The 218,114-nt window shown below is 42.6% G+C and overlaps 5 protein-coding genes and 2 long non-coding RNA genes across 18 annotated transcripts; 3 read left to right on the forward strand and 4 right to left on the reverse strand.

Annotated features, from left to right (window-relative positions):
• Nucleotides 1–7,354: 7,354 nt before the first annotated feature.
• On the reverse strand, nucleotides 7,355–11,498 carry LOC140908309 (left-right determination factor 2-like). Its single transcript, XM_073335278.1, has 4 exons — nucleotides 11,234–11,498; nucleotides 9,953–10,199; nucleotides 8,641–8,880; nucleotides 7,355–7,694 (listed from the first exon to the last, which is right to left on the reverse strand). Exons 1-4 carry the CDS (start codon nucleotides 11,496–11,498, stop codon nucleotides 7,355–7,357), a joined length of 1,092 nt encoding a protein of 363 aa, XP_073191379.1.
• Nucleotides 11,499–30,014: 18,516 nt separating this feature from the next.
• TMEM63A (transmembrane protein 63A) lies at nucleotides 30,015–68,936 on the forward strand. Of its 8 annotated transcripts, XM_073338710.1 has the most exons (25): nucleotides 30,123–30,204; nucleotides 33,402–33,494; nucleotides 34,122–34,400; nucleotides 35,222–35,406; nucleotides 40,820–40,899; nucleotides 42,263–42,323; nucleotides 43,858–43,895; nucleotides 45,312–45,454; nucleotides 47,192–47,243; nucleotides 48,613–48,721; nucleotides 49,154–49,224; nucleotides 49,714–49,794; nucleotides 50,945–51,068; nucleotides 51,433–51,566; nucleotides 53,816–53,953; nucleotides 57,801–57,954; nucleotides 58,982–59,088; nucleotides 60,540–60,626; nucleotides 61,329–61,391; nucleotides 62,331–62,493; nucleotides 63,552–63,657; nucleotides 64,776–64,943; nucleotides 66,590–66,705; nucleotides 67,108–67,167; nucleotides 67,846–68,936. In XM_073338710.1, the coding sequence occupies exons 2-25, from the start codon at nucleotides 33,470–33,472 to the stop codon at nucleotides 67,996–67,998; spliced, it is 2,697 nt and encodes an 898-aa protein (XP_073194811.1). In that variant the 5' UTR covers nucleotides 30,123–30,204; nucleotides 33,402–33,469; the 3' UTR covers nucleotides 67,999–68,936. The 8 variants fall into 8 exon arrangements, with proteins under 8 accessions (XP_073194808.1, XP_073194809.1, XP_073194812.1 ...); XM_073338707.1 differs by lacking the exon at nucleotides 33,402–33,494 and having other exon boundaries at nucleotides 30,015–30,208; XM_073338714.1 differs by lacking the exon at nucleotides 33,402–33,494 and having other exon boundaries at nucleotides 30,124–30,204.
• Nucleotides 68,937–79,021: 10,085 nt separating this feature from the next.
• EPHX1 (epoxide hydrolase 1) lies at nucleotides 79,022–128,150 on the reverse strand. Of its 5 annotated transcripts, XM_073338717.1 has the most exons (12): nucleotides 127,901–127,990; nucleotides 126,444–126,523; nucleotides 124,104–124,152; nucleotides 123,574–123,746; nucleotides 97,300–97,493; nucleotides 93,371–93,551; nucleotides 91,107–91,334; nucleotides 89,755–89,884; nucleotides 88,722–88,936; nucleotides 84,724–84,832; nucleotides 83,255–83,380; nucleotides 79,022–79,772 (listed from the first exon to the last, which is right to left on the reverse strand). In XM_073338717.1, the coding sequence occupies exons 5-12, from the start codon at nucleotides 97,480–97,482 to the stop codon at nucleotides 79,547–79,549; spliced, it is 1,398 nt and encodes a 465-aa protein (XP_073194818.1). In that variant the 5' UTR covers nucleotides 97,483–97,493; nucleotides 123,574–123,746; nucleotides 124,104–124,152; nucleotides 126,444–126,523; nucleotides 127,901–127,990; the 3' UTR covers nucleotides 79,022–79,546. The 5 variants fall into 5 exon arrangements, with proteins under 5 accessions (XP_073194818.1, XP_073194821.1, XP_073194819.1 ...); XM_073338720.1 differs by lacking the exons at nucleotides 123,574–123,746; nucleotides 124,104–124,152 and adding an exon at nucleotides 99,626–99,762; XM_073338718.1 differs by lacking the exon at nucleotides 123,574–123,746.
• LOC140908310 (uncharacterized) lies at nucleotides 102,056–104,760 on the reverse strand. Its single transcript, XM_073335279.1, has 2 exons — nucleotides 103,604–104,760; nucleotides 102,056–103,027 (listed from the first exon to the last, which is right to left on the reverse strand). The coding sequence occupies exons 1-2, from the start codon at nucleotides 104,184–104,186 to the stop codon at nucleotides 102,507–102,509; spliced, it is 1,104 nt and encodes a 367-aa protein (XP_073191380.1). The 5' UTR covers nucleotides 104,187–104,760; the 3' UTR covers nucleotides 102,056–102,506.
• On the forward strand, nucleotides 127,666–136,448 carry LOC140909443 (uncharacterized). Its single transcript, XR_012158210.1, has 3 exons — nucleotides 127,666–127,896; nucleotides 133,030–133,502; nucleotides 135,647–136,448. It is a non-coding gene; the product is annotated as an uncharacterized lncRNA (long non-coding RNA).
• A 705-nt stretch (nucleotides 136,449–137,153) lies between these two features.
• On the reverse strand, nucleotides 137,154–158,211 carry SRP9 (signal recognition particle 9). The gene is made up of 3 exons (XM_073338721.1): nucleotides 158,041–158,211; nucleotides 151,303–151,371; nucleotides 137,154–147,301 (listed from the first exon to the last, which is right to left on the reverse strand). Exons 1-3 carry the CDS (start codon nucleotides 158,110–158,112, stop codon nucleotides 147,182–147,184), a joined length of 261 nt encoding a protein of 86 aa, XP_073194822.1. The 5' UTR covers nucleotides 158,113–158,211; the 3' UTR covers nucleotides 137,154–147,181.
• A 261-nt stretch (nucleotides 158,212–158,472) lies between these two features.
• LOC140908311 (uncharacterized) lies at nucleotides 158,473–198,336 on the forward strand. Its single transcript, XR_012157831.1, has 4 exons — nucleotides 158,473–158,580; nucleotides 196,466–196,627; nucleotides 197,512–197,578; nucleotides 198,059–198,336. It is a non-coding gene; the product is annotated as an uncharacterized lncRNA (long non-coding RNA).
• Nucleotides 198,337–218,114: the final 19,778 nt, after the last annotated feature.

The raw sequence follows: 218,114 nt of genomic DNA on the forward strand, positions 1-218,114 counted from the left end.
CTTATTATGACATTGAAGATTAGGTTTAACTCAAGTACAAGAGTAATGAGTTCTGATGGAAAACCTCATGAAAGCCAGCAAGGTCCTGATCCCGCAAACATTTACACATGTGCTTTACATTAAGTAGACTAATTGATTTCAGTGGGACTACTTATGTGCTTAATGTTCAGCATTTGCAGGATTGGGGTTTAGAACAGCACATATCAGTGAAATACAGAAGAATTTTATAACATCTTCCTGTACTTGGGGCTTGATTCTCCTCTGTTACATCAGTTTTACCCCACTGTAACTCCTTAGGGCCAGATGGAGCTGCATTTGTTTTATATCAGCTGCGGCTCTGGCCCCATGATTTTTTAAGTGGAGAGCATCTTTCTAATGTTTGAAAAATTAGGACACAGCTCAAAGTTTAACTGACATTTTATGCTAAATTTGAGGAAAACATTCAGTGAAAACCAACATAAAATGAGTCTGGAACAAGTGATCTAGTAAGTTGGTGAGAAACTTTGTATTGGTATAGCTAGATTGTAATGTATCTATTAGTGGGACTCTGTTAAGATGAAAAACTATATTTTTCATATGCCATTGTCTTTTATGCTGGTAACTAACATTGGAAGATGTTTAAAAAACTGGGCCCAGATCCTGCAATCTGATCTGTATTAATAGCTACTTATGCCCTCACAGAGCACTGCTGAAATCAATGAAGGTGCACAGATCTGCTTCTATGGATTCAATTGCAGGACCAGGCTCTACTTTCCTTATTGGTATTAATTAGATTTGTTCAATTTCTGCATTTTACTCAATATAGTCAGTTTCCCTTTCCACTTCTAAGGTTCACTATTTTTTTTCTTATGTACTAACCCAGTGTTCTTGTGCTTTCAACACTGCAAGAGGATGTTACCTTTTAAAAACCCTGTTTTCACTTTTTAAAAAAAATCTTACTTTTTATGGAACCATTTCTGTTCATACTTGGTTTTGTAAGCCCCTCCCTCTGCTCCTTCCTTATAAGAGAACCTGAATGTTGAGCCTAAACTAAGATGACAGGGTGTAGCTAAAATGTTTTCATGGCTTTCCTCAGAAGGCCTGTTATCACTCAAACAGAAGGAAAAATATGACAGCTCAACAGGCTTTTTATGTGTTACAATTTGTACAGATGTTAAAACAGCAGGCCAGTGCACAAAAAGATACCATGCAAAAGGCATTCTGGATGCAAGATGATGCGCTGGGAGATGCTGCTGTGATAATGGCTGGGGGTGAAACAGCCCCCCAGGCAAGGATAAGTTTCTCACCTTATAGTTCACAAACTCCTTCAACCTAGTAGTCTGAAACTCCTCTCCAAAACTCTCTGTTTGCCTCATCCCCTCACCTCAAACAGTCCCTGGTGTCTGTCTCTCTTTCTCACTGTGAAGCATATTGAAGTTACAAATGCAGAATGGAGTTAAAGGAGATTTGAGAAAACATCATGGATGTCAAGAGACTTGGGCTTGTATCATTTTGGTGCTTTCTAGTTTATTATCATGCTTGTGTCCAGTGGTTATAGAAAGGAAATCACGCCCCATGGGTTGTATTCCCAACTCTTCCCCGACTTACAATTTATAATAATACTCTGTGTGTATGTGCGCGTGCATGCAAAACCTTTTATCTGAGGATCTCAAACCACTTTCAAATACTAATGAATGAAGCCCCTACAACAGCTTTGTGAATTCGGGGAGCATTATTACCCTCACAGGGAAACTAAAGCTGCAAGAGGTTAGGTGACTCAAAGGCAGGTTTGTGGCAGGGCCAAGAACAGTACCCACAAGATGGGACTCCTAGTTCTGTGCTTTAGCCACAATCTTTCCCCTCTCTTTAGATGAACACAATATAAATACCGGTTTCAGAGTAGCAGCCGTGTTAGTCTGTATTCGCAAAAAGAACAGGAGTACTTGTGGCACCTTAGAGACTAACCAATTTATTTGAGCATGAGCTTTCGTGAGCTACAGCTCACTTCATCGGATGCATACTGTGGAAAGTGTAGAAGATCTTTTTATACATACAAAGCATGAAAAAATACCTCCCCCCACCCCACTCTCCTGCTGGTAATAGCTTATCTAAAGTGATCACGCTCCTTACAATGTGTATGATAATCAAGTTGGGCCATTTCCAGCACAAATCCAGGTTTTCTCTCCCCCTCCCCCTCCCCACACACACACAAACCCACTCTCCTGTTGGTAATAGCTTATCTAAAGTGACCACTCTCCTTACAATGTGTATGATAATCAAGGTGGGCCATTTCCAGCACAAATCCAGGGTTTAACAAGAACGTCTGAGGGGCGGGGGGGGGGGGGTAGGAAAAAACAAGGGGAAATAGGTTACCTTGCATAATGACTTAGCCACTCCCAGTCTCTATTCAAGCCTAAGTTAATTGTATCCAATTTGCAAATGAATTCCAATTCAGCAGTCTCTCGCTGGAGTCAGGATTTGAAGTTTTTTTGTTGTAATATTGCAACTTTCATGCCTGTAATCCCGTGACCAAAGAGATTGAAGTGTTCTCCGACTGGTTTATGAATGTTATAATTCTTGACATCTGATTTGTGTCCATTTATTCTTTTACGTAGAGACTGTCCAGTTTGACCAATGTACATGGCAGAGGGGCATTGCTGGCACATGATGGCATATATCACATTGGTAGATGTGCAGGTGAACGAGCCTCTGATAGTGTGGCTGATGTTATTAGGCCCTGTGATGGTGTCCCCTGAATAGATATGTGGGCACAGTTGGCAACAGGCTTTGTTGCAAGGGTATACAACCGCATTTGCTCCAACCCCTCAGACAGAGACAAACACCAACAAGATCTCTATCAAGCATTCTTACAACTACACTACCCACCTGTGGAAGTGAAGAAACAGATTGATAGAGCCAGAAGAGTTCTCAGAAGTCACCTACTACAGGACAGGCCTAACAAAGAAAATAACAGAACGCCACTAGCCGTCACTTTCAGCCCCCAACTAAAACCCCTCCAATGCATTATTAAGGATCTACAACCTATCCTGAAGGATGACCCAACACTCTCACAAATCTTGGGAGACAGGCCAGTCCTTGCCTACAGACAGCCCCCCAACCTGAAGCAAATACTCACCAGCAACCACATACCACACAACAGAATCACTAACCCAGGAACCTATCCTTGCAACAAAGCCCGTTGCCAACTGTGGGGTGGGGGGAGGTATTTTTTCATGCTTTGTGTGTATAAAAAGATCTTCTACACTTTCCACAGTATGCATCCGATGAAGTGAGCTGTAGCTCACGAAAGCTTATGCTCAAATAAATTGGTTAGTCTCTAAGGTGCCACAAGTCCTCCTTTTCTTTTTGCGAATATAAATACCCACACTAGGATTTAGTTAGGGCAATCAGTCTTCATTCTCATGCAAGGAACCAATCCCTTCCTTCCTCAGATAGTACTGGATGTGGCTAGTTTGTTGAGAAATTGGCTACTTTACACTTTGTTATGCTGTCTTGCCTTCAGGCTACTCCCTGAAATGGAATATGAAGCTGGGCCTGAATTTTAATGACAACAAAGGCAGACTTCTACATAATCATGGGAAGGAGGTGTCCAGAGACAATGGGGCTTATCTATTTGTCTTCATATAACTCACAGAAAGGTACTGAATGCCACAGATCCCCTCATTGAGGTCTAATGAGTCTGTTTATTTCTTTTCTTTTTCTCTCCCTAAAGTTCCTTTATTTTAATAAAGGGAATTTATGACAGAGAAAGGTGCCAGAACACCAAACTGAGAGCCATCATTTAACTATCGAAAAGATTGAGCATGGACAGTACCAATGCAAGCTTTCCCGTGTCTTAGACTTGACCAGCTCAAAGGTATGAGAAGTGTTTCAGGCCTTAGGCTCTTCACTAAATGAGTTAGACCAGGGGTTCTCAAACTGGGGGTCGGGACCCCTCAGGGGGTTGCAAGGTTATTATATGGGGGGTTGCGAGTTGTCAGCCTCCACCCCAAACCCCACTTTGCCTCCAGCATTTATAATGGTGTTAAATATATAAAAAGATGTTTTTAATTTATAAGGTGGGGTTGCAGTCAGAGGCTTGCTATATGAAAGGGGTCACCAGCACAAAAGTTTGAGAACCACAGAGTTAGAGAGACCAAAGACAAAAGCTCAGGGGTGGGGCCAGGGCCAGTGCCCTGTTGTGGGGCCGGCCAGGCTCGGGGGCAGGGCCAGAGCTGGTACCTGGCTGGGGGGCTGGGTAGTCTCGGAGGAGGTACCAGGGTGGGCACCTAATTGGGAGGGCTGCCAGGCTTGGGGGCAGGACCAGGGCTAGCACCGTGCTGGGGGGCTGGCCAGTCTCGGGCATGGGGCCAGCGCCATAGTGGGGAGTGGCCAGGCTCGGGGTGGGTCAAGGGCTGGCATCTTGCTTGGGGGCCAGCCTAGCTCCTAGGCAGGGCCAGCACCGGCACCTTGTTGGGGATTGGCCTGGCTTAGAGGTGGAGCCAGGGCTGGTGCCTTGTTGGGGGACTGGCCACACTTGGGGGTGGGGCTATGGTTGGCACTATGGTCGGGGGGTGGCCAGGGGCGGTGGCGGCTCCACGACAGGCACCTTGCTTGTGGGCCAGCCAGAATCGGGACAGGTGCCTTGCTGGGGGGCTGGCCAGGCTCGGAGGCAGGGCCAGGGCCAGTGCCTTGTTGGGGGGCCGGCCAGGCTCGAGGGCAGGACCATGGCCAGCGCCACGTTGGGGGGGTGGCCAGGCTAGGGGGCAGGGCCAGGGCTGGCACCTTGCTATGGGTCCAGCCAGGCTCAGGGGCGGGTCCAGGACCAGTACCAGTGCCGTACTGGGGGCCAGGGCCGGTGTCTTGCTGGGGGGCTGGCAAGGCTCGGGAGTGGAAGCAGGGCCGACGCCATGGTGCAGGGGTTGGCCAGGCTCGGGGGTGGAACCAATGTTAGTGCCATGCTGCAGGGCCAGCCAGGCTCGCAGGTGGGGCTGGGTCAGGGCCGGCTCATGTGCCCTCTACTGCCCCTAGTGTCCGTTGGGCCGCATGGCCGCCCCTGCCCACTCCCTTCCCTCTGCTGCCCCTAGTAGCCATTAGGCAGCATAGCCGCCCCTCCAAGCCCTTTGTTGCCCCTAGTGACTGTTAGGCAGTATGGCCGCCCCTCTCTCTGCTGCCCCTGGTGCCCTCTCGGCAACATAGCTTCCCCTGCCTGCTCCCTGCCCTCTGTTGCCCCTAGTGGCCGTTAGGCAGTTTAGCTGTCCTTGCCCACTCCTTGCCCTCTGCTGCCCCTATGATGGGATCCCTGGGGTGTAGCCTGGGACCTTGGGACCACTGTGCCCCCTAAACTCTCTCCAGCCTGGGCTGTCTCTCACATTGCCTTGCTAGTGACCAGCAGCAAACCCCTCCAAGTGCTATGATCACTCAACACAACCACATGTGGAGCCCCACACCCAGCTGTATTGCATGAATGCTCCGAGAGCCACGCATGAATCACACAGGGAGGCACCAACCAGAACCCACCAGATCCCAGCACTGTACTCAGAAATATACCATCTTGCACTGCTCAAGACAAGCAATGCAGATTTATTAATTGGTGGATATACACCAGCCTTTGCAATGAAAAGTGGATATACACCAGCCTTTGCAAACCTGAGCAGTTTTGCCACACACTTCATACAAACTCACTGGTAAAGATAAACAGTTAAACAACTGGTTTCAGAGTAACAGCCGTGTTAGTCTGTATTCGCAAAAAGAAAATTCGCTGTAGCTCACGAAAGCTCATGCTCAAATAAATTGGTTAGTCTCTAAGGTGCCACAAGTACTCCTTTTCTTTTTGCGAATACAGACTAACACGGCTGTTCCTCTGAAACTTTTCTTTTTAGTTAAACAACTGTATCTCAATTAATCTTCAGATTCAACAGCCTTAACCATGAATGGGGCAGTTCACACCTTTCAGAGTTGTTATTTCAGGCTTATTGGCTGCAGGGGCAGCGTTAACAATGGGTTTCAGAGGAATGCATCTGATCATGTTCAGAAGATTTTGCCTTTCACAAGGATTTAAAGCTGCTCTTTTAAAAGAAAAAAAAAGCTTAAAATTCTGCAGAAACTGATGGAGTCAGGAGAGAAGCACTTGTACTGTGTGTTGCCACTTAATGGCTCAACCCAACCAGTCTTCACAGAAAGATAGTCATATAAAAGATAGACATATAAAAAGTCATCATATATAAACATAGGTCCAGATTCTGATCTCATTCAGATTGAGGTCAATCTGGAATAATTCCATTAAATTCAATGGAGTTACTCCAGATTTGTAACTGAAAGCAGAATCTGGCTCATACAGAAATATATAGGATATATGAATATTCATTTACCAGATGTACATTTTGTCTGGTCATTACAGGTATATCTTACATGAATGTGGATGTATCAGTTCAGATTTGTCAGTAATCTTTCCCACAATAAAGCACCCTCCTAGCTAGTAATAGTTACCAACAAAAGACATCAACATTTTAATTTTATACTTTTATTGTTTTCCTAGTGTTTCAAAATATACAAGACCGAAGGGAAAAAAAATCTACTCTGGAATGATTGTGGCATACAACTTGAAAAAATAAGGGCCTGATCCTGCAAACCCTTACTCATCATGTGAGCAGTCTTTACCCCCCAGCATTCCCATTGACTTCAGGATTGAAGGATCAGACCCTAAAGTTATGGCACAAAGATGAGAAATAGACAGCTTTGAGTTGTAAAGTATTTACATTTAAGTGCTTTTGGTCTGTGATTCATGGTAAGTATGTTTTTATGGTCAGGACTGACACACAGACAACATTACCGGGCATGAGATTTCAACACATGGTTAAGAATGATTGGTTCAACAGTTCTTCAGCTGGAAATCATCACTGCTATTTCTGCTTTCCCCTGCAGGCATTCGCTATGAGTCTGGTTCTGAAGTCAATGGTGTTACACCAGTGTAAGGAGAGAGCCAGGCTTCATATTTATCAAGTACATAGGGCAGCAAAATACGTGTGTATATATACGGACTGTCTTTATTGGCCATTTCTGCATGAGCGGTGGGCATCACACTGGGTGCAATGGCCAGAGTCACGCTGCTAGCAGAGGACACAGGCAGCACAATTCCTCAGCGGGGCAAATGCAGTTCCAAGTGACTGTCAAACCCTTTTACAGGGTGCAATATGCAAAGTCCTTTGCACCAGCCCCCACAACCAGCTGGCATGAAGGGGTGGGGAGGGGAGCTGAGCCATGTCTACGACCCCTTTTGCAGCATCTAGGGTTGATGGCAAAGGGAGGAATGGGCTCCTGAAGGTCCCCTCCCCTGGCTGAAGAGCAGCCAAGCCCTGCGCCATATGCCTTTATTCTACACCACTGCTATGTTGTCCATAACGCAGCCACATTTTTCTACGATCATGTTAGGAAATTCAGCCACTTCAATTTCCGTGTAGTTTCCCTTCTTGACGAGGTACATCATGGGAAGTGGGGAGCTCTCCACCACAGCACAGGTTCTTTCTCCATAGCCAAAGTGGCGCAAGAGGCTCTTGGCCTGCACACAGCCCCCCATGCAGATGTAGGCCTGGTACCCCGCAGGCTCAATAATCCAGTACTGAGTCCAGGTCAGCTCTCGGAAGTTGATGTAGTGTTCCTGCCGGCAGCAGATGGGTTTCTTCGTCACGCTTTCCTCCTTGCAGTCTCCGGGCCCCCTATCGAAAAGCAAAGCCAAGAAATAATGTCTCTGTGACTGAAAATCAGGACTCATGTTGAAAGATTCGGGGGGGGGGGAGGGGCAGTCCTTATCATTAACATCAGAGAAGGGCCTGAGGTGCAAAGCTTGGCTCTGGATTAGCACCCTGCCTGCCCCCAGAATTCAGGGATGTTTAGATCCAAGGTGATGGTTCAGGCCCATTCTTAGTTCAAGTATTTAAGTACGGAAATGAGCTCAGTAAATCTGAGGAGAGGAGAGGCTTTAAAGTAAAGAAACTTCCTAGCTATTCCATTTGCAGTTATTTCTTTCTAACTGGGAAAGCTGCGTCCTTTGGGCCTGAGTCTCCATTGCTATGCACCTTGTGCAGTCCTTTACACTGTGCAAAGTGTAAAATGCTATCGTATCAGAACAGGAGAGTTTTACCAACTCTTGAACTTACTTTGCCTCTGTGTAAATGACTCAAGGTAGTGGAGAATCAGTCCTTCTGTTCTCTGGCTCTAAAAATTCAATACTATCCCAGCCCAGATATGTTTGTCTCCTCTACTATGTCTATGTTTCCATGATCTGAATGATTATTTGTAAAATATATTACAACTAGAGACCCTAATCAAAACCCTTTGGGATAGTTTGGATCTAGATCTGAACTTCACAGCTGGTTCCTAGCTCTAGAATGGGCCTAACTAAAACCCCATGTCCAAATAGTCCAAATTTTAGGGAAGTTTGGAACCAGATCTTTATCCAAACTTTGCGGCTCATTTCATTTCTAATTTTGACACATTATTTACCTCAGTATGCAACTTTAAGACCTCCTTGCATTTTCACCTACCCACTCTAGGAATTTTGCAACTAAATCATGCCTTTCCAAGCCTGGCCTGAAATGTTATCTTCAGTATGAATTAGCAACCAAATACCAAAGACAGCATAGCCTTGGATTTGACACATACCCATATTCTTCTAGGTTGAGGGTATAAAGCACCAACTCGGGTTTGCCCAGGGCTTTATCCAAAGGATCCTGAGAGGTAAATCGCACGACTTTGGCCATTTCTGAGGCATAGCTACCTAGCCTTTCTCCTTCAATCCAAATCTCCAGGAGCATTGGTCCCTGCTTCTTGGCTTTTAGCCAGTAATGTACAGCCTGGGTCACATCAAAATTCCTCCAACCAGATTCCATTATTGGAACCAACCTGTATGACAAGGTGGAGACAAAAAAAAGAGTCCATTTCAGGGAATTGAAGGCATAGGACTGGCAACTCGTAGCTGTCTTCAGCCAGATAATGCCTGGTAAAACTCTGTTTACAACAACAGTATTACACCAGAGATTAATTTAGTCCCTCTAGTTTGCCATGTGCCCTGACTGTACAATAATTCTTAATGGATAGCTATGATTAAACTTTAATAAAAAATAATAATACTTATTTTTAAGAGAGATACAGATATACTCACATAGCAAATGTTGAGGTACTAACTAAAGAACTACTATATCCATTCACATCAAAGAATTTCTTAGGATTTGACAAGAGTTTTGACAATACAGGACCATATTCAGCCTTGGCATAAACAAGTGAAAGCCCTTTAAAAACAATGTCATTTACATCTGTTTTTGCCAGAGATGAATTGGGTCTATAAAGTTCTATGCAAAAATGAGGTTTATAGCTTTTGTGTCTGATCTTGCCCTCACTGAAGTCAACTGCAAAGCTTTCATAGACTTCAGTGGTGCAGAATCACAGCCCCTGTATGGAATTTGCATAGTCAATGACCAATGAAATAAATCTTCAGAAGAAGAAAAGCCAGCAATCCATCAGTGTTTTCAAAATAGGAAACAGAGAGAGAGAGAGAGAGATGTGAATGAGACAGAAGGCTATGCCAGAGCAAGAGACTAGAACTAATTATTAAGATTGCAATTTTTTAACTGTATTATAATGTATGGCTTTCAGACAAAGTACAGAAATACAGTCACTTCAAGATGAATATTGAAATCTTTGTAAGAAATAAAGATGCCCTTGCTCTTACAAACTCATTATGGAAATAAAAGAGGATACAAAACCAGAGCCTGCAGTTTTACTTAGGTAGGAATTGTACCAGAGCAAGGGCTGTGGGCCTGATTCTGATCTCACATCAGTTGTTTACAGGTGTAGCTCCACTGGGTTCATTGGAGTTTCTCCTGATTTAGACAAGTGTAGCTGACATCAGAATCAGGCCCAGTAAAACGAAGTCCCTAAAATGCAGCTATAACCACATTAAAGGATAATTTCTTACCTGGAATCAATCAGGGAAGTCCTGTTGGTGCCATCAGCTTGGATCTGCACCCAGTACACACTGACTCTGGCATTAGTGACTGGCCGGTGAGATTGCTTGGTTGTAGGCATGTTCGTTCTGTTCAGGGGCTTTTTGAAAAGTTTTAGTTCAGCCATCGTCACTTCACTGTTTTCAGGTATTCTCCCTTCCATGTCGAAGACCAGATTCTGGCGTGTGGTATCAGAATAGAGAACTTCTCCTGCAATATCTGTGTACATTGGGAACAACAAGGAGAGCCTGGCTCAGCATCATTTCCATCCCACACAAGCAAAGCCCTAACACTTCCCTTTCATTCCTAATTACCACAACACACTCATCTCATACTCCAAAGAGCAGGCCACTTAGTCCCTACACAGGTACTAAACACATCTTTTCTAATGCACATTTGAATCAATGCCTTGTAAATGCCCTCATCATCTCCCTCTGCATGGCTCTCTGTAACCTGGTGGATAATGGGAAGGAATAAGTATTTTATTTCCCGCAGAACCCAAAACCACCAATGGCTGGGCATTTATTTATTTTACAGATCTCTGTATGAAAACAGGCTGTTGGACTGTTTTAAACAGACAACTGGCCTTTGCTAACTGCCCTGGAAAACAATGTAAATCTTTGTAATGCTGAGCATGCTGAGATTTTGGGTACAAATAACACTAATATCTCATGTAAGGCTAATCAGAACTTTCCTATTGGAATTTTTTCTGACTGAAAATTGATTTTGGCAAAACAAAATTTTGCATGGAAAGTACCTGCTTTCCTCACAACGTTTTGATTTTTTTGTCAAAAAACTGAAAACTGACATTTTTGCAGTTTTTAGCTAGAAACCGGTGGGGGAGGGGAGGAGAGGAGGTTTGATTTAAAAAGATTTTTTAAATTTTTGTCAAAATTTTCTATAGCAGTAAACCCACTTTTCAACCAGCTCCAATATCAGTTGTAATGACCATGCAAACCTCCATGTTATGCTTTAGTCTTTAAACCACCATTACTTTATGCACATCTTTTTTATCCACATAATAATAAATAGAGAAGGGTCCTAGTAACGTTCAGCTCCAGAAACAGATCCAAATTGAAATGCCCCCAAGTTTGCAAGTTGGCACTAAGGTTTTTGTTCAGCCCATTATATATTTAGAATCCAGAAAGTCAGGAATCCAGAAAGCATATCTGGATCTGAATTTCCCCCAAATTCAGTGGGTGTTTGGATCTGGGGTTTTGCTAAACTAATTGTAATAATACTAGCATTGTTACCTGCATTGCCCGGGATTCCTCTCAGGATGCCAGCCAAACTTGGCAAGGCTCTTCTCTTCACTCTGTGGCGCCTCAACATAGAGATGTATTTGTTCCTTATGTGATCTGGGATAACTAGATTCACTAGATCTCTCTTCTGAAGTTTTGGAACCTCAGAGAGCCCCAGTTTCTCCAGCAAAGCCTCCTTGAGCTTTTTCTGGGTTAATCCACTGGCAGTGGTGGCTAGGCAGACTACACAGACCATCCAGCCAAGCCTCACACTCATCCTCTGTCAGTCACCAAACAGCTTATCAGAATGGATGAACTGATCACTCTCCCTGGAGGCTGGTCTTGGCAGAGATGCCTCTTCAAGCTCCCAAGCTGCCTGAATGGGAAAGAGACCTAATGTGCTGGATTTTTATAGCAAGTCCGGTCCCACTGGAACAACAAATTCCACAAGTGGAGGTGAAGCGGAGGACTTGAAAGGGATACTCTCACATTGGAAGTAACAAGACATATTAACACCTTCATGTGCTGTGAAGTAAATATAAGAAATATTTAGGATAGTCTCCAGTTATTTTAGATTGGAAGAGGGTTTCCATTCTTTTTAGCTCTCTTTTCACTTTTGCCCTCCAAAGCTCTTAATGGCCTGAAATGTCTCATGCTCAGTCTGGGTCAAAAGGAACATTTCTGCAGAGTATGAAATTATCATTTATGTACACCACCACAGTACAACTCCCCAGAAGACACAGTTCCTACCATAAGGAGCTCACAACTACAATTGGGCCCAGAATATCTTTAAGAAGCATAATTCATCAGTGAGACAGGTGAAAGTTCAGTCTCAAAACTATACAGATATTAAGAATATTTAATTCTAAATCATAAGGTCTTTGGGGAACAGACTGCTTTTGTCTTTGTGAACTGTGCCTAAGCCCATTCTCGGTGGTAAAGAATCACAAATCCTACCATTTTGATGGCTTTTTGCGATTTATATTTCCATGTACACAACTATTTTGTGTCATAACCAGATCCATGTTTGAACAGCTCCTGCTTGAGAAAATGTTAATATGACAGTTTCTTCATGCCTTGTAAACCAAGCAAGATATTTCTGAATTAGAGAACTCTGAAAATGTACTGTTTCTACATTTTAGAAAAGTGTCCTCAATTTTATCTCTTGTCAATTTAAACATAGCTTGTGTTTTAAAAAAAGGCTGTATTATACAAACATAGGTTATCTTTTGGCAACTGTCAGAAACCAAACTCTGCTTTTGGGGGATACTGTCTGCCCAACAGTCCCCCTCATCCATCGCATTGCTTCAGCAATATCAATTCTCACAGCAGATGGCTGTCAGTGAGAAATAAAGCTAACCTGGTAAACCAGGTTGTTGTTTTTTAAGTTACCTTTTCAACTTTGAAACGTCTACATCATTTGCTTCCCTGGAGTTTGCACGCAAAACAACTGGAAGTCTAATTCCTCACAACAAGCCCCACGAGGAGGGAATTGAAAAACAGCATCTTGATCAATGAAATGTTAGAGCAACTTGACATTTTTTGTGAGTTCTAAAGTTTCATCCTTTCCAGACAGGGAGGTCACATGACATTGACATTTCTTCTAATTGTAGATGGGTCTGAAGTTGAACCCACCTTCAGATGTCACCAGCCTCCACTGTTTTTGCTTGTTTCTAAAGCGATAAGGCCAACTTGAAAAAATGTAACCCAACCCCTTGATTGGGGGGGAGGGGAGGCTCTCTGAATAGGGCCTGGTTTGAGGACCCAACTGCTGAGGTTCTGTCAAACCAAAATAAAACCACTCTCTTTTGGCCCATCTATAGTTTACATAAACCTGAGCATCATACAGTCTACTGCTGTAAGAGGGTGAAGGAAGCGAATAGAATCTTTTGAAAAAAGTTATTTTACTAACTAAAGGTTAAGGTTAGTAAAGGTTACTTTACTTTAGTAACTGTCCAAATTGTCTCCAAAGGCTTTTCATAAGCAGCTCTCTTTATAGATTTACATTCTCCATTATCTTGTAATGGATAGGATAACCCATAACATTCAGATCTATGGCCAGATTCCCAAATCAAAATTTGGGGATGTTTAGATTCTATTTATGAAGTATGATATTATACTCTAATTAATTAGTTTATTTAAGCACCATCAGTGTGCTCAGTGGTTTACAAAATATAGATTAAGACAATACTGATCCTTCTGACTTCAGTGGGATTACTTACATGAATTATGTTGCAAGTGTAAATGTAAGGTGTGTTTGTAGGAATTGGGCTCCTTCCTGCATTCCTTCTGGCATTCCACACTACATCACAATTTAAATGCAACGCTGTTTTGTACACTGGTACATCGGGATGCAACCTTTTGAATTACATCAGTGGTTCTCAAGCAGGGGTATGTGTACCCTTGGGGGTATGCAGAGGTCTTCCAGGGGGGTACATCAACTCATCTAGCTATTTGTCTAGTTTAACAGGCTACATAAAAAGCACTAGCGAAGTCAGTACAAACTACAATTTCATACAGACAATGACTTGTTTATACTACTGTATATATTATACACTGAAACGTAAGGGAAATATTTATATTTCAATTGATTTATTTTATAATAATACGGTCAAAATGAGAAAGGAAGCAATGTTTCAGTAATAGTGTGCTGTGACACTTTTGTATTTTTATGTCTGACTTTGTAAGCAAGTTGTTTTTAAGTGAGGTGAAACTTGGCAGTACGCAAGACAAATCAGACTCTTGAAAGGGGTACAGTAGTCTGGAAAAGCTGAGAGCCACCGAGTTACATAATGGTAGCATGGGCAGATATAGCATTGGCAATGAGTTGCATTGGAATGAAAGACAGTGGCAAGACTGTAGCTGACAAAATCTTCCCTAAGACACAGATTTCCCAACAAATTGTTTCCAGTGACGAACTCATAACCTTGAATTTGGAGAAGTTTGGAGAGTGAGAAGAGTCACCAGTTGTAAAATAGTTATAGTTCATGCATTCTGATTTTTCTTTGAACCAGACAGAGGGCCTGATCCTGGAACCTTATCAACCCACACAGTCCTTATTCATGTCAGTAGTCACTAGTAAGAGCTATTCAAAAAAGTACTATTATGGAAAGTGAAAGCTACTGGGTAGATCCTTCAGCAGCAAAAATCTTCTCATCAGAAAGTGATTTCTCTCATGGCTGATGTCCAGCCTATTAGGTTGAAGACTCTTCATTGTCAAATGTGTATTGGAAGCAGATTTATAGGCTCAACATGTAAAATAAAATTATTGAGCAAACACAGTTGAAGCTCAGCTTTAAAAAAAAGGATGTGGATTGCAGGCTTTTCACGGGATAGTGATTATCTGCTCCAATTGCAGGATTTGCCATTCTCTCTTTGTCATGCAAACAAGAAAAGTCAGGAATTTTATAATAGCTCTTTCTGTGCAATGTGTATTGGAACCTACATGGTGCAGTTAAAATGTCAGACAGGGGATTTAAGGTGGCTGCAAGGAATGAAATATGAGGGACTGACAGTTTCAATACAAGTCAACAGTTGGTGGGAGGGAGGTCAATAAATGCAAGATTTTAGTTTCATTCCAAAGCAGCTCTCAGACATGGCTGCTTTGTTGGCTGGGCATATCTGCACAATGTTTACAAGCCTTTTGGTAAATAAATCTAATGGGCTAAAAGAGAAAGTGTGAAAGACTTAGACTTAATTGTACAGATTTAACCTAAGCAACATGGACATTTCAAACAGATTTGTTGTGCCCAGCAGGAAAGTGTATTTGCTGAGTGTGGGTGAAGATTTGTGTCCTTATTTTTTTGAGATTTATATTTCCATGTACACAACTATTTTGTGTCATAACCAGACCCATGTTTGAACAGCTCCTGCTTGAGAAAATGTTACTATGACAGTTTCTGCATGTTAGGAAAAACGCCAAGTGTGGTTTGTGCATCATGTGTGTTGTACAGAGGTGGGCCCAGGCTGCAGTTGTGCAGCATGATATCTGGATATGGTGTTTGGGTCTATGGATCTCGAGCTGTGATATTCAGGCCCATATACAAACTTCCCCACATTTCAGAAGTGCTCAGTTTGGGGCTTCAGGTTTGATCCCCATCTCTAATATTTTCTTATTCTTCTCTGTTTAATTTAAAGCAAATTGAGTGTTACACATTTTTCAAGTAAACCCACAGAATGTAATGTTCAGGGTAAGTGCTGAGCCTACATCTTTGAAAACTGACAGCCTCTTTTTATCCACAGAACAGGTACAGTACATGTAGCAGCTGTGTAAACTGCCCCCTTCCCCTCATCTCATCAATGGATCTCATCCCTGACCTGTGGGGGGAAGATAGGGCAATTCACTATTTTATCCCTAATTTTTAGTCAAGATAGCCCCTCACATTCTGACTCAGAGTTGCATTTGCATTCAGTCTTTGGCCTGTCTCTTGTGACTGCCAGTTAGTATTAGTTCTGGGAATGCTGTCTATGACGCTTTTCCACTAAGAAAAAGTACCATGCAAGTCAATGGGAATTTGGACATTTAATTCAATGGGCCCAGGATCGGCTCCTAAGAACTGAAGGGAAATGATCAAGCTTATTTCACAAAGACCACCTAACAGAAACTTTTGGTCATTATGGATCTGGGCTAAATTCAAAATGGTGACCAAGAAAAGAAAATCTCCATATCCTTTGCTATGGTTTTTCAAACCCTCTCCTTGGGACAGGAACCTGGGTCCCACTGTCAAATCCAGTTCTTCAACATGGCAGTGTAAAGCTCTAGGTTACTGGTTCCTAAGTAGTTTTTTCCATTGAGGTTCTTCCTTTGAGAAATTCCCTCACTGCTAAGGATGAGTAAGCAGGAGGACACAGGGTCACTATCACACTTGTTTGCCACTTTAGCCCCGAGTACCCTCCTGTAACAGCACCCTCCAGTCTAGACTATGTTCCAAAAACTACCACACACCTTTCATTGAAACGACACTTAGCCCATTTCAAGATATTGCAAAGAAATCTTTACTTGGTGGTGGCCTTCCCTCCATAGCTTATCTGTAAGCAACTGCTCTTTCATTCAGATATGAATAACTTGCCGGTGAAAAGTGACAAACTAGCAGCCCTCAAGACTTCTATATGTCCATGGGACAGGTAAAGCTTGTTAGTAGCAGTGTGAGCCTCCCCAGTGTGCTTCAACCCTGCCCTGGAAGGATTCATTCTAGACTTGAGAGAAGCGTTCATCAGTCTCCATGGTCCACCCAGACCTTTGCCTGTCTGCTGTGACGGCCAGAAAGGGAGCCAATTTTGGTGTCAGGTTTTGTGACATGGACACTTGTCTGCTAGCAACTGGATCAAAATCACCCAAATCATTTATTCTAGGCCACCAAAGAGCCATTAGAGAATAATAGCCTTTACTTACTATCAGCCTGGGCTGGATTGGACCCAGCAATCTACATCAGAGAAAGTCTTGTAGCCCAGGCCAGTCTCATAACCCATCAAGTCCTCCTTATAGACAAAACACCACATTCAGTCAGTGAAGCCCCTGAAATCAATGGAAGTTGTGCTCACTTATGCCAGAGACCAGGGTTGCATCTGTCCCACAAAGTAAAAAAAAAAAGTATATTTAACTAATGTAACAAGAGCCACATTTCAGTGAAACAAAGGCTCTACAACTCATCTGACCTTGAACTCCAGGATATCATAAGCACTACCATGATGAAGGCAGTCCCCTTTAACTGTGCAGTCCAGATTACTCTGACATTCAGACTCTCTGAATTCACTGCTTCTATACTCAAAAGAGTTCTGCTTTTCCTTATGGACTTTCTCCAGTCAAATAACTCAGACAAGAGGTTAACTGTTATGGTTGGAATGGACAGAAATGTTTGGCCTCTTAATGTGCCACACAGATCAGGTGATGGCAGCCAGGTCAGATGGCTTTCTCACATTATTTGTGTTATCAGCATTTTGCAAAGTGCCACAGTCCTGGCACAGAAGTCTCTCTATGTTATTTTTTCAGCAATAACAAACACAACTTTTTAAATACACAGTTTTTTCTCTTACTTCAGTGTCCTTGTCTCCAGCCATTCCCCGCCAGTCAGTAGCTGGAGAGGTTGTGTTTGGTACTGTGCTAGGCCAAAATACTGGTGAATGCTGTCAAATCAAATACATGTAATTTATCAGTCATATGACCTTAAATAGTCTGCAGCATACCACAATATTACACATTGTTTTATGTCACTAACTGCTCTATGACTTGGGAACTCTTTCTGAGGATTCAGTTTTGCAGTTCTTATGACAATGGGAGTTTTGCTGAGCAGAAAGGCTGCATAAGAACTGCAATACTGGCCCTAATTGTTACCTGTGTAGAGGGACTGGTTTGCAGGAGCCACTTACTTGTCTACTAAGCACACGCTTAATTGCCATATCTTAACAATGGGGATCCACTTTGTTTTTTTCGAAAGAACGTAAGGCTGGTCTACACTTTAAAAGTTTCAGGGCACGTCTTCACTAGCCAATGTTAAGCAGCGGGCTGTGGCAGCACTCTAATGTGGCTGTGTAGTCGCGGCATTAAAACCACCTTCACAAGTGGAGTAGCTCCCAGCGCTGGTGCACTGTCTACACTGCCACTTTACAGCGCTGAAACTTGCAGCACGCAGAGGGGTGGTTTTTTACACCCCTAAGCGAGACAGTTACAGCGCTGTAAATTGGCAGTGTAGACAAGGCCTTATAGTATAACTGTCAATTAGGAATGTAATTTTTTTTGCTGGCATAGTTATGCCAGTAAAAACTCTAGCATAGATGCAGTTGAACTAATGCAAAGGTGCTTTCTACTGGTATAACTTATTTTAGTTCCCAAATTGGGGCCTGGTCTACACTAGAAAATTTTACCAGCAAAGCTATGTTGGTTAGGAGTGTGAAAAAAACACACCCCTAACAGACACAGGTAAGCCAGCAAAAGCCCTCATATAGACAGTTATACCAGTAAAAACGTCCTTTTGCCAGAATAGTTTATTCCATTTGGGGAACTAGTTTAAGCTATACCATCTAAAAAACTCTTTTGCCAATATAAGCTGCATCTCCTAGAGGAGTTTGCTGGTATAGTTCTTCCAGTATATCTATACTGACAAACCCTTTTAAGTGTAGAAAAGGCCTGGAATAAGCTATACCAGTATAAGCACTTCTACATGGTATAACACACAACTGTCTGCTAGGAGTCATTTAGTTCCATTAATACAGAGCCTGCAATGGCAGAACTTTTACAAAGCACATGCTAATGAACAGTGAATAATTTACATTACCAAATTTACTAGGAGGTGTCTTCTCAGTAAGCAAAAAATACATATTAAAGGCCAAACTGAAGGAAATTTTAAGTGAGCGTCTTCTGCTAAACATCCGTGAGGATTCATGTGCAAATAACTTGCATTCTTTGGTAGAGTGTAAATAAGGAAAGAAGCAGTTCTTTGTGGTGATAACTGCAAAAGTCAGATCAAGAATATTGCAGAGGATGATGTAAGACTATTATATATATATATATATATATATATATATATATATATATATAAAAGAAGAACTGAGACATACCTGTGGCTATACATTACTAATGGTAACATCTGTTAGACTGTGGATTAGTTGCCCAAGGGAAATAATGGAAGAAGTCCCACTACTTGAGATATTTAAGACTTTCTGGGCAAAGCACTAGAAAGTACACTGGAGAAAAGAAACCTACATTGGCAGGAAGGTGAGCTAAATTATGCTGATACATCTTTTCTCTGACATATGTGGCTATAGTAACTTATGTGACTATGTGTCAATAGGTTTTACATTGTGGGACCCAGACTGATTCAATACCAAAATAATTACTTGTGCGTGGCTTCTTTTCCTGTTCTTAACAGCACATTAGCTCCGTAATCAAAAGAATGATGAAGTGGAGTTCTGAATGGATCCAGCAACAGTGCCAAACCTACACGTCTGAGCCCTGGACAGACAGAGTAATACAGAGGAGGAATGCTTGAAAGGCTTTCAGAATGGATAGGGTTAAAGAGAGGTGAAATAGTCCTCTAATAAGATGATCTGAGTCATACTATATTAACTTGTGCATTGGTCAGTGGTTTATTTTTCTTATTTTAGAGACAACTTTTCTTTGCCATGAACTTGAAAGGATTCTGTCTGGTTAAAAAGTCAGTATTTTTTAAAAATACCTTAAGTCTGTTAATAACATTTCAAATTATTAAAACTAAACCAATGTGTAAAAATCTAATGTACTTTTTACTACGTATGCTGATTGTTTCCATTATACTTTTTACACATCTTGGACAATGACAACTGTTTGGCCTGTTTCCCTTTTGTCCATATCTAGTTTCTTTTCCCTTTGTTCTGTAAGGCACCTACTTTTGGGCCTTGTACAAAAATAAGTAATAAAATGAAATCCTAATATGAAGTTTTATTCTCTGGTTCTCATGTCCTAGAACAATACTGCAATGTTTAGGCTGCAGAAGTTTCAGGAGAGTGTTTATATCCAACAAATAACAACAATTGAAACATTTTTCATTGAAATAAAAATAAAATAAATTAATAAAAAACTCATGACAATATTTCTAGTAACTTTATAAATCTTTTTGATGAATCCTGCATTTTGGTGTCCCTATAGCCTTTTTCTGTTCTACTACTTAAAAGGAAAATCAGAAAGAAAGAATTAAAATTCTTTATGCGTTTGATTCTAAACCAGAACACAAAAGAATATTTTATTTCAGGACATAAGTTAAATTGTGCAGTTTCCTGCCATGTCCCTACATCGGTGAAAACAAAGGGACTAAACCCCTGGATTTAACATGGGCCTTGCAAGGCCAAAAAATAAAGCTGTGCAACCCACACAAGACTTAATCCATTTAACATCCATACTATAGAGCCCAGGGACATGCATCTTACTCAATTGATTTTTAAAGGAAGAGCTAACCAGGCTTTGTCAGGTCCTTTGATGTGTGAAACACAAACATGCAAGCACGTCTGCTAATATTTTCTTACCTGACCATCTGCTTATACAAATGTATTAAATCAGCAGTGGCCAAAGTGCAGCCTGAAAGCAGAGAGTTCTACAGTGAAGCTGACTGCTGTCCTGACGCTTAGTCTTGATGTTCAGCCCATGGAAACTATAGGTCCCTGCAGGAAATATCATCCATCCAATGCTGGAACCTGTGGGCTTCCCATGCAGCACCTCTATAATAAAGATACTGTGGCAATAATCTACTCCACTTTATGCAAACTTGTTGTGACCCTCAGGTTTCTGGTCAACTGCCAATCCAGTCTTGAGTAAAGGTGCTCCTGTAGCAAGTCATATGTATGGGGGAGATTTTCAAAGGCACAAAGGGGAGTTAGGTGCGCAAGTCCCACTGACTGTCAATGAGAGTTGGGTACCTAACTCCCGTTTTGCTTTTTAAAGCTCCCCCTAAAATGGCAAAACAAGTAGTAATAGCTCACTGCTCCCAAAGACCGGAACAGCTTTGTTAGAGCTGGAAATTCATTATCCATTTTTTGCTGTGACCTATAGTTACACCTGTGAAACAGGCTACCAGGAGATAGTGACTTTAATAAGATCCAGATCCAGCAAAGCCAATACGTATAAAATTTCAGTTGACTTCAGCAGGAATTCCACATGCATCGGGTTTGCGAGATTAGGCCCCAAAAGTCTTCTTCAATCTTTTCACAGCTTGATTCACTCTCAGCCCTTCAAGACAGTGCCAGCTCAGTTGTGATCTCATTATGGGCCTGGGTCAGGAAGGTACTTTAGCACATGTTGGTATATTGCACATAGGGACAATTACTTGTATCAGGGCTCATAGTCATCATACTAGATTATTAAATTCTCTACTTCCTGGGCTTCCCTTGAAATTGATCCAGAAACAGCAGTAGTTGCAGAATGCAGTTGCCTGCTTACTCCTTAATATAAGTGCCTGGGTGTGGCAACTGCCCTTTATGAAATGCACTGGCTGCCACAAGCTTATTATTGATATATAAAACCCTAATCTAGGAGAAAGATTTTGTGAACCCATCTATCACCCTAAGGTACCCCCAAAGCAATTCAGATCGACTGGTTTATCCTTTCTTGCCATTCCCAAGTATAAGGGACAACTAGTTAACCAGTTAGAGACAAGGCCTTCCCACTGTTAGGGCCTAGCTCACTCATGAAACTCTCTCCCCCAGGATGGCTATCAGAATCACACTGTGGGTGTTTTCACAATTTGCTTGAAGTCTTCCTGATTAGGTAAATTTAATTATAACCAGTTAGCATCCTCTAGTACCATCTGCTCTTCTGAAGCAGAGTTGTGTAGCGTTGGGAATGGGGAGTCTAGAAGACGTGGCCACTGTTCCCAGCTCTGTCAGGAAAAGACCTTTTGAGCAAATCATACAGGCCAAAATTAAGTCCTTATTTAGATAACTACACGAGCAACCTGATTTTCAAAGTTGCTGAACAAATTCAGCTTTTGTTGACAAAGCTCTCTTAAGCAATGAACTCTAAAAAGGTACAGCACACAAAGCATCCTGGTAAGCTAAGCAATATGCACTTTGCAAGCTGCTATTGCTTATTTATGAAAAAGATATTATTCTCCTCCATGAATTCACAGATGACCAGTGAGATGCTTGAGCTCAGCTTGCAATTACTGCATTCCATTTTCTTTCCCTTTATACAGAGCAGACCATACTACTGCTCCCAAGCCAGACATGGCTTGCAATCTGGTGAATTATGCTGCCTATGCCTGGAGGAGATGCATCAAACACGTATGCACCCTTCCTTTATGTTCAGATGTGGGAGGAGGGAACAGAAAAGAGAGATATCCAGAGAAATAAGGATCACAGTAAAGGGAAAGAATAGGCATGAGAAAGGAAGAATGAAACAGAAGGAGAGAATACTATAAAATTGAGAGCAGGAATGAGGGAACAGAAGGGAAGTAACAAAAAAGACGAAAAAGGAGAAAACATTGGAAAGAGAGAAGGAGAGATATATACAAAAAGAAAAGGGGGGAGAGAGAAAGTGGAGGTATTGACAGAAAGCAGAACACTACAGAGAAAAAAAATCTATTGAAAAACAATTCAATTTATGCTAGGTAATGACATGTATTTTTTAAAGCTGTATGTGGGTATGAGAATCATTGGACAGTCTTTGTTGTCTTTCCTTCTTTCTTCATTCTGTGTTTCTCTTCCTCCTTTCCAAGGAAGTGAAGGTGTTAGTGAGTGCCCACCAGGGGCCTGAGCATCCTGTCAGTTGACTCAATGGGAGTGGTCTATGCAACTGGTAGCTTGATGCCTGGGCCCCAAACATTTTGCTCATGCTTTAATAAAACCAGATCTCCTGTTCTGGGGGTGGGGAACATTCTGCTCCTGATGAAGGCACAATGCTCTCACTCAGAGCTGTCTGCTTTTACAACTACACTATGTTTTCATATGTAAGGCATTCTTCATCCTGTCACCAGGAAGCCTGCTGCCAATCTGCCTGTGACACTCCTGGCATGTGTTCCTGGCACTCAGCTCCCTGGGTATGCTCAGTAGGATCATCCTGCTGTCATTAGTGGAGACCTCATACCACCTTCCTGAAGTAATGCATATGCGCAAAGCAGCAAAGAGTTCCTGTTGCTGTGGGAACCATAACACTGAATTTCCTGGCTTTTGTACAATCAAAATCAGAATTTTACAGTTCAAGCCCATTTCTAATGGCCACATGGTAGGACTTTAAGTTAAATAATGAAATCTCACAGATACTATCTTTTACAAATCCATAAGCAATGCACAGAACTTAACGAAATGTAGCAGTTTCATTTTGAGTATTTCCTTTTCTCCTTTGGTTTGTATTAAGTTGAAATTCAAATCAAAGTTCTGTGAAATCCACACAGTCTGTACCCAACAAGTTTCCTCCCGCTTCATAAGCAAGGAAGAGTAGCAAAATCACTCTTAATTTTTGTATAGGTAAGTTTTTGTTTTGTTTTGTTTTTTGTTACATATAACTGTTTGGGTCTTTAAACGGAAGAATACATAGCTAAGCTGGCATAGGAAGTGTAGTGTAGACATAGCCATAATGGCTACATCAAATCCTTTAGCGTATTGAGAGGCTTGTAAAACAGATTCCTAGATGAAAGCAAGGATTAAGAGGTAGCAATGGGCCGTCAGGCTAGAAACCTGAATTAGATCCATTAAGATAGACTTGAATAGGCAGATGTGTAAGTAACAGCAGTCCAGGCATATGGATCTCTTCAGTCAGAGAGCAGCAGTAATGAAAACTCCAAAACCACAGGGAGAGGTGCCATGCATGGTAAAACCTCAGACCACCTGCTGCCCAAGGTCCTGAGCATATCTGTGTTCGTGTTGGGAGTTCACCCATTGAGGAAAATCCTGCTGTGAAGGATAAAGCCACAAGTGAGAGCTGAAGTTGAGTCAGAAGGCAGTTGTATAGAGAGTGGCCTTGATCAAGGATAGAAGCCACATAAGAAGAGAGTCACACATGTAACTGTAAATACTCGCACACTTGTTGAACTGGGTGCTAAAGAGCTGTCAAAGTGGATGGAGAACATCCAAAATAAAGTTAATGTGGAAGGATTTCAAATTTTGTTGACCTGCTCCCCAGGTCCTACACTGGGATTCCATATGTCCCCAGCAGTGAAATTTAATGTTTGTTAACTAGTGGAAGGATGTGGCTTTTGTCACCAGAAGAACAGACAGTGTCAAACAAAAAACTGTTTACAAGAATGCTGCTTCTTGTGAAATGTGGTGAAATGTGGTGCTGCTGTTGAAATCAGAGATAAACAAAATCACACTACTTAGCTAAAAAGCCTGTCTAGACAGGGAAAGAAAGAAGCAAATGCAAAGGCTGTAAGTTACCAACCATTGTGAAAGAGAAAAAAAGCTATGTTACACATAAGCAAAAGGCATTAACAGCAAGATCCAGTTCAATGTCAAGATAACTGAACATCACCTGTATTACACCACAAAATCAGATGTTCTAGCCAAAGTGAGGTTATGGGGGTCAAATTTTCTTAATCCTAAAAAAGACAAGAAAGAAGAGCACAAATAGTTTATGAAACCAGTAAAACAACCAACCAAATCAGTCTTGGTTTTTAGACTATGTAAAATACATACACTAAGGCCTTACCTACTTGGGTATAATTTCCTAGAATAGCTATAGAGGAATATCTATTCTGCTATAGCTAGTCCAATATAATTTTGCTATTTCAGAATAACTCCTTCATATGGATATTCTATTCTGGAATAATATTATTTCAGAATAATTACTCCTTTTCCAAAGCCGAGTGATTATTCCAGAATAAATTCACTTTTATTTTGAAATAGAGTGTCCATACAGGGGAATTATTCCAGAACTGTAGCTCTGCCAGTCAATGTCCCCGTGTAGCCAAGACCTTAGATACCATAGCTATGGTTAAGGTGTGGGAACCTAATTAAAAGACAATACATACATTCAGGTAAATTCACCATTGGCATTAGTGGTTTAGAATAGAATTGTACCTGTTCACTTGAGCAGTGAATTTGACCCACTTGTCTTGGGGCTGAGTTTTAAATTTGTATAAATGTTTATGGCCAATTTCTAAATCCCCTAGAACAACCATTTACAATGGAGACCCTGGCTGACTTAATGCTGAAGCTCTATTTCAAAATTTCCCTGCCATGTGTCTTGTTACTGCAGATGATTTCGTGCTTTTTGTGGAGGAAGGGAGAAGGAGATCCGGGGGGCGGGGGAACCATAGAACATTAGGTGAATTCATAGAACATATGCACTATGCTTCTGGCCTATTGTTTGGCAAGAATTTGTTTTCAAAAGAGGGAGGAGGTTCTTCTGGATGACAGATGACTGAGAGTCGAGAGTTCTGGGTTCCATCCCCAATTCTGTCACAGACAGCCTAAGTAATTTTTTGCAAGTCAGTTAAACTCTCTATGCCTTGTTTTCCCCATTTGCAAAATTGGAATGATACTTCTCTACCTTAGAGCTGTGTGGTGAGACTAAATTCATTAACATGTGCAAAGTGCTTTGAGAGCCTTGGATATAACAATGCTATAAGATGTAACTTATTAATATAAGTTTATTTAATGTAATTAATTACTATCAATATCTAACTTATTCTTGATTGATCTATTTTAGAGTTTTGCACTGTTAACCATCACCATAGTATCTGAGCAGTTTCCACTTAATTAGATTGGAAATTGTAAAGTCTTAAGTGGCCTTCATGGACTCTCTGGCCTCTTCTTCCTTTTCAGTAGTAGAAAGCTCTTCTGGGTTTTTTTTTTTTATTATTATTATTTTTTGAGGGGTGGGAGGAGAAAGGTTGGCTGTTATTGTGAATTATGGAAGCACAAAACAGTGAAATAACTAGTAAATGTTGAGTTATACTGTTATCATGCTATAATTTATAAATGGCCAAGTGGTTAGAAAAACTTCCATTCCTTTTCATTCCTTATCTGAGATCTTATAACCAAGATTCAGCACAGTGTAAAGTTTTTACAGCTAAGCTATAAATGGCTAAAATAAAGAGACCTAAGCTCTTATTGGTGTAATGCTATTGACTTCACTGATGCTATACAAGGGGTAAAATTGGTTCAAGGTGTTTTAAAGCAAATGCTGGTAGACTCCCAACTCCCACTCAAAGCATTTTGCTACCCAAGACAAATTGGAAAAATACAACTCCTCACCCAACCCATGGTTACTCAAAGAATAAAGCCACTTAGCATTCTGCTGCTATAAGATGACAGTCTCCTGGCGGACATGATAGCAGTGCTAATGTGCACCATTATGAAAAGGGAAGATGTAGTGAAGGATAAATAATAGCAACATATCCCAAAGGTACTATTATATAGGACTTTCCTCTCAATTAATCATGATCACCCCAATGTAACTGATGGAAAAACAAGAACATATAAGTTGTGGGGAGTGATGTCCCCATTAAAGAGATAATGGACAGTTTGGATCCACGCTGCCCCAAAATTAAGGGGTGTCTGGATCCAAGCTTTGGCTTGGGACCATCTCTAATTAAGGGATTTATGCAGATTACATATGCAGATTATGCAGTCAGTAAAGAACCAAGATAGAACCCAAGTCTCCTGACTCCATTTTCTGCTTTAATTGCTAGACCTCTTTCAACACACATTAAATGTAGTGCCTAAAATCCATGTGTGTGTCCCTTTAAATATATCTTAAATCTACAGATATCAGTGTACAGTGTAATGATTACATAACTGCACCTTTATTTATTTAACTTTATTTTAGCTCACGTACAGTGATTAAACTTATGTGGAAGGCATGTGGCAAACACATATGTGTATCCAGCAATTACCATAAGAGTTAGATGTGGGGGAACAGCCTTCCTTCCTCTGTTAAAAGTGGAGTGTAGCCCTCCCTCTTCTCCCTGACTTGAGAAGAGGTCCTCCACAGCTCCTCCTCCTTGGCTGGAGCAAAGAGAGCTCCCCATCTTGTTTCAATCTATTTTAACCACTAAGTAGCTGGGAGCAGAATTAATCCCTACATACACTGCAGTGGTGGTTCAGGAGATCCAGCCTCTGTTTCACATTCACTCCCCTGTGCTTCCCAGTTTTGTCTCCATATCTCTTTTCCTTTCCATTTTGGTTTATCCTCCTCCTGGTTAGCTCTTAGTTTGTCTCCTCCCAAGCTAGACTGACAGTGTCCCATTGTGCTCTAACAACTGAGGGCTGCTCCTGCTGCACCTTTGATCAGCATTCTCTATTCTTGAAGTATGTGGGTAAAGTGGGGCCCAGAGCTCTGACCAGGAGAGCTATCCCCACTATCAGGCTCCTAACGACACCCATGTGCTCTAGTCTGGTCAGAGCCAGGGTGCTGGATTCAGAAAACAGTGCTTTCACACCATGGGACAACGTGTTTAATTGTGGACTGCCCCCAGACAATTAGGAACATGTTCCCCTTCCACACAAAAATACACAGAAAAGAATTAAATTCATCAACCCCCTCCCAATATAGATTACTATGTATGTACCATTCTGAGCTGTTATTTTAACTAGTATGGACATCTTCCAGATGATAAATCCATGTGGGAAAAGCTGCAACTGTGTTCACTAGGGAGCTTCAAAGCAGGAGCAGGACTTCAGAGAGGCCACTCATGCTTCATCAAATGACCCAGCAGCCACAGCAAAAGACTGAGGGGCATTTGTTAAAGTGCCCTTCTTCAATGAGAAGTACAGCTAAGCAGGGGCACAATGATAAACATCAGAGGCAAATTTTGAGCTGACACCCGTAAGCAAAATGTAACTTCCTGAATTAGAAAGTGGCCAGCCCATGTGTCATGGAATCCTAATAACAAGCACCATGCGGGGTCTGTAAGAACTGCCAGTTATCCGAACTTTGATTTTCTGCCTCAGTCTGGAAAACGCAGCCCTTCTCGCAGCACCGCATCCCTTGACACCAGCAGGACATTCACTGAACACAGCCTCAGCCTCAGAGGGAAGAGTGCCCCCTACTGACTTGCAAGCACTCCTGCTTCCAGCTTGGCTGGTTTTCTGTGGTCCCATGACTGTTTGGAGATGCCAAAATGGGGTAATTGGAGTAAGCCCCAGGTTGTGCTTTACTGTGAGAGCTGCAGCTCTCGGCCACAGCAGGTTTGCCTGTGGCATCAGAATCCTGAGCACTCTCAGTGACAGAGAGAGGTGGCTTTGAAGTAAGCTCTCAGGAAGCAAATGCCTTATGAATCTGGTTCCTAAGGGCTGTGTCTGCAGATGTGATAATCCTGGTGGGGAAATCTTAAGAAATTTGGAGGGAGACTGCAACTGTCTCATAGACTAATACATTCCAAGGCCAGAAAGGATCATTGTGATCATTTAGTCTGACCTCCTGTGTAACACAGGCCATAAAACTTCTCCAAAATAATTCCTGTTTGAACTTCACCATACCTTTTAGAAAAACATCCACTATTGATTTAAAAATTGCCAGTGATGGATGAACCACAACACTTGGTAAATTGTTCAAATGGTTAATTACTCTAACTGTTAAAAATTTACACTTTATTTCCAGTGTGAATTTACCTTGCTTCAACTTCCGGATATTAGATTGTATTACTATATATATTTGTCTGTTAGATGGAAGAGCCCATTATCAAATGTTTGTTTCTCATGTAGGTACTTACAAAATATGATCAAGTCATCCCTTAACCTTCTGTTTATTAAGCTAAATAGATTGTGCTCCTTGCGTCTTTCATCTAAGGCATGTTTTCTAATCCCATAATCATTTTTGTGGCTCTTCTCTGAACCTGCTCAATTGTATCAACATCCTTCTTGAACTGGGGACACCAGCACTGGACACAATATTCCAGTTGCAGTCGCACCAGTGCCAAATACAGAGGGAGAGTCCCCTGTTTATGTACCCAAGGATAGTATTAGTCCTTTTGGCCAGCGTGTGGCATTGGGAGCTCATGTTCAGCTGATTATCCACTATGACCCCCAAATCTTTTTCAGATTCACTGCTTCCAGCTTAGAATCCCTCATCTACTAAGTGAGGCCTACATTCTTTGCTCCTACGTCGTGTATGATTTCACATTTGGTGCTATTAAAATGCATGTTATTTGCTTGTGTCCATTTTACGAAGCAAACCAGATTATTCTTTATCACTGACCTTCCAGTTTACTTACACACAACCCCAATCTTTGTGTCATCTGCAAACTTTATCAGTGATGATTTTATATTTTTTTCAGCGTACAGCCAAGAACCAATCCCTGTTGGACCCTACTAGAAACAGACACCGTTGATGATGATTTCCCGTTTACAATTACATTTTGAGACCTGTCCCTTAGCCAGTTTTTAATGTTTGCCAATTATTCTGTATCATTCAAGTTTCTTCATCAAAACATCATACTGTACCAACCAAGTCAAATGCCTTACAGACGTCTAAGAGTATTATATAAACATTATTACTTTTATGATTTTTATCAACCAAAATTCTAATCTTGTAAAATAATGATACCTAGCTTGGGAAGATGTATTTTCTACAAACCCATGTTGACTGGCTTTAATTCTTTATTAATCTAGTCCCATATTAGCCACTCCATTATTTTGTCTAGGACTAATGTCAGGCTGACAGGCCTATAAATTACCCAGGTCATCCCATTTACCTTTTTAAAATACTGGCATAACATTAGTTTTCTTTTAGTGTTCTCAAACTTCCCCAGTGTTCCAAGAGTTATTGAAAATGAACAGTATTGGTCCAGCCAGCATTTCAGTCAGCTCTTCTAAAACTCATGGTGCAAATTACCAGGATCTCCTGATTTAAGTATGTCCAACTTTAATAGCCGCTGCTGTCGAAAATCATCTTGAGTTACTGTTGGAGTGGAAAGTGCTTAATCACCATGGTAAAACTGGACATCCTGTTTTTCTCCCGAATATGAAACAGAAATATTTATTGAATACTTTTGCCTCTTCTGCAATATTCTCGACAATGCTACCATTTCAGCTTTGTGAAAACCACAAGTAACAAGAAATGCATGAGGGGGAGACAGAGAGGGTCCCTCATCACAAGGGAAGACACAGAAGGAGTGGCGGGGGCCACAGAGGGACACAGACAGGGCAGTGAGCGGGCAGCACAGCAGCAAGGCAGGCGCCAGGGGGCCCAGGGCAGACTGTGGGGCACGGGGGGGAGCGAGCACCAAGTGGCCCGTGGGGACGGGAAGGGCAGAGGGGCTCCGAGCGGACAGCGAGGTCTAGGGAGGGCACTAAGAAGCGGTCCGCGGGGAGCGCTCAGATGAGCACAGCGCGGAGAGGGGGTCGGGGCAGGAGGGGCTCCAAGCGGGGCAGGCAGGCACCCGGCACGGCCACAGGGGCGGGCAATGGCCGGGCTCGGCGCCGCTGCTGCTGCTGTGGGCGGGGGCGCATGCGCGGCTCCCGGTACTTGTTGCTTTGACTTTGTTACTTTTGGGCCCCGGACGCCGCCCCTGCCCGGGGCAGGAGAAACTCGCCAGAGCGGCCGGAGACAGCGGGCGGGCGGGCAGCCAGGCGCCGCTGTAGGTAATGGGGAGGCGGCTGGGAAGCTCCCGGGGCTGCCACGTCCCGTGCTGGGGGCTGCCACGTCCCGTGCTGGGAGCTGCCAGCAGGAGCCCAGCTCCAGCTGGGGACGGTCCAGTCCCGGGCGGGCCGGCCGGCCGGCCGGCTTCCGGCCTTACGAGGCGCCCTAGCTTACGGGAGGGAGACCCACTGAGCGCCTACCTACAACCCCGCGCCCTCCAGGCCCCGAACCACTTGCGGGCCTGACCGCGGTGCGGTGCGGTGTCCGTGCAGGCTGGTGCGTGGTGGCGGTGGCTGATCGAAGCCAGAAGAAGAGTTTTCCTGCAGGAAGTTCCTGCTTGAGACCCAGGGCCAGCCGCTCTCCAGGCCCCGTTCCTGGTTGTTACCAGCCACCCATTGCGTGTGCTGAGAGCCCAGCCCACCTCCATGCCTTGCTTGGACCCTCTCTCCGGCCCACGGGGAGCTGGTGGAGGACGGTGGCCCTCTCTCCACTGTATTGTGCGGATCAGGAGCAAAGGGGCCTGTGGACAGAATATGGGGTTAGGGGCTAGGAATCCCTGAGCACTAATCTGGCTCTGCCATTGACCTGCTTTGTGATCTTGAGCAAGACCTTTCTCCTCTCTGCAGCCTCTGTTTTCCCATCTGTAAAATGGGGACAGTAATATGTCCCTACCTTCCAGGAGTGTTGTGTAGATTAACTGGTCAACATACAGCACTTTGGAGAAGCTCTTTAGTATTATCAGTGTATACTCTGTGTGTGTGTGTGTTCACACCATTTTAACAAGCTTTTTTTGTGAAATTCTGTGGATCTCAAGTAGTGTATGTACAATGAGCCATTTTTGTAGAAGTCAGTCTCTGGGTATAGTCCTATTCCCTATATAGGAAATAAAGCCCCTGGAAACTACAAATACTTCTAGCTGGGCAGATACCAGATTTGCTGTTTTTTTTCTGCTGCTTCTGGGCATGCATTGGGGAGTTTTGTGTTTTTCCATTGCTGCTGAACTCCACCAACAACCAGCTCCAGGTCATCTGGCAAGGCAGGTAAAGGTAGCTGTATTAGTCTCAGGATGTTAGAGACACCAGGTGAGCGAGGTAATATCTTTTATTGGGCCAACTTCTCTTGGTGAGAGAGACAAACTTTCAAACCACACAAAGCTCTTCTTCAGGTCAACTCTGTGTGGCTTGAAAGCTTATCTATCTCACCAACAGAAGTTGGTCCAATAAAAGATATTACCTCACCCACTTTGTCTCTCTAGGGCAGGTAAAAGCATAAGGAAATATTAGCAATGTGTTTGGTTTTTAGACACACAGAAAAATGTATGCAAATATACATACTTTTAGTTGCTTATGCAGCCACTCATCGTGGCAGAAAACTTGGGCTCTCCTGGTAAAAACACTACATCATTGGACTTGACTGACTGGCTACAGATCTGGCTCCCTACTGCCCTCTGCAGGAGATAGTCTCAGTGGGCTTGTCTTGGTTACAAAATTGATAGGAGTTGCAGGGGCCCCAGCTTGAGGCCCAGCCACACAAAAACCCTTACCTTGAATACAGTGGTGCTTTTGACTAAAGTTGACTGGCCTAGCAGAGGGCATAGGCTAATGTTCAAGTTAGTGCAATTGGTCAGCTGCTAACATGACCACTCTGTAGTGTGGACCCAGGCTAGCTCCCCGCTAGTTCCCCAGTGCCCAGAAAGGACAGACAAGTTTACCACAATTCACTGGGGCTGAGGTGCTTAGGCCTGCTTGCAGCTTGGGGCAGAGCCAGCCCTATCAGTCACCAGCTGCAGGGGAATGCCCCGCCCCCTGCAGTTCCCTCCAGTTTTCTATCTCCACAGAGCTTGGCAGGAGGCCTCTCCAGCCTGCCCTGCCCCGCCCCAGGTTTTCAGAGGAAGACTCCAGCCTTCTATTTCTAATTGCTGGTGAGCCATTCATATCCGGAACTGTCCATCAAATCCCCAGCCACAACCGGGGCTGTGTTTGCCTTTTGGGGAGATTGTCCCCTCGACTTTGCTTTCCCTGCTGAGGCATTGGAGTGGCTGGTGCCCCGACAGGCTCCGGGCAGAGAGCTAGGCCGAGAAAGCCAGAGGTAAAAGGAGAGGTCTGTGTCTCCTGCTCTCCACCCCTTTGGAGCTCGCCCAGCTCCATGGGCAGAGAGCAGTTTTCCCCTCACAGTGCAGGTTGTGTGGGGTTGTCTCAGCCCCCACTTCCTGGGGTAGGAAAGGAGAGACTGATTTTGCTGGGCAAGGTGCAGGCACCATCTCAGTAGCCCATTCCCCATGGGATTGCCTTGCCCGGGCAGCAAAGGAGGCAGGCAAGACTGGAGAAGTTAGCAAAAGGTGCAGAAACTGCAGCTCTCCAGAGAAGTACTTCAGAGCTGCTGCCAGCCCCCTCTCTCTAGAACCCAGTGGACTCAGGGTCTGACAGATCAGCAAACCCAGCAGAGATTCCCAGTGAAAATAAAAGAGATGGTGCCTAAACCTCCACCAGCAATCACATTCCCCATACAAGGTCACAAACCTCATTCTGATCTTTGCAGCAGTACCCCCAGTGGAATCCCTGTGGGAGGTGCCATTATATTTGTCATCTCCATTGGTCTTCCTTCTAGCTATTGTTTCCAAACAGGCAAGTTTTCCAGTGTGGTTGCGATCTGTGATGAGACCAACTATCTTATTTTAATTTAGACAGGTACTCTTCACAGTTGCCGTAGCACTCATTCCCAAAATAAATTTAAAAAATGCTCTAACTTCCTTCTGTCAAGCATCAAATCTCAATTTGTAGGAGCATGGACAATCTCATGGCAGAAAACTCATGTTTCCTGTGATGAGAGCAGCTAGATGGCTACCTTACAATTTTTTAATGTAATTTAAAATGTAAAATAATGTAAAAAGTAAAAATCTGAATAAATGTGTTAAGCTATAAGCTTAAAGAAATGTATATAGATATAGTGTATCTTCCTGGTTAGTAAAAAAAAGTTATATGTAATGTGGTGTAAAGGCTATATTTAGTTGCAAATCAACTAGATTTAATGGTTGCCAACCAATTAAAATCAGCCTTACTTTAGAAAAATAACTAAAAAGTACAAATGCAAAACAGTGTTAAAACTGATTATTTAAATCAAGGTTTCTGGCTTGCTGATTTATTTCATGATTAAAATTAGTGATGTAAATCACTTTGATCTCTTAAATCAATCCAGCCTGTCTCCTGTGCCATGACAGTGTTACACTCTGACTTGAATTCTTAAAGCTACTCAAGACCACATTTATGTATTTGACGATCCGGAACAGAGGTAATCACGTCTCTCCCTGTTGAAGACACCACTGCACTGTGATGGACTGAGGGCCTACAAACTCCAATAGAGAATTACTAGAACTAGGGCCTAAAAGTCACTTGTTCTGAAATGCTGTACATTTTACTGTCTGCATGACAGTATCTTGCAGACCATCTGTTGCTCATGGGTCAGGCGATAGTACTAATGTTTAAAGTTATAATAAGGTGGTACTGGGAGGCTCTGAGTATTGATATTGTGCTATAGAGACTTTAACCTTTTGGCCACCAGTATAAATTCATACCAGTTTGTAATGACCTAAAAATCATTACAAGATGAATGTTGTTAAAGGGACTGTATGCAATGAATTTGGAGGTCCCCATCAAGGACCTAGTGGACACAGATGCACATTTAAAAAGAAAAATCAGAATAACGGGTAACATCCCAAAGAATGTTCCCTTCAGGCCAGGGTGGAGTATATAGCTAAGAGAGAAGAGGAAGCTTGCATTGCCTCTGCTCATGCTGTATTTGCTCTATAGAGAAGACTGAAGTCTTCTCCAGGGTTGTTAAGCCAGGACCTTTCACCAGCACTAAACAAAGAAAACGAAGTAGGGGGGGAAAGGAATAATTTCTGTTTGTTTCTTTCAGCATCCAGAGCAGTGTTTTCTTTGTCAAATCTGGGAAATACTTTTGTGAGAAGTATATGCTTGCAGTTGGATGTACTGGATGTTACCGTCCTCAGTACGGGTTCAGAGACTTGCAATCTTTGCTCCCAAGAAATTGAGCTCTCTAGGGTGTATTCTCCCTATGAATTTGTCATTTACAGACACCTTCCATATGATGATCTTTTATTCCAAGTAATTGAGAGCTACTGGGAATCAGGTTTAGAAGATTTGAAAATAAACTTTAAAAACAGCAAACCCAGAAGTAAGTGAGCAATTTCTTCCGCTTGTAAAGACACCTTTGTATGACTGAAATAATTTTGCCATTTTCCATATGTTGCTAAGTTAACTGAGCAGTTTAATTCATAATTGAACAAAAGTAGAGAACTAGGAAACATGCACAGTTCTTTCTTATTAGATATTGAATATCTAATACTTTACCCTGTCAGCCAGCAATCTCTAACTTCTTTAAAAAGACTGATGCCTGTTGTAGGTTTGTTTTGTATATTGTTGTGGAATTTATAGTCGGTTTTATTAAGTTCCAAGGCATTTACATTTGATAAGTCTAAAATTCACAATCTCATATGTCCATGAGTCCTCAATAGAAGACAAAGTCCTTCAAACCATCACTGATCATTGGAATAGCTAACTTCCTATGTCATTCCAGGAATCAGAGCTCAAATACTTAGTAGTTTTAATATTCTAGATGGGAGAATAGCAAAATTTACACATTGGACTCCTGCAACCTTCCTTAGATTGCACTTGTATTTTAAGCATTTGAGCTTTGATGCCTGGTCTCTGAGAGGCCTATGTTTTGTTAGATGTTTAGAATACATGGATAGAAAACCTGCACCAAAGAATATTTTGGTAACAGATGCTGCTCAGTGGAGTTATTGCGAAATCTTTTCTCAGTGGTGTTGGGGATGATGGTAAAATATTCATTCTGTATGAGGACACTTTCTTTTGAATCTTTTTGCACTGGGATGTTCCTGATTTGGATGCTTGTTCTGTTTATACATTTCACTAATATGGGTCTCCTGACCCATTAGGCAGGCTGTTAATGTGACTGCTCACTTCCTTTTTCAGAGATGTTTCCTTTCCTGTTTCTGGATGCTGGACATTCCCATCTAGTCTACTTCTGGAGTAGAAATAGTTCTGTCTCGCCGGATAAAACTTACTGCTACAGCACTGCACAGGGCAGTACTGTGCTCCAAGGAATAACTTTTGGTGGAATCCCTACTGTCCTGCTGCTTGATGTTACTTGCTTTTTGGTAAGCTTTCTTTTTAACTCCTGCAGCTGTAATACTTCTGGCCTGTCCAGAGGCTCAGTGTTGTCTAGAATACTCTCGCTGTCTGATGGGAATTTAGTAAAGAGGAATTTGTTTCCCAGAATCTTTAGAACAGAAATATTTTATGAGGCCAGCTTGCAGTCCTGTCTCTCTAGCAACCTCCTAAGTTTCATTTGTCCTGCTTTTTGCTCTTCTGAACCACCTTTCATCAGGGAACTCCAAAGCACTTCACAAATATTAATGAATTAAGCTTCACAATAGCCATGTGATGGGATTCTGATCAGTAGGCACAGAGGGGCTAAGGGACTTGCCATGGTTATGCACTGAGTCAATGGTAGTACCAGGAATAACACTGTAGGCTACTGGTTCTGTGCCTTAGCCACAAGAGCATCCTTCCTCCCTATTGGTCATTCTTATGTGATATGAGGGTCAGCTGGCATTTGAAGATTTCTCAAGAAAAAAAAGCTAATGCTGAATACGGTTACTGAATTAAGGAAAAACTTCCTATTAGGTGGTGAAATAATCTCCTAAAGGAACCAGAAGGTGGAAATTCTATCACTTTAGACCCTTCAAATTAGAGTGTACAAAGCAGCGGAGAAAATAAAGTACAGAACAATCTGGACTAGAAGAAGGAGGAACAAGATGACAAGGCGTGGGGCTAGAATTTCAAAGAGAGGCCTAAAATACAATTGGGAAGAAATTTCCTTGAACATCTACATATGATTTACTGCACAGAACTATTCAGTTTGCACTCAAGTGTAGGTGTGCAGATGTTCACAGCTTTGTACATGCAAATAGACCTCTACCTACTAAAAAGTTGGCCCAATAGCTCCTTTAATCTCATATGACTATGACATTAGACTGACTGAATGGCCTCTGCCATAGCCAGAACTCAGGAAGCACCTCTTCCTATTTTACAGGGACTAAGTTGTTAATTTGTTTTCTGTACATGTCTTTAGTTTTGTTCAATGATCTTGAGCCTGAACAACTCAGATTCATTCAGAGGAATTAATAATAACTATATTCTGTGCATTATGGATTAGGAACTTAGAAAAAAATTAATGGGTGTTCTCATTGTGAGGTTTGTCACTGCTGTGCCCCTGATGAATGAAGGCCACTGTCTCCAATGCTGGGACCAGAGATGATTTAAAGATCATGTCTGGGGTTTTTCTTTTAAAAAAAAATCAGTTTTTTTAATTTAAATCATAATTTATTTACTGATAGCTAGTTTTTTACTTTCTTCCTATTTTATAGCTTTTAAATTCATAGATTCATAGATATTTAGGTCAGAAGGGACCATTATGATCATCTAGTCTGACCTCCTGCACAACGCAGGCCACAGAATTTCACCCACCACTCCTGCAAAAAACTTCTCACCTATGTCTGAGCTACTGAAGTCCTCAAATCGTGGTTTAAAGACTTCAAGGAGCAGAGAATCCTCCAGCAAGTGATCCATGCCCCATGCTACAGAGGAAGGTGAAAAACCTCCAGGGCCTCTTCCAGTCTGCCCTGGAGGAAAATTCATTCCCGACCCCAAATATGGCGATCAGCTAAACCCTGAGCATATGGGCAAGATTCACTAGCCAGATTGCTAAAGTGGATATTTTGTCCCTGTTTAACTAGTTTCCTAATTGTTAGTAGAATTTCAGATTTTACCTAATTTTCTTTTTCTGTTAAGAAATATACTTAAAATGCTCATCTATGCTGAAAAAGTGACATCCAGGGCTCATTGGCATCCTTACTATGAGAACAGCACATAATTGAAACACAGTTGATTGCAATACCTTGTAGGCCAGTGGTCATCAACTGGTTGATCACAATTGACTGGTCGATCCTAGAGGATCTCCCAGCTGATCATGATCTCTGGGGGTGTAGCATGGCTGCTGCAAAGGCAGGCTTCCTGCCTGCCCTGGCCCCAAGCCACTCCCAGAAGCGGCCAGTGCGGCCCTGGGGCCGGGGGGAGGGGGAGGGGCAGGGGTCTCCCTCTGCGTGCTGCTCCTGCTTGCAAGCACTGCCCCCGCAGCTCCCATTGGCTGGAAATGGGGAGCTGTGGCTGTGTGAAGCCACGTCCGTCTGTCCCCCTTCTCCCCCGGGCTGCAGGGCCATGTTGCTCCCTTCTGGGAGCGGCGTGGGGCTGGGGCAGGCAGGGAGCCTGCTTTAGCCTTGCTGCATTGCCGACCGGGAACCACCCAAGGTAAGTGCTGCCCGGTGGGAGGCCGTACCCCAGGCCCCTCCCAGAGCCAGCACCCCAACCCCTTGCCCCAGCCCTGAGCCCCCTCTTTGAGCAGCACCCCACAAACCCTCCTGCACCCACATTCTGCCCCAGCCCTGACCCCCCTCTCAGCCAGCACCATGTACCCCCTTCTATACCCTAACACTCTGCCGCAGCCAGGTACCCTCTCCTGCACCCAAACTCCCTCCTAGAGCTTGCCCTCCAACCCCCTGCCTGAGCCCGCACCCCCTCCCCAACCCCCTACTCCAGCCTGGTGAAAGTGAATGAGGGTGGGGGAGAGCGAGCAACAGGGGGCAGGATGATGGAGTGAGTGGGGTGGGGCCTCAGGGAAGGGGTGGTGTAGATCCTGGGTTACCCTTAAATTAAAATAGTGATCTTGGGCATAAAAAGGTTGGAGACCACTGCTGTAGGCTATTTGCTAACCAGCACCATCTTCCAATCTATTGAGCTTCCTCTAGTCAAGAAAGCTTAAATGCTTTGACCAGGCTGCACTTCTCCATTAGGGTTTGCAGTGTGAAGTCGTTGGGACTTGTGCTCCTAAGTCACTTGGTTGCTTTTGAAAATGCCACCCATAGGTGCCAAAATATTTTTGAAAATTTTGATGTATTTTTCACAATAACATTTTGAATGGATTAGAAGTCTAAATAACTTTTTAGTGTTAACGCTGAAGGAATTTTGAAGTGCTTGATGTTATGCCACAAAAAGTTTTTAATAAAAATAAAATGTTAGCTCCTTATGCCACAAACACTTATGTACATGCTTAACCTTAAGCACACGAATAATTCCACTGGAAATCAGTGAGACTAATTCGTATGAGTAAAATTATGTTCCCGCTTAAATATTTGCAGAGTCTGGGCCTTAACTTTCAGTATTTTGTTTTTTGTTTATAGAAGTTTTGTAGAACTCAAATATGATACCCTACCAGCAGTAGCAGTTTTAAAACAAACCAACCAGTGTTACAATTCAATTTATTCTGTATTTTAATCTAAAATTGCAATGGCAAAAATTTCCAAATTTAGTCTTAAAAAACCTCACCCTGATTTAAATAAGTGGATTAAAAATAATAAAGTGATTTATATCACTCCACACCGGCTGTAACTCCTTTCATTTGTCACTTGTAATGGCATGTCTAATATTTATAAATGTTTCCCAGATGTTGACTATTGGAAGTAGAGGAGGATGGGCTGAGGTAGAAACTTGTGGGTGCAAGTTCCACACTCTAGCATCCCTGTCCACTGACCAAAAGCTGCTACCTCCTTTATCCTCACCATGTTCCTGTTGGGATAATCTGGTCAAGGATAATGAGGGGCAGAGGCTACAGTTCTTAATGCTTGACTTGCATACTCCAACGCCCCCACCCCCAAGCTAAGATCATTGCTGCTTGAAAAGACACAACACTAGCCTGTCTCCAACCAAGAAGGAGAGCTCCAGATCTGCTTTGGAAAGTGGCAAAGTAGATTAGAACATCAATGAAGAGCAACCTAGGATTGACCGAAAACACTGTTGTCCTTTCATCTCCTCCAAAGTAGGAGCATAACTTTTGTTGACTGCATGCTGAGTTTCATTTAAGAGCCTCTGATAAGAAATAAGCAGAATTGTAAGGGATTTTAACTCTATTATTTCTGGAGGTTTGTTTGGGAACAAGTTTTCCAGTGAAAGTTAACAGCCAGTGTGTTGAACACAGAGGATCAAATGCATCTCTGATGAATCTCCAGCGAAGGCTAAGGATGTACACCAGGGATGAATTTGGCTAAAATATCTTAAATAAACAGTTTTAAGCCACTAAGAAAAGAAATTTAAAACCGGCAAACAGACTTGGTTATTGAGGTTCCTAGTGGTAAAGTGAGAGTCAAGGAATCATCCAATTACTGAGTTTAGGAAACTGTACTGAAGAGTAGTCCAAAATTTGCTCATCTGAAGGCCATGCTGGCAATTGTTTAGGAACCCAGAGGACACCCCTAACTTGTTTAAAATAAAATAAAACACAATGGAACAACTAGTGGCCATCTTCATTTTCAATATGGAGACACAGTCCAATGTGCAATGCTGTGCCTGGGTGCCAGTTTGAATGTGAAGTACTTAATCCTGGACTTGTCCTTATTAAAAGGAAAGGTGACTTTGAGCCACACTGTAGAATTCTGTGCTGGCCATTTTTTGGGTACAGTTGTACTTCATACTAACACTTGACTTTTAAAATGTTGAGTGTTTGCTTTTGGGCTGCTTTCCATAGAAGACAGGGAGGTATCTTCTCCCTCCATGAACAGCATTGACCTGTGAGCCAGGCACATTATGGAGCATTTTTGCTTTTATCCAGCTATCACTTATTTGCCTCTGGATGCCAGACTTGAAGGTCCAATGGCCTGAATTCATCTGACAACTCCTGTGTTCCTCTGTTTGTGACAAAGAGATGTTTGCAGACTTCTTTTAATAAGGACTCCATCTCCTATCTGATTGCCTCTCAATTTTTCGTTCAAAAGTTCTCTGTAAATCTATGAAATATGGCTTGTTTTCTAACTTGCATGGTCCTAATTGTTTGTCTTGCTACAAAGGAGTTAATTTAAGGGCAGGATTTAAAAAGGGCCTTGGTGATGGCTTTTATGAGCCATAATAATGATTGTAATTATCTACACTGAGGGGGATGTAAGCAGATTTCAGGCTTTACCTGCAGATGGACTTCCTCCCACCACAACTATCTGCATCACTATAAAACTTGCCAGTATGAAGTGTTCATCATACATTTGGGCACTGTTAAATAATAGTAGTGGTCCATTATGAAAGTTTTAGCTTCTTCTGAAACATTTAGTTGCAACATACTGATTAATGTGCATGTATGATACTGCCTGCCACTGGATTGTATCAGAACTGTTCCTAGTCTGACATAAACATTAATACAAGTCTAGTTAAGAGATTTTTCTTTAGCTAAAACTTCAGGCCTGTGTTAAGAGAGCAAGAGGACTGGAGTTCTAGGCCTGCTGACTCTGTAGTCCCAAACAAATTGGTTTGTGGCACTGTGGCCACTGGATCTCTTACCCAGTACATCACAGACATGGGATACCAGCTTTGATGGACCACTGGCTTAATCTGATACAGTAAAGTCTGTTTCTAAGAAAGGTATTTTCAGTTTCGAAATTGAAATCAAGGATTTTTATTTCTATTTTCTAGATTTTAATATTAGCGTTTTCCATTATAAGGAAGAGATTCTGGGACTATGGTCGCCTTGCCTTGATATCGGAAACTGAAAGGTAAAATGATGCACAGCCAAGTCCTCTTTGTTGAAACCTGTTGGATAGAGAATTAAGTAAGATAAATGGGATTTTAGGTAACTGAACTTTGCGTAAATAAGGTGTTACTGTAATCATGTATTTTTCTTTACTTACTTTCCTGTTTAAAATTCTCTCCTTACTTCACTGTGTGAAACACACCTCTCCTTCCAACAGTCTCTCACTGTAGGACACTGTCAGTAAATAAAGCTGTGTGTTTACAGTTGTCATTAAGAATCTTTCTCACTTCTCATGGGTGAAGGAAGTGGCAGGAAGAAGAAAAAGCAATAGGCTGCTCAAGTCTGTTAACATGTCATCTGCACACTTACACTGTATTTCTGTAGCAGAAGCACTAATAAGAATGTGAGCTATTACTTTTAGCTGGGTTCAAACCCAAGATCTTCCCATGCTGACATAAAGGATGCAGCTCTTGACAGAACTTGTCCTGGCTCAAAGGACCTGATTCTGCATTCTTTGAAGTCAGTGAGAGCTTTGGCATTGATTTTAATGGAAGCTGGATTGATCTTATGATTTTAAATTTCTTGATGTCATTTTAGGACACTTAGAAACTAGTGATCTAACTATTCTTGGAAAGTGGGGTTAAACTTGAGCACTGTTGCGTTTGTCCTTGAAAGCAGTGGTAGCATAATATAACATACCCCCAAATGAATCTGTAGGAAGGGCATGTGCATTTTGTGTGTTTTAGTTATGAAATAATTTTGTTTTTCAAGAACAAACTGAAAACAGTAACTTCCTATTTTATTGAAGACACCAGACTCTCTAATGGCTAAGTGAGCTGGGTGGTAGAGCCCTGGGAGAGAGGTAAACCAGAGGAATTATTGTAATGCTATAGGGGGAATCTGAGCTAAGAGGCTGAAACTGTTGTGGGGTAAAGGAGAGGAAATGGGGAGAGAAGATCAGCTTTTGTAATGTTGCAGTACAGGTCTGAGCTGAGGAGAAGAATGCAGGAGGAACTCCGGTAAAGCTGAAGCCTGAGTTTGTGCAGGGATGAAGCCTGCAGAATTGGTCCTACCAGGTTCCAGATTACCTGTTTTTTTAAACTGTATTAACGTTAGTGTCCCATGAAGTATTCCATCCTTTTTTTTTTTTGTTCAGTTACATGCTCTTTTATTTACAAAGCTCATGCTTCCTCCTTTTTGAACACTGAATAAAAGGACAAGCTTTTGTAATTAAGTATAATTCTATATACTACAATATTGGAAAAAAGATAACTTTCTGTTCAAGTTGCCTCACATAATGACTTGAGAATTGTAAAAGCTGGTTTAAGAGCTAGTGAGTAACTGCAGCATTTCCATAGTCACTTAAATGTTTCTTTGTGTTTTAGTGAATCAAGATACCGCCCATTGTCTCTTTCCTCGTCGGTACATGATCCTGAATATGACAGTGTCAGTATTTGAATTAGACACATGAAGCATTTTGGTGTATGTATGTATGTAAAAATGTGCAGGTACAATGGAATCTGCCATAATTCAGTCTTGCACCTAGCATAGATAACTAGACTCTGCTAAGGGGCAATCTCTACAACTCCAGTTTAGGACGCAGTAACACATTATGAAAGGTGTGCTTATACTGGAACCTTTATGCTTTATGGCATCTTGTTTCCAGCCCTCTATAAACACTGTTATAAACCAACATCCTGTTGTCACTTAAAAATATTTTTTTTATTTTTGAGAGAGGAATAATAGTCTTAATATTTTGAAGAAATAAAATACTAATTTACACTTACACCGTATTTTTTATGTTCAAAGCACTTGGCAAATGTTGCCTACTAATCCTCTCAACATACCTGGTGGTGTTATCCACGTTTTACAGAATGGGAAATTGGGGCACATATGGGAAAATCATGTAATAAGGCCATATATAGTTGGTGGCCAAGCTGGACAGAGAAAGAAAACAACTCTTAGGCCAAATTTTAGTTTGGCCTCATTTATGGCCGTTGATTTTGAGGGACTCTTTAAACAGCTATGATTCAAAGTGCCTCAGTCCTCCTATGTTTGGGTGCTGTCCAAGCAATGTTACTGTTTTAATGTTGTTTTAAAGATGCATCTGCTTAATTAAAAAAAAAAAAATCCCTGAAACTAAATCACTGTCTGAGCATCTTGCTATTAACTGAAGATTGCTCTTTAATATGTTTTATTTTAAATCTTTCTTCCGCTCTGGAGGAACTTTCTTTTAAATTGTTAAATAAAGACATATTTCTCTAGCTTGGGAGTATTCTATTATGGAAAAGGCCTAGGGAACTTATTAGAAAAGAAGTTCTTTTCTGTAGCTTTTTGAACCCTAATATGAAATTTAATAGAGAATTCTATCTCTTCTATAAAATTCTAAAGGATGGTTCAAAATCTTATATGAATAAGATGTAATTTTCTTTTACCTTCTTCATAGATGGTTAAGATTGAGGTCTTCAAAAGACTGGCTTCATCCCTATTAAATTATGTAGGACTCTTCCATGTGGATTTTATTTAAAATTGTAAGGGACCTTTGAAAGGTCTTTACATTTTTTTTTGTTTTGTTCTGAAACTACTAGTTAAATCCAGTTCTACTTATGGGACTTGATCCTGAATTGAATTTAATGGGAACAGGATTGGGACTAACACCTATATATTTGTCTTAAAATCATATCTAAGATTTTGCACTTGTTTACTTATTTGAATATTCATCCCTTGGACTTTCTAATGTTTTGCTAATTGTAAACTGATTTTTGGGATGAGTTTACAGCATATGTTCTCTGTGTTTATAGACTATAAATGGCATATGATGCCCTGAAATTATCAAGACCAATTTAGCAGCTTTTTTTTTTAATCTAGTAAGAGATTAGTTTATATTAAACACTCCTATTAATTGTAAAGATTACAGACACTATTGTCTCTTGGAAGCAATCAACGTTTAGAAGCTAACATACTTTCTCTTTTTTTCTAGGGGTTTTGTTCCTGGATGACATCTGCCTTTCGAATGCAGTAAGTACATGAAGCAGAAACAGTAAGCCATGGTTTACTTTTTCTGATGTGTACATAATTTTAAAATAGGGAGACAGTTTCAAAGATGGAAAGTGATAGACTGTATCAAGGCATAATGCGTAGGGATAGAACTGACAGTATATGATCCCAAACTGGCTCCCATTGAAGTCTGGGAGCATGAGGTAGGTCTAGGATTGTAAGCTCCCATTCTTTAAAGAGAACCATGTAAGCAGACCCCCAGTAAAGCCAGTGGGGCTCTAAGCAGGCACAGAGGTCTGCCCACGAGGTTCTCCTTACAGAATTGGTGCTTCAGTAAAGAGGGAATGGGTCTATCCCCGGAACAGTTTCTCAGTACTTGAATATTAAAGATTTGATATTGGTTCTTCATACCTATGCCTAGGAAATCATAATTTTTTTGGGGGGGGTCCTATTTGAGTAAACAGATCTTCTTAAGGAAATTGTTGAGGGTGGGTAATAGGGAATTCTCTGGGGCTCCTTTTCCATGTTGTCCTCCATTTTTCTCATTTATTCTCCCCCTCCCAAGAACCCATGTTGGACTGATTTTTGTCCTCCTGACAGTAAATGTGGTTCCTTGCAAAGCTCTTCCGTGCCTTTCCTTAATTGGTTGGGAGTGGGTCTAAGACTAACCTGTAGTCACCTTCCTCCTCAGTCTTCCCTGGGGCATAGTATACTTCTGCTGTAGGAGCCCCGTCCCAGATATTAAGGTCTAAGTTGAATTCAGTCTTGCAAAACTGGCATGGAAAAGCAACGTAGGTGCAAAATATGTTTATCCATCTTTTTCCAGGCTGATAATGAGAATTTTACTTGCAAAAATATTGCCAGCCCAAAGGAACAGAATTTTGCTGACCTAGTTTCATTCTTTGTGTATTCCATACCCCAGATGGGTCAGTAGAAGGCAATCAAAATAAAATCCCTTCTTCCCCTTTGGTGGCACAAAGCATTTTTCTAGTTCTCTGTGTCTTTTGCTGTGTATTCAGTTGAAGATATACATGTGAATGTTGCTGTAAATGCCTATTTGGATTTCAGAATAACCTGTCATTAATGATTATTAATATCAGCATAAAGATCCTTTTAATACTAAAATGTTACATTTCTTTTATTTCTTTGCAGTATTGTTGTAGCTGTGTTGGTCCCATGATATGAGACAGACAAGGTAGGTGAGGTAATATCTTGTATTGGACCAACTTTTATTGGTGGAAGGTATGTGCTATAAGATATTACCTCACCTACCTTGTTTCTCACATTTACAATAAACCACCCCATATTGGTCTTTCGGTTCTCAGAGTTTAGTAGAAGGTAGAGGTTATAGGGCATATTTAGAAGTCAGTATTTATAAGCACAATCCAACTGGTAAAGCATCCGGACTGACCTGCTGCCTTTTTGTCCATGGTGTAGCGACGAAGAGATTCGTGAGAAGTGTGGTGATGATGCCATGCACTACCTCGCCTTTCAGCGCCACATCATTTGCCTGCTGGTTGCTGTCAGCATTTTGTCTGTTTGTATCATATTGCCTGTCAATCTTTCAGGTGACTTACTTGGTAAGAAAATCTTTTTATCTCCTGAAGACGGATGTATTCTGTGTTACTGTCAGAGCTTTCAGGATACCTCCTATTGTGATAAACTGGATAAACGTAGTCCCCCAGTCTGCAGTGTAATACTATGCAGCTAGATGCATCTGGCAAAGGCCACTGTCAGAAATAGGATGACAGACAACATGGTTTATTTCCCTGTTCTTGTGTAGCAATTCTATGTTTGTATGACTCAACAAACATATTGTAATATGGGTGTGTTTGTGTGTGTGCATGCACACTACTGCCCTCCATTGGGTGGAGTTGGAACTGCTCAACTGTGTCAGGCCCTCTACTGCTGACAGAGATTCTCTTTTAGCTCAAGTGGCAGGGGGGCCTGTCCTTTTTGGAATAGGAGGATCAAGTTCTGGTCATGCTGCTGCATTAAGTTCTGAGTAGCCACAATGTGTAGCATACTAGGTGGACAAAAATTTGTCACTTTTGTATGTTCATGGTGCTTTTTGCTCTGGTGGTTTAGAGAGTAGCTAACCTTGTGATGTGATTAAGTATTTTATCCAACCTGTGGTGGAAGGTCATGGGTAAGGCTACGTTTTAGTCACAGGTATTTTTAGTAAAAGTCATGGACAGGTCACAGGCAGTGAACAAAAATTCACGGGCTGTGAATTTTTGTCTATGACTTTTACTATATACCCCTGACTAAAACTTGGAGTGGGGGAGACCTGGGGGCGCCGTGGGTGCTTGTGGGGGTGGGTACGAAGTTACGGCCTGGGTGGGTGCAGGTTGATGGGGCTGAGGCAGGCTCCATACCCAGCTCCTACCTCCACATGTCTCCACTCCGCCCCAAATCCCGGTTCTTCAGCTCCCATTGATTGGGAACCGCGGCCAATGGGAGCTGCAGGGGTGGTGCCTGTGGGTGGAGGCAGCACATGGAGCTAGGGGAAGGGGAGTTCCTGTTTGTCCTTCTAGGGAGCTCTCCCCTGCCCTGTACCCCAGTCCCCAGCCCTGAGCCTTCCCCCACACCCAAACTCCTGCTGCTGGAGGGTTGAGGGGCCCAAGACTGTCCCAGCAGCAGCCATTGCAACTGGCCCAGGGGCTGTCTGAGCTGCTCAGGCAGCTCCTGGGCCAGCCACACCAGGCTGCTGCAGAAGTCCATGGAGGTCACGGAATGTCACAGAATCCATGATTTCTGTGACAAACATGGAGCCTTAGTCATGGGGTTGTATTTTTTGTATTCCAGAAATGCTATTACTCTTTTTTTTTTTCTTTTTCCCTGACAAACCAGAGTTTCTTTGAATTGTCTACTTCCTTGTTATCACGATTAGTGATGCTGTCAGTACAGTTGTAGAAATAATAAGTTTCTGTAATTTGAACAAATATTTGAGGTAAAACATCAGTAAAGGTGGGAAATTGGACTAGTCCCCAACAGATTTTTTTTTTTTGCAAACCTGTAGATATCCAACGTCCAAATGTTAAAAAATTAGCTGCTGTTTCCCTTTGCAGGCTGAATGCAATATCTCTTCTTCTTCTTTTACTCCATTTTAAAATAAAACCATGGTTAGGCCAGCATTAAGTATCTGTCTTTTTATTTATTTATGTCTATTTATGTCTATTTATTAACATTAAATGTGATGAACATTAACAATAAACATAAATACATTTCTTTTTGAAGTTTTATATTTTATTTCCTTACACTTTTCATATGAATGCTGCACCAGATAAATATACCATGTGTTGTCCTTTTTTTAGATAAAGATCCTTATAGTTTTGGGAGAACAACTATAGCAAATTTACAAACTGGGTAAGTAAACGTTGGAAAGTATTAGATTATATTTTATATTTGCTAGAAATATTATGCCTTTCTGAGGCTTTCCTTGGTCCTAAAAATATTAATTACGTTTTACAACATGCATGGTGATATTATTATTTATTGCTATTTTAAGGGTGTGTAAACTGAAACAGAAGTTATGCGACTCACTTGAGGCTACATAGCAAGACAGTTAAGGTGCGGGAAAGAGAAACCTGGAGTCCTGGTTTCTAAAATCTGCTTTTACTAGACCATATACTTCCCTTGAATAATAGATGTTGATGTAGCAGTGTTGCTGGCAGAAATTTCCACGCTAGAAGAGACCATACTTGTCAGTATTGTTTTGATCTCACAGTTTTAATAGAATGTATGGTTTAATTAATTAAAATTCTTTCTTACCCCAAACTTATGTGCCTGTCTCTCTTGAGAAGACTATTAAAATCAGTCATGCATTTGCAGAAATGCCATAAAAATAGTTGGATGACTAAACACATACATAATTCTATTATGTATTGATCTCATCTTAAAAAAAAATCCCATTCCTAAAATGTCCAGCTAGGGTAGTTGACAACTTGTTATATTTTTTAAGCAACATAATACTTATAAATGGGTATTTAAAAAAGTTTATAGAAATCTGTCTGTCTTATCCGTCTTCAAATAGAGGCTTTGAAACCATATTTTAATTACTGATCCTATTACAGATAAGCAGATTGTTGACAATACACATTTTGTTATGTAAGTTTTGAAAGAGAGGCTGACAAACACAGACGGTAAGGGAGTTCAGCAGAGTTAAGGTTGCATATGCTGTTACGTTAGATATGTATATTATTATGTGTATTATTTTTTTTATTTCATTCCATTTCACTCATCTTTCCTCAAATGGTCAGTTATTAACCTAATACAGACCATAAGTCATTCTGTTTCTCTCAATTCTTCTGGTCAACCAAAATCATGTTTTAGATTTGGGTAAGAATTGGGGTCATGGAGAATTCAGCTAGTTACTTAATGCAGTGAATTGTAATATCTACAGAAAAGTTGTCTATAAATCAGATGTATGTTAAAGTGTGCCTATACACAGCTGGACAAGAAGGCATATGCTCAAAGGCTACCCAAAAAATGTGGAGCTCCTAGAATAGTTGCATTCTTTGGAGAGCTGCTGTTTCTAAATAATGGGCTGGTAAGTCACATGGTTAGATCAGATACCTGCATAGGCAAAACCAGCTATCAGCCAATCAGAGACCAGTTTTCCTACCCTAATGCCTGATGAACTGTTGTATTCTTAATAGCATTTTAATAGTTACCCATGCAAATGTGGCTCTAAATTCCATTCACTTCTAATATTCTTAAATGTTATGTTCCACAGCAACAATCTTCTTTGGTTGCACACTGTTTTTGCTGTTATTTACCTGATTTTGACTCTTGTCTTCATGAGACATCACACCATGTACATCAAGTATAAAGAGGAAAACACAGTAAGTTCATTTACTCAGAGAAATATGCAGCACGTTTGAAGGGGAAAATGCTGAAAAATCAAATACAAAAATACTTTCCCACTCTGCCAAAATGTCAATAGATGTGAATGAATCCATAAAAGGTAAATGCTCTAATATAATAGGTTCTAATCACAGCCAGAAAGACCAGGTAGAGTAAATCACAAGAGGAATAAAAACACACCTGAGATTTTGTTTTGGCCTGTTGCCAATATAGGGCCAAGTTCAGTGCTGTTGTAAGTGGATGTAGCACCAACTGAAGTCAGAAGTTGGTCTTCTGTTTTCCATTCTGTTTGTTTATTTAGTAAAGATATTTTGATGTGCTGTGTCATAGGTTCCGCCCCCAACCCATGTTCCTTTGGGCTCTCTTCCTTCTGGTTGTTGTGAGAAACTGAGATTTTTTTTCTTCTACAGGTCAGGCGCACACTGTTTATAACTGGCCTTCCCAAAAATGCAGAGAAGGAGGCTATAGAAAACCACTTCATGTAAGGCAAGAATTAGTGTGTGTAGGGAAAGGGATTTAAAGCAATGTCATGGCAGTTTTAACTATCCAAACTAGACCTCTCCTTGTTTTTAAGCTATTTAAAACCTGAATTTCCATCTCTGGAAAAATTTTATTAATCTGCTTTTTTCAGATTCAGAGGATAGAACGCAAATTATCAGCTTTTCAAACGGAAAAGAAAAGTTAGTTGTTTTTAATTTTAATGCCAAGGAAATGGCTGCATATTCACACTAATTTTTTTCATGCTCTCACCTGGCCTTTGCTTGAAAGCAGAGCAGTTTGTGTCCTGTTAATCATAATCACTGTAAATTAAATTACAGCAACTGTTTCCAGTTCTCCCATATCTGTTTGTCAGGAGTTTGTGTTGGGAGCTAAATGATTGATTCTGACGTTAATTAGAAATCAGTGATAACCTTATGAGACATTCTCCATAGAGTCCACTCTCTTCTAACATGTCTCTCTTCCTTTTCAGTGCTGCGTATCCGACCTGTAAAGTGCTAGAGGTCCAGCTGTGTTATGATGTAGCTAGGCTTACCAGTTTGCACAGTGAAAGGTTACCTGTGTTTATATTCTAGCTATGTTTATTATAGTTCTATAGAAACAATGCTAAGCTTTATTGAAAATATAGCAGAAAGCTTGTAGATGCCAGAGATGAACCTGACCAGGTGAATTCAGATCTAAATTTAAAGACTGCTCAGGGGCATTCAGAACTGGGGGTTTTGCTTCTGGTTTTGCATCTCCAGTAGGTGCTTGCTACATGCCTCACATGAATGAGTTGCGCTGACTTGGTGATTTGACATGGCAGTATAGTGATTGTCAAGATACAAAACCTTAGTTTTGAATTATTAACTTTGGGACTCTGGTTCCCAGCACAGTGAGGCTAGGCACACGCAGAAGGAGTTATACTCAGTAACAAAAGCCAGATTGTCCTCCAGACACCGTGGTTTTGTGGAAAGGTTAGCTGAGGTAGCCCTGGTCTGGAAGAATGTAACTTTCTTTAAACTTGTGTATACTGAAAACTCAATGGATCCAGCACTTTCAATGGATAAGCAGTGCTGAATCCATTGAAACTTGTAGCTGGGTGAGAAAACTAGAACAGAAGTCATACTGTTTTGTTTTTTTTAAATAAAGCAAAAGGGGGAAAAACAAAAAAAACAACATCCTTGAAGTATCTTTCCAAAATCTGGCACATAGTTCAAGGCGAGACTTTGACTCTTGCCCTGCACCACAAAATTCTATTCCTTGGTACTTAGTATTTTAAGAAGGAATTTGTTAAATACAGTGAACCCAGGGTAATCTATAGTGAATGTCCTGAGTGCAGTGCAGGCAGTTCTAGGTTAGATCTGGTCTGGCATTCTAAATTAACTGTAATTCTGAAATAATTCTGGAAATAAGCACTAGTATTACTGAAGACGCTCTTATTTTAGTGAAAATAAAGAACTGAAGAGAACCCTGTTATTTGTACGAACGACTTAAAAGCAGCAGCCAGAATGTTTTATGTGGAGATTTTATTTATTTTTGGGGGGTGGGAGAAGGAAGAAGGGAGTGTAGGTTTATTCCTTGTCTCGTCTATTCATATGACGTTTCTTTATCAATCCTTGGGCTAACTTTGTTTCTCCCAGGATTATACTCTCCTTAGGTTTGTTATTGTGAATCTACTGTTCCATTGCAAAATCTTATATATGTATTTTTTTTTTATCCAGAAAAAAGGCAGAAAAAAGTCTGATGTATTTTACGCACCTGCATGAGAAGAATGGCAGGCAGGTCCGAATCAACCCAAAGCCATTTGGTCAGTTCTGCTGTTGTGAAATCAGAGGATGTGAAAGGGTAAGGGATAGTTTCTATCACTGAGTTATTAGCCAGAACAATGTAAAACTGCAACAAAAACATGGCAAAGCTTACAGGAAACTTCCTGATTTGTGCAAAGAATTTATCATCCTCTTTGTTGCTAGTTTCAATTTCTGCAACATCCGTCCTGGCAAGTGGCAACTAGAATTGCCAAGAACATTTGAAGTGTGGTCTTGCTGGTACCTCACTATAGTGCAAGAAAAACTTCCTGTTTTTATTCCACACCACAATGTGATTTGTAATCCATGGAATGGGAGGAGGGACTGCAGTTTGCGCAGCTTGTGTTTGATGAATGTATGAGCCATTTGGTATAGATATGCAACAGGAATCAATTTTCCAACAGGTAGATGCTATAGATTACTATACCCAAGTGACAAATAAGCTGCTGGAGGAGTACTTGAAAGAGGAACAAACTGTTCATGATAGCCCACTGGGAATGGCTTTCGTAACGTTCCAGGAGAAATCCATGGCAACATAGTAAGTTTTGTGTAGTATATCTTTTTGTTTTGTGAACACCATAGTTATGATTGAGCAAGCCCTTACTTGTGTAACTTGTACACCTAAGTCAGTTTCTCTTTCTTCATCCACTTTCTCAATTTGGTTTATTTTGCTAACTTGTATGCTTTCCCAGAGATGCACATAGTCCCCAGACTTTGAATTAGAAATCAGCCTAGCAAGGAACTGGATGGGTCTGGGACTTCATGGGATAAAGAGCCTTTCATCTAGTCTGAATTCCAATCTAAGTGAATCTTGGACCCAAATAGGTGGTTTATGACAAATAAGTTACTGATCTCCGTTCATTTTCTAGTAAGCAGATGACCCAATCACCAAACCACCATCACAGTAGTGCAAACTAGCACCCTTGTTAGTAGCTTCAACAAAGGAGAAGTCAGCAATTGAATTGGCCATAGACACCAAACTATCCTGTCTTTTGTAGGTACACCCTGCACACTAGGGGTGTGGAACATTGACAGGGTAGCATGGAGATTTTTGTGCTGGCTGTCTTGCATCTGTTCTGTAGATAAATAGGACTTCAGTGAACTTTGCACCAATGCAGGGTGCTAAAGTATATATTTGTATAAATTTACATACATAGGAACTTTGCTTTCTTTTTAGTTATTAATATCCAGATTACTGGGATGATGAATAAACTCAATTCAGAGAGCCCTAAAGATACAGAAACGTACAAGGGCCGGTGTTAGGCAAAAGTCTGAATATGATACTGTTAAGTAACGATGTTACTGCTAACTGTGATGAAAGGAGAGAGGGTTACTTGACACAACTTCATGTTCTTTCAAAATCCCTTCTGTTTGCAGCACACTGCTCAACCCTCATAGTTCAGCTCTGCAACTTACATTTTCTAACTCAATATATGCTTGACGTTTACTATAGTTATAGATATTTATTGACCTGATCCTGGAAGTTGCTAAGCACCCTCAACTCCCATTGAGTTCAGTGGGAGTGATCATGCTCAGCATTGCTGAATTGGGTCATTGGTAGGGAAAATTAATTTAGTCCCATTGTTCTTAGTGGGCTATTAGCTGTCTACCTGTCTCTTATTAACAGGCTCTCGAAGAGGATTAAGGAAGGAGATCAAGGTCTTTATTTTATAAAAATGTGGTTCCTATAGGACCACAAAGCATTCTCTGTGGGCCCCTCAGCTTTGACATTCATGCCCCCTTTTTGTCAAAATATCCATAATCTCTTGACTTTCAGGTCATGCTGTAAAGCCGGTCTTGAATGTGGGTTTGAAGAGGTGTAGGATGTGGGGTTTCTTGTGGGAGTTTGAGGTGTCAGGGAGCTTGTACTTGAATTTCTGATTAGCGCTACCAAGAGGAACTGAAAAAGATGTTGCAGTCTGTTTGGTGGTTTCATTTAGTTTTGGGTCGATGCAATGGACTTTTTCTTCTGGAACCTGGGTTATATTATATGTGAATAAGAGTTCCACATCAAATGACCAGGCAGTTGAGTACCAATGGCAGTCACTGCTCCAGAGAAAACAGTAGTGGAATAGCAAAGGTGTTGCAAGCCAGGATTAAGGTGCTTTGATTCATGTGGAAGCTTCATCATCATGATGCTTGGGCATCACATACTGAGGATACTAAATTTTACTTCATATGGTGCTTGCATTGTTAAAACGAGAACAAGAGCAGTCACTAATTAAATATCTTTTGCTGCAGGGTGTGGAAGTTTTATGGCAATACTATTATTGCCGTAAGGAAAAAATCCCTCTTTCCCTGGTTGATATTTGTATATGTTTCAGAGTAGCAGCTATGTTAGTCTGTATCCGCAAAAAGAACAGGAGTACTTGTGGCACCTTAGAGACTAACAAATTTATTAAAGCATAAGCTTTCATGGGCTACAGCTCACTTCATCGGATGCATAGAATGGAACATATAGTAAGAAAATATCTACACACACACACACACACGTTGGAAGTTGCCAAACTAGATGTTCCATTCTATGCATCCGATGAAGTGGGCTGTAGCCCACGAAAGCTTATGCTCTAATAAATTTGTTAGTCTCTAAGGTGCCACAAGTACTCCTTTTCTTTTTGTTTAAATTATGACTATTATATGTATGTGTGACGTGATGGTGAAGTCCAAAATACTGTCTCAAGAGGGTGTGATAAAAGCCTTTCGCTTTAGTGGCAATCTCCCTGCTTAAACATGTGACATTTCTAACATTTCTAGCTGTAAAACTACACTGTTTTTTCTTTATTGCAGTATTCTGAAAGACTTCAATGCCTGCAAATGCCAGAGTTTTAAATGTAAAGGGGAACCTCAACCATCAGCCTACAGCAAAGAACTCTGCACTTTAAACTGGAATGTTACATATGCCACCTATCCAGAGAATATTTGTTGGTAAAATTCTTGATCACTTTACATCAATTTATAATCCAGAATATAAATATGGAATTGGAGGGGTTGGGTTATTTTTCTCCCCAGAAGAAAATTATTTTTTGCCCAGATATTGAGAATTTGAACCATTGTCACACTGAACACTTGTGGTTTCGTTGATTGAACACAACACTGGGAGTCGGGATATCTGGGTCCTGTTGCCAGCTCTAACACTGAAATGCTTAGTTGACCTTGGCAAGTCACTTATGACCTGATATTTTTCAGAGGTTGTGCGTACTTATATCTTCTATTGACTTCAGGGACAATTGGAAATCAATGGGAGCTATGGTCACTCAGCACCTCTGAAAATCGTCCCCTTAACACCTGTGCCTCAGCTTTTTCATATGGAAAATGGGGATAATACATACCTGTTTTTGTGAGATGTGTGGATGAAAAAGCCCTGTATTAGTGCTAAGTATTATAAAAGTATCTGACTTCTAGTATTAGCTGCCAGATTTTAGCAATAGCTGAACCCACTGTATACTGAAACATTCTTTTAGAATCTTATTGCTATCAGTAAATTTCCCAGGCATTATGTGCCACTTGTGGGGAGGAGGGAGTCGAAAATAAGCAAACAGTGTTGAATTGCTTTTTCTTCCCTTCCTGTCATATTCAAAAGCTAGAGCGGTACACCAAAGATCAGTGAAATCTTGCCAGTTACCGTGCAAGTGGCTTGCATGTGATGTAGCCTTACTCATAATGCAGGTTACAGATTTTTTCACGGAGGTCATGGAATCCGTGACTTCCAATGACCTCTGTGAATTCAGCCCCAGCTCATGGGCAGCAGGGGGTACCCCCCAGCTCCTGGCCGCAGCTCAGGAGTGGCAGCGCGGGTTCCCCTGAAGCTCTCGGCCGCTGCAGGCAGCAGGAGAACCCCTACCCACCCTCTGCAGGTGATGTGGGGACCCCACAGTTGAGCTCCCCATTTTGTCAAGGATATGTTTAGTAAAAGCCACGGACAGGTCAAGGGCGTCCCTGAATTTTTCTTTATTGTCCGTGGCTTTAACTAAAAATATCCGTGACAAAATCTTAACTTTAATTATGAGACACTGATTTTTTGTGACTTCCTCACTGTCCACCACAAAATCACAGGGAGTTTTCGATAACATATTTATTCATAATACTGTAGAAGTGTTGAACCATGATTTATTGCAAAATATCCTTATTAAATACATATATATTAAAGTCTGCTCCCTTTTAACTTGTGATTCTTTTTAATGTTAGAATCCTCTTTAATATTGGAGCATCCATTTAAAAATGCAGTGTTGTTCCATCTGACTTTTGGTACTCCAGAGGTTTATTTTCTCCATAACTGCAATTCTACCATCAGGATAAAATACAGATTCTAGCTTCTTATAATTTAACAGTGTGGTTTGTACCTTTCATTTTTGAAACCATGGTACCTTGACCTGTGAATTACACAATTCTGGTAAGCTACAGTGAGCAGGGTCAGGTTTAGTCAGTACTTGGATTGGAGACCCCCAAGGAATGCCTCAGTACTGCAGATAGTTACACTGCTAGTTAAGTAGGTGACATTCTTCCCTCTGAGTCAGCAGTGGTGATGTTGGTGGGGAAGTACTCACATAGCTAGGGCCCTACCAAATTCACGGCCATGAAAAATGCATGATGAACCATGAAATCTGGTCTCTCCCCTGTGAAATCTGTATAATACAGGGTAAAAGCACACAAAAGACCAGATTTCACGGGGGGAGACCAGCATTTCTCAAATTGGGGGTCCTGACCCAAAAGGGAGTTGCATGGGGGTTGCAAGGTTATTTTAGGGGGGTCACAGTATTGCCATTCTTAATTCTGTGCTGACTTCAGAGCCGGGTAGCTGGAGAGCAGCAGTTTTTGGCCTGGTGCCCAGCTCTGAAGGCAGCACCCCACAAGCAGCAGCACAGAAGTAAGGATGGCAATACCCTTACTCCTGCGCTGCTGCGATCAGAGCTGGGTGGCCGGAGAGTGGTAGCTGTTGACTGAGGGCCCAGCTCTACAGGGAGCAGCGCAGAACGAAGGGTGCAGTACCATACCAGGCCATCCTTATTTCTGTGCTGCTGGCAGTGGCTCTGCCTTCAGAGCTGGGCTCCCGGCCAGCAGCCACCGCTCTCCAGCTGCCCAGCATCACTGCCACCAGCAGCAGCAGCTCAGAAGTAAGGGTAGCAGTACCATGACCCCTCCCCCCCCCCAACTCCTTTTGGGTCAGGATTCCTACAGTTACAACACTGTGAAATTTCAGATTTAAACAACTGACATCATGAAACTTACAATTTTAAAAATCCTTTAACTGTGATATTGACCAAAATGGACCATGAATTTGGTAGGGCCCTACACCTAGCATTTCAGAAAGAATACTCCTAACACCATTGTGAGGTAGGGAGGTATTTTCCTAGAAGGACAGGATGAGGCACAGAGGTTAAGTACTTACTCATGTCTGTACAGTGAGTCATTGTTGGAGCTGAGACTAGAACTCAGGTGTTCCAGTCTCCCAGACCTCTGTTCTAGAATCATAGAATATCAGGGTTGGAAGGGACCTCAGGAGGTCCTCTAGTCCAACCCCTGCTCAAAGCAGGACCAATCCCCAATTATATCAACCCAGCCAGGGCTTTGTGAAGCCCGACCTTAAAACTGTCTAAGGAAGGAGATTCCACCACCTCTAACCACTAGACAATGCTACTGTGACTGACTTCAGACATGGTGTTGCATGTGCCGTGTTAGGTAATACATAAAACTAAGCTCTCAACTTTTATAGTCATTACAGATTATTTATATAATTATTCTGCCTACTCAAATTCCTCCTGGCGTTTGTCACTTCCTGTGTTAAACTCCCTGTGTATTGTAGCTGTGTTCTGGCAAACAGCAATACCATTTCATCCCAGAGGTGGCTGCATTTTAGTGGTGGGCTAAGTGATTCTCAAGTGCTGAAAGGCTTTCTAATTCTGTTTTATTTTGGTGAAAGTGCACTTTACTTCATCATTCAAGGAAAAGGGCTACCATTTTTCCTTCCCACCTCCATTCCTCCACCACATTACCAATTATGTTTCTTTAACACTTTAGGCTTTTCTTAGCTGATGCCATGTTTACTTTTCTGTTGTTTAAAATACGAACATAAGTCAAACTACAAAAGCTATATCTTATGGCAAGGAAAGAAATGACATTTGGAGACACCATAGGGCAAGAATGGATTTTACTTTTAGTTGGTGTTCATGCTATAAAATAAAAAAACTTAGGATATTTAAGACATTACCAGTTATGTACTTAGTTGCTTATATGGCCCCCATCACCATAGCAGCTGAGCATCTTAAAGACACTTAGACATCGCTATTGGTACTTGACCAGTGATCCCACTGGCCCTGCTGTTTAGAATTCCTAAAAACTCCGCAATACTTCAAACATGAATACCTCTATTGTCTTTAGCTAGATGTTCTGTTGCAAATTGTTGTAAGGAACTGATCCTTCAGTGATATCAATTTGGTTTTATAAAACCTGGAGAAAATTCCATCTTTTAAAACACCCCAAAGAAAGCCCAAACTGGAAAAGGTTTTTAATTTGGCTTCATTTTATTGATTACACAGGGATAAAAAGTGACTCTCCAGCAGTCCAGCCCATGCAATTATGCTAATTTTTCATTTACTAATTAATAACTGGTGGCAATTTGGGCTTGGTTAGTGAATTTCTGTGTTTTTGTATTATAATTTCTAGTTCTATGAAAAGCCCAATTTTTTAAAAAAATCACCTGTCACTTGACAGTTTGAATATCTGCACCAGCAAAAGACTTACTGATTGTTTTCTTTTCTGTCCTTTTGCTTGACAGGAACAATTTTTCAGTGCATGGGCTAAGGTGGTGGTTTAGATGGTTTTGCATTAATTTGCTCCTTTTTATTGTGCTGTTTTTTCTGACTACTCCTTCCATAATCATCTCCACCATGGACAAGTTCAATGTCACCAAACCTATTCATTACCTTAATGTGAGTATCACTTGTTTTTTGAGTTTAGTATTACACCAATATCAAAGGTTTTAGAGTCGCAGCCGTGTTAGTCTGTATTCGCAAAAAGAAAAGGAGTACATGTGGCACCTTAGAGACTAACAAATTTATTTGAGCATAAGCTACAGCCGCTCATGAAAGTTTACGCTCAAATAAATTTGTTAGTCTCTAAGGTGCCACATGTACTCCTTTTCTTTTTACCAATATCAAGGAACAATATCAAGTGAACAAGGAAGTGAGCTGGCAAGGATGATGTGTCTTTACACTAAGACCGTATGGACAACATTATCAGCTGGTGTAAGCTGAAGCCAGTGGAGTTGCACCAATTTACACCAGTTGAGAAGCATCCATGTCTATGTGTTAGTCAATCTCATCCAGTTCAAATCCCCAGCAAGGGCTGAAACTGATGCAGATTTTAAAAAACTATGTCCTCATAATTTGTTTTTGTTGTTGTTGATGTTTCTTGATAAGGATTAGCCTGAAATCTGTTCACTTGAAACTTTCTGTGATCATAAATTTTAATTAAGATACATTTTTATTTTACATGAACTATATAACTTAAAATATAGTAACTTGGACCAAAAAACAGAACCTCCAATCCAAACTCCTTTTAAAGTTTAGAATTATATGTGTGGGGGGATGACAACTCCAATCTGAAACTCTAAAATAAAACTTCAGTCTTACGTTTTGGTTCAAGTTGGATCCAAAACCAGGAAGGTATCTACATCTGGTTCCAGTTCAGTTCCAGCTGAAATTTCACATGAACTGTGAGATTTCAGTATCTTGGAATCTAACCTCAAACACTAGCTCTGGTTTTGCTTTGTACCCAAACTCTGAATGCTAACTGAACCCTAATCTGTATCAGAACATAGTTTCCTAAGTCCAGCTCTAATATAAATGGGTTGCTTACCTATAAAAACTAATTTCTGCAGCATCTGTTCTTCAGCCACAATAGTATTAGAATATTTGCACCTGTCTTTACTTTTTTTTAATTTTTTTTTTTATAAAGAATCCTATTGTTAGTCAGTTCTTCCCAACGCTCCTCCTGTGGTCCTTTTCATCTCTGCTACCGACAATTGTGTACTACTCAACGTTATTGGAATCCCACTGGACAAAGTAAGCAATCGATTTTCCTTTCTTTTTAACCTTGTCCCATAAAGTGAGTTGCTGGGAAAACTGGAGAAAATGGGTAAACTTCATAAAAATTATGGCTGGAAAAGACCTATTAAGCCCCGTCTAGTCCATTCCTTGCCCAGTACAGGGAAGTCTATCCTCTGTCGAGAGCTTTAGCCATTGGCAGATTATTCCACAGTCTAATAGGTCTTCTTGATAAACAGTCAAGGAATTTTCCCTGTTTTGTAGTAGATCCAATGAATAGCACCCAGCCTTGTCTTGTTTGTTTGTTTTTGTTTTGGTTTTTTTTGTCCCCTGTGGGGGGCCTCCCCCTTTTCTTTTCTTTTTTTTGGCAAGGCCTCTATTTAACAGAGAAACTCAGTGCTTGACTGGCAGAATCTCTGTCATTCAGAAGCAAACTCTCTATACAGCTTGTTTGGACCTCTGAGTACAGACACTGGTGACCTGTCACAGACTAGTCTGAATTACAAATGTACTACCTTCCCCTAGATCTGTATGTGAAAAATCATCCTTACTGAGTGTCACGTACATTTGTCTTAAATGAGCGTTCTTGGGGACATTGACGTAGAACACTAAGATTACGCATACTGGGCTGCAGTGGTACTAAGGGAAATGCAGGGTTCTTGCTTTTGGTAGATGGAGCTCTAATGGACCTGGGCCCACCAGATTTCTTGATGTACTTGCATCTGAGGCTTGTCATGGATAGGAGCAAAGTTAACAATCTCCTGTTCTGCCTTTGCCCATAACATTTGTAACTGATGTTTGTTAGATAAAAACCATGTTGTCTCAGAAGAGATGACACTAACTGTTTTGGTCAAGCAGCCCATCTAAATCTGTGGTGTTTTGGCACAGTGCCCTAGTGAAACTGGCACAATGCTGTCTGAAACACGAGATTGAATATGAGCAACCAAGAGGCTGTGAGCATCACATGTGTTTGGAGACTAGCCTTGAATATCCAGATGACAGGTGTCTCAAGTCTACATACCTGTGGTGGAGGTCTGTGGTATCACTAATCCAGCTATGATCTGGATTAATGATCAGAAACAACTTCCATGTCTCCATCAAGAGAGACATGGGCCTGCTTGGGTCAGGTTTATAGATACATTGGTGGCCCTTGGACACTCTCCTCTCAGTGAAGGGCACTCAGACTTCTCACAGCAGGTGACATTTTACAACCAAGGTCCTTAAGGAATAGTGTTATAGTCCATGTAAAGATATATTTATTGGAGGTGAGAAGGGGAAAATACTTGGAGACTTCACTTAGCTGAACTAAGAGTTGGAGGGAAATTCAAAAATAACTGAACTAGTTTTTGTTCAGAAAACATTATAGATTCCTCCGCTTATGACAGAAGAACTAGTGGAGTTGGAAGAGGATGAAAGCTTGTGTTTAGCAATAACAGTCTCTTATTCAGTAATCTTTTCCTCTTTGGTAGGTCTGGAGAAAACAGAATAATGATGCATAAAGTGTACATTTTTTTGATCTTCATGGTGTTGATTTTGCCTTCCCTTGGTCTGACCAGGTATTGACCTTGTTCTTGTATCTTAAAGTTTGAATATTTTATAATTGGAGTTGGTCTGCTCTGTTTTTTTAAACAGCCCCCCCCTAGAGATGTATAATTGTTTTTTGTTGTTGTTTTTTTAATCTGTGTTTTGTAGCCATAATACCCTAAATTGCCTTTCATATGAGGATCTCAAAGCACTGACAAGCACATAAGGAATTAGGCCTCACAAATCCCCTGTGAGGTTGGAAAGTATTTTCAGCTGCTTTCCGTAGATAAGAAATATAAGGCATTGAGAGATTAAATGGTTAAGGCACTGAGGGTCACATAGAAAGTCAGTGGCAGAGCTAAGAACCCAGACCTCCTGACTCCCACTCTTGTGCTTTAGCCACAAAATTATCCTTTTCGTTCCCCACCTTTTTTGCTCCTGTAACACCCATCTGGCTGTCTCCCTGGGCACTGTGGATGTCTGCCTCCGACACAGTGTCTGCTGAAGATAAAACTTAGAAACATGAACATTAAATGAAACACTTCCATTTTATTGGATTCCAAGTCTCCGTTCTCACCTTTGACCGAATAATGTTCAGTCATTACGATAGGTTAGAGTAAACTGCAGTTTATATAGTTAAAACTCTCTCCATTTCAGAAGAGCTTGGTTGGTTGGTTTTGTTACCACTGTGCTGAACTATGGAGAGTGAATGATATTAACTATCTTTCTTCCAGTCTTGATTTTTTCTTCCGTTGGCTGTTTGACAGAGAGTCGGCTGATTCTACAGTCAGGTTGGAGTAAGTATTAGCTACCCTCTGATATTTCAGTGTAGTCTTTTTGACAACTAACCTTTTTTAGTGCATAATGAATGGGCGTCATTATGGATGCTCTATAGTATAATGTGGGGATTCAGAATGAATGGTGGGATGCGAGCTCCTTCTAGATAATTAGGAAGAGGAGTCATGGATCAGAGCCCCTTTGTACTGGGCACTGTGGAGAAACACACAACAAAGAGAGAGTCCCCACCCCGAGAAGCTTACAATCGAAGTATAAGACAGAAGATGGATGCAACGAACAGATGGGGACAGGGAGAGAGCACAGTGAGACAATAAGTTGAAGGTTGTGCCATATCATTGGAACAGGCATCTTCCCTAGAACCGCACTAAGATCTTGTTGTTACAGAAATTGATTTAGAAGAGAAGAAATCTTCATGTTGTTGTTTGGCATAGTGGTATCGAAGATCAACATTTGCAGATGTTGGGCAGCGGCTGTTTTTTTGGTTCCGTTTTTGTATAGCGCCTAGCACAATGGGATCCTGGTCAATGACTAGGGCTCGTAGGCACGTTTGCAAAACAAATATTTAAGGCTTCTCTGCTAAAAGAAACCACTAGTCTAACCTCTTGCTGCCAACAATAACTTGAGGTATCAAATGACTCCCTCATCCAATATAAGCCACCTACGAGATTCTACTGTATTGTCTTTTCAACTTAGTGTAATTTCAGATGCTGTTTATATTCTTATGGATTCATGTTTGATGGCATCCTACAAAATATGCCCTTACTACAGCATGTAGAGAATTCAGCAGTAGGCACTTGTAATTAAACCACTGCATCACAGATTTTGCAACCATCTTTTGTAAAGCTTTGCAGTGTTTGTTCTGAAGAGCTATTTCCAAATGTAACCTGTCCCCATTGCAAACCCTCTGCCTTCTAGTCACTGACTCTGTTTCCTTGTAGATGTGTCTTCTTGCCTGACCAGGGAGCCTTCTTTGTGAACTATGTGATTGCCTCAGCTTTCATTGGCAATGGGATGGAGCTACTGCGCTTGCCTGGCCTCATCCTCTACACCATACGCATGATAATGGCCAAGTCCCCTGCTGAAAGGAAAAACATTAAACAGGTATAAGAGCTCCTCTCAATAGCATAGGGGCAATAAAATCCTAAGAAGCCTATAAGAAACAACAAGTCCTTACCCAGGAACAGTATGTGCCCTCTTCCTTCACAGCTGCTAATTATCATCTATGGTCATTCCTTGTGGCCTTTCTTTTGCTCAAACTAACAGGTACATGTCCCCTCTCTGAGCAGCACAGTGTGGATATTTAGGAGACTGTACAGCTTGAGCCCATCCCAGATTAAAACAAGCCATTCAGGGCCCATTCGTCCTTACTTGGGGCCTGAAAATCAGGTCCTCAGTCTCCACACCACCTCAAAATGAGAACTTTAATTAGGGAGTTGGCAAACAGGCTTAGTTTAAACTCACCCTTAACCACCACTTTCTTCCCTATTTCCTCAAAACTTCATATGAAATTGATCTCTTTGGAGGTTTGAAAAAGGTTAGCTCGTTAGCTTTCACTTCTGTTAATCTCTGCTGTGCTCTGAGGGTGTGAGAGAGGCTCTCTGTACTAGGGTTCCAGCCTGAGAGGTTCAGCTAACCACTCAAACACTGGGGATATTTACCAAGCCAAACTGCAACCTCTGAACCTCTCGAGCTCTGCCTGCTCTGAAAGCCAACACACAGCACCACAGAGGTTAAACGGTCATCGCTATAGAGATCAAAGTTCTGGCAGCACAGGCTCAATGATTTTTTGCCCCGTGGTTGGACATAGCTTTTCCCTGTAGCTGAATTTAAGGAGGAGACTAAAGGCAGGCTCCTTGAGGAATTCTCTTGACAGAAATATCAGTTTGCTGCAAGCGTGTCCTATGTAAGCTTTCAACTTCTTTCTCTTGTATCCGGGGTCCAACATGACTACAACACTGCATACAACAATGCTGAAAGCATGTAATTCATTTTATATACCACTTGTGAATCTCTTACTAGTTTGTCTGGGTGTCTCAGAAAAAAACAAACTCGTCCCTCTGTTGTGAGGAGAGAATAAGGAAGAGGCAAACTTAATTGTTCCCTTTGTGACTCTAGTTTAATCCTTGGAAAGCTAACATTTATGTTTGTTTTTTCCTTAGCATCAAGCATTTGAGTATGAGTTTGGAGCAATGTATGCCTGGATGTTGTGTGTATTCACCGTCATCATGGCCTATAGCATTACATGCCCCATTATTGTCCCATTTGGTAAGTTTGCCAATGAGTTGTGTGCCCAGGGAAGGGAGAGGTTTGGGCTGAGCAAGTGACCAGGAGACAGAAATTCCTGAGTTCTTATCTCAGCTCTGATAGTGACTTTCTGTGTCTTTGGACCAAAACACACATCTCTGCCATGTGAAAAATAGGGCAATACGCAACCTCACAATGTGGTGTTAGGGTGAATTAATGTCTGTACAGTGTTTGGAAGCTGAAAAGCACTATGATATATGATGGTAATTATATTTCTTCAGCTTGAGTTAATACATTACCTCTGACTTCTGTACAGCTTTAACAATTAAGGATGGAATTTTCAATTGAAAAGGTTGAGCACCATGCTTTGCAACCGTATTAGCTTAGCTTTCATTCCTGCTTGCCACTGTGCTCCCAGGCTCTCGGAGAGGACGTCTGTGTGACTTTCAGCCAAAGCGGTTCAGGAAAGTAGTCAAACTTTCAATGGGATTTGTGCTGCTAAATCCCTTAGGCACTTACGAAAATCTCACCCCAGAGTTCCATCAAAACAGATAAAATACAACATAAAAATAAACACAGTTCCAACCAGATCACAAAGTTGCACCTTCTGGCCCTTGCATCTATGAATGTTTTTATGTCCTAGATGAATAATAAAAGAGAAAAAAGGCTAGATGGAATTCTGAAGCCCACACCAGCAGAATGCTGATAGGAACAGAACAAATATACAGCTGCACAAACATGTCATTACTCTAGGTCACAAATTAACATAAAAGTAAAGCTATTTTCTCAGGGGAAAATTTGTGAAATAAACTTCAGATCTATTAAATGGCAGTGGGAAACGTAAGATCTGGCCGAAAACCACAAAAATAGATTTAAGACAGTTTTGTCTCTCAATTCTCTGTGCTCCATATTGCAGAGATTCGAGGGGACTACTGCATACAGTGTTGCAATTCTTAGTTGCCACTGGAACTTGGAACGTCTTGACTTGTATAGGGACACAGTTGACTTGAAATAGTCATTTAAAAAAATTAAAAGTAGTTTTGGGTATCACATATGTCTGGGTCTTCCTGCCAATTTGTGATTTTTTTTTTTTATCACAGTTTTCAGTAACCTGTCTCTGGCTCTATCCTCTTCTTCAGGTTTAATATATATACTGCTGAAGCATATGGTTGATCGCCACAATCTTTACTATGCATTTCTCCCTGCTAAACTGGAGAAGAAGATCCACTTTGCAGCTGTGAATCAGGCCCTTGCAGCTCCGATCCTCTGTCTGTTTTGGCTCTATTTTTTTTCATTTTTGCGACTAGGTAAGGGTTATCTATCAGTGACAAGCTTGAAATATGGCTCTATGATCTTGTAGTTAAAGCAGAGGGACCAGGATTCTGCTCCCAGCTCTGTCACTAACTTGTCTAAAGTCATGTGGGAAGTTTCTTAACCTCTCTGAGCCTCTAGCTGTGCATTTTTAAGACAGGGATAATAATCCTTACCTGCTTCATGGGGATATTGCAAGGCTTACCATCTTCACAGTAGTTTGAGATCCTCTAACAGGAGGTAATAGGGGAGGGCAAAGTAGACAAACACCTGTTAAGAATGGTCTAGATAATACTTAGTCCTGAGTGCAGGGGACAGGACTAATGACCTCTCAAGGTCCCTTCCAGTCCTACGATTCTATTACATTTAACTTTTAAGCTGTTAGTTGACACATTCTCTCACTGATCCCCACTCACATTGGCCTCAAATTATAAATGTTCATTGTGCCACAAACTTGTTTTATTAACAGAGTTGCTGGGGGAAGTTGGTGGCTTGAGTTTTGGGCACCTAGAACATTATTGGAGGTTGTTTGGGGGTTTTGTTACTCATGATGCACTTGAAGCTTTTGGTGCTGTGGAGAAGATTCAGCATCTTTTTTCTTCCCCCAACTTCTCCCTTTGGGTTGGGGATAGAAAATATTGTGAGATTCCATTCCCTTGACATAACCACTTATGACACTGTAATTACTGTTAAAGTAGTGTATCTGTTAAAGGGCCAGTATCCTGCTCCTAGCAAAGGCCTATTCCTGATGTTTCAGAGGAAGGCAAATGCCCACAATATGCACTGGCTAATAGTTAAAAATATATGATTGTCTTGTTTTGCAACTAGGAAGCTAAATGCTGATTGATCAAATTATCTGTTGGTGTGATGATCTGCCCTGCCGTGCAGGGTACCTGAGTTTGATCCTGTTTGTTGACTTAGGATTGCACCCACTGTGAGCTAAGCACTTTCTTAGAAGGATGGTCCCTGCTCCAGGTTGCTCACATTCTTAGTCTTGGAGTTTTGGTCTCTAGTGCAGCAGTAGCTGAGAGTGCAGTGACAGCAGCTCATGTGGCTCAGGAGAGTGGTTTGTATCACTCCACAACGGTTGCTGTGAATGCTCAGATGGTATTGACTGGCACTGAAAGCAGCTGTCTAGTACCCTAAGGATGATGCCTGAAATATGGGGCTTCTGAGGATGGGAGAGAGAAAAGCGGGGAAGGTCTTACAGGTTAAGACATGGATTTAGAGAGCTCCTCTATATAAGGGTCAGGAAAAGATCCTTCTATTGTGCTGTATGTAATGAGTAGGTCATGAAATCAGTGTGTCCCACATGGTGCTTTGTTAGCTATTTTTTTTTCCTCTGTAGAGTTTTTCTTCTTTAAATCATAGAATCATAGAATATCAGGGTTGGAAGGGACCTCAGAAGGTCATCTAGTCCAACCCCCTGCTCAAAGCAGGACCAATCCCCAATTTTTGCCCCAGATCCCTAAATGGCCTCCTCAAGGATTGAACTCACAACCCTTCTATTTTGTTCCATTCTCCAGAGAGTGAGCGTTCTTCTCAGATAAGCTATTTTGTGATCAGTGTGATTTGTTTTTGTTGCTTTTACCTACTTGAACCACTTATGACATTCCATTTTGTATTCTGTTTGTTTTTTAAGGTTTTAAAGCTCCCACAACCCTCTTTACATTCCTAGTTGTCAGCATCACAATTGTCGTTTGTTTCGCTTATAGCTGTTTTGTCTGCTTCAAGTACCTGAGCCCACTGAATTACAAGGTAAACTCCTATTGAATGTATTGGGGAAATAACCACTAGCATTTGCACTGTGCTTGGCACTTCACAAACTAGTCCCAGGGAAGCACTTCAGTAGGAGCAGGATCTGGCCACAAGGGGTTCAGTCCTATAAGATGATGAAAACATGCTGCTAAGTAAAGAGGCAGGTTGTTTTGCACACAAGGGGAGGGAGGAAGGGGAGCGTTGGAAGCATGAAGAGCAGTATGGGAGGCAGGTACGAAGTGGGAAGCTTTGGAGGAGCACAGGCAGCAGCTGAGGTTTCAGTGTAATATATAATGGGACATTGTGCTAAATCTGTTCACTAATAACCTGATGTTTATGATCAGTTCCATGTAACTGATTGATTTACCAGGTTAATACTTTCTCCTTACTGTCTTTATATAGATAGAATTGCCAAGTGGAAGAGGAAGTGACGCTGATGCAGAAGCAGCTCCAAGATCTGCTGTAAGCCCTTAGCAAAAAGTATTTTTTACCCTTTCAAGGAAAACAAACTCCTGACCCTGCCCAGAAGAGGGCTTGTGTAGGAGATTACTAGTCTGAATGGTGTCAGGGTAGGTATTAGCTGACTTGAGGGTCAGATGATCAGAACACTGCGCTTACCTATTTGAAAGGGTTGCTCTAAAAATACCTTCTGACTGAAGCCTGATAAGAGTAAGAGAGAGCGATTTTAAATACCCTTTACTTCCAATAGCTACTGTGTTGTGTTCTGATTAGCTGGGTCTCACACCAAACACTAGAAGATTAGTTGCATTTGAATGCTGACTGTGCAATCACACTGCTTGGAGACTGAGAGGTGTGATGTGCACAGTAGGGTTTCAGTGCCACGTCACCAAAACATGACGACAAGACTTTATTTGCACTGGGTTTTGAAATACTGTTTGGGTGAATACAGATACCTCAGTGGGCGAGAGCCCATGTGATATGCAGGCACACTTGAGTTTTGCACTAGGGAATTTATTTTGAGGGACAAAGGGCAATTTTAAGATGAAGGGGACAGAGTCGGGGGAACATAAGTAAAAAGGAGGAATTTTTGGGGGAAAGATTTTAAATAATAAATTATCCCAATATTTTAAAAGTATACTAGAGACTAAATAATAAAACTCCAAATGTTTGCAATTTCAGGTGTATCTCCCACGGGTCTTGCTTAGTCATCCTACGGAAAGGACAGCACTGGCTCAGAAGGAGCAGCAGTCATATGGCACCATGGGTACTGACGCACTGGCAGAAGACAGCATAGCCTACTTTGGGGCACCTGCAGTAATTGAAGAGGCATAGAAGTATTTCTGCAGATCTCCAGGACTAACACAAGGTGGTGCACTTGGTCCAGCGTTAACAGAACTGATCCCTCAAGCATTCTGATTTATTTACCCTGTCTGCAGAAGAGGAACAGAAATAATTCAGCGCATGATCTGCAGCTCTACTTGGGAGATTAAAAGGCAGCCACCTTGGGACCGATTGTTTTACAGGCCATCTACACACATTGTGAAACAAGTCTGCTGAATGATATGAAGGAGGCAATCCTCAGGGACTACTACTTTGGGTTTACTGTTGAATCACTTGCCTTATGGAGAGATTTCACTCTTCACAGAGATAAAAGGTCACTGAAGCAAAGCAGCCCCACAACCGTAGGTGTCAATTTATTTGAAATGACTCCCCTTGAATTTTAATCAGCGCCAAGGATTTATTAATCACTGGGATTGATAAATCCAGAAACTGTCAGTTTTGATGAAAATTTGAAAGCAAATACTACCCCTACAGGTGAGAGCCAGGAAAAAGGCTTGTGGTGTCTCCTCTCCCCCACCCCAAAATACCCAGTCCACACAACGTTACTTTGATGAAAGAGACGAGGGCTTTATTGTGCACTTTGATTGTGAATGTTCCAAATCCAGAGGACTTTTGTGAATAAGGGATTGATCTGCTATAACTTTTATATATTTTTGCAGGGGATGCATTAGTTACTTTCTGTTCCTTGCACAAGAAATATTCACCTGCCAACAATAAAGGATGTAAACATTTTATCTTTTTCTTTTTTTAATCTCTCTGGTTACCGTGACAAATTTCTGCCAATTTCTGGTAAGTGCCAATCGTATGAACTGTAAGATGTTACACCGTTTTTAAGTATGTAGTAGGAGCCAATTTATCCTAAAGCTACATTGTGTCAAAGCATAACTAAGCAATAATCACATAACAATAAAACACTGAGTTCAGCGAAATTCTAGAGCTGTCTTTGTTGACTATCGTTCTTTGCATATTAAACACTCATGTGCCACCTCAGAGACCTACCAATATTAAGATACTAATAAGTGAGTGGGCCTCTGGGACCCAATCCTGCAACATGCTAAGTGGCTGCCGAGAAAGTGAGTACCCTTGACATTCCTGCAGTGAATCTTGTTGATTTGTATAGAAAATCCTTTTGTTCTTGTTCTGAGTTTTCTACTTGTCTCTCCTTAAACTGTGAACTCCTCAGGGCAGGACTACTGCTTCTTGACTGTCTGAAAAATGACTGACTAACATGTCTTGAGTGGTACCACAAATAAAGGTGTTCAGTGTCTTTTAGGATTAGCCCTATGTTCCCAAAGATCTGTTTTCCTGCTCTCTTGCTGGACTAGTGCTGAGAATGTCAGAGGAGATGATGGAAGGAACAAATTGGCAGAGTTTTGGAGAGGAGTCCTATCCTGTGAGTCAGAGGATACATAAAAACACCTGATTCTACAGAAGTAAGTGAAGGGATCCCTCCTATTAAAAAGGGCTGCATTTGTGCCAGACTCTTCTGCCTTAAGTCACTTATATGTTGTCCCTTTCCTTTTTAAAACTCTGATAGAATTGCCAGAAGTGAATTATGCATTGGATGCAAACCACTACTGGAAGGTTTGGACTGAAACCAAGTAAAAAAGGATATTCTGAGCTACAGCTTCTACTCCACATTCTGACTTGTACAGGTATTACATGTGGTTATGAGTAGAGCCTTACCAAATTCACAGTCCATTTTGGTCAAGTTCACGGTCATAGGATTTAAAAAATTGTAAATTTCATGATTTCAGCTATTTAAATCTGAAATTTCACGGTGTTGTAATTGTAGGGGTCCTGACCCAAAAAGAAGGTGGGGGTGTGTGTCGCAAGGTTATTGTTAGGGGGGTTACGGTACTCCTACCCTTATGTCTGCACTGCTGCTGGTGGCAGAGCTGCCTTCAGAGCTAAAACGCTGGAGAGCAGCAGCTCAAAAATAAGGGTTGCATGGTATGGTATTGCATCTTTCCTTCTGCGCTGCCTTCAGAGCTGGGCGCCCAGCTAACAGCCGCCACTCTCCAGCTGCCCCAAACTGAAGGCAGTGCAGAAGGAAGGGTGGCAATACCATGACCCCCTTAAAAAAAATCTTGACACTCTCACCCCACAAATCCCTTTTGGGTCAGGACCCCCAGTTTGAGAAACGCTGGTCTCCCCTGTGAAATCTGTATAGTATAAGGTAAAAGCACACAGAAGACCAGATTTTGTGTCCCATGACGTGTTTTTCATGGCCATGAATTTGGTAGGGCCCTAGTTTTGAGAATCCTGCTATTCATGGCCATATTAGAGGCAATACCAGAAGGAAGCCTGGTAATTCTGCCGTCCCACTTTTCAATTGTCCAGTTCAAGTTAAACTTTAACATCCTCTTCACTTGCATCTATGTAAGCAGTTCTCACCCCTTTTGTTAGGCACCTTCACTGGTAATCATGATGCTGAAGGGTTTGACTCCCACACTTGTCCTGTTAGCTGTGGCTGGACACCAGTCAGGAATCGTTGTCTTCCACAGTAGAACTCAGTTCTATCATATTTGTTGCCACTGATCTACTGACTGAGGTCCTGGGTCTGATATCTAGGACAAGAGTGAGCTTAGTATTTAATTTCCTTTGGTGTCTGTCCTCTCTGCGCTCATGAAAGGCAGAAGGCTGACAGTCCTTGACAATGAAGCTTCTCATCCTCAGGACAGATTCATCATGGACAGTGGCAATAATAGTGCCAGCTTCCACACGCAGCCCTGCTCTAGATTCTAGATCAAAAACGAGCTGAAGCGGGGAGGAATTTCCAACTCACTGAGTAGTCATTATATGGCCTCTGCTGAGTGCTAGCAAGGGGTCTGATGCAGAAGCTTATTTTACCTAGGCCAACAAACCACCATGTAGCAACCACTCTTGGTCACCATCAACCTATGATAATGTTGAACTCACAAACTGTACCTGTGAGAGGCTCTGTATCCATTACCAGTTCCCTGAGGCATCCAGTCCCTTTCCATTTTTGTATCCACAGTATTATAACAGAACTGTAGCATGATCTAGTGCACTCACTTTCTCAGTTTGGCTGGGGGATGGAAGCATCCACTAGTAAATTACAAGACCTCTGCCTAGCAGCACAGAATAAAGGCTGCTCTGACCTAAGTTTGCTATGTTGTCCTTTGGGTCTATTTCAGAGCTGGAAGAAATTCAGAAACTGCACTGATTGTTAGTTCATTCTTTTGTGCTGGTGAAAGTTTCCAAGAGAATAAAATTAGATCAGTAATAGGAACTCCCCACATTCCTTGCTGAGCCTTAGAGAAAAAGCATTTCACAGTAAGGGATGGAAACTTCAGCAAATGTGGATATTGGACTGTACCATATGTGAAATTCATATTCAGAGGCATTGTGCATTCTTTACTGAACCTCTTATAAATCCTTTGGCAAGCAACATAAGCAAATGACCCAGCTGGAGTTGCTGATCCTAACTATCAGAAGCCGTATTTCCTAAGATTCGAGGCCTGCAAACCTGCCTGGTATACCTCAGAAAGAACAACTGCCTCACCTTCTTGCTAAGTCATTACTTGCTTTCGGAGCAGCAGCTGTGTCCTGGAACTTGGTGTTTCTATGGAACTTGAATTTTAGGGAGGCCTGACATTCAAGTGTGACTAAAAGTGAGAGATACTATATACTGTACACATAGCAAAAAACCACATTATCCAGAGTGGAAGTATGGAGCCTGTTTCGGTGTCTCTGTACCTGGGTGCATTTCTGTTCATCTTCATGCAGTTTGCAAGGACTGAATTCAGTTTAGAAAAGAAAAAAGTGAAGTACAAGCACTGACAGCCTAATGTATTATGAAAAGATGGAGTCAGCCTTGGAGAAGTGGAGAGGGAAGTTTTCTCAGCCACTAGTTGAAGTGTGGTGGGTAGGATAGTAGGATCTTTGTGAAAGATTTTTCTCCTGCCTACCTGTCATCACTAACCTGATCACACCAAAGGCTATGACGTACGGTCTATGCAGTGCCTACTCTTGGATGGAACAATACTTGGAAACAGGTTTTTATCTCTACTGGATGGATTCCCTCTGCTAGGGAGAATATTTTTCTTTTAACGATCTATAACCCTCTCTATTAACAAACACAATGTCCATTTTCCTGTTGTGCCCTGATGGCCACACAAATATTTCTGCTAGATCCCAAAGTGACTTAACAGGCAGCTGTGCTCGTACTCTGCACCTAACAGCTGCAAGTGTCTGCTTCAGATAGTTTAAAGCTAACAAAACTTGGGTATTTTGTACCCTGAGGGCAGCTGTTCCCCAGGTCATAACAATGAACAAACCAATAAAGGCAGATGCACTGAAAATTGACCCATGGGGTCAAGTCTCTGGCTTGCTGATATATCTCCTGGCTCTTGCTAACATCTGACATCAAACTGGTCAGGTCTGTGTGCAGAGCTCTCAGATCTCAGTTGCAGCAAGTATGACACCCCAGTTTTGTTCTCTCAAGTACAGAATTTCTGGATGACCTCAAATTGGTCTTTGTTAGTACAGTCTATAAGTAGTTGCCCTTTGGGAAGGGCATGAATCAAGGCCAGCTGTGTTTTTTGTCTACACAAGGCCTTAACTTCTAATCCTTCTGACAGAACATAGAGAATGGGGCTCTGTGAATTAGCTGGCCCAGTATGTGAAACTACCCTTCCACATCCAGTGTGTCTCCATTACTAATCTCTTCCAATTTGGAGCTTGCAATCCCCCGTTCAATGAATCTGGATTCCTGGCTGACACCATAAGCTGTCCCCTCTCCTGGGGGTGGGTAGGATTAGTTTTCTTCTGTGGTTGCTTATTCCCTTCTTTCCTGAAGAAGCTCTGGTACAGCATAAAATTGATCTTCACAGACCTGAATGCACTGAAATTCCCTCCTGGAGACCAGGTTTTATGACTAGAGGATAGTATGTTGCTCTTTTGTAGTATTAAATATGGATTTCACTGACTTAAGGAAGCTAAAAATATATTTGCAATGTCCATTTTGGATCGAGTGCTAGAAGTCCTGTTTGGAAATGGCAAAAGCAGCAATGCAATTTTGCCTCAACTCTGGCAATTAGGTTTAGAATTTCCTTCTTTTTTACACGTTGTGTGTCTACGTTTGAAAGCTGTACTGAGAACAGCAACTTAATCGTGGCCACTCTCACTTTAGCTGCAGTCACTTTTCCCTGAGGCTTGTGAGTGGGGTTACTGAGTCAACATGGTTTCTAAATGACTACCTAGAGCACTATATTCTCCCCCATACACATGTACAGCAGCTTACCCCAACCTAAAAAGAGTTGCTGGGGGAGAAAATATGGGACTCTCTCGGGGATTGGTCAGACCATACTGGAATGCCATGTTAACACTTAAAAAGGATCTTGAAAAATGGTTCAGAGAAGAGCCCTGAGAATGAACTGAGGAAGCAACAATTGACTGTTCTGGATGGCTAAAGTTAGGCTTCAGTGGGAGCTGTTCGTGCTTATGCCTCTGAAAATCCAGCTATTGATTTTTTTCAAAGGTGTTGAATATCTGTAGGTCCCATTTAACTTCAGTTGGATTTTTCAGGTGCTCAGGCCTGCCTGTCAGAGGTGCGCACTTTAGTTAAACATTTTGTGAAATTTGATCTGAACCTGAGTCAGTGGCAAAGCTGTGACAAGAACCTAGATCTCCTGCCTCACTGTCCCCTTGTTCTAACCAACAGACAAGCTCCCCTGCCACAGCTGCAGGAAAAGGAATCCCTTTCTGATCTATTCTACAAGGGGGGAAAAATGCTAAGTCAGAGAAAGATCACCAAATGTGTTTGCTTCATCAACATACACAAGAGTATAGCGGCGCGGCTGGGGTGGAGAGCAAACTCACCCCACAGCAGCAGTTCCTTCCCCCAAGGCTGAGGCGGACTCCCCACTCTGAGCGTTGCAAGCTGGTGCACACCTGTCTGCCCTTCCATCTCCATGAGGAGCTGTTGGGCTAACCCTGAGTAGCACTGCAATCTCCTGCACAGGCTGCGATGCCACTCAGTTTGGGGGCTGCATCAAACGTGTTTTTACAGTCCTTTCCAAGATTTCATGGACTTTATTCAAGTTCACGATTACCAAGACCTCTGTGACAAAATCACAGCCCTGTGCATGAGGGTGTGCTAGGGTATCAAGGTTTGATCACTGAGAGTTTAGGATGGCTGCCTCATTCATGGTGAAGCCATAACTGAGTTGTACTACCCTAAATAAGCGCCAATACAACCTTCCTACCACACCATCCTCTACTCTGTGTATCTTACAGATTTAACTGCATAATACTTGCGAGATTCTCAAATGTATAGGTACTATTTCAGCCTTCTGACTGTAAAACCAGGTTTCTGTACGTGTCTTAGAGCAAAATCTTTTCTATGAAGGCATAAGGCATTGGGGTTAAGATTTGGTGTGTCTCAACCTGCCTGTGGCAGCTCCAAGGGAGTTTTCTGTTGGAGGTAGTTTAAGCTTTAGTCAGGTTTCTCTGATTCTTTTGCTTCGGTGTAGTGTCCCAGGTGCTTCAGGTGGCTCAACCCCCAAACAGCATACAATCAAAATCTGCTTCTTTAGAGAAACATTCAAGAATTCTGAGAAGTAAAATGAGCTGTGTGTCGGGGACAAATAGGAGTCATTAAGCAAATACCTTCCACTTCCCAATTAAAAAAAAAAAAAAAGTGGAGACGACAGTGCTGTCTAGGGGTTAGAGCAGGGGCCAGCATTATATCTGAGTTCCAGGAAGTTAGTGAGAAGTGTTGGGCAAGTTGCTTAATTTTTCTTTATCTAAGTTTCCCCATCTGAAAAATGGGGTAAGAACCTTTCCATACCTTTGTTCAACCTTCTGCCAGCGTACGCTAACTAGGTTAATATCAAAGCATTACTGTTACAGTGTGAGAGAGTGCAGGGACAGATTTCCTTTCAGCCCCTACGTCCAGGCAAGAGCAAAGCTAGAGCACAATAGGCACAAATATATTTTTAGAGGAAAAAAACCCCAGCCATGTCAGTCTGTTTCTAAAACAGGTTCCCATCTGCTCAGCCGAGAGACGCTCATAGAAGTGTTACTCAGACCCCTGGTAGATGAAAGGTTAATACATGCTGTCGGAGCACAGTCTATAGCTGCTGTTGCAGAGTCTGTCCTAGACTAGGACGGAAATGTGACTGGGCTCAGCTGGAGGGGAATTAGTACAATCCGAAGCAGGGTGAACCCTCGCCCGCACTAAGTTGGACTGAACCAGAGCTACCATGCGAGGAAAGGCAAATCTTAGCAGCAGCACACCTTCAGATTTCACTGGAGAAATGCTGACAGCAAAGCCGCTTCCTGTTTCTATCATTTATCTAAGTGCCATCTCCTGTCTTGCTTGTTCTTCATTCAGCCTCCGCTTACCTGACCTCTGAGAGTGCACACGAACAAGTAGTGCTCTTCCCAGAGTGGAGTTTGTACAATGTCCTTGTTGTTGGAGGCAATGACAGAAGGAGGTGGGCTCAGGGGTGAGCCCAATGGCCCTATAAACAGTTCCCTGTTAATATTCCATCCCTGACAACTAAGCATGAAAATACAGACTAGCTGGCATATTTTTCAGCTTAACAGATGTGGTAGTAAGTGATGAGCTTAAAAAAATGTTTTAAAGAAACTGAACTAAAGGACGGCGCATAGTGCAGGGGCTCATGTCTGGGATAGGGAAGCAGGTGCCCAAGGCCAAGATTTTCCAAAGTGACCAGTGCTTTGGGGTGCCTCACTTTTTGACATACAATGTGACACTTTAAAGGGGCCTGATTGTAACCAGGTGGGTGCTCAGTACCGTCTGCAAGTCACACCTCGCTAAGGTGTTACAAGTTGGGCCATGATCAGTTATCACTTTGGATAAGCATGGCAGTGTTCTTTTTCTATACCTTCCATTCACCTGCTGGGAGAGTCACTGCCTCCATTTACGCCTCAGTTTGCCACTCTGTAAAATGGAAATAATGAGGCCCTTCTGTGACCATCACCTATGGCAGTTTGAAACAGCAACTGTAGAAGTGGATTCTTTTATTTTGAGGTGGAACTGTTGACGTATTGAACTAGCCAGGAATAATACATTGTGATTTGCTATCTTCAAAGCTCTAATTAGAACTTATGAGAGAGAGAGAGAGAGAGAATTTTCTTTATGGGACTATGCTTCATGCAGTCAGCTTTGGGAAGAAAGGCAGGGTTACCTGAAATGTAGTTTTCATTTGCTCCCTTAAGATGGGGTGCTTTGCATGAATATGGTCCCTGTTCGTGGAAGGGCCTAAGCACAGTTGGAGCCTGGTAAGCTCTACAGTGCACTCTGCTGCTGGAACTGGTGTCCCCTTCCTGATGGGAATTTAAGAAAGAGGAGCTCATGCTGGGCACAACTCGCCTATGGGTAAAAATGGATCATTCAGCACTTGTCTGTGTATAAATATAACTAGCTGGAAAACAACCAACAAAGCCTGAATGGGTCTAATTCTCCTATAAGCATCAGCATAAACCCTATCAATGCTCCTGGCATTACATATTCACTGTGAGTGGAAAATTTACTGTAAGGGAGGAGTTTTAGACTTCAGTTATAAGAATCATGTCATAGCAAGTGAAATGAAGGACATCATTTTCCGTGTTTACATCAACTGGCCTGAAATCAATATGGATTTATGCCTTGTCTCCTTTGACTGTACCCACCAGAGCCTTTCCTATCCAAATTCTTCCAAGCAAAGATTTATCTTCACTGAATGCATTTTGTATATTGAACCTTCTATAAGTAAAAACTACTTTTCCAAAGTCCAAGGTTGTCTTTACATCAGAACTGGCTGACCAGCCTAGTACCTTCACCAAACACCACTGTAAGACTTTGTTTTACAGAAAATGAGGTGGAGGAAAGAAATTATGTTAATGAAACTTTTCAGCGGCTAAAGAGCTCTGCTCCTGGATCAGAGAAGCAGTTTGTGTTTGTGAAAGCCATGGCTACTGCTTTGAGGATCCTTTTTGGAACAGCTTAGGATAGAAATTATTCAGCCAGATGCTGAGACAAGCTCTTTTGCTGGGTGAAAAGTTTCACAAAGAACAGAATCTACAACAAATCAGCTGCTACTCTGATGAATGCCAAGATGCCCAGCTGGCTTAGGAACAAATCCCATTCTTTGTGAAAGGAGCTATTCGTCATTCTTATTAGCATTATTCATCATCGCTGCATCACAATCATCAACTAATGGAGAACATGAAAATTCAAAAAAATGTTGACTGGCTCTTCTTTTGAACCCTTTAGAAGAATATGACCAATTACCATACGCTTCCGCTAATGAGTCCTCCATCCAACGCTCGGGTATAATTTGCTCAAAGCTGTGATAGCCAGATATCAAAACCAGCTGTTAAGGTCACACCAGAGTTTTGTCCATAAAAGAGGCGATGCAAACAGATCTTCTCCATCACCACATTTGGATAATGTCATAACTTGCAATTCAGACACTGGGGTTGCTTCAAGTTTTCTATATTAGGTGTTGTTATAAATAAAGCAAGAAGTGGACAGCAGGGTGCGTTGTTTCTGTTTTTTAAATAAACTGAGTATGCACGTGATCATGATAGTGACAGGACACAGGTTAAAGTTTTGGACATACTACTTTAACTGTGTTATTAGCAGGTGTGATTGACTAAAAATGTAACTTTAAAAAAATGTTGTTTTCACCCTATATGGTGGTAAGCTTTGCATTTCACTCTTCCTAGATGAAGAAAAGAGTATTCGCTCCTGCTGCAATTGGATTTCTGTATTTTAGAAACTTGAATACGAGACAACGGGAACATTTGAGTCAAACTTAATTAAAAATAAAAAATTAATGACAGATATTTCTACTGATCTTTGAAAAACCTAAATTTTATGTCCAGATCTGGTCAGTCAATTCCATTTTCTTGTAGCCTTTACAGTGTCTCTCTGTAAAAGAAAAAATTTTAACATGGAAAATTGACAAAACTGATATAAAATTCTGTTTCCTTTGTTGTACAGAATGTGGTGCTCACTCATTTTCTCTCAGGGGCTGGTGGGCTTTATCATCGGTGTCTCAAATTACTCAGTGCAACAAACGCTGAACCATCAGCAGGAACATTTAAAAGAAAAAAACAACTGTCTTGTTAAAGACGGGGCCTGGGAGGGCTGCTGTAACCTAAGAAGTTGGAACAGACTCATTTACTTTCCTCTACCTCCTTTTGTTCAGACCTGGCCCCTAAAAGTAGAGCTACACCAGAAAGAAAATGAAACTGCTTCTGAGCTTTCGACTTACTCACATTAGAAAACTGATCTGGCAGGCATCATATAGCAAACTTCACTTCCACTTATTTTGTCTGTGCTGTGACTGATCAGTCCCTGGGGAAATATTCATTTATATTAGTATACAGCAATGTTTCCTGATATTGTAGCAGATGTCTGCATAAGCAGTAAAGATGTGACAGGGTGACCTATTGCCCTGAAATGTAAGACCACACGTGGGGGTATGAGGAAAGGAAGACAAATATGAGTGTCCAGAAGCCAAGGACTTAACCAAAAAAGGAACGTATCAGGGCCTGCAAACACCCTCTCATCCCCATGGGAAAGCACTTTCACCACAGTGTACCTGGAATAACTCAAAAAAGGCCCCTCCCTGTAGCAAATTCTTTCTAGGAACAAGAGGATGATTCTTCATTTACAGCCTGTGCCTGCAAGCAATAGAGAATAGAGTGAGAACACAACAGAATATTTTACTAATGAAAACAGAGGTAAAGCACGTGCAGATTGTGTTGCTCATGTCCCTACTGAGCTGGGGGACAGTCAGCATTTGGAGAAGTTTGAGCTGAACTTTTTTTTAAAATTTCCCTTCCATCCCAGACTCCCAAATCCTCCTGTTACTGGTTAAGTCATCCCATCATGCCTAGCAGAAATCTCATTACAATCAGATGCCACAGCATGAAAGGTACTGGGATATTAGCAAGGGAGGAAGTAAGCAAAAACCTTCCAGGTCAGGTTTTTCCTTTTGCTCAGAACAGAGCTTAAAAATTCACCACAGAAGTTTAATAGGCTTTTCTTTATTGAATGATTAACTGCTGCAGTAGTTCAGTTAGTTATGCATTAAAATGCTATATTTCCCACCTTTCAGTACAGAAATCTAATGCATATTATTAGCAGAGAAGTGACGCCATAACCCCTGAATATAGATTATCATCAGCTGAAAATCTCAAGATGCCACATGGTTGTAGTAACTAAGGAAATTTACTCCTCCAAAGACGCATCTAAATCAAACAAGATCTACTCCCCGCTGCATCTCCAAAGCAAAGAGAATTAACAGGTGTCAATGCTGACATTCAGAGTTCTGCATGTGAAAAGACACATTTTCATCTTACATTCTTATACTGTTTCAGTTCAGCCTGCTGGTGAAGAGTAACTATTACACCCTAAGAATACTACATCTGAATAAACAGCTGCTCTATTTTATTTTCTATTATATCTTGTTCAAGGCAAGCTTCCATATCATAACACAGGCCATACTGAGGTCACAAGTGCCTGAAGTTAAAGGCACCTCACACAGGGGAGTTATTTTCCCTTCTCCCGCCAGAGTTCCTCCTTTTCCACTCTCCCCACAAATTGCTGAATATCTGCGGCAAGAAGTTCCGGTTCTTCAAAGGCTGCGAAGTGGCCACCTCGTGGCATGAAATTGAAGGAGATGATATTGATGTACTTCTGCTGCGCCCAGGACCGAGGTGTGTGCAGGACTTCATTGGGGAAGGAAGCAATACCTGTAGGCACTTGCACAGGGAGCCTGAAAGGGGATAGAGAGAAGAGAAAACAACTTTGTCCTTCTAGAACACTTTTCAATAGCGAATCAAAGTGCTTTATAAACAGGTTAGCAAGACTCAGAACCCAGCTGAAATAGGAATTATATTCCCCTTCTACAGATGGAGAAACTAAGACAAAAGTTAAGTGACGACAGGGTAGTGATAGAGCTAAGAATATAATCCAACTGACTCCCAATCCCTGGCTCTAACTACTAGACACCATCACCTCCAATTCCTGAAAAGACTTTAAAAGGACGTGGCTTCAAATTTTATGTAAATATAGGACCTGACTTCGTACAGTTTGTGAAGTACCCTCAGAAGGGGCACAGATACTCAACACAATTAACGTTAAGAACAAGGGGGAAGGAATGCAAACCAAAACAGGGAAAGAGCAGGTTAAAGAATATTTAGAGAAGATGGACGTATTCAAGTCAGCAGGACCTGATGAAATAGCTCGCAGGATACTTCAGAAACTAGCTAAAGCAATCACTGAACTGTTAGCAATTATCTACAAGAACTCCTGGATGATAGGTGAGGTCCCAGAGAACTGGAGAAGGGCACACACAGAACCTGTCTTTAAAATGGGGAACAAAGAGCACACAAGGAATTACAGACCAACCAGCCCTACTTCAATACCTGGAATGATATTGGTACAATTATTAAACAATCAAGTGGTAAGCATCAGAGGATAATAGTGTTATAAGGAATAGCCAGGATTTGTCAAGAACAAATCATGACAAACCAACCTCACCTCCTGCTTTGACAGTGTTACTGGCCAAGTGGAAGAGTGGGGGAGCTATCAACATGATGTATCTTATTTTAGTAAGGCTTTCAACGCAGTCCCACGTGACATTCTCATAAGCAAACTAGGGAAACATAATCTAGCTGATATTACTGTAAGGTGGGCGCACAACTGGGTGAAAGACCACATGCAAAGAGTAGTTATCAATGGTTTACTGTCAAACTGGGGAGAGCATATCTAGTGGGGTACTGCAGGGGTTTGCCCTGCGTCTAGTACTACACAATGTTTTCATTAATAACTTGGGTAATCGAGTGTAGAGTACGCTTATAAAATCTATGGATGACACCAAGCTAGGACAAGTACAAAGTACTACACTTGGGAAGGAAAAATCAAACGTACAACTACAAAATGGGGAATAAATAGCTAAGTGGCAGTACTAGTGGAGAGGATCTGGGATTATAGTGGATCACAAACTGAATATGAATCAACATGATGCAGCTGCAAAAAGGGCTAATGTTCTGGGGTGTATTACCAAGACTGTCGTATGTAAGATGCGGAAGGTAATTGTACTGTGTCCTATTCTGGGCGCCACACTTTAGGACAGATGTGGATAAATGGGAGAGAGTCCTGAGGAAAGCAAATAAAAGGTTTAGAAAAACCTGGCCTATAAGGAAACTTTCAAACAACTGGGCATGTTTAGTCTTAAGAAGAGAAGACTGAGGGAGGAGCAAATACCAGTCTTCAAATATGTTAAGGGCTGTTATGAAGAGGAAGGTAATCAATTGTTCTCCATTTCCATTTGAAGGTAGGACAAGAAGTAATGGGCAATTTAGGTTAAATATTAGGAAACACTTTCTAACTATAAGGTTAGTTAAGCTCCGGAATGGGTTTTCAAGGAAGGTTGTGGAATCCCTATCATAAGGTTTTTAAGAACAGGTTGGACAAATACCTGTCACGGATGGTATAAGTTTACTTGGTCCCACCTCATTACAAGAGGTTGGATTATATGATTAGATGAGGTTCCTCGGAGGTTCCTTCCAGAGGAAGGGGAAGGGGGGAAGTAACCACTGAATGGAAGTCTGATCAAACTATACCAAGGATCATGTGTTTGACAGGAATTCAAAGGACTGCAACAAAAACTATGAGGGAACTGGATGGGTTATTTATGCGGGAAGGAAGATTAGAACTAAATATGGGGAACTTGCCAAGACAACTGAAGGGTAGGAAATGTATTAAGAGTCTATGTATCTGAAGGGTGTAAACAGCAGTGATAGAAAGGAATCATTTAGAATGCTCCAAGGGGCTTTCAGTAGGAATGATGGGATGAAATTGAACAAAGGTAAATTTAGGCTGGATATCAGGAAATATTTCATAGCACTGAGGTCGCTCAGCCTGTGGAATAGTCTCCCGTGGGTGAAACTCTCCCATCTATGCCATTTAAAACTGGACTGCACAAAGTACACAAGACTATACTGTAAGGAACAATTCTGCAGAGGCAGGTGGAGTGGAAGCAAATGGTTATAACCTCACGGGTCCAGTTTCTAGGATTTTATTGCATTTGTTGTAAACCAAGGGTACAATTCTCACAAGGATGTAAGGGCCAGATTTTCAAGGTATTTAAGGTGCTAAAGATGCAAACGGGCACCTACTGGGATTTTCAGAGTTCCTAAGCCCTATAGACATCTAATTCCCACTGATTTCGAGAGGGCTCAGGTATTTTTGTAAATCACACTATTGACCTATTTGCATCTTTAAGTGCCCAAATATCTTTGCAAATCTGGCCCTAAGTGACTTAGGAACCTAAGTCCCATTTTCAACAGTGACTTAAAGAGGCTTTTTTTCTAAGGCCAGGTCTACAGTAAAAAGTTAGGTCGATCCAGCAATGTTGCTCAGGGGTGTGAAAACTCCACATCCCTCAGCAATATAGTTAAACCAACCTAACACCTGGTGTAGACAGCGCTAGGCCAACACAATAATTCTCCCCTTGACCTAGCTACTGCCTATCAGGGAGGTGGATTAACTACTGCAATGAGAATCCCCCTCCTATCACTGTAGTGAGCATTTACATTGAAACATCACCACGGCACAGCTGCACCATTTCTACTGAATATGTAGCCAAAGGTACAAAGGTCAGTTAGGCATCTAACCTCCATTGAAAATCAATGGGAATGAGATGCCTAACTCCCATTCGGGTCTTTGAAACTCTTCCCCTTTAGCGCCTAAGTACCATTGACTTTCAATGAGTCAAAGGCTTCTATATGCTTAAATCAATTTTGAAAGTGGGATTTAAGCCCTTTTGAAAACTTCACCCCAAATCAAGATAAGCAGGATAACAAAACCAGATGACCAAGGGTGTAAGCTATGTAAGTGAACGCTGACTACAAGATTTAGTCAAGATGGCAAATACAGTTTAATTCATTAGCTGAACTAGGGTCTCAAATTGTTTGCACACTCTCTCTCTCACTTCACTAAGGTGTAAACATGGTAATTCTCACCAGAAGTTTAACAGTAGAGTTGCTGTAGGGAAGTCTCTTATTGCTGAGCAACATACTGCAACACATTTGGAAAATACAGCAAAAGTCAAGAAGTAGACTTGTCCAATCAATGCACAAAATACATACTGTGATGCAGCTTCTCCCCCACAATATTCACTAACCCACACCGTGTCACTAGCACACATGTATGTGCAAATTCAAGGAGGAGCACGTAAAGAAAGCCTCTTACTTCTCATGTTTCTGCGTACCAATCCCCTTCCCGAAATTCTCCTTGTAGAAACGCATTGCAGAAACCATGCAGCCTGGCACCCAATAGAGCATGACGTTAGTGAGAAGGTCATCCAGAGAGTACTTCCTGAAAAGGTCAGCATAGAAATGGCCTCAGGAGAGTTGAATGTAGTTTAGTTTATGGTAGAATAATCATTTCAAATCTTTATGGCTGTTTACTTTGGTTAAATTATAAAAATTAAAGCAAAAATGGCTAACGAAAAATAGTACTAGCACCCTAATTCAGAAAGGACTTGACACAATTCCTCACCCCAACCCTCCATTCCTACTAGCTCAAGTATTTCAGAGCTACCCCAACTATTTTAGCATTGCCCATTCCTGCAAGCCCAAACATTTTAGCACTCCCCCTTCCTGCTAGCCTGAGTATTTAGCACTCATATAGACATGTAAAGCCTAACACTTCAACATCCTTACAAGAGAGACAGACTCCAAAAAATATCCCAGCTCCAATAACACTGTCAAAAGAGGCCACGAACTAGCACCATCTATATCGTCCCCTCAGTGAAGGGGGAGACCAGAAGAGCATGTTGGGCAGCTTGTGTCATTTATTTTCATAAACCCTAAACACTAACATACGTTTTCAATAAAAGACTAAGTTAAAAAAACTACAGAAACTTGGCCAATCTTTGCTATGAATATAGGTTTCATACCCCACAGTAAACCTGTCATGGGGAGACATTATATTCAAATAATTTTCACTGGCCTTTTTCTAATGTGCAGTCTGGCTCAGCTTCAGCCAGGTAGCTCAGCAAGTTTTAGGGCTTCTTTAGAATCTCACACACAGATTTCTACCCCAAGCCAAGACTGACCCATTAGTAGCGAACTGTAACTATACATTTTTATGACAATGGTTATCTTAAAGTAAATAAATCTGTGAAGAGATAAAGATTTGCATTAGATTGAATCAGAAATGGTATTTTGTGAGCAAAAAATCTTTGGTGTTTGGTATAAACCAGATTCCTCCTCCCTCCACCTTCCCTGACATTTTCTCCGCTGTTTTTTAAATATGATATTAGTTCTAGTGAGAGGTGCCAGAATGACAACCGTAGAAACGAAAAGTCCTCTGCTTATCCATAAAACAGACACCACATGGGCAGTGGCAGGGCAAGTTTCTTCCATACACTGCCAGTGTACCTCTACCATGGCCTGGAGGGATCACAGATAGGTGTGAGGGTGTAGATCAGTCTTCAAGGCCCATTCACTTTTGGCCTCTTTCCTATGATTGCCAACACAAGTGTAATTTTGTTCTATTGTGGCCACACAGTTTCCTTGCAGGATGGCAGGTAAACCAAATTACTCCAACAGAGCTTTGAGAGACTAATGTGATCTAAACATAAGTCTGGGCTGAGTGACCTCCTCTAGAATAGGGCAAGAGCCCGATGGTGAGTCAGAGGAAGAGGTTGTTCCCACCTTTCTAGACCGCCATCATCTAGTTTCCGGAATTCAGGATCAGTCCACGTAGAAAACTTCTCCAAGATGTATGCAGCCAGCCCAACCGGAGAGTCATTCAGGCCACAGCCTGAAAAGGAGGAGAAAAATTAAAAATAAGTCTGGCGTACCCTGCTATTAATCTCCAATTGCCTTAGAAGCTCCCCATTATAGTACAGACCAGTTACAGCTGTTGGAACAGCTTTGTGAGGGCCAGGGGGAGGGCGTTTTAAGCTATCGTAAAGAGAACAAGTCAGAACCTATTATTGTCTAATCATTAAACATGGTAATAGACTCAGCATTACTCGGATACTGTATGTATTTAAAATTAAATGTAAGAGTCATATTTCTAATGGCTTTTTCTGCAAACCAATAAGATTAAGCTTTATGTGCCACGTAAGATTTGCCTCTGTTATTAAGTGGAAGCTACTGTCAAATACTAAGAGTATTACTGGGACAAATTCTGCTTGCCTTAAGGGCTACTTGTATGAAGAGAAGACAAGCAGGATTTAGCACATTGTATCAAACAGAACAAACTCTTTTTAGGGAATTCCATCTTGTCCTATATTACAAATACCCATTGCTTTACAGAGTTTGCTTTTCACCATTTCTGCTCTTTATTTTCTGCACTCAGCTTCGACAGTGAACTTACACCTACTTCTAGGTTTTTGCTCCCAAGTCAGAATATGTTAACATTGGGTGCCATAAGGGTTTCTCCTAGTTTTCAGTGATTTTGGGATCCTGACATTTTGCAGCTTCACATATGTCCAATTCTGGCTTCTAAAGGATGATACTGAAATGAGGAACGAGCATCTTTAAAACCCCATCCATGCTTACGGGGTGCATTTAAGGTTCCTGGATAAAATTATGTTAGCAACAGCTTTTACTTAAACAGGGATAATGCTAGCAAAGTTTTAACCATCTAGTGGCTGAGGCTTAAAAAGCAAGCTACCAAATGTTGTCATAATAGTTTTTAGCCTGAATAGCAGACTTTCCAATTTCACTGCGTAGGCATGCAGTGACCCTTGTGAAGTGGGCGGAGTAGATCAGTGTCTCCGTTTTCCAAATGGGAAAAACTGAGGCATTGTCTCCACTAGAGACATCTGCAGGAGTAAAGGACCATTGTTCTCTGATGCTCACTTGAAATGCAACTTTCATGCACATCCCAAAATGCTTCAGTCAACTGCAGTGAACCAACAATCAGTGCACATTTCCCCAAGAATTTGTAGGCATAAACTCAATTAAGTGCCAATGTGGATAAAATACAATGGCACAAATGGTGCACTGTCAACGGACAGTCAGATGACAGCTTACTCAGCTAGCAAAGCTCCATAGTTCACTGGCTGAGAATCCCTGCCCTGTCCGTCATGCCCTCCCAGTAGCATACCCTTTTCATCGGACATCCCACTGAGCACTGGTTTCCCCCACTTGACCAAGCCCCATCCAGCACACACATTATCCTTCCCCCTGGGAATGTTCCCTACCACAACTCCACAGGTGCTCAGCGGGTAATCTAGCCTCTGCCATGCCCTCCTCTCCCCTCAATATTCCCCTACCACCACAATTCCAGTAATGCCCCTGGCTCCAGCTCTGCAACTCCTGAGTCACCAAATTACCAACGATTCACAGCCTGAAAGTTCCATTCTGACAAATCATAGATGATTTGTAGGATCAAGACTCTCAGCCAGCAAACTCCGCAGCAGGAGAAGCAGAGCTGCCAACTGCAGTCACCTGTCAGTCCATCAGCTATCCTTAACCATAATTTAATTAGTGACTTAAGTATAACTAAGGTATAGCTGCAAATGATTAATGTGTTATGAGAAGTCTATGTATTATGAGAAGTTTATGCATAGATCGTTGTTTGTTTTTTCTGTAATTTTTAAAAAAAAAATAATTAAATTTAAATTAAAAAGTTAATTGGACAAAATAATTTAATTAGTGATTAGTAACTTTCTAAAAAAAAAAAAAAATCTCTGAAAGTAAGCCAGAACTTTTTCCAGGCACTGTGGACTTTTAGTCTGAGGTAACCATTTTGATTATATACTGCAGCATTCTTAAAAAACAGCTATTATTCTTCAATATAATTTCTGTGGCTACATTTTATAAAAAAGCATTACAGCACAATTCTTTTAGCGCAGCAATATTTCACTCAATCTCATGTAATTTAACTGAATACAGCTAAGGAAACTAAGTGTCTTATTCCACCTTCTAGAGTCAGTTGTCCCATTCAGTTACAAAAGGTGCTTTTAAATGGAAGCACTTGGAGTGGGATTCACAAGGGAGACTTAAGCATCTAACTGCCACTTCAGGAACCTAAGTCCAATATTTAGTCCACTGACATCCACAAAATTCCTGTTCTGCTCCTGCCCAACCCTGTAGGCTCCTAATATTCCACCACTAAGGTCACCGAAGAGCCTAAATTTCAGCATGTGCTCAGCTGCCTAAGTCTTGAAAGTGCCCAGCAGCTCAGCACCTAACTCATGCCTAAACCCAAGCAGGGTTCACAAACTAAGCATTCCCCACTTACCTTGCCTTTGGGGCCTGATCCTGTAGATGTGATTTGAGCACATTTTTAATCCACACAAAAGATACAAGAGGAGGAGGAGACGCTGCACCCTGCCCCTCATATCACATTTATCCCAGTAGTTAGAGCATTCATTCAGGATGTGGGAGACCTGGATTCATCTGCCTGATGTGGAACAAGGACTTGGGTTCCTCATCTCCAAGGAGAATGCTCTAACTACTTGGCTGGCAGGGGAGGGGGTATTCTGGGTAGGTGTCTCAATCTCTCCAGTTCAGACGTGTACCACTGTGGGTGAGCACTGCAGCTCTTAAGTCTCCCACTTTTAAGTCTCACCTGGACAGTTACCAGAGTGGCCTAGCGATCTGAATGAATTAGATAGTCTATGAGGAACAACCCATTGGTATAATAATAAATGTGGCCATTTTCAGTATCAAATGTAGCATCAGTTTAATATCTGATGCATTCTCTGTTGAGCGACTACACTCCTTATCGGGAATGTGGTGGTAGGAATGGACTTTGCAACCCCATAACATCATAATAGAAGTGGACAAGTCTTAATGGATATGTATAAATACATTAGTTATATAAACTAAAAAACATGCCAACGCCATTTACAGAGGGTCAGGCACACAACTGCATGCCCAGTTTTTACTTGCAACTTACTTATTTGTGCATTCAAAGGGCCAGTTAGCTGCACAGCTGGCCACATGTGCACCTAAATACTTGATATGCATGCACAACCCTGCTATCTGCATGCACAGAATAGGTGCATACCTTTTGAAAACACAAACCTCCAGTATTTTTTTCCCCCTGCAAACACTGATTTTCTGCACATTTTCTGAAATGTATTCTGTATTTAAGAAAAAAATGGAATAGCTCCAAGTGTAGTTTTCCCTGTGATCACAGGATGAGTGCACAGTGCTGTGGAACAGAGCCCGGCGTGGGATTATTCTTTTAATCCCAGTCCTGTCCTGTCCCGCCCTGCACCACCCACTCCCACCCGCTCCCGTATTGTTTCTTGTACTTTTATCCTGCTCCCACCCGCAAAAACCTTAGATCCCGCAAATCCCATGAGACAGATCCCCCACGCCACTTAAAAAACAAAACAAAACACGGTTGGTTAAGCTACTATATATATAAATAGAATTCATATACAATTTTTACCACTAAAAGAATAAAACAAACCTCGCTTAAACCATGTAAAAAATACTTTAACTCCTGTTATAATAGACATCAAATCTCTTTCTACCCCTCGCTTAAATTTAAGTATTAAAAGTTTTAAAGTGTTTTCCCGCAAATTACTGCAATCTGTTTTTTTTGTCCACCCAATCCCACCTGCAATGAAGTATATTTTACCCACTCCCACTATTATGGCAGCGAGTCCTACAGGACCCATGGGATCCCAGTCCTGCTGCAGGGCTCTTCTGTGGAGTTTTACAGTAATAAGTCTTTTTACCAACAGTGTCAGGCTTTGTAGCCTGTATGTGAGCATAGCCAGCCTCCACCAAGATCCTATAGAGTCCCTTTTTCAGGAAAGGAAACATCCGTCTGACATCTTCATCCTGGAAACCAAAGAGTCCTGGGAAATAACGTCCCAACAGAATGGACAGCAGCTGTGTAAATCTCATGCTCGTAACTGAAACCATATTTAAGTGAAGGCCTTTCACGTGGCTAAACACAATAAAAAATAAAAATTAACAAAAATAGTATTTGGAAACTAAATTACAAGTATTTTTAATCCATAAATTTAATGCACTAGACCAGGGGTTGGCAACCTTTCAGCAGGGGTGTGCCGAGTCTTCATTTATTCACTCTAATTTAAGGGTTCGCGTGCCAGTAATACATTGTAACGTTTTTAGAAGGTCTCTTTCTACAAGTCTATAATATGTAACTAAACCACTGTTGTATGTAAAGCAAATAAGGTTTTTAAAATGTTTAAGAAGCTTCATTTAAAATTAAATTAAAATGCAGAGCCCTCCCGGACCAGTGGCCAGGACCCGGGCAGTGTGAGAGCCACTGAAAATCAGCTTGCATGCTGCTTTTGGCACGTGTGCCATAGGTTGCGAACCCCTGCACTAGATGCATTTTATCTAGTTCCAACCAAAGGGTTCTGTTGTAGCTCAAACCACTGGCCCCCCCCATCCCAGCCTTTCAGGTTCAAGCTGCAAGATGAGTACACAGCTTGATCAGTTTCACAGTTTAGTAGGACAATGTTTATTGCACAGTCCACTAGACTCAGTTCCAGAGAAAAGGGTTCAAATGCTCATACTGGGTCCCTTGCTAGACCTGACTTGTGGCCATGCCAAAAGCACCACACAACGGGCCATCTCTATTTGAGAGAAGCCCAGGACCTGAGCGGAAATGGTGATCCAGGTCAGGACTGTGTGCAGAGCAATCCAGAGGGGAAAATTACACGCTTCCCAGGTAAAGGCAAGTCAGGAGACCCTCACAGGCATGAGCATTAAATTTACGATTTAAAGAATACTCACTTGGGAGCTATCTGGGCCAGGTTGGTACAGATCAGCCAGCCCCAGTCACCACCTTGAGCATAGAATTCATGGAATCCAAGCCTGCACATCAATTTATAAAATATGCAGGCGGCACTCACAGAATTAAAGCCTGTGAAGAGCAAAAGGCACCAAGTTTTATTGACTAACAGTTACCAACTACCACACTGTACAGACAGTATTTTTTAGTGGTGCTGTCAAAGCCCTAGGAGGCGAACAGCCGAGCTCCCACCCCGCCACCAGCGCTCCACACTCATGCACATGCTCTACCACAGGGTTAGTGGTCTCCCTGGAGACTATAACGCTGCTCTAAACTAGCCCCTAGTGGGTATTCTTGAGCACTGCCACTGCAGCGTATTCCCACAAGGAGAAAACTTCAGGTTAGCCAGAGCTGGAAACTTCAAGCCTCAACAGTGATACAATGGTCCACTGCCATGCCTTGGGTCATTTCCAGAATACACACACTCTGTGTCAGTCCATAAACTTGGTGCGAACATAAACCACACAAACATTACTGGAGAAGCGGCCCAGCTTTGGAAGACCAAACAAACTTCTCTTTCCTCTTGCCTCCTCCCCAAGACCACTAGATGAATTAATACTGTGCACTCTATTTGATAAATAACAGCACCCCATGTTACAGAACACAGCAGACAAGCTGCTTCAACAGATAGAACTGATAAGGACTGGCCTTTCTGTCCTTATTCCCCTCCTCAGAGGCTTCATGGCCCTGACCTAACATGCAGTCATTTAACTCTGCTTTCCTCATCCAAGTGTTATTCTGATCTTTAGGATATGAAAGCACATTAAAAATAGTATCTTGTTTCCACATTTGTTTGAAGTGACGTTAACAAAATATCATATTTAAAAATAATTTCTTAGTTGCATTATTCTTTAACTGCCTTAGGTTTATTTTTCACCATTTATGCTGTTTGCTTACTTTTTGTTCTGAACTCAGCTTGACTAAAGATACTAGATGGAACAGTTACAACTAAAAAAACCCACCATTTGTGGGGGGAGGTATTGTTTGTGTTTTTCATTTACTTTATGAGGTTTCTCTTCATATTAACTTTTATAAACCCCTTTCTGTTTTAAATAAATATCTATACATTGGCCCTAAAATTAAGTCATTTTAAAATCACACTGATTTCGCCACATCACATAAAAGTGCCTTATATCTGTACAATAAATTATTTAACTTGATTATTAACATATTATCTCCTACTCTGCATAGAGCATCAAATTATTAAAGAAAATGCATGAGCCACTAAGGATTACTTTACCACAAGGATGCTAACTGCTGTATTGATACAGTTTCTACTCCACTCACAATATACCTTTTTTGTGTGATGCTTCCGAGAAGCCATAGCCAGGGATTGATGGGCAAATGACCTCAAAAATATGTTCATCACTCAGGCCATGGCTAGCAGGGTCCGTCAAGAGAGGGATAATTTTGTAAAACTCATAGACTGAGCCAGGCCAACCATGAACCATTAATAATGGCTTTGCAGAGCGACCCTCAGGCAAGCTGGGAGGCTTTACATGAACAAAATGGACATCAAGGCCTGTAAAAATAAATGAATAAATAAATAAAATATGCAAACACACACACACATACACACAAAGGCTTCTGAAGCCAATCATAGAGAACTGAGGGTTATGAATAAATCTGTTCATAAAGTATTTCTGGTGACTGCAAAAACCAGAATTATTATAAACAACACTCTGCACAGCTATGGATCCTTTTATCTAAGGATCTCAAAGTGCTTTACAAATGCCAGTTAAGTCTCAACAGTCAACTGAGGAAGGCAAATATTATTTCCAACAGATTAGCAAAATGAAGCACAGAAGTTAAGTAATTCATCAAAAGTCAGACAATGAGTCAGTGGCAGGAATGGAACCCAGGAGTCTGAATTTATGCACATTTGAACTTGTTTTTTATCATGCTCTCCTGCCCATCTTAATAACAATTATTAATATGAAAATTATTCCTTCCAGTGCATTGCCCAGGATATCCTGTCCTGGTCTTCTTCAAGTCTACCTTTTACACTGTAAGTCTATTTTAAGGCAGCATCTCTTTGCTGGATGCTACACAAGATAAAAGTACACCGTCAGTACTTAAATAAAGGCGCCAAGTTCTAACCACTAAACAGCACTGTCTCAGTGTGACAAACCCAGAATGCCTCTTAGGGTCAGTTGCTCCATTTCTAACAACATGTATTTATAGGTTCAAATAAAAAAAGGCATCATCTTAAGCTTGAATTTTGCTTTCATAGATTTCTTAATATGGGACAATTGTCTGCTTTGACCTGAATCTACACCTTGTACCCAAAAAGCACACAAACATATAAAGCATTACTCTGCTCCCAAGCATTTCAAAGCTTCCATTAGGCAATGACTGGTAAATCTCAAAATCTCCCCAGTCACTTTCAAGAGGTCCCTTTGATGTATTTAAATAAATAAACAGAATAAGCTAGCTCAGTCACCAAGTGCCAGAAGCACATTAAATTGCTACAAAGGGTAACATGGTTCTGTGTTCCTGGGCTGACAGAGAGTGCAGTGGAGGGAGCCCGAGCAGTTGTTATGGGGCAGTGATCACCTGAATTTGCACTGCAGAAAATCTGATGGGATCCACCATAGGGAGCTACATCTAGACCTTAGTCCTAGGGAGGGTTACCGAGATATAGAACCTATGGGTACTGATGGTGGCTGGACAGGTACATAAGATAAAATAGGACAGGGAACGAAGGTAAGGAATCTGTGGATGATACAAAGGATGATTTTGATATTTTGCAGGCTTGAGAACAAATTGGTATTTTAAAGTCTTAAGGTCAAATTCTGCCTTAAGACACTTGTACTTGGCTCCCAGTGACCTCAATAGAAAATCTGTGCATGCATCAGAGGACTCCATTTGGCACTCTTTGGCCTTGTTTAAACTGAGACATTCAGGGAAATTTCTCACATTGCTGTAGCAGTGGTGCAGTTTCACTGATACTAGCTATGGAGGGCGAGTTTGTATAGCCTGGCCACTAGCATTTTTACCACTGTGGCACCGAGACCTACTCAGAAGTAAGGTTACATGACACAGTGGCAAACCTCTGAGCAGTCAGTCAACACTATTGCTCCCACCATAGCTAGTACCAATGCTACCACCATGGTGGCAGACATCCCTATATTTCTCACTGCAGATGCAGCCACTCTTGGGGTTTAACCTTAGCACCAAGATTTGGGTTTCTTGGTGTCACTCCTTCTAATGGTAATGGATGCACCAAACTACTGGTATTAAGTAGTTTATAGCAGTCGTGCACTGAAGTGCAAAGCCTGATCCTGCAAACCTTACTCACGTGCAGCATTCCGATCTTAACGGGACTGCTCAAGTATCTTTATTTCATGGCATTAGAACCTCCCCTCAGCAAAGTTATGTTAACAACAGCAACAATCAGCACCACTATGCATCAGTATCTGCTAGAATTTTCATTTTAAACCTCTCAGAAATAGGCGTTATAACTGGCCAGTTTTAAATGGCACTGGAATGATTCCAACAGGCTAGATATGATCTTTAAATTTTATCACATGCTCTTTTCAGGGCAAAGCCACGCACCCTCAATCTTAGTTTTGAATTGCGGGAATTTGTTGAGAACTTCCACTTGCTTCTTCCAGTTGAACTGATTTCTCCAGTAGGAGACGACTTTCCGGAGATAAACGGAGTTAAATCCATATTGGAAGCAACTGTTCTCCAGGGGCTCAGTGAATCGAGCCTGATCAAGTCTTCTAAATAAATCCTAAAGTAAACAAGAAGAGAAACAGGTTGAAGGGAAAAGAGAAGAGGAAGGATGATAAGATAAAGATACTATAGATCCTCTTATGTGTTTTACTTGGCACATTTCCTAATTTATTGTCATGCAAAATAGTAACTGAAGTGAAAATAAAACCTCCTGTGATACTTGTAAAAAGAAAAGAAGGACTTGTGGCACCTTAGAGACTAACAAATTTATCTGAGCCTAAGCTTTCGTGAGCTACAGCTCACTTCATCGGATGCATTCAGACGAAGTGAGCTGTAGCTCACGAAAGCTTATGTTCAAATAAATTTGTTAGTCTCTAAGGTGCCACAAGTACTTCTTTTCTTTTTGCGAATACAGACTAACACGGCAGCTACTCTGAAACCTGTGATACTTGTGTAATTTACTGCTTTGCTGATGTACTTATAGAGCCCCCGTCAATGCCCTTTCCCCTTGTTAAAGCACTGCCCTTTCTCTCCTGACTGTAGCATACCTGTCACACTGTCTTGGCTGTCCTTGTTCAGTCAGACCACAGGGGAAGAGAACAGTCTTTTTCGAGTACCTAATGGGCAGGAGATCAAAGAGTCTTCTTTACAGTGCTCGCTCCCATTCTGTCACACTGATTCCTTCCCTTTTCCATGTATTTGGGTACTGAATAAGGTGCTTTAGGGTGGGATTTTCAAAACCTAAAGTGATTTAGGAATATAAATTCCATTTCCTTCCTATGGTACTTGTGCTCCATGTTACTTAGGTACTTTGGAAAATCCTGCCGTTGGAGCTCAGTCCTGCAATCCCACTACACATGGAACTCCAACAAATCCCTTTCCTTTGCTCCCTTGAGTCAGTGAGCTGGATATTTTCCCTGAAAATTTATTTTGGTGGATTTGTCGAGTCTACAAAAGTGACCCTCCTAATGTGGATTCAGGGTTCATGTGGAATGCTGCAGATATGGTACAGTCAGCTAATAATCACTCAGTAGAGACAAGCAGCCTGTATGTAGCAAGAGACTTCTCATACTTGCAATTATGGGGGGGTTGGGAAGTATTTTCTGATGTCAATGTACATGGATAACTCCTATTGCAGCTAACAGGAATTATATGCACACATTCACAGAAAGGTTAGGCTTTGCGTAGACAAGGATTTGAAGTTGTGATGTTAGCTAAAATGTTTTTTTAAAAGTCTAGGGTAGACAAGGCAGTGTATACTTTAGCATGTACTAAACTGGCCAAGTATGAGTCCAGGCTTTCTCTAGGTTTTAACTCATAGAATAGAATATCAGGGTTGGAAGGGACCTCAGGAGGTGTTCTCCAGGCTTTAACAGGTGTTGAAGGTAAAGTGACTTGTCTAACCTAGATTTATATAAAATGTGTTAGCTAACGTGCTAACATCACAACTTTAAATCCTAGTCTAGACAAGGCCTTATTTATGCCCAACCAATATCATTTATTGGTGCTGGGTTGTTATTTTACAATAGCTTTTACATAAGACAAAACTGTATTTAATTTAGAGGCAACCCTCAAGTAAGCAGCTATCCACAATTATACCATACAACGGAAGAGAACATTTAAGAGGCCACCTTCTATTTAAACCCAGAAGTGGAAGAAGGTAAGAGTTATAGAAGCCACGACAAATAAAAGAAATGGAAACCTGTTATAAGGAACAATAGGGACAACCCCATTTTTTGTATAACATTTGAATAATCACACCAAGCAGCTCTATAAATCTGCAAGTTTCCCAAATATGTACAAACATGTACATGTAAAAGCAAAATCTCTATCACTTGCAAGATTCCACCACCTACATATTTTCACTGTACTCATTACCATGGTATCAGTGTTTTAATGCCAAGGCGGGTCAGTCATCCTATAAAAGGCTTTAACTAACATTTTCAAGAGCTGTGCTGTTGCTGTTCTTTACTTGCAGCCAAGTGGCACTCAAAAAGGTGACAGGTTTCAGAGTAACAGCCGTGTTAGTCTGTATTCGCAAAAAGAAAAGGAGTACTTGTGGCACCTTAGAGACTAACCAATTTATTAGAGCATAAGCTTTCGTGAGCTACAGCTCACTTCATCAGATGCATATCGTGGAAACTGCAGCAGATTTTATATATACACAGAGACTATGAAACAATACCTCCTCCCACCCCACTGTCCTGCTGGTAATAGTTTATCTAAAGTGATCATCAGGTGGGACATTTCCAGCACAAATCCAGGTTTTCTCACCCTCCACCCCCCCACACAAATTCACTCTCCTGCTGGTGATAGCCCATCCAAAGTGACAACTCTTTACACAATGTGCATGACAATCAAGTTGGGCTATTTCCTGCACAAATCCAGGTTTTCTCACATCCCCCCCACCCCCATACACACACAAACTCACTCTCCTGCTGGTAATAGCTCATCCAAACTGACCACTCTTCAAGTTTAAATCCAAGTTAAACCAGAACTTGAGCTTATGCTCTAATAAATTGGTTAGTCTCTAAGGTGCCACAAGTACTCCTTTTCAAAAAGGTGAGAAATTCTTATCTGCTTCTGAAATGAGTAAATTAAAGACATTTGCCCAATCTGTCTTATTATCTAGATCAGTGGTTTTCAAACTTTTTTTCTGGCGACCCAGTTGAAGAAAATTGTTGATGCCCACGACTTAATGGAGCTGGGGATGAGGGGTTTGGGATGTGGGGGGGCCCAGGACTGGGGCAGAGGGTTGGGGTGAGGACTGTGGCTGGGGCCAGGAATGAGGGATCAGTGTGTAGGAGGGGGCTCTGGGCTGGGGCAGGGGGTTGGGGTGCGGGAGGGTGTCAGGGCTCTGGACTGGGGGTGCAGGCTCTGGGATGGGGCTGGGGATGAGTGGTTTGGGGTGCAGGAAGGGGCTCTGGGTTTCGGGGGGGGACTCAGGGCTGGGGCAGGGGATTGGGGCGTAAGCTTACCTTGGGCGGCTCCAGGTCAGCGGCACAGGGGGGGTGCTAAGGCAGACTTCCTGCCTGTCCTGTCACCGCAGACTGCGTTGCACCCCAGAAGCAGCCAGCAGCAGATCTAGCTCCTAGGTGCCGGCGCACAAGCAGCTCCGCGCGGCTGTCGCCTGCAGGCAACCCCCCACCCAGAGAATGGGAGTGCGGAGCCGGTGCTTGGGGCAGGGGCAGCCCACAGAACCCCGTGGCCCCCCTGCCTTGGAGCCAGACCTGCTGCTGGCCGCTCCCGGGGCGCAGCACGGTGTCAGAACACGTAGGGACTAGCCTGCCTTAGCCGGGCAGCACCACCAGCAGGACTTCTAACGTCCCGGTCGGCGGTGCTGACCAAGCTGCTGCGACCCAGTGCCTGACATGCCGCAACCCAGTGCTGGGTCACGACCCGCAGTTTGAAAACCACTGATCTAAAGCCTGAATGATCACTCTGAGGGAGGGGCAAGTACAGCAGCACAGAGCTGAATGATCACTAAAACCAAATTCCACTTTTCTATGCTATATTTTCTAGAATGATCAGACTCCACAAAGTAGGTTCATACACTAACATGTTAGCAGCCAGCTGGGAACAAAACAAAACATTGGGATACAGAAGTCTACTTATCACTACTACTTTTTTGAGAGCAAGGGAAAGTCCCTTGCTATTAAGATTTGTGCATCAGGCCTCAATTTCAATAGCTCTATTTCACTTCTATAAAGTTAGTTACTGGTTTAATTTAAAATCACTCCAAAACAAAACATGCATTTATTCTGCCATTTCATACTCTCCTCTCCCCAGAAGAAATGTTTCCTTACATTCAGCTCTGCTTCTGTGGTTTCCACCTTAAATGGACGAACAGTTGTATCTTCTTCTGAGTCAGGTTTCTGCCCTTTGCCCCACCATTCCTCTTCAATGGGTAGCGTCTCCTCCTTCTTTCTGGAAAGGAACAGATAGACGATGGTCCCCAAGGCCAGTGTCAGGAATATTTCAAGGAACATAATGACTGCAACTGCAAGAGAAAATTTGCACAACCCTGTTGTTAACTGATTGAGGCATGTCACATACAATTTTCAAAAGAGCTTACATAATTTAGGAGCTTAAGTCCCACTTTCAAAATTAATGTAAGTAGCTAGAAGCCCATCTCTGCTGTGGCACAATCATATTATAACACGGTAGATACGGTGGCTATATTATCAGATTGCTGTAACTTTTGGTCACTAACGACCTGTACAAAAATATTATTAGTCACTTGAACCTCTCAGCTTATCCCTGAAAATTCACAGAATACATACATCAAGGCTTCAGATCCTTGCACAGACCCATACCTCATTTTAGCACACTAAACTAGTGAAGAACACTGAAGCAGACAATCTTGCATCCTTGAAAGCTGCTGGGAGAAAAGATATTCTACATTTACTATACTACCTCCCAGACTTCAACAATGTAAAACGTAGACTGAGGTTGAAGTGTTCAGAAGGCATCCCCCCCTTTGCTTTCTTGTAGACCCTCCAAAAGAAAAAAAGTACATAGACTCCAGGATCCAAAACACCTCCCCAAGTGATGAAATTTTGTCAAACCAAAGCCGCTCTGGTTTCACCCTTTCTTAATTCCATAATTCTGGCTTCAGGCTGGTTGTACTTTTTTAAGAGCACTAGATATAGAATACTTAAAATATTAAACAATTCCATTTGGAACATCTTTAAACTGTTTTGTGCCTCAAGTAAAAAAAAAAACAAAAAAAAACCCAAACCAGTTTTTCTTTAATATTAATATTTCTGAGCAGCCTTTTAAATACAAGAAATGTGTGTGCGGCGGTTTGGGGTTTTGTTTTTTTGTTTTTAAAGTATGTCACATTTGAAAGACCCATCATGCTTGAGGAATTATTCTTGAAATATTAATTATTTCAAAACTGTTCTGTATGGCAGACATTGTTTATGACACATACTATTCCATACTCTCTCCAGCGCTGGAAGGGTTTTTGTTGTAGTTGTTGCTGTTGTTGCATACAGTGATTTGATGCTTTGAAATTGCTCTAGGGGATAAATAAAATATTCACTGAAAATGCTGGGCCAAATTCATCCCTGAAGCTAAACAAGAACTGTAGCATCTAACTTAAGGGAGTTCACGCAGTTACCTGAGGGCTAAAACTGATCAATGTCCTTTAAAATTCTTGTAAGGCAGGAGATGTTGTTGAAACCTCTGGGGTCAACTTTGCAAAGACTGGCATATAGATTGTGCTGGCATAATTAGCACCCATAAAAACAGCATTTGGAGAAAAATCAGATACTTGTGTGCATACATTCACAAGTTTTAAGGATGCATGAGGTTCACATGCAAATGTTGCAACTTTTCAAATTGACCTTAAATTCCTCAGAAACCCTCTGAGCCTAGAAAATGGAAATTAAAGGCAAGTTAAGGATTGAATCAGCTGACCAGTTTCAGCCAAAATTCCATAAATACCTCTTTATTTGAGCATAAACTTTCGTGATCTACAGTTCACTTCATCTGATGAAGTGAGCTGTAGCTCATGAAAGCTTATGCTCAAATAAATTGGTTAGTCTCTAAGGTGCCACAAGTACTCCTTTTCTTTTTGCGAATACAGACTAACACAGCTGTTACTCTGAAACCTATAAATACCTCTGTATCCTTTGAGGAAGTGCTAATTTCTCTTAGCCACAATATTCAGAGTCCTAACCCAGATTCTCCCCAGGTTTGCACACAAACCCTGGATTACATGGCAGTTTCAGCGTTTCAGACAGGAAGTTAGTCCCCATAAAAATCATCCAATATAAAACATTTTAGTAGCCTTTCTTCAAGAGCATTCATTTTAGGAGGGAGGGATAGCTCAGTGGTTTGAGCATTGGCCTGCTAAACCTAGGGTTGTGAGTTCAATCCTTGAAGGGACCATTTAAGGATCTGGGGCAAAAATCGGGGACTGGTCCTGCTTTGAGCAGGGGGTTAGACTAGATGACCTCCTGAGGTCCCTTCCAACTCTGATATTCTATTCTAGGATAGCAGTGGTGCTGCATGTCAGAACTGAAGGGCCATTTAAAAATAGTAAAGAATTTGGCAGAGGCTTGTAAATATCATCACTATATAATAGATGGTGAAACTGAGACACAGAGAAATGAAGTGACTTACCCCAGGTCACACCACAACTCAGATATGGGTTCTATTCTGGACTGTCTAGGAATCTATATGGCCCCATCACAATAGTAACCAAATGCCTCACGAAAGTTTAAAACAAAATAAACTCTCTTTTCCTCTCCAATCTCCACCTGTAGGGCAAAAAACCTTAAATAGTCAGACTTTTTAAAATTGTGTGGGTGTATTCTGTGTCTGTGCAAGAGTACATGAAGAACTTGCTACCAAAAAGCCAATTCAAAGACATTTGTTTTGCACTTCATTCCAAACACACTGAGGTAAGAGGTTATTCTGGTCTTATCTGGTAGTTAGTTCCATAAAGCACATTGAAGTGAGCTGTAGCTCACGAAAGCTCATGCTCAAATAAATTGGTTAGTCTCTAAGGTGCCACAAGTACTCCTTTTCTTTTTGGGAATACAGACTAACATGGCTGTTACTCTGAAACCTGTGAAAGTTCTGTTCACTACACAGGTCTTCCCCTATTGGTCAAAAGGGTATTGGTGTCAGTTAAATGTAGCTGTCATGGGAGGTACTGGTTATAAAGGGAGAAGTAATCTCTTAGGGTATGTCTACACTATGAAATTAGGTCGAATTTATAGAAGTCGGTTTTTTTGAAATCGGTTTTATATATTCGAGTGTGTGTGTCCCCACAGAAAATGCTCTAAAGTGCATTAAGTGCATTAACTCGGCGGAGCGCTTCCACAGTACCGAGGCAAGCGTCGACTTCTGGAGCGTTGCACTGTGGGTAGCTATCCCAGTTCCCGCAGTCTCCGCTGCCCATTGGAATTCTGGGTTGATATCCCAATGCCTGATGCGGCAAAAAACATTGTCGCAGGTGGTTCTGGGTACATGTCGTCAGGACCCCGTTCCCACCCTCCCTCCCCCCCTGAAAGCAAGGGCAGACAATCATTTCGCGCCTTTTTTGTCTGCTGCCAGCCAAAGATGTAAAGGATCGATGGAGTGGGTCAGAACAAGACATAGACCAGATTTGTTTTGGACTCATTTTCCTCCTCCCCTGTCTAGATCACACTGCAGTCAGTCACAGAGAAGGCGCAGCGAGGTTAATCTAGCCATGTATCAATCAGAGGCCAGGCTAACCTCCTTGTTCCAATAAGAACGATAACTTTGGTGCACCATTTCTTATTGGAACCCTCCGTGCAGTCCTGCCTGAAATACTCCTTGATGTACAGGCACACCCTTTGTTGATTTTAGCTCCCTGAAGCCAACCCTGTAAGCCGTGTCGTCAGTCGCCCCTCCCTCCGTCAGAGCAACGGCAGACAATCGTTCCGCGCCTTCTTTCTGTGCGGACGCCATACCAAGGCAAGCATGGAGGCCGCTGAGCTCATTTTGGCAATTAGGAGCACATTAAACACCACACGCATTATCCAGCAATATATGCAGCACCAGAACATGGCAACGCGATACCGGGCGAGGAGGCGACGTCAGCGCGGTCCCGTGAGTGATCAGGACATGGACACAGATTTCTCTGAAAGCATGGGCCCTGCCAATGCATGCATCATGGTGCTAATGGGGCAGGTTCATGCTGTGGAACGCCGATTCTGGGCTCGGGAAACAAGCACAGACTGGTGGGACCGCATAGTGTTGCAGGTCTGGGACGATTCCCAGTGGCTGCGAAACTTTCTCATGCGTAAGGGCACTTTCATGGAACTTTGTGACTTGCTTTCCCCTGCCCTGAAGCGCATGAATACCAGGATGAGAGCAGCCCTCACAGTTGAGAAGCGAGTGGCGATAGCCCTGTGGAAGCTTGCAACGCCAGACAGCTACCGGTCAGTTGGGAATCAATTTGGAGTGGGCAAATCTACTGTGGGGGCTGCTGTGATGCAAGTAGCTCATGCAATCAAAGATCTGCTGATATCAAGGGTACTGACCCTGGGAAATGTACAGGTCATAGTGGATGGCTTTGCTGCAATGGGATTCCCTAACTGTGGTGGGGCTATAGACGGAACCCATATCCCTATCTTGGCACCAGAGCACCAAGCCGGCGAGTACATAAACCGCAAGGGGTACTTTTCGATAGTGCTGCAAGCTCTGGTGGATCACAAGGGACGTTTCACCAACATCAACGTGGGATGGCCGGGAAAGGTGCATGACGCTCGCATCTTCAGGAACTCTGGTCTGTTTCAAAAGCTGCAGGAAGGGACTTTCTTCCCAGACCAGAAAATAACTGTTGGGGATGTTGAAATGCCTATATGTATCCTTGGGGACCCAGCCTACCCCTTAATGCCATGGCTCATGAAGCCGTACACAGGCAGCCTGGACAGTGGTCAGGAGCTGTTCAACTACAGGCTGAGCAAGTGCAGAATGGTGCTGGAATGTGCATTTGGACGTTTAAAGGCGCGCTGGCGCAGTTTACTGACTCGCTTAGACCTCAGCGAAACCAATATTCCCACTGTTATTATTGCTTGCTGTGTGCTCCACAATATCTGTGAGAGTAAGGGGGAGACGTTTATGGCGGGGTGGGAGATTGAGGCAAATCGCCTGGCTGCTGGTTACGCGCAGCCAGACACCAGGGCGGTTAGAAGAGCTCAGGAGGGCGCGGCACGCATCAGAGAAGCTTTGAAAACCAGTTTCATGACTGGCCAGGCTACAGTGTGAAAGTTCTGTTTGTTTCTCCCTGATGAAACCCCCCGCCCCTTGGTTCACTCTACTTCCCTGTAAGCTAACCACCCTCCCCTCCTCCCTTTAATCACCGCTTGCAGAGGCAATAAAGTCATTGCTGCTTCACAGTCATGCATTCGTTATTCATTCATCACACAAATAGGGGGATGACTACCAAGGTATCCCAGGAGGGGTGGTGGAGGAGGGAAGGAAAATGCCACACAGCACATTAAGCACAGCACTTTAAAAGTTTACAACTTTAAAATTTATTGAATGACAGCCTTCTTTTTTTTGGGCAATCCTCTGTTGTGGAGTCGCTGGTTGGCCGGAGGCCCCCCCACCGCGTTCTTGGGCGTCTGGGTGTGGAGGCTATGGAACTTGGGGAGGAGGGCGGTTGGTTACAGAGGGGCAGCAGTGGCAGTCTGTGCTCCAGCTGCCTTTGCTGCAGCTCAACCATACACTGGAGCATTCTGGTTTGGTCCTGCAGCAGCCTCAGCATTGAATCCTGCCTTCTCTCATCACGCTGCCGCGACATTTGAGCTTCAGCCCTGTCTTCTGCCCGCCACTTACTCTCTTCAGCTCTCCACCTCTCCTCCCGGTCATTTTGTGCTTTCCTGCACTCTGACATTATTTGCCTCCACGCATTCGTCTGTGCTCTGTCAGTGTGGGAGGACAGCATTAGCTCAGAGAACATTTCATCTCGAGTGCGTTTTTTTTTCTTTCTAAGCTTCACTAGCCTCTGGGAAGGAGAAGATCCTGTGATCATTGAAACACATCCAGCTGGTGGAGAAAAAAAAAGGGACAGCGGTATTTAAAAACACACATTTTATAAAACAGTGGCTACACTCTTTCAGGGTAAACCTTACTGTTAACATTACATACATAGCACATGTGCTTTCGTTACAAGGTCGCATTTTGCCTCCTCCCACCGCGTGACTACCCCCTCAACCCTCCCCCCTCCCCGTGGCTAACAGCGGGGAACATTTCTGTTCAGCCACAGGCAAACAGCCCAGCAGGAATGTGTCCCTGAAGAAAAGCACCCTATTTCAACCAGGTGACCATGAATTATATCTCACTCTCCGGAGGATAACACAGAGAGAGAAAGAACGGATTTTGGTTGAATGCCAGCAAACATACACTGCAATGCTTTGTTCTACAGTGATTCCCGAGTATGTGTTACTGGCCTGGAGTGATAAAAGTGTCCTACCATGAAGGACGAAATAAGGCTGCCCTCCCCAGAAACCTTTTGCAAAGGCTTTAGGACTACATCTAGGAGAACCGCAAATGCCAGGGCAAAGTAATCCTTTCACATGCTTGCTTTTAAACCATGTATAGCATTTTAAAAGGTACACTCACCAGAGGTCCCTTCTCCGCCTGCTGGGTCCAGGAGGCAGCCTTGGGTGGGTTCGGGGGGTACTGGCTCCAGGTCTAGGGTGAGAAACAGTTCCTGGCTGTCGGGAAAACCGGTTTCTCCGCTTGCTTGCTGTGAGCCATCTACAACCTCCTCCTCCTCCTCATCTTCTTCGTCCCCAAAACCTGCTTCCGTATTGCCTCCATCTCCATTGAAGGAGTCAAACAACACGGCTGGGGTAGTGGTGGCTGAACCCCCTAAAATGGCATGCAGCTCATCATAGAAGCGGCATGTTTGGGGCTCTGACCCGGAGCGGCTGTTCGCCTCTCTGGTTTTCTGGTAGGCTTGCCTCAGCTCCTTCAGTTTCACGCGGCACTGCTTCGGGTCCCTGTTATGGCCTCTGTCCTTCATGCCCTGGGAGATTTTCACAAAGGTTTTGGCATTTCGAAAACTGGAACGGAGTTCTGATAGCACGGATTCCTCTCCCCAAACAGCGATCAGATCCCGTACCTCCCGTTCGGTCCATGCTGGAGCTCTTTTGCGATTCTGGGACTCCATCATGGTCACCTGTGCTGATGAGCTCTGCATGGTCACCTGCAGCTTGCCACGCTGGCCAAACAGGAAATGAGATTCAAAAGTTCGCGGTTCTTTTCCTGTCTACCTGGCCAGTGCATCTGAGTTGAGAGTGCTGTCCAGAGCGGTCAGAATGGAGCACTCTGGGATAGCTCCCGGAGGCCAATAACATCGAATTGTGTCCACAGTACCCCAAATTCGAGCTGGGAACGTTGATTTAAGCGCTAATCCACTTGTGAGGGGTGGAGTAAGGAAATCGATTTTAAGAGCCCTTTAAGTCGAATTAAAGGGCTTCACTGTGTGGACGGGTGCAGGTTTAAATCGATTTAACGCTGCTAAATTCGACCTAAAGTCCTAGTGTAGACCAGGGCTTAGGTAGCAAAGACCAACCAAAAGGAGGGGTTTGCATTTCAAGACACAGACCTTAAGTTGCTCTCTATATTCAGTGTCCACCTCTCAGTCCTCTTGGAAGTACGTATAAAACTCCCAATCACTGTGGTATATAAGAACAAAGAGGCCCCAATCCTGAACTTTGCTTGATTGAGATCGGGCAAAGTGACACAGAGCTGTTCTAACCTGCACTGGCTTGTAATGGCCTCCAATAAAACCATTATGTTAGTGACAGATTGCTAGAGCACAGCATATGCCCCCTGCCACCTCATGCTCCCTGTGCTGGGTGGTAGGAGCCAGAAGGAGATGGTATAGAGCCAACTAAACCAGCTTTACAGCCCTTGCAGATTCCCCAGTTTGCTACTCAGGCCAGTTCTTTAAAACTGCTTTGTGCTACTGGAGCAGTGCAAACCATCTTCGGCAAGGCTGAGAATCTGGGCCAGAATCTTTTCCTCTAACAGCTAGACAGTGCTTTCCCCAGAGATAAAAGTTAAAACCCCTTTACACTTGTTTTAGCTCTCTCTTGGTAAGGGAAGGATTCATTGCACTTATTTCTTCTTTAACTTTTCTGATGCTACATTAATGTTCTTGTATTTTTCAGAGATGTAAACAATAAACTGTTAGTGTTTTTAATCTTGAAGATCTCTTCACGTGGCATTGTTGGCATGTTGCCTTTGACATTACAACTTCAAAGCGAGCTAACATTATTTATTTTTTGTAGTGGCTCAATGCCAGATCTTAGGAAGAGATTTTTCCATTCATCCTCCAGTAATGTATTTACAGTCTGGAAATTAACTATTCCCCAGAATGAATGACCCTTCATGGATATTGTTTAAATAAATATCCTAGATGGTACCATCTTCTGAGCAGTCTAGCAAAAAATTATGTTTTTGTTTTGCTCCTTTCAAAAACACATTTTAAGACATATTCTTAATAGCTAAATAAAGTAACAAAGACAGTACTTTTTTTTTGTTTTTTTAAATTTTTATAAAAACTCATCCATTTGAAAATGGATATTGTCTGCTTAAAAATCCCATTTAAAAAAACCCATTTCCTTACAACACTTTAAATGATTAAAAGTGAATATTAAAATCTAGTTAGTTTTCACCATATTCTCACTTTGGTTTCCATTTCACTCCATTTGTACAGTAAAAATAGACTGAACAGTGTCATGGGAACATAGGAATTGCCATATGACATCAGATTACGTCTACTCTGATATCCTGTCTCCAACAGCAGCAAGCACCATAAGCACCCCCTTACCCACAGGGGGACTTTCCTCCTAACTCCCATCAGTTAGTGCCTTAAGCCTGGAAGAGTTTGTCTCTTACAATAAATATAAATGTAACTGTGGATGTTCTCATTATCCATACAAGTGTCTCATCCTTTTTTAAACCCTGTTAAGCTGTTGGCTTCAATGATGCCTAGTGGCAATTAGTTCCAAAGTTTTACTGTGCTTTGTGGGGGGGAGGGGGGAGTATTTCCTTTTAACGGTTTTAAGTTTGTTACCTTTAACTTCATTGAATTAACTCTTGTTCACATTCATTTTTGTTTATGGTCAGTTTCACATTTTGAATCTAGTGCACTAATCCAATACTGAAATATCTGTAGACGCTGCACAGGAATGTTTAAGTCACAATTAAAAAAACCCTCTATTTTTTAATATTCATACCAGGGGTTTCTTTTAACACCACTAGGCTTTGTAAAACTTTCAATAAAACAAATTCAGCATGCATATAGATCAAGGAAAGTTAAAGCACTACACTGTTAGGATCCATTTTCACAAGGGTCAGTCAAGAACAGGGCTCTACTGTCCTAGCTTACTGTACATACATAGAATAAGTGACAGTCCTTTCCCTAAAGAAATGAACATTTAAACAGACAAAGGACAGAGGAAAGGGATCAACCACACAAGTAGAGTGAATAATGTGATGGTTACAAACATCATATTAGTTCCACAACTTTTTTTTTTTTTTGGTGCTTTTGTTTTGGTAGTGTTCCTACAAGTCATATCCGAACAATGAATTAGACACATTCTGCTCTACCCATCCTTATCCAATTCTTTCTTCATTCAGTGGGCATGGTGGGAAGCATTAATATTAAGCATTCATGATTAAGACAACCAAATGGTTTCTAGTGGCCCTTGCAGAGATCAGGAAGCAAAGGAAGTCTTGGTTTATAATATTAACTGAACCATTGTCTCACTGTGTTAGCCAAGGAGAAATCATTTCAATTCTTTGTGCTTCAATCAAGCGGGCTAGAAACTAAGCTGACAGCCAGATGTTGCATCTGAGCTGAACTTTCCTGGGTACATTACAAAACAAAATGGTCTTCTCCATATGCACCCTTGAAATAAGTCATTTTTCTTTATCTGATGAATCTCAGATTGTTAAAATAATTCTTAGAGTTAGATTAAGTTGGAGAAAAAAAGACAGAATGATGCATTGTACTTCCAATGCTTACTGCTGGGACCCTGTCCCACCAAGGTGCAGAGTTCCGAGAGCATAGTGAAATGTACCCTGCTGCACCTCAAACTGCCATAGACTTGGTCAAGCCTGGACTGAAATGGAGGTTCCTAAAGGTAACACTGCGATTCTTAGCAACAACAAAAAGCCAACAAGTTATTTTTAAAAATCAGATAAAATAACATTAAGGGGAAAAGAAAGACAAACAGCCTGCCTTTGCAGAAAATTTACAACAGGATGGGTAAGTGACCAGCAGGACTTTAAAATTCATGTTAGTGAGTCTCAGAGCTAAAGCTCTCCCCCCCCCCCAACAGAATGCCAATCTAAAAATATAAAGGATTACTTCACCCTACTTCGCCCAGATATTGCAGCACATATAATATGCAACACATATGGTTCTGAGAGGTGCTGTTCATCACATTCGCCCAAGAATGTAAACTACTATATGGATGGAGCATTAGCCTTAAGACAGAGCTCGCTACTTTCAATCAGATATCTGAGATTGATGACGACACTGATTTAATATGTTTTGTTGTCACTAGTTTTTATTTACCAGCAGACTGTGAGGTTACTGCAAGCACACATAGCATCATGACTCTGTTAAATGCAAGTTGCATTGATTGGTCTGTAACTGCTGTGCTGGAAAAATAATTCAATTTGGAAGTTATTTAAGTTTCAATGTATTTTCATGCTGTTATATAAACACTCCTTATGTTTTATTAATAACACACTTTTATTCAGTCCCTGTATTTACAACAAGCCCTTACAGTAGTACCTCTCCAGACAGATCGCTCTTTGCCAATATATCTAATGGGACAAAAATCTTATTACAGGGTTTAAAAACGTAAAGGGATACATCAGCTTGAACTTGCTCAACTAAATCGCTGGGAGTGCTTGACAATGTTCTGCAGCTATAACAAGTCAGGAGCAGGGCAGGTATCTTATTTTCCAGTGTGCTCTTCTGATGCTAAATTGTAATCTGCTGCCTGATTCAGAAGTGCTATTTTTTTGCTCCAGAAGGGGCCCCTATTTGACTGGAACTAGTTTTGTCACAATGTAGATCCTTGAAGGAACAAGCAGCAGAAAAGTGGGGGAATCATAGAACTGGAAGGGACTTCGAGAGGTCATCTAGACCAGTCCCCTACACTTATTGCAGGACTAAGTGCAATAAGTGCATTCCTGACAGGTATTTGTCTAACCTGTTGTGATAAATGAAAGGAGGGGAGGGGGGGAGTAGCTCCCTTTTATAGACACACAGCCAGCCAGCAGCTATAAAATCCCTCTTAGTAGCTGTTCTCTAATTGCTCTACCTTTAAAGGGTTAAAAAGTCTCACTGCTATGCATAGGTAAAAGGAAGTGAGTGGGCACCTGGCCAAGAGAGCCAGTGGGAAGGCTAGAACTTTTTAAAATTGAAACAAGACTCCCATTTTGTCTGTCTGTGGTTGTTTTTCAGGGAGAAGCGGACAGGACAGACCTATGCTGTAAGAGCTTGGGCTAGGTATGAAAAAATCATCAGTATCATACCTAAAAACTACTCATTTAAAAATCCCAGATATGTAAGTAGATCAGGAAATGTCTAGGAAGATGCGATTAGGTTTATTCCTTTTATTTCGTTGTGGCTTGTGGATTCCTCTGTGCTAATCCCAGGTGCTTTTTGTTTTACTTGTAACCTTTAAAGAAAGCTATTCTTGATGCTTAATCCTTGTAGTGCTTTTTTGCCTAAGTTCCCTGATGTATATTTTTATTAATTAATAAAATTTACCATTTTTAAGAACATAATTGGATTTTTGTGTCTTAAGAGGTTTGTGCACATGTTGTTTAATTAGCTGGTGGCAACAGCTGATTTATTTTTTTCCTCTTTTCTCAGCTATTCTCCAGAAGGGAGCGGGGGTGAAAGGACTTGAGGGTACCCCACAGGAATTCCCAAGTGAGCCTTCCTGGTCTCTCAAAGGGGTTCTGCACTTGGGTGGTGGCAGCATCTACCAATCCAAGGTCAGAGAAAAGCTGTAACTTTGGGAGTTTAATACAAGCCTGGAGTGGCAAGTATTAATTTTTTAGAATCCTTGCAGGCCCCCACCTTCTGCACTCAAAGTGCCAAAGTGGGGAATCAGCCTTGACACCTGTTCTTAACAATCCCCAATGACGGAGATTCCACAACCTCTCTAGGCAATTTATTCCAGTGCTTAACCACCCTGACAGTTAGGAAGTTTTTCCTAATGTCCAACCTAAACCTCCCTTGCTGCAATTTAAGCCCATTGCTTCTTGTCCTATCCTCAGAGGTTAAGAAAAACAATTTTTCCTTTCTCCTCCTTGTAACAACCTTTTACATACTTGAAAACTATTATCATGTCCTCTATCAGTCTTCTCTTTTCCAAACTAAACAAACCCAATTTTTTCAATCTTCCTCACAGGTCATGTTTTTTAGACCTTTAATCATTTTTGTTGCTCTTCGCTGGACTCTCTCCAATTTGTCCACATCCTTTCTGAAATGTGGTGCCCAGAACTGGACACAATACTCCAGTTGAGGCCTAATCAGCGCGGAGTAGAGCAGAAGAAATCCTTCTCGTGTCTTGCTTACAACACTCCTGCTAATACATCCCAGAAAGATGTTTGCTTTTTTTGCAACAGAGTTACACTGTTGACCTATAGTTACCTTGTGGTCCACTATGACCCGCAGATCCCTTTCCGCAGTACTCCTTCCTAGGCAGTCATTTCCCATTTTGTATGTGTGCAACTGATTGTCCCTTCCTAAATGGAGTACTTTACAGTTGTCCTTATTGAATTTCATCCTATTTACTTCAGACCATTTCTCCAGTTTGTCCAGATCATTTTGAATTTTGAACCTATCCTCCAAAGCACTTGCAACCCATCCCAGCTTGGGATCGTCTATAAACTTTATAAGCTTATAAACTTTATAAGTCTCCATTCATCTGAAGAAGTGGGTTTTTTACTCACGAAAGCTTATGCCCAAATAAATCTGTTAGTCTTTAAGGTGCCACCAGACTCCTCGTTGTTTTTGTGGCTACAGACTAACATGGCTACCCCCTGATACTTTATAAGTGTACTCTGTAGGCCATTATCTAAATCACTGATGAAGATACTGAATAGAACCGGACCCAGGACTGATCCCTATGGGACCCCACTTGTTATGCTCTTCCAGCATGACTCTGAACCACTGATAACTACTCTCTGGGAATGGTTTTCCAATACCTGGGTCTCAGGAATTCAGAGGACCACCCAGGAGAAAAAGTGGGGGGAAAAAAACAAACCACAAATCAGTGAGCAGGTTTGAGTTTAATACATTACTATTATCTGACAACCTTCTAATTATAAAAGCAACAAAATTACAGGTGCATTTTTCAGTCTTAAGTAAAAACCAAAACCAAAAAACAACAGCACATGTGATTTTAAAAGTTATTATTGATGTGTTCCAAATGCAGAGTTACAAATTCAAACATTTGTATCCAAACATTAGTTGGCATTGTGCATTTGTGCTTAAAACGCTGTACTTGTGGTTGTGCCCTTGATTATACCTCTGCAACCCCACTGAATCCAATAAAAGTCTGTGGGGCTACATGGAGTCAGAGGGCAAAATCTGACCTATCATCTCTGCACATGTATAACAGTGATCCAGGGATCAAGATCAAGCCTTGTCTTTGAAATATGTATACATTTCTCTATTTTCAAACATTTCTATTTGGGACAACATACACACAGCAGCTACTGGAGTATTTCTGCAGTGCCAGAGTTCAGTCAAACAGTTTTTGGCACAATCCACCAGGGTGGAAAATTTATTTGGAATTTGTCATGACTCTACAGTAATCGGTTTTATACCCAACAACACGGGCTGGATCGAGTAGGATTTTAATTTCCATTATCCCACTAATAAACTTCTGACTGTAACCTCAAAAAGAGCAAACGCATACAGTTTCTCACACCCACATAGAAAAGCGCCTCTATGGAATTACTCTAGTAAAATAGTCTGGCACAAAATACTATTGACACCCCCTTTATTTAGCAAATAATACAGACAAAAGTTTCCTCTCAGTTACATTACTTTCGTAATCCCCACAGACTCCATGAAGGACAGAATCTGGCTCCACATATACACAGGAGTGTATGCACATACACACACCAGGGTTTTTAATCAGGAATAGGGGTTTCACGAGTCATCTCCAACAGTTTTACCCCTATTCTATTTCCCAGGAAAATTCACTATTGTATAACATTTTCCAGTAGATCATCCAGTATTCAATTATTAATTTCTTGTCTTTCACATGCTACTTTTATACAACTTTATAACAAATTGCTGTCGTATACTCTTCAGTGTAATCCAGTTATGGGTGCTTTTAATTAACACAGCTACCTTTGCAAAAAGAAAAGGAGTACTTGTGGCACCTTAGAGACTAACCAATTTATTTGAGCATAAGCTTTTGTGAGCTACAGCTGTAGCTCACGAAAGCTTATGCTCAAATAAATTGGTTAGTCTCTAAGGTGCCACAAGTACTCCTTTTCTTTTTGGGAATACAGACTAACACGGCTGTTACTCTGAAACAGCTACCTTTAACTCCAATTTCAACATTCCAGCCATATAAGTAAACAAGATTTATTATATGGTCTCAACTCAGGAATATAACTTTACACAATTATGTCAGGTTGGGTTCAGTACTGCAAATTCCCCATATGTGACCTCCCCTGATGCTCCAGGGAGTTCCATGCAGAAGGCTTGCAGGATTGGGTCCTTTAATTGCTAAACGTACACATTCCCTGATCCTTACAAAATAGTACAGTTCAGTCAATACAATTCAGTACACAAAAATCAATGTGAAATAATTTTGCTAAGATGTAGCCTGTGAGTGCCGAGGGCTGACACTTTTGGACACCTAAACAGTAATAACTAAAAACAAAAGTTACAAGTAAACAAAAAAGAATGCAATATGCATGTAAAAATCAGCAACAAAACCCAACCAAGATTCACCTAGAAAACCCCATAAACCAAAAATAAACTCCCCAAAGAACTGTTTTAAAGTCAGAGTTTAAGGCCAGAAAGGACCACCACATCTTGATCCTTACTTTAACTGTTAGGTTTTAATATATGAAAAGAAATATTAATAATCCACACTGCCATAGCTCCTTCCATCAGAATCTCAAAGCACTTTACAAAGACTAACGAAGTTTGCCTCAACATCACTCTGAGGTACATTAATATCTGCCTGCTACAAGTAGGAAAACTGAGGCATAGAGCCCAACACTATTGCATGATATTAAAGTAAAATTCAGACTCAAGTCAATAAGTGATCCCAAAACATTAACAGAAAATCTGAGGGAAAAGCTGAAAATAGAATCCAGGTCTCCCAAACCCAGAGTCCTGTGTCTAATAGGGGTCATATTCTTCCAGGATCTTATTCTTTCTCCCCTGTGTTGGTAGTATCAATTCCAAAGCTTCCCAATAGATTCTATGCAAATTGGTATTAGTTGTGATTGCGTGCATGTATGCGTCCTCTGTATACAGTGTGATATTCATTTGCTAATTCTTTATGATGATTCCAAGCAGATCAGAGAGTGAGAACGTATTTCTCATTCACTGAATCTATAAACCTCTTCTTAGCCCACCGCCATTAGCAAACTAAGTCAGTAAAACCTGCTCATCCATTAGTAATCATTTATATAGCAGAATATGTAGCAATGTACAGGGTGTTTTGCAGAATTAATAACTTTTCATGCCATGTGGAGTTATAATCTAAGATTAGCAGGGAGAAGACAAGACATACGACAACAGTTCAGCAAAGGAAAGGTGTGGAGAAATTATTGGCGAGAATAAGGAAAGGATTACTGGAAGACATTGGTTTACTTTAAGGAAACATTTGCAGGAGGGTGAAGATGAGGATGTGCCTGGGGGATTTAAAGTAATGGGATAGTTCCAAGCAGAAAGGGACAGAGAGAATAACAGTGTAAAGCTGGGAGTAAAAAGCAGGAATGTTTGTTGAAAAAAAAAAAAAGAATTGTGCCATGAAGAAAGGGATAGAATCTCCCTATGAAGAGCTGATTCTCAGTGAAGAAGGGAATCTTTGATGATAACACAGGAGGGAACAGATGGTAATCGTCACTTTCTGTTAGACACTGCAGCACCAGAAGGATGTGCCAAAGTAAATATGTAACAGGCACATATCTCCTTGCTATTTCATCTTTTTGGTTAGCAACAACTGAAGCGCTTACGTTATGCTAGATTTAAAAGCTGCATTTATAAATGTCATATCAGTATCCACAACAACATCAGAGTAATTACCACTAAGAGATGAGAAGAAGTAGAGAGGAAACAGTGTTCTCAATTAGAGTTTATTTTGGCACGTCCTTATAGTAATGAACTGTTTGAGAGCAAGCTCTGTCTCACATCAGTTTCGTGGGATGCGTTCAGAACACAGATGCAATGGCAGCCTTGCTGCATAAAGAAAAATGAGAAGTCTCATTTAAGTTTCTTCACACCAAGTTCAAATGAAAAAAAAAAATCAAGTCTGCTGCAGACTAGAACAAAATTAAGGAAAAATTACTTGTAGTTATAAGAGATAGAACAAATAAATCACACTATTATTTATGCAAACATCCCATTCACATACATCATGGTGCTTTTAATTAATTTATTCAGAGAAAAAGAATTCAGGAATTATTCAGTACAAGTATTCCGAAAGGGAAGTATCTTCAGTATTAATCATGAGCAGACAAAAGCTCTTCAGAAAGTGGCATGGGACTCTATTTTCCAAGTGACTTTTCTCTGGGGGCACTGACAGTAATTGGAACTCTATTTGCTGTGCTCTGAGTATGCAAGTTAAAGGAGATTGTCCTTGTTCTGGATTTCTCTGTGTGTTGTTAGAGAAAAGCTTTCTCACAAGCTCTCTGGGACACAAGCTACTTAGCCTCAACTGTAAGGATAAGGTTTTACTTTCTGTCTGCCTGACAATGGAATTCTAATGTCCATCTGTAACATAAGAAATCCCTAATGAAGTATGTGTATGAGATAATCCATTAATTTTGCCTACAACGAAACATTAAGTTTCCTCTACCCCACATTTCATTGTATTACCTTTTGAGCCAAAAACTGCACCTTACTGAACAATACCATTACCCTGAGGCAAAATTTCCTGAGAACTCTGGTTTTTAGAAGTTAATTAGACCAACCTTTCTTAAAGTATGTATACTTACCAACTGCAATTAACTATGGTGTAATGACTGTGTGTGTTTTACTGTGGAGTTATAACTTGCTTCACAGTCCTTCTCACACTAAGTTTTTGTGGCTACAAAGCTACTTAAAAGGATAATTACATGTCTATGGGCTTTGCGAAAAGTAATTTCTTTATACATGTATAATAACAATGAAAAGATTATACTACAGCATATACTTTTAAGAAAGGATTATAATTAGAGGAAATTCTTGGATGATATCATATGCATGCATTCTAAAATCTAATTATGGCAAAAAACATTTTTTGCATCTAATATAGGTAAAGGTTATGTTGGATTTTGGCTATTTAGGAGGACTTAACTTTTCTACCTACACTTCCCTGACTATATGATATCTGTAGGGGATTTTGACTGCAGCACCATATCCTCCCCAAGCTAGAAGAAACTAATGAATTCAGAACAAATTGATTTAAAAAACCCACGGTTTAAACAAGTTGAGGTACACAAATTTACACTGATGAAATTTACTTGGGTAAAACATCTAGTCAAGATGTATGAGCCCAACGCTACAGCCAGAAACTTTAGAAAACTTTAGTAATACCTGCTCAGACTTAGATTTCATCTGTGTCCTAGGGGCTATTTACTCACAGACTGATTGTCAAAGGCACAAATGGCAGTTAGGCATCTAACTTCCATTGATATTTGATATGTTAGGTGCCTAATTGCTCTTTGTGCCTTTGAAAATCTCCTCATTTAGCCTCTCTTCCTCAGTTTCCCCATCGGTAAATAATATACAACACTGGTCTTCTTTGACAGGTTTTGTGAGGGTTAGTCAATGTTCAGAGAATGCTTTGAAAATGAAGAGTATTGTTACTGTAGCCAAGTAAGGAGAAAATAAGGGCATGATTCTGATAGCACAGCCTTGCGAGACCAGGTTCAATCCCCAAGTATTTATATCTAAAGACGCAATTTAACTGTCAGACAAAGGTATTCTAGTATAGTAATAAACCAGGCAAGGCATTTATGATATATTTAAGATCTCCAAATTATCTCACACGAAGATGACTGTAAAACAATCAATGAGATTAAAATAGAAAGGTCTGGTTTACTCATACATTCACTGTACAAAATGTAAATATAGCAGAATTGCTACCTAAATGTAGTACTAAAGCAAATGGTTTTAATTACAAACCAAATGCAATTTCATAGGTTAAACAAAAATGCCCTTACAAAGCTTTCAGACTGTGTAAAAATAAGCTTTTTTTTTGTTCCCTTATACCATTTGCTTTCTACTATTACCTTCCAAGACCTTTGTATCAGATCATGTACTGTGATAACGATTTTTATGTAAGTTGAAATTGCAGCATTATCTTGGCCCCTCAGGACTCTGGGGGAAAAAAAAAAAGTGTTCCATTACACTGGTCTGAAGCAGAGAAAATGTTATGCCTCAATGGTTTGCTCTGAAATTGGGAGGGCGTATCTAGTGGGATCCCGTAGGGGTCAGTCCTGGATCTGGTACTATTCAATAGTTACATTAGTGACTTGGATAATGGAGTAGAGAGTATGTTTATAAAATCTGCAGACGACACCCAGGGAGAGGTTGCAAGCACTTTGGAGAACAGGTTTAAAATTCAAAATGACCTTGACAAATTGGCGAATTGGTCTGAATTCAACAAGATAAAATTCATATAAGACAAGTGCAAAGTACTTCACTTAGGAAGGAAAAATCAAACAGAGTTACAAAATGGGGAAAAACTACCTATGTGGTCTTTTTGCTTAAAAGGATCTGGGGATTATAGTGGACCACAAACAGAATATGCGTTGTCAATGTGATACAGTTGCAAAAAAGGCTCATATGATTCTGAGGTGTATTAACAGGAGTGTTGTATGTAAGACGCAGGAGGTAACTGTCCCGCTCTACTCAGCACTAGTGAGGCCCCAGTTGGAGCACTATGTCCAGTTTTGGGCACCACAATTCAGGAAGGATGTGGAAAAATTGGAGAGTCCACAGGAGAGCAACAAAAATGATAAAAGGTTTAGAAAACCTGACCTATGAGGACAGGTTAAAAAAATTAGGCCTGTTTAGTCTTGAGAAAAGAAGAGTGAGGGGGGGACCTGATAACAGTCTTCCAGTATGTTAAGGGCTGTTATAAAGAGGATTGGCGATCAGTTGCTCAACATGTCCACTGAAGATCGGACAAAAAAGTAATGAGCTTCATCTGCAGCAAGGGAGATTTAGGTTAGATATTAGGAAAAACTTCCTAATTATAAGAGTAGTTAAGCACTGGAATAGGCTTCCAAAGGAGGACATGCTGGTCTAGGTTTACATGGTCCTGCTTCAGCACAGAGAAGCTGGCTTGATGACTTCTTGAGGCCCCTTTCAGCCCTACATTTCTATGATTCTGTACCAGGGTAGTATCCCCACAACAAGCGTTGGGTGCATGATTCCTGCTAGCCAACTAATTTCTAAATTAAAAATTAAAAAAATCTAAATTGGAATATACTGCACTAATCCTGACCAATGTAGCAAAATACTTACCTTTATAACTTGAAATATGAATCCATATGGTCTATAAAGAAAAACGTTTCAGTATCATTTCTGTCTCACTATAGTTCTGATTATTTCATCTCTTCTTCCTAATATAATATTCCCAAAAACATGAAATATATACAAACATTATAAAAAGGCAGTATTGTGGGCCTCCCATGCTGTTTTTAAAACAACAGATATCTGTTCACCAGCTACATCAAGACTGGATCGTACATTTAGCAAGGGTGAATCTGTTCCAACTGGATCCAAGTCTCCATTACATTTACCTTTTAAAGCGTCAGAGTTCTGTACTAAGCTTGTCTGCACTTGAAAGCTGTTGCAGGTTTTGCATATCTGCATTAAGTGATCCAGAACAATGGCTGCACAAGCAGTCGGTCAACACCACATTGTAATCCCCAACTAAGCACCCTTTGGGATCGCTGCATGCACACAGTGTTGCACTGTTTCAAAACAAGCAGTCAGCATTCTGGGCAGACAGCCCCTGGTACACTGCTTCCCCACTAAACTCTACGCATTCCGGGACTGTTTTTGCGGCACACAGTTAAATACTGGAATAAATTCCAAAGGGAGGTTGTAGAATCCCCATCCTTGGAGATTTTTAAGAACAGGTTAGACAAACACCCATCAGATATGATCTATTATCTAGGTGTACTTGGTCTTGTCTCAGTATGCAGGGATGGAGTAGATGACCTCTTGAGGTCCATTCCAGACCTACATTTCTATGGTTCTATGACTGTGAGATAATTACCAAAACGCACTTGAATTCTGGGACTTGGGATCAAAATAAATAATTCCCACGATTCCTCTCATTTCATTCCATCATTCATCTTGTAACGAGCCAGCGCTATTTTTAAAGCACTGTCAGGTAGCACGGAGGAAACATTGCTGAGCATTGTGATCATCACAGTGATTAATTCAAACAAGATACTGCAAATATGCTTCATATTGTGCAATGATTTCAAAGACAAGTAGATACAGGCCCCTGAGGAAGATGGAATCGAGAAGATACTAGTGCTTAATCTTTTCCTGCAGTGGCTTCAGCGAGTTAGCCACCACTTTTGAGCTCAGCCAACTAGATTAATAGTTTCCAAGGCCAGAAGGGACCAATGTGACCATGTAGTCTGACCTCCTGTATAGCACAGGCCATAGAACTTCCCCAAAACAATTCCTACAGCTTTTAGAAAAACATCCAATCTTGATTTAAAAATTGTTAGTGATGGAGAATCTACCATGACCCTTGGTAATTTGTTCCAATGGTTAATTACTCTCACAGTTAAAATTTTGCACCTTATTTCCAGTCCTAGCACTGACTGATGGAACACGATTGGAATGCAGACCTGGGATGTCCAGCATTGGAAGCAGAACTTCAGGATGTCAAAGGCCACCTTCCTAGAAATCTGCAGAACACACCTATCTGGAAGCTCATCAACACGATTGCTACCAGTCAGTAGCGGCCCATTTTGGTATTGTTAGATCACCTCTCAGGGTTGTTGTAATGGAGGTGTGTGCGGTTATCAAGAAGGTGCTGTTCCCTCTGGTCATAAAGCTAGGCAATACACAGGATGTTATTCATGGATTTACTATTTGAGCCCCTGAATTATATTGGAGCCATTGATGGTATCCCTGTGCCTCTCCTTTGCCCCCAGCATCAAGCCTCAGGGTTCATCAACAGAAAGGCATATTTCTTCATGGTGCTGCAGGGCTGGCTGAACATTATGGGAGGTTCACCAATATGAATGTGGGGTGGTCTGCAAAGGTCCATGATGCTGGGATCTTTAGAAACTCTGGCTTGTTTTCTGCAATGAACTTTTGTTTCTGTGAACCACTCTGGACCCTGATGGTGCTGGCATTCCTCCTATGATTACCCTCTGTCTCCCTGGATTACAAAGCCTCTTACTGGATACTTGGATTGGATAAAGGACCTGTTTAACTAAATCCCAAGTGGCTGCAGAATGATAGTGCAACATACATGTAGAAGACTGACGGGTAGATGGAGGTACCTAATGTCCAAGCTGAAAGCTGATGAGCAATATCTGCATCATCAGATATTGATGATAGATGCTTGCTGTGTTTTGCACAACCTACGCGAGATCAAAGGAGATAGCTTTGCTGAGGAATAGAAGGAGGTCATGAGCAGAATTCCTGAAGTTTCTGAACACCAGAAAGGCAGCATCTACCAAATGCTGCAACTGGTCAGGGACTCAGAGCCAGGGATGCATTATGTTCCTACTCTGAGGCCAAGACAAACTTGTGAACAATGTATATACCTTTGAGTAAGGCTTTTATCATGATCAGTACACGTGTCTTAACACTTATATCTACTGGTAGATGGAGTTTAGTACACTGCAGGTGGGGATTTTATTGAATCACATAAGGCTCTTATGAAATTTTCAAACAAAGAATGTCATGATATTTTCAATTAATGATTAATAAAAAAAATACATCAGGTTAAACATTGTGAATAGCAAAAGAAAAAAAACTTTATTGAACAAACATAACATGATGCAAAGTTAAAAGTCCAGTGCAAAGCAATATGATCCAGTTCATCACAATAGCTGCCAAACCATACGAGTTCAACCAGGCCCCTTATTATTGACCCTGACATTATTAAATCACAGCTAGAGCTCCTTTCCCTTGTGGCAGCATCAGATCAGGTTCTCAAAGTGCCCCCTCTCCTTTGTTTGTTCTGATAGACACTTGCAGACATGTGCATTATGGAGACTGCTCTTAGATAGGCTGGGATTCGCACCTCTCCCAGAGGACAACGAAGTCCAGAACCTTGGACAATGAAGTCCAGGACCTCAGCCCAGACCAAACAGAAGCAAGAGGCATGGCTGCTAAATAATCATTTCCATGAGCTGGAACCATGAACAGCCACACATGGCTGCATGCCACCATTTAAACAGGGAGGTGACAGTCACGTCAAGATGATTCCAGAACAGTAGAGGGCACACAGGTAAATAGATAAGCTGACCCAGGTAGCCAGCAAAGCAGCATGGGATACTAACAGGACTGCCAAATATAAAACAGTTGTTTCAGGATGGGAACACAGCCACACCTACTTTGTTCTGGGTAAACTCATCCTACACCTCAGTATACACACTTCCAAAGGGAGTGTATTAATATGGCTTAAAACATCAAATGATTTGCAACAAAAAATTGTGTGCGTGTGGACGCAAAGCACTTTATCACAAAATAGTTCAAGTTAACCCACAACAACTTTTAATTTAGACAAACTATTATACACTAAGAAAAAAATACAGTGATTTGCTTTTTGAATGTTCAGGAGCAGCATGGGACAGAAGCTGCCTTTATCAGTTCTACCCTACACCCGAAAATCCACTCCAAGGAAGGGAGTGGTGTTATTGAAAAGAGGCTTACAGTTTAAAGGGCTTGGTTTACATGTCTGTAGATGAATACTTCCTGATCCAGCATAAATACCTACACAACCGCCTCACACACAAATTATTCCTATTTTGGGCCTGAATAATGTTTGTTAGGGAAGGGAGGTATGCAAATCAAAATATGGCTGCATACATTAACACTGCCTTTGTAGCCAAACAGAGTATAATTCCAGAAAGTATCCCATGAAGAGTGATCTCGTCTCATAGGCTCAACTGCATGAAAGTATGGGAGGAAAGAATGGCCTATTTCACAACCACTAAACAAAACAACATCCCTGATTAGGATTATGTTTTAATTGGATGCCAACAGCAGCAGGGTCAAAATGAAAGCTGAGTTCCAATAAACTTAGCCAGACTTGAGGACTCCGTCTTATCCTTTTCAGTTTGTTCAGTTATGCGATAAAATATGGTCATTAGACCTTAAAAGATTTTCTTCCCTCACCCCGATATGCTTGCTCAGCAAGGGATATTTTGTTTGAATGGGTACCCATCACAGATTTCAGCATTGGCAAGTGGCCCATGAGACAAAAAGTTCAACATCATATCCCCATTTAGAGTCTATTTAAAAAAACAACCACTCTGCCATCCCCCACTTCAGAGACTATGTGTTGTGAAGCACCCTGCAAAGGATTCTAGCTTTTTTATTCTGAAACCAAAAAATGTGGACAAAACTTTAGTGGATGCCAAATAACTGTTACAAATAAAACAAATAAGCAATAATAAAATGCTATCAGGAATACGCATAGCTTGGGTGGAACATGCAATTAGGCAAGTGAGATCATACTTAGAAAGACTGCCTGGGAACTGTAGTTACCATTCCATCTGCTTAGAAAGTCTGCTTAGGGGAAACTTCCTGTTCATGCTACCTGAGACCACACTAAGGCCTCATCTACACTACACAGTTTTGTCGACAAAAGTCTGCTTTCGTCAATAAAACAGTGGAGGTATACACACAACAATGCTCCTCCCACTGATTTAACTCTCCTGCTACGCAAACAAAATAAAAACCACTTTGACAAGAGGCATAGAGCTTTTTGCGGCAAAGTTAGATTGATGCAGTGTCAATGTACACACTGTGCTTGGTTATGTCGCCATAAATGGCCTCCACGAGGTGTCCCACAATGCCCATCCTGACTGCTTTGGTCAGCCATTTGAACTTCCCTGCCCTGCACCCAGGTTCACAGGCCTCTGCCCTCTCCCTTTAAAGGACCAAAAATTTTTGAAATTGCACTTCTGGTTTGCTGACCATGGTGGCTCCATGCACTAAACAATTTCCTGTGTGGAGTACATCGGAGTTGTTGGATCTGCTGGCTCTGTGGGGAGAAGAGGCTGTGCAGTTCCAGCTCCACTCCAGGCATAGGAATTTCGATATCTATGGTCGGATTTCTCGTGGCATGTTGGATAAGGGCTATCAATGGGACACACATCAATGCGGTGTGAAGATCAAGGAGCTGAGGCAGGCATACCAAGAGGCAAGGGAGTCAAACCATCACTCCGATTCTGTGCCAAAGACCTGACATTTCTATAAGGAGCTGGATGCCATCCTCGGCGGTGACCCCACCTCCATGAGCCCCATGGATATTTCAAGCGGGGAGGCCTGGAGACAGGGGCCAGTGGACTGAACCCCAAGGATGAAGTAGTGAACAAGATGGGACAGGTGACAGGGTAGTCCAGTACCACGACGAGCCAGGACCTCTTCTCAACCCCGGAGCATTCAAGCCAGTCACAGCTCTCCACCTGTGGCGTGCATGATGCAGGGGAGGGGAGCTCTGGTTAGTGCTCATTTTGAGTTGATACTGCTTGGTTATATGAGGTAGAGCTGTCCTTTGCTTTGTTATATGCTAGAAATGGGTTAAGAGATAGAAATGTACAAGATTAGCTGTGTTTGCCTCTGCTTCACTTTCCCTATGAAACTAAACAGTGGGGCCCTGTGGAAAAGTGTGTTAATGCACACCGAGATTTCACAGGAATCCTCCAGAGAGATCTCTAGGAAACTTTCATGGAGATACTCAACAATCCTCTGTGGAAGGTTTCTTGGCAGAGCTGCTTTGTTCCTTCCCCCGCTGTAGGAAACTTTCCCATGTCAATCAGCAATCACTGGTGCAAGGACCAAAGCAGCACATAGGAGAGCAGCAGAGGGACCCAGTCTGACGTCGCATGTATGCAGGAAATGCATCTTTCACTTCTGAGGGTAAGCAAGTATTCAGATATCGGCTTCAATGACCCCCGCCTATGGAAAATGGTGGCAGTCACAATATTGTCCCTAGTCACTTGCAGTGATCCCCTTAAAAAACCACCTTGATCCTTTGCCTCATTTTGAACGCCCTCTTACACTCCACTTCCCTCACGCCCAAGCCAAACTCACCATGTTTAAGGCATTCGCTGAGCTATGTGCTTGCCAAGGGACAGTGAGAAAGAGGTATTTTACTATTATGATTCAATGCTGTGAGTTCACTATCATGCCTCTGTTTATTGTTTCTTTTGTTTCTGCAGATGTGGCCTTAAGAAGAACCCCCTAGACACTGGTGGAGTGCCTCTGCAACTTACAAGACAGCATGCTGACATGCTTTCAGCCCCCCCAAAACCCACTCTCTCTCCCCCCACATATACACAACACACTCCCTGTCACACTCCACCCCACCCCATTTGAAAAGCACGTTGCAGTCAATTGCATGCTGGGATTGCTGCCCATAATGCATAGCTCCCAATGCCACTGCAAGTGCTGCAAATGTGGCCACACCAGTGTGCTTGAAGCTGTCAGTGTAGACAGATTGCAGCGCTTTCTCTACTGCGCTCTATGAAGACTGGTTTAACTCAACGCGCTCTACATCTGCAAGTGTAGCCATACCCTTAGACACAGCTATGAGAGCCTCCAACAAGAGAGTGCTCCTCTTACTGTTATGTCCCTATCAAGAAAGCGTTTTTTTGTGTATTGGTTATTGCTATTTAATAAAAATGTACTCTCTGAAAGAAAATAAATCTTTATTTATCTCCTACACATGGTGGTTGCTGCTGGAATTCATACACAGTGGCAATTTGCACATTTGCAGACAACAAATCACGTTCAGGAAGCAATCATCAAAATTTTAATTCAAGGTGGCAAGTTAACAAAGCACTGCAAAATGCTTTATAGGAAAACACGTTACTGGTGCTCATTATCAGAATGGTGCCTCATAGCCCCCCTTGTGCCCTCTAATAGCCCTTCTTTCTGGCTGCTCAAAATCAGCCACCAAGCAATCCGCCTCCTCACTCCACCCCTGGGGAAACTTTTCACCCATAGCCTCACAAATATTATGCAGTGCACACCAGGCTGCTACAACCCTGGGAATATTTTTCTCATTGCGATCCTCCTGCCATAAAGGCAGCGCCAGCGAGCTTTTAATCTGCCAAACACACATTCAATGGTCATTCTGCACCTGCTCAGCCTATTGTTGAAGCGCTCCTTGCTGCTGTCCAGGTCTCCCGTGTAAGGCTTCATCAGCTATGGCAGTAAGGGATATGCTGGGTCTTCCAAGATCACTTTAGGCATGTCAACATCCCTGTCAAGGTTCCTTCCCCACTCTGAACTCTAGGATACAGATGTGGGAACCTGCATGAAAAACCCCCTAAGCTTATTTTTACCAGTTTAGGTTAAACTTCCCCAAGGTACAAACTATTTTACCTTACTGCCCTTGGACTTTATTGCTGCCACCACCAAGCGTCTAACAAATATATAACAGGGAAAGAGCCCGCTTGGAAACATCTTTCCCCCCAAAATCCTCCCAAGCCCTACACCCCCTTTCCTGAGGAAGGCTTGATAAAAATCCTCACCAATTTACATAGGTGAACACAGACCCAAACCCTTGGATCTTAAGAACAATGAAAAAGCAATCAGGTTCTTAAAAGAAGAATTTTAATTGAAGAAAAAATAAAAGAATCAACTCTGTAAAATCAGGATGGTAAATACCTTACAGGGTAAGCAGATTCAAAACACAGAGAATCCCTCTAGGCAAAACCTTAAGTTACAAAAAGACACAAAAACAGGAATATACATTCCATTCAGCACAGCTTATTTTCTCAGTCATTTAAACAAAACAGAATCTAACGCATATCTAACTAGATTACTTACTAAGTTCTAAGACTCCATTCCTTTTCTGTTCCCGGCAAAAGCATCACACAGACAGAGAGAACCTTTGTTTTCCCCGCCCTTCAACTTTGAATGTATCTTGTCTCCTCATTGGTCATTTTGGTCAGGTGCCAGCGAGGTTATCCTAGCTTCTTAACCCTTTACAGATGAAAGGGTTTTTCCTCTGGCCAGGAGGGATTTTAAAAGTGTTTACCCTTCCCTTTATATTTATGATAATCCCCCATTGGAATCTTCTGGTCTGGAAAGAAAATTCCTGCTTGCAGCTTTCTGTATAGGCCAGTGTTCCTGAAGATGCATGCACCATGCACTATCCCTGACCACCCCACATTGATATCAGTGAAATGACTTTGGTGATCCACAAGCACCTGCAATACCATAGAGAAGTACCTCTTTCTACTTATGTTCTCTGTTGCAAGATGGTCCAGGTCCAAAATTGGGATATGGTTATCATCTATCACGCTGCTGCAGTTAAGGAATCTCATTGCCACAAAGCCACCCACTATTTCACGTACATTTCACAGTCCTTCATAGAAGGATGCAATTAATGGCCTTGAACATTTGTGTGAACACAACCCCCACACTGGACTTCCCAACTTCAAACTGATTCGCAACTGACCAGAAGCAGTCCGGAATTACTAACTTCCACACACCTACTGCCATGCACTTCTCCACTGAGAGGGCAGCTCTCATTCTGGTGTCCTTGCGCAACAGGGCAGGGCGGGGAGAGCTCAGCACACAGTTCCAGGAAGGTGGCTATGCATTTCCAAAAGTTCTGCAGCCACTGCTCATCATCCCAAATCTGCTAACAATGTGATCCCACTACCCTGTGCTTGTTTCGTGAGCCCAAAAGCGATGGTCCACCATCTGCAATTACTCCATGAATGCCAAATTTAATCTGGAATTGTTTCTTTCCATGGCACACAGCAGGAAAGGCACCATGGATTCCTGTTCAGATTCGAAGCTCATGAAATACTGTATGATCCGCCACGGTGCGTTCATAACATTGATCACAAAACTAGAGAGCAGTGCAGGAGGATCCATGCTTTCAGGCAGAGATGGAGGGCACACAGTTTACAGGGGCTGTTAATAAACAGCGCAAAACATAGTCGGAAATCCATGGAATGATGGGACAGAAAAAACTGCGCTATGGGATGTTGAGCCCACACCCATGATGCACTGCAATCCACTCCCCATTCTCACAACTCCTAGTTGCAGAAGGTGGCAAGTTGCACAGTGGGATAGCTACCAACAGTGCACTGCTCTCTCTGTCAGTGCTAGAGCACAAACTGTGAATGAGCTCTGCCAACACAATGAGTGTTGTGTCAACATGCACAAGCGATGTCATTATAGCAGGTTATGATCATTGGTGTAATTTATGTCGACTTAACTATGTAGCTTAGACATAGCCTCAAACAATCTCTACCTCAACCATTTACATTATCATCATCTTCACTGGCAATTGAAAAAAAAGTGCACCCCTCCCCCCAAATGGCAAGCAGATCTTAAGGCCGCCTAGCTTGACTTAAACTGCACACCCTCTATTTTGACTCTTTTGCGGGGCGGGGGGGAGGAATGGAGATAGTGGGACTAGTGTAGTAGCAAAAGTTTAGCACTGTAGTGGGGGCTGGAGGTGGAACAACAAACCACCACATCTGGTCCTTCCCTCTCTATATAATTAATTTATAATTCAAATCAAGGCTGAAAACAATGCTTTTCCTTCATACCTAGGGTGAACTTTTCTGGGAGGTTCTTCATCCTAGGCTAAAGAGGATTAAATCACACATAACAAAAATGTTTTAAAATATTTTAGATTCCTATTCCTAGTGTTGGATGACTTGGGGCTGTGGACCGCTAATAAAACTAATTCAGGGTAACCATTCTGCTAAAGTCATTACCAAGCTCTGATTTCTCTGTTCTCCTGTTTGGATCCAGAGCCCTTTTCTGCACAAAGACAGCAACAGAATCTTAAGACTCCACTCTCACTTACTAAAGGGCTAGTAAATAGTGAAGAAAAAAGTTAACCAAGCTTTTTGGGAGGCTCATATTCAAGTGGCAAACCTCCAGTAATACTAAGCAAGGCCCTTTTGTAACTTAATCTACACACAATACACAAAAGAAATAGGATTAATCTCAATTAAAATACTGTACTTTGCTACTTACTGCTCTCTCAGTGTGCTCAAGTAATTCTCATCAAGGGCTAGAAGAAACTGGATTCAGCTTGGATCTTTTTCTTTGTCACCCTCAAAACAAAAAACAGAACAGAAGAGAAAGTAAAAGAAAATCTGGAAAACCATTTGTTTTTCCATTGTGAGGAGGGTGGCTAGTGGTAGTGAAGTACCAAATCTTAAACCCTGGAAGTTTCCAATGAAGCTGCTCACACATGCATATATCTGAGAGCTAAAATTGGTCTTTAATACCCATGAAAGGGAGTACGATTACAAGATGTCACTCTTAAAAAAAAAATGTTTACAAAACTTGAGACTAACATAAACATCATCATCAGATCTTTCTCTAGATATCAGTCTTCAGTGGAAACAGTTTAACGCATTCCTCTGCGGTATTCACAACCAAAACATTGAATGTTGTGCTAAATACATAAAAACATGGAAGTGCTGTTGACTAGAAAATAGAATAAACAAAATTGAGAGCAATCCCTCTTTTTTCAGTGTCCAAACTGACAAAATAGGGAAGAAGTAAACTAAACGTTTAAAACTATTTGTTTTAATGACTGTAAGTGGCAAGAGCAGAGTGCAGCTTGATAACCATTATGCTCAGAGCTCATTGGAAAACAGATTTTTCACCCCACAAAAAAATTCAAAAAAACTCAAACCCATCACGAATCAGGACAAAAAGGCAAAGTTTCAAAAAATTTCACATAATTAAAAGGCCAACATTTTAATGTCAGTCTAAACATTTCGTTCTGACAAATCTGAAATGTTGTTTCAGCTTCAACCCTTTGTAATTTTTACATAAAGTAAATTTCTAAACAAAGTGTCATTTCAAAACAAAAACATCAAAACTGGTTTTTGTTCCAAAAACATCGAAATGGGACATTTCTACATTTTAAAAGTCCTATTCCAAATGTTTTTTTAAAAAAATATGTAGCAATCAATACAATTTTTTGGGGGGGGGGGAAATCCCGTTTCATTTTTGACTCGCCATTTTTGACTTTGCTCGTTTTAACACGAAACGGACACTGACACTCACACCCCCGTAAGACAGAGTGGCTGGTAACAGCTGTGAAGAGTCATGTTTTTATTTTAATGGTATTACAGTATTTTTTAACTCCTAACCCCCCCCCCCCGCAATAACCACCCACGGGCACTTCGAGACGCGCCGCAGGCTGAAGTCAGGGCGCGCGTGTGCCCAGATTCCCAGCCGAGCGCAGCAGCAGCAGGTCCCAGCCCCGGCCCGGCCCGCTCCCCTCGCGGCGCGGGGCAGGCGAGCTCGCCCCGGGTCGGAGCGCTGGGCCGGCAGCTCTCTCCCGCGGGGGCGAGGCAGGACACCGCCGCTCAGCGCGCCGGGGCTAAGGGCTCGCCGTCCTCGCGCCAGCAGGGGCAGGAGCCTCGCGGCGGGAATCGACCTCCCGCTAAAGCGACCCCAGAGGCTGCAGGTACCTGCGGGCCTGGCGGGGGCGGCTCCGCTCCTGCCTCCGCCGCGCGGGCCTGGGCCTGCGAGCTGTGCGCCGCTCCGCCGGGGACATGTGACCCGCCCGCCCGCTCGCTGGGGAGAGGAGAGGAGAGGGCGGGTCATGTGCCCCGGAGGCGGGGGGAGTCGGGGCACCCAGAGCAGCCGCCCTGAGGGGGCGAAGGGAACGGGCTTCCCCGCCTCAGCGGCGCGGCCCCGCCCCGCCCCCCGCCGACAGGCTGGGAGTGGAGGCCCCGCTGGGGTCCGGGCCCGCCACAGCACCTGCCCCTGGGAGCAGAGCCCGCCCCTCCTGGGCCTGCCGTGCCTCGCGGGAGTCGGACCCGCAGTGATGGGAGGGAGGACACGGCGCGTGGGGGAGAAGCGCCCAGTGCCCGGGGTGGGGGTTGAGTACAGGGGAGGGGAGTGAGCCCCCACGTGCTGCAAGGACAGACCCCTTAGAAATGTAAATAACAACAAGGCCAAGTCCAAAACAAGCCCCTGCAAGGCTCCAGGGAAGAGCAGTTTGTTTTCTCCAGTGGGATTGCTGGTCAGGCCTGGGCCCGAAAACAGGGACTCCAGCCCTCATTGCAATAGCCCCCGGTTCTTACCTAGGGCTTTTCAACAGCAGAGCTTAAAGCTCTTCACAGCAGTGCATTCATCCTCCCAGCACTGAGGGAGGGAAAAAGAAAAGGAGGACTTGTGGCACCTTAGAGACTAACCAATTTATTTGAGCATGAGCTTTCGTGAGCTACAGCTCACTTCATCGGATGCATACCGTGGAAACTGCAGTAGACATTATATACACACAGAGACCATGAAACAATACCTCCTCCCACCCCACTGTCCTGCTGGTAATAGCTTATCTAAAGTGATCATCAAGTTGGGCCATTTCCAGCACAAATCCAGGTTTTCTCACCCCCCTCCAAAAACCACACACACAAACTCAATCTCCTGCTGGTAATAGCTTATCCAAAGTGACCACTCTCCCTACAATGTGCATGATAATCAAGGTGGGCCATTTCCAGCATAAATCCAGGTTTTCTCACCCCCCCACTCCTATACACACACAAACTCACTCTCCTGTTGGTAATAGCTCATCCAAAGTGACCACTCTCCCTACAATGTGCATGGGTCTCAAAGAAACTGCGGAATCACCTGATCAACATCCTCTACAGCAAACAGGGAAAGATTAAGAATGAGCTCTCAAAAATGGATACTCTCATAAAAAACCAACCTTCCACACAAACTTCCTCGTGGCTGGATTTTACTAAAACTAGACAAGCAATTTACCATGCACACTTTGCTTCTCTACAAAAGAAAAAGGACACTAAACTTTCTAAACTACTACATGCTACAAGGGGCCACAGCAATGGTTCCCTCAACCCACCCAGCAATGTTGTTAACCTATCCAACTATACTCTCAGCCCAGCAGAAGCAGCTGTCCTATCTCGGGGCCTCTCCTTCTGCCCTTCCACCCCCACGAACATTGTACAGTTCTGTGGTGACCTAGAATCCTATTTTCGACATCTCCGACTCAAGGAATATTTCCAAAATACCTCTGAACAACATACTAATCCACAGAGGCCTCCCTACCAACACTACAAAAAGAAAGATTCTAGGTGGAGTCCTCCTGAAGGTCAAAACAGCAGACTGGACTTCTACATAGAGTGCTTCCGCTGACGTTCATGGGCTGAAATTGTGGAAAAGCAGCATCACTTACCCCATAACCTGAGCCGTGCGGAACACAATACCATCCACAGTCTCAGAAACAACTCTGACATCATAATCAAAAAGGCTGACAAAGGAGGTGCTGTTGTCATCATGAATAGGTCGGAATATGAACAAGAGGCTGCTCAGCAGCTCTCCAACACCACTTTCTACAAGACATTACCCTATGATCCCACTGAGAGTTACCAAAAGCAACTACAGCATTTGCTCAAGAAACTTCCTGAAAAAGCACAAGATCAAATCCACACAGACACACCCCTGGAACCCCGACCTGGGATATTCTATCTACTACCCAAGATCCATAAACCTGGAAATCCTGGGCACCCCATCATCTCAGGCATTGGCACCCTGACAGCAGGATTGTCTGGCTATGAAGACTCCCTCCTCAGGCCCTACTCTACCAGCACTCCCAGCTACCTTCGAGACACCACTGACTTCCTGAGGAAACTTCAATCCACCGGCGATCTTCCTGATAACACCATGCTGGCCACTATGGATGTAGAAGCCCTCTACACCAACATTCCACACAAAGATGGACTACAAGCCGTCAAGAACACTATCCCCGATAATGTCACGGCAAACCTGGTGGCTGAACTTTGTGACTTTGTCCTTACCCATAACTATTTTACATTTGGGAACAATGTATACCTTCAGATCAGCGGCACTGCTATGGGTACCCGCATGGCCCCACAGTATGCCAACATTTTTATGGCTGATTTAGAACAACGCTTCCTCAGCTCTTGTCCCCTAAAGCCCCTACTCTACTTGCGCTATATTGATGACATCTTCATCATCTGGACCCATGGAAAAGAAGCCCTTGAGGAATTCCACCATGATTTCAACAATTTCCATCCCACCATCAACCTCAGCCTGGTCCAGTCCACACAAGAGATCCACTTCCTGGACACTACAGTGCTAATAAACAATGGTCACATAAACACCACCCTATACCGGAAACCTACTGACCGCTATTCCTACCTACATGCCTCCAGCTTTCACCCTGACCACACCACACGATCCATCATCTACAGCCAAGCTCTGCGATACAACCGCATTTGCTCCAACCCCTCAGACAGAGACAAACACCTACAAGATCTCTATCAAGCATTCTTACAACTACAATACCCACCTGCGGAAGTGAAGAAACAGATTGATAGAGCCAGAAGAGTTCCTAGAAGTCACCTACTACAGGACAGGCCTAACAAAGAAAATAACAGAACGCCACTAGTCGTCACCTTCAGCCCCCAACTAAAACCCCTCCAACGCATTATTAAGGATCTACAACCTATCCTGAAGGATGACCCAACACTCTCACAAATCTTGGGAGACAGGCCAGTCCTTGCCTACAGACAGCCCCGCAACCTGAAGCAAATACTCACCGACAACCACATACCACACAACAGAACCACTAGCCCAGGAACCTATCCTTGCAACAAAGCCCGTTGCCAACTGTGCCCACATATCTATTTAGGGGACACCATCACAGGGCCTAATAACATCAGCCACACTATCAGAGGCTCGTTCACCTGCACATCCACCAATGTGATATATGCCATCATGTGCCAGCAATGCCCCTCTGCCATTTACATTGGTCAAACTGGACAGTCTCTACGTAAAAGAATAAATGGACACAAATCAGATGTCAAGAATTATAACATTCATAAACCAGTTGGAGAACACTTCAATCTCTCTGGTCACGCAATCACCAACATGAAGGTCACTATCTTACAACAAAAAAACTTCAAATCCAGACTCCAGTGAGAAACTGCTGAATTGGAATTCATTTGCAAATTGGATACTATTAATTTAGGCTTAAATAGAGACTGGGAGTGGCTAAGTCATTATGCAAGGTAGCCTATTTCCCCTTGCTTTTTCCTACCTCCCCCCCCCAGACGTTCTGGTTAAACTTGGATTTAAACTTGGAGAGTGGTCAGTTTGGATGAGCTATTGCCAGCAGGAGAGTGAGTTTATGTGTGTGTGTGTGTTCCCGGGGGGTGGGGGGGTGAGAAAGCCTGGATCTGTGCTGGAAATGACCCACCTTGATTACCATGCACATTGTAGGGAAAGTGGTCACTTTGGATGAGCTATTACCAGGAGGAGAGTGAGTTTGTGTGTGTATGGGGGTGGGGGGGTGAGAAAACCTGGATTTATGCTGGAAATGGCCCACCTTGATTATCACGCACATTGTAGGGAGAGTGGTCACTTTGGATAAGCTATTACCAGCAGGAGATTGAGTTTGTGTGTGTGGTTTTTGGAGGGGGGTAGGGGGGTGAGAGAACCTGGATTTGTGCTGGAAATGGCCCACCTTGATTATCATACACATTGTGAAGAGAGTGGTCACTTTGGATGGGCTATTACCAGCAGGAGAGTGAGTTTGTGTGTGTGTGGGGGGGGGGAGGATGAGAAAACCTGGATTTGTGCTGGAAATGGCCCAACTTGATGATCACTTTAGATAAGCTATTACCAGCAGGACAGTGGGGTGGGAGGGGGTATTGTTTCATGGTCTCTGTGTGCATATAATGTCTACTGCAGTTTCCATGGTATGCATCCGATGAAGTGAGCTGTAGCTCACGAAAGCTCATGCTCAAATAAATTGGTTAGTCTCTAAGGTGCCACAAGTACTCCTTTTCTTTTTGCAAAGACAGACTAACATGGCTGTTACTCTGAAACCTGAGGGAGGGAAGTATTACTATTTCCATGTCACAGCTGGCGAAGGCACAAAGAGCTGCTGACTGACTTGATAAGGACACAGGAAGCTTGTGGCAGAGCAGGGACTTGAATTCATGTCTCAGGACACTTCCTTAATCCAACAGACCTACAGCAACAGACTGATCAACAGGAAGCATGAACTCAAGTTGAGGGATCTTGGAATCAGGACCACAGCAGTAAATGCTGTCATTGTGTGGCCTTGGATAAGTCACTTTACCTTGCTGTGGCTCAGTTTCTCCATCTGTAAAATGGGGTGTTGTGAGGTTTAGTACATTGTTTGTAAAGTGATGTAAGAACTTATAAAGCAGTGTTTCTCAACCTAGGGGCCATGGGACAGGTTTAGGGGGGTTACAAACAGGGCTCACATTAGGGAGTAGGAAGCAGGGCAATTGCCTGAGGCCCTGCAAAGCTAATTTGCATGTTTCAGCCCCCACTGCCCAGGGCACTGGGGGGGCTGGAGCTGGAGGACTGGAGCCACATGCAGGGAGTGGTCACAGCAGGGGGTGAGGTCATGCCTGGCTGTTTGGGGAGGCAGACCCTCCCCTAGACTATACAACTCATCACCCATGTTGCCCACATAAAACGGTTGAGAAAAACTACAGGTTTTTTATGCCCTACAGTGTCCTAATGTTGTGCTATTATTAGGGCTGTTATATTAATACTTTAACATATCTATTTACAGATAGACATTCAAGAGCAATGAGTACAGAGTAAATTCTCATACGTCACGAGAGATGAGGCAGATAACATCAGACAGATAACATCAGATAATTCCAGAACAGAAGAAATGTGCACGAAAGTGAAGGCGCCTGCAGTTCACTAGGAAATATGACCATGCAAATGTCAGTGGAATAAAAGCTAACGAAAGAAAGCAGAAAACATGAGCAACTACAATGGAAGACTTTGGGGACAGGAAACAAAGGAGGGAAAACTGTGTGGATTATGTAGTAAAACACACCAGCCTCCCTGGAAAAGATGCTACATGTCAGAAAAAGGGACTTTAAGCAGGGAGTGGTGATAACACGAGATAGATCCAGAGAAAGAGGATATAGCCACAGCAGAGACTTTAACAGAGCTGTCTGTGAAAGCACATAGGATTCTGATGAACCAGAGCAGAAGAAAAAAATTCACTGACGAAATGGAATTATAAACATGGTTAGAGAGTTGCTTTTATCTTGTGGGAATTGTGAGAGTGGTTTATAAAACAAAACTAAAACTAAAACCAGATGTCTGTGATAGAAATGGCTATAGACCTGCCAATATCTAATCATAGTGAGAAGCAATTTATAGATTAATCAGCAAATGTAACATGTAAAAGCATCAAAGAGGAGGGAACTCAGGGCAGACAAAAATAGATTGCAGGATTCTAACAAGTCTCCAGCGACGATTTTGAATATGTATGTTTTCAATGTTCAGTTCCTTGAAGAACTTTCAGACTGCTCTTGTTGAAGTCAGGAAGAATGAGTTTCCTTTCCACAAACCCTGGCTCTATGTGATCCAAGGTTGTAATGATAGCTGTAGAGATGCCATTGGTAAACCTTGGTGCATGCCGTGCTGTTGTAGCCATATCAGTCCCAGGATATTAGAGAAACGAAGTGGGTTAGGTAATGTTTTCCCTAACCAGCGTGGGGAGGGAATTCTTCCCTCTCCCTGCCCCCCGGCCTATATTAGCCAAACTACTATCTGTGCAGTGTTTGTATCGATATAGTAATCTTCAAGAAAAAAAATCCATCCCACACTGATCTGGGGAATCTTGCTCCTTGCGTAGGCAGTGCTTTACAAACAAGTCCCCTTCTGACTGTAGGCTCCTCTTAGACACAAGATGTACTCACTGTGCCCTAGATCTTCAAAAGATAACACACCCGAGGGAGACACTTGTCACTACTACTATTGTTTAAATTCTAGTGAACAAAATACCATAGCATCAGCTCAAAAAAGGAAACATGAGCACAAGATCAAAGGTGTCAGGCAGATGTAGTACATACAATGCACAGCATCTTCAAGGCTACCTTGAATTTCAATAGAAAATACTAGTTATCTTTTATAAATACAACAGTACAGAATAAAAATGAACATAGCTGTTTCAGGTTTGTAATAGAGAAAATGCAGTAAGGGAGGAATTTGTACCCAAGTATCATGGCTATATCCCAAATTCACAACTTCTGGGCACAAATCCAATCTCTGTTAGAGGCAAAAAAATATGGATATAAGAAACCAGGTATCTCTATTAGATGCATGTCTCAGTGCCTTTTCAGTTGACCTTTCTTTAATAGTTCCAAGACACTTTTACAGTGGGAAAAAGCAAATATATTATCATCATGCTGCTCAAGCAACAAATGAATTTTAGCGCACAAAATTAAAATAATCCTTGTTTCTGGCATAGACTATGGTTATGTCTGCAACAATGGGGTCTGTACTTGTATCATAGTAACAAACCCTAGAAACATTTAGTGACTACACTTTGTTTTTGGCTTTACTCCCACCAGACTAACTTCAGATAATCTAATTTAAATGCACATTCGAACAGCAACAAGGCCATTACAATGCAAGACATTAAATACCACAGGGATGAGAGCTATGAAGTGTATATAATAAACAAGGGATGGTGAACTCTTGATGTTGGTTACTCTGCTAAATAACTACTCCACTTTTTAAAAACTCATGGTATTCTCCTTATTGGGAAAATAATGCAGCCTTACTAGGAGAACAAGTCCCCCCCCCGGACCACACTAATGCAGAGAACAGATATTCACTAAAGGCAGAACAACATTGGGGTGGAGAGAGAGTTTATTGTACAAGTGAGAGACATGGAAGAGGCAGATATTTTCTCTGGTGCCTCCAGCAACAAGAAATAATGGAGGTTATTTATGTGTAACGAGATTCTTTGAGATGTGTGGTCCCTATCTGTATTCCACATGTGGGTATGCATGCGCACCATGCAATTGAGTCTGGAATTTTTTTCACAAGCAGTGTCTGTTGGCCTGCATATACACCATAACTTTTCTCATGCTCCAAAGCAAGGGCATAAAGGTTGGTGTGGGCCGACGATTTTCCAGTTCCTATTCTTACTGAAGTCTAAATCTGCAGCAGAGGGGATGGACGGCGGGTAGTGGAATACAGATAGGGACCCCACATCTCAAAGAACCTCCAATTACAGGGAAGTAACCTCCCATTTCTTTTTCAAGTGATAGTCCCCCTGTGTATTCCACATGTGGGAGATTAATAAACAGCAATCAAAACAGGAGGTGGGTGCAAGGACGCAGAAGTGATAGCTGACTGTTATACTGCTGTCCCAACAGGTGTATGTGCAGTGGAAACCTGGACCAGAGCATAATGTCTGGTGAAGATATGGAAAGAGCTCCAATTTGCTCCCCTACATCTCTCTAGTAGGGGAAGGTCTCTCAGAGACATAGCAGGGGCTGCTTGCCCTCTGATGGAATGAGCCCTTACCCCTTCCAGTGGTTGTGGGGTAGGGGGATGCAGGTGAGTGCAGATCTCATCAGCAGAGGTGACCATCATGGAGTCCCAGAATCGCAAAAGAGCTCCAGCATGGACTGAATGGGAGGTACGGGATCTGATCGTTGTATGGGGAGACAAATCCGTGCCATCAGAACTCCATTCCAAAAGACAAAATGCCCAAACATTTAAAAAAATCTCCAAGGGCATGAAGGACAAAGGCTAGAACAGGAACCCGCAACAGTGCTGCGTGAAACTTAAGCAGCGGAGGCAAGCCTACCAAAAAAACAGAGGCAAACGGCTGCTTGGGGTCAAAGCCCCAGACATGCTGCCTCTATGATGAGGTGCATGCCATTCTAGGGAATGCAGCCACCACTACCCCACCCCTGTGCTTTGACTCCGTCAATGGACTATCACGCAACAGGGAAGTGCATTTTGGGGATGAGGAAGAGGAGGGGGTTGAAGATAGCGCACAGCAACCAAGCAGAGAAACCGTTTTCCCTGAGAGCCAGGAACTGTTTCTCACCCTGGACCTGGAGCCAGTACCCCCTGAACCCACCCAAAGCGGGCTCCCGGATCTGCCAGGTGGAGAAGGGACCTCTGGCGAGTGTACCTTTGTGAATATAATACATAGTTTAAAAGCAAGCGTGTTTAATGATTAATTTGCCCTGAAGACTTGGGATGCATTCGTGACCAGTACAGCTACTGGAAAAGTCTGTTAACATATCTGGGGATGGAGCGGAAATCCTCCAGGGACATCTCCATAAATCTCTCCTGGATGGTCACTCCTCATGGTCACCTGGTTGAAATAGGGTAATTTTATTAAGGGGACATTCAGAGGTGGCTGTGGCTGAAAAGAAATATTCCCTGCTGCTATCCACGCAGTGCAGGGAGGGGTGAAGTGATCATCCCAGAGAATTGGGTGCGTGGGGGGGTTTAGTTGGGTTTGTGCTGCACATTAACCCAAAAACTGCAGTCTCTTCTTTTAAATTGCTAACCCATTTTAAATGGCCAACCCAACGGCTGCTTGGTATGGGAAATGAGGGTGCTGCTGTTTGAAACCATTCCCAAATGTTATGAAGGTTAAAGAAGCTAAAAGACTGTGGCTTACCATGGTTGCCTGAAAGCCGAATTATGTTGTCCGGCCCTGCCGTGGGTGTTATCTCTTACACCAAACCGACAGACCCTCACCATAAGAGGCAAAATGTGACCTTGTACCGAAAGCACACGTGCTATGTAATATTAACAGCAAGGTTCACCGTGAAAGAGTCTACCCATTGTTCTCTAAAATGGGACTTTTTAACTTAGATAATATTTTTACTTCATGGTCCAAGAGACAGACAGACAAGGTTTTCATCTCGAGGCCAAAAGACCAAATTTAATAATTTTATTAAGATAATGTTGAAGTAAAAAGAAAACGGTACAGAGTTCAAGCATAGAAGTTTCTGGTTATCAGGGAAAAAGGTACAGATTATCAAGGGGTGTGAAATTCGGTTTAGGAACGGGTGGCGTAAGGAATACATAATCTGCAATCTCCCTGATTGGGGGTAAAAAGTTTAACTGGTCAAAAGTACAGACATTGAGATATGGGGGTATGTTGTCCATATAACGGCTATATTCAGGTGTGGAGTATAATGAGCGGATACGATGATGAGGATGGATCTACCCTCATTTGGTGGGATTTAATGTTCAGTGAGTTTATGGTTCCAGTTCATATGGTCCAATGGAAAAAAGTCTCTCAGTCCCTTTCCCATAGTTGATGCACGAGGTCATACCGGCTCACACCTCCTGGTACTCTCGGTGGCCGGTGATGTGTTCGATGTATGTCCCTGGACCATCGGATGGTGTCTGAGACCATGAGGTGCCACATGAACTGTGTGTAGCGTCGACCAATCCCACAGGTCCACAGCACACGCTCGTCGCAGGGATCCCAAGCGCCCAGGGCTCCGACCATCAGGGCATCCATCTGCACCTTGAAGCCCTTCGCTCTCAGGGTCTCTGATGTGCACCGCGCCCTCCTGTACTCTTCTAACCACTCTGGTGTCTGGCTGCCTGTAATCAGCGGCCAGGCAATTTGCCTCAACCTCCCACCCCGCCATAAACATCTCCCCCTTACTCTCACAGATATTGTGGCGCGCACAGCAAGCAGTAATAATGCTGGGAATCACAAAAGCTTATGCTCAAATAAATTTGTTAGTCTCTAAGGTGCCACAAGTACCCCTTTTCTTTTTGCAGATACAGCCTAACACGGCTGCTACTCTGAAACCTGTCAAAATGGGAATATTGTTTTTGCTGAGGTCTAACCGAGTCAGTAAACTGTCAGCGTGCTTTCAAACGTCCAAATGCACACTTTACCACCATTCTGCACTTGCTCAGCCTATAGTTGAACAGCTCCTGACTACTATCCAGGCTGCCTGTATATGGCTTCATGAGCCATGGGAGCAAGAGGTAGGCTGGGTCCCCAACTATAGGTATTTCAACATCCTCAATGGTTATTTTCTGGTCTGGGAAGAAAGTCCCTTGCTGCAGCTGTTGAAACATACCAGAGTTCCTGAAGATGCGAGCATCATGTACCTTTCCCGGCCATCCCAGGATGTTGGTGAAACGTCCCTTGTGATCCACCAATGCTTGCAGCAACATTGAAAAGTACCCCTTGCGGTTTATGTACTGGATGCCTTGGTGGTCCGGTCCCAAGATAGGGATATGCATTCCATCTATCGCCACCACAGTTAGGGAATCCTATTGCAGCAAAGCCATCCACTATAACCTGCACATTTCCCAGAGTCACTACCCTTGATAGCAGCAGTTCAGCGACTGTGTTGGCTACTTAGATCACAGCAGCCCCCACAGTAGATTTGCCCACTCCAAATTGATTCCCGACTGACCGGTAGCTGTCTGGCATTGCAATCTTCCAGAGGGCTATCGCCACTTGCTTGTGAACTGCGAGAGCTGCTCTCATCTTGGTATTCTTGCACTTCAGGGCAGGGGAAAGCAAGTCACAAAGTTCCATGAAAGCGCCCTTATGCATGGGAAAGATTTGCAGCCACTGAGAATCATCCCAGACCTGCAACACTATGCGGTCCCACCAGTTTGTGTTTGTTTCCCGAGCCCAGAATCCATGTTCAACAGCATGAACCTGCCCTGTTACCACCATGATGTCCAAATTGTCGGGGCCCGTACTTTGAGAGAAGTCTGTGTCCATGTTCTCATCACTCTTGTCACCGCACTGCCATCACCTCCTCGCCTGCTTTTGCGGGTTCTGGTTCTGTATATACTGCTGGATAACGCGCGTGATGTTTACAACGCTCATAACTGCCACTGTGATCTAAGCAGGCTCCATGCTTGCCGTGGTATGGCATCTGCAGGAGAGCAGAGTGGCAGCGGAAGCGGCAGGTGGATGACTATGCTGACAGCAATATGGCGCCCGTATGGAAAAAGACACAAAACTATTGTGGGCCGTTGCTTTCACAGAGGGAAGGAGGGAGGGAGGGGGGAAGCAAGGGGTAAGCTGGCAGCGGATGCTGCAGTACGACTGCTAGCCATCATAATCTCCTGGGTGCTCGCCAGCAGACGGTGTAGTACGACTGTAGCCATCATGGTTTCCAGGCAGACAATCTCCATGAGACGAAACTTAAGAAGAGAATGACCTGGAATCACTCCCATTTATGTCCAGGCAGCCCGATAGACCTCACCGAGGTCTGACAGGAGCACCCATGTCTGCCCAGGCGCCCCCGACTGACCTCACCAAAGTTGGCCAAGAGCACCCAGGAGACGACAACGGCTATCAGTTGTCCTGCACTGTCTGCTGCCACAACGCAATGAGCTGCTGCTGTGTAGCGATGCAGTACCGTGTCTGCCAGCACCCAGGACACGTATGGTGACAGTGAGCTGAGCGGGCTTCATGCTTGCCATGGTATGACGTCTACACGGGTAACCCAGGAAAAAGAGACGTGAAATGATTGTCTGCCATTGCTTTCACGGGGGAGAGGGGGGCCTGATGACATGTACCCAGAACCACCCGCGACAATATTTTTACCCCATAAGGCATTGGAATCTCAACCCAGAATTCCAATGGGCAGCAGAGACTGTGGGAAACCTACCCACAGTGCAATGCCCTGGAAGTCAACGCTAGCCTTGGTACTGTGGATGCACTCCGCCGACTTAATGGTCTTAATTGGGGGGACACACACAACTGCATAAAATCAATTTCTAAAAAAATCGACTTCTATACATTCGATCTACACAACAAAATTAGACATACCCTTAGGGGTAGTAGTCCACCTAAGTAGTCTTAGGGGTAGTAGTAGCAAGAATGTGCCAAACCATCTTTTCTGTGTCCATAATGGCCTCAGTGGGGTGAGGGGGACATTCGACTGAGATCAGAAGGTTGCTGAATGTCCAGTACTCTGTGCTGAGGCTCCTGGACTTCCTTAAACTGACTCTGTAGTTCTGCCACTATCCTGTGAATGAGCTATTGATATTGTTTAAAATCATCTGGTGGAGACAGAGAAGATGAAGAAACCGTCTCAGCCAGTGAAGATGACGACATTTTTCCTGGAACCATTAGAACTGGCTCACCTTCCTCCAAATACTCCCATGGAGCAAGTTATAGATGGCTAGGTGATAACAAATGGGGCTCATGCATCGATCCTGGATGTCTAGGGTGGGGCTCCCATGGTCTCCAGTATTGTCAGCGGAGGACCCCCCCAGGGCATAGGTTACCACCTGTCTCATGGCCAACTGTGTCTGGGCAGAGGCTGGAACCCTGATCTTCTATGGCTTCTGTCCAGGCCATCTCTCCTCAGAGCTGCAGAAACTCCTGCGGAGCATCCAACTCAGCAGAAGAAGAGGCTAGACCCTGGACTACCAGCAGAATTGATGGTACCAATCAATGGCTGTGCCTTGAGACTGACAGGTGGGTAGGGAGAACAACTCTGAATCATCAGGATAGTCTCTTCCCCTGGTGTAACAATGTCCTGGAATAAAGAAGATCCTGATAGGAGGGGTGAATGTGGCCAGGTCAGATCAAAGCTCTCAGACCACCCTGGAGTATGAGGAAGGTCCACCTGCAGAAACTGTCTGAACTGGAGCTTCCCCAGTCACACTGGAAGTCGGAGCCACATGGGACTGTGCTGATATGGGTACATCGGCTCTAAAACTGGATAAGAGCACTGCAAGCTATTTAACCTGAGTCTTTGCTATCAGAGCTGTCAGATCCCTACCCTTGCTCACCACCATTTCCTGCAGAGATTTACTTTGGTCGTAGTCCTTAGTGTCTGTTGGAATTATTAATAATTTCAAATATTGTTAATGTTATGGGAACTTACCAAAACACCAATTTAACCATGAATTCCTTAATTAAATTAAATTGAAGGCCAAATGGTACTTTATGCAGTTGCTCTAAACATGTATAACATCCTAAAAATAAGCAGTCACTACATCCAATACAGTAATAATATTTATAAGCAGGTGATCCGTAGACTTACAACTAGGCCAGACTTAGGGATGCCCATCTCATTCTGGTATGGTCCAGCACGATCAGGTAGGGTCTGACAAAACCTTTGGATTCATGGCTCTCTTTATACCCTTCAGCTAACTAGCTTTAGCAAAAGCCTAGTTTGAAGCAGTTTATCCGAGCTTCTTTCCTTTTTCCAAGGCCGCCTCTTTTTTTCCTGCCCCTTCCCAGCCTTGCTTACCAGCAGAACAGTGGGATGATTTGGGTTTGTTTCTTTTGAGACAATTTGTGTTTATCATGTTACTGTAGCTTTTATTTTAGGAACCGTATATCCTTCCCCCATTAAAGTAACACTACTTACTATTCTCATGGCCTTCATTTACTTGCTGATTGGAGCCATCTTTCTACTGGCCATGAACTGTAAAGTGAATTTTTTTTCTTAACCAAACTTAAGATAACTCTAATTTTTATCATCCTACAGCACCCATGCACAGTCTCTCACGACTTTGCCAGAATCAGGGAGGGATCCTCTCTCTTCATGACAGTTTTTGACAAAGATGACTTTTCCTTGTATCTATGAAAGTGCCCCTTACTCTAATGTGAAGCCTTCTCCTTAGTCTTGGCAGTTTTAGCTTCCTTTCCTGAAGTCATGCTTGGAGAGGAGCAGCCTGCTTCCAGAGACTGATGTACAGGTCAGGGGAGGAGGTTCCCAAGCCAAACTTGATTGGGGTCGCGCTACCTTCTCCATCAGATATTTTCTAAGTTTTAGTTACTGACCCTCAAGTTCTGGGCAGAAAAGAAATGCAGTTGCTGCAGATGTGAACCTCACCCAAGCAGCAGAGACAGCGTTGATGGTTGTTGCTTGCAGAAAACAGTTTTGGAATGCTAGGACCCTAGGAATAATCCCAGACTTCTGAAGCAGAAAAATTCTCCAGGAAAGGGAGGAAACTAACTACACTATGCTAGAATATACTATAAAAATGAAATTATACACTGGGTTCGGCAACCTTTGGCACATGGCCCATCAGGGTAATCTGCTGGCGGACCACGAGACATTTTGTTTTTGTTGATCGTCTGCAGGCACGGCCCCCCGCAGCTCCCAGTGGCTGCGGTTTGCCGCTCCCAGCCAGTATATTTAGAGCAATGATACAGTAGAAAGGATTTCAGGACAACAAAGATTCTGACTTGGATTATGCCACAGTAGGAAGGAACTGGAGAGGGCTTAGCCCACGCCACCCTTTATGCCCTTGTTTTGGAGCATGAGGAAAGATATGGGGGCCAACAGACACCACTTGTAAAATCCTGGGCTCAGGCACATGCATATCCATGTGGGAGTACACAAGGACCACCACTCAAAGAAGAATCTAGTCCTAGCACTACCTGTATATTAGACCTGCCAACACTTGAATATTTTAAGGCTTTTTTTTTTTATGAAGATCTTAAACAATTTGGTTGTTTGAATGAGTCACATAACATTGTTTCTTTGAACTGACAAGCATGAACCTGTTTGAGGGTGAAGAGACTTTTTACCATTTACAGATGCTTCTGTGCTTTTTCCAGCTAGATCATCCTGAGCAATAGCTTGAGCAAAAACTGGTATATAAGCAATTGCACTTCTAAAGTTTTTTGAAGTGGGATTTAAGATTGTTGGACAATGCCAAGGAAGTGTCCCTGCGGACACCACCAGCCTCAAAAAAGCATGAATGACAAACACCTTAACCATTCCTGCACAAGACACATCTTTGATTAATCAGGAGAAAAGTGATATAGCTTCACCATGAAGGTAGAGAAAGTTTTTAAAAGGTTCCTTCACATAAAGCATTTTCAAAAGTACAATACCTAAACAAGAGTTCAGAGGTCTTAGCTAAGTTCTCTTCCTCTAAAGTCACCCACTGCTTCTTAAAGACTTAGAAGGGCTGAGACAGAAAATGCAGTTCTGTAAAGAAACAAGACTTGAGATGAGAATCAATGGGCTCATTTAAAAAAAAAAAAAAACAGGTAAAAATCTTTAGCAAAATAGAAGAACTGACCAGAAAACTGGAGGGAAGGAATACTACGAGACAACACAGTTGTGTTGCAGACCTTACTGAAGCAAATCTCTCCTTCACCTCAGTTGTCACTTTGCTTGATAAGGATGGTCTTCTTATTTTTTCATATTGTAGGAGTAACTGAACCTTATGACAACTTAGTCTTCCTATAAAGATCAGACTCTCTGAATCTTGAAAATCCTCTACTTAAAATTGAGAGTGCTCCTAGGTGTCTCACCCAGAAACCAAGAGATTGTCTCCTTCCTGGTCAACTAAAACTAAAATGTGTTGAGTATTCTGCATGCTTTTATATAATATAGAGTAAATTACTAAGACCTTTTTTTTTTAAAACAGCAGTAACATTTTCAAAATGGTCCTGAAGCCCCTAGAATGCTAAATTCCATTTGCAGAAGTGACTTAGGCACTTGGCTTCTTCCACTAGAAGCTTTAAAAGAATAAAATTAAATTTGTGACTAAACTCCCACTTTTCTAGCTCAGTTAAGTACCTTCCTGCATTCAAGGGTCTAACTTTTATAAAAATTGTTGATTGATATACACACACCAGCTAGAGTTTGAACTTCCACAGGAAAGTAGAAAGGACATAGCTTCACATAAGAATAAACATATCCCAAACCAGTGGGAGTAAGGGTTTCACCTCTTCCTTTGGAGGATCAAGAGAAGATAGTCTAATGAAAAAAAAAAAAACAATCAAGAGAATTACAACACTAAAACAAAGGACAGACTGAGTCCCACATGGAGTCCAATTAAAATCTCCATGAAGATCTATGCTATATGGCCAACACAGCTTAATGAAAAATATGGACCACAATAGTTGGATGACACAGGTGACTGGCAGTAGGACACAGATCAACTCACTGATTGAAATCCATGAACAGTAAAAAGCCTTGTTACCAACATCTCTGTAGTATGTACCCTTGCTGGAAGTCTCCACAAGTCAAATGAACCAGGGGGATAGCAGATTGCGGTGTTACTGGCATTTCATGGCTAGTTTGCCAAATTGACTATTATGCTCTGGACTTTTCTCCCAAGGACTAAATGCATTTCTAATTTAGTCTAACTTTAAAGAAGATCATATTTAGAAGAAACAGTGGGATCTTAAGCTACAGTAAAACTCCATCCTAATGATCATGTCCACAGTAGAACACTACTGTTAAATTTAGTACTGAAAGGCAGATTGAGAATACACCTTCTGACATGTTGCCTGTCTACATAACGCCTTCCAGGAACAACATCTGGAGAAAACTATTAGCGTACTTCATTTGTCCCCTGTATCCATTTTGCTTGCAGAGAGCATATTTAAATCTGTCCTTAGTTCTGTACTGTATGCTTTTCCTGTATGCAAATAACCCTATAGGACAGGGCTTCTCAAACTTCATTGTACCATGACCCCCTTCTGACAACAAAAATTACAACATGACCCCAGGAGGGGGGACGAAAGCCTAAGCCCACCCAAGCCTCGCTGACCCGAGGAGCGGGGGAAGAGGGGAGGAGCCAAAGCCCCACTGCCCTGGGCAGGGTGTGGTATCAAAGCTGAACCTCAATGGCTTCAGTACCAGGCAGGGGGCCTACAACCTGAAGCCCTCGAGCTTCAGCCCTGGGCGGCGGGGCTTGGATTTAAGCTTATGCCTCAGCCCCAGGAAGGCTAATGCCAGCCCTGGTGACCCCATTAAAACAGGGTCATGACCCACTTTGGGGTCCCGACCCACAGTTTGAGAACTGCTGCTCTAGGAGAGGATAGCCTTGTGCTTTAGTGCACAAGAATGCTTAAGAAAGGTGCAGTAGGTTTAAAACAAACTACTCTAAAAACACTATGTTGTTCTAATACTTGTAAACTTTAAGATCATTTGAAGTACCTATTAAAAAAATCCTCAGCATTATGGAGGCAGGTATAGGTCAGTTTTTGTCCAGATTTAGGACTTTTACATTTTATATGCCACTATCCTTAGTTTTGTAAGAGTATTACGCTTGCTTTACTTCAGAAATATGTACACAATCTAAGACCTCCATGCACACCCATCCTCAACATCACACTCATTAAACAGGATGAGGAAGTAAAGTTGAAATAGAAACCAGTGCTTTTGTGGGGAACAGGACAGAAGGCAGGGGGAGGACACAAAAACAAACTCAGTCTTGTTGACATGACAAAATATCCAAGCAATAAGACTTCATTAGAGCCTTTGTCTTGGTTTGAATGTATTTTGCTGACGTCAAACCTTACAGGCCAGAACTCAAGATGGCAAACGGCAGTTCGACATGCTAAAATATCTTCCAATAATATGTAACATTCTACTGAAAGAATAATTTAATGGAATAAACTAACTGTGGGTATTTATGAAACCTTTGGCAAAAAACTGGGAATTCCATTCCTTCTAAGTAGCAACATTACCAGTTAAGTTTGAGAACTCAATTGTTTCTATTAAAAAAATAGAGCAGATAACTAGTATTTAAGTACAGCATTTACACTCAGTTTGCAAGCTCTTTTCTTTTAAAGGTTTGGAGTTGACCAAAATATTAGCGTAGGAGAAAACTCAGTTACAGTAGTAGAATGGTTATATACAGGAAGTCAGTTTGGCATTTAACCAAATGGAGTTCAGTTCACAACAGTATACAGTATCTATTCAAAGCAAGTGTCCAACTCCAACATTTTGGTCTTCAAGCAGGAAGCGTTCAAGAGAAGAGTAAACAGAATCTTCTACCATTAAACAAAGGTAGCAATAAGAAACATTGCTTCTTAAGCCACATGCGTGTCAAGACTGACTACATTCTTTTGCTTTGATGTTTAAGGTGTAAGTTTGGTAAACATGTTAGCACTTGTGAATTCAAGTTGTTACAGTCTACTTTTTTTTTTAAATTAAAGTGAATGTAACATTGGCAAGTACTAAGACTTGGACACTGAAGTAATTTATCTACAGAACAGGTCACATCCTGGGCATTACATGTGGAAGCTTCCATAGTGTCCTCTCTAGCATGCCTCAACTCTGCCCTGGGAGTCAAACCTCTACCTCTCTGCCAACTACTTTTAAATATGACCTTGATTCTTTTTATATGAACACTTGCTTGATAACTGGATTGGGACCTTCCAGCTTCACATAGGCTACTGAACAGTTTTCAGATGGTGAGGATCTGATGAATGACAACTTTGTATTTGAACCAGCAATCTAGAATGTGTTCTGTGGAACCATTATGCACAGGCTTTTAGAAGTGTTATACACCATATGGCCATAATATTAAAAGCTAGAAACCTTTTACGTAAAAACTTGCTAGTTGCACAATATTACACAAAATTTTTGGCAATTTTAATTTAGAAGATGTCTGTTCTATTTCTAAATTGTTATAATATATCATTAGATGTAAAAGGTTATTAGATCCAGTTTTACAGTTATCGTATTAGTGGGTCAGATTAATATACATTTTCTCATTTGTGAAAATACACGAGCACAGGTATATGAATGCAAATAAGATCAAGACATGCTCTCACTTTCCAGAGGGATACACTTGTTTCCTTTCATTTTCAAATTAGAGTATTGTAGATTTATTTTACAATATTATTATTGTAAAATAATATTATTGTAGATTTATTATTGTAGAAAATATTTACAGGTTAAAGGTATGTTAAGCAAGACTAGTAAGAATATTTTCCATGGAGGATATATTTTTCTTGCTTAATTTTCAAAAATAAATAGAGGCTTTCCACTGAAAGCATTTATTTTCCTAGTTATCTGAAGTGGAGTCTAGGGCGAGGAAAAAAATGCTTCAGACTTTTCATAGTCCACTTCGTTACATAAAACATCTCCTGTCCCAAATGTTTGCTCAAATCCAAGTGATATTTTCTTCCCGTGAAATATGACTGGAGCTTTCATTTTACTTTCAGCAATTCAGTCTGTTTCCATGGCAGCACTGCGGGATTCCTTAGCTACCATGAGTCGCATTAGCTGACTGTGGAATTTCTCAATCTTCTTTACATCTTGAGCCTGGTCTGTTCTATATAGCAGACACTGTCAAAAGAAAGTTAGTGAATATCAGGTTTTATTTCAAGCTATTCATATCTGTGATGATTTATAGTTTCAATATTAATTTCACATATTTCTGACACCAGAAAGATTACACTACAAAGTGAAAGACTTCAAGGACTCTGATCAATGCCATCTGTACTGTGTCCCACACGTGAAGGGGCAACATAGAGCTACCCTTAACTTCCAACTCTATGACAAATTACTCAATTATTTAATATATAAAATAAATCCATCTTCCTTGGGTCCCCCATATAAAGTGTCTGCATTAACACTGCAAACTCAATGCTAGGGACTGCTTTCTGTTTTGAAAAAAATCAAGCATGCAGTTTGCACTTAGAACTCCACTGTTCTAAAGCCTCACTGTAACTTGCAAAAATCTTGGGTGCCGTAAGGCTAGCATTGAATACAGTGCATTATATTCAATGTTGTATACAGATAAAAATCTGTGTAACACTAAGAGAAAACAATCTGGAATAAATTAATATATGCCTACTTAACATCTTTTTAGTACTGACATTCCTTAGAGCACTATGCATAACTTTCTGGATAATATTAAACAGCTGTAGTTTACATCCACTCTAAACTCATATTAATAGTTTTGTCTTTCCCCTTTAGCAATGTGCTGTACATGTTTACATTCTATTTGAAGTGTGAATATTCTAGCGGTCAGATCAAGTTTAATGAGCTTGCTTCCCTCAGTCTAACTTGTCTCATGATTACACAAGCACTACTGAGCTTTCAAGTATCTTCTACAAAGGACCACAGTCCAGGTGGTTAGCACAAAAACCCGTGAACTACAGTCTAATTGTTCAATGAAAAACTTAAGCAGGATACAAAAGATTGAGGTTTGATTCAGAGAAATGGTGTATTTTAACACTAAAGGGGGTTTACATTTATTCTCTTTTGCCTAAACTTTTCTGCAAAGGCTAAGGTCTCTTTTCATAATGAGAGGAGTTCTCAACTACAACAAAAACCACACAATCTCAGCAGCAGGCCAAAAGCTGCCCTGTGATGGAAGAAATTGTTGTGGTAACACATGAAACAGATTCTTTCCTTTCGGTGTTCTGTAATCACCAAAGCGGATTTTTTGAACTAGAAATTATTCTTTCCTTGCATTTCCCCAGCTTAGATCTTCATACTTTTAGGGATATACTTATTTTGTCACTAGCAGCGACAGATTAAGCATTGCTTAGAAGTGAACAAAATTCAAGATTTTTTCGTCTTTGGCGATAATGCATTGTCTCTATGATCAAGAGGTATTTCCCTATAGAGAAGCTTTGAAGAATCAGAGAACCACCTGGCTGATTAAGATAAGGAGAAGTTCTCTTCATGTGAGGTTTTCCCTCCCCATTGCACATTATAAACAGAAATAAGATGCCACTGTCTGATCATAATTACATACTAGACACTCGTACTGATGCTTGGCAAACTGGAATTTTAAATTTACTGCAGCTAGAGGCCACAAATACTTTTGTTTGCCTAAGAGGCAGCTCATGGATTTGGGGATACCAGCTGAAACAGCAGGTGACTTGGAATATAGCCAACATTTCTGTCAAGAATGATTAGTTCCCTCTGTCTGTATAGCATGAATACAACAACCCAGCTGTCCAGATTGATTTAGCAAAGGAATAAAAATAGAAAGCTTCAGTCTCCAGGGCTGTCAATACAGCAGCTTTACTCGCATTAAATTCAATTAAAACTTCTTTAAACTAAGGCATGCAGTACAGAACCTACTTCAGTCTTTCCACAGCTATACTGCCTCTGCAGAGTGAACAGCAGTAAAACTTGCCTTTGTCAGTAAAGTTGACCACTGATTTGGTGACAAGCAGATGAGAGTAAAGTGGGGCTGTTTTAAACTACATTAAGCTCAGGATTCAACTTACCCCAAATTTCCTACTTTGTGGGATTTCTCCTAACAAATCTGTCTTTTCAATTAAGAATGTCCCTAACTCAACATCCCTCTAGCCTTCAGAGCCCATCCCTTGTACTGTAATTAGCCATCCACAGATGCCTGACTATTTCTCCTCCACAGTCTGGTCTCTGTGACACTGATCAACTCTTCTAGGAGGAGCCTGCACAGACTAGATGGATTTAGTTTGCCTCAACCCTGAAGAAACAGTATCTTAAAAGGCAAACTACTAGCAATATGAACTATTACACGTGCTGTTCGCCCTTCTTTATTGTTCTGTGTGTTGCCCTTTCCTCTTGCTCCTACACTCCTCCCTTTCCTAAACATCCGTCCAGCGTGTTTGGACAGAAGTCAGCTAGAGGAGACACTAAATGCTAAAGCCATTTAAAAAAAAAAAGCCCTGCTGCATTCTAATTCAGGGGAGGAAAGGTTACAAGAATGTGTGAGAAATACTCCCAAGAGATGCCACTGAACATATAGCTGATCATATGGTATTGTCATAAAAGATGCAGGCTCTAACATCAACTTTTGAATTCAGTCTGATTTATTGGGGTTATACAGGACATTTGAGTAAGAGAGAAGTAGGCTTAAATTTGAAAGAACTATTGACCCCTCTTTACAGAGCAGCCTGAGACTGGACAACACTTTCTACCCCCAACTTCTCCCCTGCCTCCCGTTGCTTCAGACCTCTGCAATATCCCCTGCAGCTCTCGAGTCCAGCTCCTACTGCATTCTTTCCATCCACCTTTTAATGTGTCTGCTGCTCTTCAACCCCTGTGTCCTGTCTAGCCCCTAAACCAGAGTGACAGCCATTTTACCTGTAGGCATAGCTGTAGTTTAACTGAAAACTGTGGGAAGTGGCAGCCAACTATATTAAGGGCAGCTTTTCCACATGCATATGGGCTACCATTTCCCTGTCTATCTTGCTAGCTTCAATCCCACTGAAAGTAACAGGAGATGGGGCCACTTTGTATAAAGGGAAATTTTGTGAGTTGGCAGCCTTTCATCATGTTTTCAGATGACTTAAAACACCCCCAAAAAAAAAATCACAAGAGTCATGATAAAATAATTAGAGTTGGCAATACTGCATTCATAGAGACCCCTATGAAAAGTGGATTAGCCAGATACCAGGTTATTTCTCCAAGCTTCTGTGGGGTGTTGGGTGAGAGGATCAATATCTAGAATTTTGTGTTTGTTTGCAGTTTGTCTTTTCCTCACTTCAGTGAAATTTCTTGATTGCGTTATAAAATATGCTCCACTGAAAGTCTCCCTTATTTACATTTTATGCCAACAAACAAACGTGTACATTAAATATTTAAAAGTTTTAGACTTTCAGGACAGTTCAACACCAGAAATTTTTGCCAATACAACATTAGGAAGGGATATGGGGTTTGTTTGTTTGTTTTTTGTTTTTTTTTGTTTGGGGGGGGGGGAAGGGGGCATTTCTGTGCTGGCAAAAGCCCTACTGCAGATGGAGTTAACACACCATAAAAAAGTGCTTTTGCCAGTAGAGCTTATTTTACTCAAAGCAGTGTAAGTTATACTGCCAAAAGCCCTTTTATGGTGGTATAAGGGGTCTCTACACTAGGAGGGTTTGCGAGAATAGCTATACCAGCAAACCTTTTCTAGTTAGACCTAGCCTTATTCATTTCCCCTCTCTGGTAGTGGTTTTTTGTTTTTCTCATTACCACACAAACTAAAGAAAGGAGTTACCTTTAACTGCAAGACTTTTATACAAGCAAAATAAGAATAGCAGCATTTTCAGTTATATCCCTCAAAAGAAACCCAGTAAGTTCCCTTAAAGGGAAATAAGGACCCAATCCTATTCTCCTTGAAATCATTAGGAACTTTGTCTCAGACTCAGTGGGTGCAGAATAGGGTACCAAGCTAGCATCAGAGGCTCTCAAACACATACTCCGAGTACAAGAAGCTTGGTGGTTTGAGAAAGTTAGCTTACAGAACCATCTATATATGAAGTTCTCATAGCAATTTTTACACTCAAATTAAATGATAGACGGTCTTAAAATACAAGCTTGCAGAATCAAGCTTTACGGTCACAACATTCTTTACTTACAACTACATCATCTGTTACTTTGATACACAGATTCCCATCACAGTGTCGGTATTTAAGAACCACACGCACCTGAAATGAGAAAACATTTTAGGAATTACTGATAGACAAGGTTTTCACATCACACAAAGATTTTCTAGCATAGAACAACTTAATATTTAAAAAGGTGTTATTTTACATTTAATTTGGTTTGATCAAGAAAACTACTTGTCAATTCGTGATCCATTTCACTTAGAACCTATGCATTACCAAAATGTTTACTGTTTGATTCCTCAATGCTCAGGAAAGTTTTTGTTTCAACAAAAAGGGGGGTTTCCTCCCCCCCCGCCTTTTTTTAAAGTAGTTTACATTTAACACTGTACTGTACTTGCTTTTTATTTGTGTGGTTGACTGGTTATTTCATAACTTTGGTGTTCATAACTGAGGTTCTACTGTAGAAGATCAACATGGTTAGATCCAAGTCCGACTGGGGGGAAAATATCTTTTTATTTACAACATCGCTCCCCAGGTGTCCAACACTGAGTCAAGGAGTGCTTTGGGTCTGGTATAAGAGAGGCCATGGGGGAAAGGAATGTTACAGGTTTGATACCAAGGATACGTCTACACAGCAAAGAAAAATCTGTGGCTAGTCTGTGCCAGCTGGCTCAGGCGGTTTCCTTGCTGTGTAGGCTTCTGGGTTATGGGACCCTCCCATCCCGCAGGACCCAGAGCCCAGGCTCCAGCCCAAGCCCGGAAGCCTACACAGCAAGGACACAGCTCCGCAACCTGAGCCGGCTGGCATAGGCTAGCCATGGGTTTTTTTTTTTTTTTTTTTTGCTATGCAGACATTCCCCCAAGAGATATAGGTAGGATGGGGGAGGATTAATTACAACTGGGAATCATCTAGCTACCCATTTGGTTTGTGGAATGGAGATTACGGGACTGGCTCAGAAAAGGGACCAGAAATGCTATGATCATCACATGCTTAAGGGTAAACATTTCTTCTAAGTCAGGATTTGTCTCATACACTGTCACTAACATACAAGGAAAGCTGCCAGGCTCCCCCACTTTGAAGTCTCTAAGTGGTCTGAGGTCAAGACGACTAGATAGGTAGTGTAATAAGAGACTCGTAGGGTCAACTACTTTCTACACCAGTTTTAACATCAAATGGTCCTTGTTGCAACGCACATAATCCATGGCATCTGCAATACACTTAGTCATATCTTCAGGGAAGAAGGAGGACTTCATAAAGGCGAAATAATTTTAGAGGAGACCAATTAAAATGTTGAGACATCCCTTGTCTCCCCACCCCCACAGCCATGTTAGTGGGGACGTATACTAAAGAAAACTATGCTTAACTTAAAATGTTCCACTCAACTTTTCAGAGCGATTCTCACATTGGAATGAATTGAAAAAATTCATTTTTGCTACTCGCTGTGGTAAATGTGGAAGGGGTCAGCTCAACATTATGCTATTAATTTCTGCAGTATCTAAACCTTAATATTAAAAAAGGTTTTAGCCACTGTGGTAAAGAAATCCTTCCAAACACCAACCAAGGAAGTTATTTGAGTTTAATGAGTCGGTGGGCAGATTATTCCAATGCCTCTGCTGTTAATAGTTTTCCCAACCAGAAACTGATAAGGCTATCAGTTTCAAATCTGCTAAAATCAGAACCCTATGGACAACAATGAAACCAGAAAGAATTCTCAATTTCACCCGGCTGCTTCTTGGAAAAGAGGGAAGCACTTTGAAGAAATTGCCTTCTATGATATCCCCAGCTATTGAAGGCATCTGCTCTCTGATTAAGCCTGTCTGCAGGCTTGGATCCTTTTGGATTCCTCAATGTATTCAATACCCCAAAACCATTTTGACAAAAGAAGTCCACTTCCATCTACATCTGGCCAGAAGACTGTACTCCATCCTACTGAATGTAGGACTGCCCATGGTGATCTATGCATTTGTGACCTCCAAATTTGATTGCAACTTATTTCTAGAAATGAAGCCATATACACCTTGAAAAAGTTCCAAATGGTACAGGACACAGCAATCTGGTCATTATTAACACGCAGCCCTGGTGCTTCACTCTCTGCAATGGTACCCCATTAAATAAAAAAAGCAGTTCAAGGTCCTTGTCTTCTTAGTTCCTCCTCACAGGACTAGCCTTAGTTACTCAAGAGATTGCCTCTCCCTTGACTATGACAGCTACATTCCACTGGAACAAGAGTGGAAAAGGAAAGATCATATTTCTAAATACTTTTGAGGCTCTCTGATTCTACAGGACGTGTCTCATGTGATTACTTAGATGAGATGGAAGGGTAGAATAGCAGAGATTATTAGAACAGCCAGAGGAGGACACCCCCCACACAGCAAAGCAGTGAAAACCCCATATCCTTGCAGAAGTCAGGTGGTTTTAGGATATATGGGAGAAGACAGCTGCTTCTTTACAGAAGCCAAAAGGACAGCTGGGTGGGTAGGAGGGTAGTTTTAAATATACTTATCAGACAGACACTTACTAGTCAGTGACAGAAAGACTCCTGAGCAAGGTTCAGGAATGGCATCTCAGAAGAACTCCAGCACCCTCTCCTTCACAAGTACTAGTATAAACAGATTTTTACCAGAACCTAACTGGTTTTCCTCCACCATGAACTTCCACATCAGCCTCTGGCTTGGTAGGTGTTCAGTAAATTTTGTAAATCCCGACTATCAACATTGAAATAATCTTAAAAAACAGATAGGTATAATCCAAGTACCCAAGGTAGCTAGTTTCTTGTTTATGAAGATATCCTTTAAACAGATTTAACCCAGTATGCAATATTAGTGCAAGAAGACAGTTGCATATAATGGAACCTAGCAATTACTATCCTCCTTTTCCTTTCAAGAGAAGGAATCTAATAAACTGGAGCTATACTGGCCTTAGTATACCCACGGGGGAGGAGAGGAGGGGAGAGAAGAGATGAAGTGAGCTGTAGCTCACGAAAGCTTATGCTCAAATAACTTTTGAAATGTGTCCCACAAACCACTTTCAGCATTTGCCAAATCAAATCTTAAATGCCTGCTTACTGAAAAGCATTATGCTTTTATGCTAATTGGTAACTGATACCTTAAAGATTTTTTTTTGGTTTTTTTTTTTAGACTCCTTTCTTTCCTCCCTGCCATTGAACCCCCTTCCCAAAGAATATTAGCATAGACCTTGAAAAATCCACTCATCCATAGCAAATAGGAAGCTTTCCTGGCAAGTACCATCAACTTCCACAGAATCTAACCTTTCATTTAAAATATATATATATATATATATTTATTTCTAATTCTTATAGTTTTAGAGAACCTTCCAAATGATAACTAAATGCAAGACAATGCAATGCTATTTTCCTATATCTGCAGAAAATAGTTCCAATACCCATCATGTTGCTCACAGTTTCACTCTGCTGCTCTGGGAAAGCTAAGAGGGCTCACCTTTGCAGTTGCTATTCAGAACTCTTTGGGAAACAGTTTAACTGACAAGTATCAGGTCAATTTCATACTGCTAGGTTTCAGAGTAACAGCCGTGTTAGTCTGTATTCGCAAAAAGAAAAGGAGTACTTGTGGCACCTTAGAGACTAACCAATTTATTAGAGCATAAGCTTTCGTGAGCTGAGGGAGTAGTCAAGCAGAAACTTGACAAGAAGCAAAGTAGTGGGCTGATGTGCCCCTGGGAGCTAAAAAACTGAGGAATCGTGTAAGATAGAGATCATTCCTCCATTACATAAGCAAAGAGCTTGAGGAAGGGGTAGAGCAGGAAAGACATTACCCACTTTCACAGCGAAAGACAGCTCTGGAGGGGATGGAGTGCAGAGGAAAAGGCCTCAGAAGAATGCTCCTTTCCAGCAACCCAAACAGGTTAGGCCAAGGAGGGGTGTGTAGTAGATTTGCTGAACTCCTCCTGACCGGGCGGGGCAGGGAAGCAGAGTACTGGAGCACTGTTCCTGGACAGTAGCCCCTTTCCTCCCTAACCCCATTGTCACCAGGGTATAACTAGCCTTTAGTCCTCCAGACTGGTGTCCAGCAAAATTACAATCCAGGTGTTTAGGGATAGGGACAAATGTATTATTTGGATGAGTGAAAGAGTACTGTGGTGAACTTAAATGCAAGGAAATAGAAAGATTTGACAGAAGAAAGAAGAAACTATGGGGAAGAGAGAACACAATCTAGGGAAAGATCAGGAAGAGCAAAAAAACCCATAAAAGGAACAAGGAAAAAAGCTTGGAATGATGTCAAAATATGACAAAAGCAAGAAAGGGCATTTAAATATATGTTTCATTTTTAAATGTAACCAGTTGTAATATACACATCAGGGCATATGGCTTTGGAGGCCATAGCCACAGGAGCAAGGCAGCATATATATTGTTCACTCTGGCTAACAGGTTTCAAGTAAATTTTTCTACGCTCTAAATTAACAAGTAAAAGGGCAATAGCAGAAACAGCACTGCACGCTTTGCCTCCCTTCTTCTTGGGGCATACTAGATAAAACATAACAGTCACCAGAAAAACTCTGGTCAGAGTGACATTCAGTCATATTAAAATGGTTAATGCTGCATTCAAATAAATTGGTTAGTCTCTAAGGTGCCACAAGTACTCCTTTTCTTTTTGCGAATACAGACTAACACGGCTGTTACTCTGAAATGTGTCAGTTATAGTGTCACTGTAGGTGGACATTCCCACTAAGATTTCCATATAACCCAAATGGAGAAACACTTCCCTTATAAATAAACAGTAGTAACAGTACACAGATTCCACTCTGCTCCACAAATCACCTATTCAAAACTCCATTGGAGGCTGCTGCAGTGTCATTGTCAAGTGACAGACAACTATAGACTGGATTTGCTGTAATGCAGCCAACCTAAAAATGAACATTACTTCAGTGGAAAATGAAGCTATTGAACTGGTTATAGTATTGCACAGGACTTGCCTATGCAACAGCTGCTATTAAAAAACTTTGCAATATCAATCTTATCTCAATAAAAATATCCTATTCCTAGAAGGCAATAGCAAGAAGTTTAATGTAACAATTTCCTTTTTGAAGTACTAATGCCAGATTTCAAATACAAAGAGTAAGAGTTATTGGACCTCAACATTAAAATTTCTCTTTTCAAGAATTAGAGAAGGATTCTCAACTGCTCAAGGTTGAGTGAGCAATATATCACCAGAAGGAATTATTCCAATAATTAAGCTGTGGGAGACCCACACTATTCTAACACAGCAGGCACTGACTAGGAAACTGTTGAGTTTAGTACTCCTTCCTGAAGTCACTTAATTTTCCTGAAAAAGTTACATAACTTAATTATGCTGCACACAATAATGGCATCCTCTGCATTACTATGAAGGAATAAATGGGCCAAAATATGGAGCTGCCATATTGAAATTCACACAAGCTTCTAACAAAAGTAACAATACATACATTCTGTATTTAAAGCTTTAACACATAAATAGCATGGCACTGATCCTCAACATGCTATGTTCAAATACAGCTGTCAGACCAGTTACCAAAACATCAAATATGACTACAGCTATGACATTTAAGAGGCCCAAGCGTGTTATATAGCCCCTTTTGCCATCAGATGGATTAAATGTGTTGTTAAAGTAAAAATGTTATTAAAGTTTTAGTTAAGAGAATACTTTATAATTTCATTTTACAGTTTGTTACAAAATTAGATTTTGCTTTAAGATAAAGTTCTCTTAATATTAGTCCTTAAATATTGTGACATATATCCTAAGAGCTAAACATATACAGCTTGACAGTGATCATTAATATCCTGATCCTCCATATAGGCAGGGCATTGGGCTGATACAGAATCCCACTAAAGTCAATAAGGTCTGCCTATGAACAGCACCATTAAAGGATCAGGGTGTAAGGTGGCTCATGATAACCATTCAAGAGTATTTGAAAGTACAAATAATTTCTCCCTTCTCAGCGTTAAGTCTAAGGTCATAGAACAAGTAGTAATGGAGTAAAACTAAAACAAGAGCATTAAGATGATTCTGAAAGAAAACTTCCAGATAGTGAGATAGGGGTGAGTCATTGTTATGAAGCACTGTGCGCTCAACAGAAGCAAGACTGGTGACTCCAATATCGGAAGAACCAGTGCCACCTCACCTCAGAGTGGGAGGAAGGCAGACACACCAGATCTAGGCCTTTAAGAGTTTGTGTGTTTGGAGGAATAAGACCGACCAGAAGAACCAGTATGAAGCGCAAAGAGCAGACCGCACCGACGGCTTCGTGGCATATCGGCGTCCCAGGCAGATTCACGTCTCATGGATACTACGCGGGGGCCAGGCTACCCTGGGGGTGGGCTATTCCTGCCATGCCACCTGCAGCGACTCAGGCTCTTCCCAGCAGCAGGCAATTGTGTTGGGAGACCCCGGGCATCGGCTGGCTCGAGGGTGACCAGATTGTCGGGACTGTCCCTATAAAATCGGGACAATCCCGACATTTGAGGCTTTTTCTTATATAGGCTCCTATTTTTCACGCTTGCTGTCTGGTCACCCTAGCCGGCTCCGTGCTCTGCTCGGGAACGCAGCAGGCGGCTAGCTGGGGGAGGCGCCCCACGCAGTCACCCGGACGGGTCTCCAGAATCGCTGGGCTCCCCGTCAGCCCAGCCTCCGGCCACTCCCAGGGGAACTCGCTCCTCCAGGACCCGCAAGGCAGGGGCCTCGCCCGCCCTGACCGGTGTCTAAAGGAGACGGGTACCGCCCCCTAGGCGCTCTCCGCCCGCCCACCCCCCGTACCTTCATGGGGTCGGCGAGGTAGAGCTTCTCGGCGGCACGGCTGAACTCCTCCCAGGTCTGGTAGTGCGGCATGGCGGGAACAGCTCCTCCCGGCCGGCTCGGACTCGCTCTCACAGCTCAGCACTCCCTCCCGAGCGCACACGCAGCAAGATGGCGCGGGGGGTGGAGTGATGCTCTGTATCGCGCCTCTCTAATGGGTGGCAAAACAGACTGTCCAATCGCAAAGCACATTATTGAGAGGTCCCCCTCCCCTGACAGCAGAAGTGCGGGCACGGGGAGGGTCTATCGGGCTTGTGGAGAGTAGCTGCTCCAGGCAGCCGTGTCACAGCGCCACTTGCAGGCCTGGCGGGATAGAACTACCCGGGCAGCCTCCTCCGCCTAAAGAGCCCCTCCCGCTTTGCCGCCTGTCGGGAGGCGAGCGCACTCATTGGCTACTGTACTGCTCCGCCCAGTCTGCCGATGGCTGTAACCCTGAGGCGTGAAGGCGGCTCCCGGAGTCGCTGGTTCTAATCTCAGGCTGGATCCCGCTGCGGGGCTCAGGTGTGTATCCCTCAGCCAGGCCTCCAGGCGGCTGGATTCTTGCGGGCCCCAGCCCGGGTGAGTGGCTGAGCAGGGCTCAGGCCCAGGGCAAGTGGCTTCAAGTCCCTGCCCTTGGGGAACTTTGTAGTCGTGGCTGCCTCGGTGGCTGCCCCAGCTGCTAGGGTCAGGAGACTATGTGAGAATCTGCCCTAGATCACATCAAACTGTCTTTTCTGTCCGCCTTCCTGCAGAAAAAAAATCTTGAAAATGTGAAGCCACTGCAGCCCCAGGGCTCAGAAACAGACCAAGTTTTGTTTTGTTTTGGGGGGATGCTCGGATCATAATTTTGAAACGTTTACTGGTGTTGGCAATACTGGGCTGCTATGCAAGTTCATATGTCTTTGGACTCTATATCAGCTTAAAAGCCCATTGCCTCAGGTTTCTGGCTCAGATTTGAACCCTGGCCTTAAAGAAGCTAGGTTCTGCTCTGGGTGAATGATAACATGGGGCAAACAGGGAGGAAATCCCTGAGGGGATGATATTAAAAAAAGATATGGCCTCAAAGGAGAGAGGCCTTGCAGAAAGATAGTGAAGGAGCAAGGCTGCATGGAAATGAAACAATGCAGAGGGGGTGAGGGAGCGTGGGCTTGTGGGGAGTGGACATAAGAACAGCCATACTGGCTCAGATCAAAGGTCCATGTAGCCCAGTATCCTGTCTTTGGCCACAGTGGACAGTGCCAGGTGCACCAGAGGGAATGAACAGAACAGGTAATCATCCAGGTAATCGCCCATTCCCAGCTCCCCAGTGGGAGGATGAAGGGCTGTGAGAGAGAAAGGTCTATTGAGAACATGGGGCCACAAGAGAGCCAAATCTGGATTTAAACTTGTAGTAACTAGCAAACATGATCACAAAAGTTATGTAAACCCTGTGAAAGGGAAATGGATTTCTTTTAAATTTTAAAGTATTTCAAGTTTTCCCAAGTTGGAAGACCTCTCATTAAGCTGGAACTTGGCTATGTGCAGAATAGAAACATCTTTAGGAAAAGAAAAAAAATCACTGGTTTCTCTGTTTAGCTCAGAAACACATCAGCCACAACAGACACTGTGTCTCAGGCTTAAACTGAAATTAAAGCTACTGATTTCAGCAAGAGACTACAGGTTATAGAATTATAGTGCTCCTAGGGACTCCTGTTTTTTTCTAAATTAATTTAACACTGATTAATTTTAATTTAAAAAAGAAAAGCAGGAACACTCATGCATGTTTTTCCCTGTTTAATTGTTTTAAAATTTATTTTTGCTTGGGCTTACTGATCTGTGATTGTTACCCATAATTGCAGAGGTAGAGTCCATGGCCAATCAGATTGCTCCCTTAGTCCTGCCCATGTTATAAAGCTCATCTAATTGCCCTTTTATAACAAACAAGCAAAAATAGCAGCGTTCTATTATCTGCCTTAGGGAGATATACTTAAAACCCAAAACTTCCAGATCTGAATCACAATGGAAGCTGTTGTTTCAGATTACTTATATTGAAATGAACAAACCTCAATGGCGTGGCCATAACCAGAAAAGCAGCTAGCAATGCGGGTCTACAATATGAGAAGCCAAAAATTAAGCAGAGCAGCTCCAGACTCTACTAATAAAAGGAGGAAATGCTAGCTATGGTTTTGCTGACCAAAAAAGGAATGGGAGGAGGGGGCTTGCAAGGGAAAGAGTGGGAGACTTGGCATGAGAGGAAGAAGTGAAGACTAAGGAGGTATATATTTCTCTGAGTCAGTAAACCAGATTAAAAGCTACAAAGAGTCCTGTGGCACTTTATAGACTAACAGACTTGCATCTGATGAAGTGGGTATTCACCCACGAAAGCTTATGCTCCAATATGTCTGTTACTCTATAAGGTGCCGTTGGACTCTTTGCCGCTTTTACAGATCCAGACTAACACAGCTACCCCTCTAAATCAGATTAGCTGGTTGTTACTGTGGAGCTCAACTGTGGAAGAGCCTTCAGTAGTTGTGCTGCCACAAGTTAATAAATTGCTACTGTGAATATTATATATAGTATCAACAATCCTGGTGGAAAGGGGGGAGAGAGGGAGTATGCAGCAGTGAGTGACAGCAGAATCTTCAGCCTAATTTTTTAAAGGTGGCCAGTCTTTTGCCTCATTTTTCAGGTACTCAACTTCAGACACCTTGGGTCTGACTCTCCGAGGTCCTGACCACCTCAACTCTTAATTGAACACAGTGGGTACATTGCTGGGGCCTAAGAGTGGCCTCAGCAGACTAGACAGTCCAGCCCAGATGGTCTGATTCTCTACTATCTTGCATCTTGTATAGTCCTTGACAGCTCTGCAAAGTGGGTGTAAAAATGCTACCATTTTGATTTGGTAGTGTTTTATGCCCACTGAAAGAGGTGGTAATCTTTACACAAGGTGTAAGGCAGTAGAAAATAAGGCCAAAAATATGTAACATTCTGCAGTTTAACTGCCCACCAGATTTAGGCCAAAAGTTTCAAAAGTGGCCCTTGATTCTGTGAACCTCAATTTTTGGGTGCCCGGCGTGCATCACTTTAGGTCTAATTTTCTGAGGTGAAGTCAACGGAACCTCTAAGTGCTCAGTTCCTCTGAAAATCAGGCTCAATTATTTGGTACCTAAAATCAGAGGTTATTTTTAAAAAAATGAGCCTTAGTGAATGACCTGTTCCAGGTATGTAATCTGCCACTTCACAGTGTTGTTTTAAACTTGTTTGGAGGCCGGACTATTTTCTTGCTGTGTTTGAAACATAGTCATAACTTTGAGCTTGATAGTTATTTATTTATAAATTATATTTTTGAATATGTCCAAAACTCCCCAAGTAATCTCCAGTGAGTACAGTGATAGATATGAATCCTAGAAATTTTTCAGTAGGCTGTCTGTCTAGTGAAAGTTATGTATACTGAACATTCATGTCTGTTGAGCCAATAATATTTGAGTACTTGGGAATAAAAAAGCAGCTCTTTTTAAACATAAGACAAAGGTATTGAACTTCTTCCTTTTCTTTTTTGGGCTCCTTTCTTGAATTGTGTTCTCGTGTACTTTCCATTTGAGAACTTATTCTGCTGACTATGACTCTTCCATCACAGTTAGGAAGTTGTATATAATATGTAGCCTCAGCTTTCTTTTCTCAGTCTCATTTAATGTATTCTAGCTATAGTCTCCTATACCACCTCAGATAATGCCTTTCCTTCCTGGGATTTTGTGCCATAAGAAACTGTGAAGAAATAACATAAGCATTGGTATAGCGGAGTGGATCTCACATGTGCTTTTCCCTCAGGCCTTCTCCTTTCATCTAACCTGCATGTGCATGATTAACAATGTCTCTTAGAGCAAGCTTCTACATGCATTGCCGCTGCAAGTTCGGCTCTGTATAGTTATATTTCTGTATCTGAATTCCACATGGTGCATTCTTTGTTTTATGTCTACCACCTTCCTTGTCATAAGTAAAATGTTGAAAAAAACCTTATATCATCACATTTTAGGGTTTGAGTCTCGGAGACGCTGAGCTCCCACAGCCCCTACTGACTTTAATGGGAGTTACAGATACTCAGCATCTCTCAGGATAAGGCATTTGTTTTCCTGTTTTTCATATTTTATGCTTTTGTCTAGACTAAGAAGCAGGTGCCATGATTCCATGTGCAAATATATTTTTCATTCCTGGATAGAGTCCACATGCTTAATTTCTAGAGCTTTGGGGTAGAACTTAATGCTCTTTTCTGTCATTGCAAAAAGACTGCTGCTAGGCCAAGCAAGCTCTTCATTGTATGCTATGTTAAATTATGGATGTGAATAGAAACAATAGGACAAACTCTGCTCTTAGTGACACTGTTGTAAATACAGAGTCGCTATTTTGTGCATATAATGTTGTAACTTAGAGCAGAATTTGGTCTAGCATGGTTGATCTCACATCAGGAGTAACGTGAAGTCCTTGAAGTTATCTGGGTATAAAAGAGCAGAGAGACTAGAATCAGGCCCAGTGACTTGGGACACCTATAGTAGAATGAGGCGCTACTAAGGAAGTTAGAATAAGATGATTATTACAGCCTAGAAACTAGTTCATGTTTAAAGTTGACATTTTAACTTTTGTTCATAGTAGGTCCAGTCCTGCTCCCATTGAAGTTAATGGCAAAACTCCTGTTAATTTCAATGAGAGCAAATTGGGCTTGGTGAGATCTCTGTCATAGCAGCCAGTGACCATCCCTTCTGTTCATTTGTGTATATTGTAATGCACCATGGGCTTGAACTGATCTAAATATCAGTCTGGCTAGGCAAGATTTTCAAGGTATTTAGGTGCCTAAAGATGCAGCTGAGCACCTACTGGGATTTTTGAAGTGTCTAAGCATGTTAGGTGGCTAACCTGCTTAGACATTTTTGAAAATCTCAAAAGACCTCTATGAACTTTTAGGCACCTAAATACCTTTGAAAATCTGGCCCACAATCACAAGCAACCCAAGCTCTGTGGTGGTTTATAACATGGACAACCAAGCCGTAATTCCTTTATTGCACTGCTCCTGAAGGAACACAGGTATGTGCTGCGCCTTTCTGTGGCTGTGTCCTTGAATCACAGTCTTAGTCTGAGCAATTACTAAATAGAGACATTTATTAATTATATTATTAAATAAATAAATGACTGATTTTCACTTCTGTAGCACCTTTCATCTGAGGATCTCTAAGGACTTTACACCAATAATCATAATGGTCTTACAAGATAATTAAGTATTGCTATAGCCATTTTACAGATGCTGAAAATAAGACACAGCGCGGTTAAGTGACTTTCCCAAGGTCACACAATAAGTTAACTGTAGAGCAAGGAATAGAATTCCGGAGATTTGATTGCCAGCCTTTTGCTCTAACCACTAGACCATTGTTATTTAATGAGGTGATTTTGCATAATATAATTGCAAGGATTTGTAGGCACATATTTGAATAGCCGTTAAAATATCAAGGGATGTATTACCACAAATGCATTTCAGCCTGCCGTTAACAGAAGTTGCTCTTTCACTTTCTGGGCACTGCTCTGAAAATTTTCACGCTACTCTGAATGTTTATCTGTTAGGGAGATATGTCCTTTTCTGTTAAGTGATGATAGTGCTCAGTTTAATCCCATCAGCGTAATAATTTATTCAAAGTAATGTGCTGTCATACAGGAGACATATGGTCGGGAGCAGAATCTATATTGTCACTACTCTGGCCATGGAGACTGAAAGTGTTATAGCAGTCCTAGAATTGGTCTGCAGGGAAAAGAACAGCATCTGGCTGCCAGCTCACGAAGCAGCAATTGTGCCGCTTTGCAAGCGGTCCAATATCGTTAGTATTAACTACTTGTAGATTTCATATCACCATTCAGTGGAATTTCTGAGCTTACAGAGGACAGGCCAGATCATCAGCTTGCGTAAACGGGAGATGCATTGATCTCTGACATTACTCCATAAATAGAAGAGAGGCTTTTACTTGACAGTAGTGACTTAGGGCTGGTCTACACCTTTGTACCACTAGAGCTATATTAAACTAGAAACTGATGTAGTAAAGCGGCACAGCCCCCCCAGGCGTGGACACTGTTATACCCGTAAAAAAATGCTTATGTGGGTGTAGCGTAAGTTACTTTATACAGGTATAACTGTGTCCACTCAAGGGGTTGTTTCACTTTATAAGGTATGTGTACACTGAAGCTGGAAGGAGTAAATTCCAGCTTGAGGAGACATACCAGCATTAGCTCTGATCAAGCTAGCATGCTAAAAATAGAGGTGTATCTGCCATGACATGACTGGCAAGAGAGAATAGCTGCCCCAGTACATAGCTGTGGTCTCAGCTGCGATAGTACTCAGGGATGCTAGCTGCTCCTGCTACTCTCACCACTACGGCTACACTGCTGTTCTTAGTGTGACAGCACGATAAGCGCTGGTGCAGGTATTTCCCCTTGAGCTGGAATTCACATTTTCCAGTTCCAGTGTAGGCATATTCATAGTGCATAGATCCCTGTCCCCCAAACTTTTTACCTTGTGCACCCCTCCTTACCCCGGTCCATGCCCTCCCACCACACACACACACCCAGAGCTGGGGCCAGGAGCGGGGCCATGGCTCCAGGAGAAGGGGGACGTGGATAGGAGTAAAGGGGCCGAGGCTGGCAGTTGGAGCTGGGGGGCACTCCCTCCCCACCCCCTGTGGGGGCTGGCCCAGGCCCCAGCCATGCTCCCCTGAACATTTCTCCATGCCCTCGTAGAGGGGCATGCCCCACAGATTGGGGACCTCTGGCATAGACCATCTCTTACATAAAGTACATAGTGTAATAGAATTGTTACAGGCTCCTTGCATGCTGCTGTAGAAAAGTAGGGCTGGAAGGGACCTCAAGAGGTTATGTTATCCTTCTCCCTGTGCTGAAGCAGGACCAAGTATGCCTAGACCACTCCTGACTGGTGTTTATCTAATCTGTTTTTAAAAACCTCCCATGGTGGGGATTCCACTACCTGTTCCAGTGCTTAACTATCTGTCTCGGAGTGGCATTGGTTGTTTAAAAGGAAAGAAGCTAGTGCACCTGTGACTTGTCAGCTGACCCCAGCTGGGCTTAAAAGAGGGCATCTAGCCCCCACAAGGGAGGAAATTGACCAAATCCGAGACTTGGTTGACTAGAGCCTGAGGGAGAGTCAGGAATGGCCTGGTGAGAGCTGCCTGCAGGGCTAATGAGAGGGGTGAAATGGGGGACAATTGTACTGGGGGCCCCTAAAATGTTTGTAATGTCTGTGTAAATAAAATGAAATGTGAGGGTGTGAGGCCTCAATTAATATGATAGACTGGGTCCCTAAACTTCTCTCAATGGGTCTAGTTGCCTGAGATCTAAGAGAGAGAAAAACATCCGGTAAGAGCTGCAGGGGTTGATTAGAAGGAGGGCAGTAATTGAGCTCATGAAGAGCTTGGAGGAAAGCTATTGGTGAGAACTGACCATAGCTGGGCAACCTCTGATGAGCAGAAGGCTTGGGCAGTGGCCTCTAGCAAAATGGAGAAGATCCAGCGTGGTCGGGGAAGCTGACCCTAGAGACAAGAGGGTGGTTGTGGGAGGATGGGATCCCCTGAGCAGCAGCAGGACCCTTGGGCAGGTAGGCCTGGAAGAGTGGAATACTGACAGAGGGGGAGCCCTCAGGGTGAAGGCATGAGTGAAGGGCTGAGGGAAGCCTACTCACTCAGGCAGTGTGGCCCTGGACTGGGGGCTAAGGAAACTGAGAACAAAATACTGCTATTGACTCTTGGGTGGGTGACTTGCTGGTGATATTCCTGAGAGAGGGGAATGAGGAAAAACTTGCTGATTGTTTAGCGTAGAAATTGGAAAATAGTTTTACTACGAAGTTTTGAGGGAATTGCTGCACTTGTGTACGTAACCCAGGGTGCCTGGGGTAGCCCTCACTGGAAATGCCAAGGTCAGGGCAGGCTGCAAAAGGGAGAGCAGATACTCCCAAGACTGGTGGATAACACTGAATTTAAACTCTCCAACCAGTCACAAACTCTGCTTCTGATCTCCCATGCTGGTTATCAAGAAGCAAAAAAGAAATCACACAGCCCCCTTTATTCCATTCCAGACATCTGGCTCTCAGTCAGCACACACGTCCAGTACCGTGAGAAGTTATTTAAAAAACTCTACTCACATATACAAAATGTTCGTCTGACCCCAAAGGGTCAGCTACGTTACCAGGTCAGTATAGGTTTGCATTTTACCCAAAATACCATGCTGCCAGCCAATCCTTTAGTGTCTAATACTAAAGGTTTATTATAAAGGAAAAAGTAAGAACAAGAAGTTGTTAAATGTTAAAACAATCACATAAAAACAAAGATTTCAAAGTCCAATATATCAGTATTGGTGAGCTTGCTGGCTTGAAAGTCCCTCTGGAACACATCCACAGCTTGAATGGGTCATTCAGTCCTCTGTTCAGAGCTTTGTTTGTAGAAAGGTTACTCCACAGGTAAGAAGCAGGCCTGAAGACAAAATGGAGGTGATGGAGCTGCCATTTATAGCCTTTTGCCATGCAGCTTGATTTCCTTTGTTCCAAACACAAGCTGCCCAGCACATGGCCTGGAAGCCTTAGAGTTCTGTCAATAGGCATGTCCCTGCATGCCTTGCTGAGTCATAAGGTGTATCCCTTGCCTTCTCTCAGTGGGTCAGTTGTATAGCTGATGTCCCTTGATGGGGTTGCAAGAAGGCTAGGCAGTGCTAATGCCAATCTGTCTGGGGGTGTCACCCAGATGCACAGCATAAGTTTGGAACTACAGATGTACCATACATATAACTTACAGTACAAAGGTGATAAACACATACACGAGATTATCATACCTGGCAAATTATGTCGCGTAAGGTATCTGCAAAATGTTATATATGGCATAACTCACTGCAATTTCACAATATTGGTATTCATAATATCCTAAATGTCCCCCAGAATCCATACAGTGTCAGTGTATGTGAATAAATTATTCCCAGATGTATTTTTTGTATTGGACGCTGAGAGACTGTTCCTTTGCATGGGCTATAGAAATGGGAAATTGAGGCAGGCACACTGGTCATATCAGTGCCTGCTGCAAGAGGGTGCCTGAGGAAAAGATTGCCTTATGATGATATCTAACCTAAATCTCCCTAGCTGCAAACTTCCCGTCCTACACTTAGTGGTCATGGAGAACAATTGATCACTATCCTCTCTAAAGCAACTTTTTACATATTTGAAGACTATTGTCAGGTCCTTCTTCAGTCTTCTTTTCTCAGGACTAAACATGCCCAGTTCTCTCAATCTTTTCTCATAGGTCAAGTTTTCTAAACCTCTTATCCAGGTTGTCCTTATCTTTCTTAAAGTGTGGTGCCCAGAACGGAACACAGTACTCCAGCTGAGGCCTCGCTAGTGCTGAGTAGAGTGGGACAATTACCTCCCATGTCCTATATATCAGTGGTTCTCAAAGCCGGTCTGCCACTTGTTGTGGAAAGCAGTGCGGGCCAAGGGACATGCTGGCTGCCCTTCCCGCAGCCCCCACTGGCCTGGAGCAGCGAACCATGGCCAGTGGGAGCCGCGATCAGCCGAACCTGCGGACGTGGCAGGTAAACAAACCGGTCCTGCTCGCCAGGGGCTTTCCCTGAACAAGTGGTGGACCGGCTTTGAGAACCACTGCTGTATATGACATTCCTGTTTTGTTAATACATCCCATAATATTTCCCCTTTTCACAACAGCACCACATTGTGGGTCACAAATTCAATGAGTCAACAATAACCCCTAAATCCTTATCTGCAGAATTGCTGCCCACCCAGTTATTCCCCATTTTGTATTTGTGCATATGATTTTTACTTCCAAGTGTAATACTTTGCACTTGTCTCTATTGAATTTCAGCTTGTTGATTTCAGACCAATTCCCAAATTTATCAAGGTCATTTTAAATTCTGATCCTGTCCTCCAAAGTTCTTATAACCCCTCCCACTTTAGTGTCATCTGAAAATTTTATAAGTGTACTCTACTTCATTATCCAAGTTGTTAATGAAAATATTTTTCAAACAGTTGTTCACATACCTTATAATTTTATCTAGCGCATATTTCCCTAGTTTGCTCATGAGACTGTCATGTGAGACTTTGTCAAAAGTCTTACAAAAGTCCGGATATTTCATGTCTGCTGCTTCTTCCTAATCCACTAGGCCAGATACCCTGTCAAAGAGGAAAATCAGGTTGGTTTGGCATTATTTGTTCTTGACATTCTGTTGACTATTATTTATCACCCTATTTTCTTATAGCAGATTGGAACACTGAAGGGGTATTTGTATTTCATAGAATGTTGGTGCAGGTAGAGTTTAGATTTACATTTAAAAGGAAGGTTTTAAAGGAGATGAATGAATGTTTTTATCCCCCTCCCCATTCCTGGAATGGCATGAAACACTCAACTTTGTTGTTCTAGTACTACAATATTGTAAACCCTGAAATATTACATATATAAAGCATGTATTACCCAGACTGGGAGTAGCTGTAGGGCATCATGCTGATTAAGAGGCCCAGTAGAGACATGTCTGAAAGCCAAGATCCTTGCCTTGAATTGTTTCCCCACACCCAGCTTGCAGAATTTCCATTATGCACCTTGACACAGAGGTCACTGTGTTGATCTGGGCCTTTGATAGGCTTAGTTTGTTGTTGCAAAGGAATTATATTTTCAAAGCTACCAATCTGGCAACTTTTATAAGATTTAAAATAGTTTCAAAAATAAGGAGGCCGGGGCGGGAAATGTGTGTAGGAGTCTGCATTAATTCCATGCAAGGATTTGTACTGTAACTTTATATGGAAGGGGATAAGCTCTGCCAAGATTTGAAATACACATCCAGATAATCTCATCCTAAGTGATTGAAGTATTTGCCTGTTATATTAGCAAGTATTGCTGACCTGTTTGTTAGTAAATACAAAGCAGATTATGAGCCTAATCTTGCTCCCACAAGAGTTAATGGCAAAACTCCCAGTGACTTTTACAGGAGTGGGATTGTGTCCTGACTGTATCAGATCAAGTCATGTCAAAAGTATATACATGAAGGATGTGAATTTATAAACAAAAATCTACAAGCTAGATTCTCTGCGGGCACAGGAGAGACGAGGGGCCATCAGGAAGCTGATTGTGGCTCCCTGAGTTTCCTCATGTCCCTGCTTGACCATCTAGCAGCTGAAACATAACCAGAGCTCAGTTCACTCAGGCCATACCTCCTCCTGGCCCCAATATACTTCCTGCCCCTGGGAGAGTAGTGTAGGAGCTAGCTGTGCTGGCTTTATGCTTCCAAGGGACTCCCCCATCCAGAGGAATTCCCAGCAATGGGGATGCAGCCAGTCTCTACTTCTTGTGCCACCTGAGCAGCACAAAGAGGTTGGAGCAAGGCTGATCATTTGCCTGTACAAACCAGTTGTTCATCTCCTACCATATTCTCCATTTTTCTTTAGAAACAGGGTAAGTCTGTGTTGTTGTAACGTTAACTTTCCTTCTGTACAGTTTACTTTTGTTGTTTTAAAACAATGATCATGAAAGGAAGATTGGCAAACATAGCATTTACTGTGCAAAAACGTACACACAGTTGCTTTGAACTAAATAAATTCCCTACAGAGGTGCGAAAGATTGTGAGGCTGTCACGGCCAGATTAAACAAAGATCAGTACAGGTGTTTTAACACCAGCTGTCCTGCAAATCTGGGTACCTTAAATTCTATGCTGCTGTGGCTAACAGCCTAGACGCTAACAGCCAGCCTACAGGCATGCAGGTCACACCATGGCTTCCACTGCCCATTTACTGTTAGTGACACCAGCACCCACCCCCCCAGTCCAAAATTGCCTCCACACGGTCTCCCTGCCGTGTCCAGCTCTCTCCTGGAACTCTCACAGAAAGTTATTAATTTGGTTGCTCCTTTAAAGAGACAGAAACAGCAGCTTGTTACCTTGACTGGAGTTCAGTCACTTCACTTCAATCAAAGCAGTGGGTTTGTTCAGATAAAATCTCTTTTTAATTGTTTTACTTTTTAAGTGAGTTCAAGTATAAGGGACAGGTAGAAAGGGGTACAAACAAAAATACACTTTTTAATGGCTAAGACCTGATGTAACAAGCAATAGTCTTTGTTCAAGGTAGGTTTCAGAGTAACAGCCGTGTTAGTCTGTATTCGCAAAAAGAAAAGGAGTACTTGTGGCACCTTAGAGACTAACCAATTTATTTGAGCATGAGCTTTCGTGAGCTACAGCTCACTTCATCGTGAGTTCATAGTGAGTTGAGCTACACTGAGCTGGTCAGACCAGCTGAAACTCGCTGCTAGATAGCAGGGAGTCCTTTGTGTTCTGGCATGAGGATGCTCTTAGGGTCACAGAGGCTTCCAGATCTTGGATGTCTTGCTTTTCACAGACAGAAATCTCTATGGTATGCACTTCTCTGGAGATATCTGCAGGCCAGCAGGGACCATACTATCTCTCCTCCAGGTCCACTAAATCAAATCACTGGTTTATGGGTGGTGATCAAGAATGTTAATGTGGTTTGCTGGGGATGCCTGCCACTGTATTGATTTTTTTTTTTATTATTATTGTTCCTTTAGAGTTGAAGACAGCTCCAAAAATATAAACCTGTGTATCTGACTCGTTATGTAGCTTCTCTTCCAGGAGGCTGTGAAATTCCCCATGTGTGGTGCACATTTTCTAATAAGCCTCTTCTACATGTGGAGTTGTAGATTTAACCATATACTCCTCAGTCTGGCCTTCTAAGATGAGAAAATGCGGAGGGACAAATTTGAAGGTGCTGTGTCAGTTAAACACTTGTAGTTTGGTATAAGGGAGTCGAAGTGTCTGATTCTGAGCTCTCGCTAGCTTCACAATATTGTGACACCATTGACTTTGATGGAGTTACTCTGAATAATTATGCAGGGAGCTCTGTGTGGGCCCTCAAAGAGCCCTGCTCTCATGAGGGAATTAAGTGATTAGTAAGTGGTAGCAGTTTGCTGTTTAAATAACTATAGTAAGTTGAGAATACACACTGGTTATACGTGTGGTGGAGAATTTTCCCGCATTGATACAGCAACCTCCTATCTGAAGAGTGGCAATGCTAACCTCAGAGTCTGGAAGTTCTTTTCCTCAGGGGCAGGATTAATTCAGTACCCCATAAATCTTATTATGTATTCTCTTCATTCCTCAGAGAAATATCATGAGGGTTAATTATTTTCCTGCTCTGACTCACAGTGATTCTGTGCCAGAGGATTCTGGCAGTAAGTATAATCCTAGTTATACCCCCAGTGAGGAGACCATTGTTAGTGATGTTGATGAGGAAGCATTAATGGAGGCTGAATCAGAGCGTGATGCAGAATCTGAGAGCCTTGACCTAAAGGGACTGGAAATCTTTTACTGATATGCTGCACTTAATAAAGCCTCACCAAAACCAGGGGTTTTATTTTTTTAAAATCAAAATGCAGATTATGGAATCTGTCTCTCTCAAGGCTCAGTTGTGCTGGAAAAAGGGAAGAGATTCACTGCTGGAGCACCAGTGCACAGTGGCATTCCCCTGGGGAGGAGTGCAGTGTAGAGAGGGTTTTAAATAGGAAATAGGAAATGTGCTTCACAGCACAACCATATCAGCATACTAGAATTGAGGCCCTCATCCTGGCCAGGCCCCACCAAGAGACACCCTTTCAGAGCTAATCAGCACGACAAGTAGAGAATGTGTTGGCCCCGGTATAGATATTGCTTTGGAGATGGAAGTGGCAGCAATAAAATACATTTTAAGCATTGTTTCTGTATTGCTTTTTTAAAAACTGAAATGATGACTGCCTGCTGCACGAGCATGCTGGGGAAGGAGGGTAAAAGGATTCCCTGTGTCTTCTCCCGCTAGCATACCTTCACAGGAGCAGGTATAATTGTAGTCCTTACAGTGTTTCATTTTCCCTTAAGTTATTACTTCTACTTCCTATTCTGTGGTTTCCAAGACCAGTTTAAATGCTGAGGGAGACACATGAGTCCTTATAGTGTTATTTCCCACAAATTGTGTTGGCAGCTTATTCGGAGGCATTCATCTCTTTGAGTTAGCACTGAAGGATTATGTTCCCAGCTCCAAGAAAGAAGCAGGCAGGATTCTCTCAGAGCACAGTCTTTTTCTGTGAGCCACTTGGGGAAAATGGAGATCTGACCTTCATTTCTCTGGCCTGACAGATCTCATTCTCTCTGTTGTCTCTGACCCGTGTTTACATGCTGAATTCTCTAGTTCCTCTGACAATTTGCATCCTTTCTTGTGCTTCCCCTGGTCTCTGTGGCACTGTGTGGCCAACTTCTTGAGCAATTCACCGTCTTCTCTAGTTTTCTCCAGACTGTGCAATCTTTGTAGCTATTCATGGTCTTTTCGGATGTTTTCTTGGCGCTATGCAGCCTTCTGCAATATCCCATTCAACTTGCAGTCTTTACTCTTCCTCAGTGCCTCTGGAAGCTCACATCTTCTCCTGATGTTTCCTAGCACCATATGGTCTGTCACAGATCCACAGGATCAGTGTTGTGGTCCCAGCTTTGGAATGATTTCTAGGAGGAACCCCTTTGTTGTGCCAGAATTCCTACGGGTCTCGTTCTTCCTCCCAAGTAAGCCACATGGCTTCACTGACTCCTTAGACTGGATCTCTGTGTCTTCAGCACTCCTCTGTGCCTGCAGCATGAGTTCGGTTTAGTGAGTCCAAGTGAGACAGACCCCCAGTGGAGATTTATACACTTTTTAGGGATTAATGCACCTCTCCAAGCATGTGCAGTACCACACAGTGTTGTCAAAACAGTAGGGTTTATTCGTCATCTAGAATACAGCATGGAAAATCATTAGGCTAGCATGGAGGAATGAAGGTTAAAGTATAGTCCATTCTGGTTAGCTCAGAGCCCAGCCAAGCTGTAGATGAACCCCATTGTTCAAGGTCCATCTACCTCAGTCCATCTGATCTTCTTTGTCAGACGCCCAGGTGTGCCCCAACTGCTTCCCGCAGTCCACACTTAACCCCCACTTCACACCCATCAGTGTTTTGTTCTCAAACTGGGGAAATGCTGCTCCACTTCCTGCAGAGAGATGGGACAATCTATGGTCATTGTTTGCTACGTTTCAATGACCGGGCAATTGAATCTACCCTCGTTTTCTCAAGAGCTCCCTTGATATGCGACTTGAGACCCAGACAACTAGATACCATTCACACATGTGTGATAGCCTGCCCTGATAGCAGACAGTCCCTTTACACCCACTAGGTAACAATGCAGCGTATGGGGAAGCTGAGGCCCAAACAGGACTCAAAAATATTACTTTGTCACATGGTCATTTATGGCAACTCGGCAACTTACAGCCTTTTACGGTATCTCATTCATCTCTATAGAGCACACAACTTTGCCTGAAAATTTAATGTTCATGGACACCATTGTGTTTGTGTGGGTGTCACAGTTGTCTTGTACCTTTACAACAGAATGCAAATAAGATTAATATGCATGCATGAACTGAACCTCAGCCAAGCTTCTAGAGCCCTACTCCTCACCTCAGGGACCTCAAAAAGGTGGCCCTCTCCTATGGCAACTAATATTATAGAGGACCTCTGGTGGCAAGGTCGTCTCCTCCACAATCCCCAAATTCAGCTGCAAGAGGCTGCGATAGTCAACACCTCCTGATGCAGACAAATAAGGCAGCTATACATTTTCTAAAACAAAGCAGGTTCTTCATAGAAGCAAAACAAAAGTTTAAAAGGAATCTTTGGCTACGTGGTCACTAATGTAGATGAGTGACAATGATCTGCACCAAACAAATTAATAAATACGGAAATGACTATTAAAGAGCAAGTGGTGCCTGTGAAGATCAGAGAGGAGGAAGAAGGGATAACAGGATAGTGCTGAGAGTCAGCTGGGAAAGATCAAAGAGAACCAAACTACAGCCAGGGTGCATCAGAAAAGGATGAAAGCTGCTAATGATGTGGGTGCTGGGAGACATCAGGTGTGTCAAGGGGATTGGAGGAGAATAATAGCTGCAGGTTATCTCAGAGAAGGCCTCTCAGTGACAGAGAAAACCAGAGAAGGCCTCTCCAGTACAGAGGATCCCATATAAGACCCTGAGCAGCTAAGGACATCAGAGAGAACATTCAGTGAATACCATGAACTACGCAGGACATCAAAGAAAACCACATATAGAAAGAGTATGAGTTGCGGGGGACCTTGGAGAAGGTCAGGTAGTGCTAGATAAGCTGCTAGTGAAAAAGGCTCTGAGCTGGAGGGCCTGTCCTTTATACTTCGGGTTCCTGTCCCTCCCCTCTGCTTCCGGCAGGGTTGGGGCATGGGTGTCCTGGCTTTGTCCACCAGGACGTGGTTGCAGCTGTCCCTCAGTCCATCTGGGCGGGAGGCCACACCCCCTTGCTACAGGTTGCACTAATGTACATTGGGACCAGCATTGAACTAGCCTCAGAATCAAGGTGCTACAACTCCTTAAGTAGGCACAATGCAGACATCAGCAATCCAAACTTTCTTCGTACTGTCTCCTTGCAATGTGCCTCATAGTTGATTCGGAAGGACCATCTTTAGCCGTGAGAGCATAGTTTTCTTTCCATGTCTCATTGGGTATGTCTATAAAACAACCTGTGCCAGACCTGTGTCAACTGACTGCTATAAAATTGTGTATTAGTCCAGGCTGGAACTTGGGCTCTGGGACCTTCACCCTTCATGGGGTTCCAGAGCTAAGGCTTAACCTATGCTGCAATTTTCTAACCCTGCAGCCTGAGCCTCCAAAGTCTGATACAGCTGACAGGTGTTTTGGGCCAGCTGTGGGTGTTTTGTTGCAGTGTAGACCTACCCATTCAATCCTTGGCCTCTCTGCTGGGATTACTAATCAGAGTGTCGAGTGGTATATTGATATGTACATTTGTGGACTGTGACCACCAACTCACGTCATATACAATAGGTCACTGAATAGCCCTTTTGTACATAACAAATGTGGACTGAATTCAGAGTGGTAATCTACAGTTTAAAGTCTCTATTTCAATTGTGACCGAAATTTTCTCCTCTCCCTCTCCTTTACTACATATGATAACTGTCTTACTAAGAGGGGCAATCCTGTTTTTTTATAAACTGTTTTTACCATATTATTATTCTCCCATCAGAAAGTTTTATATTCATTGAACACTGAAATGCAGCCACCTCTGACTTAGCTATAGAATTTACCAGCATCAGCAACACTGTAGAACAATTTAGGATACGAACTGAAGAATGACTTCTCCCAATGAAACTACAGCAGGAAACTTTAGATAAACCTGGGTATAATTACCTGAATTGGAATTCTGCCAGGATAACATTAACCTAAGCAGTAGTAAAGTTCTGACATTACACAGGGCAGCAAGAAGATCGAGAAGAAAATACAATAACACAAGTGGGAAGAAGCATCTGGGTAGAAGTTTTAGCCAATGACGAAACACAAACCTTCACTTCTAAGGATTGAGATATAAAACAGAAGGAACAAAATCAAAAGCAGAGGATGCTTCCGTACAGCATATGTGACGATGGCTAGCCTATGTAACTTGTTAAAAGCACTGCAGTAAAAAAGTATGCATATCTTACAAAATATCTGAGAGGTTACTTGGATGACTGGACACAATGATATTCAATCCCCTACCTAAAACAGACTATGTGAATGAGGACAAAAATGAAAAAAATGATCGGTCCTATTTCATGCCAGCACAAATATGTAAACGGAATCTGATAAGTGCTAAGTTCACTCAACTTCCACTGAAGTCATTTAGAACTGGGGTCAGACTTCCAGCTCACAAGCGATGCCCAGTATCTTGTAGGATCAGGCCCCTTATAAATGCAAATATTTTTATTTTATAATTAAATGAAGAATGCAAGCACCACAGAATTGATGCTCTTGGGTCATTCCTTTTACACTGCCAGCTAGGCAACTATAAAGTACATTAATGACAGCTTTGCTTCTGATCTTGAGGATAGCAGCTAAGGGAGTTAGTTAGGAGAGCATTGTTGCCTCAAAAAAGTGAAATTAATAAGAATCCAGATTTTAATCATGCTGCCTTGAGAGCAAAATAAAATCAGTAACAATCAGTGTCTGGTCTTCAACTGTTACAATAAAACAATCTTGTAGGAGACATCTCACCAGATGTCTCCTTTCCTTAGTTAAAGCTTTATAAATAATGTCTCTGTTGCCTTGGCATCTAAGCACCTTGCTGCAATTAAAACAGAAATACAAGATAACGAGGGAAAAATACTCCCTTAACCTCTAAAACAGTATCCTGTGCTGCCTTCCACATTAGTTGCTTGGGCCCAGTTCCCAAATGCTGCCCGCAAAAAAGTGAGCAGCCAAACTCAGTTTTTGGTCAGTGAGAGCAGGATCAGGCCTCAGGTATCAAAACTGTAGGTGATCAGTAAATGAAGTGAGAGATGTCAGGGACTCAAATGGCAAAAAACCAAACTGATGGAAATAAAAGAGCTGTAATAAATGCTGTATGACTTGACCTAGAAACCACAGGGTATATAAATAGCAATTTATTTTATAGTGAGAACTGAACATTCCCATACCTCCCAACATTTCAAGTGGCTAAAAGCAGGATGCAGTGCCACTCAAATTTGGCTCATCTGCCCCTCCATAGATAGAGGCAGAAGGATCATGTTTAATTGGCATTGTGACCTAGTGAATGGCCATAGATGGAGAGACGGCAGGGTCAAATTTTAGTGGTGGTGTGCCCTGTTTGCTTGATCAGAACACCATTCTGTTTGGGGGCCCTATCAAAAGGGGGGCCCAGAACAAACTGCCCTTCAACTGGGACAGAGGGTACAGTTGGGGTACCTTTGGGGGTCAAAGGGGACAGTCCTTTTAAACCCAGGGGCCTTTGGGGGTCAAAGGGTACAGTCCTGTTAAACCCAGGACTGTTGGGAGGTCTGTATTCCCATTTTTACACATGTGTTTCTTTCCATTTAAACTTCAATCTCTGTGGTCTGCAGATCAGCCTCATTTAAAAAAAAATACAGAGACTGGATGACTTTGAGGGTTGGTAATTGAAGTTAAAGGCTCCACAGCCAACATCACTGGTTGAAATGCAAACCAGGTTGGTTGTGACTGAGACCTGTTATACATTAGGATTTTACAATGGTATATCCATGAAAAATCCACACCCCTGAGAGACATAGCTATACTGACCCAACTCCCCAGGTAGACAGTGCTAGGTTGATGGAAGAATTCTTCTGTGGACCTAGCTACTGCCTCTTGGGGTGGTGTATTAGGTATGCCGATGGGAGAAGCAGACAGCTGCAGCGCTGCAGCTGTGCCACTGTTGTGTTTTAAGTGTAGACATACCGTGAGAGTTGGTACCGTCTATTAGCTGGTAGCTTGTGTGAAATGAGTTGGTGGTTTTAGTTCAGTTTCTAGTGGCTATAATGAAAATCAGCACCACAATTAGCACTACTTAGCCCCTGGTAGTTGGAATTCACAGCAGAAAGGCCAAGGACTGAATGTCCATTGGAGTCTGAGCTATCATATCACTGAGCAACAACAGACCTCAAGTCAAGGATGAGGAATATAGACAGACTGCTGTGGGCTGAAGGAGGAAGTTTGCATTTTTTTGCCCTGTAAACATGGCCTAGGCACTACTTCAGTGCTGTCTGGACCTTTTCCTGGCCTTCTGCACAGGGGTGAATTACATCCTCTGGGAATAGGTCCCCAAGCTCTCAATCTATCACCTTTGATCAGCGCTAAAATAAACAATTATACAACATTAAGCTTTTTGGAATACAAAAAGTTTTTTTTTATCAGAGTGAACTCAGGGCCTAATCCTGGGAGGTGTTTAGTACCTTCAAATTGTATTGACTTTAGTCAGAGGATGAGACCCTTTGTCTCTCCAATGTTTAGTAATTCATATCTACTGTGCTTATATTTTCTCAGAATATAAAACAAATTATACTAATTATTCATCATAATGTCAAGTACAACCGGAATATATTTGTGCCACAAACTATGTGGAATTGCTCTGTAAACTGCTGAGCTCTTGCCTTTTTGGTATGCTTTAAAAATCAAATTATATGGGTTTAGCAACAAAGCTGTAATTAGGGCCAGTGGAAAACAGTGGGTAGAATAATATTGTGGATTCTGCAGTTTTCGTCATGTTGCTCCGTAATTTGCCAGAGCCCAGGAGTATTATTGCTTCATAGTATATTAATGCTGTCAGTAAAACATCCTTTACTTTCTGGAATGGAACTGGCTCTTCAGCAAGCAGGTTGCCAAGGCTGGCCTCTATTTACAGTAATCCACAAATGGGGCCCAACTCTCTTCCTGTTGAAGTCAATTGCAAAATTTCCATTAACTTCAGTAAAAGCAGGAGCAGACCCTTACAAGGGAAGATAGTAGACCAGGTAGTCAACAGGCAGACTGGGCCAAATCTGGACCGCCAGGCGCTTTTGAACAGACTGCAAAATCTTTTTATTTACTTATTATTATCATAATTGTTACTGAGGTTTGAAAATATTCCTCTGGAGTCTGGACCTTGACTATACCTTGACCTAGAAGTTTGGACCTCGACTAAAAATAATTGACTATCCTGTAGATAGATAAGGAAGATAATAGAGCAGAGATATCAGACATAGGAGTAGGCTTGTTTCCATGTTTTGTTATGGTCTGTGGGATGGGATATAAATTCAGGATTTCATACTCTCCTAGGTTAACACTGGATCTCACTGAAATCAGTGAGAGATTTGCACAGAGACTAAAGAGAAATACAGCCTTGATGAAGTAACTACATTGTTATTATTTACTTTATGCAGTACTTTGTCACATACTGTATCACTCATTGAGAAAATCTGATCTCCATTAGCAAAAAGAAAAGGAGTACTTGTGGCACCTTAGAGACTAACACATTTATTTGAGCATAAGCTTTCGTGAGCTACAGCTCACTTCATCGGATGCATTCAGTGGAAAATACAGTGAGGAGATTTATATACATAGAGAACATGAAACAATGGGTGTTACCATACACACTGTAACCAGAGTGATCACTTAAGGTGAGCTATTACCAGTCGGGGGGAGCCTTTTCTAGTGATAATCAAGGTGGCCCATTTCCAGCAGTTGACAAGAACGTCTGAGGAACAGTGTGTGTGTGTGTGGGGGGGGCGGTTTGAGGGACTGTCTGTAAGCGAGGACTGGCCTGTCTCTCACGATTTGTGAGAGTGATGGATCGTCCTTCAGGATAGGTTGTAGATCCTTGATGATGCGTTGGAGAGGTTTTAGTTGGGGGCTGAAGGTGATGGCTAGTGGCGTTCTGTTATTTTCTTTCTTGGGCCTGTCCTGTAGTAGGTGACTTCTGGGTACTCTTCTGGCTCTGTCAGTCTGTTTCTTCACTTCAGCAGGTGGGTATTGTATTTGTAAGAATGCTTGATAGAGATCTTGTAGGTGTTTGTCTCTGTCTGAGGGGTTGGAGCAAATGCGGTTGTATCGTAGATCTTGGCTGTACACAATGTATCGTGTGGTGTGATCTGGGTGAAAGCTGGAGGCATGTAGGTAGGAATAGCGGTCAGTAGGTTTCCGGTATAGGGTGGTGTTTATGTGACCATCGCTTATTAGCACTGTAGTGTCCAGGAAGTGGATCTCTTGTGTGGACTGGTCCAGGCTGAGGTTGATGGTGGGATGGAAATTGTTGAAATCATGGTGCAATTCCTCAAGGGGTTCTTTTCCATGGGTCCAGATGATGAAGATGTCATCAATGTAGCGCAAGTAGAGTAGGGGCATTAGGGGATGACAGATGAGGAAGCGTTGTTCTAAGTCAGCCATAAAAATGTTGGCATACTGTTGGGCTTTGCGGGTACCGATAGCAGTGTCGTATACATTGTCTACAAATGTGAAATAGTTAGGATGAGGACAAAGTCACAAAGTTCAGCCACCAGGTTTGCCGTGACATTATCGGGGTTACTGTTCCTGACGGCTTGTAGTCCATCTTTGTGTGGAATGTTGGTGTAGAGGGCTTCTACATCCATAGTGGCCAGGATGGTGTTTTCTGGAAGATCACCGATGGATTGTAGGTTCCTCAGGAAGTCAGTGGTGTCTCGAAGATAGCTGGGAGTGCTGGTAGAGTAGGGCCTGAGGAGAGAGTCTACATAGCCAGACAATCCTGCTGTCAGGGTGTCATTGCCTGAGATGATGGGGCGCCCAGGATTTCCAGGTTTATGGATCTTGGGTAGCAGATAGAATACCCGAGGTCGGGGTTCCAGGGGTGTGTCTGTGCGGATTTGTTCTTGTGCTTTTTCAGGGAGTTTCTTGAGCAAATGCTGTAGTTTTTTTTTGGTAACCCTCAGTGGGATCAGAGGGTAATGTCTTGTAGAAAGTGGTGTTGGAGAGCTGCCTAGCAGCCTCTTGTTCATATTCCGACCTATTCATGATGACAACAGCACCTCCTTTGTCAGCCTTTTTGATTATGATGTCAGAGTTGTTTCTGAGGCTGTGGATGGCATTGTGTTCTGCATGGCTGAGGTTATGGGGCAAGTGATGCTGCTTTTCCACAATTTCAGCCCGTGCACATCAGCGGAAGCACTCTGTGTAGAAGTCCAGTCTGTTGTTTCGACCTTCAGGAGGAGTCCACCCAGAATCCTTGTTTTTGTAGTCTTGGTAGGAAGCTCTCTGTGGGTTAGTATGTTGTTCAGAGATGTGTTGGAAATATTGCTTGAGTCGGAGGCGTCGAAAATAGGATTCTAGGTCACCACAGAACTGTATCATGTTCGTGGGGGTGGAGGGACAGAAGGAGAGGCCCCGAGATAGGACAGATTCTTCTGCTGGGCTAAGAATATAGTTGGATAGATTAACAATATTGCTGGGTGGGTTAAGGGAACCACTGTTGTGGCCCCTTGTGGCATGTAGTAGTTTAGATAGTTTAGTGTCCTTTTTCTTTTGTAGAGAAGCAAAGTGTGTGTTGTAAATGGCTTGTCTAGTTTTAGTAAAGTCCAGCCACGAGGAAGTTTGTGTGGAAGGTTGGTTTTTTATGAGAGTATCCAGTTTTGAGAGCTCATTCTTAATCTTTCCCTGTTTGCTGTAGAGGATGTTGATCAGGTGGTTCTGCATTTTCTTCGAGAGCGTGTGGCACAAGCTGTCAGCATAGTCTGTGTGGTATGTAGATTGTAATGGATTTTTTACCTTCAGTCCTTTTGGTATGATGTGCATCTGTTTGCATTTGGAAAGGAAGATGATGTCTGTCTGTATCTGTATGAGTTTTTTCATGAAGTTGATAGATTTCCACTCCATACTGCTAAATTCAGTGCCTTGCATAATGCCAGGTTTCAGAGTAGCAGCCCTGTTCCAGCTTACAGACAGCTGGCCTACAGACAGCCCCCCAACCTGAAGCAAATACTCACCAGCAGCCACACACCACACAACAGAACCACTAACCCAGGAATCTATCCTTGCAACAAAGCCCGTTGCCAGCTGTGTCCACATATGTATTCAGGGGACACCATCATAGGGCCTAATCACATCAGCCACACTATCAGAGGCTTGTTCACCTGAGCATCTACCAATGTGATATATGCCATCATGTGCCAGCAATGCCCCTCTGCCAAGTACATTTATCAAACTGGACAGTCTCTACGTAAATAATAAATGGACACAAATCAGACATCAAGAATTATAACATTCAAAAACCAGTTGGAGAACACTTCAATCTCTCTGGTCACTCGATTACAGACCTAAAAGTGGCAATACTTCAACAAAAATACTTCAAAAACAGACTCTAACGAGAGACTGCTGAATTGGAATTAATTTGCAAACTGGATACAATTAACTTAGGCTTGAATAGAGACTGGGAGTGGATGGGTCATTACACAAAGTAAAACTATTTCCCCATGTTTATTCCCTTCCCACCCCCTTCCTCTTCCCCCCCCCCCACACTGTTCCTCAGATGTTCTTGTCAACTGTTGGAAATGGGCCACCTTGATTATCACTGCAAAAGGTTCCCCCCCCCCGCTCTCCTGCTGGTAACAGCTCACCTTAAGTGATCACTCTGGTTACAGTGTGTATGGTAACACCCATTGTTTCATGTTCTCTATGTATATAAATCTCCCCACTGTATTTTCCACTGAATGCATCCAATGAAGTGAGCTGTAGCTCACAAAAGCTTATGCTCAAATAAATTTGTTAGTCTCTAAGGTGCCACAAGTACTCCTTTCCTTTTTGCGGATACAGACTAACACGGCTACTACTCTGAAACCTGATCTCCTTTAGGCCACCGTCACTTCTGCTTTTTGGTTTCTCATCCTTCCCCATCTTTTTTTCTATGTTTCTCTCTCCCTCTTACCTTCATTGTGAGTGTTCTGTGTTTTTCCCTCTGCATTTACTTCCCTGCCATGACTCCCAGATCCCATTCCATTCGCTAATATGATCAGCAGTGGAATAGTGTTGATATTTAAATGTTGACTTTGGGCTTTAGGGGCAGGGAAGTTCATCCTCTAAGTCATTGCTTCAGGCTTTCTGCAGACTCAGGTAGACAAAATGACGTTGATTTACAATTGGTTCATGTTTGGAATGTTTCTTTGTAGCCACAAGGACTAGAAACCTACTTTTTTGAAAATTAAAGCTGAGATTCCAAACAATCTGAATATCTACTGTGGGCAATATAATTACAACAGTGGGCTGGATCCATTATAATTGTTAATTATCTGTATTGCTATAGTGCCTAGAATCCCTGGTCATGCAACATGATCCAGCTGTGCTAGTTGCAGTGTAACCACAGAACTAAGACTATCCCTGCCCCAAAGAGCTTACTGTCTATGGGTCTTTTTGACATCACTGTCACAGAGGAAGGAAATGAGGATGATAAAAAAGGAAAGAAAGAGGGTGAGGTAATTATGGGGAAAAAGCAAGGAAGAAGGGAAAATAGGGTGAGGGGGGAAAAAAGAAAAGCAAGAAGAAAAGAGCAAATTGGGAAAGAAAAAGGAGAGGGAAAATAAAAGAAAAGGGAAGAGAAAGGAGGCTGGGGGGAAAGAAACCAGAGGTGAAAGTTTGGGGGTGGTTAAAGTCAAGGTTCCAGTTTGTCCCATTATAGAAAAAGGCCCTAATTATTAAATTTGAATCCAGGTTCTTTAGATTATCATCGTGCACCAGTATAATACAAAATTGGCCATTCCTGCTAATTACAAAAGGTTTGAAGAATTCCTGTGCTCTGGAAGAGGCAGGTGTCTTATGGAAACAATAGCATGTGATCATATAATTAAAGACGGCATCATAAAGCATGCATATAAAGGGGCTGAATTAAGGTTGCATAGGAAACTTTAATTCTGGTATTTCCTAGTTTTTGAATGCTTGCCTGTACAGCCTAATGTTCTTTTAACATAGATTTTTCCATGAATTTCCTTGCTTTCAGGTTTCTTTCTTTTTTAAAAAGAACAGAAATTTCATCATGCAGCATCATTATTGACACCCACATGGTTCATTAACAAGGTTAGAGCTTTTAGATTCATAATACAGACCTCTGCCACATGAACAAACAGAGTCAGTGATAACAGTAGTAGGTCGTCGTGCTTTAAGTGGGCCAGAGGGAAATGAGGTGTACATTTTGCCAGTGGGTTTCGTAGCTATTTGCTGATAGCAGAGAAATGTTGAAACTCAAGAATCCTGGTTTCTATTCCAGGTTCTGAGGGAAGGGTATCTAGTGACATAGACCCACCTAAATCCTTCTAGCCCAGCTCCTCCAGCCTATGTCAGCCCCAGTCTCTTCACACACAACCTTGGCTCCTTGTCCCAGTGCCATGTTCTCTCCTCAAATCCCCCCAGCCTGGCTGCTTGTCCCAGTACCCCACCCTGTATTTCATCATCCCAGTCTCCTTCCCCCCCAGGGTACACATACCAGTCCCTCATCCTCCTTGTCCCAGTCACCATCACCACCCAGACTCCTTGTCTCAGTCCCACAGCTCTTCCCCTCATTCTTCCATCTCATTCTCCACCCCTTTGTTCAGTCTCGTCACTGTTTGTCTCTACTAAGCATGTGTGAACTGAGAGGCTCATAGCTTGGCCAAATTTTGGCAGATTTTTATGGGAACAGCAAAAGGCAGGCACACCAATGCAACCCTTTTGTCAACTTTCAAATGCCTGCTTCAAAGCATGGAAGCTCTAGAGCTTATCAACAAAACAGCTGTAAGAATGTTTTAACATAGGGAAAATACACTGTTTTCCCTAACTTCATCCTGATAAATGGCTGAATTGTTTTATCTGAAATTAAAGTGTGTGTGTGTGTTTGTTTTCAACTGGAACCAGATACCCAGCATGGAAAATTTCAGTCAAAACTGTTAAAATCTGGCAAAGTCCTAAGCAACTGAAAACAGGGTCTTATGGTGGAAAGTGTCAAGTACTCTTAAGTACAGGCTGTGCTAGCTGCACAGTCCATAGTATCATATATAGGAGCTCTGTTTTCAAAATGCAAAGGGGAAATTGATGTAGCTGTAGCATGATAAGTCAATAACATCCTCTCCCTTTGTTTCCAAACATGGTAAAGAAGAGCAGCATAGCTGCTTGTGGAATGTTTTGTGACACCAGATAAGAATGTGCCGTTCTCATCTTTTTTTATGCTTCTATATTTAAAAAATCTGCATGTGGACATCAGAAAAGAATTAATGGTTACGAAATATTGGGTGACAGTGATGAATAAAGGTAAGTGACACATAGCAAAGGAATCTCTTCTTCAAATTACATAGCACATGAAACCACTGTGGTCTGTGACAGCTCTGCCAGATTTTTTCCATGTTTATCCAAAGTAGCTTAGTAAGCATATCATGCATTCCATTCACTAAATCTGTGTATGACAATACAGAGTATGACCCTAAGCAATATTTTTCCTACTTGCAAGCTTGTCGAAAAGGGGACTGCTTACTTTGCTGCCTCTGTTGTCAAATATTTGTTTCAGTTTACTGCTTAGTGCTGTTAAGAAGTAATAAAAATAATACTTAGGGTCTAATCTTCCTCTCTGTTATGCCTGAGTAACTCACTCACTTTAGTACAATTACACCAGTGTAAAATTGGTATAACACAGAGGAGAAATAGGCTCATATTCTATTAGTGGATGAGACTTCGAAAGCAAATGTCAAGAATGATATGTTATAGTTGTTATATTCAGTTCCAAACCATTTTTTAAATGAAAAAAGCATAATTCCAAAAGTATTCTTGATAGTTAAGATACTGTAATGGTAATATTCAGGCTGCTTTCTGTCCCATATGTCTTCAGTCTGCAAAGATCTTTTTAGATTATAGCTTTCTTTCAGGACCACCTACTCTCTACGAAAAGTAATTCTTAAGAGATCAGTTAATATAAATGGAGTTTTACTATCAGATACGAGTGCTTTATCTACAAAGTTAGGGCTGATTTGAGGCTCTCTTCCCTAGCACTTGGATAGATGGACCAAGCACTGTTCTGGTTATCGAGACCCCTGCATACTAGTGACTCTAGAAATCCCCAACAGGATGGGAAGAGTCAGGGCAACATCTCCTGCACCCATCCCTCCAAATCTTGCACTAGTCAGTGGTATTGGCCTGGTGAAGCAAAAGGGGAGCAGGTGCTATAATTTATAAGAGGGCCTAACAGCACCCATCCTACTCCAGCACTTGTGAACCATAGAGCCTGCATCTCAGGTGAAATGTTTCTTGGAGCTTCCTTTGGGGTGGTGTGCCTCTGTACCACTTCTGCTGAGAGCTATGGCGAAAAGCCATAATTTAACCCTCATGACTGAAAGCTATGTAGCATTTATTCTCCTGCAGTGGAGCTCTTTTAGATGCATACCTGTTTAAGGGAGGGAATGTTAAAGAAATCCAGGTGAATCAAATCAAAACATAATCAGAAATATAGTGGATACTAGATAGATGATGATGTACCCTCAGCAGTACATACGGTTATACTCTTATCTGCAAAATCTGGTGACTTCATAGAGCAGCCATGAAAGTGAAGCTGAAGTAGCATGTTAATGTCGTCATAATTTTGAGATTCAAAATCCCTTAGAAGATCCTTGTCTTTCAGATCCATCTACAAGATTTTTAAAAATAACCAATGCAAGATCTACCTTTAATTTCTGACACTGTGCACTATTCATGTATGCTCTCTCTTGTCCATTTCTGAGCTATATTGCAACCTCCTTAGGCAAGGGACTGATTCTTTTGTAAAGTACTATTAAGCACATGATTAAATTCAAATAATACATAATTATGAGTAAGCCTAAGATTTTGTCACAGGTATTTTTAGTAAGAGTCACAGACAGGTCATGGGTTTCTGTGAATTTTTTTTATTGCCTGTGACCTGTCTGTGACTTTTACTAAAAATATCAGTGACAAAATGGGGAGCTCAGCTTCAGGGTCTCCACACCCCTTGGGCAGCTATGGGGGCTTTCTTCAGGGGCCTCCACTGCCCGGGGGGTCTCAGAGCTCCAGGATCCTTGCTGCCCATGGTGGCCGGGAGCTCCGGGGGAGGGGGGTCACCATGTGGTGGGGGTACCCCGCAGCTTCCAGCCGCCACAGCTTCCACAACCTCTTTGGAAAAAAATTATAGCCTTAATTATGAGATGGAGTTACAGCATGTAGGCAAAGTCTTTTCAAGTCCTCTCTGCAGAAAAGTTTATTTTTCAGACACACTAAAAGCCATTCAACATAAGTTCAATGTATAAACCTGGTCTTTTTTCCTGATCCAAGGACTTCTGCAGGTGGCCAGAGCCCTTTCCCCTTACATCTCTTCTTTCCCCCCTGCCTTCAGGGTCTGCCATAGGGACCAACTTTCCTCTACAGCTGTCCTTTTCAACTGAGCCACTTGCTGGCTTGTATGATCACTTAGCCCTGGTCTACACTAGGACTTTAGGACAAATTTAGCAGCATTAAATCGATGTAACCCTGCACCCGTCCACACAATGAAGCCCTTTTTTTCGACTTAAAGTGCTCTTAAAATCGATTTCCTTACTCCACCCCTGACAAGTGGATTAGCGCTTAAATCGGCCTTGCCGGGTCGAATTTGGGGTACTGTGGACACAATTCGACAGTATTGGCCTCCGGGAGCTATCCCAGAGTGCTCCATTGTGACCGCTTTGGACAGCACTCTCAACTCAGATGCACTGGCCAGGTAGACAGGAAAAGAACTGCGAACTTTTGAATCTCATTTCCTGTTTGGCCAGCGTGGCAAGCTGCAGGTGACCATGAAGAGCTCATCAGCAGAGGTGACCATGATGGAGTCCCAGAATCGCAAAAGAGCTCCAGCATGGACTGAACGGGAGGTACGGGATCTGATCGCTGTATGGGGAGAGGAATCCGTGCTATCAGAACTCCATTCCAGTTTTCGAAATGCCAAAACCTTTGTCAAAATCTCCCAGGGCATGAAGGACAGATGCCATAACAGGGACCCGAAGCAGTGCCGCGTGCAACTTAAGGAGCTGAGGCAAGCCTACCAGAAAACCAGAGAGGCGAACGGCCGCTCCGGGTCAGAGCCCCAAACATGCCGCTTCTATGATGAGCTGCATGCCATTTTAGGGGGTTCAGCCACCACTACCCCAGCCGTGTTGTTTGACTCCTTCAATGGAGATGGAGGCAACAGGGAAGCAGGTTTTGGGGACGAAGAAGATGAGGAGGAGGAGGTTGTAGATAGCTCAAAGCAAGGAAGCGGAGAAACCGATTTTCCCGACAGCCAGGAACTGTTTCTCACCCTGGACCTGGAGCCAGTACCCCCCGAACCCACCCAAGGCTGCCTCCTCGACCCGGCAGCCAGAGAAGGGACCTCCGGTGAGTCTACCTTTTAAAATACAATACATGGTTTAAAAGCAAGCATGTGAAAGGATTAATTTGCCCTGGCATTCATGGCTCTCCTGGATGTACTCCCAAAGCCTTTGCAAAAGGTTTCTGGAGAGGGCAGCCTTATTGCGTCCTCCATGGTAGGACACTTTACCACTACAGGCCAGTAACACGTACTCGGGAATCATTGTAGAACAAAGCATTGCAGTGTATGTTTGCTGGCATTCAAACAACATCCGTTCTTTATCTCTCTGTGTTATCCTCAGGAGAGTGAGATATCATTCATGGTCACCTGGTTGAAATAGGGTGCTTTTCTTCAGGGGACACTCAGAGGTGCCCGTTCCTGCTGGGCTGTTTGCCTGTGGCTGAACAGAAATGTTCCCCGCTGTTAGCCACGGGGAGGGGGGAGGATTGAGGGGGTAGCCACACGGTGGGGGGAGGCAAAATGCGACCTTGTAACAAAAGCACATGTGCTATGTATGTAATGTTAACAGCAAGGCTTACCCTGAAAGAGTGTACCCACTGTTTTATAAAATGTGTCTTTTTAAATACCGCTGTCCCTTTTTTTTTTTTTCCACCAGCTGCATGTGTTTCAATGATCACAGGATCTTTTCCTTCCCAGAGGCTAGTGAAGATTAGAAAGAAAAAAAAACACACTTGTGATGAAATGTTCTCTGAGCTCATGCAGTCCTCCCACACTAACAGAGCACGGACAAATGCGTGGAGGCAAATAATGTCAGAGTGCAGGAAAGCACAAAATGACCGGGAGGAGAGGTGGCAGGCTGAAGAGAGTAAGTGGCGGGCTGAAGACAGGGCTGAAGCTCAAGTGTGGTGGCAGCGTGATGAGAGGAGGCAGGATTCAATGCTGAGGCTGCTGGAGGATCAAACCAATATGCTCCAGTGCATGGATGAGCTGCAGGAAAGGCAGCTGGAGCACAGACTGCTGCTACAGCCCCTGTGTAACCAACCACCCTCCTCCCCAAGTTCCATAGCCTCCTCACCCAGACGCCCAAGAACGCGGTGGGGGGGGCCTCCGGCCAACCAGCCACTCCACCACAGAGGATTGCCCAAAAAACAGAAGGCTGGCATTCAATACGTTTTAAAGTTGTCAACTTTTAAAGTGCTGTGTGGCATTTTCCTTCCCTCCTCCACCACCCCTCCTGGGCTACCTTGGTAGTCATCCCCCTATTTGTGTGATGAATGAATAAAGAATGCATGAATGTGAAGCAACAATGACTTTATTGCCTCTGTAAGCGGTGATCGAAGGGAGGAGGGGAGGGTGGTTAGCTTACAGGGAAGTAGAGTGAACCAAGGGGCGGGGGATTTCATCAAGGAGAAACAAACAGAACTTTCCCACCGTAGCCTGGCCAGTCATGAAACTGGTTTTCAAAGCCTCTCTGATGCATACCGCGCCCTCCTGTGCTCTTCTAATTGCTCTGGTGTCTGGCTGCGCGTAACCAGCAGCCAGGTGATTTGCCTCAACCTCCCACCCTGCCATAAACGTCTCCCCCTTACTTTCACAGATATTGTGGAGCGCACAGCAAGCAGTAACAACAGTGGGAATATTGGTTTCGCTGAGGTCTAAGCGAGTCAGTAAACTGCACCAGCGCACCTTTAAACGTCCAAATGCACATTCTACCACCATTCTGCACTTGCTTAGCCTGTAGTTGAACAGCTCCTGACTACTGTCCAGGCTGCCTGTGTACGGCTTCATGAGCCATGGCATTAAGGGGTAGGCTGGGTCCCCAAGGATAACTATAGGCATTTCAACATCCCCAACAGTTATTTTCTGGTCTGGGAATAAAGTCCCTTCCTGCAGCTTTTGAAACAGACCAGAGTTCCTCACGTTGCGAGCGTCATGTACCTTTCCCGGCCATGCCACGTTGATGTTGGTGAAACGTCCCTTGTGATCCACCAGAGCTTGCAGCACTATTGAAAAGTACCCCTTACGGTTTATGTACTCGCCGGCTTGGTGCTCCGGTGCCAAGATAGGGATATGAGTTCCGTCTATGGCCCCACCACAGTTAGGGAATCCCATTGCAGCAAAGCCATCCATTATGACCTGCACATTTCCCAGGGTCACTACCCTTGATATCAGCAGATCTTTGATTGCATGGGCTACTTGCATCACAGCAGCCCCCACAGTAGATTTGCCCACTCCAAATTGATTCCCAACTGACCGGTAGCTGTCCGGCGTTGCAAGCTTCCACAGGGCTATCGCCACTCGCTTCTCAACTGTGAGGGCTGCTCGCATCTTAGTATTCATGCACTTCAGGGCAGGGGAAAGCAAGTCACAAAGTTCCATGAAAGTGCCCTTACGCATGCGAAAGTTTCGCGGCCACTGGGAATCGTCTCAGACCTACAACACTATGCGGTCCCACCAGTCTGTGCTTGTTTCCGGAGCCCAAAATCGGCGTTCCACAGCATGAACCTGCCCCATTAGCACCATGATGCATGCATTGGCAGGGCCCATGCTTTCAGAGAAATCTGTGTCCATGTCCTGATCACTCACGTGACCGTGCTGGCGTCGCCTCCTCACCTGGTATCGCTCTGCCTGGTTCTGGTGCTGCATATACTGCTGGATAATGCGTGTGGTGTTTAATGTGCTCCTAATTGCCAAAGTGAGCTGAGCGGCCTGAATGCTTGCCTTGGTATGGCGTCCGCACAGAAAAAAGGTGTGGAACGATTGTCTGCCGTTGCTGTGACGGAGGGAGGGGCGACTGACGACATGGCTTACAGGGTTGGTTTACAGGGAGTTAAAATCAACAAAGGGGGTGGCTTTACATCAACGAGTATTTCAGGCAGGATGTCATGGAGGGTTCCAATAAGAAATGGTGCACCTAAGTAATTATTCTTATTGGAACAAGGAGGTTAGTCTGGCCTCTGATTGATACATGGCTAGATTTACCTCGCTGCACCTTCTCTGTGAGTGACTGCAGTGTGACCGAGAGGAATGAGTCCCCTAGGTTGCGGGGGGAGGAAGCAAATGAGTACAAAACAAATCTGGTCTATTTCTTGTTTTGATCCACTCCATCTATCTTTTACATCTTTGGCTGGCAGCAGACGGTGCAGAAGGACTGCAAGCCATCCACATCTCATGGCTGCTCGGCAGAAGATGGTACAATAGGACTGCTAGCAATCCGTATCGCCTGCCTGCTCACCATAAGATGGTTCAATAGGACTGACTGCAGGACTAAAGAGAATGACCTGGTCAAGTCACTTCTAATGTAGTCCCTGCACCCATGTCTGCCCAGGCGCTCCTGGCCGATGTGGCCAGGAGCACCTCGGACATGATGATGACGGCTACCAGTCCTATTGTACCGTCTGCTGGCACAAGGCAATGGGTTGCTGCTGCTGTGTAGCAATGCAGTACCACGTCTGCCAGCACCCAGGAGACCTAGGGTGACGGTTACCTGAGCGGGCTCCATGCTTGCCGTGGTATGGTGTCTGCACTCAAGAAAAAAGGCGCAAAATGATTGTCTGCTGCTGCTTTCATGGAGGAGGGGAGGGAATGGGGGCCTGACGATATGTATCCAGAACCACCTGTGACAATGTTTTAGCCCCATCAGGCATTGGGATCTCAACCCAGAATTCCAATGGGCAGCGGAGACTGCGGGAACTGTGGGATAGCTACCCACAGTGCAACACTCCGGAAGTTGATGCTTGCCTTGGTACTGTGGAAGCACTCCGCCGAGTTAATGCACTTAATGCAATTAGAGTATTTTCTGTGGGGACACACACACTTGAATATATAAAACCGATTTCTAAAAACCGACTTCTATAAATTTGACCTAATTTCGTAGTGTAGACATACCCTTAATCTCATTTGGGAGGTAGCTGATCAGTCACAGGTGAGGCTGGGCCCAACTCCCCTTAAAGGGCTAGCCACTCTGACATAGCATGACTGTATATTCTTCTAATAATAGATATGGACTGCAGTTATTACAGAGAGAGAGAGAGACCCACAGTGTCAGACAGGGAGATTGGAGGTCTGCTTGCAAAATACAGGTGTAATTGGACACTTACGTCATTAGACAAATTTACTACAATTGTACATTAAGATCAAGTCTTTGTGCATGTCATTGGCCATTTAGATGTTTATCGTGCCATTTGTGTACACAAATACCTGATTTGCTTGTGCAGTCTGGATAACTACATGGGTAAATATAGGTCACACATAATGTTTTTTGTTTCCAGATCTCTATTCTCCCTTTCTAAAAGTGTGAGGCTCAGAAGCTGTTAGAAGGATGGAGTTGGCTGTAATACAAACTTCCATACCAGTATGATTTTGGTAAATGGCCAATTATCGGCATCTGTGAGTTATATAAGGAATAGAGTCACTTCCAATGCTACAAAATTGACCACTATCAGTTAATTTTTTAATATAAACTGTAAGAAGAACCCATAGATCCAGTTGTTCATTTGTAGTTCAGCACTGGGCTAGAACTGGAGCTGGAATATGCACAGTTGTGAGACATATTGGCAAACATTGAAAAATGCAAAGTTGAGCCGCCATTTTAGTCCTCAGCTGCTGTGTATCCCTTCCACATAATGAAACTTGTTAAATGAGTCCATATGGGAATCATTCAGGAGGTTTATTTCCCTTGTATTTGAAATTCTAATGACAAGAGATGATTTATAATTGTGTAAATGGAGTGGTTCATGTTCTGTAAGAAAGCTCCAAGACTTGGTTTATTCAAAGGCTTGCTGCTGTATAAACATAACCTATATAACACCATTTTAAGAGGCTGTAGGGCTGTTCCCTTTGGAAAAGGGATTGATTTCAATGGGACTACTTGTGGAGTAAGATAATACTCAGCATGAATAAAGATGGCAGAATCTGGCCCATAGTGCCTTTCATCCAGAAGAGTTCCAACTCAGTCTACAGACAAAATATATAGGGGCAAATCTTACCCTTGCCTCCTTTGCCATTGAAAGCCCTAAAGGAGAGAGAAACTGGTGTTGTTTCATTGCATCAGCTGTTGGGATGTTTTGGAGACCCTAATTAAGATGTATGGACCCCCTAATTTAATTACAAACTTCATTTATGTTACAGTGCAGTGTGAGGCAAACATTCTATTGGCATAATGATTAACGTGGGACAATTTACACATATTTGTAAGTGATAATTTTAATATTTTTCAAAGTGAAGCCCTAACAGGTACAGTAGGGACAGATACATTTGAAGCTCTCCAGTCCATTTCATTTCTGACCTATAACACTTCTGTCATTCCAGTTCACCCCCTCTCTTGGTATTTATATTGTGCTTTGCTGATCAAACTGCCACTTTTTCTCTTCTCACAAATTTTGCTACTGGACAGGTCTGATACTTGAACAGAGTAATAATCTAGTGATCCCATCAGTCCAAAGAATACAAATACATAGCTTCCTTTGAAATCAATGGGAATTGTCCATTCCTTTCCCAGATGATGTGGCCCAAGTTCTAAGCGTAAGCTTCTAGAGGAGAATGATTAGTGAATTAATCCAATTCACAATCTAGTTGAACCAGAATAATGGGATTTTATCTCTAAGAAACAGTCTATGAGTAGAAATGAATCCAAAATTGTAAATTTGGATCTAGATCCAGATTTCAACCCACACTCCTGAAATTCATGCATATTTCAATCTGAGGCTTTGGTTCAGACCATTGTTCTGCTTCAGCTGCAGAAGATAGACCGTTTAGATACCAGACACCCATTGGTATTTAGATCTGGTTCAGGACCATGTCTGCTTATGAAATCAATTGTCTGTTTTTAAAATTATTTTAGGTTTTGGAGTTTACTCAAATGAAGGTCTTATTTCCAGACATGACCCCTGTTATGTAACTAATGTGGTTGCTGCTGAAAGATAAAAGAACATGCACACAGAAGTGAAGGAATGTTTGGCAGTGGCATGGTGCTGAAAGGCAAGAGTGTGAAGGATGCCCCGCTCTCTTGCCTTTTCCTCTCAACAGAAAGTGCTGAAGAGACAATGTAACAGGATATGTCCTCTTACCAGACTTACTGCATCGCCAGTGTGGAGCATACAAAATGAATGTATATATCTCCTGACTAAATCAGGGGTTCTCCTCCTTCTGTATACCATGACTCCACAGTTAGCTACTCACCAGTGGCCCATCTCTGATGCACACCAGATTGCTGTTTGTTTGTTCCCATACTGCTACAAAGAAGGTGCCTCAGGAACTGGCACTATAGTGTACAGTGCTTCTCCTAGGATAAAATTCTATTCCAAATGAAGTTAAGAGGAAAAGTTTACTTTGTTTCAAAGCTGAAGATGTAGAAATCAGGAAACAGGATCCAGTGGAGCCCTGATTCTGGTTAAACGTTCTTCCTGTTTCCCCCACCAATGAACACTGCAGTGCAAGCATCCTCTGCCATTTCTGGCCTCCTGGGTAATTTTACTTCTCCCAATTAACAAGAATAATAATAAATAATTATGAATACTTAACTCTTTTATATAGTGTTTTTCAGTTATAGGTTTCAAAACAGCCAAATAGTGTGGAAGAGGGGAAGAAGATTATTTTTATGCTGAAAATGTTGGGCAGGCGGGTAGGCTGACTCTCTCTTCAGTGTCTCTTGGGTCATCTGCTCTCAACTCCCAAGCTCTTCACAACATGACAGTCACGTGAAGTGGAAGAACTAGAACAGAGTCATTTATAAGCCATCCACATAAGCAGCTCTGAGAATGCAATAGTAGGACAAAAATCAGCAGACATCTGGAAGAGGTCAGAACCTCAGGCGGGTGTAGTTAAAATCAGGAGTTTCCTGTTAAAGTCAAGAGGCTTTGCTTGTGAAAAGTAGTTTATGGGGTACTCCAAGTTTCTGAAGAAGAGCTGTTTGTAAGTGATTTAGCAAATTTGCTTCAGCAGGAGGCAGGACATAAAAACACCCTTATGACGCCTTGGGAGTCTTGGAAGAAACTGTTGGGAGGCCCAGGAAAGGTGGCAGTGACATAAATTGTGGGAAAGGTAGTCATGGAGCCCAATAACTTTTCACACTCCATTGCATGCTGCACAAGGCCTTGCAGAATCAAAGACTCTGAGCCAGAATCTTATTCACACTAAGGCCCCTTTGCACCAGCCTCTCCATGGAAAGGGACTTTAAAGTGGGTGTCATTTTCAGAGTGTTGTAAAGGGGCCTTTCTATAAAAGAGAATCTGGCCAGGTTTGTTTTACACCAAAGGAAAAAAGAAGCCTATTAATACAGGGCCAGATCCTCAACTGGTGTACAACCTACACCAGCTGAGGATCTGGTCCATTAGTCTAGAAAAGCCATATTACCAAAAATTTGCACAGATTTTGAAGTGTGTAAAATGTAGTTATGTGTCAAGACTCAGCCTATAATGTACTGAAATAATTTCTTTCTTAGAGCACAAGTCTCCATGCCAAGATTTGCCTGCAAATGACGCATATAAAACGTTTTACAGAACAAATGAATCCAAATGAATAAACAGCATTTCTGTGTGGCAGACTCTCATAGAGTCTAATATCTTGATTGGCACATAGAAATCCAAGAACTGCCTCAGCCCTTGCTTAGGATTCCACATGCAGAAAGAGAGTAGAATATGGCTCTTGTTAGCTTACTCTAACATGTTACATTCACACATAAATCCAGCTGGAATTTTGTGCATCTCCTTCAAACTTCACAAAAGCAATGGCTGGAAAACATAATTTCTATTTTTGAACCAAAGAAAACAATTTATAAAGATTTTATTACCTAGTGTTACAAAAAGGACATTCCACATAGCCAAGCAAGTATCAGATCATGAAACATATATACACTAAGGAATGAGAAGTGCTAAAAAGTGTGACTGAACCAGGCCAAGTAATTAAAACCCAGCACCTCAGAATACAGAAAGATTCATTGGAATAAATGACTAAATATGATCTGATCTATGTTTGAAGACTTTAACAGATGTTCAGGATTCTTTGGGCTTGCTCCTCATCTGTGCCACAGCTCCACTATGTGCAGCAGAGGAGAACAATAGGCAAAGATAGCTTTGAGCCAGTGTTGTGATCTAATCATCACAGTTGCCATGCCTGGTTCAGCCCCCTGGTATAGCCTGGAGCAGCCTCAGGGCTGCTCTAAATTTCACCAATTTGAACAGTCCCTGAGGGGCCATTCTGCTGCTGGGATCACTGGATTTCAGTAGTGTTCCAACCACATTCTTTTCCCCAACAATACCCCAGACATGCTACCTATACCAGCTTGAGTGGGGACAGGCATGTGGTGGTTGGTGTTTGTCTGAGCCAGATGATTTCTCGTTTAACTGATTAAGCCAGCTTTGTGCTATCAGGGTGATGCTTAGCAGCTTTATTGGGCTGAATGGCTGGCCCTTTATGTTTTAGAAACATAATTTGGAACAATAAATTTTAAGTCCACCTGTTCAAATATCTAATGATCTTGGAATTATGTCTCTGCTACAGGTTCAACTTCAAGCTTAAAATAGTATCATATAAAACAGTTTGGTACAAAACTACTATATGTGAATATATGCTCCAAACATATATATACACAAGGAACACCTGTTGCCTTGACCGGGAGGATGAGGGGGAGAACAAATGCTGGATATAGCCCATCATATTTTAACGTTGTTGACAATGTTTTCTTTCTCCCTGTTGTTAAATAACCTCTTTCTCTCCAACCCCAGATCCTGCTGCAAAGGGACATCCAAGGACCCCCGCAGAGCATGGCCCCAAGCATTGCATGGCCACAAATCCTGCCCCTTTTCCCCTGCACGCAGTGCTGCATTGGATCCACTGCATCTGGGGCCCTCTGTGGCTAAAGGGGCAGGATTTGTCCACAAAAATAGGTAAAAAATACTAAGTACATCCTCATGGCATTACATATCAGTTCATTTTTACAGATTATTTGATGTATACTCTGTAGCTGTCAGATGCTAATGGTTATGGTTACAACCAACCTGGATTGGTTTTGAACCAGCAGCAGCTGAGAGGTGACAGGCTGCTTATCTCAGTCCTATAGTTGTAGTATTTTTTTCAATAAATAATAATAATTTAAAACTATACAAAGCTGTCACTTTTCTCCCGCCCTTCCGTCCCCCCCAGTGTATTAACAATGAACTATTCATTCTGCTGTGATGAGCGTCATTCCACTGCACAAGGCAACCTTTATTCACAATTAGAGAGTTAGGAATATTCAGCCAGTCATCACAGTTAAATAAACAGATTGTCTGAACATCCCTTAGGGCTTTGTTATAAATCTCTCTTTCTTTGCTTCACACAACTAGTATTACCTAGTTTTTAATATACAGTATCTACAGACAACACCCCTACTGGAATTCTTTTGGTGAAAAGTGAATTCATGTGTGTATATAGAGGCATTGCATCAAGGAACAAGAGGCCACCTGCACTTGGAATTAAGAGTTCAGTTCTTGGCACTCAGTCCCAGAAATAAATAAATAAATAAAGTGGAGGGAGTTCTGAGAAGATTGTCAGGGGAGGTGGCAGGGAATTTGGAGGAATTGATCCAGGGAAATATTTAAAACTTTGTTTAGTAACTTAAAATGTTTGGTAATGTCCAATGGGACACATGATAAAAACCTACATTTACAAGGTTGTAAACACACAGAGGGGGAGGAGAAATATTTAAGTTTAATTGGGAATAGGATAAAATTTAGAAAAGGAAAATTTAGATTGAATATCAGAGAAATTCTTCTCTTTTCTCTTTTAAAAGGCAAATCTCCATTAGCAGTATAGAGCTATGACACATCATTTAACTGTTCTGATTCCATCCACTTGAGGTAAGTGATGTACATAATCAGTTCATTGTAATATTTACATTATGGGTGTAAGTGAATAAATCCTGGCTGGGCCACATGATAAATGGAATAATAATATAAAAGTTTGTTTACAACAAACAGATAGGATTATATCATCAAGAAAAAATATCAGGCCTACTCCTGCTCCATTAAGACCAGTAGGAACAGTAGAAGGTCCATTACTATATTTCTGTGGTTATTTTATGAAAAATGGGAACTGAACTAATGGAGGAAGTATAGAATAAATGCTCAGTGGAGTTAATATTTCACTTAAAAGGTGGTTTAAATATGGAACCATATTCTTAAAAGCATGGAGGAGGTTGGATTGCAAGCTATTCATTTTAATTTATTTTATAGTATGTACCTTACTTTGGACTTTAATGTTAGTTATAGTAATGATAACAGCATGTGTTGGTGTTTTGAGATCTTACAGAGTTCATTTCTCCTTGTATCTTTCTATAGAAACATTAATTCATTTGGCAACATGTTTGTGATGCTACTTCTGAAACACTGAAGAAGGATATTTTTACAACTGCTACTTTGTGTATTTTGGGTCTTCTGGATGATTTATCATTTGCTAAATTTGAAATCCAAATTGTGGATTTGGCTATAGCTGTTGCCAAAAAGCAAATACTGCAGTGTTGGGAAGAAGTGAAAAGGCTATCATCATCTCCTTTATTCAGGCACTATTTTTATTTTAAGTTATTTCTAAATTTATAGTCCACAAACACTAACCAATGTCAGTAAAAGAGCTCTGTCTCTTTCACCAACAGAAGTTGGCCCAATAAAAGATATTATCTCACCTACCTTGTCTCTTTAGTAGAAATATTTTCACCCACCCATGGGGGGGGAGGGAAGAGAAGGATGTTCGAAAGGCTGATCTTGTTACCACTGAAATCAGGGTAGCTTTCCCTGGGTCAGCCAGTATAGTTTGACCTGGATTCTTTGGTCCACTAAGGCCACATTGGACAGTGCAAAGTAGCTTTAAACCAACTGGAGATTTGGGGAGACTTCTCCAATGGCTTACAGCTGGTAGAAGCAAGGTGGCCATTTCCTGCCCTGATAAACTCTGATATAAAGGAAAAGAGGAGGCATGGCAGACCTAATCCTCTGTTGCTGTATGGGACCTTATGTGAGCAGTGCCAGTAGCATAAGTTATACCTGGACCCCTTATGCAGGGTGGCTGTATCTCAGGAAGCCACAATCATTCCTCCTGCAGTCACCCCTCTCCATTATATTTGACAGCATAGTGGAGGATCAGAACCTTTTTGTCTGATTTGTCTTATCTGTTTGAGGCCCACTCCTGCGAGGTGCTAAGCACCCTCAACTCCCAAGAATTTCACTGGGGTATAATGCCTTGCAAGACCACACCCTTAGACTGAAAATCTTTGGGTCAGGGAGCATGTCTTCTTTTGTCATGCATAGCTCCAAGTGCACTGTTGGCATCAAATTAGTAATGATGATTAATTAATGGCTCAGATCCTTGACTGTGACTAAGGAGCATACAACATAGCTCAAAAGGAAACAGGGTAAAAATGGCTTTAAACAGTTTTGCATTCCCGCAGTACTGAACCAGCTGTGTGCTGGGCCAATTTCCCAGTGTAAGTTAGAGCAGCCAGGTACAATTTCTCCTGAAACATTAACAAGAAAGATTAATATAGCAAAGTACATAATGATGAAAAAGATTTTATTTGTAATGCATAAAAAGTACTCAGATTGATGGTAAGTAAAACCGTTAAGAGATGGGAGAGGAAAATGAGATGGAAAGTAAAAGATGAGGTTGATGATATCATACAGGGTCTAAATTAAATGTCACCCCAGAAACCACAAAAGAAGTCAAAAGGAACAATGCAGAGACTGGTGGGAGGTGAATGAAAGACAAGGGTCAACACAACAATCAAAATATTTTTGGAGGTCAGAGAAGCATTTGACAAAGCACACAATTAATTGTATTTGATGCACTGTGTTTATAGAGAGATTTTTGCCCCTACAAAGTAGGCCACAGCACAACACAAAACTCTTAATGAGTAATAATATGTAATTTGACTAATAATTTTTTGATAATCTGAGAAAACGAAAATAAATCTCTTTACAAAACTGTTTAATTTTTTGGAAAAAAAAAATCCAAAATATTTGAGTCAGTGCTAGGAATGGATTGGAGGATGCACAGTGCCCCGATTTGTGGTTAGCTTTCTTGATTCTTTATAATGTGTGATAGGATGTAGGAGTGAAAAAAGGGTTAACCTCAGCTCATGTTTCCCTTCTTGTTATAGAGGGGCTTGAATTAAGTTCTATAGATTGTTTGTTTGCTTGGGTAAGATAGGAGAAAAAAATGCTCCTGTTACAAAGATTGAGCTTCACATTCACGGGTTTTTGGACTGGGTTGAACCCCACCCTGGTGAGTTTTCTGCTTCCTTTTCCTTTTCTGCTTATTTTTATTTTTAGTAAACATTATCCCTTCAAGAAAAGACCTTGCCGACTGTTCCTGTATTTTTTTCTGCTGAGTCATTCCACCAATCTATACATTTGGCAATCTCTTAAAAATGCTAAAATAACAGATTGTGACCTCACAAGAACAAGGTTGAGGAGGACACATGTAATTTGAATAGAAAACCTTTGACATATAAATTTAAATAGTTCTTTGTTTTGGTTACAAGCATTTCCTTTCAGGATGTGCTACCCAAACATTTAAGCAATGTGCTGACACATGGCAACCTGACATTAAAAGTGACTTAAAAAAATAACACTGACTAGCATATTTTCATTGTCTAAACTAAAGGTCAGATCTTCAACCTGTGTAAATTAGTATAGCTTCATGGAATTGTACAGAGCTACATCAATTTAATGGTCTAGTCCTGAGTGAAATAGATAAATGAGCATCATCAGTGGTAGGAATAAATTATATTATTTAAATTATTTCTGTTTTGATCGTGTAATGAGTGAATAGGGGCACAGTGACACAGCCATGCTCTTTTGCCTTGGCCTGTATTCTTGGAATAAACTTCTTCTTTTCATAGGTTAAACATCTGTCTTCTCCCTCAAATCACTCCTTTAATTTAACTTCTTTCACTTAACTTTCCATCACAGAACTTCTCAGGTTCTGTCTGTTTTATAAATGATGTTTTCTTTCCATGTAATACCTCTACAGAAAATAATCAAACAAATGTCTTCCCACTCCCCCACCCCAAAAATTCCCAAAACAGATTTAAAAAAAACGCCAACCTTCAAAAAATATCACCAAAAAAAAGAAAATAAACTATTTTTGCCAGCTCCAGAAACCTCTCAAACTACAGGGCTATTCGCAGTGTACTAAAGAAGGCTGAAGTGACCTTGAATGAATACTGCTGCCCTAGGACCTTTGCAACAGTTAGATATGTATCTGATGAGATGATCTTAGCCACATTTTTTTCCTAAATACATGGGGTGTTCATGCCACACTTGCTCTGAAGGACTTAATGTAGGCTAAGAAGGGGGGCAGTTAACCAAACAGGCCATAGGTGAGGGGAATCGAGTGGCTTAACTAATCCCTTGACTGAATAAAGAGGGAGCCCAGCTGAGGAGAAATGAGCTGGGCTAGATTTATAAAGACAGGAAGTTAGCAGCAGAGGGGAGAATGTAAAAAAGTAGTCTGTGTTCACTCCTGGGGAGAAGGGAGATGTGTTCGGGGACTACAGAGTTAGAGTAGACTACAGTTACCCCCTGGGAGGAGGGAGTGTTGGGGCTGGCAAACCCAAAGAAAGGCGGGGAGCCAGAAGGTTAGGAATCACTCAGAGAAAAGACAGTAAGTTCTGGAACGGAACAGACCTTGGCTACAGATTAGTGGGTCCTTGAGCTGGAATCTGGAGCAGAGAGTGGGCTTGTGTTCCCCGGCCAGCCATTGAAGAAGTGGCACCAGCTGGCCAGTGAATTGGAAGATTGCGTGAGCCAGCTCATAAGAAGAGACTTTGATATCCTGGAAGGGGAGGACATGTGTGACTTGGCTGGAGGGTTAAGTCATGAACGCTGAGCATCTTGCCTTGCTGAGAACCAGGAAGAAAAGGTAGAGCATTGAGCAAGAGGCAGAAAGAAGCCATCAGACCTGGAACCAGGTAAACCCCAGAGTGACCAAGAGGAGGCGTACTAGTGCTGAGAAGACCCTGTGACAGTCCCAAAGAAACAAATATTTCAAAAGGGAAAATTTATTTCAGAGAAAATGGGGAAACTTCCCTGAAAGAGTCAGGCTTCCTTTGATACATTCAGACCTGATTGTTGATGCCTCCAAAGCATGAGTCATGCATCCCCCTCATGACCCTATATAGAAGGTGGCCCACACTGTTATGAGACTGACTCACTTGGGTCTGCTCACAAACAGCTCTCAGGAGTAGACTGCCAAGTTTCCTGCAGCTGGCTGATATTAAATAGAAACACTGTCTTCAAACAGGCTTATGCCTGGTTGAGCCATGTCTGTAGTATCCAATAAGCTCCCAAGAGTCAGGCTGGTTGAAGAGAAGGCATAGCACTCAACTCAGATTGAGATCTCTTAGCCTTCTGATAACATCTAGACCACAAACCTCAGCCATAGTTGAGAAGCACAACTCTGGAGAAGGATGCAAAGGTGGCTTTAAGCCATCTTGAAGTCCTCTGATCCTGGGGATGCTGATCACCAATCTAATCCCTTGACATCAAATCCAGCAGCCTGAAGGCAGTTCTAATTTGTGAGCTGTTAATGGCCCCAAAACATCAATATGGCAGTCAGGGATTGTTGGGGCCTGGGAAAGCTTCTATCACATCCTTTTTTCCCCCGGCCAGGACCCTGTGTTGTCCACAGGAACTTGGGTCTAGGTGGGGTGATGTCGGAGGTATTAGCAGTAATTCTGTGCTACTAGTGGATCGCTCTACACATGGGGATGACCCTAATATATCTGCAAAAAGAACAGGAGTACTTGTGGCACCTTAGAGACTAACCAATTTATTTGAACATGAGCTTTCGTGGGCTACAACTCACTTCATCGGATGCATAGACTGGAAGATATATATACATACAGGGAACACGAAAAGGTAGAAGTTGCCATACCAGCTCTAAGAGGCTAATTAATTAAGAAGAGCTATTCTCAGCAGGAGGGAAAAAAAACAAAAACAAAAAAAAACTTTTGTAGTGATAATCAAGATGGCCCATTTCACACAGTTGACAAGAAGTTGTGAGGATACTTAATATGGGGAAATAGATTCAATTTGTGTAATGATCCAGCCACTCCCAGTCTCTATTCAAGCCCAAGTTAATGGTATCTAATTTGCAAATTAATTCTAGTTCAGCTTCTCATTGGAGTCTGTTCTTGAAGCTTTTCTGTTGCGAAATCGCCACCTTTAAGTCTGTTGGTGAGTGACCAGAGAAGCCGAAGTGTTCTCCTACTGGTTTTTGAATGTTGATTCCTGATGTCTCATGTGTGTCCATTTGTTCTTTTGCATAGAGACTCTCCGGTTTGGCCAATGTACATGGCAGAGGGACATTGCTGGCACATGATGGTATATATCACATTGGTAGATGTGCAGGTGAATGAGCTCCTGATGTCGTGGCTGATGTGATTAGGTCCTATGATGGTGTCACCTGAATAGATATGTGGACAGAGTTGGCATCGGGATTTGTTGCAAGGATAGGTTCCTGGGTTAGTGTTTTTGTTGTGTGGTGTGCGGTTGCTGGTGAGTATTTGCTTCAGGTTGGGGGGCTGTCTGTAAGAGAGGACTGGTCCGTCTCCCAAGATCCGTCAGCGTGAGGGATCGTCTTTCAGGATAGGTTGTAGATCTTTGATGATGCTCTGGAGAAGTTTTAGTTGGGGGCTGAAGGTGACTGCTGGTGGCAATTTTGCAACAGAAAAGCTTCAAGAACAGACTCCAACAAGAAACTGCCGAACTAGAATTAATTTGCAAAGTAGATACCATTAACTTGGGCTTGAATGGAGACTGGGAGTGGCTGGGTCATTACACAAATTGAATCTATTTCCCCATGTTAAGTATCCTCACACCTTCTTGTCAACTGTCTCAAATGGGCCATCTTGATTATCACTCCAAAAGTTTTTTTTTTTGTTCTTTTTTTCTCCTGCTGAGAATAGCTCATCTTAACTAATTAGCCTCTTAGATTTGGTATGGCAACTTCCACCTTTTCATGTTCCTCTGTATGTATATATATCTTCTTACTAAGGTGCCACAAGTCCTCCGCGTTCTTTTTGCTGATACAGACTAACATGGCTGCTACTCTGAAACCTAATATATCTGAGGATTAGATCTCTAGTATATATAAGCAAAGTGTGAGGCATAATATATTTTTATGCTAATTTCAGTAGCATAGATACTTATATACTGGTAACCAGATATGTGCCTATTCTCCTCCCTCTTCCTCCCCCTCCCACCAATAAACTACTTTAATTCCTCTATGATAGCACCTTTAAAGGTGACCTGCAAAGGAAAAAGAAAAGGAGTACTTGTAGCACCTTAGAGACTAACAAATTTATTTGAGCATAAGCTTTCATGAGCTACAGCTCATTTCATCGGATGCATTCAGTGGAAAATACAGTGGAGAGATTTGTATACACAGAGAACATGAAACAATGGGTGTTACCATACACACTGTAACGAGAGTGATCACTTAAGGTGAGCTATTACCAGCAGGAGGGCGGGGGAAAAACCTTTTCTAGTGATAATCAAGGTGGGCCATTTCCAGCAGTTGACAAGAACGTCTGAGGAATGGGGTGGGGGTGGGGGTGGGGAGGGAGGGAATAAACATGGGGAAATAGTTTTACTTTGTGTAATGACCCATCCACTCCCAGTCTCTATTCAAGCCTAAATTAATTGTATCCAGTTTGCAAATTAATTCCAATTCAGCAGTCTCTCGCTGGAGTCTTTTTGAAGTTTTTTTTTGTTGTTGAAGAATTGCAACTTTTCAGTCAATTAACTAGTCAATTGTAGTTTATTTTAACCCAGTATTAATCTGTCTGGTTTTCCCTGCATATGGCTGCTAATGATTCATTCCAGGCTTGTTATTATGTTATCTTAATCCAGGTGCTTTTTGGGCTTGGTTATTTTGACAATGCTGATACCCAGAATAACTCTGTATTTGGTGACCTCTGTGAGTCCAAGATGTGAAATGATTTTTCTAGCACTGTTACAGATTGTATCGCACCTCACTCTGTCTTGAGGAATCAGTCTTTCACCTCTTTCTCTTGTATTAACAGGAATCTGGGTTGTTTAGGTATTTCAAGTCATCTTAATTTATTTCTGTGGTATCTCTTGCTGTTCATTTCCACAATATGTTTTATACTGGAGAAGGGCAAACATAATACCTATTTTAAAAAGGGGGAACAAAGAACACCTTAGAAATGATAGACTAGTCAGCCTAACTGTGATACCTGGAAAGATAGTGGAACAAATTATTAAACAATCACTTTGTAAGCACCTAGGGGATAATAGTTGCATGGAATAGCCAACATGACTTTTTCAAGAACAAACAGTGCCAAAACAGCATAATTTCCTTCTTTGACAGGGTTGCTGGCCTAATGGATGGGAGAAAGTAGTAGATGTGATGCATCTTGATTTTAATAAAGCTTTTGCCACAGTCCCACATGATCTTATAACTGAACTAAGGAAAAGTGGTCTAGATTAAATTTACTATTTAGTTGTACAAAATTAGTTGAAAAACCATATCAAAGAGTAAAAAGAAAAGGAGTACTTGTGGCACCTTAGAGACTAACAAATTTATTTGAACATAAATTTCGTGAGCTACAGCTCACTTCATCGGATGCATTCAGTGGAAAATACAGCGGGGAGATTTATATACACAGAGAGCATGAAACAATAGGTGTTACCATACACACTGTAAGGAGAGTGATCAGGTAAGGAGAGTGTGTGTGTGTGGGGGGGGGAACCTTTTGTAGTGATAATCAAGGTGGGCCATTTCCAGCAGTTAACAAGAACGTCTGAGGAACAGTAGTGGGGGAGGGGGGGAATAAACATGGGGAAATACTTTTACTTTGTGTAATGACACATCCACTCCCAGTCTTCATTCAAGTCTAAGTTAACTGTATCCAGTTTGCAAGTTAATTCCATTTCAGCAGTCTCTCGTTGGAGTCTGTTTTTGAAGTTTTTTTTTGTTGAAGAATTGCCACTTTTAGGTCTGTAATAGAGTGACCAAAGAGATTGAAGTGTTCTCCCACTGGTTTTTGAATGTTATAATCCTTGACGTCTGATTTGTGTCCATTTATTCTTTTACGTAGAGACTGTCCAGTTTAGCCAATGTACATGGCAGAGGGGCATTGCTGGCACATGATGGCATATATCACATTGGTAGATGCTCAGGTGAACGAGCCTCTGATAGTGTGGCTGATGTGATTAGGCCCTATGATGGTGTCCCCTGAATAGATATGTGGACACAGTGGGCAACGGGCTTTGTTGCAAGGATTGGTTCCTGGGTTAATGTTTTTGTTGTGTGGTGTGTGGTTGCTGGTGAGTATTTGCTTCAGGTTCAGCTTATGCTCAAATAAATTTGTTAGTCTCTAAGGCTATGTCTACACTACGAAATTAGGTCAAATTTATAGAAGTCGTTTTTTTAGAAATCGGTTTTATATATTCGAGTGTGTGTGTCCCCACAGAAAATACTCTAAGTGCATTAAGTGCATTAACTCAGCGGAGTGCTTCCACAGTACCGAGGCAAGCGTCGACTTCCGGAGTGTTGCACTGTGGGTAGCTATCCCACAGTTCCCACAGTCTCCGCTGCCCATTGGAATTCTGGGTTGAGATCCCAATGCCTGATGGGGCTAAAACATTGTCGTGGATGGTTCTGGGTACATATCATCAGGCCCCCATTCCCTCCCTCCCTCCGTGAAAGCAGCAGCAGACAATCGTTTTGCGCCTTTTTCCTTGAGTTACCTGTGCAGACGCCATATCACGGCAAGCATGGAGCCTGCTCAGGTAACCGTCACCATATGTCTCCTGGGTGCTGGCAGATGTGGTACTGCATTGCTACACAGCAGCAGCAACCCTTTGCCTTGTAGCAGCAGACGGTACAATAGGACTGGTAGCTGTCATCGTCCTGTCCGAGGTGCTCCTGGCCATGTCGGCCAGGAGCGCCTGGGCAGACATGGGCGCAGGGACTAAATTTGGAGTGACTTGACTAGGTCATTCTCTTCAGTCCTGCAGTCAGTCCTATTGAACCATCTTATGGTGAGCAGGCAGGCGATACGGATTGCTAGCAGTCCTACTGTACCATCTTCTGCCGAGCAGCCATGAGATGTGGATGGCTTGCAATCCTTCTGCACCGTCTGCTGCCAGCCAAAGATGTAAAAGATAGATGGAGTGGATCAAAACAAGAAATAGACCAGATTTGTTTTGTACTCATTTGCTTCCCCCACACCCTCATCAAGGGGACTCATTCCTCTAGGTCACACTACAGTCACTCACAGGGAAGGTCCAGCGAAGTAAATCTAGCCGTGTATGAATCAGAGGCCAGACCAACCTGCTTGTTCCAATAAGAACAATTAGTTAGGTGCACCATTTCTTATTGGATCCCTCCGTGAAGTCCTGCCTGAAATACTCATTGATGTAAAGCCACCCCCTTTGTTGATTTTAATTCCTTGTAAGGCAACCCTGTAAGCCATGTCATCAGTCGCCCCTTCCTCCGTCAGAGCAATGGCAGACAATCGTTCCGTGCCTTTTTTCTGTGCGGATGCCATACCAAGGCAAGCATGGAGGCCGTTCAGCTCACTTTGGCAATTAGGAGCACATTAAACACCACACGCATTATCCAGCAGTATATGCAGCACCAGAACCAGGCAGAGCGATACCGGGCGAGGAGGCGACGTCAGCACAGTCACGTGAGTGATCAGGACATGGACACAGATTTCTCTGAAAGCATGGGCCCTGCCAATGCATGCATCATGGTGCTAATGGGGCAGGTTCATGCTGTGGAACGCCGATTTTGGGCTCCGGAAACAAGCACAGACTGGTGGGACCGCATAGTGTTGCAGGTCTGGGACGATTCCCAGTGGCCGCGAAACTTTCGCATGCGTAAGGGCACTTTCATGGAACTTTGTGACTTGCTTTCTCCTGCCCTAAAGCGCATGAATACTAAGATGCGAGCAGCCCTCACAGTTGAGAAGCGAGTGGCGATAGCCCTGTGGAAGCTTGCAACGCCAGACAGCTACCGGTCAGTTGGGAATCAATTTAGAGTGGGCAAATCTACTGTGGGGGCTGCTGTGATGCAAGTAGCCCACGCAATCAAAGATCTGCTGATATCAAGGGTAGTGACCCTGGGAAATGTGCAGGTCATAGTGGATGGCTTTGCTGCAATAGGATTCCCTAACTGTGATGGGGCCATAGACGGAACTCATATCCCTATCTTGGCACCGGAGCACCAAGCCGGCGAGTACATAAACCGTAAGGGGTACTTTTCAATAGAGCTGCAAGCTCTGGTGGATCACAAGGGACGTTTCACCAACATCAACGTAGGATGGCCGGGAAAGGCACATGACACTCGCATCTTCAGGAACTCTGGTCTGTTTCAAAAGCTGCAGGAAGGGACTTTATTCCCAGACCAGAAAATAACTGTTGGGGATGTTGAAATGCCTATAGTTATCCTTGGGGACCCAGCCTACCCCTTAATGCCATGGCTCATGAAGCCATACACGGGCAGCCTGGACAGTAGTTAGGAGCTGTTCAACTTCAGGCTGAGCAAGTGCAGAATGGTGGTAGAATGTGCATTTGGACGTTTAAAGGTGCGCTGGTGCAGTTTACTGACTCACTTAGACCTCAGCGAAACCAATATTCCCTACTGTTGTTACTGTTTGCTGTGCGCTCCACAATATCTGTGAGAGTAAGGGGGAGACGTTTATGGTGGCGTGGGAGGTTGAGGCAAATCGCCTGGCTGCTGGTTACACGCAGCCAGACACCAGGGCGGTTAGAAGAGCACAGGAGGGCACAGTACGCATCAGAGAGGCTTTGAAAACCAGTTTCATGACTGGCCAGGCTACGGTGGGAAAGTTCTGTTTGTTTCTCCTTGATGAAATCCCCCGCCCCTTGGTTCACTCTACTTCCCTGTAAGCTAACCACCCTCTCCTCCTCCCTTCAATCACCGCTTGCAGAGGCAATAAAGTCATTGTTGCTTCACATTCATGCATTCTTTATTCATTCATCACACAAGTAGGCGATGACTACCAAGGTAGCCCAGGAGGGGTGGTGGAGGAGGGAAGGAAAATGCCACACAGCACTTTAAAAGTTGACAACTTTAAAATTTATTGAATGCCAGCCTTCTGTTTTTTGGGCAATCCTCTGTGGTGGAGTGTCTGGTTGGCCAGAGGCCCGCCCCACCGCATTCTTGAGCGTCTGGGTGAGGAGGCTATGGAACTTGGGGAGGAGGATGGTTGGTTACACAGGGGCTGTAGCGGCAGTCTGTGCTCCAGCTGCCTTTGCTGTAGCTCAACCATACACTGGAGCATACTGGTTTGATCCTCCAGCAGCCTCAGCATTGAATCCTGCCTCCTCTCATCACGCTGCCGCCACACTTGAGCTTCAGTCCTGTCTTCAGCCCGCCACTTACTCTCTTCAGCCCGCCACCTCTCCTCCCGGTCATTTTGTGCTTTCCTGCACTCTGACATTATTTGCCTCCACGCATTCGTCCGTGCTCTGTCAGTGTGGGAGGACAGCATGAGCTCAGAGAACATTTCATCATGAGTGCATTTTTTTTTCTTTTTAATCTTCACTAGCCTCTGGGAAGGAGAAGATCCTGTGATCATTGAAACACATGCAGCTGGTGGAGAAAAAAAAAGGGACAGCAGTATTTAAAAAGACACATTTTATAAAACAGTGGCTACACTCTTTCAGGGTAAACCTTGCTGTTAACATTACATACATAGCACATGTGCTTTCGTTACAAGGTCGCATTTTGCCTCCCCCCACCGCATGGCTACCCCCTCTCCCCTCCCCGGGGCTAACAGCGGGGAACATTTCTGTTCAGCCACAGGCAAACAGCCCAGCAGGAACAGGCACCTCTGAGTGTCCCCTGAAGAAAAGCACCTTATTTCAACCAGGTGACCATGAATGATATCTCACTTTCCTGAGGATAACACAGAGAGATAAAGAATGGATGTTGTTTGAACGCCAGCAAACATACACTGCAATGCTTTGTTGTACAATTATTCCCGAGTACGTGTTACTGGCCTGGAGTGGTAAAGTGTCCTACCATGGAGAACGCAATAAGGCTGCCCTCCCCAGAAACCTTTTGCAAAGGCTTTGGGAGTACATCCAGGAGAGCCGCGAATGCCAGGGCAAATTAATCCTTTCATGTGCTTGCTTTTAAACCATGTATAGTATTTTAAAAGGTAGACTCACCGGAGGTCCCTTCTCCGGCTTCCGGGTCGAGGAGGCAGCCCTGGGTGGGTTCGGGGGGTACTGGCTCCAGGTCCAGGGTGAGAAACAGTTCCTGGCTGTCGGGAAAACCGGTTTCTCCGCTTGCTTGCTGTGAGCTATCTACAACCTCCTCCTCATCATCATCTTCTTCGTCCCCAAAACCTGCTTCCCTGTTGCCTCCATCTCCATTGAAGGAGTCAAACAACACGGCTGGGGTAGTGGTGGCTGAACCCCCTAAAATGGCATGCAGCTCATCATAGAAGTGGCATGTTTGGGGCTCTGACCCGGAGCGGCCGTTCGCCTCTCTGGTTTTCTGGTAGGCTTGCCTCAGCTCCTTAAGTTGCACGCGGCACTGCTTCCGGTCCCTGTTATGGCCTCTGTCCTTCATGCCCTGGGAGATTTTGACAAAGGTTTTGGCATTTCGAAAACTGGAATGGAGTTCTGATAGCACGGATTCCTCTCCCCATACAGCGATCAGATCCCGTACCTCCCGTTCAGTCCATGCTGGAGCTCTTTTGCGATTCTGGGACTCCATCATGGTCACCTCTGCTGATGAGCTCTTCATCGTCACCTGCAGCTTGCCACGCTGGCCAAACAGGAAATGAGATTCAAAAGTTCGCGGTTCTTTTCCTGTCTACCCAGCCAGTGCATCTGAGTTGAGAGTGCTGTCCAGAGCGGTCACAATGGAGCATCTGGGATAGCTCCCGGAGGCCAATACTGTCGAATTGTGTCTACAGTACCCCAAATTCGACCCGGCAAGGCCAATTTAAGCGCTAATCCACTTGTCAGGGGTGGAGTAAGGAAATCGATTTTAAGAGCCCTTTAAGTCGAAATAAAGGGCTTCATCGTGTGGACGGGTGCAGATTTACATAGATTTAACACTGCTAAATTTGACCTAAAGTCCTAGTGTAGACCAGGGTTAAGGTGCTACAAGTACTCCTTTTCTTTTTGTGGATACAGACTAACACGGCTGCTACTCTGAAACATATCAAAGAGTAGTTATCAATGATTCACTGTCAAACTGGGAGAACATATCTAGTGGGGTCCTGCATGGGTTTGTCATGGGTTTGGTATTAATCAATATCTTCATTAATTACTTGGAGAGTATGCTTATAAAATTTGCAGATGACACCAAGGTGGGAGGGATTCCTATTGCTTTAGAGGACAGGATTTGAATTCAAAATGACCTTGACAAATTAGAGAATTGGTCTTAAATCAACGAGATGAAATTCACTTAAGACAAATGCAAAGTACTACATGTAAGAAGGAAAAATCGAATACACAACTACAAAATGGGGAATAACTGGTTAGGCAGTAGTACAGGAGAAAAGGATCTGGGGTTTATAGTGGATCACAAATTGAATGAGTCTATATTGTGGTGCAGTTGTAAAAAAGGCTAATATCAGTCTGGGGTGTATGAGTGTTATATGTAAGACCTGCTCTGCTTGGCACTACTGTGGCCTCAGCTGGAGTACTATGTCATTTTGGGTGCCACATTTTTGGAGTGATGTGGACAAATTGGAGAGAGTCCAGTGGAGTGCAATAAAAATGATGATAGACTTAAAAAACTTGTCCTATGAAGAAAGGTAAAAGAACCTGGTAATGTTTTAGTCTTGAGAAAAGAAGACTGAGGGGACGCTCTGAAACGAGGGAGATTAAGGTTAGATATTAGGAAAAAAAATTTCTAACTCTAAGGGCATGTCTACACTTACCTCTGCAGCGATTGATCCAGCGGGGGTCGATTTATCGCATCTAGTGAAGATGCGAGAAATCGACTGCTGACCATTCTCCTGTCGACTCTGGTACTCCACCGAAGTGAGAGGCACAGGCAGAGTCAAAGTGGGAGTGTCAGCGGTCAACTTACTATGGAAGTAGCTCTAAGTATGTCAAATTCAGCTACTCTATTTTCGTAGCTGAAGCTGCGTGACTTAGCTCTCCTCCCCCTCCCCACCCGTGTAGACCAGGCCTAAGGATGGTTAAGCACTGGAATAGATTACCAAGAGAGGTTGTGGAATCCTTGTCATTGGAGGTTTAAGAATAGGTACAATAAACACCTGTTGGGGATGATCTAGGTTTACCTGGTTCCACCGCAGTCTCTTTCAGTGCTACGTTTCTAAGGCCTGGTCTACACTGGGGGGAGAGTAGTTTTATATCTCATCGTCATCATCATGGCAGATCCCAAAGGGAGGTGGCCTTCTTGCAAATCGAGCACCATCCACATCGATCTCTGGCAAGGTGGTCTGGTTGGATATTTAGTTTACATCCATCTCTGGTAATCCTTTCATACCACCGATAGTTTTGATGCCCTCGTTATCGCCAGCGTTATAGTGGCATTCTTTTGTACACATTCTTTTAATTTGTTGGTCTTCCCATTCTAATGAGTTTGTACTGATAAAGCTGCTGAAACCAAGCCACCACTGATGGAGGTAGTTGCTGGGTTCAGCTTTGAGTATCCTCATTTCTGATCTTGTCCTGCTACTTGATATGGAGCAACTGACAACAACAATGAGCATTTAAAAGCTTAATTCAGTGTTCTTCAGCTTTCCTCAGTGCCAGCATTTCGCTGCTGTACAACACAGTCAGTGTAACACTGGTTCTGTAGATCCAGAGCTTCATAGCAAACATTGTCACAACATCCCTACAGAGGCAACTGAAGGGCCCAAAACATGGCAGCAGTGTACACATCTTCCAAGCATCTTCCAGCACTGTCTGTGACACTGCTGACCTGACAGTTGACACATGCTCAATATTCTGTCTGGGCAGGTTAATACTGAGCAGGTTCTGAGCTGGAGCTGGAGGCTGTTTGATGATAATGGCCAGCAATTTAGTATTATCTGGATGATGATGATAGATTCCAAGACCAAAAGGAACCACTATGAATCTGCCATTGACTGAACCACGTTTTTTTTTTTGTTTTGTTTTTCCATTATAGAACTCTTCTGTCATTGACACGATCTTCCCAGGGATGCCAAGTCAGTTAATCAGATATGACAAACTTGCTTGATGCACTGAATCCAAAGGCTGATGGAAGTCTATAAAAAGTGCTGCTCATAGCTTATGAAATGCAGCCATCTTCTTCTCAAAAAGCTGTCTTAAGGTAAAGATCTGGTTGACAGTGGCATGGCCAGGTCTAAAGTTGCCCTGAGTATCTTGGTTTTTGCCATGAAGGGCATTGTTTATTCAGGACATTGACATGGAAACAAAGACTTTCCCTGGGATTGACAACAGTGTAATACTTATTGCCCTTTTTGAACAGAGGCAGAATAACAACCTTCTTCCAGTCATCGGGGATGGTATTAGTACAGCAGATGGTCTAGAAGCCCTATAGCCATGGCACTACAAATACTCTCGCCTGTTTTCAGCACATCAGGGGTAATGTTACAAAGTCCTGTTGTCTTCCCAGACTTCAGCTTATGGACTATGATGCACATCTCTTCTTGGCTGAAGGAAGGTGGCTGTACTGGAACTTCTAGCCCCTCTGAAATGGAAGAGGGACTGCAGGGAATGAGCATCTGTTGAGGAGCATTTTGAAATGATCGTCTCGCTGATGCAATTGATCCTTCAGGTTCGGACTGAAGTTGCCATCTCAGTTCCATGCTGACTAAGCTGGTGGCACTTTCCTTCACAAACACTGCATAGTTAAATAAAGGATGTGATGATTGTGCCAGGATTCCTTCTCTCTCTCTCCTTTTTTTTTAACACAAAACTTGATGTTCTGAAATTGAACCCATTTAGCTGTTGCTTTTGCTCTCAACATAAGTGTCTCTGAAGACTCAAACTGTACCCTCACTTTTTTCTCATCTCTAACCGTTGTATCTGTCTCTTCACTGATCCATGGGTGACATTGGAAAGGCAAAGGCCCCAGAGCTGAGCTGGCAGCAATCAGCCCTGATGACTTGAAACACCATTCCTCATCAGATGACCGAGGGAGTGAGATTTTAGTCTCTAATGCTTTGATGGCCCTAAGGAGTTCAGAACAGAAAGCCATCTGATAGCTTGGTTGTAAGAAGAGCTTTTGGTTGAATCAGACTAATTTCAGCCCACTAACTTATTTTCAAAGTAGGAGGCACATTTTTGTCTCTGCGAACCCATACATCAGTGACTGTTGATCATGAATTATTGTTAATGAGGACATGATCAATAACAGTCCTAGTGAAACCATCTGGGCTGTACCTGCTCTGTTTGTGAATCTTGGGTGATGGAAGAGTGAATCAGCAATCCCAATGTTATTGGGAGCTGCAAATTCTATCAGTTGTTTACCATTTCTGTTCTTCTGCTGGATACCAAACTTCCTGAGAGTACTTGTGCAGGTCACTATCCTTTCCTACCTGTGCATTAAAGTTGTCCAGGATCATGATGACATCTCTTCTCAGAGTTTCATTACTAATTGATTGCAGTTGTTGGAAGAAATTATCTGCAGCTCCGTTATAGGCCTTGGTTGGACCATACACTGCAAGGATGGTAAGATATCCGCAGCTGTTATGGAATCAGATGCTGAAAAGTCACTTCTTAATCACCTGCCATCTCTGCAGTGCCTATTGAGCAATGGGTGAAAGTACAATGGCCATTCCCTGCTGGAAAACCTGTCGGGATGGTCTGAGAAGAAAAACATAGTCCTTAACTTTCTTTTCACCTCTCCTGGCCAGTTTAGATAAAATACAGATATCAATGTTCAGACTTCTCAATTGCTTGATTTAACTGTTTCAGAACATGTTTTGATGTTTCAGGCATCAATTTTACCACCAACATGCACAATACTGGAATAGCCCTTTTGCAAGGTTTCTTTGGTCATTTTTGCCTCAATGGCAGGAAAACTCTTGGCTGATTCAGGACAATTGGCCAGATTGTTGCAGGTGGTTGGCTTCGGTATTAAACACTCTCAACGAACCGGGGTCTCTCATAGTAAAATTTTTGTTTAATTTGCCTTTCATTTGGTTTTATTAGCAAATTCTGTTTTTCCTCTAGTTTGGAATAACTGAGCTCCTGTAGAAAGCAAAAAGAAAAGGAATACTTGTAGCACCTTAGAGACTAACAAATTTATTTGAGCATAAGCTTTCATGAGCTACAGCTCACTTCACCGGATGCATGCAGTGGAAAATACAGTGGGGAGATTTATGTACACAGAGAACATGAAACAATGGGTGTTACTATACACACTGTAATGAGCGTGATCAGGTAAGGTGAGCTATTACCAGCAGGAGAGAAAAAAAACTTTTGTAGTGTTAATCAAGGTTGGCCATTTCCAGCAGTTGACAAGAACGTGTGAGGAACAGTGTGTGTGTGTGTGGGGGTGGGAAATAAACATGGAGAAATACTTTTACTTTGTGTAATGACACATCCACTCCCAGTCTTTATTCAAGTCTAAGTTAATTGTATCCAGTTTGCAAATTAATTCCAATTCAGCAGTCTCTCGTTGGAGTCTGTTTTTGAAGTTTTTTTGTTGAAGAATTGCAACTTTTAGGTCTGTAATTGAGTGACCAGAGAGATTGAAGTGTTCTCCGACTGGTTTTTAAATGTTATAATCCTTGACGTCTGATTTGTGTCCATTTATTCTTTTACATAGAGACTGTCCAGTTTAGCCAATGTACATGGCAGAGGGGCATTGCTGGCACATGATGGCATATATCACATTGGTAGATGCTCAGGTGAACGAGTGTGGCTGATAGTGTGGCTGATGTGATTAGGCCCTATGATGGTGTCCCCTGAATAGATATGTGGACACAGTGGGCAACAGGCTTTGTTGCAAGGATCGGTTCCTGGGTTAATGTTTTTGTTGTGTGGTGTGTGGTTGCTGGTGAGTATTTGCTTCAGTTTGGGCGACTGTCTGTAAGCAAAGACTGGCCTGTCTCCTAAGATCTGTGAGAGTGATGGGTCATCCTTCAGGATAGGTTGTAGATCCTTGATGATGCGTTGGAGAGGTTTTAGTTGGGGGCTGAAGGTGATGGCTCTGTCAATCTGTTTCTTCACTTCAGCAGGTGGGTATTGTAGTTGTAAGAATGCTTGATAGAGATCTCGTAGGTGTTTGTCTCTGTCTGAGGGGTTGGAGCAAATGTGGTTGTATCGTAGATCTTGGCTGTAGACAATGGATCGTGTGGTGTGGTCTGGATGAAAGCAACATCCTTGTTAATTTGCCCATTACCATCTGTGTGTGCAGGCGGCGGAGTCCCCCTCGGTGCACCAGAGGTTGGTCCTGGCAGAAGTCACCAGAGTCGGAGACCTCCTGGACTACGACTGGGGTGACTGGCTGGATCCCCTGACGCTCGCTCAGCGCATGGGGCTCTCCAGACCTCGTACTGCCCTGCGCGTACTTCAGGAGGTGAGGGCCGCTTTGCCGCCCGCTGCTCGGGTTTACCTCGACCGGGTCCTGCGAGAGGGCGCGCCCCGCCCACCCTCCACCCCAGGCCCTCCGGACCTTTTCATCGGGCCCCTGCCCCGTGGACCCGACCGACCCCCCCCACCCCTTTACCGTGAGCCGGCTGCGCGAGCTGCAGCCGGTCCGGTTTCAGACCGCGCCAAAACGACATCTCTACACGCTCGTGCTCCACACCCTTCATGTCCTCACCCTCGCGTCCCGCCCTGACACACAGTGGCGGGACCTCCTGCCACCTCTAGAGGGTGAGGAGCCCCGGTGGGCCAGCCTCTATTCCACCTTAGTGCCGAGGCCCGCCGGGGATATCAGTTGGCAGCTCCTTCACGGGGCCGTGAGCACGGGCGTGTATTTGGCGTGGTTCACCCCGATTCTGGACACCTGCCCCTTTTGCGGCGTGAGGGAAACCCTGGCGCACGTCTATCTGGAGTGCGCCAGGTTGCAGCCCCTATTCCGGCTCCTCACCTATCTTTTGTTACGGTTTTGGTTGCACTTTTCTCCTCACCTTCTCATCTACGCACTCCCTGTCCGTGGCCCCACTAAGTCGCGGGACCTCCTGGTCAACCTCCTCCTGGCCCTGGCTAAAGCGGCCATCTATAAAACCAGGGTGAGGAGGTTGGCCGATGGAGTCTCCTGCGACTGCGGGGCCTATTTCCGATCCTCTGTCCGTTCACGCCTCTGAGCGGAGTTCCTCTGGGTGGCGTCCACTGACTCCCTTGACGCCTTTGAGGAGCGGTGGGCGCTGTCCGGGGTTCTCTGCTCGGTGTCCCCGTCCGGTTCCCTTCGTTTGACCCTTTGACCGCACTCCCGTCCCTGTTTTTCATTAGTTGTCCCCCGTAATTAGTTGGCTCTCCAGGCCCTGTGGATCTCGCCCTTAGGCTGGGGGGGGCTCCTTTCGTAGTGGACGAGCTCCGCCCGCCCACTTCCTGGATCCCAATAGACCATCTGTGAAGGTGATGCCATTCCTTCTCCTGGTGTATTCTTAAATCCAGTGCAACTAGATACAGATCCTTATTGTTATGGTTGGCTGACTGCAAGAGACTTTTCACTGTCTGTCTGTCATTTTGGTGATAATCTCAGATCTTAGTGAATTCTTGAAATAATGTATTTAACTATTGGGGTCCATTATCCGCCATCAGAACCTGTAATATTTCATGCCTTGCAAACTGTGATATACTGAGTATGGGTGATCTGCATTCTACTGCTTGCTTGTTAGTTTTGAATGCTACAGGCATTTAGAGCAGTAATCCAAGAACAGTAAACAGAGTTCTTTGTCAGATTCAAATTTAGTCCTTTTTCAGTCTGTGTTTATATTTTGGCCAAAGTTACCTACCTGTTGGGAAGGATATTTAATACTTGTTCGTTTTCTGATTACTCATCTGCATTTTGTGATTCACCTCTACAGTAATATTTTTACATAATCTTCATGCCAATAGAAGTATAATTGCCTTCCATATACATGGTCACAAGCTTCAGTTTCAGATCTTCTTTCATTTTCTTAATCTGTTTTCTAACAGATGGTCAATATATTTCTTCACTATCTTCCCTTACTCTACCTCTGGACTAGTTACTTAACTATGGACAAATCTGTTTAAGAAATGGTGCTGTCCAGTGAAGAGGTGGCTGTGTAATGTGAAATAAATGTGACTTAAATGCTTTCAAGGGGGTTAAAGTAAATATCAATTATGTGAAAATGAGAACAGAAATGTATAGAGTGACCATGGTAATTTTTAAAGAAATGTTTCCCCTAAATTTTTCCTAATCTAAAAATTAGAGAAACGG

This window comes from Lepidochelys kempii, chromosome 3 (assembly GCF_965140265.1).
Source record: "Lepidochelys kempii isolate rLepKem1 chromosome 3, rLepKem1.hap2, whole genome shotgun sequence".
Lineage (NCBI taxonomy): Eukaryota > Metazoa > Chordata > Testudines > Cheloniidae > Lepidochelys > Lepidochelys kempii.

Coding starts and splice junctions, on each gene's coding strand:
- LOC140908309 (XM_073335278.1), bottom strand. CDS start 11,498: ATGAGTGTGAGGCTTGGCTGGATGGTCTGTGTAGTCTGCCTAGCCACC. Junction 10,200..11,233: donor AGGAATCCCGGGCAATGCAG/GTAACAATGCTA, acceptor CAATGTACACAG/ATATTGCAGGAGAAGTTCTC. Junction 8,881..9,952: donor ACTTCCCTGATTGATTCCAG/GTAAGAAATTAT, acceptor CTTGTCATACAG/GTTGGTTCCAATAATGGAAT.
- TMEM63A (XM_073338707.1), top strand. CDS start 30,031: ATGGCCGGGCTCGGCGCCGCTGCTGCTGCTGTGGGCGGGGGCGCATGC. Junction 64,944..66,589: donor TTTTTCATTTTTGCGACTAG/GTAAGGGTTATC, acceptor TTGTTTTTTAAG/GTTTTAAAGCTCCCACAACC. Junction 67,168..67,845: donor AAGCAGCTCCAAGATCTGCT/GTAAGCCCTTAG, acceptor TTGCAATTTCAG/GTGTATCTCCCACGGGTCTT.
- LOC140908310 (XM_073335279.1), bottom strand. CDS start 104,186: ATGCAGAGCTCATCAGCACAGGTGACCATGATGGAGTCCCAGAATCGC. Junction 103,028..103,603: donor AGGCGGAGAAGGGACCTCTG/GTGAGTGTACCT, acceptor TTTCTCCACCAG/CTGGATGTGTTTCAATGATC.
- EPHX1 (XM_073338715.1), bottom strand. CDS start 128,036: ATGACCCGCCCTCTCCTCTCCTCTCCCCAGCGAGCGGGCGGGCGGGTC. Junction 84,833..88,721: donor TACAAAGCCTGACACTGTTG/GTAAAAAGACTT, acceptor CCTCCTTTTCAG/GCTGTGGCCTGAATGACTCT. Junction 83,381..84,723: donor GATGATGGCGGTCTAGAAAG/GTGGGAACAACC, acceptor TGACCTTTTCAG/GAAGTACTCTCTGGATGACC.
- SRP9 (XM_073338721.1), bottom strand. CDS start 158,112: ATGCCGCACTACCAGACCTGGGAGGAGTTCAGCCGTGCCGCCGAGAAG. Junction 151,372..158,040: donor ACCTCGCCGACCCCATGAAG/GTACGGGGGGTG, acceptor TTCTCATTTCAG/GTGCGTGTGGTTCTTAAATA. Junction 147,302..151,302: donor AAGTAACAGATGATGTAGTT/GTAAGTAAAGAA, acceptor TTCTTTTGACAG/TGTCTGCTATATAGAACAGA.